This window comes from Gopherus flavomarginatus, chromosome 2, assembly GCF_025201925.1.
Source record: "Gopherus flavomarginatus isolate rGopFla2 chromosome 2, rGopFla2.mat.asm, whole genome shotgun sequence".
Lineage (NCBI taxonomy): Eukaryota > Metazoa > Chordata > Testudines > Testudinidae > Gopherus > Gopherus flavomarginatus.
In genome coordinates, this window is record NC_066618.1 from 277,489,581 (window position 1) to 277,777,938 (window position 288,358).

Consider the following 288,358-nt stretch of genomic DNA (forward strand, 5'->3'; position numbering starts at 1 on the left):
ATATACTTTTTATTCAGACTTGTAAAAAATTATTTAACATTGATGGAAAAGTTCAGAAGAACTAATAACTTTAAATCTTTAAGTTCAAGTTAAAATGCATGTGATTTCAAAATATTCTATATGAGATGCACAGCCCATCATTTTGATACCTTCATTGCCACATGGAGCAAAGAGAGTGCTTTATTGTACAACTCCAGTTAAAATGAATACTTAAATGAGACTTGCAAAATTGTCATGAAAATTGACCAGTCCAGTCCAGTCCAGTCCAAATTCTAGTTGCCTACCCTTGAGGTGGTGGTGGTTACAAAAAAAACACAACAAAAAAACCCAACAAAAGTAACTATTTCATTCACTTGTCCGAAAATTTTTTATTTTCCCTAGGCAAATAGACAAGTCCAATTTTGCAAGGCTGACTTAGATGACATTCAGATAGAAGTCTGTTCCCTTGTAATTGGAGGAAATAGAAGTGGAATAGAACTGCCTGCCTGATCATAATAGTTTATCCTAGTCAGATGAGAAAGGTGGTGGAGGGGAAAATCCTTAAGTCCTTCCCAACATGTTATAGAAATTGGGAACAATAGGTTATTTTCAAACATCAAATGCAGTAGTGTGTTTACCTCCTATGCTTGTTAATTATATTAACTACAATAACATATCAACATTAAAAGTCTGACTTTAATGCATAACAGCATGGAAATTCAAAGCTAAGGATTAGGTAGATGTTTCATCCAAATCATGCTTATTTATTACAGCATGTAATATAGAAAAAGATTGCCAGGCATGTGGAGACCTCCTTGATAGTTGTGCACAATAAAGTGACTTCTGGGTGGATTTTCAGCCTTTGATATTAATTTCCGTGCTTCAACAGGATTCAGACAAATACTAAATTCTAGCTGTGGCTTTCTTAATACGAAATGTGTAGTATTGCGTAAAGATAGCTCCTTTAAGAAATAAACATGAACTGGTGATTTCCTAAGTCATATGAGACATACCCGAGAATGACTTTCTCATAATCCATACAGGCTTTTGTACTGGTGACTTCATCAGTTCTCTTCCACATTTCTATGGAGAGCAGATTCTACAGAGAGAAAAGAAACTGGCTTATGTCCAAGCATTTGCCTTGAAAGAATGTCTCAGTAAGTAATGGAGAGAATATTGGATTAAATTGCCACTGGATCTCAATATCGATATTCAACAAATATATCTTCATTTTTAATTTGATGTGACAGTGTTTACTTTATAAAGTCCAGGGAAGATAGTGTATGAAGAAGGAATAGAAACATTTAATATTGTTAGGAAACAATTAGTAATATATCTGTGATGACTTGTTGCTATGTTTTTTTTTAAACCTTAGAGATGAAAGAGCTCTGGTTTTTATTTTGATGTTTTAGAGTAAATATGTTATGGAGAGCAACCAGGTTTTATTGTTGAAAAGATGATTTCATAAAGAAACTGTTGTGCTGATTCAGTACTCTGCTACTTTGCAGTTGTTTTTGTTAAACTCCAGCAGTGTATCTTTATCTCTTCCTCTCTCTCTTTTATTTTTTTAATGGGGGAGGCTGAATGTCTATTAGAGATTCATGTTTATTGTAAGTGGGTGTATCATTGTAAACAGGACTGAAAGGTTTTTCTCTTTAAGTGACTCAAATTTGGGTGGGTAAGGAACATTTTGTTTGTCCCTTGATATTTAATCTAGTTTCATTGATCGAGCAGATTTAATTAAATGAAAATGTACCTTGGAGAGACTGCAGTTTTAATAGCCTGATCATAATGTAAATGGTTTGCAGTTAACAGGAAGTCACTAGACTGAAAATAACTTTCGTCATAAAAAGCACTTGTGAAAATGGTCTCTGAACTTCAGCCTTCCCAATGTTCCACATGTGCTGATGGAATAAACTAGTAACATGTCCCTAAAGTATACAATATTGTATGCCTTGTCAACTAAATTCTCTCCCAACCAGGGTTCAATCTTTCCTAAATGTTTAGCAGCTTGAACAGTAATTTTTTTCCCTGTTTCTTACTGTTTTGCAGAGAGGCGGGAATCAGGCAAGCAACCTTCAACTGTTTCTGCTGAGGAGCTCAAAACCCTGTTAACACTTACTAGGGAACGTTTTTTAGAGTTGTATGACACTAGCCTTCCAAAAACTGTTCTGCACAAAGCAATCAACAAAACTAGCCCCTACACAATGACTCATGGTAGGTATCTGTATTAGAAAATTCAACACTGTTTTATTATTTTGTTTTCTGAAAAAGCATCTGCAAACAAGACTTTTTATTCACTTATTGCAATTACATTAAAATGAATGTTAAAGGAATTAATCCAGAGAGAGAGAGAAGTGGGAAATCCATAATATTTGCATTTGTACATTCATATAGCAATTGTTCTCACTTTAGGCTATTTACATCTTTTTGGGTATTGCTGACAATGATATTATGATTTCTGTATGATACTGAGAGCTCTTCATTGAATGAATGTACATCTTATCATGTTCTTAAGATTCTTGTCCAACTTCACTACAAAACCGTTCATATGTGAGAAGTAGTACATTTTTTTATATATCACCTTTTTTTTTTTTGTTTTTTTTCACACTTTCATTGAAGAACTAAGGTGGTATTCTGTCCAGTTTTGTGAATTTTACCCCATTAATTGATCTGTTTAATTCCCATGGAAGAATAAGTGCATACATCTGGGATTAATGGGCATAGTACTAGAATAGCAAGATTATTCTATGGAAGACCCAGCACCTACCATATCATATCAAGTTATAACAAAAAGCTTTCCCATGTTCACAGCTGCTATTTACCTGTGGCATACCTAACACATATCTCTTCAGTCAGAAAATTGTCTGTTAGCAGCAGTTATTTAGGCCCACAGCAGTATATGCTGAATACAGTACATTATCTTCTTGTGATGATTTTAACACATGCATATAGGGACTGTGAATTTTTTTGTATGTGTGGAGACTTCTCTAGAAGCAAACACTAAACACATCACACACAAATGTGCAGGATTCCCTAGTCAGTATAAAACTGAACAAGATGTTCCCTTTTTGAATTATTTATCAAGTAATGTTGCCAGCATCATATATTTAGGTAATACCTTCTTTGTAGACATTATAAAATTGTTCTGTCTTTGCTCCATATTAATTTTAATCTGATATAATTCAGTGGAGTCAGAGATCTCCAATATGATTGCCATGTGATATCCAAACACTATATTACCATGTCTGCACCATAACCTTTCCTCATTACAACTCAGTGTGTATTGCCGCAGCATGATGGAAATATCACAGTGTCAGGATGTTGCAGCAGGGTTATTTTGGGACTGAATTTACTACTGTGTGCTCTTTCTTGCTTGCTTGCTTTACCACTGGGAAGAATCTTCATGACTGGTTCATTTCCTCAGTACTTTTCCTGCTGCCCCAGATGTGCCTGGCAATGTGGAGTGTGCTACTGTGAATGGCTCTGTATTTCCCTCCAAAAAGCAGAGCACATGGATATATATTCAGTTAGAGCCATGTATTCCATGCAACCCTCTTTTGGTGCCTTAAAGACTTGCCAAGGGGCTCTAGAGCCACAGTTTGAGTATCCTCCTATTAGTACTAATAAACCTGGCTCTTAACAGTAATAGCTCTGTATTAATCTAACTCTGTTTTATTTTTTCCCCTCTTAGAACCTGAATTAATAGCACCCAATCCTTTGGAGTGGCCAGAAAGAAGTGTTCTTCAGAACTTGGAAAATTTTGAAAAAATTAAACAAAAAATGAGGTAATTATAAATACTGTGTATTTTCTAAACAGATGACATTAAAGATCGTTCTATAAGATCTGTGAATGCTGACAGAGGTTTTGTAAATCTCATAAAATATGTTTAAGGGTCCTGCAGAAATGAAGAGAGAAGGGAAATTTTATGTAAGGTTGAAACTGGGTCCCTGGTCCTCTGCCATTTTGAAAAGGTATTGCAGAGGTGTTTCAGTATTTGAGTGAGCATTGTTATGCAGCCTTTTGATAGAGCACAGTTCTAAATTTGTGAAGTTCCAGTAGGCACAATTGAGTGGGTAAAAGATAAAGGCCATAGCCACACTAAGAACTGGTGCATAAAGGGGTCAAATTTGCGCAACAAGTGGCACAAGCTGTAATATAAACACAGTGGAGCAGTTTTTGCCACTATGTCCCAATATAGACGCACCATTAATCTTTTCGTGTTGCATCATTTAAGGTCAGGGTCATAACATTTTAAAAGCATAAGAGAATTAAAGCATAAGAGAATTAAGAGAGGTTTGGAAAATGTTCATTATTTAGACTTGGGTTGAAATGCTGCTCCTTTGGGTCTTTTACAGCCACATGTGATTAGGTATTTAACTTATTCTTATAATTTGTTTCATTTCACCCTAACTCCCAATTGCTTTTTCTCGGTCTTTGTTCTATTGTGGATCTTTAACATTTTACTGAATAAGCTTACAGTCAGTTTTCCAAATTAATTATCATGGGTTGCTTTTTTCTTTAAATTTACAAAGTCCCAGCGTGGCATGGCCTACATCAGAGTGTTGGGAGGAATGTCTCACTTGCAACCTCAACTTAGAGCTATGCTTTCTTGTGCCTTTTCAAAATACTGTCCTTGCCTCTCAAAACAGATAAGATTATTTTTCTGCTAACCATAGCTTTTGACAGGAATCTCAAGGACCTTTCTATCTCTTAGATTCAGTGAATATCACACAAGTCCTAGGTGAAATAAATTTATTTTATCTTGTTCCCCATTGGTGAGTTTTACTCTTCCTAAAGCAGCATGGCAAAGGTTTTCAATATTAGAAGAGGAGACAGTTTGCTGTCCTTGAATTAGGAGCATTGAAAGAATTATGAGGGGAAGGTTGTACAATACTTTCCTTTTAGTTCTTACCTTTAACTATGCTATAAATCTCTCTTTCATGAGAATTAAATTAATCTTCAAATATATACAATTTGCCCACAGGCTTGAGAATCTGAATGTCTGCTTTCCATCCCAGTGTTAAATTTATCAGCTAAGCTGTAAAATCTTGATGATAATAATTTATATTGAGAAGACTGGTAGAGCCTTGACATTGAAACCATTTTATTATGAGCTTTTCAATAAATATTTTGAAATGCTAGTTCCAGTAGTATTACACTGGAGATAAACCATTTTTAATTGCTCCAAACTAACAATTACTCTTGGCAGGAGAGATTTACTTTATTGTTTGTTTGTTTGTTTTTCCCCCCAGAGTTTCAATGTTGGCGCATTCCTCTGAGCAATTACTGGGCCATAAAGATGATGAGAGGGAATCACTGACATTGCTGGATGCTAAAGAGCTACTGAAATATTTCACTCCAGAGGGGTTACCTATTGGGGATCTTCAGCCATTACAAATTCAAAAGAGGTAAGGCCTTAGAATGCACAAAACCTGAGGGCAAAATTCAGAACTGATATAAGCAGGCACAGCTAACGACTCCATTGCTGGGAATGAATTTGGCCCTCAGAATCTCGTGCTCGGTTTTGCTGCTCACAGTTGTGTAAATGATTATTTATATTGTTGGTGATGATGGAGAATAGGCTTTGAATATGTCAGAGTTGTCCCAAATAAGCACCAATGATTAACCTAAGTAGCTTTTCCATTGTAGTTGAAAATATGAGGGGTTTTAAATCTTATCCCCTGCGGATGGGTCAGAGCCATACGTTTTCTAGCATCTGACAGAGAGCACTTGGTGGATAGGAACAAGGAGATTGTACCATTTGTAGGGGACAGCATGATAGCATGGATGGAGGAGAGAAAGGGGGGAGCAAGGTGAAAAGCTTGTGGAGACGATAATGATGGGAACCATACAAGATAATACTTAGCTCTTATATAGCACTCATCTTACATAGACTCCAAAGCACTTTACGAAGGAAAAGGGGAAAAATCCTCTCAAGTTTACAGATGGGGAAGCAAAGGCACAGAGAAGTGAAGTGACCTGCCTACGGTCACACAGCAGGCCAGTGGCAAAGTCAGGATTAGAACCCAGTTCTCCTGAGTCCTAGGCAGCCCCTGATCGCTGGAGCTGGCTGCCTAATGGACCGTGATAGGGCAGGAGGCACATCAAGGGGGCACATGAGGGCAAAAATGTAAGTAAGGGCAAGATTATAAAGGATCTAGTATGAGTGGATCATCAGATTTGATGCAGAACAAATGACAAGACAAGAGTGGGAGGCAACTGGGTATTGGTGAAGAAGAGCCAAAGTAGTGATTGGAAACCAGTGTTTGATAAAAATCAAGTCCGGAGTGAGGGAGACAATGAGTGGAGAGGTCAGATCAAAATTGGAACTTGATAACTAAACCTATTTTCTCCATGGAACGTGGTGTTGTATATTAAATGGAGTTACTTTGTGTTCCCATCCCTCACTCTCTTTTAAACACAATTTTCAACACAATTCAGCTCACAAAAGGATACTGATGACTGCTTGCATCATTATCACTGCAGAATTGTCCTAAGAATGTACCAGCTCAAGTACAAAAATCGACGTGTCCTCTCTGTACCATAATGATTGATGGTAAAGAAAAAAATATTTACTCATGTCCAAAAAAATTACTTTCCCCAAAAGAATGAGCAAGTAGAATTTTGCAAGACTGATTTAAATGGCACTTCATGTATTTCAAGTGCATTTGTAAACATTAATTCTCTCTGTGAGAGTTCCACAGATCCTCAGTGTGAGTTGTCAGCTGTCTGTAGCTATAGGGGGTAGAATCAGATCTGACTAGAGGGCTGATGAGGGAGTAGTCCCCACCTTCCGAAGACCCCATTAGTTTTATTCTGCCTCCTGTAGCTACTGGCAGGGCTGCCGAGAGTGGGTTTGGGCCCTGGTGAAAAAAATTTCTGGGCCCCCCAGCAAGGGTGGACTGGCTAAACAGGGCCAACAAAGCTGGGCCCCGGGCCCCCTTCTGGACCGCCAAGCCCTGGTAATTTGCACCAGCTCCCCCCCATCTCATCAGCCCTGGCTACTGACAGAGCTGTAAAATCCAGCATCTAATATGTGAGAGAGAACTTCTGTTAATTAGTCATTTGGATAGCATTTGGTCTAATTTGGAGATATTGGATACCCTAAAAAAAGAGTGGAGGGCTTGAAGAGGCACTTTGTCTCCTCTCTGGAAGTTATGACAGCAACCCCTCCCCTGCCCAGTGTCAGATAATAGGCTAGGAGAATGGTGGAGAAGGGCCCAAAAAAGAGGGGACTAAGGCAGTGTTCCTTCTGCCCCATACCCATATCAGAGCGTGTAAAAGCACATGTTTGTGCTTTGTGCACTCCATCCTTCTCATCGACTGGGACCAGGAGGGGTTTGCTTTGACTCCTTTCTCTGACCTAAGTAAGCAATCATGGGACAAGAGGAAAGGTTCTCTCATAGATCAGTAACTGGTTAAAAGACAGGAAACAAAGAGTAGGAATAAATGGTCAATTTTCACAATGGATGGTCCCCCAAGGAGCTGTACTGGCACCTGTGTTATTCAGTGTATTCATAAATGAACTGTAAAAAGTGATGAATAGTAGGGTAGCAAAATGTACAGATGATATACAATGACTCAAGATAGCTAAGTCCACCGCTGACTGAAGAGTTACAAAGGGATCTCACTAAACTGGCCGGCTGGATGACAAGATTGCAGATGAAATTTGATGCTGACAAGTGCAAAGTAATGCACATTGGAAAAAAGAATCCCAACTATACATACAGAATGGTGGGGTCTAAATTAGCTGTTACCACTCAGAAAAGATCTTGGAGTCATCATGGATAGTTTTCTGAAAACTTCTGCTCAATGTGCAACAATAGTCAAAAAAGCTAACAGTATGTTAGGAATCATTAGGAAAGCGATACATAATAAGACAGAAAATATCATAATGCCACTATATAAATGCATGATGTGCCCACACCTTGAATACTGCATGCAGTTCTGCTCTCCCCATCACAAAAAAGATGTATTAGAATTGGAAAAGGTGCAAAGATGGCAGCGAAAATGATTAGGATGAGGAGAGATTAAAAAGACTGGGAGTGTTCAGTTTAGAAAAGGGATGACTAGGGTTGGGGGGATATGATGAAGGTCTATAAAATCATGAATGGTGTAGAGAAAGTGAATATGGAAGTGTCATTAGCCTTTCATGTAACACAAGAACTAGGGGGTCAATCAATGAAATAAATAGTCTTTTCCTTTATATAGCTTGGGTCTTTGATCTTGTCCTCATGTAACAGGTGACCAGCAGACAGTAGCTCACTCCTCAGGGCATAGCTTCCAAAGGCTGGTTTACATAATCAGAGGTAGGGAATTTGCATTTGCTTCTCACTAGATATTTCTCAGGAAAACCACCTAACACATTTTTGTTCCAGGAGTCCGTTCTTGTCTTGCATATTGTTCAGTATAGTCTTTTGAATCCCCATCTGTCACATCTCTCCCTCCTCCTCCCCCGCCGCCTCCCTTGAGAGAGGTTACATTCAATCCTGACCAATAACAATACATAACCCATTTATTTAACACAATGGACCCGAAATGGGGGGGTCAGTAAGGTCTCCCAAGGATATGGCAGGAAATTGTTTATGAAAGCAGTGTGTTTTGAAGCATTGGGGTAAACTGCTGGAAAAGCAGTTTTAGAACTGCTATATTCAGAAAACTAATTTAAAGATGTGCTGATTGCACACTAGTGGTAGACAATTTAAAATGAAGACTAGCCATAACAATGTGAGACTTTTACAAAGTTTTTAGTTAATCAATGCAGATGTCTCCAGGATCTTGGCTAAATTACAAATAAAACTGCGTCATTCCAATTAAGTGTGTGAGAGAGATGTGAATAATTTGTTCATTACAAGAGTTCTTTTAATTGCCAATTTTGAAAAACCTCCAGAGTTGCTTTATAGCCATGCAGTATTTTGATTCACTTGAATGGTTTGCTTTGAATCACAGTTTAATAAACCCTGAATTTGAAGAGATTTTGCTCTAACTCACTTGTAGTAATAAGTTGTAGAATCCAAAGGGTCGTGATGAAACTTTACATCTTGAAGTGCTTTTACTGTAACTAGAAAATCTTAGAGCATTACAAAATAATTTGGGTAACTGAGAAGTGCAAAACAAATGCAGGAGGTGTAAGATACTAGAGCAGGATTGGCTAAGCTTTTTGGCCAGAGGGATGAAAGATCTGATAATGGCATATACTGAATATCCCCATCCCATTCAGTCCCAGAGAGAGAGAGTGTGGAGGCACAGCAGTGGAGATTTTCCGAAGCACCCTCCTCCCTCACCCCCAATTTGTTTAAAATATGAAATATACAATATTGATTGAGAACCTCTGTCTGCACCAAGCTTTCTTGCATCACCATGCCAGCGTGCTTGAGTCTTGATCTGGTTGAGCAGCAGCATGTGCTTCTCTGCTAAGATGATCAACAAAGGTGGCAATTGTAAATGTTTAAAGTTTTGGACAGTGAGGGCTGAACTGATCCATTGAAGTGAGTAGAAGTCTGGTGACTCTGAGGAGTTGGATCAGGCTTTTGCCTGCTAAGAGCTGCACTGAATGGCTTTGTTTCTCATTCACTGATGACTAGCCATCTGATGGTAATGAGTTTTTGCCACCACCAATAAGGACTGAATTTGACTAGCTGACCAGGCAGTTCTGTGCTCTTGCTTTACCAAAACTATCAAGTCTCCACCATGCAGTACATTCTAGCTTTAAAAAAACCCCCTAATAGGTACATATTTAACGTGCAGGTATTTTTAGCTTAGATTTTTCTTCCTCTTTAGTTTTCTCATGTTTTTTTTTTGTTCCCCTCCTTGTTTTCCCCCCTTCTTTTCTTTCTCCTCTATTCTGTCATCAATACCTTATCTGTAAAATGGAGATAATGGAACAACAAACAAAACTTTTCATTTTGAAAATGGCAAAACCTTTTTGACTCGTGACAACTGACCCTTTCTGTAAACTGTTTTGGTTTTGACAAATTGGTATTTTTCCAACAAAAGAACAGTTAATTGGAAAATTACTGACCAGTTCTAGCTCTACTCACTAAACTTCTCTCTCTCTCATGGAGCACAGTGCTGCAAAACCTCATGCAGGAAATGCAAGTGGCAGAAATGGTTTGAAGTTTACCCAGTCCTCCTGTTATAGCTAGCACTTACAAAATGCTGCTCATCCATAGGTCTGAGTGCATGCAAAGTAGGTAAGTGTCATCTTAGATGATGAATTGATTTAGGGAGAGGTGGTGAGTTGCTCACGGTCAGAGAGCAAAGTTAATGAGTGAGCCAAGAATAGAACCCGTATTTCCTGTCCCCTTGTCCTGTGCCCTGTCCACAGGGACCCATTGCCTCCATGAACTTATCCAATATTTGCATTATTTCCTATATTAGGAAAAAATGAGACAGATGGGAGGGATGGAGTGGATCAGTGTGGGCAACCATAGGTATGCAAATAGTAGAACTCAAAATAACAAATGTAACTGGAATCTACATATTAATCCTTTATATATATATATATAATAAAAACAAGATCTTCTCCCATCAAGATTTAAATTAAAAAAATTTCTATGTTTCTTATTGAATGGCATTGCAATATACACAGCATCGATCATGAAAGGCTTTTTTCCACCTATATATATTTTTTGTGTGTATAGGGCTTGCTGACTTTCCAATTGAGGAAACCTTTTCCTCCTCAGATGCCCTCTGGCTTTGGGACTCTGTGCTAGGCAGATGAACTGGCTCAAAGGTGGATTTATAGTTGTGTGTGGTGCAGAAAATTGCAAAGTAATTCCTATCTTCTAAGGTTTGCTTCCTCTCAAGATTCCTGATTGATTATTGCAGCGGGATGTCCTTCAGGACATGAATATAGAATTCTGGTGCCAGTTTGCAGTGAAAACTTAATGCGTATACACAGGTTGTGTGTCCTTGTTGGATATTTTATTCCTGCTATGGGGCTAGATGATGAAATTCAGGGATAATTTAATATTGAAAGAATTTTTATTTACAGGCTTAAAAAAACCCCCAAACCTTGAAAGTTAAATATGAAGGAAAGTAATGATAAACAACATATGCTTCTGTACAAACATGCAGGAAAGACTGCAAGGGCCACTGAGAGACAAGACAATGAAACTCAATGACAAATGACGTTAGTATTACTGAATACTTAATGCTCTTCAGTAAAATGTGTCAGATTGGGGAGGAAGCAACTTCTTGCCTCTGGGATAAGTAACTTTTATGTAGTTCATTGTAAAGCCATCTATAAACTTAATAGTACTCTAAAGTTGAGAACATAAAAACATAAAGCTCAGGAAAATACTTAGGTGATACTGAATATAATCCATGGAGATAATCCAACTGCTGTGAAGTGTATAGGTTGAGATGAGAAGTAAAAATCGTCAGACATTTGGACATAAGTTAAAGATTTAAGACCCAATTTGAACTGTTTTATTCATCTCTAATCACCTAATTTCTGAAAGAACATTGCTCAGATTGAAAGTAACCATGAAGAAATAATAGTGAGTTCATAGAGGCATTAAAAGAAGAGAAACGTATAGGAGCGTTTGCACTGACAAAAGAGAATATAAGGAAAAATAATTTATGTATAATGGCTAATTACTGTTACCATTTAAAAAAAAAGTAAGTTCAGCATATGAAAGCAAGTGAAAGAACTACAGTATGGCCAGGGCAGCCTTTTATTTCCAGTACATAACTTCCTTTTCTTTTAAGATAATGTAGGGATGAATCTTTGTCATAGCTGTCTGTTTCTTATTACAGATAAACTATGATCATTCTGAAACATTATTGATTTCAGTTAAACATTTTACCTGTTTTATACTGTGACAACTACAGCAATTGTTTACACAGCAAAATAATATTAGGATAGTATGCAGGACCACATTTTCAAAAAAGAGCTCATTTAGGTACTTGACTGAAGTTGCTAAATTTTCAAAACTGGCTCGAAGACTTTCCATATTTGCTTTCCATGTAATCAATTGCTCTATTCTTTTCCAGTTTAAATTTGGATTAATCTTGCTGTATGTATTGAAGAAGAAGAATGCAAGAACAGGAATGATGCACGTATTTTACATTTTCGTTATGCAGTATATAACTCTGCCTTTTTATATGAATCATAATTGCCCTGAACAAGAGCACTCAAAACCTCCATTGAGTTCAGTGGGAGTCATGCCCCCATAAGGACAACAGGAGCATACTTTTTATTTACATTTGGCACTCTTCAGACTGTATATTTCCCCACTGCTATTAAAATACAATTTAATTTGTTTGCTTTTGTTAATTAAAAAAAAGGGGGAGGAGGGAGTAGCAGCTGTAACTGTGTTTGTGCATCACTAGTCATCGCTAAACATTATCATGGCACAGGAGCTCCAGCAATCCATGCGACTAGTAGGTAGAAAGAGTGCCCCATGGAGCTGTTGCTGATTAAACTCTTATCAAACACAAACACAAAGAAGCAGCAGAGGTCCTCTGTGGTAAACAGAGTATTTATTTATTTAAACCATATTAGCATAAAAGAGCACTTTGAAACTCCCTTTAAAAATAAATAGGATTCCTGTTCTTTTAGGTTTTGCTTGCTCTTTTACTGATAGGTTTCCAAAAAAGAAATAGCCTGTAAAAACCACAAACTACTTCATTAAAATTTAACAGCGATGTTTTCCTATAAACTTTAATAATTCCATCATACTTTTTTATTTTAAACTCCCTACTTTTGAATTTAAAGTGTAGCACTGTTTCGCTCTAGATGATATGGAGCAGCATGGAGATGAAAGATACATGCACAGAACAGCACCATACAAAAGTAATGCCATACAGATATGTTGCCTCTACATCTGCTCTTCACTGGTCCATGACTGCATCCTTCTCTCTTCCTGTTCATTAGCCTGCTGTATTTCTCCCAGTCACCTCTGCGGTATACCTCTTCCCCTTGTTCCCTGGTGGTCTTCCCCTCCTAATTCTCTTTGCTATCTTGGCACATACAGGAGATTACTGTGTATGCATAGAGTCAGCTCTGTGATACCAGGGCATTGTGATTCGAGTCACTTGCTGTTAGAATATACAAATAGTTTAGATCTAAATAAACATCTACCAAAACTCTCATATTAATGTAGATTTTTGTACCTCTCTTAGGAGGAATAAACATTTGTTCAGTCTGTTGAATTTAATAACTACATCCCTCTATATTGTGTGAATAAAACTATAAATAGCTATAGAAAATTGTGTTGCCCGTAAAGCAGCTCTTAAGATTAAAAGTAATTAATCTCACAAGGCGTGTGCAGGTTTCATGTCATCTAGAAAGCTCTCTCCACTGTGATGACTTGATGATCTGTATCCTGATTATATATACAGAATCAGGTGTAGGCTTACCAATATTTCTACAATGTTTAAAGACTTCACTGTTGTTTTTAGTGTTTATTTTACCATAGCACTCAAAGGATCCACTCAGGAATGGGATCATTGTGCTGAACAGTGTACAAATTCATAGGAACAAGTAGGTTGAGCCTTAAAGAGCTTACAGTCGAAAATTTTCATGCGGTTTTGTTATATTAAATTGTGAAACAGTTTATGTAGCGATTAACTATTGGTTAAAATATTCTCTGAACTATTTTTCTTTTAAAAAAAAAATACTAAGCTCTCTTGGATATAAACTTGGAATCTTAGCATTCATGTATATTCCTGTTTGTTTTATAATGACCTCTGTTATTATGGTAGCATGCTCTACTTGGAATACTAATTCACTGAAAAATATTACAAATGTTTGTCATGTAGCATTATAACTGACTGCATAGAAAATGATTTGTACTATAGTAAACATACACTAATTGGGTATCTAATTATGTTCTCGTGTACACAAGTATCAGATCCTAGAATGTTCATAGGTTTGATAGTTTGATGTACCATGAACTAAATTTTTCAGATCATGTAAATGTTTGACATTTCCACTTGTGTGTTCTGCTGTGCAAAACAGATACATAAAAGGCTAGACAGTGCTTCTTGGAAAGTGATTTAAAATTTCACATTGACTATGGGTATCAGGCTTTCTTCCAGGCTGCCTTAGCTTGCAAGGATTTAATTTTAATGTTTTGAGAGACAGGACATCCCACCATAGTTTTGCGTACTAGAGGAGAGGGATTTAAACACCCAGGACTAGAGTGGAGTAAATATTAGAGGGACCCATATTTTAAGTATCATATCCATTTCCTCCAGTATAGGCTCCCTTTCCCCTATTCATTATCCTGCCTGCCCTAGGTTTATGCTCTTTTACTGTCCTCACAACCCCATTTCCTCTCTGGTTTGGGGAAAATTCTGGAGTTTATTGGGAGTAAATGCCAAGTCTCACAGACAAAAGACTATCTCCTAACTGGGAGCCACTGGACAAACAACTCACTGTAACATGGTCACTTCTCCCAATGCTAACCATATTCAGCTGTGCTAGGGGGAGAGGGAACCATGGCTCATTCTTACCTGCTGCCTTCACTCACCAGGAGTCTGATCTCTTGATAAGGACTTCTAGCAGCTGTCTGTTCAGCTGCTCTCACTAGCTAGAAGGTTTTATATCTGGTCTCTCCAGAACAATCAGTAACTTCATGCTGCTTTCTGGAATGTTCCATGTATGTCAGCCGTGGCATCTCTGATGTAGACCGTGGTTTCTTTGTTGTGTGCTTTTAGCTCATGGATGCTTTCAGCTTCATCTGTTCTTCTCATTGTTCCTTTGGCAAGAAAGAGGGACTTAGGCACATATCCTATGGGAGTCTTAAGAGCAGTTGCCATTGAAACATCATCTCTGGATCTTGCTAAGGACAGGGCTCTGTGGAAAACAGCTTCTGGACTGATAGCTGTGATTGTCCCTCCCTTGCTAGATTTATATTTTTGGGCATGTCAGCAAATGTTTTGATTCCAATTTTCTTGACTGGGCTGAAGAAGTTATGTGTCCCATCAGTATCAATTGCACCACTCAGAAATCTCTCTGCTTGTTCTTCACCAACATCTACTGTTTTCAGTAGAGACTTTTGTACCTCTGATGTTACCTGCAGTCCAGTAGATACATTGATAAGCACCTCTGGGTATGATTCAGAGTCAAATGGGTTTGTCATATTATTGATGATATGACTGGTAAGAACTGTAACATTCATCCCTCTTCATTGCAGAGGCAAGGATTTGCTTGTGGATTTTGTCTTCAGTAGTTGTTAGTCCACTTCTTTCTTTCATAGCTTTGGATATTCACTCAGGAGATGATTTATGAGAGTCCTCTGAAAAAGGTAATCTGAAGAAGAACTTAAGTCATCCATATGATTTGTGGCTGTTGCTCTGGTGAGTGAGCCTGATGAACAGCTTTCGAATGAACAAGTGGTTCAGTCCTTCAGTCAGAAATAGCCACAATGAAAGCCTCAGAATATTATCCAAAGCCAAGTGATTGTAGTATACAGCGGTCAGCTACTTTTGTGCTTCAGTTGGTGCATGAGTTTGTCCTTTGGTTAACAAGTGAAGAGAAATATAATTCAGCCAGCAACCATGTCATCCTTCAGAAGACATTCAAAGAAGGTGCCTCTCAGTTGCAGACTGCGTAGTATTTAACATTACTAATTCACATTCCAAAAATTATCGCACCATTGCACATAAGCCTTGCTGCAGAGCTATACCATGAGTTCACAGGTTCACAGTTCAGATGGGGCTCACAGTTCAGCTGATAATAGTACACCGTCATGGATTCAGCATTGGGTATAAAGAGCTGAAACATGACTCTGACTAGTTTTTACCATTTACATTAATTTCAGCACAGTTAATATGGTGGTGATTGGTCAAAGCTACAAAATGGCAACATATTAAAAGATATTTTTATTGATTTTTGCGTGGTCAAACATTTTTTCAGAAATGTTTAAACTATTTAGTGTGAGGCAAAAATGGTGAATATCAATATAGTGCAATATACTAACGTGAAATGTTTTCACATTGCATATTCTTAATTGAAGTATCTCACAAGTTATTAATAGTTTTCTGTATTTTCAATTGAAATTTGCATACCAGCAGATCAGTTTCATACTTGAAGATTGTGCATTAGTAGCAGTAGATTGCCTGTCCATAGTACTGCATTAGAGGTTAGATATAAATGTACATGAATTCCTAATGTAATTCTTTTCCATTTGTAAGCTTTTGTACATACAATGTAGCATCTAGTCTTCTCGGAGGAAGGTTTTAATTTGTAGTTGCCTGTGCATGCAGTACTAACTTTTGAAATAGTTTTTTAATTTAGTGACTCTTATGCACAGGTCAATTACAGTGTTAGAGATTGCAATACACAGCTCCATATTGGGCTTCAAAGTGCTCACTAAACCAAATGGCAATTTTGATACTAACATAGAGATCTAATTTAAAATACATACTCTTTTTTTTCTTTTAGTGAAAATGCTTTTCTTCTGACGCCAGAGCTTACTCCACGAAAGCTGGGAGGTCTGTCTTTTGAAAAAGCGGCTGGGTGCCATTATCATGGGCTTGAGTAAGTTTTCTTGCACTGCTTGATGTGATTATTTTCTCAATACTGTCATCTAGCATAAAATCCAAGTTATAGGTGGGTCCCACCTATTTTATGCAACCTGGGAACTATTTAGATCTACAAATATGTTTGGGATGTTTATGAAATGGGTTTAGTCTTGAACATAACATGTTCTTGTTCCCTCCCGAGCCCACCCCAAAAAACCCAAAATCTCACATCCTCTCTGTTTTTTCTTTATCCTCACTTTCTGGACTGCTATCAACTGTTATACCCCTGTCTCCTTGATGGTAATGAAGAATGTGACTTTGGCCTTGTCTATATACACACAAGTTGTACTGCTTTAACTTTGCTGCATCTATATTCAGGCCTGTAGCGCCTGTGAGAGATGCTTCATTTGCATAATTAAATGTCTAAATTAAAATATGGTTTTACTTCAAATCAAATTATAAACATTTTCAGCTGAATAGTCATGATATGTTTATAACAGTATTTTTAATGTAAATGAAAATAGTGATGACGATTGCTGTACATATCTATATAATATTCCAGGAATGTTAGTGTGTGTGTGTCACTCTGAAGTCTAACATGTCTGTTGAATCAGTATGCAATGATAGAAACAGCTGCAAGCATGGTAGAAAGCTCTTCTTGTGCAAAACATCACCAAGTGTAAGTTCTAGCCATGTTGACTTTACAGATTACACCCATGTGGTGTACAGCTACAATAAGGATCTATGCCATGCCAAGCGTTCTAGGCAGTTTGGTTGAATTATCTATGATAACACATCACCCTTCCTCTATAGATTATTTGTATGCAAAAATTGCACACACAAGTCAACACAGCCACCCACACAACAAAACAAACCGCACGCACAATAACTCCAAATGCACACAGCCCTGCACCTCAGCACAAAACCCCATTTTTGGTTTTTTTTTTTACACGTGACTTTATATGTCTCTTAGGAGGAATAAACATCCTAAAATATAGGAAAGGACTGAACAATAAACCATCAGTTTTGCAACCTAATCTGATGACCAAATTTCAATGATTTAGCACTACAGATTTATATAGTCTAATTTTATCACTCCCGTTGGCGCTTTATGGATACCTTCAGGAAGAGTACTTGAGGTGTGGGTGAGGGGAGGAGAAGGAATAACATGGACCTAATTAATAGAGTGATGAGCTCCCTAGAAATACCTGACATAGAGTAAATAGAAATAGACTTTCATAAGGGTCAGAAAGCTCACTTAAAATACTGTGGTTTGGAGGAGGTGAGTAAAAAGGGTTGGAAGAAAGGGACTGAAGTATACTGCTCAGGTTGTGTTGCCAGTTTTGCTTGAATGTGATTTTTCTTGCCCCTAATCTTAATCTTTGCACTCTGAAAAAAAAGAGTGCCTGATGTGGGTGAACACCACTGGGTTTTGGGTTCTCAAAAAAGGTCTGAGGTCTTGGAGCTGTTGAAACCCTTGAGATGGTTTCTCTGTGAGATCTATACTATATAGATTGGTATACAATCCTTGTATCTGAAAGTCACATAGCTTAATGCATTGCTAGAATGCAAAAGTCTGTCACGTAGCAGGAAGCTTTCAATAAAATATAAATCAAAGGAATTGATAACTTGAAATATTTAACAAGAGCCTGATTATATTTATAAGAGAAACACAATCTATTGTCAACATCCCAGTACGTGCTAAAGGAAGAAACAAGACTTCCATAATGCCAAATCCTGCATTCAATAATTCAAGTAAACTTTCTGTTGCCTTCAATGGAAATTTTTAAATATGTAATCCAACTTCATCTTGTTGACGTGAATGTAGCAGAATCCACAAGAGAGTCTATCATGTAATCTAGTTTATTAGGTCATTCACCGCAGTTGTCAAGGGCAACCTAGCGATTCAAGTAAAGAGGCACTGCAGACATTTCCATAGTTGAAATTAAGTATAGTTATTCAGTTTTTTTAATGGGAAAAAATTCCCCAACTTTGTTACAGTAGTCACGGTTTTGTGGTTCTGTTTGTTTGTTTTTATTTCAATTTTAGATACTGTCTAGATAACAGAAAAGCTTTAGAGAGAGATGTGAAATTTGCTGAACTTCAGACTCGTCTTATTCGCTATGAAACGCAGACTACCTGTACTAAAGAGTGTTGTCCTTTACCATGTGTCTTGAGCCCTCTTCCGTCTCCTGCAGTTTTGTCAGAGCCTGGAAGTGTCCCCGATGGGGAGTCTTTACAAAGTGAACTCAGAACAGAATCATCAAGGCTAAAACGCAGATCAAAAGACTTGGATTCCTTTTATCCCAAGAAGAGGTAATGCACTAACTAAAATTAAAAAAATTAAGATTTTTTTTTAAAGGATCTGTCTATTTAAATGTTCAAATGTTTAATCCCTCGTCTATCAGTTTGATATTTCTCAAGTGTGATCTCCAATTGACTGCATTAGATGCATCAAAACCACAAACCTAAGGCATTTTAATTTAAGAAATTGAGAGCTGCATCATGCAAGGTGCTGAGTGTCTCTTGAGAGGTGCCAAAGTGCGTTTAGTAGCCACTGAAATTGTTATTTGTTTTGCAATAGCGCTGTGAGGCCTCAGTGCATTGTGCTGGGGATTGTACAAACCTAGAATAATAGAGTCCACAGCCCATAGAGCTCACAGACCCACTGATGTTTCAGTTCACTCAGCCCTGATCCTCTCATTCAAATCCTTTTAAAAACCCAGTTTTTCAGAATCCGCCGCAAGAAGCATTTTTATAACATTTGCATCGATGTAAAACCATCAGCGAATGCATATGCCACAGCTGAGCAGTTGTGATCTTATTACTGTAATACTTCCCATCCTGTCCCTCCAGTTGTTAGTTACACTCTTGTTGGTGCACACCTGCTCTTCAAGCAGGGATTGTGTCAAGTGGGGATTTTAATATACTTCCTCAGCAAAGACCCTGCTAGATTCTAGTGTTCTGTATAAATAGTAAGAAGTGGAATTGTGGTTGTTCTCCACTTCACTGGATTGAGCCCTTACTGTAGGAGTTCCAAGCATTCTCTTCTTGACCCTGTCTTGGTCTAGATTCATGAGGAGAATAAAGCACTGGAGTTGGTGACTTGGCAGGCCTATTCTTCATTTTTACTGGCTTAGCTGGGAGAGGATCCATATGGGAGAATATGTCAAACAAGGACGTTTTTTCAATTGAGATAGGGGCAGAGGGAAGAAATTCCTGCAGTTTTCATGTCCACCTTTAATTTGTATGTCTCCTCTGACCCTTCAGATAACCACTGTGATTTGTTCCAAACTCTGGTTCTTCTTCGAGTGCTTGCTCATATCCATTCCAGTTAGGTGTGCGCGCGCTGCATGCACGTTCGTCGGAGATTTTTACCCTAGCAACACTCGGTGGGCCGGCAGGGTGCCCCCTGGAGTGGCACCGCTGTGGTGCCAGATATATACCTCTGCCGGCTCCTCCGCTCCTCAGTTCCTTCTTACCGCCCGTGTTGGTCGTTGGAACAATGGAGCGCAGCTTAGCTGACCTCCACCTCCCTAGCGATTTGCTCGTTTCTATCGTATTGTGTATATAGTTCAATTTCCTATAAGTATAGTTAGTGTTTAGTTATTAGTTCTATATTAGTTATTGTATATAGTTAAGAGGGATCGGGGGTTAGCCCCTTCCCCTCACCCGGTACCGGGGCCCATGCCCGGTTCACCGGGCTTCAAACCGTGCTCGGCCTATCATAGGCCGATGCCCACAGGAGACCCTCACGACTCCTGTCTCAAGTGCTTGGGTGAATCCCATCTCACAGACAAGTGCCGCATCTGCAAGGCTTTCAAGCCCCGGACTAAAGAAGAGCGGGACATTCGCCTGAAGCAACTCTTGATGGAGGCAGCTCTGACTCCTCTGTCTTCAGCTCCGACTGCGGCACTGGGAACAAGTGTCTCTTCTGCACCGGAGCGCGCGCGTCGACAGTGAAGGCTCCTCGACATCAGCCATCACCGGCCCAAGCTCCTGCCCGGCACTGCGCTCTCTCACCAAGGAGCAAGAAGCACAAGGCTCCTGCGGCTACTTTATCTACGCCGCAGTCTGAGCGCTTAGCTAAGTCGGACCACCCAGCACTGACAACTGCAACGGCACCAACGTCCTCCGCACCGTTGATTCTGGCCTCGCAAGAGCCGTCGAGTCCGGTGCCTACCAGCTCCCTGGCACGCGTCGTGGTTGAGCTTATCGTGCCCTCCACTCCGGAGATGTTCTCCATGGCATGAGACTTGGTTGCCTCGAGGGAGCCTTAGCTGCCTCAACCCCCGGCACCGCCGGTGCGGGTTATTCAGTCAATAGGCAAGCCAGCCCTCATGAGACCATCTTTGCCCAACGTCGCTGGTTCCGATCCAGGTCCCACAGACACTCTCGGTCCCGTCATCGATCCCGGTCCTGGTGCCGCTCGCAGTCCTGGTACCACTCCCCATCGAGGTACCAGTCGTACTCGTGGAACCATTCGAGGTCCCGGTCGCTGACCAGATGCTCTCGGCACCGCTCTAGGTCCTGACACCACTCGCGGCACCGTACCTCTTGCAGCCGATCTTGGCACGGCGATTCAAGGCACCAGTCGACCTCCCCGCACCGTGCCGGTCGCAGGTCCTGGTTTCATTCCCGGCACCAGTATGACTCCTGGTACCATTCTCCGGCACCGCGTGGGGACAGATCGAGTGGACGCAGGGACCCTCATCAAACGGTCTCCACCCCTCCATGGCATTTCATCCTCCTCCTCCCCAGATGAAGCGGTGGAGGGGACGTCATCATCAGGGCCACCTCCAATCGACCTCAGGTCACACCAGGACCTTATGCAGCGTGTCGCCCTTAATATCAACTTACCCGTAGAGGAAGTTCCTGAGGTGGAGGACCCGGTAATCAGTATACTGTCGGCGGAGGCGCCAACTAGGGAGGCCCTTCCCTTCATTGGTTCGATCCAGGCTAGAGCGGATACCATCTGGCAATCCCCGGCATCCATACCGCCCACAGCCAGAGGGGTCAAACGGAAATACATGGTGCCCTCCAAAGGGTATGAGTACCTTTATGTGCACCCCCCTCCCTGTTCATTGGTTGTACAGTCCGTCAATGAACGGGAGCGCCATGGCCAGCAAGCCCCTGCACCTAAATCAAGGGAGGCCAGGCGAATGGATATGTTAGGAAGAAAAATCTATTCCGCGGAGGTCTCCAACTCAGGGTGGCGAACCAACAAGCCCTCCTGAGTAGGTACAGCAATAACACCTGGGAGGTGGTAGGGAAGTTTACAGAGCTAGTCCCGCAGGACTCCCACCAAGAATTCATAGCACTCCTGGAGGAAGAGAAGAAAGTTGCGCGGACCTCCCTCCAGGCCTCGCTGGACACCGCTGATTCGGCAGCTAGAACGGTCGTCTCTGGAATCGCCATGCGACGTATATCATGGCTGCAAGTGTCAGGCCTGCCACCTGAACTTCAGCAGACTATACAAGACTTACCTTTTGATGGCCAGGGTGTGTTCTCGCAGAAGACAGACCCTAGGCTACAGAGTCTAAAAGACAATCGCATAACTATGCATTCGCTGGGAATGCATACGCCACAGACTCAAAGACGGTCTTTCCGGCCCCAACCTCAGCGCTCCTACCCCCCGCCTCGGCCAAGGCAGACTTCACCAGAAGGCTAGGTGGCACCAATCGCAGATGTCAATCTGGGCCTCAAGGAGGTAACAGTTCCGGTCCCACCAAGCCACCAGCGGGACCCAAACCAAACTTTTGAGGGTGCGCTCGAGAGCAGTTTACCAGTGGCCTCCCAGGATCCTTTTCAGTTCTACAACCGTCTTGCCCCATTTCTCCCTGTGTGGTCCCAACTAACCTCGGACCGTTGGGTCCTACGCACGGTGGAGTTTGGATACCATCTTCAGTTTGTTTCAAACCCACCCCCCCACCCCCCTCCTTGTCCCTCTTCAGGGACCCCTCTCACAAGCAACTCCTTTTGCAGGAGGTTTGGAGGCTCCTTGCAATGGGAGCTATAGAGGAGGTACCGGAGGAGTTAAGAGGCAAGGTGTTCTATTCCAGATATTTCCTAATCCCCAAGGCAAAAGGGGGCCTCCAGCCTATCCTGGACCTGCGAGGACTGAAGAAATTCATGAAAAAGTTCAAGTTCCGCATGGTATCCCTGGGAACCATCATCCCTTCCCTGGATCGCGGAGATTGGTACGCCGCTCTCGACATGAAGAACGCATATTTCCACATTGCTATTTACTCCCCACACAGACGGTATCTACGCTTTGTGGTGAATCGTCAACATTACCAGTTTACGGTCCTTCCCTTTGGCCTCTCCTCGGCCCATTGGGTATTCACGAAGTATATGGCGGTAGTCGCCGCCTCCCTCCGCCGTCGTTGAATACATGTCTTTCCATACCTCGACGACTGGCTTGTTCGAGGGACCTCCGAGGCACAGGACACCGTTCATGTGAGCGTCATCAAGAACCTATTCACCCGTCTAGGCCTGATAATCAGTTTGGGAAAATCCACTTTAGTGCCTGTGCAGAGAATAGAATTCGTAGGGGCCACACTGGACTCCAGTCTTGGAACTGCCAGCTTGCCTCCCCCTCGGTTTCAGGCTATAGTCTCCCTTGTACAAAGACTACAAAGCTTCCCAATAACCTCTGCCCGCACTTGCCTTGGCCTCCTCGGTCACATGACTGCGTGCACTTTCGTCACAAAGCACGCCAGACTGCGCATGCGTCCTCTTCAAACTTGGCCCACCTCAGTCTATCGTCCGCGCAGAGATGCCATAGACATGATACTCACAGTTCCATCGAGCGTTCTGGGCTCCCTCGACTGGTGACTGACGCCATCCCTGATGTGTACGGGTCGACCGTTCCATCCACCACAGCCCTCCGCGTCCCTAACAACGGACGCCTCATCTCTCGGCTGGGGTGCTCACCTAGGGCACCTTCGCACTCAAGGCCTTTGGTCCTCTCGGGAATTGGCGCTTCACATCAATGTCCGTGAACCGAGAGCGGTCCAACTGGCTTGCCAAACCTTCCAGTGTCATCTACAGGGCCATTGTGTTGCAGTGTTCACAGACAACACGACAGCCATGTATTACATAAACAAGCAGGGAGGGACGCGATCCTTCCCCCTTTGTCAAGAGGCGATGCAACTGTGGGACTTCTGCATAGCCCATTCAATAGACCTGGTAGCCTCCTTTCTCCCAGGAGTCCGGAACTCTCTCGCGGATCACCTGAGCAGGTCCTTCCTGTATCACGAGTGGTCCAGCCGTCCGAACATTCTCCAGTCTGTGTTCCGGAAGTGGGGCTTTCCCCAGATAGACCTCTTTGCCTCCCGAGAGAACAGGAAATGCCAGGTGTTACGCTTCCTGCAGTGTCTCTCCCCAGGTTCCCTCTCGGACGCGTTCCTAATTCCCTGGAAAGGTCACCTATTTTATGCCTTCCCACCTTTTCCTCTCGTCAACAGAGTTCTACTCAAACTCTGCAGGGACAGAGCCCAACTAATACTGATCGCTCCGGCATGGCCGAGACAGCACTGGTACACCCTGCTGCTTGACCACTCTCTGGCATCCTCATAACGCAGGACTTGGGCAGGCTTCACCACCCGGACCTGCAATCCCTTCATCTGACAGCATGGTGGCTGTCTGGTTGAACCAATCTGAATTGCGTTGTTCCACCTCTGTGCAACAGGTGCTGCTGGGAAGCAGAAAGCATTCCACGCAGGCAACATATCTCGCCAAGTGGAAGTGCTTCTCCCACTGGTGTGCCCAGCATGACTTTATTCCCAAAGGTGTATTGGTCCCCATTATCTTGGACTATTTATGGTCCCTCAAGGAGCAGGGCCTGGCGATCTCTTCTGTAAGGGTGCATCTTGCAGCTATTTCCACCTTCCATCCTGGGGAAACTGGTAGTTCGATCTTCTCTCACCCCATAGTTTCCAGATTCCTCAAGGGCTTGGAGCGGCTCTACCCTCAGGTCAAGCGCCCATCCCCTACCTGGGATCTCAACCTCATATTAGCTAGGCTCGTGGGCCCCCCTTTGATCCTTTAGCCACATGCTCGCTGCTGTACCTGTCCTGGAAGACGGCCTTCCTTGTCGCTATCACCTCAGCTAGATGAGTATCGGAACTTCGCGCTTTGATTGTGGATCCTCCGTATACGGTATTCCACAAGGACAAGCTACAGCTGCGACCGCACCTGGCATTCCTCCCTAAGGTGGTCTCTGCCTTCCACGTTAATCAAGACATCTTTCTACCAGTCTTTTTCCCGAAGTCGCACTCATTGCGCCAGGAACAACAGCTGCATACCCTGGATGTCCACCGGGCTCTCGCCTTTTACATCCAGAGGACCAAACGTTCGCCTCCGCTATTTGTAGCGGTCGCAGAGCGCATGAAGGGCATGCCAATCTCCCCCCAACGGATCTCATCTTGGGTGACATCCTGTATCCGGACATGCTATGAGTTGGCCCACATTCCGACTGGCCATCTCACCGCCCACTCTACTCGGGCTCAAGCCTCATCTGCCGCTTTCCTAGCCCATGTTCCCATCCAGGAAATATGTCGCACAGCTACCTGGTCTTCCATCCACACCTTTGCATCACACTATGCATTGGTCCAGCAGTCCAGAGACGATGCCGTCTTTGGCTCAGCTGTCTTACATTCCGCAACATCTCGCTCCGACCCCACCGCCTAAGTAAGGCTTGGGAATCACCTAACTGGAATGGATATGAGCAAGCATTCAAAGAAGAAAAGACGGTTACTCACCTTTGTAACTTTTGTTCTTCGAGATGTGTTGCTCATATCCATTCCAAACCCGCCCTCCTTCCCCACTGTCCGAGTAGCCGGCAAGAAGGAACTGAGGAGCGGAGGGGCCGGCAGGGTTATATATCCAGCACCATAGCGGCGCCACTCCAGGGGGCGCCCTGCCGGCCCACTGAGTGTTGCCGGGATAAAAATCTCTGACGAACGTGCACGTGGCGCTCACACAACTAACTGGAATGGATATGAGCAACACATCTCAAAGAACAACAGTTACAAAGGTGAGTAACCATCTTTTTTTTTCTGTAGCATCTGCTATACAAAAGACCTCTTCACTCTGTTCTGATTTAACTGTCGGAGAACAAATCATTAGTAGGTAAGGGAAGAGAGTCTTCTTCACTTAATAGGAAGGAAATTCTATTAATAGTTTGTCACTGCTCACCATTTTCAGCCTCCGTTTGTCTGAGTATACTGTATGTCTTCAATATTTTAAATAGTTATAGTAGCGTTTTATAGTTGAGACAAAACCAGCAAGACCATAAACACTTACCTGATTTTTTTTCTTTTTTTTTTCTCCAGTCTAATAAAAACTGAAAGCACAGATTCTCTCATGTCTCAGGCAAGCGGAAGTAGTGTGGGTCACCATTCAGTCGGTGTCATAAGAAAACATCCAGGCAGATCATTGTCTCTAACATCTGCATCTGTTAAGCAGCCTAGTGGTCAGGCCAACAAAGTAACTGCAGAGGCTGGCCCAGCAAGTCAGAGATGGGTGCAAGAGTCAGAAACTTCAAAGCCAATTAAGGAATCAAGATCTCAGAAACATATACGGGTAAATATATGTTTGTCTCCCCGTCCAGATACCTCCTCTGTAAAAAATAAGATTCCCCATTTGTAGTCTCATTCAGCATTCTTTCAAAACGTGGAATCAATCCCAAAATCTTTTAATACTTAGTTCTGCTCAAGGGAAATTTGTAGAACTCAAGAGAAGTTTTGCATAAGTAAGGAGTACAGGATGTCAGAAAAGAACTTAGCGCACACAGTAGAGTGCCCAGGAAAACAAAGAAAGAGACAAACAGCAATAGATAACAGATGTGAAAAAGGGGAAATAGAAATGAATATAAATTAGAAGTTATGAAATATAGAAAATTAATAAGGGAAGCCAGATATCAGGGAAGGATCTGTGGTTGGCAGAGCTAAAAACAATAAGAAGATTTTTTGGGGGGAGAATATCAGGAACAAAAATCCTAGCAATGATATAGGCCAATTACTAGAAGGAGATGGTGTTATTGTTAAAGATGGAGAAAAGGAAGAAGTGTTCAGTAAATATTTCTCTTCTGTATTTGGAAAGAAGTAGGATGATGTGCTCGTATCTAGAGCTGTCTGTAAATGGAAATTCGTTCCTGTGAAAAAATTGGACTGTTTGGTGGAAATTTTTTTTTTCATTCCAAATGGCAATGAAAAGTTAAAAACATGGAATTTTTCATAGAAAGAGATTTCCAGGAAAATTTCATGTTAGACGAACCAAAATGTAGCCTTTTGGCTTTCTGCCTGCAGAAAATGAAATTGACGAGTCTTCCCAGCTGACTGCCGAAGGGTGAGCACCCCAGTTTTCCATCACTTCCCGTACCCTCTAGTTTCCAGAGAGATAACTAGGCTACCAAGGATGTGGGTCGCTCAGCCTCCCCCAAATCTGTTTGCTAGGAGGGCAGCTGGGCAGGCAAAATACTGAGGTGCTGAAAAAGTGCTAATGTATCAGTATTCAAAATCAGCAATGGATGACCTGGATAACTATAGGCTGGTTAGCCTGACATCAATCCAAGGCAAGTAAATGGAAAACCTGATATGGGATTTAGTACATAAAAAATAAAGGATGGGGTTATTATTAATGCCAGACAGCATGGTTTTATGGAAAATAGGTCTTGCTGGGCAAACCAGATTTCATTCTTTGATGAAATTACAAGGTTAGTTGATAAAGGTAAGAACAGTGTAGATGTAATATATTCGGATTTCTGTAAGGTGTTTGACTTACTACCGCTCAACATTCTAATTTAAAAATGAGCACTATGCAATATGAACAGAGCCCACATTAAATGCATTAAGAACAGGCTAACTGACAGAGCTCACAGTAGTCGTCAGTGGGGAATCCTCATCAAATGGGAGTGTCAGTCTCCAGTGAGTTTCACAGGGATTGGTCTAACTCACAACATTATTCAGCTTTTGCATTAATGACTTGAAACTATATATAAAATTAATGCTGTTAAAATTTGCTTAGTAAACTGGGCCCATTCAATCAAAATGTGTTTTAATGGGAGGAGGAATAGCTTAGTGGTTTGAGCATTGGCCTGCTAAACCCAACGTTGTGAGTTCAATCCTTGAGGGGGCCATTTAGGGATCTGGGGCAAAAGCCTGTCTGAGGATTGGTCCTGCTTTGAGTAAGAGGCTGGACTAGATGACCTCCTAAGGTCCCTTCCAACCCTGATATCTGTGATTCTATGAATACAACCAAGTTCTGCATCTACAAACAAGGAATGCAGGCCTATGGAGTGGGGGACCATATCCTATAACTCAATGACTCTGAAAAGGATCTAAGTGTCATAGTGGACAGGCAACTCATCATTGAACTTCTGGTGTGATGCGTGATGTTGTGGCAAATGAGCTAATGCTAATGTATGAACAGGGGAATAGTAAGTAGGAGCAGGAAGGTGATCTGATCTCAGCCATTGGTGAGATAGATACTACAATACTGTGTACAGGTCTGGTGTCCCCATTTTAAAAAGGGGGTTGAAAAATTGGAGAAGCAGCCAAAAAGAGCCAAGAAAATGATTTTGAGAGCTGGATAAAATGACTTACAATGAGAAACTTAGGTCAATCTGTTTAGCTTGTCAAAAAGAAGACTGAAAGGTGACCTGATGACAACATGTAAGTATTGTCATGGAGAGAAAATATTGGCTACGAAAGGGCTTTTTAATCTGGCAGAGAAAGGCAGAACCAGAACCTGTGGATGGATTCAGTGGAACCAGTCTGATTCAAATTAGAAATAAGGCACAAATGTTCAACAGTGAGGGTGATCAGTTATTGGAACAAACTAACAGAGGAAGTGGTGGATTCTCTGTACCTTGTTGTCAAGACTGGATGCCTTTCTCAAAGATATGCTTAGCCAAACACAAGTTGTTGAGCTCCATGCGGGGTAACTGTGTGAAATTTAATGGCCTGTGATGTACAGGAGGTGAGACTAGAAGATTTGATAGTGTCTTCGGGCCTTAAACCGTATGAATCTGTGAAAAATATGAAAATGAGGATTTCTCATTACCCTCATGGATATGTGAAACAGGAAAATACAATATATATCACTTTATTTTAAATAATGCCTAGCAGCTATACAGAGTGTTCCATCTTAAAGCACTCTGTAAATGTTAACTAATCCTCAGCACTCAGGTGAAGTAGGTATTCTGTTCATTTTCCAGATGAAGGAAGTGGAAACTCTGTTAAATAACTTGGCCCTAAACTGCAAAATGAACTAGTGCCAGAGTCAAGGCTAGAACTGAGGATTTCCTGTCTTCCAGTCCCATACTCGGTTCAAGTCACAAAGCTGCCTCCCTAAAATTAATCTTTGGGACAGAAGGGGAAGAAGTTATATATGGGTTTGTTCTTCAAAAGTGGGCTATTGAAAAGCTTGTCATGCTGATAACTGATCCTAATTCCTAAGTGTGCCTGTGTTGTCTCCAAGATGCTGACGGAAGTGGTTGCTAAAACACTTAAGAAACATGGCATTGCAGAGAACCACAAATGCTTTGCATCATGCAGCCAGCGTCTGTTTGAGATATCCAAGTTCTATTTAAAGGTACTTTTTTCCACTTCTTGCTCTCACAATTGTACGTAGTTACTCCACCCCAACTATATCCAGGATTAACACATTTAAAGAGATATGATGTTCGAGATTGACAGCGCCAAATATTATACCTTTTAAAAAATGTTTTTTTTAGCTCTATTTGCATCCTTTCTGCTGAGAACTTATAAAAGGGAAATCGCTCTGCACAACCGTGCGATGGAGGATCCAGAGCTAAGTTTGTCTGCTGTTGGACACATGAACCCATGTTTTGTGCTTCCAAGATGCAGGGCAAACGAAATTATAAAACTGAACAAGAATCCGATCACCCCGAACGTAACTGGTAAATCTGATTCTATGAGGTCCGGACTTGAGAGTGTCACTATCTCCTAGTGGCTGTGTTAAGAAAATAAAATGCTAGCAGTCAACAAGTGTAAATCAACAGAGCGTAGGGAAAAGCTTTGGACTCTTAGATCCGACCAAAGTTTCATTACTGATGGCGTCTGCTATTTTGCTATTAGATAAAATAGCAGAATTCAGAACTCAGGGGCCGTTTTTAAAGTTTTGTTTTCTTCACTAACCAAGCCTATATACCATATTTAGTTGGTGTATTCTTTTCAGGCATATGGTTTACTGGGAAGCTGTTGTGGAAGAAATTGTGAATTTCAGTAGCAAACTTAGAGCATAGGTTCACTTCACTGCAGGGATATTTTCAATGTCTGTTTTTCAAACACTTTTAATCTTTTAGTTTGATAAATTGAATTGCATGTGAGGTGCTTATTTAAATGTGTTACTTCACAACCACTGGAGCTACTGACCATCCATGGCCACCTGTTGTTTCTGTTCTACACAAGAAAGGTTAGCAAGGCTTGCTCTTCAAAATTCATCTTCCCTCTCCAACAAGACAAGTGTATTGGGCCAAATGATGACCTGTTCTAAGATAGAGAAATTGCAGTGATGTAAGTTAGGCCCATTTTCCCAGTGTGTAATTGGGCGCATGTGGTAAAGTAGAGTAACTTGCACTCAGTTTATGTTGTATAGGAGTAACATATCCTGAGGAGTCAGAACAATGCGATAGAGCAAGAAAGACAACCAAGATGATGATGTAGGAGAGATTGGGGGGCAGAAGAGCAGCTGTTTTATCTTACATTCTTCTGTTAGTTTTGTTGCTAAATGGCCCCTCAACCCTTTCTGTCACTTCTGTGTATACATTGCACATGCGTTGAATGCCTTTTTGGGCATTTAAGGGATGCAGATTACCCTACTTCACTATTTGTATCCACTTGCATCCATTTTTTGACCAACTTCCACCAATCTGATGTGTAAATGCACTGCTATTTATATCTGTTGAACATGCCCTTACCTTCAAAAGTAGTCTTATCAATGCCTTATATTGTACTGCAGTTATTTTGTACTTTATGTTTGGATTCCCTCAATGTGTAATAGAGCCGAACATCAGTCTGGAGACAAATAAAGATGCTGCTTTATCATCAAAGCCCTCTCCTGACTTGACTTGCAGTAATAATCAGTCTCTCTCTAACTCTTTATGTATTTTCTTTCCCTTTTTAGAATCTAATCTAATCTAAACACTGATTGCAGAGGTTTCAAAAACTTTCCCTCACTTATATAAAGCTTTAGGAGACCATTATGTTTCTCTTGTGACAATGAAGAGCACATTCATTGTTCTGGACAAAACCCATTGATTACAAGGTGAAGAGAGAGATGTCAATAAACTTCATGCTGAGTCTGTAATCTTCACTTCTTGCTGTAATGTCCTTCCTTTCTCAACTGTCCCAAAGCTATTGACTGAAAAGGAGGAGAATTTGTGCAAGTAGTTGGAACTGTAGACTCTTTGACAGTGCCTGTGAACTTTCTGTAGAACTCCACAGCAATCCAACATTTTTCACCAGGCAGTCTTGTGTTTCAGTTACCCTCAGTTTTCAGAAGTGATTGGGGTAAAATTTTTAAAAGTGCCTACGTGACTTTCAAAGTCAGTGGGGTTTAATCTCCTAGGTTACATAGGCATTTCTGATAATGGTACATTAGAGGTTTAGGGAACTAAGTAGTAAGAGGCAAATTCTCTCCTTAGCCAACAGCCTGGATGTGTGGGCTGTAGACGATGGATGAAGGGAGTATAGGGTGCTCTCCTTCCCACATAGGAACCTGAAGGGAGGAGTAGCTGCTGGACCTATGTAGTTGTAAATATGATGGCCTTACTCCTTAAAAAACCTATTTATTTGAATACAGAGAGCTCTGTGCATTCAAATAGGTTTTTTAAGGGGTAAGGAACTAAATGGTGCAGCCCCACACTAGTACTGTGGTATTATGTTTTCCACTGAGGGTGAGGCAGTATTTTCCCCTTAAAGGTTGCAGGAAATATACATACTTAGTTCTCTTTTCCCCTTCTAGTACATTCCTACCTGCTTTATCTACATGCCATTAGTAGTGGGAGGGGCCAGACTCCAAAATAGAAAATCTGTTATCCGATGTGGTGGTTTTCCTTTTTGGGACTGATCTCTCTCACAGTTTCATCTACCCTGGTCACATATATTTTGGAGCTCTGCCCTTTGTTACAAGAGCGCAGTATATGTGCATGGTTATAGTTAAATGTTCAGTCAGGGGCTATAAGAATTTTGAACAGCATCTCTGTAGCTTTGAAAGCATTCAGGGGGCAGGAAGGGCATGGCTAAACTCCAAAACTTGAGTGACAAGGGATGGCCCCTGGTAACTGCAGGGAGAGGCACAACCCATTCCTAATGGATTAGGAGAGAAGGTAGTCTCAGAAAAAAAAAATGTTTCCAATTAGGGAGCTCTAGGAGATCCTCAATCAGGGAAAGTCCCTACAGGTAACTTTAATATTAGCATCAGCTACAGAGGAGGTATATGTATGTTCAAGTCTGTCTGACAGCAATTCTATAAAATGATGTGTTCTCTGTTTAGGATCTGAAAACTTCCAGGGGGCTGTTTGATGAAATGAAGAAAACAGCAAACAACAATGCTAAACAGGTAACCCTATTCCTGGATGTTCTGGAAATGTGTTCCTCATACACTGCTGTGTGAAATCTACTACTGTTGCTTCTTGGAATGTGGGCTGGTACATGGCTTTAATGGGTGAACAGAGGAGACCATCTGTTGTGTTCTCTAGTTTGTATTGTGAGAGTTCTTTTGAGGTTAGTTTCCCTCAGTGCAAAATTCCAGTTACAGATGTTGACTTGCTATCGAAAATGTTCTAATAAGGGTGGCCACTGTCAGAGAAATTTGAAATAAGGAAAAAGACTCAAAACTTTTTCACATTAGTGAGAAAAATGTGTACGTGATCTTCTGTTTCTCAGAGGAGTCTCTGCACTAGTGGATCATTAGGGGGACCATTATGTTATAAAAGGAAATACAGTTGTTCTAAAGGAAGAGTTATAGAAATGGTAGATCCAAGCTCTGGGAATACCTATAAATAGAAACCTGAGGGAATGCTGACTGGGCTCATTTGGGTGTCAGGAAGATTCATGTGAATTTTACTATGGGGAAAATACTGGGAGAAAATACTCTTGTCCAGAAATTTATCAGTGAATTGAGTCTTATCCTCGATACCTCATTAGAGAAAATGTGTTATGATGACGAGCAGTGTGGAATTTACCATTTTTGTTCTCTATACTGTAAAATCAAATGTAAGGATTTGCTCTGTTCATTCCCATAGCAAAACCCTTGGTGGAGGAGAGGCTAACTGAAGGGAAAACTGCAAGAACTCACCATGGAGTTTCTCCATGTTTATTCTACAAGTGCAGTGTTTGCCCCGCCCTATCTTCCAGTAGAATAAACCCACCCCCAAGCACACAGATTGTAAAGGATAGGTGGTAAGCCAGGGATATTCATTCATAGTACCCCTGTACCTCCATACCACCTGTAACCTAGCAGTAGTCTACATGCTAATGCTCCCAGACTCATCTGTGAGGAAAGGAGGAGGTATTATCTCCATTTTCCCAGACTGGGAAACAGACCTCATCGTAAGTCAATGATGGAACCAGGCAATTAAGTTCAGTATTTTCTGTCTGCTAGACCATGCTGCCTCTCCTGCTCTGCAACAACAACTTATCGGGCCTTTTAGTGTGCCAGAATCTCTCTGATGGACCAGCATCGACTTATGCTTGGCCACACAGTTTGAGGAATAGCAGCCGCTACAGATGCAGGTCTAGCAATGAAACAAAACATTTGTTCTTCAGTTTATAAAGCAGGAAATTGTTCAAAAAGAAAACACTGGATATTTAGAATTGAGGGTGTACTTTATCAGTGCATGGAGAGATTGGACTACAGTATGTCAACTTTTGAGGCTAAAAAAGTGCTCTTTTTAAATGCAAGAAAATTATTTAGAAGTGAAAAATCCAAACAGTTGTATGTTAATGACTGTATCTCCTCATTCACTGAACACATTGACTTCTCCATGGTGAAAACATTGCCTATTAAAACTTCTGTCACCAGTAAACTTTTTGGTTATACTTGCTCCATCAATAATATTGCAGAAGTTTGGTTTTTGTTCTTGAAAGTAAACCAACTTTTAAAATCTGATTTCTCCTTTATTTGTATAGGTGATTGAATGGGTTTTGGAAAAGACTAACAAGTAGTGATGATGAATCGTTACATATGAATGGAGTTTACACCCTCTTCTCCAACTTAACAGAAAAAGCACAGTGCATTACAACAAAAGTATAAAGCCAGGTAACAGGAACAAAACAGACTTTAAAAAACTTGGTTCATAGACTTAATTCTCTAATCCAATACTGTGTTATGGCCTTTAGATATTTTATATTGAGTTTTTATTTAACAAAAATTTGTAATGAACATTTCATTTTATACTATATGCCTATTTATAGATTTAATTATCTAAAAGACTGTGACTTAGATTTTTCAGAAACATTTTTATGTGTTGTACAGATTTTATTTTAGATGTAATAAAAAAGTCCAAATTTGATTGTAGTAACAAGACTGTTTTATTTCTTCTCTTTTCACAGTCTTTTTAAAAAAAGACTTGTTCCATACACGACTACTTTTTTGTTCTTCAGATAAGTTAACTGGAAAGGTTTACATTGCAATAAAATGTGAGGAGTTTTATAACTTAACTAGCCATAATTCTTTCTTGTTCTGCAGATTAATGTAATTATGGTTAGGGTTGAAGGCACAGTAACCTCTCCAGTCTTAGCGTAAAACATAAAGGATGTTGGTTATGAATGAACCCAAAATCAAACATGCCATTCACAACAGTTTTTTATGGTTTTGATCTTTTTTTTTTTTTTTTTTTTTTTTTTTTTTGAAAGCTGAGACAGCTTTCCATAAAATTTACCCTGCAAAACCAGAAATAATAATAATTAAAAAAAAAGAACCTTCAGTAAAATGGCTTGTAAAAACTTAATCCAGAATAAGATCCTTATACTATGTCTTTTAATCTCACGGGTTTCCAATATCAATTCTCATTTCATGTTTCTCTTGTAACAATTTGATATTTTAAACATATTAGTAGAATCCCTTTGAGATGCATTTTCACGTTGTGAAAAAAACGAGTCCTACAGTACCATTGATCTAAAGAGAGCTGTGAAATTGAGAGCAGTGGCTTCCTAAACAGAACAAGAACCATTTTATCTGAAAATGAAGAAGACTGACCAGTGCTGCTTTAAAGGGGCACTGTCAGATTTACAAATAATTTAAAAGAAAATAAAATCTTTACCTATGCTACAAACACCTTTTAAATTAAAAGTGTCTTATACCAGTATAGTTATTCCTGTAGGGAAGGGGAATCAGTGATACCAGTCCTAGTATCTTTACACTGATGTAACTGCATCCACAGTAGGGGATGTGGCACTTTTAACTATTTAGGAATTCAAATCACTCCCCTAATGGAAATAGTTGTAATGGTACAAAACCTGTAGAGCAGGCTTTCCAACAAAAAGCTATACTGGTATAGGCACATCCAAACCGTATAGTATACCCACAGTAGGACAGTAGGGTGTTTGTACTGCCTTAACTATATTGGTATAAAAGCAGCACAATTTCTCTGTGTAGATAAGCTCTAAGGAGTTGATATCCAGCTGGCATTTAGATGTTTAATTTTCATAGGCTCCTTTTGAAACAAGCCTAAATCATTTAAAGTAGATGGCAGACTCTGAGCTTCGAGTGTGTGGGAAAGGGTCTTGTTTGTACAGGGCCTGCTAAATGGTCTTTAGGTGATACCATGATGTACACAGTAATAATGGTAACACTACTTTTCAGTACAGACAACAGAAATAAACTAGTCAATTTCACCTTTGTTATATCTTCAGTTGATTTCACTGTCAGGTTCTGATGTGTTAGCACAGTGCTACAACGTTGAGTTTCAAACACTTGTTTAAAAAAAATTCATTCTTTTTTTTTTAAAAAAAACAAACATTACATGGAAATATTTCTACCGTTTCCATTTCTATTCTGTTAGCTGAAACTAAATTGTAGGCCAGATTTAACCTGACATTCTCTCATCATATACCCATTAATTTTTTTAGCCAAGATTTTGGTGGAAACAGGATGTTAACCTACCATACAAAGGTAGGCCTTAACTTGTAGTGTTATAATGAAATAAAACTATAAAAATAACATTTGGGTTAGTGGCCTGAAAGGTTTTAGTGGTTCTTACTCTGAACTGGGAATGCTAAAGTCTTAAAATTTATCACTGTCTGTTCATTTAAATTAAAAAATGCAGGTACAAAACTGCTCAGTTATATTTGTTACCATATGGCTTATTTATTCTACAGCCCTATTCAGATTTGTTGTTTTTCTGTTTTTACTCTGTTATGATGTCAGTTATAAGACAGAAATTAAGTTTCTACATATAATTTAATGACTTGCTTAAATTAATAGTCCAATTTTGAGTATAAGTACTTTGTGCTACTGTGATCTATCAAGCTAGTTATTTCTTTCTATGTTAAAGAACCTTTGAATGCAGATATGCATGTTTTTTAATGTGTGATGAATGTCTAAAGATTTTGCATCTGCATGTTTCATTATGCTAAATTTAAATTAGTAACCTGAATCATAAAACTTAACACTGCACTTACTCTTGAACAAACCTTAATTTTATGATGTAGCTTTTGGAAGCTGCATTTCCTACTTACTACTGGTAGTCTTCTTGCCTGTGTTGTTTATGGATGAAAATGTGAACTCATTTTTGTCATAAACATAGCTAAGGGTTAATGTCTCTTTCACCTATAAAGGGTTAACAAACAGTGTCCTGCAAACACCTGACCAGAGAACCAATCAGGAGACAAGATACTTTCAAATCTCGTGGAGGGAAGCCTTTGTTTGTGGGTTTGGGGGTTGGCTTTGTTCTCTCTGGGTCCTGGACGGGACTAGAGGTTCAACCAGGTTTCTGCCAATCTCCCTGCTACAGTCTCTTATCTATTCAGAATTGTAAGTAAGAAAAGGCGGTCATAGTCATTTAATTTGTTTTTTGTTTCATTTGCATATGTGTACTTGCTGGAAGTAGCTTAAATTGTGTTTCTGCTGGAGAAAGTTTCTTTCTATTGTTTATAGTTGAAAGACCCTGTAACTTTTTACCATCTAAAGTGCAGAGATAAACCTTTTACTTTTTTCTTTCTTTTTATTAAAAGTTTTGCTTTTAAGACCTGTGTGATTTTTTTCTCCTAGTTTAGGTTCAAGGGAATTGGTGGGGAGAAGGGAAGGATAAATTTTCTCTGTGTTAGATTCACGCAGCTTGTATTGCCTCTGGGTAAGGGGGAAGGTAACACTCCTCTTGGTGTGGTGATTCAGAAAGTTGAATCAGGCGATCTCCTAGTGTTCCCAGGGCGGGAAGGAGCTGGGAGGAAGAAGGGAGGGGGAAGGGAATGGCTTATTTCTCCTTGTTTTAAGAACCCAAAGGATCTGGGTTCTTGGGGTCCCCAGGGAAGGTTTTGGGGGGACCAGAGGGTATCAGGCCCTGGAAAATTCCTGATTGGTGGCAGCATATCAGATCTAAGCTGGTAATTAAGCTTAAGGGAATTCATGCTAGTACCCATATTTTGGACGCTAAGGTCCAGAATTGGGAATTATACTACGACATGTTGGCAGCGGTTGGGATAGTAGAATCCAAAAGCCAGTAAAATTATTAATTTTCTTTTCTCTGTTAGCTGCTTGTAAGCAGAGAGAAGGGTTTGTTTTTTTTAAACCTACAGCCAGAGAATTTTTTTTTCCTTGCTCAGTCTGGCTGTGTATAGATATGGCCTCCTGCAAGGGCCATTAAGTTTAACAGGGGTCTTTTGTTAGACAATAGAACTCCAGCTGTGAGTCAACTACACCAGCAGAACACACATGCAAATGAAGGTTTTCCTTTTGTTCTAGTTTTATTCGGGAAGGCTTGTTAGAAACACTCTGTTGCTTAGCAACAGAGCAGGCAGCAGAGGAACCGTAATTCAGACAGTAAACCAGCAGAGGGCACCCCAACACAAGAAAACAGGAACCATGACTTCTAAGGCAAAAATGGAGGCAGAGGGACAAATCAAAGAAGCAGACCACAGGCGACAAATGGAAAAAAGAGAAAAAGAGGTGGAGCTGAAAGAAAGGGAAGAAAACATCAAACTGGCAGCCCATAAAAGAGAACAAGAAGCCAAAGAAGCAGCCCACCAACGAGAACTGGAAAAACAACAAAAACAGAGTGAAAAGAGGGAAAAAGAGAGAGAGCATGAAATGGACTTGGCGCAGGCCAGGCAGGATGCTCCAGCCAATCCAAACAACCCTGCGCCAATGATAGTTCCACATCACAAGAAATTTCCCACCTACAAGGCAGGTGATGACACTGAGGCCTCCTTAGAAAATTTTGAAAGGGACTGCCTTGGGTACAGCATCTCTGAAGACCAGTACATGGTAGAACTGAGGCCACTGCTCAGTGGACCCTTAGCAGAGGTGGCGGCTGAAATGCCTAAGGAGAAAATGAACGATTATAAACTTTTTCAAACCAAGGCCAGATACAGAATGGGGATAACACCTGAACATGCCCGTCGGCGGTTCAGAAACCAAAAATGGAAACCAGATATGTCATTCTCCTGACACGCCTACCACATTGCAAAGAATTATGAAGCCTGGATATCAGGAACAAAGGTTAACAATCTGGACGAGCTGCACCTCCTGATACAAATGGAGCAGTTCTTAGATGGTATTCCTGAGGAAATAGAGAGGTACATCCTAGATGGGAAACCCAAAACGGTAATCAAGGCGGGGGAGATTGGAGCCAAATGGATGGAAGTGGCAGAAAAGAAAAAAGCTATTGTCAAGGGGAGCGAATACCCCAGGGGGCACACCGGCAATAAACCCTACAACCGAGGGCAGCCAAAGACCCCACCTACAATCCAAGGAAAGCCCCAGAAGCCCTGTTCTTCCACCTCACCAGTCTCCAGTAACCCACCTCGACCCAGTGACCAGTCAGCTGGAAGATGCTTTAAGTGTAATGAACTGGGACATATAAAGGCCAACTGCCCAAAGAACCCCAACCGAGTGCAGTTCATTACACCACCATCACACCAAAGATCCCTAGGCCCAGATGCCTCTCAAATACCCTTTGAGCGAAAGGAAATTTTGAGAGTGGGCGGAAAGAAGGTTACTGCGTGGAGAAACACGGGGTCACAAGTGTCAGCTATCCACCAATCCTTCGTAGACCCCAAATTCATCAACCCAAAGGCCAAAGTGACAATTTACCCCTTCATGTCACAAGCTGTAGACTTGCCTACAGCTGAACTGCCTGTCTAGTACAAAGGCTGGTTAGGAATGTGGACTTTTGCAGTCTGACAATTATTCCATCCCCATGCTACTGGGGGAAGATTTGGCCAACCAGGTGAAGCGGGCCAAGAGAGTGGAAATGGGTACACGTAGCCAAACCAGGCAAGCTTCCAGACCCATTCGTGTTCCTGAGCCGTCCACAGAGGCCCCATCTGTGTTACCCGTCTGTGTGAGACCCAGACAGAGGTAGTGCACCCGGATCCCCTGCCAACAACTGGAACAGCCACAGTGCTTCCAGTCCCAGACCAGGAACTGGAAAAGCAACCAGCAATGACACCAGCGCTTGCAAATCCATCTTCAACCCCAACGCCAGAGGGCGCCAGCGAGCCTGAACTGGCAGAAGCAGCAGACAACCACACCCAAGAGGCTCAGCCAGAGCCTGAAATAACCCCTGGTGCACCAGCGGAAAGCGGCTCACCAGCAACGGAAACAACCCCATCACCTACATCGCTTCCAGAGGGACCAAGCCCAAGTCCCCAGTCTAAGGAAGAACTGGTGTCTCCAGCTTCAAGGGAACAGTTCCAGACTGAGCAGGAAGCAGATGACAGCCTTCAGAAAGCTTGGGTGGCAGCACGGAGCACCCCGCCGCCTCTCAGCTCTTCTATTTGATCCCGGTTTGTTGTAAAACAAGGACTTTCATACAAGGAGACTCTTTCTGGTGGACACCAGGAAGACTGGCATCCGCAAAAACAGTTGGTGGTTCCAGCTAAGTACCGGGAGAAGCTCTTAAGCTTAGCCCATGATCATCCTAGTGGCCATGCTGGGGTGAACAGAACCAAGGACTGGTTGGAGAAGTCCTTCCACTGGGAGGGGATGGGCAAGGATGTTGCCAAGTATGTCCGGTCTTTTGAGGTGTGCCAAAGAGTGGGAAAACCCCAAGACCAGGTCAAGCCCCTCTCCAGCCACTCCCCATAACTGAGGTCCCATTTCAGCGATTAGCTATGGATATTCTGGGTCCTTTCCCAAAAAAGACACCCAGAGGAAAGCAGTACGTACTGACTTTCGTGGACTTTGCTACCCGATGGCCGGAAGCAGTAGCTCTAGGCAACATCAGGGCTAAAGCTGTGTGCCTGGCCCTAACAGACATTTTTGCCATGGTAGGTTGGCCCTCCGACATCCTTACAGATTTAGGATCTAATTTCCTGGCAGGGACCATGAAAGAACTGTGGGAAACTCATGGGGTGAACCACTTGGTTGCCACCCCATACCACCATCAAACCAATGGCCTGGTGGAAAGGTTTAATAAAACTTTGGGGGCCATGATACGTAAATGCATCAATGAACACTCCAATGACTGGGACCTAAGGTTGCAGCAGTTACTTTTTGCCTGCAGGGCTGTACCACATCCCAGTTTAGGGTTTTCACCGTTTGAACTTGTGTATGGCCACAAGGTTAAGGGGCCATTACAGTTGGTAAAGCAGCAATGGGAGAGGTTTACACCTTTTCCAGGGACTAACATTCTGGACTTTGTAAGCAACCTACAAAACACCCTCCAACACTCTTTAGCCCTTGCTAAAGAAAACCTAAAGGATGCTCAAAAAGAGCAAAAAGCCTGGTATGACAGACGTACCAGAGAGCGTTCCTTCAAGGTAGGAGACCAGGTTATGGTCTTAAAGGCGCAACAGGCCCATAAGATGGAAGCATCATGGGAAGGGCCATTCACGGTCCAAGAACACCTGGGAGCTGTTAACTACCTCATAGCCTTTCCCAATTCCTCCCTAAAGCCCGGAGTGTACCATGTTAATTCTCTCAAGCCCTTTTATTCCAGAGACTTACAGGTTTGTCAGTTTACAGTCCAGGTAGGAGATGACGCTAAGTGGCCTGACGGTGTCTACTCCGAAGGGAAAAAAGATGGTGCCGTGGAAGAGGTGAACCTCTCCACAACCCTGGAACGTCTGCAGCGGCAACAAATCAAGGAGCTGTGCACTAGCTTCGCCCCATTGTTCTCAGCCACCCCGGGATGGACTGAACGGGCATACCACTCCATTGACACAGGTAATGCTCACCCAATTAGAACCCCACCTTACCGGGGGTCTCCTCATGCCCAAGCTGCTATAGAACAGGAGATCCAGAACATGCTACAGATGGGTATAATCCGCTCATCTGCCAGCACATGGGCATCTCCAGTGGTTCTGGTACCCAAACCAGATGGGGAAATACGCTTTTGTGTGGACTACCGTAAGCTAAATGCGGTAACTCGTCCAGACAACTATCCAATGCCACGCACCGATGAGCTATTGGAGAAGTTGGGACGTGCCCAGTTCATCTCTACAATAGACTTAACCAAGGGGTACTGGCAAGTACTGCTAGATAAACCTGCCAAAAAGAGGTCAGCATTCATCACCCATGCAGGAGTGTATGAATTTAATGTGCTTCCTTTCGGGCTGCGAAATGCACCCGCCACCTTCCAGAGGCTGGTAGATGGTCCACTAGCAGGACTGGGCGAATATGCAGTTGCCTACCTCGATGATATGGCCATTTTTTCTGACTCCTGGCCCGAACACTTAGAACACCTGGAAAAGGTCTTTGAGCGCATCAGGCAGGCTGGACTGTTAAGGCCAAAAAGTGTCAAATAGGCCAAAACAGAGTAACTTACCTGGGACACCAGGTGGGTCAAGGAACCATAAACCCCCTACAGGCCAAGGTGGATGCTATCCAAAAGTGGCCTGTCCCAAAGTCAAAGAAACAGGTCCAATCCTTCTTAGGCTTGGCCGGGTATTACAGGCGATTTGTACCACACTACAGCCAAATCGCTGCCCCACTGACCGACCTGACCAAAAAAACCCAGCCGAATGCAGTTAAGTGGACTGATGAGTGTCAAAAGGCCTTTATCCAACTTAAGGCGACGCTCATGTCTGACCCTGTGCTAAGGGCCCTGGACTTTGACAAGCCATTCCTAGTAACCACAGATGCATCTGAGCATGGTATAGGAGCAGTTCTCATGCAGGAAGGACCGGATCACAACTTCCATCTTGTCGTGTTTCTCAGCAAGAAACTGTCTGAGAGGGAAAGTCACTGGTCAGTCAGTGAAAAGGAATGATACGCCATTGTGTATACCCTGGAAAAGCTACGCCCATATGGTTGGGGATGGCGGTTCCAGCTACAAACTGACCATGCTGCGCTAAAGTGGCTTCATATTGCCGAGAGAAACAACAAAAAACTGCTTCGATGGGGTTTAGCTCTCCAAGATTTTGATTTTAAAATTCAACACATTTCAGGAGCTTCTAACAAAGTAGCTGATGCACTCTCTCATGAAAGTTTCCCAAAATCCACTGGTTAAAATTTGTCCTTAAAATGTAGAAAGTCTTGTAGTTTACATACTTAGTAGTATACGTAAAGGTACATGTGTTGTATTAACCTCTTTATTCTAAAATTATAGGAAGAAATCACCGCCAGTGAGGTTCCTCACTGTCTGCGATTTGGGGGGTGTCATAAACAGATAGCTAAGGGTTAATGTCTCTTTCACCTATAAAGGGTTAACAAACAGTGTCCTGCAAACACCTGACCAGAGAACCAATCAGGAGACAAGATACTTTCAAATCTCGTGGAGGGAAGCCTTTGTTTGTGGGTTTGGGGGTTGGCCTCGTTCTCTCTGGGTCCTGGATGGGACTAGAGGTTCAACCAGGTTTCTGCCAATCTCCCTGCTACAGTCTCTTATCTATTCAGAATTGTAAGTAAGAAAAGGTAGACACATTCTTTTAATTTGTTTTTTGTTTCATTTGCATATGTGTACTTGCTGGAAGTAGCTTAAATTGTGTTTCTGCTGGAGAAAGTTTCTTTCTATTGTTTATTGTTGAAAGACCCTGTAACTTTACCATCTAAAGTGCAGAGATAAACCTTTTACTTTTTTCTTTCTTTTTATTAAAAGTTTTTTGCTTTTAAGACCTGTGTGATTTTTTTTCTCCTAGTTTAGGTTCAAGGGAATTGGTGGGGAGAAGGGAAGGATAAATTTTCTCTTTGTGTTAGATTCACGCAGCTTGTATTGCCTCTGGGTGAAGGGGAAGGTAACACTCCTCTTGGTGTGGTGATTCAAAAAGTTGAATCAGGCGATCTCCTAGTGTTCCCAGGGCGGGAGGGAGCTGGGAGGAAGAAGGAAGGGGGAAGGGAATGGCTTATTTCTCCTTGTTTTAAGAACCCAAAGGATCTGGGTTCTTGGGGTCCCCAGGGTAGGTTTTGGGGGGACCAGAGGGTATCAGGCCCTGGAAAATTCCTGATTGGTGGCAGCATATCAGATCTAAGTTGGTAATTAAGCTTAGGGAAATTCATGCTAGTACCCATATTTTGGACGCTAAGGTCCAGAATTGGAAATATACTACGACAATTTTGTACACCGTAAATTAGAAAATTGGATTAATTATGCAGGAGCTAACCTGCAGGTAGTGGGGCCAGATTTCTATACTTTGTAAAATGGCTGAGGCTTGCTAACATGAGCAAGCAAAACCTTATTCATGAAACTGATTTCTAACCTTGTACTGAATGAAACGAAGGCAGTACTTAGGTGCAGAGGGCTTGTATAAATTAGGTGAAATAGTCACTCTTCTCTCTGCATGTGGTGTGCCTGCAGTCAGTACAGTACTGGAACTGACTATTCATTGATAACTCTCAGCAAGTGAAACTCATTGGTTAGAGACACACTGTGCTAACAACCAGCACGGTATCCAAGCAGTCTGAAATGAGGGGGTGGTGTGCCAGAGAGTATATTCGTCCCATTTAGCTGCACCATTCTCCAACATTAAACTATAACTCAGGCTGTAACAACATTATGCATTTATATACAGTAGTGCCTTCCATACTTTAAAAACTCACATTAATATTGGCTCAAAATGCATCTGTGGAACAAATTAGGATATTCTCAGTTTTTGAATTTGGAAACTAAGACTGCTAGATCATCCTTTTTCTAAACAGACCTGATCCTGTCCTATTTAAGCCAATGGGAGGAGTGGGTCATATTTAACTAGGGGTCTTATGCCTACCTTGGAGCAGTGTGTTTACAACTTTCATTGCTTGCTTCCCTATTTGTGCAAGTCAAGATGGGGTACATGTCTTACTCTACCGATGTGCAGTTACTTCCCATCCTCTCTCTCCATGCAGGCTATGAGGGGGGAGCAATGATGTGAGTGTGACTGCACAGAGTGAAGAGTTTACTTCCTACAGTGCTTGAGTACCTGGAACACAGTTTTCCCACTTAAATATGATTTAACCCCATGCAAAAAATTGCCTCAGAGGCAGGAACTATTCAATTCTGGCCTGGCAGTCATTTTTCACTTACCTTAATTTTTATATTTATTATACGTAAACAACGGATTTGTAACTGGACTAAAATAGTTATGGCTTTTCAGTTTTTGATGTGGAAAAACTGCTCCATTATGAGGAAATGGTGTAATCCTTGTTATTTTATAAGTCTCTAACATGCAGCACAGTTCAATTTTGTTATCTTAAGATTTTGCACTGGGTAATCACTTAGTGCACTTTAAAAAGTCAACCTTGCTGATATTTTTAGCAGTTAACTTAGACATTATGATGGATAATGCTGTTGATCATAAATTTCCCTCTGAATTCAAGAACTTTCATATTGAATACAATTTTCCAGTTACCTTTTCATGTGACTGTTTTTCCCCCTCCTGGCAAAATACTACCTCATGGCTATTTCATCCCTCTGACATTTATATGAAAGCACAGCTTATCTGTTCATTATTTTTCTGACTTGTAAGCAAAAAGACGGTAAATTTGTGGGGCATGTACATCTTTAGGGGCTGATTCTGCTTTCAGTGATGTCAGTGGCAAAGTTTCAATTGATTTTTTTGTTTTTAAAGGGAGCAATATTGAGCCATTGAAATGCCATCAGAATGGATATCATTTTAAAATAGAGTACAAGGGGTCTGATCCTTTAGTCCAAATCAGGCAAAACTTTATTTGAAGCCAACTGGGCCCAGAAAAATGACGAGTCATGCGAAAACAAACATAACTCCATGTCCTCCAAGAAATAGGAATACTTGCTTTCATATGGAGAGGCCGAGCAGTAATTTCATTATTTGGCAAAGATTTTGACTAATGTTGTGTGGCAGTGATTTACCTGGCAATGCATAAAAAGGCTTTTCATTATTTTACAGTGGACACTTAAGAGAAATACTAGTTACTTTTAAGTGCAAAGAATCCATCTACGTTCAAAAGGCCTTTTGAAGTGAGCAGCTCCTGCTGATTCATCCTATTACAGTGAAATTGACTTTCATTTCTTTCTCTGGGATTGCAGGGAGGGAACTATTAGATATTGGCATGATCTTCACATTCTTCCTTTATATACATACTGTATTTTCCAAGGATCAGAAGGTCTCATAAAAGAATGAGTATGTTTCCCTAACAGATCAGATCAGTTTTATTTTCTGTGATACACAATGTGGATGGTAGTACTTTTCTGATGTCTTTTGTATAGATGCTCTATTCTTGCTAATATTAGTGATATTTCTATACAGGGTTTACAATTACAAGAACGTTCTAGTTAAAGTTCATTATTCACAAATATTTTAATAAAAGTCCCCTCCATCTCCTTAAGTGTGTGCCTGGGAAGCCTGTTCTAAACTAGACTGAACATATTCTCTCTGAAACCACCATATAATTAGTTAAATGACCAGGGTACATAGACAAGATACATAGTTTATTTTTTCTATGTAAGGCATTATTTACGAATTTGAATGGTGAGAGGAAACCAAATCCTCTTTCCCCAGCTACTTGTTTTGATGAAGTGTTCAAATGCAGTGATTTGTCCACTCTCACTACACTACTGCTACCACCAGACAGACACACTTCGGAAACTGTGTTGGGAAAACTAAGTGAATTTAGTACTTAAGGAATGTGCTGGAAAGATACCTCATAGACACGGCAGGTTTCCCCACACAGTTGCATACCTGCTTTGATGACCCCCAGCTAGTAGAGCTGCCTTTCCCTTTTTGTCCTTGGTGATGAGAGAGACTGCCAACAAAGGTGCGTATTAGGATGTGGTTATTTGTCCATAGGAACTGGACTGAGATACTTCAGAGGCCACCAAACACACTGCTGACATCATTAATGGTGCATTTTCTTTCCAATTTAAAAATCATGCCTAAAGAACCTTGGCCTCACTTTTAAACCAGCTGAAGAAGTGTTTTTCCATATATTTATGTTTTAGTAATTATTTATGAATTAAGTGTAATGTTCCCTGAGACCAGAAATGGTGTAAATAGAGCATTCTCAAAAGTCTATTGTACAAATTAAGCTCGCCTCACAAAAATCGAATAAATGACTTTTATTAAATATATTCTTTTCCTCTAAAATATAAACTATACTCTTATAAATGTGGAGTAGGCCCATATTTTGTCAATCCCATCCAAATATGAATCACTCCAAAATCTGTAAATGATGAAGAAATAACATTTGTAATTACCATAATTTTTAATTTGTCTATAAATATATAATATGAACTTCCTTTGCAAACTATTTAGTTATTCACTTATACTTCATATAGAACTGAGCACCTTAGATTACATACTGTGTAATTTAATTATTGATACTAATATGAATTCTGATTATTTACATTAAACATACATGTTTATATAACATTCCAGTGACTTTAAGTGTTAAAAGAATAAGGACATAGTGCAGTATAAGTTACATATGTATTGTCCACAGTACACAAGCTGCAGCTTGAATCTCTGAACTTTCTATAGGAACAGGGGTCCAAATGCATAAACATTTTGTACTTGGACAAAAAACGCTTTGCATTGTGTGATCCAGAAGGTTTCAGGGGAGATGCCTCCTCCGTTAAATTCACAAACCTTGGCATTTACTTTTTGATACATTTTGCATAGGCTTTTACTGAAATAGATTCTATGATCAAAGGCCCAACCCTATACTTGCCTCCCTGAAAGAGGTAACCCTAAAATCATGCATACCTAAACCAGAAGAGATCAAAGATCTGCCACAGATAACTGCATGAATGGAAAATACTGGCAAATTATTTAACATTTATTTTTGGGGGGTATAAAATAAGTTTTAATTCCTTATTGTAAGTGCCATTAAGGTAGAAATGAAAGTTACTAGATAGGCAAATCACTTTCAGGATTTCTGTGAAGATAACTATATTTATGTACTGTTCGAAAATTACCCTCTTTCTTGGGTATAACGTTTTGCAAGTACAGTACAGTGTTTGTGAATTCAGACCAGCATCTCTTTAAAATTTTTACATTAGTATTTTTCTATTACTAATTAACATATGTATGAAAACCACCATAAATCAAAGCTTTATGTATGTGGAAACAGATTTGACTTATTTACTGTGCTCGAGACCTCAACTGAAAAACAATTACAATGGAATCACTGTTTTATTATTTAGTATGTGTGATTTTGTTTTCTTTGCCAGTTGAGTGACATCTAAATTAAAACTTACTTTACCTGTAAAGTTTAAAAAGGAATACAAATCATTGCAATGCTACAGCTGAACTTCTGCAAGCAATCACATTCATGACTTCTGCTTCTTTCTAAAAGTCTGGCTTTCAAAATGTGGCTTTAGTGTCAACACATTATGAATATCTATTTCAAAGAGTTAGTTCTGTTTGCAGCTTAAAGGTGGTATAAATTCTTCTTGATCAACAGTTTTTCAGTTCACTCCTCCTAAATTCTCAGGCCACTTTTTGAATCTCAAATGCATTTTTAAATGAATTATTACAGAGCTATACATGTTTCTTAATGAAATCTATTTCAATTTAACTGATTTAGCAGCAGGACATACTACTAGGTCACAATGTTAAGTGAGGCACTGTAACTTGTCTTGTGGGTAAAATTTGCAAAAGCAACTAAGTGCCCCTGACCTTCAGTGGCACTTAGGCTCTTAAAGTTAGGTTAATTCTTTTTAAAAGTCTACCCTGTGTGCTCATAAGTGAAGGACACTTGAACAGGCCCCTTTGTGCTCTCTTGTTAAATAGCCTGTTAACCACAAAAGTCCTATAATTACTGCTGCTTTGGTGCCCCCTACAGGAATGTGCACATATGCTCCTTACCTATGGACCATTTGAAAATGCCCCTCAATGCTCTGATTTGGGTGCTGGGCTGTTCACTAAGGACTTCCTTGCTGCTTTAGAGCAGAGGTTCTCAACTGGGGGTACACCAAAATAAACCAGAGAGCAGGGCTGGCATCAGAGTCATTGGAGCCCAGAGCAGAAAGCTGAAGCCTGAAGAACTTCGCTTCATGGGACCCCTTGTGGCATGGGGCGCCAGGCAGTTGCCCTGCTTGCTACCCCCTAATGCTGGCCCGGGCTTTTAATCTACTGGATATGAGAAAAACAGTTTTGGGGGCACGGGTGGGCTGGAGAGTTGTTATAGCATGTTGGGGGGACGTGTCAGACAGAAAAGGGTTGAGAACCCCTGCTTTTGAGCACCCTAGTGGAGTACATGCACACACAAAACGTACCCGCCGGGGTATTAAAGCAGCTGCCTCTCATGGCTCCTTCTTATGGAACAGCAAGTCATTTGAACAGCACATGAACTGGGAGGAAAGTAATATTTTACTGATTTTTTTTTTAAATCTTCATAAAGCCGCCACTTCATATAGTATTAAAAAAGAGAAAAAATCAAGCCTTATTCTGAATCACAACTGACAAGTGCCCAGTCTTGCATCCGCTTAGCCCTTACTTACTCTAGATAAACAAATACTTTGAAATAGGCACAATTTATGATTTCAAAATGTCTACACATACAGTACTATACTCATTTCCACTGTACAGTATGTGGTTTTAAATTACCATTGTAATATTCCATTTTTGCCATTATTTACAATGAGCTATGTTATTGTCTCCTGCAACTGACAGTGATTTAAAGGACTATTCTGAGTCTGAAATCTGTTGGTCTTTTTCTGTGTGTGCCTCCTTTGTAGCTGACAAAATGAAGGCTGGCCCTTGGAGAATCACCAGAGCTGAAGTCCCTGCATTGAACTCCAATCTTTTGTAGATTGCTAGCAGCTACAGGTTTCTTCTATTGATTGTACTTCAGATTAGCATGGCAGCTGCATTTTTCTTTTAGGAAACAGATGTAACTTACGCCACCAAACCAAGTCTTGTAATCTTAGCTGAAAGGAATGAATGAATGATGAACACAATTGGCTTTGGACAAGAATGAAGGTCCAGTTGCTGAAATTAGAAAAGATACGGAGTTAGTGGTTGTTCAGGTCACAAAGCACTGATAGAACTAGCAGTCATTTGCAGATTATTTACTTGATTGCTTTAAAAATATTAGCGGGTAATAAATCAGATAAAAGAAACAGCACTTTATCATATCCATCACACTGCATCTTATTTTTCTACAGCTTGTCTTGTTACAAGTACTTGGGTCATTAAAAGTAATCAGTGACCCTGGCACTGTGCAAAAAATCCTAGAGCTGCAGAGTTTGCTTTCTAATCGGTTTAGAAACTGAACACTATAGGTTCCTGGCTTAGCTGATGTGAGCATGCCCAACTTAAGATAAGACATGCCTGAACAGGTAATTGCTGAAACTACTCACTATTATGAATACATCTATAGTAAATAATGGAAGCAAAAAATAATTAAACTAACTATTGTGGATATGTTTAGAATAAATAAGGTATACAGAAAAATCCTGAACTGATAAGCTTGCTTTAGAGAGAACAGACGGGTGAGGTGGTATCTTTTACTGGACCAACTCCTGTTGGTGAGAGAGAGAAGTTTTCCAGCTTACACAGAGTTCTTCAGGTTCTGGGAAACACCCGAAGAAGAGATCTGTGTAAGTTTGAAATCTTTTCTCTCTCACCAACAGGAGTTGGTCCAATAAAAGGTATTACCTCCCCCACCTTGTCTCTCTAATATCCTGGGCCCAACACTGCATACGAGCTTGCCTTACACAATCTGCAAAGCAATTGGTCTTTACATGCAAGAAGTATAGATGTTAGGGGTTAGGAAAGATGTGCGATGTGGTTTGTGGTGTGCGACATGAATTGGAATTGTGGTTGCCACCAGTTGTTGGGCCAGGCCAGCACGGGCAAAGAGCTGTTACATGTCTAACACAATAATCTGAGTGACATGCTAGAGTCGAACTGCGTTTCTTGGATCCCAGAGAACTGGATGAAATGTCCTCCCAGAACTGGATGAGGGGTTCTGGATAAGCCGAGCAGAAAGCTCTCACAGAGAATCCCAATAGTTCTGCTTAAAGGATGGAAGTAGTTAACCCCTGAAGTTTTCCAACAGGTTCAAGTTCCAGCTGTTAAAGGGAGCCTCACCCAGGAATGGGGAAGGTTAGGGGGCATAGTTTGGATTGTGAAAGAGAGGCTGTATGCATGAGGTTTGCAGGCTGTAGCAATTCAAGCCGGCAGTCTGTGTTCACTGACTGAGAACAAGGAGAAGTTCTTGTGGCACCTTAGAGCCTAACCAATTTATTTGGGCGTAAGTTTTTGTGGGCTAAAACCCACTTCATCAGAACACTGTCTGAGACTGGTTAATGCATTGAACTGTGGCCTCCAGACTCAGTTTGAGGTAGCAGTTTGAAAGGACATACTTTAGCGAACTGAGTGAAATTGACTCCCCACGGCCCATCCAAAAATGCCTTTCAACGTTAAGAAGGCAAATAGCCTGAAATATTTTTTTTTGTCATTGCCTTAATTCTGCTTTCTTTTGTTCAATGTGTTCTGCTTTGCAAGTGCAAAAAATAAAACCTGTACACGTCTGAGTCTGACAGCAGAGTAACAGCAGAAACGGTGCAGTGTGTTTACAGGCTTTTCTGAGTGAAGTACCTGACTACATTTGCAGAACATTTCAACTGTCTCCCCCATGCTTCTGTCTGAACTTCTTGATGTAGGTCTGCACACAAAACCTATTCTGAGCAATAGAGCAATAAAAAATTCTGAACTGAGTTTAGAAGCCATAAGAATGGTGGGATCGAGTGAATAATTTAGCTCAGAGATTAGGATGTATCAGCATCTCAGTGACAATTAAACAAGAAGCTGCCTGTCGTAGACAAGCTGTCTTAAAAACGATTTCTAAATATTTAGTGTACAATTTGACTTCAGCTTTATACTAACATCACCATGCTCTAGGCAGCTGCCTTTTCAGGTCCACAAGTAGGTGGCTACAATGGATTTCACTATATATAGAATATAATTTCTAAATGTCACATGCATCTGTCACTTTCCATTAAGTGTCTGTTCTTACTTTTTTTGATGCTAATAGCAGAACTCTCAACTTCAATATGAGTAGGCTGGGTCTCTGAAATAGTTGTTCACTGTACATGTTGGCATTGTTATCCTAGCAGCTATAGATGGACCAGTCAGGATGCACCATCTTTTAACTAGCCAACGGGGTAAAGATGGCAACTGGCTGTTCTGGAGGGCCAGTGCCTCAACAACTGCTAGTCAAGCCAGTTTCTGGAAGGAAAATAGATTCTTCACTTCACCTCCTGCAACAGCAGATGGAATGTTTTGTATCCCATTGATCGTGCTATGGCAACTAGGGCTGTTCTATTTTTTATGTTACACCTCATTCTACATAGAATAAACGTGTAAACTCATGAACAGCACAGAACAAGGTGTCATCACTATGTAGTAGGCAATAGCAGGACAGTCAATTCATCTATTATAGAATCCTGCCATTAATATTGGCCTAGCTCCACACAAGGATTTAGGCACCTAACTGCCACTCTAGGTGCTGAAGTCCAAAATTTAGATCCTCAAAACCCCTCACTTAGCTGTTCCCTAACCCTGTAGGTGCCTAAACTCTCTAGGCACCTATATTTCCACCAATAAAGTGATTAATTCTAGAATATCAGGGTTGGAAGGGACCTCAGGAGGTCATCTAGTCCAATCCCCTGCTCAAAGCAGGACCAATCCCCAGACAGATTTTTACCCCAGTTCCCCAAATGGCCCCCTCAAGGATTGAATTCACAATCCTAGGTTTAACAGGCCAATGCTCAAACCACTGAGCTAACTCTCCCAAGCCCCTAAATATTTGCCGTTGGGCATGTAAACACTCACCTCAGTCCTGATGCCCAGGCACCTAGCGCATGCCTATGCCTCATCAGGAGCCTCAAATGAGGTCTTCCCCTAACTAACTCACTGTGGGATGTGCTCCGGTAGGCATGCTCAGAGGCTAACTAACTTATCAGCCCCCACACAAAGCAATGGTGGTGTGGATACTGCTGTCTATATGAAACCTTTAGCCCAGTGGTTAGGCTGCTCCCCCAGGAGTCCTGGGCTCATTTGTTCCCTCTATCTGATTTGGAGCAAGAATGTGAACTTGGCTCTCCCAGCTCTCAGCAGAGTGCCCTAACCACGGGGCTATGGGATATTTGGGGTAGGACTGTCTCAGTCTCTCCTGCTGAAACTGTCCCAATTTGTATATGGAACAGGGATTGGAACTTGGGTCTGCCGCATCCTGGGGATTGTTCTAACAACTGGGCTTCTGGCAGGGGTGGGGTCTCTTGTGAGAAAGAGATGACCTGGCTTAGGTTCCCAATGTCAGGAGAGCATTCATGGCTGTGAACCCTGAATGAAGAACCATGAACCCTGCCTAAGTCCCTTTAAGGGGTGCGGCTTAGGCCCCACCCCCTCTTCAGTATTTTCTGGTGGCTTGCTGAGGTGATTCCCTGCTCAGCCTGCTGGCTTTTGTGAATCCCATTCCTAGGCACCTAACTCTCCACATGCCTTACATACAGAGCCTGGGTACCTAATTCAGGGTTGTGGATTCCATAGGTGGAAGGGTATCTAAGGGTTAGGTGCCACAGCGCTGAGATGAAGTCCCTTTTGTGGATCTAGCCCACAGTCTCTATCGTTGAAATGAGCCTATGTTTGTTCTGCACTTGAAGCTGATATGGTTCTTTGCTTCTGATGTTAGGATTTCATAAAGCCAGGAATATGGCACTATATTTTAAATGGCCATTTATTTCCACTCTTTGTTCTACATTCAAGTACAGGGAACAGTGTGTTTCTACAGAAAATGACTTTCTAAGCCATTCTCTCCCACTGGTGCAGATTGATGGCATTAAAGTGCAACATTATGGCCTCATCCTGTTAGGTGCTGACCACCTTCAACTTACAGTAACTTAACTGGGAGTAGCAAGCACTTAGCATTTTGCAGGACTGGACACATAGGACAGAATTTTCAAAAGAACCTAGCACCCACAATTGTGGCAGATCTTCAGAAGTGCTTAAAGCCTATTTGTGTAACAAAATAAGTGGCCAGGTTTTCAAAAGTGCACAACAGATTAGTGGCTGAGTCCTTCTGAAAATCTGGCCCTAAGTGTCACTGTGGGTGCTGAGCATGTTTGAAAATCAGTCCCTTAGTTAACAAGTGTTTACAGGTTGATGCATACAAATGCAAAAACCCTGGAGTGTCTGACCACCAAGGAACTCAATTTGGCCCTAAATACAGGAAATCATTCTTCCCTCCTTGCATGGTTTTACCATTTTGTCCACATCCCTTTCTTATTTTATTGACTCTTTCTAAGGACAGATCATACTCGTGTAATCGTGATAAAAGGCCTTGCCAATTTCCTTATAAATTTTAATAGATATCAGTCATTATTATTTTAGGAGTTCAACAGTGCATGGAACAATTTACGTTTTGATTACCAGAAATCATGGCATCCAAGAATTGTTTCTATGTGTATATTTAACCTATGTTAGCTAGGTTTCTAAGTGCCTGCCCCAAACCATTAACTCAAGGACAGTCAGCTCCATTGAGCACACTGTCATGCTAATCATGCAAAGAATAATTGCTTGTAATAGTTGCATGCACAAATGGTAACCTGCATTCCCATAGCTAAATGCAGTACTTACAAATTCTCCATCTTTGCCTCCGAAGTCTAAATAAAGCATCCTAATGCCATCATCTGAAGACATTTTTAGCTTTTCATAGGGACACTGTGCAATTGTTTTGGACAAGGCACCATCTTGTGGTTCAACTGTGAGAGAGAATCCATGTTCATAATGGATGGTCAAACGGCACTCCTGGTTTTTGTAGGTGCAAGCTAAACACGAAAAACAAAATTTAGATTATGAGACCTCTGCCCTTAAAAAGCTTGTATTTGTAAAATACCATTCACCTCTATGGCGACTTATTATCCACTCTACTTACAACATTAACAAAGAAAATACCTTTTAAAGGAAACAGAGTCACCCTGTCTACTTCCACATTTTGACCTGCTTTAAACCTCTTCCAAATTCTATTTAAAATAAAAAGAAACCAGCATTCTTTTATAGACAGAAACTCAAGCCACTTTTCTGAAACAAACAGAGTTAAAGTAGTGTGGGTATGAGATTGGTGACTGGAGATGAGTAGCTAAAGAACTAGGCAGTGTGGATTTGAATGTCGGGTGAGAAAAGATTTCTTTATGTGGCTTTATTCTGTATTTCAGCGTCACTATTCCTTAGCCATATTCACTGGCTTTCACTGAGTTTCCTTGAACATATCTAGTGGGGTGTGTGTTATGCATAATAGACACACACAAATATTGTGTATCAGCTCCCATGGAAATTCTAGTAGGTTTCACTAGAGTCCTTTCACAGGATTCTCTTGGTTTCTGCTGGTCTGTGATTTCTACAAGAGGGTGAATTGCACTTGCTCTGTTCCAAATTTTGATTGAAAGTGAACTGGTTCCAGCTGGCAAACAGAATTTCCATCAGGCATATGTAAATCCCTTCCTCATCCTTTGCTCTTGCTCAGGGATAGAGAGCAGGTGAAACTAGTTGTTCCTTCTGTGCTGTTTACTGCTGTTCCTGTGCTCAGCAGGGCAAGTTACCTCCACAATGCAACTCATTGACTGCTTACAGGTATACTACTTACCTGAATGATTGATTCCTTGCTCAAGAGGAGTGGACATCTGCATAGTGCAGTCTGTATCTTCATATGCCTGAAGTTCTACTGGAAATAAGCCCCTCATGGACCTGAAGGATACTATGCCTTCCCCTGACCTCCAATGCGAGATCAGTTTCTCCATACTCTGTCCCTAACTATTCAATGATATCTACATGTTCTTGTTTGAAGCTTTCTCTGCAATCCTCTCTGTAAGTGCTTCAGATGTTTGTTTTATGTAGTGCAGACAGAACCCCAAATTGTGTCTGGGCTTGGTGGGAAGGGGTGGTGTGGACATGGTTTGGGTGCTGGTGGTCCCCCCACTTTTAGGCAGCTCTTGCTACTCCTGGTCTGAGTAACTAGTTTGGTTCATCCTCCTTTCTCCCAAGAGGCTCCCTCTCTGCACAAGGACACTTCCGAATGCATTGCCCCCTGAGCAGCTGATCTGGCTTTGTGGGCACCTCCTCAGGACACTACTTACAGAGTCACAGTGGATCAACTGACATGAATGTCCTTGTCAGGACAGAGCTAGGCAGATAAGTGTTGAGTGTGGATGGAAGAAAGCCAGCTGAGTGGATGATGTAAACTGAGCGGTGTTACTTGTAAGCAGTTAAGATAACTGCCTGTCATTGACCACAAAATCCGAGCTGGGTGGACATTCCCTAAAATTAGAACGGTTGTTTACACCACTTAGCATTAAAAAAGGGTTATTTTTAAAGGCTGGCCTGAAAAGCTGTGGAAAAGGACTATGAAAGGCAGCACTCTGAGAACGGACTGATACCTGTGAAACTTCACATTTGATATAGACCTACAGTAAAATAATCAAATCTTGTTCTACCCCTCCAGCCTGTGAAAGACTACTGAAATTCTTTCTGCTTTACAACACCCAAACAGGATTCAAATATATAGAGTTACATTAATTTGTTGGGTGTTGTAGGGAGTAAACAAAAAAAAGTAATTCCCCTGGACCTAATTCGTCTCACCCTTCATATTTGTGTGCATCTCTGAATGCCAAGATACAAAAGAAAATCTCATTAACCTTAAGATTCAGGTAGCACCCCTGCTACCAAAACAGACATTCAAAGAGCCACCCTCTCTTTTCAAGCACAAAATGAGCATCAAAAGTTAAAAGCTGCAAAGGGAATCACTGAAGAATTTCAACAAAGATGAAGACTCTCTCGAGTACTAATTAGTTTTCTGGTAATTGGAAAAAAAACCCTGATAATTGTAACCAGCATCTATTGCAGCAGGAATTCTGCAGCATGGCTGCCTTAACCTTTACGTTAGCTCGGGGACTGAGACTTAGACCTTCAAGTAGAATTGATGGAGTACCCAATTTTACCAGCATTGGTGAAAGGAAAGAGTAGGTGGCAAAGAGATCACAAAACAAGGATTTTACAGGTTTGGGGGATGGGTCTTGAACAGCGAGAACTGCACCCCTTTGAACAAGTAAGAAGGCAAACCAACAAATAGGAGCGGCAGGGTGAAGGGGGCTCTGCCAGGCATTTGAGATCAGAAGGCCAAAATATGGGCTTGTCCACATGGGGAAGTTAATCTGAAATAAGGTGAGGGGTGAATTTGAAGCCCTATTGCTATTCTGGAATAACTCCACTTGTGGACACACTTATTCCAGAATGAGAGCATCCAGACAGGGAGATAATCCAGAATAGCTATGCCATTTTCCCCATGTAGACAAGCCCTAAGAAGAGAGACTGTCATGCTCAGTCACTCAATCTTGACTGCATCTTAGAAGGAAGGTAGATTGTCTGAAAGGGGGAAGTGATTTGCACCTGTTGTTATTAGACTGGCCTCCATTTTTTATTTTAAAAGACGCAGGTCAAGGTGGATAAATGGCCTATACCTATTTGTGAATTTTGGACAGTTATGGTTCTGACCTTACCCACTCTTCTCTACAGACAGGTTCCCCAGCCAGATCACCAGTAACCTTTACTCCCTCCCCTCGATGTCTCCTCTTACTCCAGGAGGATGTTCTTTCCAGGGGTCACAGAGCTGAGGCCTTTGAAATAGACGCATAGCAGCAGCAGCAGGAGGCCCTTTCTCATCATGACAATCACTTCCCAAAGGCATGAGGTCCCCATCTTTGACTCTAGCACTTCAGGCATTATTGGCTGCTAGACTCGTATCAGAATGAGGATGAAAAGAGCAAAATGGAAGTCAGAATGACACGATAGGAGGCCTGAAAACACACAATTTGCCACAGTTCCTATAGAAGTTAAGAGCTGGCTGCGAAAGCAGCAATGAACTTTTCACAGAAACATTTTGTCTGCATTCTGAGTTTCAATCAGCTCCAGTGGAAATAACTTGGAGAGACCAATAAACTTCTCCAAGCATTGATCCTGGACTAATGATCACAGATCCAGCGTTTTGATTTTCGCACTGAGAAACACGCCTAAGGACAAATGCCAACGTGACTCAACATAAAGAAGAAGAACTTCCAAGTGTTACTCACAGGTTGTGATTTCCGTGATGAGCTCAGCTGAATTGTGACAGCCCTGCACTATGTTCCTTGTCCACAGCGAGAGGTCTCTGCTAGTCTCTGTCCTGAAGAGATGGGTTTCAATCCCTTGCCTTGTACCGGTGCGCGTTGCAAAAGATAAATCCACCCCAGATTGTGGGGATCCCTTACCTGGACCTGAATGGACCAACCTGAAATTGGATTTAAAAACAAAATAAAAGGTTTGCATTGCTCGATGCTGCTCAGACTGCTCGGAGTTTTACGTTTCACAGCTGTACGTAGTGGAGTGAATTTAGTGCTGCTGAAAGGTTCGAGAGTAACAGCCTTGCAGACTGAAGGCTTTTTCCATTTATCCACACAACAGCTACAGAATGGGCAGAAGTAGGGCAAGAGGCCTTAACACTGACCTGCATATGGGAGAGAGTGTGAGTCAGTTTCCAAGCCCACTCAGAGCTTGACGTCCCTGTTGAGGCTGAGAACAAGAGTGGCAAATAGTGCTAGTTGTGGGAGGTGGCTTTTGTGATGTGGACACGTCCTCCAGGAACTGGACACAATACAACCAAGCAGTCCCAAAATCTTGGTCTGGGGTTGTATATGACCCTAGTTCTCTCTCATTTGGGCTAGAAATGATACTTGCTGAACCTGATTTTCAAAACATTGAAAGCACCGGGCAGCGAGCACCAAATCTGCCTCACAATTAAAGCAACTGCACATACAAAGGAGCAACAGGATGTCTAAACGGGTGACAGGGTGTCTAAATATTCATCTGGGTGTACAAAACATTCAGTTTGCATCAGGGATTATGGCAATTGTGTGTAAAAATTAGCTACACAATTATGCACCTGACTCTGGCTTTAATGCTTAAGCCCTAAACTGTATGCTTTGCTTCAGAGATATGAGCACTAATTCAGATAACATTATATAGAGAGAAACCTCTTCCTTCCAGGGGCAAAATGTATCTCTGATAAAACCTAAATATCTGCAGCCTACCTTTACAATAAGATGTTAGATAACAAGGTAACAGGCTCCTATAAAATATCTAAGGGCAGACACCAACTACCATTTTGTATATATATTTTCCTTAAACAACTAAAGCGCAGATAATTTCCAATGCACCAGCTAACTGTAACCTTGAATTTTTCTCTTAAATTTTATGGAACATGAAGAAAAATTGAATCTACTTTTACTCCAGTACGACCAGCTGATTTTCAGAGTGGCAAAGAAAGGTTTGTTCACCTAGCCCGAAAGCTAAATTTCAGAAAGTCATTTTAAGAGAAAATTTACATCCCAATATCTCTTTTCTCCTTGAGATTATCCATATTTTAAGGGGAGTGCAGGAAGTTAGAGAAGTAATTCAAGGACATTGCAATAATTCAATTGTAATGATGAATGCAGAGAAACATTTCACCATTTAAAGGTTAAATGCTAAATCTCGGAGAGATTGAGAAAGTGAAACCACAAGAAAACAGGACTATAAATGTGCCTTTTTTAAAATCTCACCATATGTAAATGATCAATGCTATACACAGAGACAATATATAACAAAAGGCCACTGTTCCAATACTTGCAATGTAAGATAATCCCTAAATTTAAATATTAATTCCCAACAAACAATTTCTTCTGCACACCTTTAAAGAAAGATTCCTTGTGCCTGACATCACAGAACGATACTCTTTAATGAAGAAAGTGTACTATAAAATAAAAAGGAAGTAAAGCAACAGGAGTTTGGCATCAGATGCCTCCATTCTGAACCACTGCCCCTTGGAGAGTGCTGTACACAAAAGCTCATCTGAATAGATAAAATCACAAAGCAAAGACATTATGCCTAGAGCAGAGAGATTTTTGAAAGACATAATGGGCCAGATCCTCAGCTGGTATAAATAATGGAGATAGGCCAATTAATACTTTCTTTGCTGCTGGGATATAAAGTTTTCTAGGTTTGTCTATCTTTGACTTGACGGAAACTTTCCATGCATTCGTAGCTTCTGATCAATTTCCTTGATTTAAAAAAGACAAGACAAACCATGAGAAATTAAAACAGGGCCAGGTTACTGTGTGCAGATCTGCCTCTGACCATGTGGCTGGGAAAATGTGCCTCTTCCACAGAACTGTATGTCATCACAGTACCCCACTTTCATCCTGCAAGGCAGGCATGGCTTGACACATTAACTTCCACAGCCCCTTCTGAGCTCTGGCATCCTCCCATCTTTTGCGGGGGATCCTGAGGACAGCTGATAGCACACCTCCCTTGCAGCCATGCGACTTTATGGAGGAAGAGGCAGACTCAGAGCTTGAGTGGAGGCCTCCTGAGTCCCCTGTTTGTTCTGCAGGGCTCTCTTCCCCACTCCCAGTGGGACAATACGGTGAAAACTCTGCAAGGGCCATCTGGCCCTTGACTATCAGCGCGGAGGACTGGGAGTCAGTACTCCTGGGTATATTCCTGGCTCTGCTTCTAACTTCCTTGGGCAAATGACAGACAAGATGGGTGAGGTAATATCTTTTGTGGGATATTTTGTTGGTGACAGAGACAAGCTTACACAGAGCTCTTCACAACAACACTGGATACAGCATGCCTGGGCCTCAGTCCCCCAATCCACACAATGGGTATAATAATCACTTTCACACTGCCCCGATCACAAGCCATTTTTAGAAAGAGGGTTTGAGAGCCATAGATAAAGGGTGTTTTACAGTATCAAACTGTTGTTATAAAACAGTAAGTCACAGAGCACAGACTTAACATTATTTCCCAGGAGAAATTGTACACTAGGAAACTATTTCAAAGTTCTCTGTCACATCCTTTCTGCTGTGGACAGAGTTCCTTAACTGCTCTAATAAGTACTTCCCAGCACTTGTCACACACTGTGCCATTCAATTTGGAAACCACATACTCCGAGATAGTAAGTGCCTAAAACTAGTTCACTTCTACAGGAAAATGGCATCATATGTTACTGATAACATCAATAATACAACAGGACTAACATTACTGGTGCTACAGTATGTTGACGACACGAGCAGCATGTTGGTCCTATATAGTACCATAACACCACATCCAGTATTAACCATATTTATTCCCTACTTTCTCATCCACACCACTATCTTCTTACTTACTCTGAAACTAGAATTTCAGCATCAATTGTACATCCACTTAGAGATCAGAATTTGCAAAGTCCTGCAGTGAGACATGAACTAGAGAGGTATTCAGCAGGGAGTTAATATTATGGGATATCATTACTTAGGTCTTTAAGTCTGACACAAAGGACTCCCTAGTCTCATTTTGGCCAATACTATTGCTGTTTATATGAAATATTGGAAACATCAGGCTACTGAAAAACCTGACAGCCATTAAAGAAAGCCAACTAAGCCAGTTCTTTTTGCTAAACCAAAGAGCATGTTATTTAGCTGCTCAGACTGGCTGATTGACACAAAAATCAGTTCTTCGCTTGAGGAGATATGCAAAACCACTTCGAGAGCTTGCCAACAGGCCTAATCACATTACAGAACCTCAGAATATTTACTAGCATGCATCTTTCGCTATTCATATTAAAAAGAGGTCACCTGAAGGTTATTCAATGGCGGACTGTACAAAGAACTCCAGAGATAGACTGGTCATTAGTATAACCTTCAACTTTCAGCCAGTGCAGTCACCGGAAGGACAGACTTTCCAAGGTATGAGATCCACACAGTGGTTCTCAACCAAGGGTCCAAGGCCCCCCCTGGGGAGCCACAAGCTGGTTTCAAGGGGTCCGCCAAGCAGGGCAGCATTAGACTTGCTGGGGCCCAGGGCAGCCAAAGCCCCACTGCATGGGAGTCGAAGCCTAAGCAATATAGCTTTGAGGGGGGAGTCCTGTGGTGTGGGGCCTGGGCAACCGCCCTGCTTGCTACCCCTTAATGCCAGCCTTGGCTTTAATATTCAGAAAAACAGTTATTGTTGCTCAGGTGGGCTGTGGCGTTTTTATAGCAAGTGGGGGGGTGTCTCAGAAAGAAAAAGGTTGAGAACCCCTGAGCTACGGTATATGTCTAAGAAGCTCTGACAGCTTCTAGCAAAAATAACATGCATCTGATGAAGTGGATTTTAGCCCACGAAAGCTTATGCCCAAATAAATTTGTTAGTCTCTAAGGTGCCACAAGGACTCTTCCTTATTTTTGCTGATACGGACTAACACGGCTACCACTCTGAAACCTGAGAGCTTCTAGAGCTTTTTCACCAGAACTCAAAGCAGCCACTAGAGGACATAAGAATGTTGGTAATTGTAAACCAGTCTACTCAGGATTAAGTTGATATGGGGTGTATTAGGAATAGACAGATCTGTAAAATGCCCCTCCTTATATTTCGTAGAGAGCTGTAAACACGGATTAGTTTTTCAGTTTATCTGATTGCTCCCTCTTTTTATTCTGTCTACCGTCTCCATTTTTCAGTGCTTTACGTATACACAATATCATGAGATGAGGAGTACAAACCAAGGGGTTGGTGATACGTGGGACTCTGTGGTCTGCTTTTTACTTTAATGATCTGAAAAGAATTTCAGGCATTTGTTGCAGCACAGAAAAATCTTCACAAATGACAGTGAAATTCTCATTGACACCCTAGGGAGAATTTTCAAAGCAGGTATTCAACTGCTCAGGTTAGATTTATGTCAGTAGGCATTGATGTAAGTTCTTCATCCAGTGCAGTCATCAAGCAGCTCAGCTGAGCAGAAAGCTCTGAAAACATTACTCCTTTTCTACACAGGATACTCCCCAGTCTGAGTTCCCCCAATGAGACCTGCTCTTGGACAACTATGCCATTTGGAAATCTGTCCCTCTCGGCTCAGTTACTCATCCTAGCTTTGTCCCTCATCATCACTGGAAGACTCAAGATAAGACAGTACAAATTTTCAGACCCTCCTAAAGGGAGAAAGCAATACAAGTTTGAAAGTGGTCTCCACATTTTGGGTTGGCTGAATGTTTTTCTAGTCATGTTGCAGAAATAGTGTTTGTGGAACTGGGGAATACTTACAACAGGTTGGTGCTCAGATAACAGTGAGGGGACCGTTAGAAATGCCTAGATAAATTAAACATAACACACAGTAATTGTGATTATCAAATATCTAAGCTTTGCTTTGACATTAATTAACAACAAAAGCTATTTGTTGATTTGTGGTCCAAAGCATCAAGAATGATTCCAGACACAAAGGCATTAACTATTAACTGAGTTAACACTATTTAGGTCACAGGATGTAGCTTTGCATTAGCTTTTTGGCATCAAATGTGTAGATGGTCAATATTAAATCAGAATTAGGGACTTAGCTCTTTTTTCATGTCTACTGTGATATATGATGCAGTTTTATTGTAGGGTTGTTAGTTTTTTCTTGTTTTTTTTTTAACTTCTACAGCACTTTACACACATTTAACATTGATTTTTTTAAGCTGCACACACTCCTGTGATGTGAGTAAGTATTGTTATCCCTGTTGGACAAATGAGACACTGAAACACACACATTATGGCAAAAATGTCTCAGACTCAGCACCAAAATGCAAGAGCCCTAACTCCCAATCGCCTCTTGTAGTCCTAGAATACAGTGCCTCCCAGTGTATCGTTTAAACTTATCTCTATTATATATCAACCATATTCCACACAAAGCTGGAAGTACAGACTGATGTTGTTCTTTAGGTCTAATATGGATGCTAACATTTATATGTTGAAATATGGGAGGTGGGGAGGAATAAAAAAAAATCCACATAAACCTACTGGTGGCAAACTGACAAACAGGGACAGGTTGAAATTCTGCTACTACAGTGCAGTAGAAATACTGTACCTCTTACCCTACCTCCAACTTCCTCTGCTCATTGCCTAAGGTAGATTGACCAGGACTCTGTACAATAGTATCTGCTACTGAACTTTTTCAGTGCTCAGCAGCATTTCAAGTATGCTTTAGCTTAGCAAAAATGTTTTCCCAAGGACTCATAAAAAAGCTGAAAGATGGGAACAGCCAAGATGACAACATGCTGTCTGCAAACTTTCCAGGTGAAAAGTTATAACTTGCACCAGTCAATGCACAGAAGGATATTAGAGAATGTGCCAGTGGGCAAGTTAATCACTAACAAATGTCTGAAAGTAGCAGTCAACATCAATAGTAAACTGCATGCTTTAAAAAAAACAAACAAAAAAACCCCCTGCTCTGTATGGCAGATAATCAAATTAGGAGTCCCACTGGGCTTTGAACAAAATACAAAAATAACAGTATGTTTAAAAAAAGTCACCACAGCTAGCGGTAGACAGGATTAATTGGTTCAAACAGACATAGGGACGTCCAAACAGAACCCACTTACCCACAAACAGATCAGCAAAATGTGTGTTTCCAGGCATAATCTGCTCACATTCAGGGCTTCAGAAAGTGAAATCACATGGGCTCCGAAGGATTTTTTTTGCTCAGGTTCATTATGTGTCATTGCACAAGTGTCTAGGTGCATTGTGTCACTGATTTCCCCAGTCTTCATTTTCTTAAGCATCAGAAATAAAACACTACTGTAGGCAGGATACTGAAGATGAACTACTATGGTCTCATCAGGAATGTCAGGCCCTGCATTCCTCTTTAAATACCCATTTGCACCTCCTTACTACCAGTTTACATAGAGTTTATGTAGTAAAGGTTTCTCATAAGCCTAGAAGCTGCTGCTTCTGTACTGAGAATTCCCCATTATCCCTATGTCTACACCACCACGGTAAGTCGACCTAAGGGTATGGCTACACTTGAAATTTCAAAGCGCTGCCGCGGCAGTGCTTTGAAGTGTGAGTGTGGTCAGAGTGCCAGCGTTGGGAGAGAGCTCTCCCAGCGCTGCACGTAAACCACATCCCTTACGGGTGTAGCTTGCAGCACTGGGAGCCGCACTCCTAGCACTGTGGCACTGACTACACTGAGGCTTTACAGTGCTGTATCTTGCAGCACTCGGGGGTGTTTTTTCACACCCCTGAGCACGAAAGTTGCAGCGCTGTAAAGTGCCAGTGTAGCCAAGGCCTAAGTTACGCTACTCCAGCTACATGAATAATGTAGCTGGAATCAACAGAGCTTAGATCAACTTACTGTGGCGTCTACACCACACTGGGTTGACAGGAAATGCTCTCCGGTAGACTTACTTACTCCTCTCATTCCCGGTGGAGTACCAGAGTTGACCGAAGAGCACTCTGCCATCGATTCAGCAGGTCTTCACTAGACCCACTAATTTGAGCCCCGGTGCATCCATCGCAGCAGCGTGGATCCCACGGCAAGTGTGGACATAGCCTATGTCCCAGCATAGTCAGGAGTCACTTTCATTTGTCACTGGCAGACAGGCAATATTGTATCCATTGTAAACGAGGAGAGGGATAGAATTATAACACACACACACACACACACACACACACACACACACACACACACACACATTCTCTCTTTAAAAGACCTGAGCTAATGTTTTCCAAAGTGCCCAAGTGACTTAGGGCCCTAAATTCTATTTTCAACAGAGACTTAGTGCATGTCTACACATACAGCGGTGCAGCTGCAGTGCATCTGGTGAAGACGCTCTATGCCGACAGGACAGAGCTCTTCCATCAGCATAATGAAACCAGCACTGTGAGTGGTGGTAGCTATGTAGGCCGGAGAAGTTGTACACTCCAGCACTTACACTGGTGTAACTGATGTCGCTCAGGGGAGTGGTTTATCCACATCCTTGAGTGACATAAGTTATACCAACATGGGCTGTAGTGTAGATGTAGCCAGAGGCATCCAGGCTGCCTCTCCCATTAATATAAGTGGGATGTAGGTGCCTAAATACCTTGGAAGATCTGGGCCCTTAGAGTCTACGGGTTTGTCTACTTTGACAGCAGCAAGGTGGGGTGGGAATCTACCCCTCACTAGCCCTCTGTGGTCTCCATGCATCCTGCTAACATTCCTTAATGCAGTGGCTCTCAAACTTTTGTACTGGCAACCCCTTGGCTCCTTACAGTAGCCTGATCTAGTCCTCTTGGAAATGGCATTAGCTCAAAGTGTATTAATGAACTGCTAACATGTGTCAGTAGAGTGCACATAAACAGTGAACCACAGCAGACTAGGGCAGGATAGATTCACACCCCAACTTGCTGCAGTCTAAGGCCTGGTCTATACTGGGGGGGGAATCGATCTAAGATACCCAACTTCAGCTACGAGAATAGCGTAGCTGAAGTTGATGTATCTTAGATCGACTTACCTCCCGCCCTCATGGCGCAGGATCAACGGCCGCGGCTCCCCCATCGACTCCGTTTCTGCCTCTCACGCTGGTGGAGTTCCGGAGTCGACGGGGAGCACATTCAGGGATCGATTTATTGCGTCTAGATGAGATGCGATAAATCGATCTCCAATAGATCGATCGCTACCCGCCAATCCGGAGGGTAGTGTGGACGTACCCTAATAGTTCATGCTGACAAGCCCTAAGTCTCAGTGAAAATGTATGGAACCAAAGCTCCTATGGGCATACGTCAATATTAAAAATGGGACTTCGGTTCATTTGAAAATTTTACCCAGTCCAAGTTGTTTAAAAAAGGCTTAAAGCATTATTCCAAGTGCACTTACTGTCCAAGCATTTAGGGAAGGGGTTCTCAAACTGGGGGTTGGGACCCCTCAGAGGGTCACGATGTTATTACATGGAGGGGTCTTGAGATGCCAGCTTCCACCCCAAGTCCCGCTTTGCCTCCAGCATTTATAATGGTGTTAAATATATAAAAAAGCATTTTTAATTCATAAGGAGGGTCACACTCAGAGGCTTGCTGTGTGAAAGGGGTCACCAGTACAAAAGTTTGAGAACCACTGGTTTAGAGTCCAATCCAACTCCCCACTTAAATCAGTGGAAAGATTCCTGTCAACTTCACTAGGGGATGGATGTGGCCACTGAAGAACTTTCGTTAGTTTGTTTTGGGGCCAAAGAGGGTGCAAAAAAGGCCAACTTCTCCCTCAGAGCCTGAAGGTTAGAAGAAAAATAAGAGATGGGTGGGGAAGTACTAAAGACATATGGCAAATACTATCTTGGCATTTAATCTGTCTTTAGGGGTGAAATCAGTGTTGCGTGCGAGGTACTGATCTGAGAGTCCAATAACACGCTCCTTTTATTCCCTGAGCAGGCACGGCATGGGCAGCAGCAGCCAATGTGTCCCTTCGTTGTCCTGCCAACATGCCTCCACACGCCTGTGGTTAAGCTTACTCCCTAGCTAGGGGGACTGTTCTGGCTGCCTCTCTTGATTTAGCTGAACAATGTGGTCTGTGTAACTCAATGCACATAACGTCACAAAGCTGCAATACTTATACAACTGTGTCTCCAGTCTCTGCTCCTGGGGCAAGGATTTCTCATTCTGTATATCCTGCACAATGTGCTACAGTAATATCTACATGCTGGTACAATATGTATCCCCCTGACAAAGGAGAGAGACTCTCTATCCAGTACATGTCTTGTTTTTTAAAACCCACAAGTCATTATTAGTGTTATTTCACTTAATGCAAGCTCCATTATCCCCCATTGTTTATGTTTTCAGAAAGTTCTACCAAGGAACATGGGCACAGATTAATTTCCTCTCCCACCTGCATTTAAAGCTTCCTCAGGTTACCATTTGCCCCTTCCAGGGCTCATCACCCACTGGGTCACAACATTCTGCCATTTTCTCAGCACAGAAGGATGTTGCAGTGGGATGAGATAATCCATCATCCTGGCATTGGCCCAACTACCCCGATACAATGTTACTGTCTTGAGATACACTACCACCTGCTGTTGCAATGTCGGGGAGTATACACGGTGTCAGAGCTTGGTGACAGAATGTCAGCATGTCCTGCAGTTCTGGCACACCCTTCTGCTGCAACATCCTACCTAGCTTTAAATAGAGATTCTTGAATGTGAGTCGTTGTCCTCTTATTGGATTTGCTGGAGGGACACTGTAAGCTTGTCAGCGTGTTGTAAACCACAGTGTGATCACCTTACTTCATACCAACACTGCGTGAACAAGAATGAATAAGTTACTTCTCTTTGACTACGAAAGTTCCCAAGGGTCTAGATACTTTGGGGTGAAATAACTTCTAGTATCCTTGGCCTTTTGATAAAATTTTGACTTATTTTTCATTGAATTATTCAACAACAAAATCTTAGATCGTTAGGCAACAAAAAGCAGTTGAGTAAACCAAACGAGTGAGAACTAAAAGGAACTAGTGAGCTTGCCACGAGTGATACCACTTGTGGCTACTTGGCACCAGTCCCACTGAATGGAATGGCACTGAGAAATAATCTGACTTGGAGTCAGACCAGAGAAATGAGAGCAGCAACTCCTTCTCAAGCCCCGAGACTGTTCTAGCAGACAAATATGATTAGAATTAGTGTCAAAAGCCATAGATGACTCTCAGTGTAAGAAACATATTTGGGCAAATCTCTCCATAGTGCAGGATCCTGCACACATGCCAGTAAATAAAAATGAAGTCAGTGTATCTGACAGCTGTACGTCTGACGGTGTCAGCTCAGGATTTAACTGCACTATACTAACCCTAGCCAGTATTTCTCTCTGGGGTCTACTCGGAGTCAGATACATGAAAGAAGCAGGAAGTCCATCACACAGTTGGAAAATACTTTAACTGGACTCTGTAGGAAAAACATGATGGTATGATGCGTGCACTTCCTGTGCTTTGCACGCTTGCTTGGCAATGATTTCTCATATGATGCCCATGAGTGAAAATATTTTTGGGGTGGCACTGCACTTTAGTTTTGTCTAAAGTAAATATACTGTGGATCACTTGAAGGACACTAGTTTGGTTAAGAAATACGCTGTAGTCAGGGGTGAAAGTAAAATTGAGCTCTTACCGGTATGGGGCCAGCTCTGCCCCTTTCCCCCGAGAAGGGGCGGGCCTCAGGCGGAAGGGGCGGGGCATTGCCCACAGTTAGCCCATCTGCACTGCCTGGCCTGCACTGCGGTAGCAGCAGTGGCTGGAGCCCCAGGCCCTTTTAAATCGTGGCCCCAGGGCAGCTACTTCTTTTGCCAACCCCAGGGCTGCGCTTTAACGTCGCTGCCCCTTTTGCAACCCCCATCGGCGACCCTGCCGGGTCGTCGCTGCCCCTTTTGCGACCCCCATTGCCCGACATTAAAGTGCTGCCACAGCCAGGACCGGTGCAACCATTTAGGCGAACTAGGCGGTTGCCTAGGGCGCCAAGATTTGAGGGCGCCAAAAAGCGGCTCCCTCAAAAAAATTTTTAAATGGTTGCAGCCGCTGCTGCTGGAGAGGCAGTCTGAGCTGCCCGCGGCAGCAGCTGCCTGCAGCGGCCAGCCCAGGGCGCCCCCGGGGTCAGCGCGCAGCCGCTGCAGCCCGGCAGCCCAGGGCGCCCCCGTCAGGGAGCTGCCGCGGCAGCCCAGCAGCCCAAGGCGCCCCCGGGACCAGTGCGCCACTGCGGCAGCCTGGGGCGCCCCCGGGGTCAGGGTGGCAGCCTGGCAGCCCCGGGCGCCCCCGGGGTCAGGACGCAGCCGCGGCAGCCTGGCAGCCCAGGGCGCCCCCTGGATCAGTGCGCCGCCGTGCGGCATCCCAGCAGCCCGGGGCACCCCCGGGGTCAGGACGCAGCCGCGGCAGCCCAGGGCGCCCCCGGGGTCAGGGCGCTGGCGCGGCAGCCCGGCAGCCCAGGGCGCCCCCGGGATCAGCGCGCCGCCGTGCGGCATCCCAGCAGCCCGGGGCACCCCCGGGGTCAGGACGCAGCCGTGGCAGCCCAGGGCGCCCCCGGGATCAGGGCACCAGCGCGGCAGCCCGGCAGCCCAGGGCGCCCCCCGGGTCAGGGAGCCGCTGTGGCAGCTCGGCAGCCCAGGGCGCCCCCGGGGTCAGGACGCAGCCACGGCAGCCTGGGGCGCCCCCGGGGTCAGGACGCAGCCGCGGCAGCCCAGGGTGCCCCCGGGGTCAGGGAGCCACTGGCAGCCCAGCAGCCCAGGGCGCCCCCCGGGTCAGGGAGCCGCTGCGGCAGCCCGGCAGCCCAGGGCACCCCTGGGGTCAGCGCACTGCCGCGGCAGCACAGAGGTTTGAGCTGACGGTGGCTGCGCTGACCCAGGGGAATCCCTGAGCTGCAGGCAGAGGCTCAGAATCTCTCTCCCTCCCAGAGCAGGGGCTCCAGCCTATGCAATTTTTCTCGTTGCCCGGCGGGGGCGCCGGCGGCTGGGCAGAGCTGCGCAGCTCTGCTTAGGGCACGTGGCAGGGGCCCTGCGACAGGGGCGCAACACCAGGGCTTCGCTTCTGGAGGAAAGCCGCGGCTGCCCCCTGGCTCAGCCTCCAGTCAGCCCCAGCGAGGGGCACAGAGAAGAAAAAAGCCTCAGCAGTGGTCTGGTGGAGTGGAGGAAGAAAGAGGACCCTAGTGCTCATGCATTGGGCAAGGTAAGAAAGTGCCTCCCCACAGGTCGGCCTCAGGTGCCTGTGCTCCTGCCCCCTTGGTCCTTAGCTGGTCCCTGCTCCTGCTCCCCTTGTGCCTGGACAGCTGGAGAGAACAGCAGCCTGCAGAGCTGAGCTGCCCCAGTGCCCCCAGGCACCCCCCTGACCCCATCCCGCCCACAGCCCTGACCCCTAGCTCCGAGCCTAGTCCTTCTGAGCTGGAAACCCCCTCAACCTCATCCCCCCAGAGCCCTTACCCCTAGCTCCGAGCCCAGTCCCTCTGAGCTGGAAACCCCCTCGACCCCATCCCCCCCACAGCCCTGACCCCCAGGTCCGAGCCCAGTCCCTCTGAGCTGGAAACCCCCTCGACCCCATCCCCCCCACAGCCCTGACCCCCAGCTCCGAGCCCAGTCCCTCTGAGCTGGAAACCCCCTGACCCCATCCCCCCAACAGCCCTGACCCCCAGCTCTGAGCCCAGCTCCTCTGAGCTGGCATTTGGGGGGGGGGGGGGCGCAAGATGGAATTTTCTCCTAGGGCGCAAAATATCCGTGCACCGGCCCTGGCCACAGCAGCACTTTAAAGTCAGTGGTACAGGCCGGTACTGGCAGCTACTTTTTACTGGTAAACCGTACCAGCCCATACTGCTTTACTTTCACCTCTGGCTGTAGTCTTTGTTTTCCTGTTCACTTTCTTTCTCCACATTATGGACACAGACACACAGAGGATAGTGAGGAGACCACATGCTTCTCCAGGTCTAAACATCAGTTTCTCTCGGCAAAACATATGTGACTCACATTATTTTTGATCTATCAGGTGAGTTACTTGATTCATTATTAAAAAAGAATGGAAAATGGTACTATAGCATTATTTGCAAAGCATTTTCACTCAAACAGATGAGTCTGGAAACATTACAATACCTTCCAATGGATTATCTTGATGTACATAGTCATGGGACAAAAAATTAGTGATTTTGGTTGACTCAACTTGACACATATCAAAGGGGCTTGATTTTCAGAGGGCAGATGCTCAGCAGTTTCAGAAAATCAAGTCCTGTTAAATTGACTCACATTGGGCACCCAAAATCACTAGTCACCTTAGAAAAGTCTTTCCCAGTATGTCTATCTCAGTAATGGCCATATAAAAGCATTTTGTTAAATCAATATTTAAGCATGTCATCCAATCAGTGTTATTCATTTGGTTGACTTGATTAGCTATGGGGAGCATTTTGGCACTTCAACACACTCCACCAGTTAAAGAATTTCAGTATCTACCCATTTCTTTTGGATAGAGCTTGGGCATTACTAGAGATGGGCAGGTATGGTAACTGGTGTTGAAATACTATGGTGATAGGACCCCTAGACATACCTTAGATAGAAAGAAAGATAGATTAGATAATGAGAACAAAGAGTTCACTGAATTAGGAAAAGCTGTAAATAAGCCACTTAGAACAGGAACGCAAACAACACTGAAAGTAAAATATTCCAAAAATGTGCATGATTCCTGGTGATAGGTGAGCTTCCAAAAAACTCAGCTGTGGAAACATTACTGGGTGTCATAGTTCCAACCCTGAGTAGTAATGTACTATATTGACTTCTTGGTAGGTTTAGCACGGATAAGCATTCGGAAGTGCAGATACTTATTTCAAGCTCTTGGGTCTGCAAATTTGATTGGAAAATCTCATGGGAACAGGCTCTGTCATGAGATTTCCAGAATTTCTGTTTCAATTCTTGGCCCACAGCACTGTGGGAATAATCTGTGATATTTTGGCAATTCCGGTCTTGGACAGAATCTGGAAGTGGGGGAGAGGAGGACACATAAACTGAATATTTCAAGATCTCAACAAAAAGTTTGGTTCTAAAAACATGACATTTTCAAGTGTGATGTACGTGACAATCTCTTTTCTTACTTGGTACATCCACTCCTAATAACAACTGAAGTGCCTGCAATAAAATATAAAGCTACCTGGTGGCTAGCAGAGGGTAAGTATGGAGAGGGCTGAACCAAGCTTCTTTCATTCGTGGCATGCTGTCATATATTAAAAGGTCTTTCTCAGTCAGTACAACCAGTGCTGGCTTCCAGTGCTTCTCATTCTCTCCTGGCACCTGGAACAGAACACAGTTTCAATGAAACAATGAGTGAGGAAGAGAAGAGGGACAGGCCAGCAGCCTGCAACTACAGAGCCTGCCAATGGGAGCAAGTAGGATTCAGGCTAAAAAGATTAATGAAGAAACAAGTTTTACTACTACAGGTCTCTGGAATGATTCTGCCTCCTGAATAATATCCTAAATTTATGACGAGAAGCAGCAAAAATGGATTAAAGCATAAGGAGAACATCTGTCATTGTCATTAGTACTAAAACTTCCAAACCTGCTGTATCCTTTGCTCACTATCGGCTGTTACATACGTGAAATAAGCAGAGGAAAACGTAGACAGAGCTGGCTCTGTTATTTATATTTGATCTTTAAGAACCCATGAGGTCCATTGTCCTTGAATAGGGAACTAGAATCAATGCAAAGTATACTGTGAGAAACAACTCTAAAATAGTGACATGGGTGGGCGTGGGGGAGGGAAAACCTGATGATTTCTCTCTAATTTCTATGATTAATGATTGTTGGCATGATCCTGCACTCAACCTACCACAGGGCAGAAATCGTGGCTCTGTTGAAATCAATGCAAAAAATCCATTGACTTCGATGGAGCTAGAATTTCACCTCTGGTGTTTTACTTACTACCATGCACTCATTGTAGCAGTATGTTACTTCTCAGATGAGACTCCTGGGAGAATTCTGCGCCACTGGAATGGGTTACCTAAGGAGGCTGCAGAATCAGCCTCACTGGAGGTTTTTAAGAACAGGTTAGACAAACACCTGTCATGGGTGGTCTAGGTTTACTTCATCCTGCCTCAGTGCAGGGGTCAGGACTAGATGACTTCTTAAAGGTCCCTTCTAGCCTTACATATCTATCAGTCTTCATACAAAAACCTGTAGGAGAGCACTTCAGCCTCCCTGGCCACACTATAGCAGATCTTAAGGTGGCCATCCTGCAGCAAAAAAACTTCAGGACCAGACTTCAAAGAGAAACTGCTGAGCTTCAGTTCATCTGCAAATTTGACACCATCAGCTCAGGATTGAACAAAGACTGTGAATGGCTTGCCAACTACAGAACCAGTTTCTCTTCTCTTGGTTTTCACACCTCAACTGCTAGAACAGGGCCTCATCCTCCCTGATTGAACTGACCTCGTTATCTCTAGCTTGCTTGCATATATATATACCTGCCCCTGGATATTTCCACCACATGCATCTGAGGAAGTGGGTATTCACCCACGAAAGCTCATGCTCCAAAACGTCTGTTAGTCTATAAGGTGCCACAGGATTCTTTGCTGCTTTTACAGATCCAGACTAACACGGCTACCCCTCTGATACTTAGTACCTAGTTGTTCATCCCAAAGCCTCCTAGCCAAACTCACCACTTGCATAAGCAGCTATAATTCCATTGAAGTCAATGGAGTTGTACCTGTTTGTACCTGTAGTAAATATGGCCCCTGAAATTAGAAAGACACTGATGCGGTCTATCAAGGAAAAGGTCTTTGACCACTCTAGACAATCTGCATCATTTATAGGTTTAATCTACAAGCAAACTTGAAAAAGAAGAGAATACTCTAACAAGAAGAAATGCCCAGAACAAGTATTCTTTGTGCTGTTAGCAGCCCAGCTTATTGACCTACCTCATCCAGCAGTGCAGTTAAAATCCTGGTTTTACAGAGACTGCCTGTAAACATTTTTCAGTTTTGTCTTTACAAAACTAGGTAACAATTCTGTGGTACATGGAGCACTTTCTAATTTTCCTGTGTCTAGTACAGGGAATTTCTCGGCCCAGGACTGGAACACAGGAAATCGGTGTTCAAGTCTCACTCTGCCACAAACTTCCTGGGTAAATTCGCAAATCGCTTTGTGCCTCATTTCTCCATCCGTGAAACAGGGATAACAAGATTTCTTTCCCCCGCCACCTTTTCTTTGGCCTGTCAATTTAGACTGTAAATTTTCAGGGCAGGGGCTGTCACTTACTCTGTGTGTGTACAGTCCTTAGTATAATGGCTCCCTGATCTCACTTGGGGCCCCTAGGTGCTGCTGTTTTACAAATAATGCTGCATTTAGTGACAGCAGCTGAAATACCTGTATGGGTGACCACTGCATTGTCAACAATCTACAGCAATCCACGATTACAGTGTCATAGAGTTAGCATTCTGACTTCACCAGGGCAGGCACTTGGAGAGAAAATGTGAGGTGGACATGGGAGAAAACCTTGTTTAAACTTAGAGAGCATCCTATCAATTTATCATTGAGAATAGCACATGAAAATAAAATAGATTTAGGATACAGCGCCTCCCCTCTGTACACCCAGCATAGCTCAGCTGATAAGCACAAGTTGGAGCATTTCCTGCAGCCTGATGCAGCCCTGGTGGTGACTGTTTATGCTCCCATCACTTGCCCCAGCCCCTCCCAGGCTCGGTGCTACTGTTTAAACAAAGGAGTAATGGAATGCACGACCTCATCACCACAGGCTTTCTGCTCTCAGTGGATCCAGACAGAATCATCATCAAGCGGCTGGTGCTCAGTGGTCACCCTTTCAAGATCTTCAGCAAGATGGCTGTAGTGCAGTACATGTTCTTTAACAGAGAGGATGTGCTGTGGTTTAAGCCGGTGGAGCTGAGGACCAAGTGGGGCCACAGAGGACACATCACAGAGCCGCTAGGGACTCATGGTCACATGAACTGTCATTTTGATGGGCAGCTGAAATCCCAGGACACGGTGCTGCTGAATCTGTACAAGCGCGTCTCCCCTAAATGGACTTATGACCCGCATGTGCCGGAGCCGGTACCGTGGGTGAGGAACGAACAGCAGCTTCCCGTGCAGGAGGTGGAGATGGAATAACCCTCCAGGCCTAGCGTGTCTGCTGTGGTTCGCACCTCCTGCATCCCACATGGGTGCTTGGCTGTTCCAAGCCTCATGAGAAGTAGGGAGAACAGCCCTGGACTTGTTAGTGCGGTGCCTTTCCTGGGGTTTGTGTCCAGCATTCATGCTGGCTGCAGCAGCATTAGATCTGGCTCACAACTGCCTATGCCCTGGCCTCCAATGTCAGTTTATTTCAATGGTAAATATATCTTCACCTCAAAAACAAAAACAAAAACAAAACAAGAAGTTTGAGCCTTCCATACCCTTGGATGCATTTGCAATGGCTGGCCACAATGTCAGTTCTTCTACCACCTTGAGCATCAGGACATCGCCCGGCCAGCACCATTGCCGGTGCTAGTCTCCTCAGAGAGGTGCACAGGCAGGGGCCACCTGTCACCAACTCTCAACATCGGCTCCATGCAGCAAGAAGAGCAAGTGTCTGCTGTGGTGATGCCTCCACACCATCCCTCCCCTATTTGAGGGCTGCGGCTTAATGCCATGACTTAGCCTTAAGGACCTGGCCCTGCAAACACTTAAGCACATGTGCAATTTTATTGACATTAATAATCCAATTGTCCTCCCAAAGGCCACTCACATGCATAGGCACCATTCTTTGCAAGATCCAGGCCTAAAAATGCAATCCTTCTGACACACAACAAACATAAACCAATATATATTTCAAAGGAAAGCAGGGTCTTTCTCCCCACTCCTTGGGGAAAAAAATCTCCCTTGAAAGACATCCTAGTTTTATGACACCTTTTATATTTTTACTTATATACTTTGAGCCATAGAGTCAGCTGGTATAAATGGGCATAGCTCCACTGAATTCAACAGACCCATTTATTCCAGCTGAGGATCTGGCCCCTGATTCTTTCATCTCCCTTAGGTTTCTCTTTCATAAGTTTTTATTTTAAACTTCAGTTATTTGTCCATTTCAGACTTTCAGGCATGGATAAAAGAGTACTTTCAATTTGTGAGTCCCATGGATAATTAAATTAGAGGCCTTGGTCTATTTTGGAGAGCTAGTTTATATTTTCATTAACTCAAAAGAGCCATTTCAATTACATTCCCTGTTTAGTAAACAAATTATCTATTACTAGCAGGCTTCATTTCAGGAAGCATCCAAATATGGCCTTTAAGAGAACTGTTCTGTAATGGTGGTTTATGCTTTGCAAAAAGTGGTTAAAAAAACTCAGATATTGTGGTGTTGCATTACTGGGAACCCAAAGTACAACAACAACAAAAGAACTTTTGAAAACTAGATCCTTACTATGTTTCCCCTCCCCCTTTAAATGGTCTTTTGTGTTAAAGAAAAAATAAATAGCTTTGACACATGCTGGGGTATGTTTGTCTGTGTATTTTCCCCCCTTTTCTTTGTCTTTGATGAATTGGTTATGTCCATATTTGTAATAAATTTGATTCATTTACAGAAAGCTGCTTGTTAATTACTGAAAACAATGAGTGTGACTGAACAGTATTTCACTGGCTGAAGCAAAACAGTCTCAACACATATCTATCAAGCAAAGTTTATGATGCCCAGTGATCTTCATATTCATCGGAGCTCATTTGATTCAAGATAATTTTCAGTGCAAGGGTGGGTGGAACAGACAGCCACAGGCAAGGGATGTTAACACCTCCCACGCAACATGAAGATGCAATGTGTTTTACTTCTGAACTTTGTAGTTTTAAACAGGAAATAATATGAAGATTGTTTAAAGAGAAAAACGTGTCTGTTTTCATTCCTCTCTCTCTGATCCAATGAACAACATAATAAAGGCTTGCACCTTTATCAGATTTGGATTTTAGTCAATGTATACAAAATTCCAAAAAGGACACAATATTTCATCCTGCGACTATCTAACAATAACAAGTAGGACTGTCAATTAATCACAGTTAACTCACGTGATTAACTCAAAAATTAATCACTATTATTCGCACTGTTAAACAACACAATAGCAATCGAAATTTATTAAATATTTTGGATGCTTTTCTACCTTTTCATATATATTGTATTCTGTGTTGTAATTGAAATAAAATGCATATTATTTTTATTACAAATATTTGCACTGCTAAAATGATGAACAAAAGAAATAGTATTTTTCAATTCACCTCATACAAGTACTGTAGTGCAATCTCTTTGTCATGAAAGTGCAATTTACAAATGTAGATTTTTTTGTTACATAACTGCACTCAAAACCAAAACAATGTAGAACTTCAGACCTACAAATCCACTCAGCCTTATTTCTCATTCAGCCAATTGCTAAGACAAACAAGTTTGTTTACATTTACAGGAGATAATGCTGCCTGCTTCTTATTTACAATGTCCAAGAAAACATCCAAAAATTTTTAAATAAATGGTATTCTATTATTGTTTAACAGTGCAATTAATTGCACTATTAATCACGATTAATTTTTTAAAATTGATTGACAGCCCTAGATCAAATATGTTGAAATGAAATGTTTTGACCTTTCTGAATCATCATTTTTTGAACTTTCCATCTCACAAAAAATATTGACATTAACAAATTGGGTTTATTGTGATTTTCCATGGGGCAGAAATTTTAATATTTGAACAGCTCTAGGAATTTAACATAAAACAGGAACTGATGATGGATTATCACACATATGCCCTCCTTCTCTTTAAGCAATCTTTCCTCTGTTCCGGTGAGTCACGCAATAAATATTGCACTCTGGATTTTATAGTTAAAAAGTGATGCAAAGAAAAGATGATTACATACGCTCAGCTGTGGTTCTGAGAGTGTGAACTGTGAGACGAAGACAGCAGGGATGGGAGCCTATGCAAATGTTCCAAGTGTCACATATATCAGCAGAGTTTGCATCCTGGCAGATACCTCAGATTCAGTTCCTTATAAGTGGGCCTGGAGTACGTGCAGGACTGGAGCACAGGAAAAGTGGTATGAAGCAACTGTCATTGCCACAGGTGACTATAGATGGGACTCGATATCACAGGCAGCGAGTTATATGGGCCCAGGGTGCCCATGCTCCACCAGTATTTAGGAACGTGGGCCTGGCTCCACCAATGTTTGGACTTAGGAGGACATGGGGTCCAGGGCAGCCTGGGGGGTTAGCAGGGGGCCTGGTGCCAGCAGCAGCAGCGAGCAACCCAGCCCCAGCCCGCCCTGCTCTGCCTGGCAGGCTCCCGGCGTCACTCGGGGAAGAGGGCGGAAGCCAGAAAGAGGCAGGAATGGGGTTTAGGGGAAGGGATGGAATGGGGTCGAGGAGTGGGTAGAGGAGGGATGGGAAGACGCAGAGCAGGGGCAGGACATCTGCCATCCACAAGAGCTATTACCTCTATTGCTGCTGTTCCTCAAACCTGGGGCTGGCTGTGGATTAGTTCAAACTCCCAGTTCAATTTACAGCAGCCTCAAGGATGCTTAAATCAGTGGTGTGCAAACTTTTCCAGTCACACCCCTCCTTACCATTCACAGGATTTGTCGCTCCCCTCCCCGTCATTACTTGTAATTTGAAACTGGGTTTTTTTGGCATTACTTGTAATCTGAAACTGTTTTTTATGCCGGAAGGTGGAGGGGAAACACAAAGATGAGACTGTTCATTCGGTTTAGCGTTAGTGTGTCTGACTCACTCAAGAGGTCCTGACTGCTCAACTATTATTATATATATTGTTTATGTCTTTTAATATAAATTATTAATCATTAAATGAGTTTTAAAATTCATGAGAATCAAAATTAATTTTAAAGGGATAGTAGGTGTACTATGGTTATGAAACTTACTAAATTGTTGAAAATAAGGTAGGCTGTGCTTTTACTTGTATGTTTGTTTTCAAAACAGGTTAAAAATTGAAGTTTCTTCACACCTGCCCAGAGAACTCTTGAAACCTTCTCCCCCGCACAGGGGGAGTGTACCCCCCGTTTGCACACCACTGCTCTAAATTGCCCCTGGCTGCCCATGCCACCTCAGGGGACCATTCCAGCAGCTGGAGATGTGTTCCAGCCACAACCCTTATCCCAGTGGTCAGGAAAGAGGTAGTGTAGAGCTGCTATGTGGCTGGCCCTAAGCAACTCAGGGATTCCTCCTATGCTAAGGAAATCATCAGGAGCACCAATAACCTGGCTTTATAGTCCCTTTGTGCTGGCCAGAGCAGCATAAAGAGGCTGTAGTTCGGCTAAGGCTCTTTAATGTACAATGATTTGTTCCTGATAGCAATTGTTTCTTCATATTAGAGCAATTAAAAGGACATCTACTGTGCTTTAAAAAAATAAGGAAGTCTCTGATGCTTTCTAGTTAACAAGATCTCTTTCTTTAACGCAGCTTTTCCAAACCACAAGACTAATGTCTGAAGTTTAAAAGTGGTAAGATTACAAGGTGCTGTAAATAGCTATTGCCCTATCTCAAACAAATGCCCCGCAGTGCTGGATATCTTCTGCAGGGCATGCTGTAGTGCTTCTGCTTTTCATTTTCTCTCTTCCTTAGAAATTGGGGGGGAAAGAAAACCCTAACCATCAACAGCAGTGGCAGAGAGGAGTGGCCTGACTATTAAAGTACAAAAGAAGAGACAAAGGGTGAGAAAGGGGCTCACTCACAAAGGCCCGAAGCAGACCAGCCAACTCTGGAAACAGAAGGCTGATCCAGGGACAGTGAAAAGGCCAGTTGTATTTCAACTCTGACCTTCAAGGCCAGTGTGTCTGTGAACAATTTTGTGCTGGCAGAGGGCACAAACTACAGTAATGTTTACATTTCTAATATAATATATTTATTCATTAACCTCAGGCTTGCTTAGGCTAGCAAAATCTGCACTCAATCTGTTACACTGGCGCAACCTTGTAAGGAATATTCAGTGCTCTGGTGCAAGACCAGGGTATATCCAGAGGTGAAAGTAAGCCGGTACGGGCCGGTACGGAGGACCGGTAAGAAAAGGAGCAGTAGCATACCGGCAAGAAAATGGAGCATTCTCTCCCTCTCTGACTCCTCCTCCTGGCTCCAGCAATATTGAGGGTCCGGGGGCCCAGCTCCACAAATGTTTGGGGCCGGGTCTCCCCCCTGACCCCACCCGCTGCCTTCCCTGAGTGTGCCCCGGCCCTCCTTTGCTGCCCCCATGCACCTCCCTGAGTCCCGGACCGTATCTCTCCCATGAAACTCCATGCTGCCTGCATGCATTAAGTGCTGCCGCAGGGTCCTAGTGCCCCCCCTCCACTACTGCTAGGGCAGGCTGCCCTTCCCCCTCAGACCCTTTCATTTTCTGGAGGGACCCTCCACCAGTACAGCCGCCCCCCCCCACTCGCAGTCACTGCTTTTGTCCCATGCTGGGCAAGGGGCAGCCCCATCCCCCACCCCCAGTGAGGCTACAGTGAGGGGCAGCAGCAGGGGAGGAGGCGCACATGTGATGGCAGCCTCCCCCCAGCATGGCACCCACTATAGGAGAGGTGAGGGGGATTCCTGGACCTGAGAGGGGCCCCGGGGGGGGTGAGTGTTCTGCTGGGGGGGAGAAGAGGGTCCTTACCCCAGAGCTCGCTGCTGCGGCAGGGAGAGGGCTGAGGAGAGTCCTCCTCTCTGGCTCCAGTCCCAGGGCAGCCTGCCTGCACCCCAAACTCATCCCCATGTCTGCCCCACCCCAAAGCCCACACCCCCAGCCAGATCCCTCATCCTCCCACACTCCAACCCTCTGTCCTAGCTCTGAGCCTCTCCAACACCCCAAACCCCTCATCTCCAGCCCCAGCCAGAGCCCTCATCCCCATGCACTCTAATCCTCTGCCTCAACCCTGAGTCCCCTCCCACACCCCAAACCCCTCATCCTCAGCCACACCCCAAATCCACCCACAGCCCTCACCCCTGCACCCTCTCCCTCCGCACCCCTTCCCAACCCCAAACTCCCTCCCAGAGCCTGCACCCTGCACCCCTCCTGCACCCCAGTCCCCTGCCCCAGCCCAGAGCCTGCACCCCAGACCTCCTCCTCCATCCAAACTCCCTCTCAGAACCCTGAGCAGGTGGGGGGTGGAGTTTGGGGGGGCAGAGTTTGGGTAGGGGCAGGTTCTGGGCACCACCAAAATTTCTACAAACCTTCCACTCCTGCCGGCAAGAGCTGGTGCACCATACCGGGTAGACCAGCTTCCTGAGGCAGCAATTTAAAGGGCTGGAGACCAGGGTCCTTTAAATTGAGGCCATAGCGCTGCTGCCAGAGCCCTGGGGTAGCGGCAGTGGGGCTCGGGTGGCAATTTAAAGGGTCTAGGGCTTCTGCCGCCGCTACCGCCCCAGGCCCTTTAAATCGCTGCTGGAGCCCCATTGCCGCTACCCCAGGGCTCCAGGGACAATTTAAAGGGCCTGGGATGGTAGAGGCAGTGGGAGCCCCGGGCTTTAAATAGCCCCCGGAGCCTGCCAGAGCCCTCAGGTCGCTCCCTCTACCACCTCGGGTCCTTTAAACAGCCACTGGAGCCCTACCACCGCTACCCCAGGGCTCCAGCAGCAGGGCTCCGGAGATGATTTAAAGGGCCTTGGAGGGTAGCGGCAGCCGGAGCCCCGGGGCTCCACTGGCAATTTAAAGGGCCCAGGGCTCCACTGCAGTACAGCTGCTAGAGCCCCGGGCCCTTTAAATCGTCCCCGAACCCCAGGGCTCACAGCCACCGCTGCAGCTGGGAGCTCAGGGGGTGATTTAAAGGACTTGGGGCTCCCACCTGCTGCTACCACAGCCCTAGCTCCGGGCCCTTTAAATCCTGATATAAAGGGCCTGGAGATTTAAAGGCCCCACCTCTTCCAGTGGCGGCCACACCCCTCCTCAGGACTCTGGAGTACCGGCAAGTCCTTTAAGTTACTTTCACCCCGGGGTATATCACACCAGTATAAGCCCTTTCTCACAGTAGTGCAATACATCACCACTGGGGTTTGTACCAGTGTAGCTACATCGATGAAAAATAATCCCAATATAAACAGGGCCTTACAGTATGTCTATACTGCAGCTGCAGCTGTGATTTCAGCTCACAGATGCTGCTGCATCATCACTGCTATTTTTAACCAGACTGGCTAGATTAAAGCTAGCGTTAAGTGTGCCCAGCCAAGCTGCAATCACACAGGGCCGCCAGAGGATTCAGGGGGCCTGGGGCAAAGCAATTTCAAGGGCCCCTTCCACACACAAAAAAGTTGCAATACTATAGAATACTATATTCTTGTGGGGGCCCCTGCAGGGCCCCAGGCCTGGGGCAAATTACCCCACTTGCCTCCCCCCCTCTGGGCAGCCCTGCAATCACATCTCCGATTGTGATATAGACCTACCCTCAGCCCACGTCCAGACTAACCCGCGGCATCGGCGGGTTAAAATCGATTGCTCGGGGATCGATATATCGCGTCTAGTCTGGACGCGGTGTATCGATCCCCGAGCGCGCTTACATCGATTCCGGAACTCCATCAATCCGAACGGAGTTCCGGAATCGACACGGAGAGCCGCGGACATCGATGCCGCGCCGTCCAGACTGGTGAGTACCTCGATTTTAGAAATTCGACTTCAGCTACGTTATTCCCGTAGCTGAAGTTGCGTATCTAAAATCGATTTTAATACCTAGTCTGGACGTGGCCTCAGAGCTGCTTAGCTGCATAGTCCATTATCATCTACATTCCACTCTGCCAGCTCCCCTCCTCAACTATCTCTTCTCAAAAATTCCAACACACACAGAGCTGGGGCATCTCCACTCTCATCTTGCACATTGTGGCCCCTGACCCATTACCATGTTTATCCATTGCATGTTCATGGCTTTTGATGATTACTACAGGGTTCGGGATAGGTTTTGTAAATGACGTCGTATAGAGTTCTGTATGGACGTTTTATCTGTGTAAGTGAGCAAGTTATGGTATCAGATTGCACGTGATGCCTGCAAGATACCGTTTTCTGCAATGTTTAGGAAAACTCGTATGAAAATGTGGCATATTGTCAGGAATTGTTGTAAGTTTGCTATTCATTTTTATGTCGCTGTTAGAGAATTAAAATCTGCAATGGTATATTTCTTTTAGGGCAAATGTAAGGCTGAATGTTGGTTACTCAGCAGAAAGCAAGATCCATTAAGGCTCCATCTCTCTCCCCCAATCCCACCACCAAACCCTGCACTATCTAGATTATCTCCTGGGATCACCAGGTGTATGTGCAGAGTAAAAAAAAAAATTCGAAATAAAACCTATCCCAGCTAGAGCTCCGATCACTAGGGAATGAAAAGACACAGGAGTCTCTGTGACGTCCTCTAGGGACTTAGCTTTGTCAGTTTAATTATGTGGAGAAGAGCTCATTAACTGCAATGATGCATGCAGAACAAAAAGTGGGAGCTGGGTGGAGAATGATAGTTCTAGTTTCCATTCAAAATTTCAAAATCGAGTTTCATTCTAATTCAGGATGTAAACCAAAAGTTGTGAAATTCTCTACCAAAGGGCATTCCTGTACTCTGCCTGTCTGTCCTGGGAGTAGAGATTGTGGAAGTCTGGGCTGTGAAAGAGGCAAGAGCTTGGGAGCTGGGACTCCCAGGCTCACTGTTCCACATCAGCCCTCTCAGGCAGGCTGCTGAGAAACTAGGCTCGTGAGCTGGCAGGAAAGCAGGTAGGTTTGCGATAGAAACCTCTGCTGTTCCATTTGATGAGAAAGAAGGAAACATCCTTGTAGCAAGATTATTTTTTAAAGATGCAGCTGTTATAAGCAGCTCAGAGGTTTGGAATGTTAGAAGAACTATGTCCCACAGGGAAATGGGTTAGGGGCTAGAGTGCAGAAGGTGCACGATAAATGCCTGTTATCACTGAGTTCTGTAATTTATTATGTGGATATCATCACCATACATATGGTATATCCACACACAACCATCCTCTTGTAAAAAATGCTAGGGGATCTTTAATGCCAACCTTAAGCAGTCAAAAATCACAAGCCAGTCCCCAAAACCCATGACACTGGCTATGAACATATGATTTTTTTGAAAAAAAAACAAAACAACCAAATAATATTAGAGTTCTTTTTTGTTACTCTTCTGAACCTTTAGGCTGCATTTGCTTTACATTTTCAACCTTTTTTCTGCAACCACAAAAGCAAGAATCTAATCTTATTTTTCCCTTTCACTTTTTTTTTTTTAATGCAAGCAGAGATTTTCACGCACTCTTGATTTCCAGAACAGTGGCAATTAGAAGTACACCACAAATCACAAGACTTGTGATAAACTCATGAAAGTTAGCAAAACTGGACTATAAATTAGGGTTTCCATTTTTACACCTCATTCAAATGAGATAATATACCTAACATCATTGCCGGGCACCTGTTGAGTATGCATTCAGTTAGAAGTATACCATCTACTGAATTAACATTGCTCCTTTCTGGAGAACCTTGGCTCTTTGTGGTACATCACTGATCAGGCCTGATGCTGCTTAGCTTATGAGATATGACAGGATCACAGCCCAAAGTGCTATGGCACCAACCTTTTAACTAATCAATTATCTGTGATAAAACATCCACCCTCAAGAGCTTGCTACATTTAACAGGAACTATGAATATTCAACATAGGTGAATTAGCAGTATGATTATAATGAATCTTCTACTTGGTAGTTATCTATGCTGAGTTTTAAATTAGCCACACATGGTACTAATGGATTTAGTGCAATGCTATGTTATTTCATAAACATTATTAAACTAAAGACCATTAGCGCTGTCAATCTTCAGATTAAGTTCTATGAATATCAACAAATTACATGGTATGAGCAATACAATTTTGAAAGTTGATGCTTTTAAGCTATATTTTTAACACTTTCACTATGTGACCATAGCATTTAATTTCCAGAAAGAACATTCCTACTGAGCACCGATCTTCTCTCTCTGGTAGAAATGTTTTAGAGGAATAAAGTAAAGAACTTGTCTAAGCAGATGACATGGGGCGAAGGTTTCACACATACTTTTAAGAGTCACCACTGATGTATATAATTTAGGAACCTTAAGAGTTTCCTGGTAATGATATCATCTCTTCTGTTTCTCTTTGCAAATTCACCAGATCTCTAAACAAAAATGTGTGAGATGCATATCTTTTAATCAAGTTGGTTTCATCAATAGAGGAAACTTTTCTATTGTGAGTTAATAAATCATAGTACATAGCAAATGCCAGGTACATTCAGAAAGAATCAGCTTCAGTATTCACAGGATTCCCTAACAGTTAAAACAAACGTAGATCAAAGGTCACCATTCAAGCCACATAAAAGTGAAAGACAACGTAGAGCTATGTGTAGAAAATCATCATAAATTCAGCATTCTTTATTCAGATAAAGCTCCTATTGAAGTAAAAGGAAACTCTGAGTAAAGACTGCAGGATTTGGTCTGGAGATAATAAAACCATAAAAAGCCATTTGTGCTATCCACTGTGATCATCCCCATCTAATACAGTGCATGGTCCCGGAAAATGCAGTTCCAGTGTCGTCTTATTTAGCCTGTTCTTGGCTATTTGTTGTGATGGTGCCACAACTACCTCTTCTTGATTAGTTTGTGTCATTGTTTTCAATTGCTCAGATCTTTCTCCTAATACATAACAAACTTTCTTTCCTTCACATAGGACCATTGCTCTATATCTTCCGAGACTAAGAATTATTCCTTTCCTCCAATTATACTCTTACTATGAAGGTAAATATGAGTTCCCTCTTTTATAGACTTTATGGGCCTGAGTCTCTTCTCAATAAAATGGTGTAAAGCAAGAATAACTCCACGGAATTACACCAGTGTAAAACTATGTGAAAGGTATCAGAAACTACACATACCACTTCCTCATATATCTTGTTCTCCAATTATGTGTTAGTTTGTTGCCCTCTGTGTAGTCTCCAGTTTTTTTATATAGTCCTTTTTAAACTACTAGGGAACCAACTGCATGCCACATTCCCAGTGTAGTTACAAAGCAGTTTTTTAAATGTGATTTCTCCTATTGGCTTTTAGTTTCCCTAACCATATGGAAAGTATTAAGTATTTGACAAAAAAAGAAGCTATCAGTGTTCTTTTTGCAATTAATTAATACAATTCTATTACTAATTGTGTGAATGAGCTGAAAATCAGGTTCCCAGTCTGGCATGCCTGTATTCAAAACTAAACATAACTACAGATAAGTTGCCTGAGACAAGTGACCAAGGAAAAGAGAACAGCTGTGTAGAGACTTTATAAATATAGTACAACCTCAGAGTTACAGACACCTCAGATAGGGTGACCAGATGTCCTGATTTTATAGGGACGGTCCTGATTTTGGGGGTCTTTTTCTTATATAGGCTCCTATTACCCCTCACCCTCATCCCGATTTTTCACATTTGCTGTCTGGTCACCCTAACCTCAGAAATGGTGGTTGTTTGTAACTCTGAACAAAATGTCTTAGTTACTCTTTCAAATGGTTCCAAATGAGGAGTGTGGTTGACTGATCAGTTCGTAACTCTGGTATTCATAACGTAGTAGCAGCCAATGGAAAGATGGATGGTCCATAGGACCAGAGGGGCCTCACGGTCTCATCTTACAAGCAGACCTTATCAATTGATCTTTGATTGAACTTAGGTGGAAGTGGATTTAACCCTAACTCAAAAGTCTGTATCAAGGGGAGTCAGAAATGGGAGTGAGTGGAAGAATCAAAGTGTATAGCATTTTACGCTGGCTTAATTCCATTGACTTCAAAGGAGTTAGTCCTGAATGAAGTTAAAATCAAGTCAGACATCCCTAGTTATCTGCTACACCAGTTTAGGATAGAACACCAGCCTAACTGTCACCTCTGAGACAGGTAGGCACCTTCTTGCCTTTACTTTTTTGTAACTGTCTGTACAATAACTGGAGCTAAAATCAATCCATCAGCCCACTTTTCAGATCCACCTTGCGTGTCCAAGTTATTCAGGTTTACAGATGCATAACAATTATCAGATAGTGCTTGCTTCCTTGTGAATATTTTTCAGAATTGTTCATTCTTTTGGATATTATCCTAAAGCCACATCCTATTTCTGCTGCCTATTCTGGTACATGATCAGACAGATGTCAAAAGCCGTTTGAATAGAATAAGGAATAATTTTATTCAATGCTTTTCTTGACTAATGGAACGAGATGTACATGATCTCCGAGAGTGCAAACAGCCCTTGTTTCCTATCCTAAGTCAAAAAAAAAAATACAGAAAAACTAAGACTCCTTTCTTGGAGAGCTCCTTGTAAAGCGAAAAATTAATCTCAAAGTTATAGCAGGTTCATCCGGGGCTGGTTTGGGTCTTTCAGACGAGGAACTTTATAAGAACTATCTATGCACCTCTTTTGACTCAACGTTCTCATCTCTGTGCTGATTGAGGAACCAGGTTGGAGCAAACAGCCTCTTCACTTCAGCTTCACTTCACACATGACCACCATAATCTCCTTCCTCTACTGCCCTCTCCTCCACCCTCCTCCCTTCGATGCTCCCTCTTCTTTCCCTTTGCATTCCATTTAGCTTATCTCCTCCTGAGTCCAATCTAAACCCCGCTCCTCAAAAAAATCCCCACAGAACTAACATGACAATTGCCACCATCACATTAATCTCTCTGCTTGTGTGTTATACTCCTTTCCCCTTCCTCTTGTCTATGTAGATTGTAAGCTCTTTGGAGCAAACATTGTCTACTACTCTGTATTTGTACAGCACCTAGCACAATGGGGCCCCGTTCTCGGTTGGTTCCTAGGCACTGCCATAATAAGCATGATTATTAAATAATCATGGTTTAGTTGGGTTTTTATACCCACCCCAGACCCTACCCCACGTAGTAAAACACCAGAGAAGAAAACAAACTCTTACTCAAGCTTCTCTTGCCCCGACCCCATCTAACCAGAAGAGAAGCAGTCTTTCTCAAGAGAAGCAGTCCTCTGAGAAGATTCCCCACATCATCCCTCCAGCTGCATATGTCCCATCCCTCTCAAAGCTGATCTTCCTTTGTGACATTTCTGCCGCCTAGGTACTAACTGCTCCAGTCTTCTCCTGTTGCCTGTGCCTTGAGCTCCTGCCCTACACCCCCACACAGAGGATGAATCACTTGATGATTGCCTGTTCTGTTCATTCTCTCTGAAGCACCTGGCATTGCCCACTGTTGGAAGACAGGATACTGGGCTCAATGGACCTTTGGTCTGACCCAGTGTGGCCATTTTTATGTTCTAAAAATGCTTCCCTTACTGAAAGCACTCCATAATGCCTTTTACATGTTGTGGGGGAAAGAAGCACAAAAGAGTGGGTGAAGTGAAGTGAGATCACAGAGCAGGATATATATTTATTTACATAAATAAGTGCACAAGCTTTTCCTTCCATAAGCTTTCTTCTCAACATTCCTTTTTTTAATTAGATTTTTCCCCCCACAAATGTCATTGATGTTGCTAATATAAACCAAACAAGAAGGTATATCAAAAATGTACATCAGCATTCTAAAATGTACAATTATTTTTAGTAAGAGATCAGTAAACAGACACTTGCATGGTACAACTTGTTCAGAACTATCTTTAAATAAGGGAAAAAACCCACAATACGCAATATGTTCACACAGCTTCAGGAATGTTCAAGTGTGGCCAAAGTGCATAGCTGTTGGAGCCTGGTGATTAAAAAAACAGGTGTTTCCTGCCAGTAGCCTAGGTTACCATATGAGAACCCAAGATATACAGTCGTCTAAATAGCATCTGAGAAGAGATTTGGAAATGTCTGTTTGTTTTCAGAGGTAATGCCATAGACACTGGGAGCAGCAGGCCCCAGCACTTAATGGAAGAAACATTTTTAAAAGTGTATGCACACATATGAATATTTATTCATCCTCCTATTAAAAACTTCTTGTTCTCTGGCTCTACATACTTAATTGTGAGGTCAATGTATATACAATGCTTTCCTGACCAAATTCTCAAAAAGCAAAATGTAAATTTGTGTTGCATGCAAACCCATTTTTTTCAATCTTCTCTCAGAGGTCATGTTTTCTAGACCTTTAATTATTTTTGTTGCTCTTCTCTGGACTTTTTCCCAATTCGTCCACATCTTTCCAGAAATGTGGTGCCCAGAACTGGACACAATACTCCAGTTGAGGCCTAATCAGCACTGAGTAGAGCGGAAGAATTACTTCTTGTGTCTTGCTTACAACACTCCTGCTAAAACATCCCAGAATAATGTTTGCTTTTTTTGCAATAGTGTTACACTGTTGACTCATATTTAGCTTGTGATCCACTATGACCCCCAGATCCGTTTCCGCAGTACTCCTTCCTAGGCAGTCATTTCCCATTTTGTATATGTGCAACTGATTGTTCCTTCCTAAGTGGAGTACTTTGCATTTGTCCTTATTGAATTTCATCCTATTTACTTCAGACCATTTCTCCAGTTTGTCCAGATCATTTTGAATTTTAATTCTATCCTTCAAAGCACTTGCAATCCCTCCCAGCTTGGTATTTTCCGCAAACTTTATAAGTGTACTCTCTATGCCATTATCTAAATCATTGATGAAGATATTGAACAGAACTGGACCCAGAACTGATCCCTGCAGGACCCCACTCGATATGCCTTTCCAGACTATGAAGCACTGATAACTACTTCCTGGGAACGGTTTTCCAACTAGTTATGCACCCACCTTATAGTAGCTCAATATAAGTTGTATTTCCCTAGTTTGTTTATGAGACAGTCATGCGAGACATTGTCAAAAGCCTTATTAAAGTAAAGATATACCACATCTACCACTCCCCCCCTATCCAGAAGGCTTGTTACACCTATCAATTTATCATGTTGGTTTGACAAATCCATGCTGACTATTACTTATCACTTTATTATCTTCTAGGTGTCTGCCAATTAATTGTTTAATTATTTGCTCCATTATCTTTCCGGGTACACTGTACATTACAAGAAGGTACATGATACACTTATTTTCTTCCTGCAAAACTGAGCATATTCATAAGAGCAGGTACTTAACTTAGAGTTCCACTGAGCAGCTTTATCTCTAGAGTTCATATGCAGCAAGCCACAGAAAACTACTAACCCTAGCAGTGACCAAACCCATCTTGTCCTGTGAACATTACAGAATATAAAGGCTGCTTGCTTTTTTTGGCTGATCCTTTTCTGTGGTAATGGGACCATACATTAGTATAAATGGTTTCCTATATAATGCACTGCCAAAAACCACTCAATCAGCACTTCAGGGATGTGATATTCAACAACAATGCTCATACTCTTCTTTTTGGCACTATCCAGTGTATGTATTATTACAGAGCCCAAGTAGATCTTCTATAATTAAGGTTGGATTCAGTTTTTCACTTAAATCAAGTATTCAGCCTCTGTTTTGCATGAATAATACCATATATCGTCCTCAAATTTATGCACATAATCTGTGAGTAGAGTGTGAATTTACAGGATTTTTAACCACCTTTATTTGGTTTGAGTTAGAACAAATTAAAAATGGAACCTTTATGAAAAAACCTCCTGCCATGTCTTATCTGTTTTTGGACTCTTTTCACTAACCAATTCATAGATTTTTAAGACTACAAGGGACTATTATGATCATCTAGTCTGACCTCACATATAACACAAGGCATAGAATTTCACCCCGTAATTCCTGCATCAAACCCTAACTTCTGGTTGAGCTAGGGTAAATATTTCAGAAAAATATCTAATCTTGATTTAAAGACTTCAAGTGGCTGAGAATCCACTGTCCATATTGGTAAGTTGTTCACCTTTTTCCAGTGCAAAGTCTGAGTAGGGCTGAGGGTTAGGAGCATATTTCATCCACATCTATTTTGAGCTGTCATTTGAGCTATTTGGTATAAGGTGTTTTAATATTTAATTGCCCTCACTGTTTACAATTTAAACCTTCTGCCTCGTCTGACACCAGATCTCATTATGCCTTCATCAGATTAAAAAGGCCTCTATTCTATCAGAAATCTTCTCTTCAAGAAGGTGTTCACAGGCTGTAATCAAATCACCTTTGAATCTTATCTTGGATAAGCAGAGTACTTAGTTTTCGGAGAAATTATGTTGTGATTAAGCAAAGGTATTAATTAATGTAGTGAATCTTTACAGTTACATTCACAATTTGCCTTTGCACAAAATGTCTGTCATTTCATAAAAATCGAGGCTGCCCCTAAAAAGGATGGCCAACATCCCCTATGGTGTTCAATGAGACTGAAGCCAGAAGATGCCCTCAGGGAGGATGGCCACAATTTTACTAAAGGCTTGGTATGTCAAAGTGAGGTTTCCCCTAATAAAGATGGAAAGCCATCTCCCATTATTTTCAATGGGGATGAAGTCATGGTGAGCTCAAGGAAAAAGCATTCTTATGCTGTATGTTTAGAAAACTAGACAGGAAACTGTAAGGAGAGTCTATGCAAAAACCTGGCTGAGCCAGGGGGAACAGCAGCTGGGGCTCCTGGAAGAGGGAGAGCTCTGTGTCAAGGACAAGAAGAAATTGTGATCCAGTAAGGCTGTTTGCCTCGAGTCTTATCGTTGGAATCTAAGATTTAAGTAGTACCGTCTAAAACTTGCCCATTGTATGGTTTATGCTGGGCAGCATTGATAACTATGCTATGTTTCTCACATTCCCTCTGGGCAGGACTGTATGACAGCTTGTGACTTTGTAAGGTACTTTGCTATATCTGGTTAGGAAGAGAAATGCTGGAGAGCAGCAGTTCCCAAACTGTGGTCCAGGGTCCACAGACAGCGGACTGGTCATAGGGTGCCGGTTCCTCCTCCTTCCCAATGGCTAATCTGCTCATCAAAGATGTCACTAATACTAATTCTCCAGGTAAGCAGTTGCTGTAGTTGCCACATGTAACCCTGATTTATGTGTTCCCAATAGTTTAAAAATAAGGAACAGAACCAAACTGAGCTCCTCAAGGGTCAAGCTTCTGGGGCAGTTACAAATATTTTAACTTAGTGGAGGACTATGAATGACATAATGAGTGATAGAATTAAGACTTATTAAATAAAATTAGTTAAAGCAAACAGGCTTTCCAATATAACCATATACTGCATTGATATTCACATTCTAGGATGAAATGGTGATTAAACTCTGTATGAGTAGAATGAGTATGTAACCCTCTCTAATGGTACCTTGATGGTGGATGAGCATGCTAATCTAAAATTAGCATACTGCCCTTGGTATAATCATAATACCCCTTAGTTAATTAGCATTAAGCCTACCTTTTACCATATCTGTATTTTCACTACCACCGTTAAATATTTTCTACCTTCTCACTGGCTATTTCACATTAAACGTCTTAATTAACATCTGCATAAATATCATTCTAATAACTACGATACAGATCCCATTCTTCCAAAATATTCACATTCTGTCTAAAACACTGTGAAAACCAAAACACGTTTATAACATGATCTGGGGTTATATCCTAACTTTTCTCTCACTTGCTTCTGAATTGTCTCACTTCACTTCACTCATGTTTTACTAGGCCTTGTTATCAAACCCAGATTTGGGCCCCAAAACCTACTCTTTACTTACATTTCAACACATTTCTACTGAACATAAGCAAGCATCACCTCTACAGGCTACACTCAGGGTATGTCTACACTACGGGATTATTCCGATTTTACATAAACCAGTTTTGTAATACAGATTGTATACAGTTGAGTGCATGCGGCCACACTAAGCACATTAATTTGGCGGTGTGCGTCCATGGTCCCAGGCTAGCGTCGATTTCTGGAGCGTTGCACTGTGGATAGCTATTCTGTAGCTATCCCATAGCTCCCGCAGTCTCCCCCGCCCCTTGGAATTCTGGGTTGAGATCCCAGAGCCTGATGGGGCAAAAATCATTGTCGCGGGTGGTTCTGGGTAAATGTCGTCACTCATTCCTTCCTCTGGGAAAACAATGGCAGACAATCATTTCATACCCTTTTTCCCTGGATTGCCCTGGCAGACGCCATAGCACGGCAACCATGGAGCCCGTTCAGCGTTTTTTTTTCTGTCACCGTATGTGTACTGGATGCCGCTAACAGAGGTGTTACTGCAGCGCTACACAGCAGCATTTGTTTGCTTTTGCATGATAGCAGAGATGGTTATCAGTTGTTCTGTACCGTCTGCTGCCATTGTAAATTGGCAGTAAGATGACGGTTATCTGTCGTTCTGTACTGTCTGCTGCTATCATGGGTGCCCCTGGCTGAGGTCGGCCAGGGACGCAAAGGCAAAACTGGGAATGACTCCCCGAGTCAGTCCCTCCTTTATGGTTTCTAAAAATAGAGTCAGTTCTGCCTAGAATATGGGGCGAGTGTACTAGAGAACCAGTGTATCACAGCACAGCTGCTCCATGTCAGATCCCGCAAAAATGATGAGCTGCATGCCATTCAAGGGGAGCCCCTGCAACAACCCCACCTGTTGCTTCCCTCCTCCCCCAACCTTCCTGGACTACCGTGGCAGTGTCCCCCCCGTTTGTGTCATGAAGTTATAAAGAATGCAGGAATAAGAAACAGTGACTTGTTAGTGAGATAGCAGCGGGAGGCTGCCTCCCCCTCATTTTATGACAGCCCAGACAGGACATTAAGCAGTGTGGGGGAGAGGAGCCCAGCATCCCGCTGCTATCTCACTAACAAGTCACTGTTTCTTTACACAGGAAAGGGAGGGGGCTGATGGAGCTCTGCCCCCAGTTGCTATGATGAGGATGGTTACCAGCCGTTCTGTACATCTACTGGGAATGACCGGGAGTCATTCCTATTTTTACCCAGGCGCCCCCGGCCAGCCTCACCTGAGGCCAGCCAGGAGCACTCACGGGCTGATGGTGACGATGGATAGCAGTCATATTGTACCGTCTGCCACCGGGACGGGGAGAGGAGCGGATACTGCTCTTCACTGCTGCAGCATCGAGTCTACCACCAGCATTCAGCAGACATTGAAAAAAGTCAAGAAACGATTTCTTTCCCTTTTCTTTCATGTGGTGGGGGGAGGGAGTAAATTGACGAGCTATACCCGGAACCACGCCAGACAATGTGTTTGAACCTACAGGCACTGGGAGCTCAGCCAAGAATACAAATAGTTTTCGGAGACTGCTGTGGACTGTGGGATAGCTGGAGTCCTCAGTACCCCCTCCATCCCTCCATGAGCATCCATTTGATTCTTTGGCTTTCCGTTACGCTTGTCACGCAGCACTGTGTAGCCTGAAGATTTTTTAAAACGCTTTGGCATTTCATCTTCTGTAACAGAGCTCTGATAGAACAGATTTGTTTCCCCATACAGCGATCAGATCCAGTATCTCCCGTACGGTCCATGCTGGAGCTCTTTTTGGATTTGGGACTGCATAGCCACCCGTGCTGATCAGAGCTCCACGCTGGGCAAACAGAAAATGTAATTCAAAAGTTCGCGGGGCTTTTCCTGTTTACCTGGCCACTGCATCTGAGTTTAGATTGCTGTCCAGAGCGGTCACAATGGTGCACTGTGGGATACCGCCCGGAGGCCAATACCTTTGATTTGCGGCCACACTAACCCTAATCCGATATGGTAATACCGATTTTAGCGCTATTCCTCTCGTTGGGGAGGAGTACAGAAATCGATTTAAAGAGCCCTTTATATCAATATAAAGGGCCTCGTAGTGTGGACAAGTGCACCGTTAAATCGGTTTAAAGCTGCTAAAATCGGTTTAAACGCGTAGTGTAGACCAGGCCACAGTGATGCTATCCAATCATCGAAGGGAGGGAGAGAGCCCACAAGACATTCTCTTTAATAAGACGTGGGTAAACACTGCTCTCAAAATAGTTTCGGGAGCCCTACTAGAGAGCTATTTGTTGTTCAATGCTTCATGATTTTCTGTCTGACTTCCTATTTCAAGCAATAACATTCTTTCAGCCTTATTCAGTTTTTGTTGTATTAAAGTGATGGCTTGGAACTATCTGGGAATCTGTGGTCGTATTTATGCCACCTTTGCAAGTCTAATGTCCTTCTGCAGCTGGATGTTTAAGGCTTATACTCATCCCAGCATTCTTTGCTTCATATTCATGTGGTTAACATGCAATGTTTGTTTTTTACCTAATCCTTAAACTGGGGTAAATGGCCGGGAGTAACAGATTGTGCATGTTGGGATTTTTGCCCATGGCTCTATGTGGATGGTTAACCAGCTGCCTGCTTACAAGGCCATGTGGGTAACAATCTGTTACTAACTTGGGGCCAAATCCTGGCGCCCTTACCCAAGTGAAATTCCTGTGGACTCAGAGACTGAATATGGAGTGCAGGATTCGGCCCTGTGTTTCTTAGTGAACTAGTGTCTTCAAAATTAGTTGCTAACAGTTTGAACACAATGGGTCAGATATGAGATAACTCCATTGACTTCCATGGAAATACTTTGGATTTACACTATGTAAAATGAGATCATAATCTGGCCTGTTCAATCCAGCACCATTTCTCACAATTGAGCAAAAGCACTTGCATATAAACTAGCTGTTGTGACAATGTTCTAGTACCTCAAACCCTAATCAAAGCGGCCTTTTCCTATGAAGATGTAAGGCCCCTCCTTGGGTAATATATTCATACATGCGTGATCACGTTTGTCAAATGGAAATCATAGCCCTGCTCTAAAATGCCTTCAAATCCAAGGAGAATCATTGTGCGGTAATCAGACAGCCTTAAATGTATTATTCAATCGCTGTTCCCCAAAGCAGCTTCCCCTTTGGTAGTAAAATCATTACCGTACTGTTTAAATGTTCAGGCTTTAATCTCTATTCCACAGTTCATAAAGCACCTTTATGATGCAGATATTTTTTTTAAACAGACAGAATACGGCTTGATTTTTCCTCCCTTGATTACATTCTACTCCCACAAGCAGTGAACCACTGACATGTACTACTGTTTTTAATTGCACGCTTCTATTAAGATGCCGGCATAGCGCGTCTCTTTGAAGCCCCAGTGTGATTTTGCTACGTGCTTGGCATCCGCACAGTCAGGTCGGAGGTTAATGTGTACACTATACAACTCATTAGCTGCACGTAACTATCAGAGCCAAAAATCAACATGATTGATCCAACAATATGTTTGGTCTTGGGACTGAGCCTCAAATGAGGTCTTATCAAAAGCAAAGGTCAGCAGCTTGGCACAAATTATGCTGCACATATTAAAAGCTTTTCTTTCAAACTATTCATTAGGGAAGGTAAGAATGACAACTAATATGGACCTCATTAAAAACTGAGAAGGGGAAACCCCCTGGAGAAGGCAACGAGGCTCCATCACTATCAATTTGTTTTTCAGTCTTTTGCTAAAGCTTTTACTTATGTTACAGTAAAGACAGTGGAATGCTTAAGCAGGAGGGAAGAAAAAAATAACAACACTTTAGGGGAATTAATATAACTCATTACCGCTCCAAATGAGCAGACAGGATAACTTTGCAGCAAGAAATCAGCCTATAGGGTTGAAGAGTTTAGGGGGAGAAGGGGGAATTGAGTTAAAGCACTTCTGTCCATCTTTCCTATCATAAAACAAATATCTAAAATAAGCACACACTAGTTTTGGCTGTGGGGAGTGGAGGATATAAGTGAACTTTTTAACTAATGACAGGATTCAGAGTAGCAGCTCTGTTCTTTTTTCAAGTAATGGATTCCTTTCAACTGCAGTCCTTTATGAGAATTTCACATAGAACTAAACTGCTCTTGCTGCAGAAGGTCCCTGTGACCAGTATCCCACAATATACTATTTTGCATATGGCACTGCCATGTTCTCACCTTCCGTTGTGACCAGGAGCATTGAAAATGCTGGCAGTGGAACAATTAGGTTAAGAAAGAAATACTGCCACACTGTCTCCAAAGTTTTATTGCCGTATAATTGTCTAATGGCACATTTTTATTAGGGCTGTCATGGTATTAGGGTATTTTTTTTATAGGATGCAATAACGGGGTAAAAGCCTGGAGTTAATAGCTTTAGGGGAATATTATATAAGCAGAGGTTCATGGCTAAAATTAGACTGATTTTGTAGAGTCTGCATTGAATTAATGTCTTGCCATGTTGTAAATTATAGTGCGTGTAACTTTTCCCTCACCATTATGTTTTTTATTCTCATATTTTCCTAAAGGTCAATCTAATCACTCCAGCAAGCAAACTTTGAGTCAGAATTTAGTTTCTTTTCAGGATATTTTTAGAAAAATTTGTGTTATTTTCCATCTCAACTCTTGTTTGACGAAACAGACACTTTGGATTGAACGGTCTGTCCGAGAGCCAATGCAGTGCTGGGAGATGGGCTCCAGCAACTGCAACCCCCAAGCCGAGGAGAGGTGGAGGGAGGCACTACGCATGTGAAGGACAAAGCATGCATAGTGCTTCTGGGAACATGCTTGGCACACCCACCTGTTTACACCTACGTGACAGGTGCTGTCAGCCAGAGACGGCGTCTGAGCAATATAACTGGTGTGTGCACTGGCAGGGATGGCCAGGGCCATAATCCAATGCCCACTGAAGCTGAATGGTCAGAGTCCCATTTACATCAATAGAAGCTGGATCAGGCCCATACCCCCAACAGGTCCAGGCGCACCACTTCTAGTGTTAAGGGCACAGTTTTTAAAAGCAACCTCTAATATTGCATCAATTTTTAGGTGCCTACAGAAACATAACTGCCAAGCAGGATCAGAACTGTGGTCTTTCTAGTCTGGTTGGTATGGAGGGAACTTGCTTTCCCCCAAGATTACAGTGAAACTTCGCTGCTTGCTCTGCAAGTGGTTGCAGTAGGGGTTCCATGCCTGGGGGAGGCTTTGAAGAAATTACTGCTGGCTCTATGCCACTGATTCTGTCCTGGTCTCAGTGAAGGGAGCTTCCATGCAGATTCCTTAACCATCTTGGCATGGCCCTCACTAACACACAAGTTGGCAGCCTGGTTTCTCTGCAACCTGCTCAATTATCTCAGTATGGACACGGTCCGCATGCAAACTGGGCACCTGGTTTCTCTGTCTTGGCGTGTGCTTCACCCTGACACCAGTTGGGAGCTTTGCCTTTGGTGCAAGAACTGCCCTGGTGACTGTGTGTGTGTGGTGGGGGGAGGGGACTACTCTTTTTCCAACATTTCCAAAGTTGGGAGATTGGGACGGGGATGCTTCTCCTCAGAAAGCCAAAGGGATTTTTTTTTTTTGAAGTTTAGCAGTTTGGCTTTAAGACTTTTCTCCCTCAAATCAAGAAATGGAGAGACGTTTAGCTAAAAATGTCTTTACAACCCAGTGAAAACTCTGCTCCAAAGGGAGCCATCGTGTGTGCCATCTGGAGGCAGAGAATTACGGAGAGTTCTCTGTGAGGTGGTCCTAAACCCGGGTTGAGTAAAGATCTGCTCTGCCCCTCGCTGCCACTGAGAAGACTGTCTGACACGGAGCGAACTAAGAATAGCATAAGCAAGTACACTCAGGAAAAAACAGCTGAGCCAAGCAGCAGTTGAGGGTCTTTGCTACATAAGGCAGGAGAGTTAAGTAAGCTATATAAGGCAGCAAACAGAGAGCCGTGCTTTGATCTAGACGTGTGTTCATCAGTCAACAAGCAGGCCCCATCTCTAACACACTTTAAAATGTTTTAGGAAAGCAACACAGGCAGTGTGGTTAACAGTGTACATCACACTTTTTAAAACATGAGTCTGCATTATGTGACTGTACATTTGGTAACACTTACTGATAGGAACTCAGCAAAAGGACAGCTCTGCTGAAAACAGCTTAGTTAAAGGGGCTCTCTTTCAGCAAGGACAGGGTTTAAGCCATTTCGGAAAACTATTCGGATCTGCGCTTCATGTGGGTGGGGTACATGAGATTGGGCACCACAGAGCTATCTGTGGGATGAAGCACACACCTTGCTTCAGCCAAGTGATATTATTGAACCTTTACATTTCAGTAATACTTAGAAGCATCAGTCAGGTTGTACTAGGCCAGCGTTTCTCAAATGCGGCCATGCTGGCCACATGCAGGCACCAGGGACTTTGCTCATGGCCGGCCACAGGCTCCTCGGTGGTGATTAGGGAAGAGGTGCGGGGAGGGGAGGGGAAGAGAGGGCAGCAGCGGCCCTTCCCCCAGAGCCACCAGCAGGGGTTGGGCCCTGCCCCCCTCTGCAGCAGAAACACTGGAGGAGCAGGCAGCTGGTATGAGTTCCCCACCTTCCTGGGACCAGTGGAGCTCGGGCTTCTGGCTTCAGCCCTGGGATGGCAAGCTCCCATGGGGCGGCGGGGCCTGGTCCCTGGCCACAGGACTTCAGCCCAGACCCACTGGCCCCCACTGCCTCCCCTAGCCCATTGCCCCTGGCCACACTGTTTCCTCCAGCCCCCCAGCCATTGTCCTGGCCCCCACTGCCTCACTACCCACCTCCCCATTCAGAGCTTAATTTGTCCCCCAGCTTGTCAGGGCTTTGTAAATTTTCTGTGAAAAGTGATATTTATATGTTTTGTTAATATCACTTTTCATTGTCTCCCAGCTAGCTGGCAAGTCTGCTGCTGTGAAAAATGATATTAACAAACATACAAATCTCACTTTTCATAGCAGCAGACTTACTAGCAAGTCTTTAAAAAAGCAACCAAAAAAGCAAAGGAAACAACAACAAAAGCCAAGAATATGTGAAGCACCTTACTTTGGTTTCTATTCTGTTTACGTTCAGTATAGAATAGAGACAACTGTACATTACTTTTATTATTGAGTTTTCAAAAAAAACAAAAACCAAACCCTTACATAAATAAATTACAATGATTTGGAGATGTATACATGCATATTTATTTGTTTTTTCCAAAAGTTAATGAAGTATTTTAGGAAAAACTGTCAGAGAGGCCACCAGCAAGAGTTGGTGGCCACACTCTGAGGCCACCAAAAGAATTGTTGTGAGAACTCCTGCACTAGCCACTGTGATATGCACAGAAGCTGTTAGCAGTAGTTTAATAAATGGAGTTATACGCTACAGCTCCAGAGGATGAGACTGAAGGTGGAATTAGAAGGAAACTTCTCCTAAGACCCCTGAAAAGGCAGAGAGATATGCAGTTTCCTTCTGGCAGTTCTCTGCACACATTTCCACTGCAGTGCTCTCTCCAAGCAATGGATCACAATTTCCTCTTTCAACATAAATACTTGGTTTGTTCACAACTTTAAGTATATCTTCAGAAGGTCAGACTGGCTTTTAATTTTTACTACATGTTCCTGCAAATTCTGTGGTCACCCACGGGAGTTCTTACAAGACATGTGTCTCCTGGTCCAGAAATTGTAGAAGCAAGCAAAATATATCACAAACAACATAACCTCACCAATGAAATGCAGCTTCCTCTGGGTCTGAAACTACAGTAGCACCAGTATGCAATATTTTAGGACAGGAATGAAGACTATTGTCGTAAATTAAACCATAGGGAGAACTCAGAGCATACATAATGTAATTACCTCTACTGGAATTTCGTTAGGGCACTGGGGCTAATTATGCAACCCTTGTGAAAAGTGCTGTGAGGGATATGTAGGGTCTGATTTTTAAACTCAGCCTGCAGTTTTGCACTTGCAAGGCACTGTAGGCACAAAAACTAGCATTTAACTACTCAACTGTGCTCAAAACATCTGTTGTAAGCCTAGATGTGCCCAGAATTAACTGCAGGAACAAATCTGTCGGTGTAATTAACTGTAAGAACAAAACTCTACTTGCAAAAATGGAGGCCAACTGTAAAAATCAGGGCTATGAATTTCTATTCCTTTTTTCTCCCCTCCTCAATTCTGATCACTCACCTTCCTGTCCATTTAAAAAAAATATTAATCATGCCATTCATATCCATCTTCCCCATTATCCTTCTATTCATGTCCTGCCACTCATCACTTCACTATTTGGTTTAGCTTTTATCATTTAGCTAAATAAATGATGGCCACAAGCATGGTAAGGCTAACATATGTGTTGCCCAAATGAAGGAGAGAGAGCAAGTCCTTATAGTGTGGTTAACGGCTGCTCATTCCGGAGTCAGTTTCTCTAAATATATCCATCGATCAGGTGCACCAAAAACTACCAAAGTCTGATCTTCTCAACATTGCTTCATCAGTGTGGATAAATCTGACCTAGGAAGGAACGCCGTTAAACCTAGGAGAGGAAATTACTCTTCATGTTACGTCAGGTTTACGTCTTTCCTAAGCAGAGGCTGGTCATTCTCCCAGATAGTGCAGTCTATTATGTAATTGAGCACTATGCTGTGCTGTTTTACGAAGCAAACAACCAAGTTCTGGAGTTAATAAGCTACAAAGTCAAGCAAAATGGGGCAACAGGAGAGATCTCCCTGTTCTTATACAAGCGTTCAAAAATAAGTGAGCTAGCCAGGATTTAAAAATCAGTTTCTTGTTGGGGAAATATATAGGATTTTTCCATTTTTGTGAGATAAGTAGCAGGATTTTATCATTGAGGTGAATGGGAGTGTGTATAATGCTGCAATGAGGTAATTATAGATGGAGTTTATCCACTGAACATCTTCAAGGGAATATGACACAATCTTTCTCATTGATAACATTTTCACCAGATGTGTGAAAGAGAATGAATGAAAATTATGATTAAAACAAATTCAACAATATACCCAAGTCTCCTATGACAGTGAAGGGAGAAAAGCAGATATGATAAAGTGCACTGTGCATGTTCTGCAAACTTTTTTGGGAAGCACTTAGATGTTACAGTGATGGGATCTATAGAAAACCCTAAAACAGACAGCATTTTATTCATCCAGGCAGAAAACATGTTGATTGGTTAGAGGAATTATGGCATATTAGAAGTCAAAGGGTCATTTTGGCTTAAATGAAAAACACCACAGCGCTTTCTAATGACTTTCTAGCAATGAGTTGGGCATCAGGAGCCTGGATTTTATTCCCGAATGTATCACTGGTTCCTAGTGTGACTTTGCTTAAGTCCCTTCACCTCTGTGTACCATCTATAAAACGGGGCTGCTTAAAGAACTGATTAGTCAAAATTTGTGGGGGTACAACCGCAATACCATATTTTAACTTTCTATTCTAATGGTTGCTTAGCTTATACCCTCTGGCATTAAATGACTGAATACATGAAGGTGGTTAAACCAAAGTACCTAAATAGATTATTTTAGGTTAGATAAAAAGGTAACTACATTAAAGGGGTTTTTTTTCCAAACACATTTTATCACGGTTATTCTAAGATCCCCCAAATGGTATCAAATTTTCACTGAGGTTCCCCTTTAGTTCTTTAAAATGTACCAAGTCATTACTGAAAATCCATGACCATAATCCATGAGTAGAGTAACAATAAGCCTCTGCTGCTGCCTGCTTGTTTCACTAACCAGAGTGTAAATGAATGCAAAGCAAATGGGAACATGGACATGTTTTCCTTTGAAGCCCATAAATGGGCTAAAAGGAACTTTTGTGCCATTTGACTAAATCTTGTTTGGACAGCTTGCACGTTTCACAACCAGAGCGTTATGCTTCATTCCAAAGGATAAGGGAAAACAGGAAAACAGATAATACAGCACTATCGAGTCCAATACTGAAGGAGACAGCTGTGATAAAGGACATCCCACATATCTTAATTCCAGTACAATGATATGGTTATCTGACCACCAAGGAGTCTGAACATTCTAGAACATGTTAGCACACTTTTCATTTTAGAGATATCATACACTGAAAAATAATTCCAATTTACGTTGCCAGTTGGCGATTTCTTCTCCTTTTCCTCATTTGGGTATGTTCTCCTCTCACATCCAGCCACTGGATTTTGACAACAATAATCTGCCTGCCTGCTAGGCAGAGTTCTGTTAACATGTGCCAAATACTGCAGTTAAGATCCAGTGGGCAAACCTGAAAGAAGAATCTTCTTTTTTTACTTTCAAATATTATTAATATTACCAGGGACCTTAGAGCAACTCTTACATTTAAGATGCCTAATACATGCTATGATAAAGGATTCTTCAGACCACTTCTTTGAGAAGCATTAAACACTTCTATAGTTTGCAAGAGGCTTTTGAAGTTCGCTGCCTCCAGGCTACAGAAACGCATTTTCTAGGTCTGCATTTGTAAGTTTTGCCAGCATAGCTATGTCAATTAGAGGTGTGATTTTTTGAAGATATTGCTGGGCCAGCAAAAGCCCTGGCATAGATGCATTTACACCATGGGAAAAAAGTGTGACTGCAAAAAGTTATTTTGCTTGCCAAACCAGAATAAGCTATACTGCCAAAAGCAATGTTTTCCGGGATCATTGTATAGATACACCAGCTAAACCTTTAAGCATAGACAAGGCTTTTCCCCCAGGAAATTCTGTTCAGCTTTTGCTGAGATACAAACTGTTAAGTCACCATTTCCCACGCAGTACAGCTCTCTAGTGCAAGAGACGGATTTTGCCCCATACCCCACTGTTCTGTTCTTCCCATACTGAATCAAACTACCATAAGCATTCCTTTGCTTGCATGATTGATAGGAGAATACCACTCAGGTACCCAGGTAAGAGACGGTGGTCACTGTGAAACAGATGGGACCAATGTACACATACACACACAACCCAGGCCTCTCCAATCTCCTTATCTCGTCCCCTAGGATCTGATATTACTGTCATTTAATTCAGGGGCAAAACTCCCATTTACTTTAATGGAGCAGGACTGAGCTTCCAGTTCCCCTCATGTTGATGGAGCTCACTCCAGATCTTCTGAGTGAAACTGCTTAATCTGATAGCTAAAACAATGAATTTTCTCTTGCCAGAGCTCATATCCTTCTTTCACCAGTAGTATCTTCAGGTTTTTTGTAATTATCCACATTTCTTTGCAGACTAAGCCCTTCCATATCGAACCATTTTTCCCTTCAATTCTTGCTTTATCTAGGGGTGGAACTACAGACAAACATAGAAAACATCTTAGACCAGAAGACTGTGAATAGCAGCTGCATACAATAAATAATACCCAATCTCTTCATGCACTGAGAGACTTGTGCTAACTGCTAGCAGAAAGAAAATCACTGGCCATCTCCATCCAGTGCAAACCTAGCAACAGGGACACCTGCAAGACTGGATTATTGCAACTAGGGCAATTGTTCCACCAGGGCTGAACCAAGAGGTCTTCCAAAAGCTGCAATTATTGGCTGTATGCAAAGACCACTACTCTAAGCAGACTTGGCTGGCATGAGTACATCACACCAGGGTCTTATCCAGTCAAATTCTGGGACTTCAACAAGTTCTTCATCTTCCTTAAACTCTAAATAGGCAAGAACTCCTTTACCCTAGGAACCATCTCTCTCTAAGGTTACAGCATGCTTCCTATGCCCTGCTGAAAGAGTCTATGTTTTACCTTAAAAAAAAACAATGAGGAGTCCTTGTGGCACTTTAGAGAGACTAACAAATTTATTTGGGCATAAGCTTTCATGGGCTAGAACCCACTTCATCAGATGCATGGAGTGGAAAATACAGGAGCAGGTATAAATACATGAAAAGATGTGAGCTGCCTTACCAAGTGTGAGGTCAGTCTAACGAGACAATTCAATTGACAGCAGGATACCAAGGGAGGAAAAATAACTTTTGAAGTAGTAATGAGAGTGGCCCATTTCAGACAGTTGACAAGGTAGTGTGGGTAATCGTTGGGGGAAATCAGTATTGGGGAAATTAGGTTTAGGTTTTGTAATGATCCAACCACTCCCAGTCTTTATTCAGACCTAATCTGATGGCGTCCAGTTTGCAAATTAATTCCGGTTCTGCAGTTTCACATTGGAGTCTGTTTCTGAAATTTTTTTGTTGAAGAATTGCCACTTTTAGGTCTGTTATTGAGGGACCAGGGAGAATGAAGTGTTCTCTTACTGGTTTTTGAATGTTATGATTCCTGATGTCAGATTTGTGTCCATTTATTCTTTTGCGTAGAGACTGTCCGGTTTGACCAGTGTACATGGGAGAGGGGCATTGCTGGCACATGATGGCATATATCACATTGGTAGATGTGCAGCTGAATGAGTCCCTGATAGTGTGGCTGATGTGGTTAGGTCTTATGATGGTGTTTCTTGAATAGATATGTGGACAGAGTTGGCACCAGGGTTTGTTGCAGGGTTTGGTTCCTGGATTGGGGTTTTTGTTGCGTGGTGTGTAGTTGCTGGTGAGTATTTGCTTCAGGTTAAGGGGCTGTCTGTAAGTGAGAACTGTTCCCCAAGGTCTGTGAGAGTGAGGGATTGTCCCTCAGGATAGGTTGTAGATCCCTGATGATGCGCTGGAGAGGTTTTAGTCAAAGGCTGTAGGTGACGGCTAGTGGCGTTCTGTTACTTTCTTTGTGGGGCCTGTCTAATAGGTGACTTCTGGGTACCTTTCTGGCTCTGTCAATCTGTTTTTTTTCACTTCATCAGGTAGGTATTGTAGTTTTAAGAACGCTTGAGAGATCCTGTAGGTGTTTGTCTCTGTCTGAGGGATCAGAGCAAATGCGGCTGTATTTTAGAGCTTGTCTGTAGACAATGGATCATGTGATGTGGTCTGGATGAAAGTTGGAGGCATGTAGGTAAATATAGCGGTCAGTAGGTTTCCAGTATAGGGTGGTGTTTATGTGACCATCGCTAATTATCAGTGCAGTGTCTAGGAAGTTGACCTCTTGTGTGGACTGGTCCAAGCTGAGGTTGATAGTGGAGTGGAAATTGTTGAAACCTTGGTGGAATTGGTTACCTTGTGGTGGTAGGGGAAACAGCATTCTGAGTGGAGGAATCACAATTATGGATGTGTCAGATATCACAATATCCTGTATAAACCTTATGGAATTAAGTTTTAGTGGGGGAAACCATTATAATAAAAATGCAAAAGGCTGTGTACTACTGTGGGATTGTACAGAATTTCTTTAAGAGGAAGGCAGGATTAACGCAATCTCTGGAGCATATTAGGAACGTCAAAGACTTTTGGGCGACACTACATGTTAAGTGGATTTCCTAGGACATACTTGGGGATGACAGGAATACAAATGATGCACCTCAAATCCATCCTTTTGAAGCTACACTTTGAGCAGAGACCCACTGTCTGACTGATTACCTATTCCGTTTCTTTAAGGAGCCAAACTGCATAAATTTGTGACTGACAGAGTCATGGATTGTTCTTCTTCGGAGCACAGGGTTTGATGAACTTGAAACTGCAGGAAAACTCCTGGGTGGGAGTTGAAGGACTGCTGGGAACTGTTCAGCCTCGAAATACCCCACTTAGAAGGGAGAGAAACACGGGTCTCCACACAAAAGACAACTAGGGAGCCAAAAACTTAGAGTGGGTGCCCTTGCTGGACAACAGAGAGAGGAAAGAGGTGCAATTGCCCTGAAATATAACAATGGCACAGGCTTCTGCATAACAAACTGAGCTCAAATCTCACCAGCCTCTGAACACCTTGTAAGACACACCTGTCTAAACAATCACTTCCCCAAATACCCATCAGGTAATGACACCTGATGCAGAAAGAATCAAAGACAGCTCCTTTCACAGTGGTATTGAGCCCTATTAAAATACCTGAAAATAAATAACTAATTTCAGTTCTGAACATGAGCTTAAAAGCACAGCTATCAAGACAGGCAAAGTCAGAAGTATGGACACCTGGGGGAAAAAATAGGGGTGCATATTTTAATGCCATTGAAATACACTGGACACAGAGCTCTAGCAGAGGAACAACATGGAAATATGGCAATGACATTACTAAAAGTGTCTCTCTAATATAAACACATTCAGTACGTGTGTAAAAGTCCCCTCCCACCCCTCAAGGTAGGAATTTCTTTTATGTATCATTCTGCCACTAAAAGGCTCTCAAAAAGGGGCATGAAAAAGGAGAAGAACTGTAAGGGAGAGGGACATCACAATACCCTCCTGCCCACTAGCCTTGCTAATCTCATGGGTCTGATTGATTAAAGATATAAATGAGAGGGTAGAAACTTACATACTGGGTAATGTATACACTTCCTTACAAGCTGATACTTGATATTGGAATTAATACCAGAAAAGCATTAAGAATGTCTGACTAATAAATCCTTAAGTCAATGTAGTATGTTTCAGAAACCATTCTCCCAATATGGTCAAGTTCAGAAAAAATTGGGATGGGAACCTCTGTAACCATTGTGTCTGGCAGCTTTTCTCCCAACAGCTTGGTTTCTGCAGTGAGTGACTTTAGTTCCTAAATGTGTCCCATAATCCTTTGCAGCAGTGTCTCAAAAGATCAGCTATATCTGTTAAAGTGCACCTAAGACCCCTACCACACAGCACTGAGCAGAGACATGCCTTTGGAGTAGAAAATTCATGCCAGAGATGAAAGATTCAGGGTTTGCTTTCTGATAAGTGGCCACAGAATTCTGGCAGTGTGCAATTAGATGTAGCATCCTAGATGTCCATCCACTTGTTTTAACATTGCCCCACCTAAGCCAGGATTTCTAATGCCTCTATTATTTACAGTAAAAGAAAGGTTGAAGTTGAAAGCTAAATTCCATGCACAGACATGAAACACTCTAGTGCAAGTGGACAACAACCCCAGCAATTGCACTGGAATTTCAATGGGATTATATCTTACATCCCTACAGGAAAAATCATCATTATTAATGTCATAGGGAATGCTAACCACAACATGAGGATTTCTTACAAATTATAAAGTGGTGTAATAAATGCTCTCAATGGTTATAGACTAAGATTCTTTCCTAAAGAGAGCTCAGATTTCTTCCCACAATGGTCCACAGAAAAGTTACAGACTCTGTCACAGAAGTATGGAAAGCAGAAAAAACCCCACGGAGATGAGTCAAGTACACACAATGTAACTAATGGGATTGTGATAAATAAAGTGGGGGGATAGCTCCCTTTGATGGACATCCAGCCAGCCAGTTAGCTGTAAAATCCCTCTTGGTGGCTGTTCTTTACTTGCTTTACCTGCAAAGGGTTAAACAGTCCCCTAGGTAAAGAAAAAAAGTGAGCCCCTGACCAAAAGAACCAATGGGAAGGTAGAACTTCTTTAAATTGGGAAAGAAACTTTGCCTTTGTCTGTTGTTCTCTGGGCCGGAGGGACAGAGCAGCAATGCTGTAAGCAGCTTTAAGCCAGGTATGATCATAAATCATCAGTTCACACCTAGAACTACTTATCTGAACTCCAAATGTGTAAGTAAATCAGAATGTTTAGCTAGACGGGATTAAGGTTATTTCGTTTATTTCTTATTGGCTTGTGAACTCCTCTGTGCTAACCCCAGATGCTTTTGTTTGCTTGTAACCTTTAAGCTGAACCCCCAAGAAGGCTAGTTTGGGTGCTTGATTTTTGAAATTGCTCTTTTAAAATCTAGCAAAAGCTTAAGTTCCAAATGTATTTTCTTTCTTTTTGTTTTTAATAAAATGTACCTTTTTTTAAGAATAGGATTAGATTTTTGGTGTCCTAAGAGGTTTGTGCATGTTGTTTAATTAGCAGGCAGCCACAGCTAATTTCCTTTGTTTTCTTTCTCAGCTATTCCCCAGGAGAAAGGGGGGGGGGGTGAAAGGGCATGAGGGTACTCCACAGGGAGGAATTCCCAAGTACGCCTTCCTGGGTTCAAAGCATTTTTGGGGTTTTTTTTGCATTTGGGTGGTGGCAGCATTTACCAAGCCAAGGTCAGAGAAAAGCTGTAACCTTGGGAGTTTAATATAAACCTGGAGTGGCAAGTATTAATTTTTAAAGTCCTTGTGGGCCCCACTTGTGCAAGTGAGAGAGTGGGGATTCAGCCTTGACGGGGCTTCATTCGACCATGTGGGAACACCATGTTGTGCTCTCCCCCCCTTCCCCACCTATGGACTAGTAGCAATTTAAACAGAGAGGGGATTCCCTTTCATGGGAGGGCAGACAGTACTGCTGCTGGCCTCTGCAAGGCACTTTAACCAGCTGGAGAAAGTTTTTAAGTTCTGACTAGGCTCCACAGGTGTAATTCTGCCAAAGAGGGCACCCAGGGAATGTGCTGAATTCAGCACCCTGTTCAAGTAGGGGGAGGGATAGCTCAGTGGTTTGAGCATTGACCTGCTGAACCCAGGGTTGTGAGTTCAGTCTTTGAGAAAGGCACTTAGGGATCTGGGGCAAAACCAGTACTTGGTCCTGCTAGTGAAGGCAGAGGGCTGGACTCAATGACCTTTCAAGGTCCCTTCCACCTCTATAAGATAGGTATATCTCAATTATAAGGTACTATGAGTGCTCCCATTTTCTGGGTTGCACCAACCAACTCCTGCCTGGGACTGTAGGAAGCCTACACCATGGTGCCTCACCTTACAAGTCAGATTTCTACAACCGGGGACCTGCAGCTTGCATCCCGGTGACAAAATAAAACCAAACTGAATTACTTTATATTACACATACCCTTTATTTCCCCTTCGAAATGTGCTCCCACAATAAAGCAGTTAGGAGATTTTTGACTTCTCACCATTACTACTGTACACAGCTGAGTGGATAGGTTGGTGTGAAAACACGTTTACTTTCTAAAGACAACACCTCTTAATATCTTTCAATGCTAATTCTTCACCGTAGCTATTCTAACGGTACAGAAATTAGAACACACAGCCAAATCCTGGCTCTGTTAAAGTCAATGCACATTTTGCCATTTTGGTGCTAGTGCACAATGAATACTAAAATTTGTTGCAAGATTTTGAGCCACGTGAAGGGGTTCCGCTCACTGCAGGCGCGCCTCCTTGTGGTTAGAGCTTTGAAATAGTTCTTGCCCCATCTGGCACCCACTTCCATCTACTACTCATGCTGACCTCTCTCTGTGACTCAGGGTGCTCTCTCTTCATGACTTGGCCAGCTGGCCAAGGTCACTAGATAGACCCCTCCCATCCAGGGCAAGAAAGGTTCCACCAGGCAAGCTGTCCATCTGCTGTCTCAGGCAGTCTTCTGTTCCAACTCCAGGCCCTGTGCCATTTTGCCAGTGGCTGGTAAGAGAAAAAACGGTACCCACCTTTTAGTAACTGTTGTTCTTCGAGATGTGTTGTTCATGTCCATTCAAAGTAAGTGTGCGTGCGCCGCCTGCACGCCAGCCGGAAGATTTTCCCCTAGCAGTGTCCGTAGGGTTGGCCCTGGCGCCTCCTGGAGTGGCGCCACTATGGCGCCCTATAACGGGGCCCGCCAACCCTCCACCCCATCAGTTCCTTCTTGCTGGCACTCCGACAGAGGGGCAGGAGGGTGGGTATTGGAATGGACATGAACAACACATCTCGAAGAACAACAGTTACTAAAAGGTGGGTAACCATTTTTTCTTCTTCGAGTGGTTGTTCATGTCCATTCAAAGTAGGTGACTCACAAGCCTAACCTTAGGTGGCGGGGTCGGAGATCACTGCTGACTGAAGTACTGCATGACCGAAGGCTGCATCATCCCTAGCCTGGTGCGTGATAGCACAGTGTGATGAGAACGTGTGGATGGAGGACCACGTGGCCGCTTTACAAATCTCCTGAGTCGGGATCTGAGCCAGGAATGTCACAGAGGAGGCCTGCGCCCTAGTAGAGTGGGCCATGACCGGAGGGGCAGGGGTCTTAGCTATGCGGTAGCATTCCCGGTTGCAGGTTGCAATCCAAGAAGAGATTCGCTGAGAGGAGACTGGGAGCCCCTTCATCCTATCCGCCACTGCGACGAAGAGCTGAGTTGAGCGTCTGAACAGCTTGGTACACTCGATGTAAAAAGCCAAGGCCCTGCGGACATCCAGGGAATGTAACCTCTGCTCCTCATTGGAAGAGTGTGGTTTCAGATAAAACACTGGGAGAAAAATATCTTGATCCATGTGGAACTGTGAGACGATCTTGGGTAGGAAAGCCGGGTGAGGTCTAAGTTGGACCTTGTCCTTATAGAAGAGAGTGTAGGGGGGCTCGGATGTTAACGCTCTGAGCTCCGATACTCTCCTGGCCGAGGTGATTGCCACCAGGAAGGCGGTCTTATACGACAAGTACAACAGGGAGCACGAAGCCAGAGGCTCAAAGGGAGGTCCCGAGAGGGCGGAGAGGATCAGATTCAGGTCCCAGGCAGGAGCCGGCTGACGAACATGCGGAAATAGCCTGTCCATACCTTTGAGGAAACGCCCAACTAGCGGGTTCGCAAACACCGAGGTACCCACCTCTCCCGGATGGAAAGCCGAGATGGCCGCCAAGTGAACATGAATCGAAGAGAGGGAGAGGCCCAGTTGTCTGAGGTGGAGCAAATAGTCTAGGACAATGGGGATTGGGACCTCCAGCGGACTGTGACCTTGATGACCCGACCATATGGAGAAGTGCTTCCATTTGGCCAGGTAGGTGGCCCTAGTTGATGGTTTCTTACTACTGAGCAACACTTGTCTGACCTGCTGGGAGCACTGCATCTCCACCGGCTTCAGCCATGGAGCATCCATGCTGTGAGGTGAGGGAACTCCAGGTACAGGTGGCGGAGGGAGCCCCGGTCCTGCGTGATCAGGTCCAAGAGCAGGAGTAGTGTCAAGGGCGCCTGAACGGACATGTGCAGCAGTGACGTGTACCGATGTTGGCGTGGCCACGCCGGAGCTATCAGAATTACCCTTGCTTGGTCCCTGCGAATCTTCAAAATCGCCCCGTGTATCAGGGGGATCGGAGGAAAGGCGTAGAGCAGACCGACCCCCCAAGACTGTAGGAAGGCGTCCGATAGAGACCCCTGGCTGTGGTCCAGGAGGGTGCAGAACCGTCAGCACTTTCTGTTTTCCCTTGAGGCGAACAGATCTAACCGGGGAAATCCCCAGACCTGGAAAATTGAGCGTACCACATCCCATCGGAGGGACCACTTGTGACCCCGGAACGAGTGGCTGAAGGTGTCCGCCAAACAGTTTTGCTCCCCTGGAAGGTAGAACGCCGTCAGGTGGGTAGCATTGTGGACGCAGAAATGTCACAGCGCAAGGGCTTCCCTGCAGAGGGAAGAGGAGCGTGCACCCCCGTTTGTTGATATAAAAGACTGCCGACGTATTGTCCGAGAAGACTGAAACACATTTGCTGGCCAGGTGGGACCGGAAGGTCAAACACACCAGCTGAACCGCTCTCAGCTCCCTGACATTGATATGCAACTCGAGGTCCTCCGGCGACCACAAGCCCTGCGTCCTGAGGTGTCCCAGGCGCACTCCCTAATCCCGATCCGAGGCATCCGTTACCAGGGAGAGGGAGGGTTCAGGGGCAGCAAAGGGGACACCCATGCACACTTTCTGCAGGTCGAGCCACCAGCTCAGCGAGCTTAGCACCAAGTGAGGAATGGGCACCACTGAGTCCAAGGGGTCCCTGGCCGGGTGATATACTGTCGCTAACCAGGACTGCAGCGGGCGAAGCCGGAGTCTGGCATGGTTTACCACATAGGTGCACGCCGCCATGTGACCCAGCAGCCGGAGGCAAACTCGCGCCATGGTAATTGGGGCGCGGTGCAGCCCGAGGATGAGCTCGGAAATCACAAGGAACCTGGATTCCGGCAGGTACGCTCTGGCGTGGGAGGAGTCCAGAACTACTCCTATGAACTCCATTCGTTGCGTTGGAGACAGGGTGGACTTGGCTTCATTCAGGAGAAGGCCAAGATTGAGAAAGGTCCGCCTGATGAATGACACCTGGGTCTCCACCTGCTCCTTGGAGTGGCCCTTTATGAGCCAGTCGTCCAAGTAGGGGAATACCTGGATGCCCCGCCTGCGCAGGAAGCCGCCACAACTGCCATGAACTTCGTGAAGACCCTTGGGGCAGTAGACAGGCCGAACAGGAGCACCGTGAACTGCAGATGGGCGTCGGCCACGACAAACCTGAGGTACCGACGGTGTCGGGGAATTATGGCAATGTGGAAATAAGCGTCCTTTAAGTCGAGGGCTGCATACCAATCTCCTGGATCCAGGGAGGGAATAATCGAGGACAGGGAGACCATGCGGAACTTGAGCTTTCGAACAAACTTGTTCAGCCGCCGCAAGTCTAGGATGGGTCTCAGGCCCCCTTTCACCTTCAGTATTAGGAAATACCGGGAGTAGAAGCTTTTGCCTCTGATCTTCCGAGGGACTTCCTCCACTGCCCCTGCCTCCATGAGGGGCTTCACTTCTTGAATTAGACATTGCTCGTGAGATGGGTCCCTGAAGAGGGACGGGGAGGGGGGCTGGTGGGGTTGGAGGGAGGAGAACTGGATAGAATATCCTCTCTCTACCATGTGGATCACCCAGCTGTCCGACGTGATTCGGGACCAGACACGGTAGAAGGGGGACAGACGTGACTCAAAGGTAGGAGTAGAAGGATCCAGAGTCTCGATAGGTAGGTCGCCCTCGACCATACCATCAAATAGGGGGTCTAGGCCCCGATGGTGGTCTCGATTGACCGAACACCTGGCCGGAGGGGTCGCTTTGGTGATGCCTCCTGCCATTTCTGTCCCGCCTGTGCCCCAGCTCCTGGCGAGTCTGAGACTGGTAGGGGCGTGGGGCCGTCTGAGGCCTAAACTGTCTGCGCTGGGTCGCAGGGGTATGCAAGCCCAGTGAGCAAAGCATGGCCCGTGAGTCCTTTAGGTTATGCATACGCTTGTCCGTCTTTCCTGAAAACAACATCTGCCCCTCGAAGGGGAGGTCTTGAATGGTCTGCTGGACCTCATAGGACAGGCCCGAGACCTGGAGCCAGGCTCCCCACCGCATGACCAGGCCTGTGGCCAGGGTGTGCGAGGCTGAGTCCGCCACATCTAGGGCAGCCTGGAGAGAGGCTCGGGAGATCAGCTTCCCCTCCTCCACCAGGGCCGAAAACTCTGACCTCGAGTCCTGGGAAAGGAGCTCCGTAAACTTTGACATGGCTGAACACGTGTTATGACCATATCAGTTTACAATTGCCTGTGGGTTGGCAATGCAGAGTTGTAGGCCTGCCGTGGAGTACGCTTTTCTGCCAAAGAGGTCGAATCTTTTAGCGTCCTTGCTCTTTGGTGTTGACCCCTGAAACCCTTGACGCTCCCGTTGGTTGGCCACATCCACCACCAGGGAGTCCGGAGGGGGGGTGGGTGTACAAGTGTTCGTGCCCTTTAGAGGGGACAAAATAGCACCGCTCCGTTCTCTTGGTAGTAGGGGCCAGTGAGGCTGGTGTTTGCCATAAGGTGCAGGATGTATCTGCTATTGTCTTTATCAGTGAGAGGGCCACCCTGGATGGCCCTGAGGGAGCCAGGATGTCTACTACAGGGTCCGCGTCCACCGCGATTTCCTCAGCTTGGATTGCGAGGCTCTGAGCTGCTCGCCGGAGCAGTTGTTGGAGGATTTGAGTGTCCTCCAGGGCCGGTGCCACAGCCGTGCCCGAGACCCCTTCGTCCGGGGAGGAAGATGAGGAAATTACATGGATCGGCCCTTCCTCTGGTGCATGCAGTCCTCCGGGGTCCTGCGGCACATAGTACTGTGGTTGCGGGGCCGATTCCGATTCTAAATGCAGCACCGCAACCGGTATCGGGGTCGCCAGTGAGCGGTTTGGCGTATCGGGCGGTGCCTGCTGAGCCCGAACTGTAGCCGCTGCCGGTGCCGCTGCCCGGCTAGGGGGTGCTGAACTTGGATATGGCACACCCCTGCCAAGCGACGGTGCCGGTGGAGGTGGCAGCTGCGCCAGGGCCACCGACGCTGAGGAGACCGAGGCCGACCTTGATTGAGGACCGAACGCCTGGCTTACCGACTGGTGGTAGGCCCAAGGGGTCCAAAACGGCCACTGCAAGGGCGGATGCCATTGTTACTGCCACTGTGGGTAACGCTGGTGGCTCACCCCCGAAACCGATCTCCTGCTCCACGACCGACTAGAGCAGTAGGAATCTGAATCTGAGTCTGAAGTCTCTGAGTACGAGGACCTGAGGGGAGCAGCACCCGGTGCCGTTGGAGAGCGGTGCTGAGGCAGCGGAGAGCCTCTTATCTGGTCCAGTGCCACCTTAGCGGCGCGGTGCGGGGAGGGAGGCGACAGCATGGCCGGCTTGCCCCTCGATTGTACTGGGGGACGGGCTGTGGTAGGCAACTCCCTACAGTGCAGGGAGGCTGGTGCCGGGAGTCTCATCAAGTCTGAGGCCGCCTCGAATGCCTCCGGTGTCGAAGGGAGGCTCAAGTCTCCGCTGAGGTCCAGGGATCTAGGCCGGTCCGGACTCGACTGCCCTCTCTGTGGTGCGGGAGTCGACGGAGCAGCCGAGGGCTGTAGCCCAGCCTGTCCGCTTGCACCCACGGACGGCGTCGGCCTCGGGTCCTGGTGGGGTGACCGTTCCCTCACTGGCTCTCTCTTCTTAGCGGGCACCGGTGACAGTGAGTGGTGCCGCACTGAGGCCGACTTTCGGTGACCCGACTCTGTCTGGTGCTGGGTTTTAGACAACTTGGGCTGGGCCCTAAGTCCTGATGCTGGTGCCGGGGCGCTCCACACTGAGGAAGATGTGCTGGGCACCGCCTCGGCTGGTTCCAGGTCCGAGGGTGGCTGCAGGGCAGCCTCCATCAGGAGGACTCTAAGTCTTTGAGTTCTGTCTTTGAGAGTTCTCGGGCGGAAGCCTCTGCAGATAGAGCACCGGTCCTTCTGGTGGCTCTCTCCGAGGCACCTCAAACAAGCAAAGTGCGGGTCACTCTTGGGCAGGAATTTCCCACAGTCCTTGCAGAGTTTAAACCCAGGGGACCTGGGCATGTCCCAGCGAGTGACGAAAACTTGGGGGGGACCCCCCAACTACCAAGAACTATATACAATGACTTAAGTAAACTAACTATAACGTAACTATATACACAGACTATACACAAAGATAGGACACTGCTAAGTTGCTATGCGCAAGAGATGTTCCAGCTAGCCGTCACCGGCGGTAGAAGGAACTGAGGGGGTGGACGGTCGGCGGGCCCCTTTATAGGGCGCCGTAGTGGTGCCACTCCAGGGGGCGCCAGGGCCGACCCTACGGACACTGCTAGGGGAAAATCTTCTGGCTGGCGTGCATGCGGCGCATGCACACCTACTTTGAATGGACATGAACAACCACTCGAAGAAGAACCTGGGCTCATCTGCTACTCTGGGTTCCAACCCAGGGACCTGACTAGCAACCTCTGTCTGCTCAATCTCAGACCCTGTTGCTGTTTCCACTCAGGCTCCTTCATTCCCCACCTCTCCATCTCCTTGCCTATCTCTGGGTATACCCCTGGAGCTTCTTCTGCTCTCTGTGGCTACTTCACTCCTCTAGGTCTCTTGTAAATTTCCCGAATCCAGGGCAGGACCCCACAGCTTACTCTCCTCCTTGTCCCTGGTCAAGTCCCTTTACCTTTGGTAAGTGACTGCAGACTTCCTCACGGTAACATCTTCCTGCTCTCATCTCCTGGCTCTCCCAGCTCCTCCCCCAGCTGGATTCCATCTACCGTTAGGCCCTATCAGTACCTGGTTCCCCTCAAGGTGCAGCATCTAAAGAATTTGCTGCTCCTTGCCCACATTAACCTGCCCAGAGCTTGTGGGGGGCGAACACCCCATCACAAGACATGAAGAAAGCGAAGGGACCACATGTAATGCAGATTATACGGTGATTGTGAGGAAGAGGGCAGACGGCAGATGCTTATCCTTCTGAATGAGGAAACACTGGGTTCAGTTTATAAATATATACACTCAGTAATAATTTTAATGAGATTAAGAACAAGCTGCATTTACACGGCACCTTTGATCCTGAAGGATTCACAAAAGGATTCAATGACAAGATAAATCAATTGCCCACCAGTGGAAATGCAGCCCCCACTTTAGGGTGGAATATGGAAGCTATTTTGTGCCAGTATCACTGCATAAAATGTCAGTGTATTTTCAGAATGGATGCTCATCTCTTCTTTATTTAAATGCTAGCACGTCCACAGTGTGCTGTACTGCAAACCTGCTGCGCTGCTAAGGAACTGTTTGCAGTTTCACAACTCTCCTTTATTTTAATCCTGCTATGTGATGATGCTGATCACAAACGCTTGAATAAGGAAAGGCAATCTGCAATGTATTCTGAGAACATGCAAAATATGATGCTTTAAAGTGACCTTTTAACCTGCTCATCTTTAACATGGATATTTACTTTAAGCCTATCGATATACCATTGCAAGGTGTGTAAACATTCTAATGCAGAACAGCTACATTCACCTAGGACTGGGAGACAGTCTCCTGTTCTGAAGAATACAGGCTGAGTATACAGAGGTGTATGCCTTCAGAATGGGGCTACATACTCACAGATGATAATAAAACTTTTCATGCCCAATAACTATTGGGGTTTTGCCTCTTCTTTGATGAGATGATTTGGAAACAATGAGAAGCCAAACATATTCTGTCTTCAAAGAGCTTATAAAAATGAGTGGGGAAAAGGGAGGCTACCCTGATGACCCCAAAGCTGCCAACTGTAAATTTCAAAGTTAAAATTCATTAATGAGGTTCAGCAGTTCTAACAAAGGGCCCTATTCTATTATGGTGAAATTCAACCCAGAATTTTATGTGGTATATAGGCCTCAGGTTGGCTCTCTACAGGGTGAGCTTCACCTTAACATAAACAGCAGGGTTAACGATCACGGACTTTTAGTGGCTTTTCTAAGCTTGGATGGAGCTGGGAAAGGTATCTGAAAATTTTTGCATCCTTTGCCTCATTATGAAGCACTAATACACCACATGTGCTGCTGATGAAATCGTGTGTCTTTTTAAGGACACTGTAAAAATCTACAGCCCAGCACTGCTAGTGGAACCATCAGAGAACACAAACTATTAGAGTGTAAAGTAGATTTCTGGAGCTCTGGTACTGAAATAATGTTGGACCTGTTCCTGTGCATGCCTGGATTGTTTTCTCATTACACCAATGGTTCTCAAACTGCGGCCCATGAACCACCACAGGTCTTCCTAATGTATGCAGATTTTAACTTTTGAGAGCCAAGCAGATGGGAGGCAGGCCCCTCAGAGGATCTGGTTACTAAATGGTCTGCAGAAGCAGAGTGTCTGGGAACCACTGAGTTAGATAAGATACAACAGGTCACAGCAGGCACAATCAGAGGCCTTCGTAAAAGCTAAATAAAAACAAATATTTGATTCAGCCTCTACTTCCAGACACACACACGGCTTTGAAATGAAAAAGGAAATATGTCCATTACCTTTTCTGCAAGCCAGCCTAGATGCCTAATCTCTCGACTTCCAGCGATCCCACTTTTACCCAGCTGGTCTTTCACCTCTGAAATCACCCTGGGAATAAGATCACTCACACTGGAGTGGATAGCATTGAACCAGGCCTGGGCTGTAGCTGAATCCTTACTCCTTAGAACCACAGTGTGCTTGGCATCGGGTGAATGGACTTCAAGAAGCCTAGAAAAACAGGAGGAAAAATATTACTTTTGCTCCCAAAAACTTGGGGTAATTAATTGACTAAATATACTACGCTGTTTTACAATAAAGCAACTGAGCTAAGAGGACATCGGCAAGGTCTTAAACTAAACTTACCTTTAATGTTGTTGAATTTAATAGCATTCACCTTAAGGATTTCAGCTCTGGTGAGGTTAGTAGTTGTTGCTCCTTTGAATTACTGATCCTTAAAGGTGACTTGCAGGGCAAGACCCTGTCCCATACTTGGAACTTCAGTGGGAGTTCCAAGGGCGGAGTGGCTAGGTTAGAAGGGACATCATTTGTTACTTAAAACATATGTTGTTGTTTTTCAGGTCCCATGAATTTCCAGCCTGCTGTGCCCCAGCAAGCATTATGCTGGTGACATGACACCCTCCATGAAACCCTGATGGAGACTAGAGTGTATCGATAAGGGTTAGGCAACTCCCTTCTTTTTCCAGTATTACAGATTTTCCTGCAATGATTAATACACCTGTTATAAACCCTACAGAATAGTGCAACTAAGAAATAAAAATCCCACTACCTGATCCTATATAAGGTGACTTAAACAGAGTTCCACTGTGAGCTTGATGTCACCACCAAGCAGGAGCCAGCAGGCCACACTGATTCAGATTTCGTGGGATGTAAAGTACCAAATGTTCCCAATGCTCCCTTTAGACCCTGTTCACACAGAATGGCAATGTGTTAGCTATAACCATATCAAACAATGGTTCTTGCTAGCAGAGTCCTGTTACGGTTTCCCTGACTAGCATGGAGATGGGTACTTTTTCCCGAGAACCATGCCCCACAAACCATAATGTGGGTTGCCACCTGTAGTTTCAAAGTACAGTTTAAAACAGTTTTTGGCAAACGAGAAATTTCCTCTCCATGCTGTCATGGGAACTGTGCCAAAAACATTACTAGCAACAACTGCTTTTAATGTGGGCTGTCTCTCATACAGCTCTGCTCTCAGGGTGGACTGGGCCTTAGATATGGATTGGTGGGGTACTGTGTGCGTGCACACGCATTTTTCAGTTAACTTTGTGGGCCACTTTTATGCCTCCCATCAGAACCTGAATAAGTTAAAGTGTGGCCCAGCTATGAGTATTCTTAGTTTTACTATAAACCATCTCAGTGCTGTTTTATACTGAAGTAAGTGTGAGTCTTCAGCTAACCTAATCAGCTGGAGCATACACTATCTTTGGAGGCAATTAACTTAATTTCTGTGAGTGCCACAGTGAGAAGGAATGGACACAGCAGAGAGACATCTCTGGGGAACTCAGTTTCACAGATTCTTACCTGCAAGGCAAAGTTTAAACTGGTCGAGTCTCGAGGACTTTGCCGGCAAGGAAAACAGACCCAGTGCTCTCACCACTAGGCCACACTGTCCTCTATTTTAATAATTCTTCTAAGGAAAAGTATTATGTGGGGGAAAGACTTGTATTGCGCTACTTGTAACAAAAGTTAATGTACAGCTTGATTTTGTGAAACAATGCTCTTTGCAAAAGTATTATGTAAGCAGAGTCAGGATAAGCTCTACCCTGACATCTGGTGGAAAGAATGTCAGAGAGTTTATTTGCATAGACACGCCTACCCTATCCCAGATTGCTGAGCGGTGGGACTGCTTGGTGACAAATGACTCACCCTCAGTTGGGTGGTACTTGCTAGACAAGGGTCATGGGTTCCAAAACCCAGTGAAGTAGAGAGGCTGGGGACAGGTATCTGTGCCTGGTGGTGCAGGCTCCTTGTGGAGCCAGAAGCACCAGTTGCACCCCCTCCTCTCTCCACTGTGGAATGTCAGAGTTGATTTTTTTATTCCCTCAAGAATCTAAACAGGTTGCTGAGCTGAACTCACTTTGGGCTAATGGTGCACTCGCACTGGGGCTTCCCCACTAAGAGCTGAGATCACTAAGAGTTGAAATCACAAAAAAGCTGAAATGACTGAGCTGAGAGCACTGAGCATTGTGCTAGCTAGTGGGGGAGCCCGAAGATATACTGTGGAACAGAGCAGCTGGCGGAGTGGAGCAGTTGCGGGGACGGCTGGAGCGGATCACAGGACAGCTGGTGGCAGCAGAGCGGCTGGCAGAACGGAGTAGCTGCGGGACGGGTGGAGCGGCCCACAGAGTGAGCGGAGCCGAGCAGTTTTGCAGAGCAGCTCATGGAGCAGAGCAGCTGGTGGAGCGGAGCAGTTCCTGAGGATGGCTGGAGGAGCAGAGTGGAGCGGCTGGTGAAGCGGAGCAGTTCGTGGAGAAGGCGGAAGCAGAACCCACGGAGAGGCAGGGCAGTTGGCCCTGGACCACGTAAGGTGCCCCTTTCTACCCAGGCTGGGGGGAGGGACCTCTACAGATAGACTCTCGAACTCTGGGGTGGCATTGACCAGAGACTTTTGGGTTGTTGGACTTTGGGGTGATTGGACTTAAAACCCTAAGCGGAAAAAGGACAGTGCCAAACGTACTTGGAGGTGGGTTTTTGTTTATGGTTTGTGTTATGACCCTGTTTGTGGTGTTTCTCCAATGGGATGCCGCATTGATTCCTTCCTTTATTAAAAAAGATTTTGCTACACTCAGACTCCGTGCTTGCGAGAGGGGAAGTATTGCCTCCTAGAGGCGCCCAGGGGGGTGTGGTATGTGAGTGTCCCAGGTCACTGGGTGGGGGCTCGAGCCGGTTATGCATTGTGTTACTGAAACGGAACCCCTGGATACTGAACCCGGCCCTTGTTGCTGCCAACTAGAGGGGCAGAAGGGTTACATTTTTGGGGGCTCGTCCGGGATCCCTGGGTCAGTACCCCTCGCAAGCACTTGTTGAGTGTTCCACTGTATTGGGAAATAATTATGTTTATATTTTGAGGAAACTACTGTTTGTATAATGGCTAATATGTCGGGTTTGTTGGGCCCCAGTCCTGCAGCCTCTAGCTCAGGGGCGGCAGACTCAGCCTATGATTGGGCAAAAGCACTGGGGCATATATTGGAAAAGATTGTGTTGGCCTATGCTACGTCAAACTCTTGTCGTAAGTTAAGGTTATTTGATGGGGAAGAGGAGTTTGAACTTTGGTCGGAGCATACTACTGAAATGCTGCGGGAGTGGGCCGTACCCGATGTAGAAAAGCGACGATGTCTAATAGAGAGCCTTAGTGGCCCAGCATTAGATGTAATTCGCACCCTGAAGCTCACTGACCCTGAGGTCAGTGTGAAGGACTGCCTAGAGGCCCTTGATAATACCTTTGGGAGCGTAGAGGGCCCTGAGGACAGTTACTGTAAATTCATTAATTCCCGACAGCAAAGGGGTGAGAAAATTTCAGCCTACATACAGAGGCTGGAGAGACTACTTCAGAGAGCTGTTATGAGGGGAGCAGTGACTGCTGAGCAGATGGATCAGACCAGACTGGCTCAAGTTGTAAGAGGGACTCAGTATCGGAACCCAATCCTACTTCATCTCCGACTAAGAGAACGGCAGGAACATCCCCCAAGTTACTCCCAGCTGATAAAGGAGGTCAGGGAAGAAGAAGAAAGGCAGGCAGCCAGCGAGTGTTGGGAAGCCCAAACATTGGAACGAGCCAGTACGACACCACCGCCAATGGCCAGTGTACTGATGGTGAGCACCACAGAGGAACTTGCCCAACAAATGCAGGTCCTGACAGAACGGATAGCTGAGCTGCAAAGCATCATTGACCAAGCTAAGACTTCCCGGAATAAGGAGCCTCAGACTGTGATGATAGAGAAGTCAGTATCTAGAGTCACCGTCCCACCTCGCCGAATGGGGAAAGGACACTTCTTTTGCTACCGGTGTGGTCAGGATGGGCACAGTGCTGCTAACTGCCATAAGGAAGAGAACCCCTCCTTAGTGTATGAAAAGCTGAGGATCAGTTGGGAGAGATCCAGTAGCTGCCAGAAGGTCCGGGGACAGAGACCATCTAGGCCTAGAGGATTTGAAGATTCCCCCAGAAGAGACCAACCAGCTGGGATCCCTGCAGGACTGATAGGGCCTCGAGCAGAGGTCATGGTGAGGATTGAAGGGGAGGAGTGTAAAGCTGTGCTTGACACTGGATCTCAAGTGACTATTATATTTCAGTCATTCTACCAACAGATGCTTAGGCACCTGCCCATACAGCCACTGACTGGCATTGGTCTGTGTGGCCTCAGCATGGATGAATACCCTTATCAGGGCTATGTCATAGTACACCTGGAATTCCCAGAAGAGATTGCTGGGGTAAGACAGGAGGTGGACACTGCTGCTTTAATATGCCCTGACCCCAAAGGAGCCTCTGATGTGTCTGTGCTAATAGGGACCAACTCCAGCCTCTTTAGGATACTGGCCGATTACTGCAGACAGCAAGCAGGAGACCAATATCTGAATACCTTGGTGATACACACACACTGTGCCGAGGCTTACAGAAAAATTGAGGACACGAGAAAAGTGATGCCTGATTTGCCAGTCGGAGCACTGAGGTATGCGGGCCCGGTCCCTTTAGTGGTGCCTGCCATGTCAGAAAAGGAGGTGATTGTCAGGAGTACCTGCCTAAAAGGCAGTAAGGAAACATTAGCTGTGGTAGAGCAGCCAACCAAGGGAGGGCTCCCAGAAGGAGTGCTGGTTCTCAGCGGAGTCATAACCCTACCTGCTGAAGCCCAGGAGGAGGTGACGATACTGGTTGCTAATGAAACACGCCGTGATGTGTTTGTAAAACCAGGGCAGAAGATTGCAGACATCTTTGAGCCTGAAAGCGTTGTGAGACCCCAGTGTGAAGCTGAAGTTCCAATGATAGATCCTGCGAAGTTTGACTTCGGGGACTCACCGCTGTCTGAGGAGTGGAAGGATCGCCTGAGGAAGAAGCTTTGCGAGAGATCCAAGGTGTTCTCACTACATGAGTGGGACGTGGGATGTGCAAAGGGAGTGGAACACCATATCAGGCTACAAGATCCCCGACCCTTCAGGGAGAGGTCTAGGAGGATTGCCCTCTCTGAGATGGAAGACGTGCGCCATCATCTTCAAGAGCTGATCGCAAATGGTATCATCACAGAGTCACGAAGCCCCTATGCCTCACCCATTGTGGTCGTTCGTAAGAAGAGTGGAAAAATCCGGATGTGTATTGACTACCGCACCCTAAACAGGCGCACTACGGTTGATCAGTACACCATGCCTCGAGTACAAGATGCCTTGGACTGTTTGCTGGGTAGTCAGTGGTTCTCTGTGTTGGATCTTCGGAGTGGATACTACCAGATCCCTCTGGGTGAAGAAGATAAGGAGAAGACAGCCTTCATCTGCCCATTAGGGTTTTATCAGTTCGAACGCATGCCCCAAGGGATTTCTGGAGCACCTGCCACATTTCAACGTCTTATGGAAAAAGTCGTGGGAGACATGAATTTACTGCAGGTGTTAGTTTACTTGGATGACCTGATTGTGTTTGGAAGAACCCTGGAGGAACATGAAGAAAGACTTCTTAAAGTGCTCGACAGGTTGGAGGCATACGGTTTGAAGCTTTCAATTGATAAATGCCAGTTCTGCCAAACCTCAGTGAAGTATGTAGGTCACATCGTGTCCCAAGAGGGTGTGAGTACTGACCCCGATAAAATAGAAGCACTCACTACCTGGCCACGTCCCATTAACTACAGAGAACTCAAGACGTTTCTTGGATTTAGTGGTTACTACCGCAGATTTGTGAAGAACTATGCTACGATTGTAAAACCTCTGAATGATCTTACCAGGGGATACCAGTCCAACAAGAACAAATCTAAGACCCAGAATAAGCGGAGGCCTCCAAAGCCGCCTTTGCAGAGACACTATGGCCCCTTCGAACCATTTGGGCCGCGGTGGGATGAAAGATGTGAGAGAGCTTTTCGGGAAATCATTACTCGCTTAACTCATGCTCCCGTCCTAGTCTTTGCTGACCCAAGCAAACCGTTTATCCTGCATACTGATGCCAGTTTGGAGGGTCTGGGAGCAGTACTGTATCAGGAAGTGGAAGGCAAACGCAAACCGGTAGCCTTTGCCAGCCGAGGACTGTCTGACAGTGAAACTCGCTACCCCATCCACAAGCTGGAGTTCTTGGCCTTGAAATGGGCCATCACTGAGAAATTCCGAGACTACTTGTACGGTGCTCAGTTCCAGGTGTGGACAGACAACAACCCACTGACCTATGTGTTAACAAGTGCTAAATTGGATGCTACAGGCCAGAGATGGGTGGCCGCCTTGGCTAGCTATGAGTTCAGCATTCAATACCGATCAGGGAGGAGCAATGTAGATGCAGATGCCTTGTCCAGACGTCCGCAGGCACCTGATGTTGCTGTGATACCCACGGATGGCGTGAGAGCTATTTGCAGTGTGAGTCGCCGAGAGCCGGAGGCCCATGAGAGCCTTCATGGATGTGTTGCTGAAGCTTTGGGCCTACCCCCTGAAGGCGTGCCTTCTGCTTCAGTGAACTACATTGCTTTGGACCAATCTCCCTTGCCCATGCTCAATACGGCTGACTGGCAAGAGGCCCAACTACAAGATGCTGACATTCGTGATACACTACTTGCCAAAAGAGGGGGGCGAGGCCCAGCTGAGGTTGTCCCACCTACCCCAGAGGGCAAACTACTATTGAGAGAATGGACCAAACTAAAACTGATTCAGGGAGTGCTACACCGCACGACCACAGACCCTCTACAAAAGCAACGGAATCAACTAGTGCTGCCAAAAGATTACAGAGCCCTGGCCATGAGGGCCCTGCATGATGACTTTGGACATTTAGGGATGGAGAGGACCCTGGAACTTATCCGCAGTAGATTCTATTGGCCACGGATGGCTGAAGATGTTCGCCGGAAATGTGAGACCTGCGCGCGATGTGTGCAAAGGAAAACTCTGCCCACGAGGGCTGCATATCTGAAGAACATCACCAGCAACAAACCTCTGGAGCTGGTTTGCATTGATTTCTTGTCTTTAGAAGTGGACAAGAGGAATATTGGGAACATCCTAGTAGTGACCGACCATTACACGCGATATGTGCAGGCATATCCCACACGTGATCAGAAGGCCACTACCGTCGCTCGAGTACTGTGGGAAAAATATTTCTCAGTTTATGGATTCCCAGCCCGGATACACTCGGATCAGGGACGAGACTTTGAGAGTCACCTTCTGAAGGAGGTGCTGAGGATAGCAGGAATTAAAAAGTCAAGGACAACGCCTTATCACCCACAGGGTGACCCTCAGCCAGAGAGGTTCAACCGAACCCTGTTAGATATGTTAGGGACTTTGCGGCCAGAGCAGAAGGCAACCTGGAGCCAACATGTCGCATTTCTAGTGCACGCCTACAACGCCACAAAGAACGACGCTACGGGAGTCACCCCATATCTCTTAATGTTTGGGCGAGAACCAAGATTACCCATAGACCTGTGCTTTGGTGTATCCGAGGATGGAGATAGCTATGAAACTCACCAGCAATATCTATCCCGTCTACGAGAAAAGCTGCGGGATGCTTATCACTTAGCTACATCTGCAGCTCAGAAGAATGCAGGCCGCAACAAACATCGATATGATGCTAGGGTACGTCTGCAAGAGCTCCAGCCAGGGGACAGAGTCCTGCTGAGAAATTTGGGTATTGCTGGCAAACACAAGATAGCTGACAGATGGAAGGCAATACCTTACTTAGTGATGGAAAAGCTAGGAGACCTGCCGGTCTACAAGATAAAACCTGAAGAGGGTCCAGGGCAGACCAAAACCGTGCATAGAAACCTTTTGCTCCCTGTGGGAGAATTGGTAAGCAGCCCTTATGAGGTGGGCCACAACAGGGCAACTGGGCAGAACAAAGGTGCTGTACCAAAGCCACCTTCCAATGTGGACAGCCGGCCTCCTGCAGCTAACCTACCCCTACTCGGCACATCTGACAGTGAGTCTGAGGAGGAAGACACAACCATGGTGTATCCTGGGATGAAGACAAGATTTCAGTCTCGATCCGCTGAATCAGAAGAGAGCACATCCTCTTCTACCCTAAACCCTATGGCAGAAGTATTTAGGCCCATTCCTGACATCCCTGAGCCACTGGTGGGACCCCCGTGTAATGACTTACACAGGCTATTGGACAATGGTGACATACAGATGGAGGATGTCCAGAGCACCTGCGACCCTCCACTGTTAGAACTAGAAATGCAGGAGCCTATGCCAGTATCTGAGGGGAACTCACAGGAAACCTCCCCATCCGGCATTCAAGAGGATGTCCCCCCTACCATAGCAACAGAGATTCTTAATAGGCGAGACAGGGTAATAAGACCAGTGAAACGGTTAACTTACGATGCACCTGGGGTGATTAGTGAGGAGCCTATACATTTAGCACACAGGTTTGTGAAAGCTAAAGTGGGCTATCTAATGCCTTTTGGAGGGGACCAATAAGTTGGTATAGTAGGGAATGTGATTTGTCGGGACGACAAATTCTTGGCTGGGGGAAGGATGTAAGCAGAGTCAGGATAAGCTCTACCCTGACATCTGGTGGAAAGAATGTCAGAGAGTTTATTTGCATAGACACGCCTACCCTATCCCAGATTGCTGAGCGGTGGGACTGCTTGGTGACAAATGACTCACCCTCAGTTGGGTGGTACTTGCTAGACAAGGGTCATGGGTTCCAAAACCCAGTGAAGTAGAGAGGCTGGGGACAGGTATCTGTGCCTGGTGGTGCAGGCTCCTTGTGGAGCCAGAAGCACCAGTTGCACCCCCTCCTCTCTCCACTGTGGAATGTCAGAGTTGATTTTTTTATTCCCTCAAGAATCTAAACAGGTTGCTGAGCTGAACTCACTTTGGGCTAATGGTGCACTCGCACTGGGGCTTCCCCACTAAGAGCTGAGATCACTAAGAGTTGAAATCACAAAAAAGCTGAAATGACTGAGCTGAGAGCACTGAGCATTGTGCTAGCTAGTGGGGGAGCCCGAAGATATACTGTGGAACAGAGCAGCTGGCGGAGTGGAGCAGTTGCGGGGACGGCTGGAGCGGATCACAGGACAGCTGGTGGCAGCAGAGCGGCTGGCAGAACGGAGTAGCTGCGGGACGGGTGGAGCGGCCCACAGAGTGAGCGGAGCCGAGCAGTTTTGCAGAGCAGCTCATGGAGCAGAGCAGCTGGTGGAGCGGAGCAGTTCCTGAGGATGGCTGGAGGAGCAGAGTGGAGCGGCTGGTGAAGCGGAGCAGTTCGTGGAGAAGGCGGAAGCAGAACCCACGGAGAGGCAGGGCAGTTGGCCCTGGACCACGTAAGGTGCCCCTTTCTACCCAGGCTGGGGGGAGGGACCTCTACAGATAGACTCTCGAACTCTGGGGTGGCATTGACCAGAGACTTTTGGGTTGTTGGACTTTGGGGTGATTGGACTTAAAACCCTAAGCGGAAAAAGGACAGTGCCAAACGTACTTGGAGGTGGGTTTTTGTTTATGGTTTGTGTTATGACCCTGTTTGTGGTGTTTCTCCAATGGGATGCCGCATTGATTCCTTCCTTTATTAAAAAAGATTTTGCTACACTCAGACTCCGTGCTTGCGAGAGGGGAAGTATTGCCTCCTAGAGGCGCCCAGGGGGGTGTGGTATGTGAGTGTCCCAGGTCACTGGGTGGGGGCTCGAGCCGGTTATGCATTGTGTTACTGAAACGGAACCCCTGGATACTGAACCCGGCCCTTGTTGCTGCCAACTAGAGGGGCAGAAGGGTTACAATTATATGACAATATCTTTAAAAGAACCCCCAAATGTACTGTGTTACAAACAAAACATTGTACAAGCACTGTAATGAGAGACTGTTTTCAGTTACAATGAAATTGACGGCAAGTTTGGTGTTTGGTTCTTTTTAAATTAATTTGCAGCAATGTTTGGTTTAAAAATAAATTCTTCATGGCTAAATAACTTACAAATGATAACATGAATCCTTGCCATTTTGAATTAGCAGCCTGAATGATGTGTGTCACTTTAATAAATAGCTATTTTAAACACACAAACATATAACTTGCTACGTTTGCCCCCCAGAGTGTATTTTCCTTGGCTGCATCTATTTAAAGTGTATGTCTAAAATAGCTATATTCCTTTTCCCTCCCATCAGCTGTGTCAAGATACAAATACAACAATATATAAATAGAGTCCTTCAGTTTCTTGGCAACATACATCAATTTAGTTCTTCTTATCCTAACCATCATGAGCATTTAGAGGGTTTATCCCCAATAAATTCCTTTAACTGAATCAAAATAATCAAATCCTGTTACAATTTGGAATTATGCAATACATTTAACAGAAAAATTTGCAAAGTATCATCTGTATATGATTTTTTGATACGGATTATTTTTAGGAAAGATGATTACACCCGGTTTCTTGTAAATTGCCTGTTAGACACCAAAGCTTGATAGTGATGTACTAACAACTGCAAATGGCTACATTACTCTTCACCACATGACAGGAAGATGGAACAATATATACTGTATTTTAAAGTGATTTTAGAACTGAGGAAAGATGATGTGTTGACAGTAATAACAACTGAGCCCTTCTAGCCATAGAAAAGATTCAGCATGGAAAATAACAATGCAAGTGTAGCGCCCCTCCCTTCCCCCTCATGGCCAGTCCACATAAGATGAGAGTCTACTACAGCTACCAACTATTTAATCGTTTTGCTCAGTCAGCAGGGAAAGTCCAGAGATGAGAGTCTACTATAGCTACCAACTATTTAATCCTTTTGCTCAGTCAGCAGGGAAAGTCCATTTTATGCGGAAAGTCCAGAGATCAAATCTTGCAGCTAGCCTGAATGAGGGTCATTATAAGAGTTGTGTAAATAACTGATTTTTTTTGGAGGGTAGCCGTGTTAGTCTGGATCTGTAAAAGCAGCAAAGAATCCTGTGGCACCTTATAGACTAACAGAGGTTTTGGAGCATGAGCTTTCGTGGGTGAATACCCACTTCCTCAGATGCATGTAACGGAAATATCCAGGGGCAGGTATATATATGTGTGCTAGCAAGCAAGCTAGAGATAACGAGGTCAGTTCAATCAGGGAGGATGAGGCCCTGTTCTAGCAGTTGAGGTGTGAAAACCAAGAGAGGAGAAACTGGTTCTGTAATTGGCAAGCCATTCACAGTCTTTGTTCAATCCTGAGCTGATGGTGTCAAATTTGCAGATGAACTGAAGCTCAGCAGTTTCTCTTTGAAGTCTGGTCCTGAAGTTTTTTTGCTGCAGGATGGCCACCTTAAGGTCTGCTATAGTGTGGCCAGGGAGGTTGAAGTGCTCTCCTACAGGTTTTTGTATATTGCCATTCCTAATGTCTGATTTGTGTCCATTTATCCTTTTCCGTAGAGACTGTCCAGTTTGGCCGATGTACATAGCAGAGGGGCATTGCTGGCATATGATGGCGTATATTACATTGGTGGATGTGCAGGTGAATGAACCAGTGATGGTGTGGCTGATCTGGTTAGGTCCTGTGATGGTGTCGCTGGTGTAGATATGTGGGCAGAGTTGGCATCGAGGTTTGTTGCATGGATTGGTTCCTGAGCAAGAGTTATTATGGTGTGGTGTGCAGTTGCTGGTGAGAATATGTTTCAGGTTGGCAGGTTGTCTGTGGGCAAGGATTGGCCTGCCACCCAAGGCCTGTGAAAGTGTGGGATCATTGTCCAGGATGGGTTGTAGATCCTTGATGATGCGTTGGAGGGGTTTTAGCTGGGGGCTGTATGTGATGGCCAGTGGAGTCCTGTTGGTTTCTCTCTTGGGTTTGTCTTGCAGTAGGAGGCTTCTGGGTACACGTCTGGCTCTGTTGATCTGTTTCCTTATTTCCTCGTGCGGGTATTGTAGTTTTGAGAATGCTTGGTGGAGCTTTTGTAGGTGTTGGTCTCTGTCTGAGGGGTTAGAGCAGATGCGGTTGTACCTCAGTGCTTGGCTGTAGACAATGGATCGTGTGATGTGCCCGGGATGGAAGCTGGAGGCATGAAGGTAGGCATAGCGGTCGGTGGGTTTTCGATATAGGGTGGTGGTAATGTGACCATCACTTATTTGCACCGTGGTGTCAAGAAAGTGGACCTCCCGTGTAGATTGGTCCAGGCTGAGGTTGATGGTGGGGTGGAAGCTGTTGAAATCATGGTGGAATTTTTCCAGAGTCTCTTTCCCATGGGTCCAGATGACGAAGATGTCATCAATGTAGCGTAGATAGAGAAGGGGTGTGAGTGGACGAGAGCTGAGGAAGCGTTGTTCCAGGTCGGCCATGAAGATATTGGCATATTGTGGGGCCATGCGGGTGCCCATAGCAGTGCCACTGATCTGGAGATATATATTGTCATCAAATTTGAAATAGTTGTGTGTAAGTATAAAGGCACAGAGCTCAGCAGCCAGTTGTGCTGTGGCATCATCAGGGATAGTGTTCCTGACAGCTTGTATTCCATCTGTGTGTGGGATGTTTGTGTAGAGAGCCTCTACATCCATGGTGGCTAGGATGGTGTTTTCTGGGAGGTCACCAATACATTGTAGTTTCCTCAGGAAATCAGTGGTGTCGCGGAGATAGCTGGGAGTGCTGGTGGCATAGGGTCTGAGTAGAGAGTCCATATATCCAGATAGTCCTTCAGTGAGAGTGCCAATGCCCGAGATGATGGGGCGTCCAGGATTTCCGGGTTTGTGGATCTTGGGTAGTAGATAGAATAACCCTGGTCGGGGCTCTAGGGGTATGTTGATTTCTTCTGGTGTTAGTGTAGGGAGTGTCCTGAGTAGATGCTGTAGTTTCTTAGTGTATTCCTCAGTGGGATCTGAGGGAAGTGGCCTGTAGAATTTGGTATTGGAGAGTTGTCTGGCTGCCTCCTTTTGATAGTCAGACCTGTTCATGATGACAACGGCACCTCCTTTATCAGCCTCTTTGATGATAATGTCAGGGTGGTTTCTGAGGCTGTGGATGGCATTGCGTTCTGCACGACTTAGGTTGTGAGGCAAGCGATGTTGTTGTTCCACGATTTCTGCCTGTGCACGCCGGCGGAAGCATTCAATGTATAGGTCCAGGCTGTCATTTCGACCCTCAGGAGGAGTCCATATGGAGTTCTTTTTCTTGTGCTGTTGGTGGGAGGGCACCCGTGTATCAGTGCACTGTTCAGTGTTGTCCTGGAAGTATTCTTTGAGTCGGAGACGGCGAAAGTAGGCTTCCAGATCGCCACAGAACTGTATCATGTTGGTGGGGGTGGCAGGGCAGAAAGAGAGTCCCCGAGATAGGACAGACTTTTCTTCTGGGCTGAGTGTGTAGTTGGATAGATTGACGATATTGCTGGGTGGGTTAGGGGTACCACTGTTGTGGCCCCATGTGGCAGGTAGGAGTTTAGACAGCTTACAGTCCTTTTTTCTTTGAAGAGAGGTGAAGTGAGTAATGTAGATCTCCTGTCTTATTCTAGTGAAGTCACACCTCAACTGCTAGAACAGGGCCTCATCCTCCCTGATTGAACTGACCTCGTTATCTCTAGCTTGCTTGCTAGCACACATATATATACCTGCCCCTGGATATTTCCATTACATGCATCTGAGGAAGTGGGTATTCACCCACGAAAGCTCATGCTCCAAAACCTCTGTTAGTCTATAAGGTGCCACAGGATTCTTTGCTGATTTTTTTTGGTTTGCTGGCAGTACCAAAATAAAAAAATAATAAATAATAATAATAATAATAAAATAAACTGGCTAGGTTGAACCAAAACTGATATTTTTTCTGAATTTTCAGCAAATGAGAAAAATTTCATTTAGTTTCTGTGCATTTTTAACTCTTTCTTTTTTAAAGCAAAGAAAATGAGGGGTTACATTCATAGAGGAGGGGAAGGTTTACAACCCTACCCCTTCTCCTGCTGCTAGGCACCTAAGCCCTTTCTCACAAAAAAAACTCACCGAGAAGGAGGTGCCCCTCTCCTCCCAGTAACTTTTAGCCCAGTGGTTAGAGCACTCCCTTGGGATGTGAAAGATCTAGGTTTCAAACACTACTCTGGAGCAGTGACTGGAACCCAGGTGTTCTTTCCACGTGGATGCCCTACTCACCAGACTAGTGTCGTTCTCACTCTGACCCCATGACTGTTCAAGTATTATCCAATCTATTAAAAGGGAAATAAGGACAACTGGGGAATTACAGACCGGTCAGCTTAACTTCTGTACTCAGAAAGATAATGGAGTAAATAATTAACGAATCAATTTGCAAACATGCAGAAGATAATAAGGTGATAAGTAACAGTCAGCATGGATTTGTCAAGAACAAATCATGTCAAACCAACCTGATAGCTTTCTTTGATAGGGTAACAAGCCTTGTGGATAGCAGGTGAGTGGTACATGTGGTATATCTTGACATTAATAAAGCTTTTGATACAGTCTTGCATGACCTGCTCATAAACAAACTAGGAAAATGCAACCTAGCTGAAGCTACTATAAGGTGGATGGAAAACTGGTTGGAAAACCATTCCAAGAGAGTAGTCTCAGTGGTTCACAGTCATGCTGCAAAAGCATAACAAGTGGGGTCCCACAGGGATCAGTTCTGGATACGGTTTTGTGCAATATCTTCATCAATGATAGAGAGTACACTTATAAAGTTTGTGGACAATACCAAGCTGGGAGGCATTGCAAGTGCTTTGGAGGATAGAATTATAATTCAAAATGATCTGGACAAAGTGGGGAAATGGTCTGAAGTAAACAGAATGAAATTCAATAAGGACAAATGCAAAGTACTCCACTTAGGAAGGAACAATCAGTTGCACACATACAGAATGGGAAATGACTGCCTAGGAAAGAGTACTGTGGAAAGGGATCTGGGAGTCAATAGTGTATCACAAGCTAAATATGAGTCAGTGTAACACTATTGCAAAAAAAGCAAACGCATTCTGGGATGTATTAGCAGGAGTGTTGTAAGCAAGACACAAGAAGTAATTCTTCCGCTCTACTCAGTGCTGATTAGGCCTCAACTGGAGAATTGTGTCCAATTCTGGACACCACATTTCTGGAAAGATGTGGAAAAATTGGGAAAAAGTCCAGAGAAGAGCAAGAAAAATGATTAAAGGTCTAGAAAACATGATCTATGAGGGAAGACTGAAAAATATTGGGTTTGTTTAGTCTGGAAAGACAAGACGGAGGGGACATGATAACAGTTGTCAAGTACATGAAAGGTTGTTACAAGGAGGAGGGAGAAAAATCCCTCCTCTTAACCTCTGAGGATTGGACAAGAAGCAATGGGCTTAAATTGCAGCAAGGGAGGTTTAGGTTTGAACATTAGGAAAAACTTCCTGTCAGGGTGGTTAAGCACTGGAATAAACTACTTAGGGAGGTTGCGGAATCTCCATCATTGGAGACTGTTAAGAGCAGGTTACACAAACACCTCTCAGGAATGATCTAGATAATACTTAGTCCTGCCATGAGTGAAGGGGACTGGACAACCTCTTAAGGTCCCTTCCAGTCTTTTGATTGATAGGAGGGTTACCTAGGGAGGTGGTGGAATCTCCTTCCTTAGAGATTTTTAAGGACAGGCTTGACAAAGCCCTTGCTGGATGATTTAGTTGGGAATTGGTCCTGCTTTGAGCAGGGGGTTGGACTAGATGACCTCTTGAGATCCCTTCCAACCTGATATTCTGTGATTCTATGATTCTGCAAAATGGAAACACTTCAGCAGGAGACCCATCCCAGAGTAGCCAATGGCACTGGGATTAAGGCACTCACCTGGGTTCAAGTTCTTGTTCCAGAATAGGAATTCAAGCCTGGGTCTCCCACATCCCAGGTGAGTGCTTTAACCACTAGGTTAGATTTTATAACGTCACCCCCCCGACCTCCTTCTCCTCTTTTCTGAACGGTGCCTAAATCCTCTTGTGAACCTAGCATGAAAAAAATCATAACAATTCATTTAGATATTTCTGAAGTCATTTTTTCATTTTGACCAAAAACAAGGAGCCAAAACAGACCTGAATTTGCAAAATGTTTCAGTCAACTCAGATGTGCTTTTTTCAGTGAAAAAAAAAATGTTGAACTGGGTGGAATTTTCAGACTCGTCATTGTGCAAGTTTCCCTCATAGAGTGTTACCAAGTCACTTCTCCTGTGCTCAGAGGTCAAAAGCATTATAACTTCACTGCCTATCCCTCCTTGTCTCTTACAGAGTGTACTGGATACATTCACAAATCCTATTGGGAAATGCTCTGTGTTAACAGCTATTTGCTGACTCATGGTATTTCCATATTTTCTGAAAAGAAATTCTGATGATCTTAGTAAACTCAAACTCTAAAGTGCTTAAATGTTTCCAGCAGTCCAGTCTTTGTAGCTTTAATTGGCTCCCTGGCTGAACTGACCAACTCCTGCTGAATTATGTTTATCTGCAGTTTGGTGATAAAGTTCTCTTTTAATTCCCCATTGAACAGTAATATTTAGGGCAATGCCACAGCTGTGTTTACTCACACTCCACCACAGTTATGTAAATACTGCATATGGAACTATTTCTGATAAAGCCCATACCAACCCAAAGGAATTATATGTTAGCTCTAGATGGCTGCCAAGATGTGTGGTCTCTCTCCAGATTGGCAATGCATATGAATGATATCACATTTTCTCAGAGATCATTTGGCAAACCTTATAATAAAAGGGTAATTTTCTCTCTCTTGCAGAGTTCCAGTGAGCCAAGGAATATCTCCCAGTGTGTCTTTTCCTACTTACAAAAACATGGTTTCAACATAAAACTCGAAACCTCTAAATGCTGCAACCTTGCAATAAAAAGGACATTCACTCCCCCCCCCCACCGAATTCCAGAGCTTTTATTTTATAGAGGGGCAGATATCTAAGACAAATACCCAGTATACTATATTAATCACGTATTTGATAAGATCTCACTGGAAAGGAGTGTTTGTTTTCTAAGAACCACCTTATGTCAAATCACTTGAGGATTTTCCCCTCCTACATCATCTTAGGGCCAAATTTTGCACAGATTTACACTCTGTACACTCGCTTATGGATCAGATTCAGGAGTCTGTTACTCAAATTAAAGGGAAAGATAACTTCATTGCAATTAACAATGAGTGGAATCAACAGAGTTCCTGAAGTCAGCAGAACTACTCTGAATTTACACCACTGCACTGAGAACAGAATTACTCTCACTGAAACCAGATTTCCACGGTGTATACAGTCAGCAAAGCATTTGATCATTAGGGCCAATTTCTTTTCTCAGTTACCCTTGTGCAGCCTGCTTGGATCAGTGGAATATTTTGGTGCATTTCTCCAGTGTAAAGAAGGCCATAGTGTCCCAAGATCTCAGTCCCCATCCTACTGCAACATATAATGTTTTCCTCTGACTTCCCAGGTGGCTCCATTGGCAACAAGTGCTGTTAGGATTGTGCCAGTTCAATTCCAGCTCTGGTACCAGGGGACTTAATTAGGAATAAATTGTTGAAATTAAGAAATGGAAAATTTAGGTTTCATTTCCAGGGAAAAGTCCCCAGAGTCCAACCTATTAGACAGAGGAATAATTTCTTAGGGAAAGTCATGGAAGCCTCATTACCTGACACAATTAAATCTGGACCAGAACAATGTTATAGGGTGAGATAATCTAGGCCTTTTCCATCTGAACACTCTGTGGTTCCATGATTGTCAAAAGAATGCTAATTGTGCTCAATATTTAACAGTTTCTTGCTGACTTGCAACTAATGCCAGCTGAGTTGAGGATTTGTATGATGTAAGATACCTGTTAATTGGGAACTGGACTGAAATCCCCAGCTAGGGTAGAATTTTGCCCTGCAATAAAAACGTGTACTGACACTGACTGATCTACAAGTCCAAACTAACCATTTACTTTATCTAGAGCGGGTAATGAAAGACATCAATTTTAAATAAAAAAAAATCTACAGACATTAAGCAATTTTTTTTCCCCTTTGCACAAAACTCTTTTCTTCCCTTCTCATGCTCTAGTCATAGTAGTGCTGAATGCTGAGACAGTGATATCCAGTCCAACCCTCATTACTATGGGTAACTGGCTAACGTACTGAACCAATGAACCAAACTGTTTCAACTACTGGTGAGGTAGGTTATTTGAAAAACCAAGGAACAGTGGAGTGAATTTGTCACAGTGAGGTTAGTGTCACGTAACAGAACAACATCAGACACTGCAGGATCTTGCCTGTACTCTGGACTGAAGCACCTTTAAAGCTTCCTGATATACAAAGCCTGTTCACGTTGCCTCCCATATGTGTTTGGAGTGAGAACGTAAAGCACAGCTTCTTGAAGCAACTAGCTGTCAATGGAGAGGGGAAATATATGTGTTTTGATGAAAAAAATACTTTAAAAATCTCCCACAGAAATTACAGCTATCCTAAAACCATTGCCAAGTTCACAGAACATAGTGTGTGCAGTTTGTGGTGAATCTCCACTAAGTGTGACTATACTACTGTACAGTGCATAGTACCATCACTTTACTCAAGGAAAATCTTAGAGAATAGATGACAGAATCTCATGCCAAAGCACGCATAAAACTTCCACTGGCTTCAGTGGGAGTTATATGAATTCTGTGGTGGGAAAATAGGGCCTCAATTAAGATAAATCAGGCAACAATGTCACAAGACACTGAGGTGAAGAATGGGTCTCCAGAAGCATCCATAAAACAGCTGAGGAAAGCAGAAGAATGAGGATACAGTCTCCAAGAAGACTGTCTTATTAGTCGACTACCTGCCGTAAAGAGATTACTACAAGACCACACTCCAGTTCTTTTAATTTTACACTCTTTTTGTGGAGGCACTTGTCCTTTTATCTTAAGAGATCACTAATGGGCTGTGCAAAATAGGTTAAATAAAAGCAGCAAGAAGAAGAAAGGAACATCTGAAAGAAAAAAAATCACAAAATTCCCTAGGGTTAAATTCCTGGCAGCACAGTCCAGTGGAAAGAGCAGTAGCCTGGGAGTCAGCTCTGCCACTGACATGCTGTGACTTGGGACAAGTAATTTCACTTTTCTGTGCCTCAGTCCCAACATCTATAAAATGGGGCTAATGATACTGTCACATCACACCCATATTCTTCATAGAAATATGCTTATGATATGAATATGGCATAACTAAGATCTGTTTTACGTAAGATGAGTCATGTGAAGTATCATTGAAAAGTTTATGATTTACTGAATATGATTATCCTATTTGTAGGCATGTATCATTTCTGTATCTAAAGTTAGAAATATTGATTATGTAACAATTACAACTGTGTGTGTACTTGGGGGAACACCAGCCAGACATTAGGCAATCAGCCTCAATGGGCCATTTAAGGAAGACAATAGAACCTTGAAGATACTAATTTCCCCACCTTCCTGAGCAGCTGCTTTGACACTGCAAGGTCATGTCTTGATGCCACCTGGTACACAGTACCACCTTGGACACTGCTGGTATTTTTCCACTGGAAACAAAGCATTCCCACCTTATGTAAATCTTATTTAAGGCTGAGAAGGGAGTCAATCAAAGCTCTTCTCCACTGCCTCCCCGCCCAAGAAGGAAGACTGCTAAAAGCACCCAAAGAGACAAAGGAACTAAGCTAGGGAAAAGCAAGGGCTGAGTCCAGGCTGAGGCAGAGGTCTAGCCTGTGAAGAGAAATAACTAGAACTCTAAGGCCATGGCTACACTAGAGAGTTGCAGCACTGGTGAGGGGGTTACAGCGCTGCAACTTAGGATGTGGCCACACTTGCAAAGCACGGCCAGCGCTGCAACTCCCTGGTTGCAGCGCTGTCTGTACACCCGGTCGTGCCACGGGTGTAGCGATTCCAGCGCTGGTGATCCAGCGCTGGTCAGCAAGTGTGGACCCCACCAGCGCTTTTATTGACCTCCGGGGTATAAGGAGGTATCCCAGAATTCCTGTCCACAACAAACCGGAAGAAAGGGGGAGCTCGGAGTTCAGCCAAACTGCTTATTTAAAAAACAAACACAGCTCCTGTTTGCTGAGCGAGCGGAGACACGGGAATTACTTTGGAATGTTCACAGCTGTTTGCTTGAAGAGAGAAACAGCACGCTCACACGGCAGAGGGGGAAGGGGAAGTCCATGTTGAGCAGATGCTTATCTGGTCTGACGGCTATTTAGGAGTGCATAATTTGCATTTAGTGAATGAGAGAGGGGTGGGGGAAGGGGTCAGAACTTTTAAAATGATTGAAGGTAGGCACTGTGTGTCTTCCAGCCCTTAGAACTTGCAAGGCAGGGAGCTGAGAACAGTGTCAGCTCCAAAAATCCACTCTCTCTCTCTCCCCCACGCTCCCTGTCACATTCCACCCCACCCCCCTCTTTTGAAAAGCACGTTGCAGCCACTTGAATGCTGGGATAGCTGCCCACAATGCACCACTCCTAACAGTGCTGCAGATGCTGCAAATGTGGCCACACTGCAGCGCTGGTAGCTGTCAGTGTGGCCACACTGCAGCGCTGGCCCTACACAGCTGTACGAACACAGCTGTAACTACCAGGGCTGCAGAACTGTAAGTGTAGCCATGGCCTAAGCTGCGGAAACTCTGTAAACCACCTAAAACAATATTTAGGGTGAGAAATTATCATTTGTAAATTGTTTCTTTACTGAATCAAGCTAGGGTTGGGTGTTTTGTTTTATTTTCTCAGTAATCTGCTTAATTCTGTTTGCTATCACTTATAATCATTTAAAATTTACCTTTTGTAGTTAAACTTATTTCTTCTTTATTCCAAAATCCATCTTGTGCAATTCATACCGGGGGAGGGCGGATTTTTATGAGCTTGCGTTGTACAGATCTCTCTATACAGCGCAAGACAATATTGTTTTGGGGTTTATACCCCAAAGGAGGTATGCACATGAGTGGTGGGTAAATCCCCTAGCTGAGTCCTCCCACAAAGCGTTAATCACAGACTCTGTGATTCTGCAGCTGCGTGTCCCTACCTGCGTGTATGCTGGAAAAGGGCTTAAGAGCCTATCACAGCAGCATCAGTATAAGGGCAACCCGGGTTGGTGGGACAGGTAGGCTCAGTGGGACCCCAGCATATCTGGTGGCTTCCCAAAGGGGGGTCCAACCCATCACAGATACTTATCCTCCTTTGTAAATACACTACAAAACAGCCCTAGGTAAGTGCTAAGTATTTCTATCCTCTTGTGAACAGATATAACGATGTCAGTCTAACTCCCTCATATTGTGATCGCAATCAATGAAAATGGCACTTAGTATGAGAACTGTGTATATGTGTGTGAAAACATGAGCGCAGTTAAGTGGCCATAAGGAGTTAAGAATAGCTGGGGTTGTATGTGTAGATTCCAGTAGAACAATTCCAGCAATAACAGCCCCCACCATTATCTGTAACTGAGTCTGTAATTTACACACGCTTTCCTTTTATGGACACAGCGGGTCATTTATTCTGATGTAACATTTATCTAGTGCAACGCTTTACAGAGACTTGGAGGGCCAGTTCATTGCCCTGCACCTGTAGTTATTTACACTAAATACAATATGAGTGTAAAGTGGATGCAAAAATGCTACAAAATCAGAATATTAGCATTCTGCATTGGTGCAAATCAGCAGTTCTCAAGCAGGGGTCCGGGGCCCTTTGGGGGACCCACGAGCAGGTTTCAGGGGGTCTGCCAAAATAAAACAGAGAACAGGGCCAGTGTTAGACTCTCTGGGGCCCAGGGCAGAAAGCTGAAGCCCGAGCCTTCCTCCTAGGGTGACTAGATGTCCCAATTTTATAGGGACAGTCCCAATTTTGGGGGGCTGTGTCTTATATAGGTGCCTATTACCCCGCGCCTCTTGTCCCGATTTTTCACACTTGCTATCTGGTCACCCTACATGTCTGGCAAAACATGTCTGTGCCAATAATCTTACTTACACAATGAAAACCCGCTATAACACGATGATTGGGGTCCAAAAAATTTGATCATGATAAATGCGGGGTATAGTGACGTTTACTATTTCAAGCCAGTCAGTTTCAAGCCAGTCAATTTCTCTTGGGCAGAAAATGACTTGCATTTGTGAACTGCCCATAATAGTAACTGAAAAGGGTGCAGCTCCAGCAGCGGGGGCTTTCAGCCATGCAGCAGGAGAGGGAAACACTTGGGGAGACCAGGGGAGACGTGCAAGGGGCAGAGGAAAAGCAAGGAGCCACTGGGGAGGAGAATGGCTCTTCTAGCCAAAAGAAGAAGCGGGGATAGGAAGGGAAGAGGCAGTGGGGGAAGGCACATTCCATTTTTTGATTTTTTTTTCCTTCAGCGGCGCTCCAGCCTCTTTTTTTCATTTTATTTTCTTTTTTCTTTTTTGCGCTTCAGTGGCGCTCTGGCTGGTTTTTTTTTCTTTTCTTTTTTGCATGTCCGTGGTGCTCCAGCCGCTTTTTTTTGCTTGGGGTGGCCAGAGCCACCTTATGATCGCGTTATATCCGAATTCGCGTTATTGCAGTGCGCGTTGTAGCGGTGTTTCCCTGTATTATAATTAAGTTCTTGAGGCCTTTCATTCCAGGATATCCAAGTGTTTTAACAACCATTAGTTAAGGCTCACAACAGCCCTTTAAGGTAGGTAAGGCATCCCCATTTCAGAGACGACTTGGCCAAGGTCAGATAGCAGCTTTGTGACAGAACCAGGAACAAGACCCAAGTGTCCTGATTTCCAGGCTTCTACATTCATTCTTAGACCATACTAACATAAAAACACTATCTCACATACACAAGTCACAAGCTAACAGCAACAGAAGTATGAAGAAAGATGAATAAAGCAGACTGTTAATATTTATTTGTTGTATTACCACAGCACCAAGGAGCCCTGGGAATGGACCAAGACACCTTTGTGCTAGGAGTTGTACAAACAGAACAAAAAGACGGTCCCTGCCCTAAAGAGCTTACAATCTAAGTATAAGCCAAGAGACCACAGATGGGGGAGTACAAGGAAACAATGAGGCCTGGTCTACTCTTAATAATTAGATCAACCTAGCTACGTTGTTCAGGGCTGTGAAGTTTTGTGCCCTGAGCTCTGTAATCAAGTTGATCAAATTCCTGGTGTAGACGGGACGAGGTCTATGGAAGAATACTTCAAAATGAATTTATCCATTGACCTACCTATTGCCCCTTAGAGAGATGGATTGACAACACAGCTGGAAAAAACCCTTCTACACTGTAGTGCCGTAGCTGTAGAGGCTGTAGTGTTGACATGCTCTGAGACAATATTAGTCCACATGATAGGCAGTGGTCTCAAGTTGTTTGTGTGCATCATGGAAAAGAAGATATTTAGGGAGGGCTTTGAAAGAGGATAATGAAGTTTCATGGGAAACTCCTTGTAAGCGTGATGGGAGTAAGAAAGAAGAGGCTTGTTTGAAAATTTTACAAGTGGACAATGGAAGCCAGCATTGGAGGTGGGAGTCAACAGCTTGATAGCAACTGAAAGGTGACAGGTAGAGCGGGGATAGGCTATGAAAAACCTTGACAGAAAAAACAACTAGCTTATGTTTCTGTTAGTAACCAGCAAACTGCGTACCACTGGCTGCTGTGGAGATTACACCCATGCAAAGTAAAATTGTTTCTCTCTCAATTAAATGATGATCCACAGAGAGACAAAGCAAAGTAAGACTGATTAAAGTGCTTCTTCACGATAAAAAACATTACTCACTTGCTGCAACTTGGTCATTCTTAACTTGCACAGTATGCAGAATACACTGCCACAGCGGGCCGGATTCCCTTCCCACTTACACTAGAGCAAATCTATTAGCTGTAATGGAGTTACACTGATATAAATCAGGAGTACAAGGAGAATCCAGCTTCTGTTTTGTAACATCAACTATGCACTTTTTTGGATACACGGAAAATAGGGCTGTGGGCATGTTTCATAATAGTGAGGTTTTCAAATCTTGATGAGTGTCCTGGCCAACTTCCCATTCAGGTAATCACATCTGTGTGCTTTGGCTTCCTAAATCTGCTCTAACCCTCAAAGTTACAGAGACAGACACATTCCACCTCCCCGCCAAAGCAGGGAGGATGGGACACTCACCTAGGTCACCTCTGCCCCCCAAATTTGAAAGAACAAGACATCCACCCACCTTCACACCAACACAAGAAGCAGGAATGAAACATGAACCAGCCTTTCCCCTGTTCTAATGATCAGTTGCATGGATATGGCCCTGCAAAGTTTCAGGGATCAAGAAAGCCACATCTGAATCCCCACACCAAAAATCTTAAATTCTCATGAGCTAGTGCAACTAGTGAAACTGAGAATCCAGGACCGATGTTAGGTGCCAAGCTACATGCTCTCCTCTCTTGTGGGTTTTATTAAAACTACGGAACTCCCACTGTGAAAACACATATTTATAAAATGACTAGACAACATTTACAATGAAAGCTGACCTAATAAAACAGTTCATTGTTTTCTAACACAGCTTTATTCTATATCATGTTACTGTGCCCTGCCCTCTGCTAAAACATAATCATATTTTTATTCTGTCCTCCTCCCTTCACTGCTTGTTTATTTCACTCACCCATTCTGCCTTGTCATTAAGACTGTGAGCTCTCTCAGGCATGGGCTGTATTTTACTATCATAGAATCACAGAAGATTACAGTTGGAAGAGACATCAGGAAGTCATCTAGTCCAACCCCCTGCTCAAAGCAGGACCAACACCAAATAAATTATCCCAGCTAAGACTCTGTCAAGCCAGGCTTTAAAAACGTCTATGGATCGAGATTCCACCACCTCCCTAAGTAACCCATTCCAGTGCTTCACCACCCTCAGTGAAATAGTGTTTCCTAATATCCAACCTAGACCTCCCCCACTGCAACTTGTTCTATCATCTGTCACCACTGAGAACAGCTGAGCTCCATCCTCTTTGGAACTCCTCTTCAGGTAGTTGAAGGCTGCTACCAAATCCCCCCTCACTCTTCTCTTCTGCAGACTAAATAAGCCCAGTTCCCTCAGCCTCTCCTCATAAGTCACGTGCCCCAGCCACCTAATCATTTTCGTTGCCCTCCGCTGGATTCTCTCCAATTTGTCCATGTATTTTCTGTAGTGGGGGGCCCAAAACTGGGCACAATACTGCAGATGTGGTCTCACCAGTGCCAAATAGAGGGGAATAATCACTTCCCTTGATCTGCTGGCAACGCTCCTACTAATGAAGCCCAATAAGCCGTTAGCCTTTTTGGCAACAAGGGCACACTATTGACTCATATCCAGCCACATCCTCTGTCACTAGGTTGCCTCCACCATTCAGTAAGGGTCCCACACTTTCCGTGACCTTGTTGCTAACGTATTTGTAGAAACCCTTCTTGTTGCCCTTCACATCCCTTGCTATATGTCTGTACAGTTGTCTATGTCATATGTCTTGAATATATGTCTGTACAGTTTCTAACACAACTGAGACTCAACCTGGTTCACACTTATAAAAATAATTAAATAGCAGCAGCATGACTGGATATTTCCTCTTATAGAAATGTCCCATGGAATTTACCAGAGAATAAACTTTCTAAAGCAATTTTTAAATTTACTGACAGAATTCTACATTAGGGTTCTAATTCTCTATTCAATCACTAAGATGGTTTAAAAATTCTATAATAAAAAAATTATTCTATATTATATTCAAAGAGTATTTTCAGTAATTTCTGTAGGACCCTACTGGCTTTACTATTATATGCCTAAATACTATCACTCTGTGCAGGATGCCTAGCTAGCTATGTGTCACTCAGCTGCTTGGCTGGATGGTTTTTGCTCACATGCGCAGGGTCTTAACTGATTGCCATATGTGGGGTTGGAAAGAACTTTTGCCCAAGATCAGATTGCTGTGACCATGGGGGTTTTCCACCTTCCTCTGCAGCCTATGGTATGGGTCACATGTCAGGATCACCTGGGTATATCTCACTTAATTCCCTGCCATTGTAGGTGCGCCTCAGTCCCTGTTATTCTCTACCGTGTGACATAACAGTAATACTTTGGTCTAATTTTGGTTGTGCGGGGGTGCGAGCGTGTCCTGGAAGATGACACTGGCCTGTGATATAAAGGAGATGCTCTGGTAGCCCAATCTAGGCTTAAACTCTATGACACTATGTCCTTAACTCCCCTTTCCCATCAAAGGGCCCAGTGTTACAAACACTATGCTCATAAGTAACTTTATCCTTGAGAGCTGAGCCACTGAATTTACTCTTTAGAATCGCACTGCTTAGTCCAGCTGAACTACTGCCAATGGGCAAAGTTACTCATGTGAACCAGTGTTTGAAGGATTAGGTTGAACACATTTTGTTTAGTTGGATAAATGGCAGGCGGGGGTTTGAGACAATGCAGAACAGTAGAAACCTGAATTGATTCAGCCTGGCCTCATCAGTCATTTTATCCGGCATGTGTCATATCTTTTGCATACTGAGCCCGTAAGTCTTTTTGCAACAGGTGCAAAAGAGGCTTTAAAAGCAGAAGAAAACAAATCTCACCTAAGGGAACTCATCAGAAATTGATGAGAAGATTTGTTGTGCTGCGGAAACATTTACTGCCTAGCAATATTAATAACTTTTCCCAGTCTTGAGTTACTGGGTTGAGAGGGGGAACTTTTCCCTTTGAGGCCTGACAATCTCTAGTACTGCTATTGTATATGACACTTGTCAATAAAAGTGAAGGCAAACAGGCTGCAGTGGTAATTACCTCAACCTAGCTTATTCCACCCAAAAATATAACAACATAGGCTCCTGTGTCTGGACCAGCATGAGTTAGATAAATAGTGCTAAAATGCTCCTCATGTCTTCTCCTTTCACCATGTTTGTGTTTATTAGAAATACTGTCCTAAAGTCCTCAGACCTTGGATTGATTTGTATTGCATGGGACATATTTTTTCTTGTGCTGATGTCTTCAACTAGCAATGAAAATCATACACCATCCTGCCAAAACTAAACTAATGCACAGAAACATTAGAAGAGAGAGAGAGAAGGATGGGCCTGCAACAATGCTCTGGGTCTGTTTTTTTGCAGGGCCTGCACCCAAGACCTGTGGATCTAAAAGCATGCAGCTTTACTGCTGAGCTAACAGGAACAGGTACATTAGACTGTTTAAAGGCAGTTACAGACTCATGAATGTCTTTACATAGTCCACTCTCTAGAAGGAGAGAAAGACCCTATACAGGCCTAAACTGGAAAACCAGACCTCGTATCTCCTCCGTGTCTGGGGAAAACTTCAATTTTTTTAAAAAAGAGGTATTTCCTTCTCAGTCTCTTTCAACTGTGCTAAGTAAAACCAGTTCAGCAGAAATCATTCTATAATCTAGCCCCTCTAGCTGATCTACAAAATGGTTCTACCGCACAGCTGTGACCATGTTGTATGCAGACCTCTTCACAACCATGTTTGGGCTTAGCCACATTTGAAAGTGATTTCAAATACAGTTTCAAGTCCTAGTATGGAGAGCGCCTTAGTGGAGGCTTTGGCAGCCAGCTGATTCTGCTATTATAAACACTACAGTAAAGTTACATCATCAGTTATAGGATCCATTTGTGTTAGAGAACTGTGTTATAAAACAGTAGTGCTGTAACATAGTGTGGTCTTGCCTGTGCTTTAAGAATGTTTTGGAATCCAGTTACTGTCCTGATCTAAGTTATACAGGGTACATCTTCTAACCTGCATTATGATGTCATTCCACTACGGAAAACTTCAGTTCTGATATTCAGATATCTAAAAAAAGAAATTATGCTCATGTGACCCACAATAGTCTGCGATTTCACTGCTCTTGTCGAGTGACAGAGAGACAGTTTGCTTGGTATGGAAAAATCCAGCATAAGGTAGTGTGAAATTTTGCATGCTGGACTACAGTAAAAATCAGAAGTCACTCTTTCCACAGGAAACAAAAGCAACCAGAACAGAAAACCATTCTAATGAGTGACATGGCTCTCCCACGCATTATTTCTTAGTCACATCAAAAACTGCACACGTCACTACCATATTTTGTCATGGATAAAACTTGTATACTATTTACTAAGTATTGTGTACAATGTGATGTTGGTTCCACAATATGGTTTTTAAGCAAATTTTAGGGTCAGGGTTGTGGTAGAGGCCCAGAATTACAACATAGCGAAAGACGATTAGGCCTCATCTGGAGTACTGTCAGGGTGGTTAAGCACTGGAATAAATTGCCTAGGGAGTCTGTGGAATCTCCATCATGTCTAATCTGCTCTTAAAAATCTCCAAACACCTGTCAAGAATGGTCTAGATAATACTTAGTCCTGCCTTGAGTGCAGGGGACTGGACTAGATGACCTCGAGGTCCCTTCCAGTCCTATTATTCTAAGAAGGAGAAAACTCAAAGAATCTAAAACTCACATGCGAGGAATATTGTTATTCTCATAGCGATCCATACAATGGGAATGGAGAGGGTTTTTTTCCCACTATCAGACAGCCTGTGACTGGGAGCACTGCAGGCTGGAAGGCTAGTGATGCAGCTGCCAATCTCCATTTAAAAAAACAAAAAACCCCAGTATTCTAGAGTGATGGTCCAAACCACTGCACTCTGTAGCAATGACAGCTTGCAATAGTGCTTTAGGTTGTTACTGCAGAAAACTGGACTACTCTTTTATAAGAGTTGACTACCACTAACCCTGCCAACAGCCCTCTGATGAGTTGGGGATCACGAAAGGGAAAATGAAAATAGAATATCAGGGTTGAAAGAGATCTCAGGAGGTCATCTAGTCCAACCCACTGCTCAAAGCAGGACCAATCCCCAGACACATTTTTGACCCAGATCCCTAAATGGCCCCTTCAAGGTTTGAACTCAAAACCCTGGGTTAGCAGGCCAATCTCAAACCACTGAGCTATCCCTCCCCCCATAAGTGCAGTTTGTACAAAAAAGGGAGAAAAAAGTGAAAGAAAAAAAACCTAAATGAACAATAGATCTAGAAGTGGATAGGAGAGATGGAGAAAATTAAAAGAAAACAGTCAAAATATTGGAACCCTTCCAAGATGCAATACAAGGGAGCTAGGAGCATGTATCCTTCAAACCATCATGGGGGATGGGAGTGTCTCCAGCAAAAACCAAAAGCATGGGGAATCATTGCCTTACACAAACCCCACCTCTTCATTCCACATGAAACGCTAACTCTGAAAATGTAAATTTTCAGTCCCTCCAATATGTAAGTGCTGAGAATCAAAAAAGCTCCAAGCTGCTTCTTTAAAAACTTGTGTGCTAGAGAAGAACAAAAAGCCCATTGTTTGAATGGAAGAATGGGTCTCTATTTCCACCCCCTCACTGACTCTATTGGTTCTCTTTGTTAGCAGCTGTTAAAATAGACGATCATTGAGCGTGCTGGTGTGATGCAGCTGTTCCACACATGTTATAAATAAGGGCCAGAAAGCTCATCTTATTTTTAGCATTGTGAAAAAAAATTAAAAAGCCACAGAAAATCACCATTTATTTTCTCAAATGTAACCTCTCTCTCATTCTCCCCGTCAATAGTCAGAGTTGCATTTAACTGACAAGACAATTAGGCCACCCTTAAAAAAAAAAAGCAACTTTTTTCCTTCTTGTCTGATCTTATTTTTCTGATGCTGCTATTAGTGAGTGGGAGATTATTCTTCTTGAAGAAAATCATACAACTGTGCTAACAGCAAAATGTTAATTTGTGTATTTCTTATGAAAAATATTTGATTGTGCCACCAGAGCTTTTTTCCAGTACACACCCCAAAGCTGACAAATGTGTATTTACCACAGCAATCTCATCGATGTTATGAAATGCTTTGTTGTGAAGTGTTTGCAAAAATACTTTGAGTTCCTCACATGGAATGAGCTTTCTGAAAGCCAAGGGCCAGATTATTATCTCAGTTCAAGGGAGTTAGACGTAACAAAGAATCTGATCCTCAGTGTTATCGTTCACAGTATTCAAGCTTTATAGTCAACAGCTCTAAGATGAATAATAGAATAGCATGTTCTAATGCAAAAAATTAGGCCAAGACAAAGCGATAGCTTACCTGTTTTCAGGATCCGACACAGCCATGTTGCGCGTCACGTAGCACATTTTGAGTGGAATCGTTTTTTTGTCTCTCTGGATGGCGAGAGAAAGCTGCGACAGTGGGTCGGAGGATATACCTCCCAACCGTGGAGATTCAGGTGGAGGCGTTTCCCACCCAATTTCTGAAACTGGAGAACCTTTCTTCACATATGGGGTTGCCTCTCGCATGTATTTCACTATTTAAAAAAAGGAAATAAAACAGATGCTCAATAGATGCTTAGGTCCAATGTGAATTCTAACAATTATTACTATTTATTATTGCTGTTGGGCTAGCATCATTGTGCTAGATGTTGTACAACCCCATAGGAAGATATGGACCCCACCCTGAAGAATTTACAATCTTCTTCAAAATGACACAATAAATTGGTGTAACAAACAAAAGAGGGGATGGGAGAAGGAGAACAGAGGTAACAGCAAGACGACTAGGTGGATTCACAGAAGGGACCATTATGATCATATAGTCAGATCTGCATAACACCAGTCATAGAACCTCAGCCCATATTTCCATATCAAGCCCATAACTTTTTTGCACTATATCATATCTTTTAAAAATATAATCCAGCCTTGATTTAAAGGCATTCAGTCTGTCTTCATTTAATGACTTCAATCCTCCACACCCCTAGGTAAATTGCTGCAATGGTTAACTACCCTCATTATTGAAAATTTGCACCTTATTTCTGGTTTGAATGTGCAGTGTGGTTGTAGCCATGTCAGTCCCAGGATATTGGAGAGACAAGGTGGGTGAAATAGACCTGAAGAAGAGCTCTATATAAGCTCAAAAGCTTGTCTCTCTCACCAACAGCAGTAGGTTCAATAAAAGACACTACCTCACCCACCGAGTCTGAATTTGTCTAGTTTCAGTTTCCAACCACTAGATCTCGTCACACCTTTTTCACACTAGATAAAAGAGCTGCCTATCAGCCCTCTCTCCCCAGCGTACGTGCTTGTAGATCACGATCAAGTCCACTCTTTCACCTTTGTGATGATCTAGAGATATGTCTGTATAACCTATGAATTCTGGGTGATACTATGAAGTAGCATCATGAAATTCCTGTCTTTCTGAATGTGACATTCCACCCTGGTTGGCATAGGCTGTATCACGTCCTCCTAGAACACATACAGTGGGTTGGCACTCAGAACTCAATTATCCTATTCAGTTGCAAACACCTTGGAACAATGGGTAAGCTCGAGCCCAGGAAAAACAAACCCCTGGCTTTGTCTATACTATCACTTATGTTAATATAACTTAGGTCATTGAGGGATGCGAATAAGCCACCCCCCGAGCGACATAAGTTATCGGGACCTAAGCACCGGTGTGGACAGCGTTACGTCGGCGGGAGAACAATGCAGCTGTGCCACTGTAAGCTCTCTAGTGTAGCCATAGCCATAGTTTACATTACAAATTATTTTGTGGATAATCCACACCCCAGAATGATGTAAGTTATACCAACCTAAGTGCCAGTGCAGAAGCAGGCGTTATTAAGCCAACAGGAGAACTCTCTCTCATCGTCTTTGAGTGTCTTCACCAGAAGCACTCCAGCAGCGCAGCTGCATTGGTGCAACTGAGTCGCTGTAGCGTAGACATAAGGTGTGTCTATACTGCCACTTTTGTCAGTATAACTTTGGTCATTCAGGGGTGTGAAAAAAACAATTTTTCAACTGTAGATGTGGCCTAAATATTTTTTTAATGGATTATTTTCAAACTAGAGTTTTTCAAACTACCTATTGAAAATAAGTTCCAATAGGTTGCTAAACTGTGTACTAGTGATGTACCAGCACTCATCAGCCAAAAGAAACTTTGGGTCCCAATACTGTAGCTACTGCATGCATGCTATTCCCACGCTCTTCAACAGGAGCTATGTGCATAGGGAAGTAATAGGACTGGGCCCTCTAAAATTAAGAAAAGAGAGAAGGGGAAAAAACTGAAGTTGGAGTCAAACCTTTGGATCGAAATCTAAACATTAAACAGGAACATTGAAATGTGAATATAATTCCCAAGATACTGGGAACTGAAGCAAAGACTGTTCCCTTCCCCATGCCAAGTGAGTTTCCATGCAATGTAATGGTGACATCATGACAAGCTGCTGCACTATTTCAGAAGCCTCTGTGAAAAGACTGAGTGGAAATATATTACCAGGAGAAGGGGATAGAAAAACAACATGCTTTCCAGGGATCCAAGTACCAAGCACAGTGCAACCTAAGAAAATTCCCAGAAGGGAAAAATCCTGTAGAATCTGGTTGGGATTTTCAGCTCCCTTGAATTTTTGAGAGAATATCATCTAACTTCCATAGGAAGTTTTGAAAATCCCCGACTTTAATACAAAAAGAAAAAAAAAACCACTGACGGAATTTGATAGAGAATTACTTCCCTGCTGTAGAATTCTATAGGATGGTTTAAAAGTAAGAAAAAAGAAAAAAAAACTGTAGACGGAACAGTGAGGAACTGAAGTTTACTGATTTTTAGAGTAATTTCTACTGAACCCTATTTCTACAGAACTCTTTTGGTTTTGTCCCTATTCAGTTCCACAGAGTTTTTTCCAGAAGAGCTTTAATGCGCTTGTGTGTTCAAATATTTTTTTAAAAAAAGAAATATAGAGAGAGCGAGCCTATAAAAATGATGTATTGTTGTAGCCATGATGGTCCCAGGATATTAGAAAGACAATGGGAGTGAGGCAATATTTATTGGACCAACTTCTGTTGGTGAGACAAGCTTCCAAGCTTCAGAGACCTGAGGACGAGTTCTGTGTAGCTCAAAGGCTTGGCTCTGTCACTATCAGAAGTTGGTCCAATGAAAGATATTACCTCACGCATCCTATCTCTCTCTAACAATGATGGCATATAAACATAGCAGGGTTCATGGTTGTATTGGGTGGCAGAATTTGACCCTATGTATATTACATAAATATTTTTGTATTGTGTATATTTCCAATGCATATGCCATCACTGAGTCAATGGGGTTACATGGGCAAAACTAAAAGCAGGATTATGGTAATAGACGTTATAGGCCCAACCATTTCTATTCCATACTCTGGTATCAAAAGGGCCTTCAACCCACTGACTTCAATGGGAGTTTTACCATTCACTTCAACAGGTTAGGCCCTAACACTGAAAAACTGCAATACAGAATCAAAATATAAATGGGAAAAGAGAAGGTAATGAGTTTTATGTTAGGATCAGAAAATTCCAGAGCTGGTGTTCCCTCTCAGATACAGTGACACACAAGTCCTAACAGTGATTGAAAGTAAGGTTGCCAACTTTCTGCTTGCAGAAAATCGAACACTCTTACCCTGCCCCCAGCCCCACCCCTTCTCCGAGGCCCTGCCCCCGCTCACTCCATCCCTCCTCTCTCTCCTCCACCCTTGCTCATTTTCACCAGGCTGGGGCAGAGAGTTGGGGTGCGGGAGGGGATGAGGGCTCTGGGCTAGGGGGAACAGGCTCCAGGGTGGGGCCAGAAATGAGGAATTCAGGGTGCGGGAGGGGGATCTGGGTTGGGGCACTGGGAGTTGGAGGGTGAAGATTCTGGCTGGGGGTGCAGGCTATGAGGTGGGTCCAGGGTGTGGGGTGCAGAAGAGGGCTCAGGACTGGGGCACAGAAGACGGTTTGGGGTGCAGGCTCCGGGTGGGGCTTTCCTCAGGCAGCTCCCAAGAAGCAGCAACATCTCCCTGCGGCTCCTAGGCAGAGACGTGACCACATGGCTCTTTGCACTGCCCGCGCCTGCAGGAACTGCTCCCTCAGCTCCCATTGGCCAAGGGTCCTGGCCAATGAGAGCTGCTGAGTTGGCGCTGGGGGCAGGGACAGCACGCAGAGCCCCAGTGGCTGTCCCTTCATCTAGGAACCAGAGGAAGATGAAGGCAGCTTCCCGGGAGCCGTGCGGAGCCAGATAGGGAGCCTGCCTATGCTGCCAACCAGACTTAACAGCCCAGTCAGCGGTGCTGACCAGAGCCATCAGGGTCCCCTTTTAACCCGGAGTTCTGGTAAAAAACCCGAGGGGTAGCCTTGTTTGTTGCTTTTTACAGATCCAGACTAAGAGTCCTGTGGCACCTTAAAGACTAACAGATGTATTGGAGCATGCGTCTGACGAAGTGGGTATTCACTCACGAAAGTTTATGCTCCAATACATCTGTTAGTCTTTAAGGGGCCACAGGACTCATCGTTGGTAAAAAAAAACAGACGCTTGGCAACCCTAATTGAAAGAGAAGCAGCTCCAGAAAGTACTAAGCTTTGGTCTGTTTTTTTAAAAATCTAAGGTCTATAATGAACCAAAACCAAAAGCATGTGATAAAAAGGAATAGGAAAAACCACTGAACAGTACACAAGATCAGCAGTTATCCTGAAGTATTAAAATCTCATTCATTTTATATTTTTTCTTTAAAACACCAGAGTGTGTATTCATAATACAAGGTTTAATCTGCAGGGACTGAAAATCTAGTGATTACATAATTGTAGCTTGGTGTATTGGTAGACAATAATTTCAGTCTAAAACTGTCTAAACTCATCCACTTGATGCTACAACCCAACTCCAGAGAGCCTTTTAGTCTACACTAATTAATAATCATGCCCTTTGCTGCACTGCAAATTAATAACTGTGGTCAAGCAATTAAAATTCCAAACTGCAGAACCAACCCCCCACCATTCCTTCTGTGCATTCCCTCCCCCCTCCACCTCCCACCCAAAAAAGAAAGGTGGAAATGACAGTCAAATGAATTAATCCACTGATATACGTTCAGATTCCCTCCTCTCCCCCCCCCCCCCCAATTTGGAAGGCAGGCAATGAAGCTTCCAAAAATAAAAACCACACTTCATTAATGCACAGTTCTGCCAAGTCCCAGGTCCCCACAATTAAGTCTTTGTAGCTTTCCATAGATGACAAAAGAAAGCATGCCTCTTATATCTTATGAGGGAAATACTACAGGCAAATCTTGTCAAGTCTTCTACCAGACACAATACTGAAGAATCCGGAATTTCCATGGACACATTCAAATTGTTTTGCTTAAAAAACAGAAGAAAAAAGTCTTTAGTAAATCTCCTTCATTACTAGGGAGGCATGGTCAGGAAGTGGAGGTTGACAATATGAAACTGAAAGGAACAGCGTGTCCTTGTCAGCTCAAAGACAGAGGATCAAGACTTTTACCTCGCAGGGAAAGACAGCGGGCATGCAATCTGTGTACATTCTCTTAAAGAAGTGATTGTTGATTGCTACTGCACTGACTGCTTGGTAAAGAAAAAATAAAACTTAAAAGACTATTTTCAAAGTTGTGCAAATGCTAATGGAAAAATTCAGCCAAACAAGAAACTTCATTGAAAACAGTCATTCAAATTCCCCTACACCCTGTTTCCAGATGGAAACGTTTTTCTTATTTTATCCTCTCCCAGGATGAAAGTTAGCCCTGTACAGAAGCCCTATGCAAGCCCCTCATACCAATTAAGACCCATATCAGCCTTGCATTCAGGGCCAAACCTTGATACAATGGAAGCCCATGAGGGCTGATTCCAATGAGACCAGTCTTTGGCCTTCTGGGGTTAAGTGGTGTGAATGGCATTATCTGAGCTCTCTGCACTGGACTGACTTTCCCCCTTTCTGACACAGATCTGACAACAGGCGATATAACACACAAAGAAGGAGGGGGGGATATATCACACAATCCTGACAAAGCAGCTATGCTGGATGCTCCTGATAACCATGGAAAAGAGCTAGTACAAGAGAACCATATGAATGGTCTTCACAGAGCTTGTCAGTAGGAAAGGAGAGAGGAGAATGCAAACTCACACCACCGAAGTAGCAGAATGGAGAAGAGACAAGGGCCATCTAATCTAATGCTACTACAGGCAGTGCTAACCATCCACAGCGACACAAACATTGGCAAAGAGACATTGTAGAAACACTTGGGAAGAAGCAGAACAGCTGAGCAATTTGATTACTCAACAGGGACGTGGCCTTTGCTTTACAGAAATGTCATATACTAGGATTTCAAATGCAGCAGGTACAGTATGTTACCAAGACAGTTTCAGAGCAATTCATAATTAAATATCTTAAGTTATTTTCGGTGACACTTTTCCCTATAACACACACAGGACCAAATTCAGTACATAGCTACCACAGCATAACTCCAGCATTAGCTAAGGTTGCAGTCAATGGAGTTACTCCGGAATGACACTGGTGTAACTGTGAGAAGGATCAGGACCATAGGGTCAATTTCTGCTCTCATTTGCATCAGGACAGCATAAATATCAATGACTGCAGAATTTGTCTCTGATTTCAAAGCTCAGATCAAAGGCCAAATACTCAGTTAAATCCAAGCCACTGCACAGATGTAAAATGAGGAGAGAACTTGGTCCTAAACAGCTATAGGTGCTGTTATCATAACTAATAGTGAGGAAAATGCATGTTCATCATTTACTCTAGGGAAAAAAAGTAAAATTATAGTTTCTATGATAGGGCCACAGGAAATAGTTTTAATCACTTCTATACTGAAATGGAGAAATCAGAGCAAGTATTACTGTACATTTGTGGGTGTTAAGTTTCTATCCACTTTCCTACAGACACAACCTGTTCTCATGATCAAAGAAAGCCACCTTAAGTATTTATTATGGTTGCTGAATGCCAAAAGGTTCTGAAATATACTAAGCCTCTTGATCTGTCAACAGCCTTAGGTCTCTGTTAACAGACATTTTACAAATTAGAAAAGTTTAACATGTTGAAAGAATACAAATGCCCTTTTCACTCTCTTGCACACAAAAAAGTTAGAGAACTTGGCAAAGAGTTCAGTTTACTGTTTTCTGTCTTTCTTAAATGAATTCTGCTGAACTCTGCATACCCTGCTTCAGCTATTAAAGAGGAGGATTTGTGGGCCCAAATTGTGACCAACCATTTTTTAAAATCTGTGTAATTCCTTCTATGTATGCTTGTATTCTATTTTGTTTGAAACAGAGGAGTCACAGTGCTCTTTAAGGAAAAAATAATCAGTGTCTTCAACTAAGCACTCATGACCCACCATACAGTACACCTGAGCTATGATACATAGGTGATTGGGCAAACAGTTCAGATAGATTCTGGAAACAGACAGCTAGATATAATTTTATTTACATAGGGGGAGGAAACTGAGGCTAGAAACTTCTTGGTAAGGAACCAGATTTCAACTTCAAACTTCCAATGTTCTATTATAAATGGAGAGGGTGAACAATTTTTTAAAAGTAAGGGTATGTCTATAGTACGAAATTAAATCAACATTATTCTATTCGAATTTTCAGAAGCGATTTTATACATTCAGTGTTGTGTGTCCCCACTAAAGCGCATGAATTCGGCGGAATGCGTCCACAATACCGAGGTTAGCATCAGATTTTGGAGTGGTGCACTGTGAGTAGCTATCCCACCGTTCCCACCGCCCATTGGAATTCTGGGTTAAGCTCCCAGTGCATGATGGGGCAAAACATTCTCGCGGGTGTTACTGGGTGTGTGTCGTCACTCACTCCTCCGTTCGTGAAAGCTATGGCAGACGCCATACTGCCAGCAGGCGGTGCAGTACGGTGCACCACCTGTCTCATGGTACTATGTATTATGAATCCACCTCACATGTCCTCTCGTCTTTCTATCTACTCTTTTATCTAACCATTTCCCGCCTTTTTTCAGCCACTGTGAGCTGAGCAGCACGCTTTCTGCCGCAAACTCTGCTCTCCCGCTCTTGCAGCGCTAGCAAATTTCTCCATGTTGTTGGTCCTGGGCTCACGTGGAAGGCAACCATTTCCCGCTATTTTTCGGCCATCATAAACTGAGCCGCACAGCTTCTGCCACAAACTCTGCTCTCCCACTCTTGCGGCTCTAGCAAGCCTCCCTCCTCCATGAACGCTACAGAAGACAACTATTTCCCACCTTTTATCGGCCATCTTGAATCAAACAACTCTCCTACGTTTTGCACCTTTTTTTCCAGGACTACCTGCGTAGGTGCCATAGCGCAGCAAGCATGGAGCCTGCTCAGATCTCTGCTGCAGTTTTTACCATTGTAAATAACTCTGGCATTATCCAGTAGTATGTGCAGTACCTGCAAAACCGGGCGAGGAAGCGGAGACAGCATGATTACTATACTGATGAGGACATGGACATAGACGTTCCTAGAAGCACAGCATGTGGCGATTGGGAGATCATGGTGGTGTTGTATCTTGTTTTGACTGTATCCTTTTAAATAAACCTTTATAACAAACTCTGGTGGTGGCAGCAGGCTGTGGTGCTTCATAACATAGTCACATCCAGAGCTGAACACTGGTCTATTCACATCCTGGATGCAATCAGTGATTTTTCAATGGCTCAGAGAACCTCCTTGAAAATTTCATATCTTCTTACAGGTAGCTACCTACCTATTAAAAACGTTAACACATCCAAAGGAACTTTCCCTCCTGATCCTTCAATTTACTGTATTTATTTTCAGCCTCAAAGTTTCTTCTTCAAACAACCACTGCTGCCCAGTTCAGTTTTACATTCTATCATGAGCTGTAAATTCTAGTTTCAAGTTTCCATATGTAGTTGATTCATATCTCTTTTTAGTAGGGTTGTGCTTTCCCTAAATAAAGTAACAAAACAATAAATCTCCATATATGTTTCATTAAAAAAATGTAAGTGTTTTTGGTAAATATTCCACAAAACCTAAAAGTATAATTCTAAGTTTAAAAAGTGAACACTCATTGTCACTTAGCGCCTGATATAAAAGACAACATGGGCTCTGCCCTGAAGAGCTTACAGTCTAATACACAGCAAATCAACAGTGAGCAGTGGACAGGTACAACATACAAGCTAAGTAAACAGGTGGTCATTGGCCACATCCTGACAATTTAAAAATAAAAATATATTGACTATAGCCAAAGTACTGCAGAGCTCCTGGTCATGAATCAGCCAGTTAATTCCTGTTAAGCGTCCATTCTAAGAATGTTTGCATACACAGAGCACATTTCTTGCTACAGGTGTATATGACAGTGTAAGCTTTGTAACTAGAACTGTGTGAATCTTTAATACTGAAAGATCGTTATCATCGATAGTACATGGCTGCACTTTGATTTCCTCCAAAGAGACCTACATTTTTTTAAGGTGGATTTTCATGGTCACACGGTAAGCCATCTATGACAAACCCTTGCAAATCCACAAACAATATAACAGGAGACACTATCATGGCACATTCAACAAACTACAAATTTTCTTCAGTAGCCTACTACAGTACTTACATTTGCCTGGGCTTTCTCCCCTTCACAAAGTGAAGCATTGTTCACCAATACTCTTAAAAGTAAGGTTGGTATTTAAAATAGTTTATCTAAACTTCAGAAATGAAGTCAAAGCTTCTTATGTGCCTTACAAGTGCGTTGATTTTTCTTCTGTTAGTTTGCAAAACTCCCTCTCTAATTATCCATATTCTCAGATGAAATTTAAGGTGTCTGGTGTTGCCTGTACACTATAATTTTTCTATTTACCTGACTAAGCTCAAGTGTCAGAACAAGATACATAAGGGCATTATGTTTTTGGAACATGCCATTATTTCAGCAGTCACACAAATCACAGAATAATGCAGGATAGACCGGAATTGGCACACATCAAGGGAAGTTATTACACTGGGTATTATTATACCTGTTTGACAGCTGGGCTAAACTGACACAGACAAATTACATGACTTCCTCAAAGTCACACAGTAAGTCAATGGCCAAGTTTGGAACAAAACACATATCAGTGCCAATTCTCAGTCCCCTGTTCCACCCTGGATTCCATTTTCAGTCAGTCTGTCCCTCTGCTCCCTATATTCTGGGGCAACTGCGGCTTGCCCAGCCCTTGGTGCGAGTTAGAGCAGCCTTGCGACTCTTCTAACTTATGCTCCGCCTCTAAAGGCTCCCCCTCCCCCAATGGATGCTGGGAAGTAGAGAATAAAAGTAGGATAATGTCCTCTCAACTCACTTCCTCCCTTCCCTCGCCTTCCCCTCCTATCATCATACATTCCATATGGTTGGCAAAACGGCTTCTAAAAGCTCCTAGATCAGCTGGGAAGGCCCTACGTAGGAGTTCTTCTCAGGAGGCAGTTTCTTCCCCCTTTACAGATTTTTGCTGCCCGAACAGCATCAAGGGACCACAAGGAAGTGAGAACTGGACCCACAATATATAATGACTTTTATCTAAAAAGATCCAGATGTATTTTAAGGACACTCTATCTACTTGCTGGTAGCGACATATAGGAATCACTTCTCCCATCAGTGAGTTGCAATGATCTCAGAGTTGTCATGCTGCAGCTGTTTAACAGAGCACTCACAATAACAGGATAATGGTTAGGGCAGGAAGAGCATAATGCTTTATTCAAATGAAAGTATGAGGAAATTTGCACAGAAACATTGGGATTTTTGATACAGATAGAATAGGAAATACCAAAAACTGTGAGGAACTACACCTGCTATCTAGGCCCACTGTCCCGCGGCTACACTCATTGTGTAATTATGGGATAGCATGGCACCCACAATTTGACTTATCTTGGCTTGCGATGAATGGGCATGCAGTCCTTTGCTGTGGAAGAGGACAAATCTATGTGCACATTAAGAACCCTCTGCTTGATATTACAGATCCTGCTCAAAGTGGCTGCATGCCAAGAGGACTGGGAAGGAAGAAGCTGAACCCAGTTCTAACCTTGCTTAGCTCAACCACTGAAGCTCAAGGCTTAGCATGGGGAGACCTACAACAAAGCATGGGAGGAGGAGACAGCGCCTGAAAACAGACCTCAGTTCAGTCCTTTCCCCCCCTACCGCTTCTGACAGTGAGGCCACTTGCTGAGCCTCTGGAAGGAGGGATGTGCCTTATTCCACATAATCACTTAATGGCAAGAAGGAATCACAGACCCGCAAGATGGAGAGAGGAAGAGAAGAAGCGACAACACAAGGAGGAGATGGAGACCTCAAGACAACCCTAGGACTGGAAAAGAAGAAGCAAGGGAAGAAACAGAAAAAAATGGCTTTTGTGTTTAAGGCTGGGATTTGAATGACTTTCCTTCCTCCCTGGGATTACTGTTTCCAATAGACACAAACAGCAAAGCTCCAATAACAAACTAGAAAAATTAACTTAAAACATCAACCAGAGAGTTACAATAAGCACAGGACTTTTTTGAACAGGGGAATTTCTCAGAAATGCAGCGGCTGAACAAACTGCTACTGAAACCCAACTCTGCATTCACAGAACAATGACATCGCCCATTTGTCACTGCAAACCACATCAAGCAGCTGAAAAATCTCTTTTTAACAGCAATATAACTTTCCCATCCATATCCCTGACGAATCACAAGCTCTAGGACCTTAAACTTGTCACTGATCCAGGACTGAAAATTGCCCTCCTGGTACACCAGGCACCATAACTTTAAGGAAAAATCATTACAGCTGAGGGAAAAAAGGAACTATTTTTATAGCAGGTTTATCTCTTTTAAATAGTATTGGGAAGTTTCTCTGAGGTATGGGATGCTACAATAGGCCTGATCCTGTTAGATACGGAGTATTTCCTACAATGGACTAAGCCCTTTAGTCAATAGGATATGGCCTTAAATCCTATTCAGGAAGAAGGCAAATCTACCCTTTTCGGTTTAACATGCAGCTTTAAAGATAACTTTGGGAGGGGGTCAAGCCCTTTAGCATAGTAGACAACACTTATTTCACAGATGGCCCTGCAGTTATCCTGTAAATATAATAGTGTTTCAGTGGACACTTAATCCTCCCAGAAAATGGACAATGGTTTCCTGTCCTTACACAATCTCATTAATCCTCAATTTACTGACAAGAAAAGTCTTCCATCCACCCAGGCTTTTACTCAGAATTGTCTGGCGCTGTTCAGTTGTTAATGCCAGCATGTTCACCCAGCTTCTCCATAGGACAAGGCAGATATAGGTTGCCCATAGCAGCTGCTGAGCAGTGAGTGCAGTTGACCTGGCACATCAAGACAGATTTTTTCCACTGACCACAAATGCCAATTCAGAGTGTCCCAGGTCAGGTCAGAATCAGGTTAAAACAGTAAAACATATCGTTTTTCATAGGCAGCTAAATGCTTGTCAAACATGTTTTTGGTCAGCTTCATCCCAGGAGGTTGATAATAGCAGGGATTCTCAAACTGGGGATCATGATCCCTCAGGGGGTCACAAGGTTATTACGTGGGGGCTGTGAGCTCTCAGCTTCCACCTCCAAACCCCTGCTTTGCTTCCAACATTTATAATAGTGTAAAATATAAAAAATATGTTTTTAACTTATAAGGGGGGGTCACACTGCGTGGCTTGTTATGTGAAAGGGGTCACCAATACAAAAGTTTGAGAACCACTGAGTTAGAGGCTGCAAGTGATACAAGAAAAAAGACCACATTTTCTTGGCTGAGTCACTAAGGCCTGGTCTACGCCTAAAAATTAGATCATTCTAGTTACATTGCTCAGGGTGCATGCCAAATTTTTCACAGTGCTGTGCAATGTAGTTAGGTCAACCTAATCCTGAAAACATTTTGGAATGGAATTCTTCCATCCATTTAGCTACACCTCTTGGAGCGGTGGATTAACTACATCAACAGAAAACCCCTTCCATCAATGTAGAGAACATCTTCCTCTACAGTAGAGCTCCAGGGTTGCAGCTGTGCTGTTGTAGTGCAGACATATCCTGAGTGTTATAAGAATAAGCAGCCTTATCTATTTCAACCCCTCACCAGCATATAGCAGAGAAAAAAGAATGAATATTTTTAACCAGAAGCAGCTTCACAGTAGAAGGACATTAAACTCATTTGTACATCTGTTTACTTCTTGATTTAGTAATTGTAATATACACTATACTGGAGATGTGGCATTACAGACCTGGAGAAACACTCATGGTACTTAACACAGTCTAATGGACCAAAATAAATATCTCCTTAAGTGAATCTTTTTTCATCTTTAAAGCAAACCATTTCCCAAGCTCCATAGCAAGAATCAGACTCAGTTTGTTACATCCAAACAATATCACTACCTCGAATTCATGTTGAGGGCTAGACTCTGATTTTAAAGATGCAGCCCTATGATAGTAGGGGATGCATCATGGAGTGCTTGCATTCCACACCCATTTTATAGCTGGATCCTGCAGGAGTGAAAGTGAGTTGGAGAAAGAAGCTCATGGCATCTCCCTATTGTTTATCTGCATAGGGCTAGCCACAGTCTGACCATAGACATCTAAAGGACAATATAAGAGCCTCTTTGTAGGACTTCACTTTTTTTCTCTTAAGGAATGAAAGGGGTTAAGGTCATGCTCAAGTATTGCACAAACGCTGGCCAGAGTAACCCCCTCCAAGAGCAGCACTGCTCTGAAAATCATATGTTTGCTGGCTGATCAAGATTAACAGCCTGCACGAGTCAAACTATTCACCATCATCACAAAATTCCTTTATTAAGTGTATAGCTGCAGAGCATCTTCCAGATAAGCTTCCTTTACAGTTCTGTGTCCAGTTGCATTATCTTTACTAACCTCCTGAAATTTTAACAGCTATGAAGCAAAGGTTGTTAACGGGACATTGTATTACTTACCTGTAAACCTAAAGAAAAGGACAATGATCCAGTTCAGAACACATGGAGATAGTACAGGGATTACCCTGAACCATGATACTCTACTAGATCTCTGTATTCTGGATGGAACCCAGACATAAACCCAGCCTCGACTCCAAACAATAACAAACTGCTATGGGAAACAGTGGCTACTGGTGAAAAAAAAAAACAAAAACAAAAACACACAGTTGGATAATACAATGGGAAAATGTGTGTTGCAAGGGGGGAAATTTGCCCCATGCCCCGCAGGGGCCCCACAAGCCCTGGCCAGGCAGTGGTCTGGGTCTTCTGCAACAGGGGACGGAGCGACTGAAGGGCCCTCCCACATTTTGGTGGCGAGGGGCCCTTCAGTCACTCCAAGTCTTTGGCGGCATTTTGGCGGCGGGGGGCCCTTCAGTGCTGCCGAAGATGCAGAGAGACTGAAGGGCCCCCCCACCGTCGAAATGCCACCAAAGACCCGGACTGCTGCCGGGTGAGTACAATCACCACCACTCCCCCGCTTTGCCCCAGGCCCCCTGAATCCTCTGGGCGGCCCTGATGTCACTATCTAATGGAGGTACTCTTTAGTTCAAATGATTGAGGTCTATGCTGCAGCCCTAAAGGTCTTAGATTCAAAACTCTATTGACCACCCATGTGGACAATTGTTGCAGTTGCAATGTATTTTCTTGTAACAAAGACAGATGTAGTAGGTGGCTTTTCTAAAAACATAAGGAAGTAAAGGAAATCAGAGAAGAGTTATGTAATTGCTAGGATGCATTTGTATGTAACTTGTATGAGCGATTTTTACTGTTTGCACTTTCACACTCTATTCAGGGACCAATCAAGTTCTAAAGCATTTCGGTGCCACTGCAGGGTTGGGAGATTTTAGCACTGGGGACCCTGTATCAATACTATTTAAGCCTACTTGTCCCAAGCTTTGTTTTTCAGTTTATTAATCTTCATGTAGTTGCCATTCAGTATAAATAGCTCTAACAAAAAAGGAAAAGAGCTTCAAAGAAAGGCCTGCATATATTTGTGTCTCACAAGTCTTGGAGATAAACTTGCTAAGAAAGAAAACAAAACTTGCAACACAAAAGAAGAGTGAAAAAAATACCCTATTTGTGCTTGTTTGTTGTTATACTAATTGATCTTCTCTGTGTCCAGTTCAGGAGGGGGCTTTCACAAAGGGGGCTGAAAGCACATCTTTACCAGCCATATACAGACTCTGTGACAGAGAACAGTGACAGCTATGGGCTTGAGGCTTATCTGCTTTATTTAGTTCAAGAACAAATCTGTTGCCACATTGCACAGAGTACAATCAGGTGATATCACTTGTTATTAATTTCTTATAGAAGACAATAGATTCATAAATTACAAAGCCAAAGGAAACCACTGTGACCACCTAATCTAATTTTTTTTGTCAGGGTCCAAATTTCTTGGACAAGGTATAGTCAAGGTCCAGACGCTACAGAAAATACAAAAAACACAACAATAATGATAAGTAAATAAAAAAGATTTTGCGGTCTGTTCAAAATCATCTGGTGGTCCATATTTGGCCTGCAGTCCACCTACCCCTGATCTAGTCCAACCTCTTGTTTAACACAGGCATTAGGACTTCCTTGAATTAATTCCTGTTTGAAGTAGAACATATCTTTTAGAAAGACACTCATTCTTGATTTAAAAATTTCAGTGATGAAGAATCTACTGCAATCCTTGGTAAATTGTTCCAATGGTTAATTACCCTCATGGTATTGTATAATTCTAATTTATTAATCAAGATGTCATTAGGTACCAAGTCAAATGCCTTACAAAAGCCTAAATATATTACATCAACAGTATTACCTTCATCAACCAAGCTTGTGATCTCATTTACACATACACACACACCCACACACATTAAATTATATTGTATCATATTAAATATATAAAGTTAGTTTGACAAAATCTGTTATCCATAAACCCATGTGCTTGGCATTAATTCTTTATGGATCAAGTCCCATATCAGCCATCACACTATTTTGCCTGAGATCAATGTCTAGGACTATAATTACCTATGTCATCCCATTAACCCTCTTAAAATACTGGCACATCATTAACTTTCTTCCATTTCATGGAACCTCCCCAGTGTTCCAAGACTTATAGAAAATCAAGATTAAGGGTCCACAGCTTCTCAGTCAACTCTTTTAAAACTCTTGAATGTAAGAAATCCAGACCTGCTGATTTAAAAATGTCTGAGTTAGTGTTCGAATGGAAAGTATTTCATCATCATATAATATGTCACCATACACTTTTTCCTTAAATAAAGAACATTTATTGAACACTTCTGCCTTTTTTGCATCGTTATTGATAATTCTACCAGTTCCATCTGGTAATGGAACAATACCATTGCTAGGATGCTCTTTGTTCCTGCTGGACATAGATTTAATCTTGTATCCTTTCACTTTCCTTATCAATTTTCTACAATTCCTAGCTTTTAATTTATAGTCATAACGATCAACTTCCCCTTACTTTCATTTGTTACATACATGGTTGTGACACTTCCCAAGGGAACCCAGAGCTGTGAGGCACCTCACCACCACCTGCCCTTAGCATGAAGAAGTCTTTTCTGTGCTTGCTGTGAATTAGCTCCCTGAAACCACCAGCCTCTGGCAACACAAGCACTGCCTTCCAGGCCTCACTCTCTCTGTGTGCAGGGTAGCAGTAGGCACACATCATCCCCCCAAGTGTCTTTCTGGAGTGCTCAGTCCCTGCACCAATGAACACTCAAAGAACTCTCTGATTTGCTATTCCCAGAGGAAGAGCAGACTTGAGTGAGTCTCAGGATCACCACTTTACTTACCACACAGCGTGTGTGAGACAGCAAACAAGAACCAGTTTATCATCTAAGAACAGAGACTCAAGTGACAGACAGTGAAAATATTGGAAACAAATGGTTACATATGTAACAAAATCATAACATGCTTTCTAGAGCCTAAACTTAACTAAAAAGGCATTTCCCTTTCTCCTTCAAGATAGCTTTCCCCAAATCCTTTCCCCAGCATTTTCAATCAGTTTGGCCAAGGTCCCTTCTCACAAGCAAGCCCGCTGGCAAACTGTCCTCACAGACTGAAGGAGCACCACTGAGTGGCATAGTTATGACGACCTTAACCCCACATGAAAATTGCACTATATCGGTGATGGAACACAGCTACCGCCTCTTGCTGAGGTGGAGTTATGAAGCTCTCTCCCATTGACTTAGAGCAGTGCTTTTCAAACTCTTTCTGGCGACACAGTTGAAGAAAATTGTTGATGCCCACGACCCAAAGAACCTGGGGATGAGAGGTTTGGGGGGCTCTAGATTTGGGGGGGGGGGCTCAGGGCTGGGGCAGAGGATTGGAGCCCGGGCTTACCTTGGGTGGCTCCCGGTCAGTGGTGCAGCAGGGGTGCTAAGGCAGGCTTTCTGCCTGACCTGTCACCATGGTCTGTACTGCGACCCAGAAATGGCCAGCACCAGGGCCGGCTCGTATGCGGGGGCGCGCAAGCAGCTACACGCAGCACTTGCCCATAGGCAACACCCATCTCCAGATTCCATTGGCCAGTTCCTGGCCAATGGGAGTGTGGAGCCGGTGCTTGGGGTGGGGACAGTGTACGGAGCCCCATGGCCCCATCCCACCTAGGAGGTAAACCTGCTGCTGGCCACTTCCGAGGCACAGCGCGGTGTCAGAACAGGTAGGGACTAGCCTGCCGTAGCCAGGCAGCACCGCCGATGAGACTTCTAATAGTCCGGTTGGTGGTGCTGACCAGAGCCACTGCGACCCAGTGCCTTACATTCTGCGACCCAGTACCAGATTGTGACCCACAGTTTGAACACCACTGATTTAGAGAATCTTCACCAGAAGCTGCTACAGAGGCGCAGCTGCACTGATTCAAGTCTGTAATGTAGACCTGCCCATAATTTCAAAAGTTCATTGTCTTGCTCCTAAACGGGATAAATCCTGCTGTTTTTTCCCCTCCAACCCCCACAATCTATTGATTAGTATTTTGATGAGACTGTAATTGGGTGTCCACTGTGAACCATACAATACTTCATTTGCATGTGATCCGTCAGAGTGAGATAAGTATCTCTTCCCCCTGTCTGACAGGGCCACATGTATCACCTTTCAGAGACTTCATAGCTCAGAGGCACAGAGGACATAATTGTAGTATATATACAGAGCTCTTCACATATTTTCTAAAGATACGTCTCACAATGATTATGATGACAAGTGTGACACAGGCTTTTATTAGAGACCTTACATGACATTTCTGAAGGACTAGTAGATAGATACCTGATGCAGGGGCAGGAGCAGTGGAAGCTCCCTAAAAATGGGGAGCCACGGGCACCCAAACTGTAGCCTCATCCCCCCATGCCACCCCTTCCCTGAGGAATCGCCCCCCTGTGCTGCCCCTTCTCCCCAAACCCCCACCCTTACACCATCCCTTCCCATAAGGCCCTGTCTCCATTCGCTCCTTTCCATTCCCCTCCCCCTATCACTCGCCCTTATGGCCGGTAAAAAGTGGAGGGCATAGTCCTCCCACTTTTAAAGGTAACGGGGTTATGCCCGCCCTGTTCCAGATCCCTGAGCAGGGGATCTCTAACCCCTGTGTACACCTGTGCCCTCTGCCAGCTGGCATCAAGATGTCCTTGGGTCACAGGGTTTTAGTACTATTATTTATAGCTGCACGGCATTAAGTAAATCAAAGCAGGATTTCTGCCCAAAATCTTAAAGACCAGCTCCAATTCCTATAAAGTCAGTTGAAAGATTTAACTTCAGTAGGAGCTGGCTCAGCTCCAATATTCAGATAAGAATAACAGCCAACAATAACCTGAAGCACTGGGATGGAATTGGGAAAAAATATTAAGGTCAAGCAATCACTTGGGTGACTAGCTGACGAACCCAAGCTCAAATGACTATTATTATTTGTGTTACCATAGCACTGGGGAGGGCGCTAATCAAAAACCAGGACCCCACGGCGCTTGATGCTGTGCAAACACAGTGGCTATGCCCAGGGGCTTACAATCTATGCACTTACTATGGCTTTGAAGCCAATGGCAGAGCTCCCATAGACTTGCATGGCATAGAGTCAGGGCCCGGTGGAGAACATCAAGAGCAATAATGTTAGTTAAATGTTTGCCTGGGTTCACAAGCTCAGAATGCTGTTCCTATGACTTTCCTCTCTACTCCCCACACCAGAAAGGCCATCAGAGTGAAGTAAACACTGCTCCAAAGAAATCAGTCACATGAAGCAAGTTGACCTTTGGGCTCCTTGCCAAAGCAAGTGTGCACTCCAATTTTTAAAGGACAACTTTGAAACCCTAGATTTCAGCAAATGTCACAAACCAACAAACAATTTAACCTTTATAATATGTTCTGGATGCCCTCATTGCCTACCTTTCAAAACTCACCTCCCTGATTCCTCCCTCTCCCAGAGGCAACAAAAGGCTGCAACAGAGAACTAGTGGCAGACAGATGGGCTTGCATTCTTCAGAAATGTTATTCTGTAACACCAGTCTGCTTGGTTTGTGCTCATGTTTAAAAAGAAAATGTCATGAGCTAAGCTAAATGATGAACTCAGCTATCTTATTCCTATTTATGATAGATATAGTATCACAGGTAAATTAGTGCATCACCGACAAAAACAAAAACCAAAAACAAAGACAGGCCTCTGTCCTGAGGAGCTTATAGTCAAAGAGCTAAAATAATCTCTAGTGTAACCCCACAGAATTCAAGTGTCCAGTCCTGCTGCCTTAGAGATCAAAATCAAAACCTCTATTGACTTAAATGGGAACAGGATCAGAGTCTAACCAATCTATTCTCTTCACTGTACTCTGTACAGACCCCATATACTGCACCGTCTGTATTAATCTATCAGTATCAGTGCTGTCAGGGGATTACTGAGTTGCTAAATTACCCAGGTAGGATTCTGATTTGCTCAGTCAACAAGACAATGTTGGGGGAAGAAGGTCGGGTTCAGTTGTTTGTATGTTTTGTTTTGTTTTTTTAAAGAGTTATTTTCACTCTGCTTATGTGAATGGTCAAAGGCACAACAGAGCATCTAGTTACTTAAAATTAGGTACTGAGAGGACTGAACAGTTGTATATACTCTCTGTTACACTAAGGACTAGATTACACCAATGCAGGTCAGGGAGAGCACACAACACCTTTCACAGCTCATATAACTGGAATGAGTGCAGATCACACAGTGCAACTCTGTGGGACTTGGTCAGTGCAAAGGTGGCCTAAAACTACTTTTGATTTTCACCAGACTAATTCCTTTGTACAATTTACTGTGGCCCGGTCTACACTAAGCGTTTAAACTGATTTTAACAGCGTTAAACCGATTTAACGCTGTACCCGTGCACACGAGGCCCTTTATATCGAAATAAAGGGCTCTTTAAATCGGTTTCTGTACTCCTCCCCAACAAGAGGAGTAGCGCTAAAATCAGTATTACTATATCGGATTAGGGTTAGTGTGGCCGCAAATCGACCTCCAGGCGGTATCCTGCAGTGCTCCACTGTGACCGCTCTGGACAGCAATCTGAACTCGGATGCACTGGCCAGGTAGACAGGAAAAGCCCCGCGAACTTTTGAATTTCATTTCCTGTTTGCCCAGCGTGGAGCTCTGATCAGCACGGGTGGTGATGCAGTCCCAAATCCAAAAAGAGCTCCAGCATGGACCGTACGGGAGATATTGGATCTGATCGCTGTATGGGGAGACAAATCTGTTCTATCAGAGCTCTGTTACAGAAGACGAAATGCCAAAGCATTTGAAAAAAATCTCCAGGCTATGATACAGAGTCCACAGCACAGTGCTGCGTGACATGCGTAACGGAAAGCCAAAGAATCAAATGGATGCTCATGGAGGGAGGGAGGGGGTACCGTGGACTCCAGTTATCCCACAGTCCCCGCATCTCCGAAAATCATTTGCATTCTTGGCTGAGCTCCCAATGCCTGTAGGGTCAAACACATTGTCCGGAGTGGTTCAGGGTCTATCTCGTCAATTTACCCCCCCTCCCCCTCCGTGATAGAAAAGGGGAAAAAATCGTTTCTTGACTTTTTTATATGTCACCCTATGTATACTGCATGCTGCTGGTAGACACGGTGCTGCAGCAGTAAACAGTAGCATCCTCTCTCCAACCCTCCCCGGTGGCAGACGATGCAGTGCAGAAGGATTGATAGCCGTCCTCGTCATGAGTCCGTGAGTGCTCCTGGCTGGCCTCAGGTGAGGCCGGCCGGGGGCGCCTGGGTAAAAATAGGAATGATTCCCGGTCATTCCCAGTAGATGGTACAGAACGGCTGGTAACCGTCCTCATCATAGCAACAGGGGGCTGAGCTCCATCAGCCCCCGCCCTTTCATGTGTAAAGAAAAGATTCTGTAATGCCTGGACTATCATAGCAGCGGGATGCTGGGCTCCTCTCCCCCACACCGCTTAATGTCCTGCCTGGACTATCACAGCAGCTGGAGGCTACCTCCCCCTCATTTTATCTCAGTAACAAGTCAGCGTTTCTTATTCCTGCATTCTTTTTTACTTCATCACACAAATGGGGGGGACACTGCCATGGTAGCCCAGAAAAGTTGGGGAGGAGGGAAGCAATGGGTGGGGTTGTTGCAGGGGCACCCCCTAGAATGGCATGCAGTTCATCATTTCTGCAGGATCTGACACGGAGCGGCTGTGCTCGACTTTTGTTATCATCTACAGGACACAGAGTTATTCGTAATGGTAAATCTTGGCTGTATTTAATACAGGCAGTAATTAAATGGTTATAAAACGTGACACTGGAACGCTGACAAGGTCCCCGAGTAGCATTATCAGCACTAATGGTCTGATAGTCAATCTGCTGCACTCTTACAGTTTAAATAACATTTGCCAGAATCCTCCAATCAACACTCCCTGCCCCCTCACCGCCCCCTTCCCCCCACCTTTTCCTTTTTGCATCAGGCTGCAGTAATCTTACAGGATCCCACTGTGTTCAAATGATGAAAAGCTCAAGAGGTTCTTCAGTGAAAAACCACATAATTAAGCACTGTTTCAGCATCCAGAGACACTGGCCAAAGGGATTACAAATGCCTCCTCAGGTACCCCACAGAAACACTGGTGATCCTATTATTCCCCTCTCATTGTAAAGCCTATATAACAATTTGTGTTAAAAAAAATCCAAACCATAATTATGTGACTGACAGACATCCATTAAACTGAGCCGAAGCACAACTGAGTCCATTTAAAGAAACGTGGAGCTAAGGTCTCAGCTATGGATGAGAGACACTAGCACAGCTGAGGGGTAGGGGATACACAGTGGGGCCTGCTTTGAGATTCCATTGATCCTGGGGCTGGATAAGAGACAGTCCAGTCTCCAGCATTACTAACAACCACCTCAGCAGTTGCAGGCTGCTGCAATAGCAAGAAATTCACGGGCACGGCGATTTCCAAGGCACTTTTTTTGGCTGGAAGTACCTCCAAGGTTGGGGGCTAGGAGGGGGGTTTGCATAGAGCTGCCAGGCTGGATTGATGCCCCTTTCATATGGGGGATTCTCAAGCAGCCAGTGAAGCCAGACTAGGAAATGTGCACATAACGGTCGTCACTTTCCCTTATCACTCCTTCTTTTGTTTATCATCATCATCACGGGCTATATCTATGTCCAAACCTGATGGCCCATCCTGCCTACATTTCCAATATCAGTGGGACTACTCAGGGTAACAAACACTTCATCTAGTCGTAAATATTTGTAGGATCAGGTCCTTCCATTATAAGTTTTTCAGGGCATGGACCATATATTTTATTGCTCTGTAAAACATCATGTGCTTTAAGGTACTGTCAAAATAATAACCACTTTTCTGCTTTTTTTTCTTTCTACTTCCCCCTTTCCCCTCCCCCCTCCAGGCCAGATTCATCATTTTACTGATTATATCCCATTGTACCAAGCAATAAAATGCACAGCACAGACAAAATCCATTTTGCTGTTTCTCTCACAAAGCAAATCTTGTACAGACTTTGTCTGTTACAGTTCATTTATAGCAAGACACGTAGAAAGCTCAATCTGTGGGAGTGTGACTTCTGTGTTCTACAGAATAAAGGATGTGGGTTTTCTTTTTTTTCTTTTTAAAATAAACTACAGCTGTAATCCCAACTATTTGAGTTAAAACTTGTGCATTTTTAGTCTGAGTAGAAGCACGTTCCAGTGACAGAGATTATGTAGAGCTTCATTGTTTTCCTTTAAGCTTTTAATATTTATCATTTATAGAAAAGGAAACAGTGGGATATACATACACACACACACTTTACTGGTTCCATGTTATGGGTAAAACCAGTTCTTGGTATGTACCAGTTTGCTCTGTTGTTAGAAAAACAAATCAGTCACCAGAAAAATAATGTGGTCATAGCTACTGTACACTGAAGCTATTTAACCACATCACAGATAATGAAAGAAACTCAAGAATACTCAAATTTACCCTTCCCTGTTTATCCCTCTATCTTATTTGGGTTGTTCCTCCATACTTTCTACTTCCAGAACAAGGAATAATGGTCTCAAGTTGCAGTAGGGGAGGTTTAGTTTGGATATTAGGAAAAAATTTTTCACTAGGAGAGTGGTGAAGCACTGGAATGGGTTACCTAGGAAGGTGGTGGAATCTCCTTCCTTAGAGGTTTTTAAGGTCAAGCTTGACAAAGCCCTGGCTGGGATGATTTAGTTGGGAATTGGTCCTGCTTTGAGCAGGGGGTTGGACTAGAGGTCCCTTCCAACCCTGATATTCTATGATTCTACTCCGCCAGTGATGCCAACCTCAATTAACCATGTGTCCACCTCTCCCACAGCATTTCTTCCCAAGTGCCCCTTGCGCATAGGACACTCTGACCATATTAATGCATAAAGCTACTCCTGTGACCATCCTCAAGGTCCACTTTCTACCATGAAGCCTGTGGGAGGTTTCCAACGAACAATGTCTAGGCAGGTGGACAACAGGGACTACCACTACCTGTTTTATTGTTGGTTTACTTGCTCCTTATAATTAACAAATCACTTTAAATGTGTCAAGAGCATGTTATAAACTTAGGTGCACTATGTAACTACACTTTCCTTTCACTGTTACCCTCATCCTCCCTCTCACTTGACACATTGTGTCTTTAGATCCTAATCTCTTTGAGGAAGAGCCTATCTCCTGTTAAGTGTTGTACAATGGAGTTCTAATCCTTATGTTTGCTGGACTGGAGAACGAGATGCTTATTTTGGTATTATGTTCACTGGGGGCCAAATCATGGAATCAGCACCAAGCCCAACAGTCAGGCTGCCTGCAGGGGACCTCTTTAGAGTGTTGGAGAGGCAGTGAGAATGACTGAGCCCACCTCACGAACAGTAGCATAGTCCCATGGCCAGTACATTCCTCCTCCATTTGAGAGGATGGCTGGTGGAGCTTGGCTTAACTCAAATCCCTTTATATGTAGGTGCACAGGGAACACCAATAGAGAAGAACTTGATACGGCACAGGCTTTTCAAATCCTCCTCCCTTTTCCTCAGCAAAACCTCTGTAAAATCAGCCCCTCCATACCCCTGGAGAATGGGGAAGTATTTGGCCTCCAGATCAAGACAGATTAAGACCAGCACTGTTATTCCTGTCTGGTTTTCTTCAGTTCCCTTCTTGACTGTAATTCCATGTGTACCCAGTATAGCATGAATAGTAAAAATAACGTGAAGAGTAGAAGCACGAAGAGGAAGATATTAAAATTCAAAGGTCTACACCACAAACTAACTGGTGTTACAAAATTACATTACAAAATTCAGTTTATAAAATTTAAGCAGCTTATCCTATCTTCCAGTAATATATATTACAGGCCAAATTCTGCTTTTAGTCATATGAGTCCAATGCCCACTGCAGTCAATAAAAGCTGCACACGTGTAACAGAGCAGAATTTGGCTCTACATCTTATGAAACAAAATTCAGATTTTGTTTCCAGTTATAAGCTTAGCAATGAAGCACATACTAGTATACGTAACCCTTTATTGGCCTGGAAAGTTAAGGGTCTTTGCAGGACTAGGAAATCCTTACTGTATTTTTCATTGTAGATCACTTGTCAAACACAATTCAGTGTTTTATACACTTTGTTACACCCAGACGCTTGACCTGGTTCTCTGATTCCTTGAACCTTATGTAGTCATCTATATCTATTCAAAGTGAATGTAAAAAGCAACCACCTGATACACAAGTGAGAGTTTTGAATTTCTGGATAGGTGTTATGAAATGATCTTTTGGTAATCTTTCTGGAGCTTCCTAGCAGAAATGGTCACACAACAGAAAATGAAGAATTAATCTCTCACCTGCTAGTAGCCAATCAGCTATTTATAGCCTATCATTGCAAAAAGAAAAAAATAGTCCAACTGTAGAGGAATAGTTCAAAAAATAAGGGAGGTTGTGGTTATGGAAATGTAACACACCAACTACATACACAGCAAAACAGATAGAGCACAAGTAGATACTTAGGTATCACTGCTCTACAGCCAAAATGCTTCTGAAATAAATGTAGTCCAACTTTACTAATTCCGGGTCACTGAGAATGAAAATGATGCTTAAATTTGTTGATTGGCTCTAGTTTTCAAGATATGCTATTGGGTCAGTATATATGACCCTTGACTTGGGAATGGCGGAGAAATGACTAAAATACATCTTTGACTGGATCTATGAATAAATCTATGACTGGGTTTGGACAGTACTTGTTTTTTAGGCAAAACAATGAATGATGCAATCTGAAGCTGGTATTGCATCATACATGATATGAATTGCATCATGTTATTCCTACAAGTCATGGATGATGCAATCATAACGAAGCTTATATCACTCTGCTGAACAAATTGCCCTATATCAGCTCTAGAAATCATACAGTGTCGTGCTCTCTTCTTTGTCAGTGTTTGATTTTGCAAAGGGACACATTTCTGTTTAGCCAAAGTGAGCAGAGATGCCTCGTACTTGTGTGAACAGTGAAGATAACTTCTGCTATGTTTGTGGTGAAGTGACTTTTGCATCACAAAAGCGCAGTATAACCACTATGGTTAAGAAAGCCCATCACCTTTCTTTTGGCTGCAAAATTGGAGATCAGGACAAGAGGTGGGCCACACACATCTACTGCAACACTTGTACAACAAATCTTCGCCAGTGGTTGAACAGGAAAAGGAAATCTATGCCTTTTGCAGTGCCAATGATTTGGAGAGAGCCAACAGTATGATCTGTTACTTCTGCATGGTGCCTCCAGTTGGGAAAGGTGTGTCAAAAAAGAAAAAAAGTGGACTGTGCATTATTCAAACATTCCATCAGCTATACGCCCAGTACCCCACGGAGAAGGACTGCCGGTTCCTGATGCACCAGAATCATTCTCACTTGAGTCAGACGAGGAAGAGGAAGAGGATGAAACTTCTGGTCCTGAACCATCAATGACACAGGACCCACATTTTCTCCCATCTTCCTTCTCTGAACCACACCTCATAACACAAGGTGAACTGAATGACCTTGTCAGGGATTTGGAACTACCCAAGAGTAAGGCAGAGCTGTTGGGCTCCAGACTACAGCAGTGGAATCTCCTGGCCGGCTATCAGGGCAAATGAAGCCCATCAATGCTTGCAGACTATTGCTGGACAGTGACAAGAGATGCTCCATTTAATGAATACAAGAGACAAGACAAGAAGCGCCGAGTAGACACTGAATAGGACTAAACTATGTACATAATAGTTTTTTGCCTTTTGTTTCATAATAAATTTTATTTATATAACCCTTTTGCTGATTTTTAAAGTGTTACATAAACAGGACAGGTGAAATATTATCATGTAAAGCAACCATAAACACATGAAAAGACCTAGATTTACAATTTATGATTAAAACTCTACTATCTACAGAATATACATAGACATAAAATGTAAAAACTTAAAATATCTTAGAAACAGTAGCCAATCAGTTGTTTTAATTGTCATATTTGAATTCAGCACATCAAAATACATAATAAATATCACATTTTATCTCTGAAGCAGACGACTTCTCAAAAATTGTAGACCAGTGTATTTAATAACCTCTTATTCAATACTCAAAGTAAATTCACCAGCAAAAAAATCCAGAACTCCATCCATTTTAATATAACCACTTGATAGACATGCCTCATCCATTAAATATGTATAATCAGAGATTCCAATCAATTGAATAAAATCACTAGAAATGACATGCGTTACATATATAATGATACTCATACTATAATGAGTTCTGATGACTATATTCCCATTTAATGGCTCTATAAACAAATGTTCACTGTTACCAAATCAATATTAGAACAAAACAGTAATCGTTACAAGGATGTTTGTAAACCTAATACTTCCCAAATAAATAAATAAATAAATAGTGAATTCTGATTCAGAGGGCACTCACTCTGCACAGGTATAAATGACTACCCTAGGGTCAAGGCAACGTATATCTTATTCAGGATACTTGGTTGAGGAACACACATGTAGCTAACGTGGATTGTTCTGCCATATTACAGGGCTTTGGATTTCTCAAGACTCATTCAGGATTTGCTCTTAAATTGCACTTGCATTTCTCCTACGTACATGAACGCAAAGCAAAATTGTGTTATGTTTAAAACAAGTAGTTATGAGATTAAAATAAAATGTTACTGGGCCTGTGGTTTTGTATATAAAATACTTCAGTTACCCAAAGTTTGATTTGTCGTAGAGAACAAGGGAGTTGTGGGACAAAATGTTAAATCAAGTCAGAAAACTGAGCAAAGGCTAATGTTTAAGTCAAGTCTGGAAAGAAGTAGTAAGAAACAAGTATTTGCTTCTGCTCCCAGCTACATCCATGCCATCCGATTGACTTTAATAACCAAAGGCAGAATTTGGTCCTATATTTCACTAGCCCTTTGATTTAAGAACTGGAGACATACTTTTCCAAACGTTGCTACTCATCCAGCACGCAAAACCTGAGTCTATTCAGTCTTGGATTCAGAGATACAATGCATCCTCAGCTCCCACTGAGTCAAATTGAGTTTTAGGGGCTCAGCACCTCTGAAAAATCAGACCCAAAGTGTCGCAAATTATGCGACCAAAACTTGAAGCACTTAAAATCAGAGGCTGCTTTTTAAAAATTCTGGGCTTAGGCCTTCAGACTGAAAAATCCTGAGAGAAAATCAGAAAAATGAAAACAGAGTAAAAGTGCTATTGAGAAAAAATTCTGGGGGGAACGGCTATGGAACAACCAAGACACATTTCTTGGACTGGAGAGTGTACCCACCACCAGGAAGAGCCATGAAGTCCCCTATAGTCATCCATGCTCACAGAGAACACTGACCTTGTCGAGAGATAGCATGAATAGAGATGCGCATCACACTCTAAAAAATGATGAAAAAGAGAAATTCATTGAGATGTGACAGTTTGTTTGCAAGAGAGAGAATCCTGTTAGCCCCAGCAGACTAAATTATGTAAACCACCACCACACTAAGCAGCTCTACAAGTGGATAAATCAACTGACATTAATTGATGTGTCATTTTCTTTGCCCTTTAGCTTCTTTTTTTCCCTGCAGACACGTGGAATTTCCTGTCTAAATAACATTTTAGAAAGCTGTATAATCTAGGGTTTTAGATTTTATAAAGAGACTAGGAGATGTGCTGTAGGCTTCCCTTTTTTGGGAGGGTGAGGAGGGGGAGATGAGATTCTGGCTCAGTGTCCTCAAGCAAACCACTAGAAAGTATCTTGAGGGGAATCATTTGGGGAATCATGGTTACAATGTACAGCAAACGAAGGGGGAAACAAAGAAAGCCCGAGGAAGAGTAAGCTGCAGATTTACTTTAAATCAGGGAGAAGCAAACCTAAAACACTCAACCAGATCACAGAGCTGAGCCTGACCATTCTCATTCACCCATAGACTCAGGAAGTCTAGTTCAGTGGTTTTCAACCTGTGGTCCACGGACACCTGGGGGATCCACAGACTACGGCTAAGATTTCCGAAGAGGTCTGTGCCTCCATTTGAAATTCCTTCTGGGTCCGCAAATGAAAAAAGATTGAAAACCACTCGTCCAGGTTGACCACAGCATAAAAGAACATACTGCAGCTTGAGTAAGGAATTCATAAGGCAATTTTTTTTTAAACTTTCCTGGTAATAAAAGAACAGGAGGCCCTGACATTTCTGCCATAATTATAGCCTAGTATCAGCAGTAAGAGTCAAGCTGAAATTTAAATCTCTCAGGAATTTGTCATTTTGTTTAGTTGCTGCAGGGGACTGATACAAAGGCCAAAAGTTATCCTAACAATATAGCAAATCCATTCTGTGTCCAGAAAACCTTTCTATTGAGACGGTCTCCTGGTTACAACAGAAACAAGATCAGAGTTAATCTCCAATAGAGAGCTATGTGCCCTGGCTAAACAAAATGTATACCCCTTCATATTCTGCATCAAAAAGCCCTGCTGACAACAGCAGAACCTATGAACTGTTAGTTATGAGGACACAGTAGGACTGCTGAGGTTGAACTGAAATTTACTTCATCATCTCCGTTTTGGTTAGCTTTTTTTCCCCTCACTGAAACTCTTGATGTTTTCATACCGTGCTGTTTATTTTAGCAAGGAGCATTAGGTGTTGGAATACTAAAGAACCATGTTTGCTACTGGACTTCTGAGCTATAATCCACTCTAACCAATGTAATTACACCACAGATTAATCTGGCCTTTACTGAATTTTCCAGTTTCTTCAGTTAACCCACCTCCTGTCCTTCCCCCTCCCCGCAAGACATACACATATATACCCCTAAAGGATTCAAGGCAAGATTACACAAATTCAGCCCTGGGGCAAACAGATGCAACTCCATTTGCTTCAACTGAGTCACACCTGCTTATGACAGGGCTATTTTGGCTCAAAATATTGGTAACTACAAAACTTGTAAGAAATAAATGTTATCTCCTTTTGGGTGGTGAGCTGCAATTTTGGTTAGCACCGTGATTAGCAGAGGTCCAATAAGCCTGAATCCATACAAGCCAGACACTAGGAAAAGAAGCTTGGAGATGCTGTTAACTGAGGTGAAAGAATTATTCCCAGAGAATACCAAATATCTATGTACATCCGTAACATGGGGGTCTAGTACAGTACTTAGAATTAAGTTATGTTTTTTGCATAGAGATTAGTTCCTGATGAACTTTTGCCATTCTACCCAGCAAGTTTTGCGTATACATCCATTAATTGCTTCTTTATATTGTTAATGTCTAATTATCATCTTGACCCAGGCGATAATTAGCACAGTAACTGACAGGTTTCTGTGAGGTATAGGTTTATTCCCAAGTATTACAATAAAGACTTATTCAGATAACTGAATCCTGGACAAGTTGGACATAATTGCACCCTTCTTTTTCACTACTGAGGAAGAAATTGAGAAATCGTGCTAACGCAGAAGCGTTCTGGAAGACTGATTAATGCTGGTTTAACAGAGTTCGTCCTATTCGCTTCCCTTTGTTGATCTGGTTTTCATCAGCTGTAACATTCGGTGTTTGTATGAGTTACTAGAAAAAGGGTTGTCCTCGGTCAGGCACAGACTTTTCTTTCAAGCTATTTTCTCTGCTTGTGTATGGAAGTTAAAAATGTGAATGAATATTTGTGGAAGTGGTTGGGTTTTTTGTTTGCTTTTTTTTTTATTTATTTTGCATTACCTGTCCAACTGTATGAGTTTTTCACTGATGTTTCCCTTTTAATTTATGGAATTATTTTATTAAAGGAAATGCCACATTTACAACACAGAGCTAATAAGTGTCTGGCCAACAGCCAGGGCCAGATTATGACATTCTGAGGCTCTAAACCAGTGGTGGGCAACTTGCAGCCCGCACTCAGCCCATCAGGGTAAGCTGCTGGTGGGCTGCAAGACAGTTTGTTTACATTGACCATCCACAGGCCCGGCCACCTGCAGCTCCGTAGCCATGTTTCGCCGTTCCTGGCCAATGGGAGTTGCAGGAAATGGCCAGCACGTCCCTGCAGCCTGTGGCTTCCCGCAGCTCCCTTTGTCCAGGAACAGTGACCGCGGCCACTGGGAGCTGCGAGCCGCCATGCCTGTGGATGGTCAATGTTAACAAAAGCAGCAAAGAATCCTGTGGCACCTTATAGACTAACAGACGTTTTGGAGCATGAGCTTTCGTGGGTGAATACCCACTTCGTCAGATGCACGACATGCATCTGACGAAGTGGATATTCACCCACGAAAGCTCATGCTCCAAAACGTCGGTTAGTCTATAAGGTGCCACAGGATTCTTTGCTGCTTTTACAGATCCAGACTAACATGGCTACCCCTCTGAATTTTAACAAACTGTCTTCCGGCCTGCCAGTGGATTACCGTGACAGGCCGGGTGCGGGTAGCAGGTTACCCACCTCTGCCCTAAGTTACGTCAAGTGTAAAAGGCCCCATACCACAAAAAAAATGAATTTATTATTTTCACAGAAAGGATAGTGAATATATAATCACAAAAGCTTTATATTTGCATATATACAAAGGTGAACAATCTTCATTTTCAGCAGCCCTCTCTGTTATGATGACATCAGGACAGAAACAAATTTTAGACAAATTCTTTGAACTAACTGCGTATGTAAGTAAAGTAAAAGTAAACAATACAATATAAAAAATCCATAATAAAAAAATACAGTAAATAATACAATTTACTAGAAGATTCCTCAGGAATATTTTCTTCTCCGTTGGTGCATCTAGATTGTGGAATTCCTTGTCTGAATACACAATGAGACTCAGAGGATGGCAATAGAGGATACAAGAGGCAATAAAGGACATAAAATGCAGATAACCCACAAGCTTAAAGCTCAACTATTAGTTATATTGATCTGAATTACACCCAGGTAATAAGCAAACAATCAGAACATTGTATGTGGGCTGTATTTTTCCAATAAATTGATTTGTTTTTATTCTGAATTTCCCAATATTGGTACTAAAATTAGTAGCAGAAAGCTTTTATTGAAACCAGTAAAAAATTATTTCTGTTATAAATATTGAGATTTATATATCCATACAACAAATAATATTTTTATTAATATATATATGCCAAAAACCTGTGTTATCTTATGAGGATATTTCTGTGAAAGTTAGTGCTATTTTGTCTAAGTTCTCACAGGAAAACCAGAGGATATATAATTTGTTTTACACCATGACTATGGAAAATTATCCTTTTCTTCATACGAATAAATGAAAAAATGTTTGATTAATTTTGTTAGAGAAACACAATGTTTATTCAGACTATATATAAAATATATTTATAAATGTTTATTATGATTTAATTTTTGCTACGAAACAATGTATTGTTGCTATTTTTCTTTTGCCATATATAAAAATACAAGGTATTATGTATATGATGTGATTTATTAGTCTATATAAGAATTTTTACATAGCATACTACCTATAATTGGAGGGAGGGATAGCTCAGTGGTTTGAGCATTAGTCTACTAAACCCAGTGTTGTGAGTTCAATCCTTGAGAGGGCCACTTAAGGATTTGGGGCAAAAATCAGTACTTCGTTCTGACAGTGAAGGCAGGGGACTGGACTTGATGACCTTTCAAGGTCCCTTCCCGTTCTAGGAGATGGGTATATCTCCTATTATTATATTATATAACCTTGTGCATTCCAAACCCATAGAGCAGAAAATCCCAGTCTTTTTCCTAGGCAGATATCTCTCTTCATGTTCGCTTCTCTATCCTCTGCTCCCCCCAGGACCACTAATTAATCTCGAGTAAACACCTCGGACCCATACAGTGACAACAAGCTATATGTGCAAAAGAGAAAGGATGAATTTACCAGAAAAAGACTTGCAATCTCTAGATAACATTGAGAAAAACTAGCCTACATTTAAGCAAATACAGTGAATATTATAGGCTTTAATAGCCTATAAATCATATATACACATAGTTTGAAATAACTTGTTCACCAAGTACTCAAAATAGTTTGATATATATGTATATCTTCCTTAACTTCTCTCAAAACCCTCTATTTATCCTTTCATCAGCACTCTCTGATATTTACTGTGAAGATTCCTGAAACTGACAGAGGGAAGCCAACACAAATTTTGCTCCTCGAGATCCACTCGACCAAAGTCCATAAGACGACCACCTGCAAATCCAATCACGTGAAGCATGGATAGCGCATGAAGCAGAAAGCGATGTGTGCATTAAAATACACAAGTGTGTATGTACAGATCAAAAGAAGAACACACTAACATATGAGTTTGGCAGGACTGCTTCACGACACTGCCGTCTCCAACCTCACGTTTTTCCCATTTTTATCAGCAGTGAGATTTATTTATGTCATAACTATAAAGGGAAGGGTAACAGCCCTCCTGTGCACAATACTATAAAATCCCTCCTGGCCAGAGACACCAAAATCCTTTTACCTGCAAAGAGTTAAGAAGCTCAGGTAACCTGGCTGACACCTGACCCAAAGGACCAATAAAGGGACAAGATACTTTCAAATCTTGGTGGGGGGGAAGCTTTTGTTTGTGCGCTCTTTGTTTTGGGGGTTGTTCGCTCTTGGGACTAAGAGGGACTGGATATCAATCCATGCTCTCCAAATCTTTCTGAACCAGTCTCTCATATTTCAAACTTGTAAGTAACACCCAGGCTAGATGTATTAGGTACATCATTAGGGTTTACCTCTGTTTGCTGTAACTTTGAACCTAAGGCTAGAAGGGGTTCCTCTGGCTCTTTAAATCTGATTACCCTGTAAAGTTATTTTCCGTCCTGATTTTACAGAAATGATTTTTACCTTTTTTCCTTTAATTAAAAGCCTTCTTTTTAAGAACTTGATTGATTTCTCTTTGTTTTAAGATCCAAGGGGGGTTGGATCTGGACTCACCAGGAACTGATGGGGGGAAAGGAGGGGGAATGGTTAATTTCTCCTTGTTTTAAGATCCAAGGGTCTGGATTGGTGTTCACCAGGAACTTGGTGGAGAAGTCTCTCAAGGCTACCCAGGGAAGGGTTATAGTACTTGGGAGGGAAATATTTGGGGGGGAGAGGGAGGTAGACAGAATTTCCCAAATGACTCATAAATAATTTAGGTGTTGGCCGCAAAACCAGATCCAAGCTGGTAGTTATGCTTAGAGGTTCTCATGCAGGTCCCCACATCTGTATCCTAGAGTTCAGAGTGGGGAAGGAACCTTAACAATTTAAATAAGTTATGAAGACCCGGTCAGAATTTTACCAGTAGCATCTGGCCAACAAAATGCTGCCTTAGGAGACTGACAGCAGACTTACTCATAGAAATACTAATTTTACAAGTGCAATTATCATTTCTTCCCTCAGCCCTGGCCTCCCGCCTGTCAATAATGAACAATTAGTGAAGGATAAGAATATTTGTATAGCCAGATGTGTATATTTTTGTCATGTTTGAATGAAAATGTCTATATTTAAGAGAGAATCTTCTTTTTCGCATATCTCCTTTATCAACCAATTTTGATAAAATTTTAAATACGTTAGCTTTTTCTTTTTTTAGAGGCCCCTCATATTGTGAGGCCCCAAACTGTAGCTTAGTTATCTTATATCTTAATCTGGCACTGCCAACAGCAGTGGCAAAAATGTTAGAAATGGTCAGAACATTTTCAACTAAATGAAATTTCATTAACATGGGCTGTTTTGTCAAAGCTGATGGTTTCAATGATGTTTTCAGTGGGAAGGTTTTAGAGGTCCAGGGCTTTCTCGTCACCCCTGATGAGAGCGCGGCAAAATTGAAAACTTGAGCTGTTCAATCTGAAAACAGCTGTTTTGACACAATTCTATTTTGTGAAAATGTTTAGAACAGGACCAAGAATGTTCAACACAGGACAAAAAAAACAGCTTTGAAACTTTGAAAGTTGTCACAAAATGGAATTGTCTTCCAGATAGCTCTAAAATAAGAGTGATACTTCCTCATTCTCAGTGCATGGTTTAATGCAAGGCTTGTGCATAGCATTCACAAGCCGAGGAGTCTCAAAAACACCCAAAGGTTGTCTCTTTATTAGTTTATGGCCAGACAACAGAATCATTTTAAGAACTAGCTTAAAGAGATCAACAAGCTCTGTTACTCAAATTGTTTACTAAATTGAAAATTACAAGTTAGCTTGCCTGAAGAGAAAAAACAGGTTTGCTACACTAATTTCTTCTGAATCAGATGCACTTTCTCTGAATCTTCTCTAGCAGCCACAATATCCTTTTTCATAAGGATGTTTTCTTTTCCCAGGTAAAGTCACATGTTTATCTGCACAAGTCCTGCCATTGGTTTTGTCGTGGAACCATGAATACTGACAATGTATCAACAATGCTATCAAGTTGAGTCTGGCCTACTAAAGTAATATTGCCTAAAATGTATATTTCTTATCCTGCTGAAGGGAGGCTTGTAATTGTAAACAAGATGAAGGTATAATTAGTGACAAACATAGGTCATACTTAAGATGGAGAGAAAGAAGAACATGTTTATGAAAAGGTTGAAACGGTGTAACAAACAGGCACTTTGCTCCTTTTAAAGATCTTTTAAACTCTTGCTTCCAAGACCAAATACCTGAAAGATCTTCACTTCATTATTGTGGCATGCTGCCAGATCATAATGCAAAGAGGGTGGGGTGGATGACCCATAAGATGGGTTTCTGGTGTATTAATTCCCTAACTCTCTTAGATCTTGCTTCCTGACGTCAAACTTTGTTTACAGATCAACTCTCACTCTTTGCTCAATTCAGATGGTGGTACAGAGAGGTTAAATGAGTCACCCAGTGTCCCATGGTAGGGCAATGATAGAGCCTTACCAGGTGTTCTGACTCCCAGCCTTATCCCGTATCCACACTCCCTTCAGGTTATCAGGTAACTGACTTCACCACCAATAAATTGGAATCAATAGAGTACTCAGGACTATCGGCAGATCAGAATTAAGCAGAAGACTCCACAGACTTTAGAGAACAGAGTTTCTGCTGTATAATAGTTTCCATGTGTACAGAGGATGCTTAGTCCCCAAGCCTCACAGATATCCTGAAATCAGTGGGGATATATTGTGGCATGTTAGTCAGGATCATCTTTGTTTTTTTCTGACAGCAGAACTCTCACAAGGGCTCTTGCATACCAGGACATTTGAAAGCAAGGCACAGGAGAGCATAGGTAATAATGAGATATGTTAGCATACTATGGAAAGCATCTCTCCCTTGGCTATGTCCCCAGTTAGTCACCCCAAAGCTAGCAGGGCCCTGATCCTCTGACATTCACACACAATTTCTTCCACTGATTAAAAGAGGGTGTGAGGGAAACGATGCTGCTTAGGCACAATGTCCCACCTGCAGACAGAGTTTTGGCCATGTAAGAGAGTCATCCACTCTTCCTTTCTCACCTCTGGAGCTAAAATCAGAGGCAATAACCTGACCCCAAATTCAGATCTACTTCCAGGAAAAGCAACCCTAGCAAGAAAACAGCTTGTTTAGAAAAGAGTTTAAGAATACTGTAAAGTCATTTGATTCCTCTTATTTCCTACTTAGCTCAAGCAGTTGTAAAAACCAGTGCCACAGAAATTTACTACACATTGTGGTTTAGAGACATACTTTTGCCTTGGTCTAGCTAGTTTCCATCCCCCTACTTTAGAACGCTGAACACAAAAATTCAACCCTTCCTTCTAGTGAAAATGGGCTGTGATGTAGCCTAACAAACAATTTTGGATGGCAATATGTGCAAGACTAACACAAATGAAACCTGACCTCCATATGAGACAGGAGTCTTTAATCATTTGTCCTTAAATCATATTAAAGTTTCATTTTATAATCAAGTGAAGTCTAAAAATTCTGCATGACACAGCTGTAATTATAGAAATCTGTGGCCAACACAGACTCCTTGGCTTCCTAATCAATGTTCATCAGGCCCATCCAGCCTCATCTGGCTGACAAATTGATGCTTGCAATGTAGAGGGTTGTACTCAGACCACTTTGACAAACAGCCTGCTGTTCTACTGCTAGCCCATACAAAAACTCTGAAGTGCATATACTACAGCAACAGAAGTCCCAAAATCCAATGCAGTTTAATTTGCAGCAAAGGCGTGAGCAGAATTCCCTACTACTCGAAGAAGGAAGGCCATACGTGAGCTATGAATAAAACATTAAATGCACAGCAGGTAATCAAACGACTGAAGATGTTTTGAAGGGCTTTTCTTTTTTTTATTATTATTTTTGGCAGGGGGTACTGAAGTCGTCTGTCTGTTCCTAAACTTACGTCTCTCAGCTGGAAGCACAACATGCCGCTGTTGTGCTGCAAGGCTGAATTAAACTACTTTTTATATTTTACACCAGATAACTCCTACTAAATTTAATGGGCTAAAGAAAAGTATCTTATTAATTTTCATATTTCGAGCTCTCTTCGACTGAAGGAAGGCTAACAGGCTGCATTCTGCCAATCCAAGTTCAGTTCTATGTTTGACTGGCTATTAGTATCAATAGCCAAGTCCTCAGTGTGCTACTGCTCTCAGTTACACTCGTGTAAATCCAGAGTAACCCCGCTGACCTCTGCAACTACACCAGAGTAACTGAAAGAAGAATTTGGCCCATCTTTCAGAAGATGAGAGTGTAATGTTACCACTGATTTCACTGCAGAGTAAACCCACCCGATTTGCTAGTCATTCCTAACAATACGGGTTTCTTGTAAACACACAGCAGACTTCAAATGCTAGAGGGTGTATGTCTCACAACAGGGAGCAGAATGCAATGGACAAACAGGCAGAAGTTCTGGGTTTACACATATTCATAAAATCATGGATAAAAGCTAGGAACTGGGCTGGGAATCTGAAATGGAGAGGCAAAGGGCAACAGAAGAACTCTCTTCTTCTCATCCTGTCATTTTAAAAAATGCCCTTCCCCCTTCCCTACTGCTCTCTTTTCAGGATATCTTCCTGAGCTGCCTTTAAGCCAGAGTGGCATATTTGAGTAACTTTAATTAAACTCTCCTTATGCTCATGAACTTCCTCAGGCATCTTTTGGTTTTGGTGTTTTGTTCCCTCCAGGGCTCACCAGGAGGTTCCCCCCCACAAAGCTGTCACAGCTTTAATAAACACCAGCTCCTCACTTCAAATTTACCAGAGCCCAAGCCAAGCTCTCCCACTACTTCACCGTGGACAAGGAGGCTGTTCCTGAACACGGATCAAATGCTTGTCTCTCTGTACGCACAATGGGGTGCGGTGGAGGGGAATCCTTGAAACAGACCAGGAAAAGAAAAATGTCACAAGCCAGCCACTCCTAGGATGGAGCCATGTGTCCACTGGCCACTAGTTTGAACATCAGAATGGCCATACTGGTCAGACCCATGGTCCATCTAGCCCTGTGTTTTGTCTTCCAACTGTGTCTGGTGCCACGTGCTTCAGAGGCGACGAGCACAACAGGCAGTCATTGAGTGATCCACCCTGTCGTCTAGTCTCCACTTCTGGCAGTTGGAAGCTTAGGGACACCAAGAGCATGGGGTTGCGTCCCTGCCCATCTTGGCTAATAGCAACTCATGGACCTATCCACCATGCACTTATCTAATTCTTTTTTGAATCCTATTATAGTTTTGGCCCTGGCAACGAGGTTGACTCTGCCTTGCATGAAGAAGCATTTCCTTTCAATAGCCTCTTCCTTTCCTGAAGGTCACTGAACAGTTACCAGATAACCATAACATCCAGTCACTACTGACATGGACTGAATTGGAGTGGTTTGTGGAGATGTAAAGGCTCTGTATCAAAATCCTAATACTCGTGGCTAGGTATCCCCCACTCAAACCACTGCTACAAACGGTACCTTTGCTGGTCAGTCAAGGACTGAATGGAAACTGAGCTTCCTGTTACTGGATGGAGTCCCAGATTAGAGAGGGTTGAGGCACACCAATGGGGCATGTGAAGGCTTGTGCTGTCACTGGCCATGCTGTACCTGTTCTATGGATAAGTATGGCTTTGTATTCCAAGACTATTAACCTAGCACTGTTGCATACCTTCCAGCTGCCTGCACCCACATCCCAGCCAGATTTCATCCTCTCCTCCACACTCCACTCCCCTGAACCTCGGCAATTTTATTTTCAGTACGTTTAATATTTTCTCTCAGAGGACAGACATTTAGCATTTTCCATGTACTAGCACAAGCCACATTCGTGGGATTCAAGTGGGGGGAAATGGATAATTACAATTATAAGTGAGGTTAGATGTTTAACTGTGGTGAGTCTTACTCACATGCACAGTGTTGAACAGTTTGCTAAATGTGGAGACAGCAGGGAATTTCCCTTTTCCCTCCCAGATACACAGATGTGGAATGTGGAGTTTTCACCTTACTCTACTCTGAGCAAATATCACCCATTAGGGTTTGGAAAGTGTATCCCATATGCTCAATTTGCTGCAATTCCAGGAGGACCTGGGAATTGCTGGAGTAAACATCTACATTTACTGTTGCTATTAACATTGTCAGAAGAAAAGGCTATTTTTAATCAGGTACGATGTTCAAACATTTTTAAAATGTGCTAAAAACGAGGGGGAAGAAAACAAAGGTAGAATGCTACCTCCTTCCCTCCTCCCACCCTCACCCCCCACCTAAAATCACCAATTAACCCAGGCGCCTAGAACAGAAAAATAAGATATTTAACCCCCACAGCAGCAGCTGCTTCTCTGGCAAACTCCCAGGTACTCTAAAAGCAGAGATGTGCTGAATGGATCAGCCAAAAGATAAGCAGGAGGAAGATCAGAGGGAGTGATTCTTTCTGCTGGTTTGCAGGCATCACACCACCTGTGGCCCTTCCTTTCTCTATAGAAACTGCAGCTGAAGTACTGGCTGCCATGAGGATTCCTGTAGTCTTGTTACTAAGAATACAATAATAGGGGCAATAGGCGAGAGAACATAAAATAAGACCTTAAAAAAACCACACAAAAACACAAAAAAAAACCCAGAACTAACATGTCTGCAGAGCATCACATCGTTCACTCTATTCATATGATGTATTTCTTTTTTGCCGTATCTGTCTTGTTGATTTAACAGCAGAGACTGCCTCTCCCTCTCTGTTTGTACATTGGGACTCCACTCTTGGTTTGTCTCTGGTGCTACTGTAGCACAAAATAATACAAGACTTTGTGCATAACCGTGCCAGAATTTAGGCAACAGATACGTATGTTAGCCAACCTGTGCTCCCTTCACTCCTCTACTGAGCTACAAACTCACGATAATCAAGGAGAGGGAAATTAAGGCTTCTCTAAACCTTGAGAGCTTTACAAAAATGTATAATTCAAAAATGTATCAAGGTGGTTGCTTCTGGGTGGCTCAGAAGAACGGTAACAAGCCCTTCCCTTATTTGCATCCATCCCAAAATGGAAGTGACCCACAATCTTCACCATTATATGATTAGCAACGACAAGAGCATATGAAATGCATTGCAAGTCTGCATCTAGATTTTAACAGACAAGTGTGCCCATTTCCAAAAGACACCAATGCATATCATATAGTTTTGCACCCTTCTTGGCAGTATTATGAGAGACAGAAGACCAGCATCCAAAAAGTGAGCTATCTTTTCATTCCTATAGAAGGCCCCTTCATATGTTTGAGTGGAGGTACTAGCGAGGCAGCACAGAGGAAGCTTTCACTGCTCCTGCTTGCAACATCAAGTATTTCAGGCTCAAATACTGCTGAATTCACTTTTTAAAGCAGTTTTGGACCTTTGGATTGGGTTGCTTTGTCTCTGCTTTTAACTTGGTTCACCAATTCCTACTACTACTAAATACGGTTAAACGTACTGTCCTAGAGATGCAAAGCATCTCATTAGGAATGTCCTCTCAAACATTACCATCTCAGATGCAAGAGGTGTATATTCAGAGTAGCTCCCATAACTTTATTCCAAGTTTATCTTCTCCAAATAGGTATTTACACCCTGCTTATCACCACCGTATCAAGGTACCTTACTAAATCTGGAGTTCCTAAGCTTTTTCCATAGTCTGGACCACAATGTAGTAGAGAAATTGTTTTTCAGACACCTCTTGCTCTATTCATGCATACACTATCTCCTGTGACAACTACAGCTAATGCTTGCATGGAAGACTAATACTCAAAAAATATTTAATGTGTTCTTAGCTGCTTTCTAATGAGATTAAGCAGCTGGAAACAAGAACCAGCAGCATGGGACCAGCCAGCTCTCCACAGACCACCACTCACCACAGTTTGGAAACAACTGACATATCATACAGGCCCTGAAGCAAAACCCATTGAACTTAATCAAAAAAACGTCATCCGACTCCAGTGGTCTTTGGATTGTGCCCATGGTCAGATAGTTTGAATACAGACTCTGAAATTCTCTCCCCCTTTTCCCTGCAACTTAAATTACTCCATGTGGGTGGACTCTGCATTTGAAGTTAAAAATGAGTTACTTTGTAGGGGTCCATCCATGTGATAACTCATACGATACCATGGTTCTTTGGAGAATTGTTAAGCTCCCTCAGGTGCCAGTCTTGTCTAATTCCCCCCAGCTGTTTTTGTCCTCCACTCTAGCATTTTAGCTCTTCCTAAGGTCAGCATCTGCCTCCCAGGTCTATGACTTGCAGAGCAAGCAGGACAGAAAGTCTACCCAGTTTATTATAATGTGGATGGCAAGGAACATGTTCCAATGAAGTATTACTGGTGATATTACCATGTGCGGATTCACAGTAGCTCATAGAGCTATACATGTGCCAGTATTTGAGTTTATTTCCCACCTGACGGAAGTGGTATGGTTATCAATCCTTTGGGTGCTAAGCCTACCTAGAGGCAGCTTTAGGTCAAAGTGTATTTCATGGGATCATTATGACTGGGAGGAATAGTCAAGTGCAGGAAGAGGCTATCTAGTCAGAAGACCCCTACTTACCACCCCCCACTTCCAGAGCAGAGCTTGCAGGAAAACAGCATCAGGCTGAATGACTCTGTGCCCAAGACCCCATCACTGTTTCATTAACCAGGCCAGGTGCCACAGTTCACACCGCTAGTTGCTGTTCTCCAGAAATGCTTACAGACAAATTGCTGCCGCTGCGTTTCATAAGCAATAAGTGATGCAATGAAAAAAGTGGGCAGAGTTGCATGCATATGGACCACTGTTGTATGCCAAGAGACCTGCGTTTTCTGGGGCCAGCTGATGTTCTCCAAGCCCTTGGTGTCACATCAAACCAGGTCCCTCCTGAAACCTGACCTCCTTTCTCCAATTCCACTCATCATACTACAAAGACGACCTGGCAAAAGTCCCCACCGTTGTGAAGAAGATGGGAAGAAAAGAGTTAAAGGGGAGGGGAATAAGGGAGTGGAACAACTCAGGAAATGAAGACTGGAAAGAGATAGACTCACTTTGAGGACTTGGAGAAACATGTTTTTGTAAACAGGCAGAATGCCCACGCCATTCCCACACTCAATACGATATTGTCGAGACTCCTATTCCCTCTTGGGGTTTGCCTTTATTTTTAAAGGAAATAACAAATCCAAGGCTGCACTGCACTTACAAACATAAAAGCCTCAGCCTCAGATAACTAGTCTCAGAGTTTTACTTGGCCAAACTTTCAGTCCTCCCTCTAGCTCTCCCCTTCCTCAGAAGGACGCTCAGTCTTTTATAATGATAAGATGGAGCCAAGACACACACCTGGTCTGGATGTTAGGGTGAGTTAAGACAATAGCTCTGTATCTCTCAACTGTGTCTTAAAATCTGAAACGGTTCACAGAGGCAAAACAAACATTTTTGACTAGGGCCCCAACACAGCCAGGGTCATTTGTGACTGTACTAAGCTTTTGTTACTTCCTAAGCCCATGGTGAGATCACTTCCCTTTCAACTGAAAATAAATTTAGTCTACACATAATTAGTATTTATGAAATGTAATAAAGAAGATGACCAGGACCATCATTTGATTACATTAAAATGGATTAGATTCCAAACAGAGCTTTTCCTGGCTACCTACAGGAAGTTTATAAAAACAGGGTCATTCAAAAATGCATCTGCTTTTAATTTAACTGTTGCACAAATCAAAGTAAAAGGATAATGCAGAATATCACACTTTAATATTTTGTGTTACAAGTTTGCAAAATTTATAGGCAATAGATTGTTTCATTGGTTTCTCCACCCAAGAGTGCATTTCGGAAGCCCCTCAAAGGAACATTCTGACCAGTTTCGGCATAATTGTCTTCACCACTGAAGGTCTTCAGTGACTGAAGCAAGCTCAAGGTGGTTTTTGTTTATTGAATTAAGCATATTGTATATTTCAATTAAACAAACTATTTACCAGGGGGTTCAGTTGAGGTGGATACCTTTTAGGACAATTTAAACACAGACATCCAAATTCAGAGGGGTGCATGCAAATTTCAATGTCTGCATGGATTTAACTGAGAATTTAGCCCAATTATTTGCTGTCTGTGGCCCTGCTCCAAAGATCATTGAAGTCAACAGAAATACTCCCTTTGACTTCTATGGGCTTTGGATCAGGTACTGGATGTCAGATCATTAAGATCTACATCAGTCATTGAAACTTCTAAAATACTTTCTTGTTACACTGAGAAGGAATCTTCGGATTTGATTAGCTACTAAAGATATTCTAGAAATTAGACTTTCTTCAAATGATGTATTTTTAGTTCTTTTAATAAACATGCTGTTTGGAAAGTGCATTCAATTATAACTATCCTTTCCCTTAAAATTAAACTTTATATTTATAAATGAAATGTTCTGTCATTACTATTTTTAAATGGACGGATCCATGGCTTGGCCAGAGTACAGTGGCCCTGATTTTCATAAGTGCTGAACACAAAATACCTACTGGGAGCTGCAGCTGCTTGGCACATCTGAAAATCAAGCCCGATAGGTTAAATATCAGACACTAGCACTCAGCTAGAACGATGGAAAACTTTCATCATCGTAATACTACTATTCATTTCAACAGCATTTTCCATTGGAGGATCTTAATGTGCTTTACAAACATTAAGTCCAACATTTTCAAAAGAATCACTGATTTGGGGTGCCTCAATTTTCTCTTGCCCATTGTCAGAGACCATAAGTGTTCTGCTGATAACCCTGTGGTCACTCATGTTGAACAACCAAAAACTGATGTAATGGACATGTTGACAGACGTTGGGCCTCAACTACTTTCACCCTCACACTGTTCTGCTGTGAGGTAGGTATTATCATTATCCCCATTTCATAAATGAAACAACTGAGGTACTGAAACATTTCATTCCCCTCTCCCTCCGCCCCCACTTATGCTGGCAGAGCTCTCACTGAATTGACCCTATGGGTATGTCTGCACAGCCCATGGATGACAGGCAGCAAGCCTCCAGCTCCAGGTCGGCTCACAGGGCTTGCATTAAAAATAGCTGTGTAGGCATACTCCAAATAACCTGTTCTAGATCACACAATAGAGGGCCTGATTTTCCCTTGCCTTGCACATTGTCATTTTTACCTGTACAAACTGAGTGTGTACTGTGTGCAAAAGAGAAGAGATATGAATTCTCACAAACTGAAATTACGGAGAAAAAATATTTGCATAAGTTCTGAGCAGTTCTACTTGCAAGGGAGCCTAAAGGTCTCATTCCATTGATAAGAAAATCTCCAATGCACCTTGCAAATGACATGTCAAAGTTCACCTCACTCACTAATCATTCCTATGTCTGACTGTTCACGAAGTGGCACAGACAGTTGTCAAAAGGATACTACATGAGCAATCATGTAAGAGGGAACATGAGAAAAACAGGGATCAAAGAGCTACATAGAATGAAAGTGGGGGGGAGGAGGGGAAATCAATGGACTCCTTCTGCATTTGGATGAAGGTTAGACAGACTATGAAGAAGCCTCACTTCCCAGAATATTTGACAGACCCAGGTAGAGCAAATGAATGAAATACATATTATTCTGATTGCATGCCCTTTCTACCAAATTCTCCAGACATTAAACTCATGCATTGTGCAAAGAACATACCCTACTGATTCTTTCTGTATAGTGTTTCCTGTTCAGTCTCACTTGCTGCTTCATCTTGTGAAGCCAAACCTCTGATCAACTACTAGAGATTAACAAAACACACTGAAAAGTATGGTTTATTCTTACACTTGAACAATGGTGACATTTCACATGTGTTTGTAATTCTGATCAGCTCAAAAGGTTAACAAAGCAGATATATTCCCGCAGGCTATTCATATCCTTAATGAATTCTTTACTAAATCTATAAGCCAATGCAGGATGGGTTGCACATATTTAAAAGTAAAAACTAATTAAACTAACTGCAACTACTGCCTTTGAAGTTTTAGTAGTTGGTAACAATTTCCATTCATCTATTTTTATGTGCAAATTGGAAACATTTGTGAAACTCAGTGTTCTGTCATGGAAATTCAGGACAGTATTTTCAAATACAGAATCATCAGAAACCCTACAACAAGTAAATGCCACTAGTTTAATCACTGTGCTTTGATAATTCCGCCCTGGCAGGGCAAAAATGAGATGACAGCTTTTTCCCCCCATTTCTAAATATGACTGCTTGTTGAAAGAATTCTTTCTCTGAGAAGTTTCTCTGTAAAAAGAGGTATGTTTCTTGTCTCTCTGCCTGCTGTTACACTCAGGGCTTGGGGCAAAAGTTTGCTAACACCAATGCAGCTCTACCTGCAGTAGCAGCTGTGGAAGCTCTAGTGTTAACATAGTTCCTACCAAGGCCTGCTGACATTGTGTCCTCTAGCCTTGATCACAACAGGTCTATGACTAGGGGGTTAAAAGTGCTAGTGGGTTTAAATCCTTATTTATATTAGCCTTGTTAGCCTTGTTACCACTGGCAGAATAGCATTGGTGTTGAAGACAGTCTAAATTTTTTTGCCAAAATAACCTAGTAGAAGAAGGTCTCATTGGATTTCCAGACCCAGTTTGCCGAGTCTCCAAGTGAAAGAATGTCACAATCTGGAAGTCATGCTGTACTACCACCTTCCTTATCACAAGCAATTAAGATTCTGCAGCCAAATTCTCCCCTCTTCCCTCCTTCCCCTTATACTTCCCCTACTCATTTTAGTGCAGACATTTACAGTTAGGTTGATGTAAGCTGTCTTGTGTCAACCTAACTCTGTATTGTAGACCAGGCCACAGTAACTTGGGTAGAACATTCCAGTGCGGCTGTTCACACCTGGGCAAGGCTAACCTGGGTGCACAGACATAGATACTGATCACCAGGGCTAACTCTATGGTGAAGACATACCCTAAAATACGAATTCAAAGAGCATAAGGGCAGTGTTTTACACCAAACTTCAGGTGCTTTAAATGTAAGGTGATCAAAGGAAGGTACAAAACTGGCAAAAGAGATGTCTAAATTTATAACATTACAGTATTATTGCCCTATGAACTCTGGTGAAAGGTCAACAATGGGAACAAACGCTTTGCTACTGAAATTTTTGCTACCCATCTTTCCCCATGGTAAATGAGCACTCCTTCCTGACATAAATATGGGCCTTCCTCTGCCATCTGAGCATCTTGAGCATAAAACTCAGGGAGATTCTCTTTTCCAGCTCTTGACGGGTAATCCAAGAGACGGAACTCAATAGCATAGCTGGAGGAGAGTGAAGCAAAACCTCAGCTCCTGCTTTCAAACACCGAGTAGAATTCTCCACATGGCGACAATAAAATAATGCTCCCAGATCCTAAGGTAGATAAAAAGTTTCCCCTTTAATTAAAAATAAAGGAATCTATTTCTTTATTCAGCAAGAAGCAGAGAGATTTGGCATCCTGAAGTGAATTGTAAGAGAAAAAAGGCAGGGTAACCCCATCACCCACCCCCTAAAACATCTTACCCAAAAGGAATCAGTTTTGTAACAAAGAAGTCTTGCTATCACAGCTCTTCCGATGTGAAGGGCTTTTTTTTTTTTAATTGTTATTTGTTAGATCCAGAGGCACTAGATCAGGGATCTGCAACCTTTGGGACACAGCTCCCCAGGGTAAGCACCCTGGTGGGCCAGGCCAGTTTGTTTACCTGTTGCGTCTGCATGTTCGGCCAATGGCGGCTCCCACTGGCCGCGGTTCGCCATCCCAGGCCAATGGGGGCTGCGGGAAGCAGCAGCCAGTGCATCCCTCGGCCACGCTGCTTCCCACAGCCCCCATTGGCCTACTGCAGCAAACCGTGGCCAGTGGGAGCTGCGATCAGCCGAACCTGCGGACGCAGCAGAGAAATAAACAGACCTGGCCCGCCAGGGCGCTTACCCTGGCGGGCAGCATGCCAAAGGTTGCCGATCCCTGCACTAGAGTCTGGAAATCAGACAAGAGAGCTGTAGAAAAGGAAGAAGAATAGATACAGAAGCATGAAAGAGATTTGCTGGCTAGATCTGAAAGGGAAAGAAACAAACACACACTCTTCCAGGTACAGCAAGTACAATTTCCCATTTACATTTACTTCTCTTCATTTTCTCTCCCCCCTCTACCCGACTTTGTGGCATCCATCCCACAACAGAGCCGTCTAATTAGAAAGGGGATACTTCACCCTTTCTGTAACCTCACCAAACAAAAGCCCTAGAAAAATATGGGGATTTGACTACAAGAAGAGTTAAGATAAACTTAAGTAGAGTGCATAAATGCTGGCACTGTGCCCAATGCTCTTGAAGGGTTTTCAGAATGCCAGCACAATGTACTTTCCAGCTGGCACTAGGCCTAACACTCTTCAGGGACATTTAGAAGGTAGCCTGCAGCCCAGGACCTGATGGATTTGTAGCTTTCTATAGACTCGTCTGCTTATTGGACGGTTTGTATTTGTCTGACGTGTCTAAACTAAAGACCGTGAAGAAAACAAATTCCATTCTAACATGCCAACCCTGAAAAGGGGCTTATGCAAGACAACCCTTATGCCCAAGAGTCTTCTGTAGGATCAGAGCCCAAGATGCATTCTGGAAAATTCTACGAAGGATTCACAAGGGTTCTTCAACTGTTTCCTGACAATGTCACAACAATAAAACACCGCTAAATAAAGGAGCATTTGCACTACTTTTTATTATATTCTAATAGTTTGTATAGTCATAACAAGCATTATCTAGCCATTTGCTAATACCAGATATCAAGATTCTGGGTATGGCATCATGCTTATACTTGACTGAGACTTAAAATTTCAAATATCTTAATAGCATGCAAAAGCAACAGAGGGGGGAAAAATCAACTGCTGGAATAAAATAAAACTAAGTACAGCATCCTGTTGCCCCATTGAAAACAATGGGAGTTTGGGGTCTTTACTAGAACACTCTTATAAACGGAAGGGAGAAGCTCTGATGAGAACTTGTTAGTCAGATAACGTACTCTATGCTTACACAGCATCTGCTTTCTGATGATCTCTAAGTGCTTAGAAAACATTAAGGACCCAATCATGAACCACATATCATGCTCGCACAGGAAAGTAATGGGGTATTAGGCACCTCCTTGCTCCCCTGCACTAGCTAAGAGAGAGACTGTGTGTGTATAAAGCCTACTCACCCTCATGTGCAGGTGGGCACAACAACCCTCCCTTGTCCTCCCCCAATATGAAACCAAGGTGCAGAGGGGGAAGTGAGGTGTGCCAGAAAAAGAACTGGCTTTGGAGCAGTGACCAAACTGTAATTGGGGTTATACATGCCTATACATGGGGTTATTCCTGATTATCTCCACAAGTGAACATACTCAATCCAGAATAAAAGAGTGTCCATACATGCGGTTATTCTGGAAAACCTAGTGTGCTTTAAATTCACACCTTATCTCAAACTATATTAACTTCCAAGTGTAGACAAGCCTTAGATCTCAAGCCAGTCTCTGCAGGGCTCCCAGAGCAGCACAACTATGGGCCTATGTCACATGGCCAGGTGACAATCCAGCCCTAGTAAATCAAGCCTCAACACCCCAAAGAGATAGGTGCTACATCCTCACTTTACTTATGGGGAAACTGAGGCATAGCAGGATGTCTATAGTGACCAAATTGGGAATAGACCCTCTGATTTCCTGACTCCCAGTCATGCACGTCAACCACAAGACCCATCTTTCCTGTTATCACAATAAACCTATGTTATGTCCAGGCCGGGCACTTTCTGAAGAATTCTATGAAAGATTTACGTTTCGGTTTTATGCAGTAACACATGGTTATAGGAAAGCTGGGTTACATACGCACTGAATCAGATTACAGGTAAGGAGCATCCTTAACTGGCAGCTGACAATGCACAGTAGAAATTCAGGTTTCTCACCATGGCATGGGCTTTAAATAGGACCTTTCAAACTCTTAAAGACCTAAGGGGGATATGGATAGAAAGGAAGTGGCCCCAGGAATGAGTGGTGTGTGAGAGAAAGTTCTGCTACTGTTTTTTAAAGGCCCAGGGGCCGGCTTGCTGAGGGGGTGGGGTCAGGCTCTCCTCTCCCCCAACCAATCAGGAATGAGCTGAGAAGGGGAACAAGCATAAATTCTGGCTCTTCCCTCCTAGGAGAGTAGACAGGAGCAGAAGCAGGCTGCCAAACCCTCTGAGCCTGAGGATTAAGTGGGCCCAACTGAGGTAGTAGCTTGCTAAGGCCGTACAGCAAGATAAATTACAACCCTGCTCCCGGAGGAAGCTGGGGCTCCTGCTGATTTAAAGAGAAGGATAATAATTACCTGAATTACCCAGCTCCAGGAGGAGGTTTGGGCTCCTGTTGTAAGCAGAGACAGAGTGACATAGAGGACACCCTGAGGGGACTGGAAACAAGGCCTAGAGGGCAGGCCTAAAGAGGAACCCAGAAAACCAGAAGAATCTTTTGTTTATCTGAGATTTTTGTTATGGACTATTTTGGACAAGATTTTATAATAAACCAGCCCTAAGGAGGATACTGTTGAATCAGGACCTGAAATGGAGTTATTGGGTTCCTGAGAGGGGAAAATGAGGCAGAGTGTGCCTGGAATGCCACACTTAGCCAGTAGAGGACACTCCAGGGCAGTCTCATCCTGTGACACTTAGCATAAATAGTTATTTTAATATTCCTTTACAAGCTAAGCATTGCCATCGCTCATAATTTTATCATGATCCTTGCAATATTTGGTGTTTTTCTTTAAACCCCAGGTCCTGAGGTCATATGATTATGTAAGAATTTCAGTTTTCATTTTTTTAAAAATTTCTAGCCTTCGCGGTTGCAGAAAACAGCTTGAAAGCATGAACCTTCAAGGCTCAAAAACCAGAAGGCAATAAAAAGAACTCACAATTTTTGTTTTTAAAAAATGTTTTTTTTTGGGGGGGAGAGGAAAATCTAATGATGTTTGAACACTTGAGATTGGAAATACTGTAAAAGTGAGAGGAAACTTTCAAAGAAATTAACATCTAAATGTATAAAACAAAAGGGAGGGAGTTAGCCTCTCTTTCAATAAAAAGACTGTTTTTGTCATTGTCCTTTTAAGAACATGCCCTACATCTCAAACTCCCCGAAGAAAGAGGTCTAAATGCTTTTTTTAATGAATGGGGCCCAAAACCTAGATTACTGTTTAATTTCACGTGGAATCCAGTTCACACCTATGTTAAACATTGTGCCTATATGCATGTGTCACAGTTACTCAAGAGGTCAGAAAAGTCAGAATATGAATAGATCTCTCTTGCTGCATGTTCTTCTGGGCATTAAAGTACAGATATCCTAGTAATGGTTCTGTTAAAAAAGCTGTATGCCTGTTCTTATTAGATCAGATTTTATACTTTCTTTGGTTGGATTTTTGGTGTCTCTGTCAAATAGGTCCATGCTAGTGGATCTTGTAGCCGGATTGTCCACACTCTCTTTTAGTGGACAATCCGGCTACAAGATCCACTAGCATGGACCTATGAGGAGTCCCATTGACTGACTTCAACCCATTAACTCTGAACAGTGGAAACTCCTCAAGCTAAAAAAGCTGGCGCTTCCTTGCAATCTTTGGTGTGAGGAAATTATTTGCTGGCCATTTTTCCCTCCTCCTAAGACTCCATCACTGAACAAACTATCAGAAAACCAAATAAGGTGCTATACATGAAAACAGCTATAAAATTCTTACAGCACATGGGATATATGCTGGAGACCCAGTAACAGGACACAGCCATGCCACACTGTGAATGTGCAGAATGTCATCCACACACTGGATACCAAAAGATCCTGAGTGCTTTCTTCCACCACTTCTCCCTCAAAAGCACGAATATCAAAAATATCATAATTGGGATTTGTTGCAAAGCTAACAAAATGTAAAGGCTATGAATCACGTAACTTCACTTAACTTGGTTTACTGGAGTCTAGCTCAATCTACAATGACAGACAAGTGGAAATAATGTGCTTTGGTTCCAGCACAAAGCCTCTTAAGAATTAGCTTTCTAATTAGTGTCAGTAGACACTTGATAATGCTCTCTATTTTACTGGGCAACAATTGTTAGGTTCTCCTCACATCTGACTACTTCTACAGTTGACTGATGCAATTTAAAGGGGAAAAAAAAAGCCCTTGAGGCTAGATCCTGCTCTAAGTGTGCACGTGTGCACGAACTCTGATTACTCTATCGGCCATGTGCTGTTTTCTTAGGATGGAAGATCCATGCAACAATCAGGAAACATTTAGTCAGACAGTGATACCCCCTTTGTACACAGAGCAATAAAAGAATTGTCCCCAGTGCAAACATTCCACACTTTATTACAGGCTGCTTAAACTTGCTTACTGTTCCCAATTTGCTACATGCCAACTAAAATTCTAAAGATATAAAGTGCTAGGGGAGGATTCCAGGAATTCCACCTGATGCACAGGCACTGAAGAATGTTTCACTATCAACGAGTTGTAGGCGGTTTCCTCCTGCTTCTCCCAAGTGCAGCTGAGATATGCTGTAATTCAGAGGTGGCCAGAGTACGATGCACAGATGAAATGTTGCCAGAGAACCTGGCAACTCCCTATCATTAAAGGCCTCAACTCCCTATCGTTAAAGATATGAGTGGCTGCAATCTGTGTCATTTTATTCAAATTATGTGCCGCTCTTGGGTTCCTGACAAGTGGTCTATATGGTTCTTAATGGTGCCAAATCTGGGCACCCCTGAATAATCTGAATAAAAATACTGAGCACTTCACATTTTCAAAGCACTGTAAAAAAAATAGGTCCAATCTTGCTCCTATCGATATTAACAGCGGATTTGACATTGAATTCAATGGGAGGATGACTGGGCTTTCTACTTCTGAGCCACATTTTCTGCTCCATAGTCTTCTCTTGCGTTGCCTCTAAATTTATTTCTCTTTCAGAACATCCAACAATGAACACAATCTGCCTGATTCTCTTCTCTTACATTGGCATAACTCAATAGTATCTTCGGTGGAACAAGAATCAGGCCAGAGTTCAAAGTCCAGCTAGTCATTTTCAGAATTAGATGAAAAACAGGGACCAAACCACTCAGATTTGTTTGATTACTTTCAGTGTATGAGGGAGGTTGAATTACCCCATTGCCTGTCATATGGAAGCACTGGTGTGTACCTTCCTGCATCCCTTCCCCAATAGCTGGGATTCATTAAGGAGGTATTTCTATCAAATCATTGCAAAAGAGCAAAACTGTCCAAGGAAAAAGATTGGAACAAACAAAACATAAGAACATAAGAACGGCCATACTGGGTCAGACCAAAGGTCCATCCAGCCCTGTATCCTGTCTACCGACAGTGGCCAATGCCTGGTGCTCCAGAGGGAGTGAACCTAACAGGTAATGATCAAGTGATCTCTCTCCTGCCACCCATCTCCAGCCTCTGAGAAACAGAGGCTAGGGACACTATTCCTTACCCATCCTGGCTAATAGCCATTAATGGACTTAACTAGATAAATTCATGGAGGTTCTCTTTTAAACCCTGTTATAGTCCTAGCCTTTTCAACCTCCTCAGGCAAGGAGTTCCACAGGTTGACTGTGCGCTGTGTGAAGAACTTCCTTTTATTTGTTTTAAACCTGCTGCCCATTAATTTCATTTGGTGGTCCCTAGTTCTTACATTATGGGAACAAGTAAATAACTTTTCTTTATTCACTTTCTTTATACCACTCATGATTTTATATACCTCTATCATACCCCTCCTTAGTCTCTGCTTTTCTAAGCTGAAAAGTCCTAGCCTCTTTAACCTCTCCTCACATGGGACTCGTTCCAAACAGGGCCGGCTCTACCATTTTTGCCGCCCCAAGCAAAAAAAAAAAAAAAAGCCACTTGGACTGCCCCAAGAATGGACAGAATGCTGCCCCTTAACATGTGCCATCCCAGGCACATGCTTCCTCCGCTGATGCCTGGAGCCGGCCCTGGTTCCAAACCCCTAATCATTTTAGTTGCCCTTCTCTGAACCTTTTCTAATTTTGCTTTTTCAAAAGCAGCTTTGCAAGGCAACACAGTGCTGCTCTATAACCCAGTCTTCCATAAAACAGCAACCAAATTCAGGGAACCAATTCTGGGTCTCTAATCAGAGAACAAAATCTTAGTAATTAAAGTGCCCTGTACAGTCTTGTGACACAGTTGAGGTATTTTATGGCTTATGTTAAACTTTGGCTAATATACATTTACTCAGCTTAATTACTTGGTGGATAGTCTACTCAGGAGCATTTTTAAGCTGACTGAGGGAAAAGACACATGTATCCCATTTCATGATGGGCAAACCACAAACATGTTACTGCTTTGGTTTAGAATCCATTTTCCCCCATTTCCCATGAAAGAAGGCCAATGGCATAATTCTGTTTGTGTGATGTACAAACAAAGCCATTTTGTTTCAGACTTGGGCATTGTTCTTCTGGGCAGCTCTGGATCTTAAATTTTATACTGACCTCACATTTTGCTAAATAATTGTAACGATGTAACAGATTTTTAACCATTAGACCCCCTTCATCAAACATACGTAACCAAATTGGATACTGTGGGGGAACTCGTATGCATAAATTTGTAGGATCTGAGTTTAAATTCATACATTCTGCAATACTGTTCTTGTTTTGAAACCATTTTGAAGTTACTACATTTTTTTTTCTGATGTTACTTTTCCACTGGCACATATTACCTTTTATTAGCTTGTTTGGTTTTGGTATGTTTGGATGGGAAGGGGAAGAAGGGAGCAGGAATGTTAATTAAAAAGCTTAATACTTTTTGTTCTCACCTTCGGCTTGTGACAGTATTATTCACTATCAGTTTCTTCAAAAGTGAGACATTTTAGACAGTTGCGTGAACTCATGTGGACACAACAGAGGAAAAACAAAATCTGGGCCTGCTCCCGCAGACGCTTCCCCATATGACTAACTCTACACACTTAATAAATTCCACTGAAATATGAGAGTCTACTCAGGGTGCATAAAGTTACTCAAGTGTGTAAATGTTTTGCAAGACCAGGGCCTAGGCAAAGGAACAGCCTTCAGCTGTACTAGCAGTATAGTACAGCTGAAGGCTGTTCCTTTGCCTAGGCCCTGGAACAGGTTTATGATAAACAGTGATTCTATGTATGTTTAACATATCTTGATTCTCTACTTTATGGTTAAATCCCTTTTTTAATTGTAGGTGGCAGCATTGCAACTCTAAAAGAAACAAGATAAAGAAGCATGCCAACTCTGGCATTTAACCAAAAGGACATCACCAACCAACGAGAGCTCTCCCTGTCTTAGGATACCACTCAACTCCAGTGAATGTCTGTGCAGTTCCAGGAAGGTGTAGAAAACATTTAACAGCAGGAAATCAAGTTTAACACTTCACTCATGAAAACTGTTTATTTAGCTGTAAAAGCAGTTTCCTGTATAAGACTATTTTGATAATCAGCCTAAGCGGCATCTGGCTGTTTTTAACATTACCTAATATTATAATCAATGCACAGAAAGGCAGACTGACTTATGTTTGTGACACTCATGTAGCAGCAAGTTTGCACTTCACTGGAAACCAGAGAGGAGTCAAATGCAATCTCCACAGTGATGGGGCTTTTAGAATGGTGTGTATTCTTTCTGCCCAGTAATCACAGAACTACATCTTGAACTACAACCCTCCAGAAGACACTACAGTTGGGCTGATCGGAAAACCAGAATTTTTCTTGCAGAACTGTCCACAATTTTTCCTAATTGTATCCCAGGGAGAGTTCATGGGTATCTAGTGTATCTACTGCTATATAGGGAACACGAATGTCTGCTAGCCATGACTATGCCCACACACAGCCTCTAGCTACTCCTCTCTCTGCACCCTGAGCTACCCCTCAGCCTGCACACAGCCCCTAGCTACCACCCTCCCTGCACTGAGCTACCCCCCACCTGCACACAGCCCCTAGCTACCCTTCTCCCTGCTCCCTGAGCTGTTTTCAAAGTTTTTGAGCTGAGCCCCCCAACTGAGTTATAACATTTGGTTGCCACGCCCCGCCCCCCCACACACACACCCCAGACAGGCAGGTGGCCTGTTGAGGTGAGTCAGAGGGTGGAGGTGGTGCTCCCTCCCCAGACCCCACCGAGCGGAGCTGGCTTGAGCCCCGATGGCCCCTGTCCACCCACAACAGAAGTCAAACTACACATATGCCTGAATTCCCACCCCCCGGCCCAGAGCGCCACACCGCCCCTTCCCCTGCTGGGTCTTGGAATTTTTATAGCATGCTGTGGGGAGCCTCAGAAGGAAAAAGGTTGAGAACCTCTGATCTAGCGGATGGAAAAGGACCATTGGGGCAAGCTAAGAGAGAGGTATGGATGGTGCCTCGCCTCCTTGTCCCATATCAAGAGAATATAATGACAGATCCAAATGCCTGGTCATTGACACCCAGCAAACTATGACCATATATTGCCCCACTCCACCCGTCTCAGGAACAAAGAACTGGAGAGATGGGAGTTGAGTGTGGGCTGCAGGAAGCACGCGGACACACACCTGGGAGTCTGACAAAAAAGGTGAGATGGAGCTTCAACTGTGGGGTTCACTACAGCTTGGCTGGGGTCCAAGCAAAGCAGAGGGGACTACGCTTTAAGCTTCATTCCTCTGTGCTAACCTAAAGACTTCCAGTGCTGTGTTCCAGATGACTAATAAACCCTACTGTTTTGACAACACAGTGAGAGTGTCACTGCAAATGCTTGGAGAAGTGCATTGATCCTTAAAAGGATACAAATCTCCATCAGGGGTCTGTCTCAGCTGGACTTGCTGAATGGACCTTCACAGTTTGAAGCAGCAGCGCTGCAGGCCCAGAAGTCCAGTCTAAGGAGGCGGGGAAGCTGTGTGGATGAGCCTGGAGGAACAGTGAAACCCCTAAGGGGTCTCGTACACTGTAAGAGTCCCTCTTAGAGACCGTTCCAAAGTTGGGGCCATAGCCCTGACTCTGTGGTGCCTGTCACAGATCCAACATCCAACCCATAACTGACTGTATGAATAATTCACTCTTTTTGGTTAACACCAAACATTAGGTTAAAAAATAATTGGTGTTTAAAGTAACCAGCACAGAAATGAACTCAGAGGCTGAACTGGTATCATATCTATTCTATTATCTATTTTCTTGTTAAAAAAAAATTCTGGAATGCAGAAACTCTCTCTTCATTAGGAGACAGAATAGCTTTACTACCAGAGGATACAGAAACTGGAAGGCAGCTTGCTCCCACAGGACACAATCCTGCAATAAGCTTTGCGCAAATAGATCCCTGTACTCAAGCAGAGCTCCGAGGAAGTCAGTCAGACTCCATCAGTGAGCAGGGCTTACCCACATAGAGTTCATCACAGACTCAGGGCCACTTGACCAACAGACTAACACAGTCAGGATATAAGCACATCAAATCTTCTTTCACCTCCGTAAACTCCATTTAACACACACACATGTAATATAAACACAAACACACACACACACCCTTATCTATATCTATATAGACAGACAGATATAGATATAGATAGATAGATATAGATATAAAGGTGTTTTTCACCCTACTAAATCTGTGCATTGATTAACAGGCAAAGAGGGAAAAAAATTGTGTACGCCCTGGAAAAGCTACGCCCATATGTTTGGGGATGGCGGTTCCAGCTACAAACTGACCATGCTGCGCTAAAGTGGCTTCATACTGCCAAGGGGAACAACAAGAAACTTCTTTGTTGGAGTTTAGCTCTCCAAGATTTTGATATTGAAATTCAGCACATCTCAGGAGCTTCTAACAAAGTAGCTGATGCTCTCTCCCATGAGAGTTTCCCAGAATCCAGTAGTTAAAAAGTGTTCTTAAAATGTAGAAGTCTGTTAGTTATATACTTAGTGGTATATGTAAAGGTGCATGTGTTGTATTAATCTGTTTATTTTAAAGTTCTAGGAGGAAATCGCCGCCAGTGAGCTTCCCCACTGTCTGCAATTTAGGGGGCGTGTCATAAACAGATAGCTAAGGGTTAATGTCTCTTACACCTGGAAAGAAGTAACCTGAAACACCTGACCAGAGGACCAATCAGGAAACAAGACTTTTTCAAATCGGGGTGGAGGGAAGTTTGTGTCTGAGTCCTTTGTTCTTGGTCTTCTGCCTGTACTATTACCTCAAGTCCCTCCACAAGAAGCTCACCTTCTATGACTGAGTGAACCCTTCTCCCTAATTAGCTCAAATAGATACCTCTACATGTAAGTCTTTAATAAAGCAAAAGTTAAAGGTGTTATGACTCCAGATGAAGCAGAACTGAAGTTGTAGCTGTAACAAGGAGTAGTTAAAAAGTTGTGCATGGAAAAGGTACTTGGCAATTTTTAGAGGCTTCAGAAATTTATTTAAAATTTCTCTTTTTCTTTGGGTTTTTACTGTGAATATCCTGGTACTAAGGAAACTTACCAACTTACAGGTAGGAGTATCTGAAAAATACCAATTTAAAAATTAAAATTTTATCATAGATTGATAAAACAGTTTCCTGTAAGACAGGCAACACATGAGGGATACACTGTGGTATAGTATAAAGATTTTATGAGTATTCACATTTCATAGTATGTCACTCACAGCTTCACTGCTCATTAGTAATGCAGCCATCTCAGCTCATGACAATACAACCCCAATACCACACCACAGCACCATGAAATGCATGAAGTATATGTAATAGGAAACAGAATAGAACCCAGTTAAGAGGGATAACAAGCTCAGTGGTTTGAGCATTGGCCTGTTAAACCCAGGGTTGTGAGTTCAACTTTGAGAAGGCCATTTAGGGAACTGGGGTAAAATTCTGTCTGGGGATTGGTCCTGCTTTGAGCAGGGGGGTGGACTAGATGAGGTCCCTTCCAACCCTAATATTCTATGTCCAAAAGCTTTGTTGGAAAGATATAAAAATACAGATGCTTGGGTATATAATGAACTACCTAATTATGATACTTGATATACCTCTATCTCGATATAACGCGACCCGATATAACATGAATTTGGATATAATGCAGTAAAGCAATGCTCTGGGCGGGCGGAGCTGCGCATTCCGATGGATCAAAGCAAGTTTGATATAATGCGGTTTCACCTATAATGCGGTAAGATTTTTTGGTTCCCGAAGACAGCATTATACCAGGTAGAGGTGTATTTCAGAACTACTGTGTAGAGCTGTCAAGGTTTTCTGGCCAAATAGTTTTCCCATTTGAAAATATCACTTTATCAACATTTCTACAGGGAAAATGTCAATTAAGAATTTGTTTTGATTTTCTGATCAGAAAATTCAAATTAAAAATTTTCATTTTGAAACTAATCCACTTTAAAAAAAAATAGAAATGTCATTTCAAATCAAAATGAAATAAAAAAAATCTCATGGAAAACCTGGAACTTTTCCCGGCCAAAAAATTGCAAAGTAGTATTTTTTTTTTCCAAGAAACATTTTAACTAGAAAAATATGTGTTTTCTGACAAGTCCCATTAGTATCTAAAACTATATTCTCATGAAAATATGATGCTCTTGTAGGTTTTAAATAGCAAAACCAGACATTTCAATTAACCTACAACGGCCTTGATCCAGTGTTCCTCACACAAGCAAATCTCAGTAGGAGTTTGCTCTGTTTTGGTGGGATGAGAATTACCATATGGGTTCAGGCCCCATATTTATTTTATCTAGGCTTTATGGATTAATTCTGTGATTTTGACAGTCTATTCTACACCTTTTTTAAAAACAAGTATAACAGGTGGTGAAAGGGAAATGTAACAGACTTAGGACCATTTTTGAGTTTTAGGAATATTTTGTAAATCATCTTTTTAGGATCTGTATTTATAGCCTTTCCTTAATGGGGTCTTTGAAGGTTGATTTTGTTGTAGGTGAAGTGGAAACACCAATAATTTGTTTCCTTTATGATCTGCCCCCATGGGGGGAGGGATAGCTCAGTGGTTTGAGCATTGGCCTGCTAAACCCAGGGTTGTGAGTTCAATCCTTGAGAGGGCCATTTAGGGAAGTGGGAATTGGTCCTGCTTTGAGTAGGGTGTTGGACTAGATGATCTCCTGAGGTCCCTTCCAACCCTAGTAATCTATGATTCTATGAAACATAAGGGCACAATTTATTTACCCAAGCAGCTATTTGTGAATGGATTGTGAACAGATTTTAATATAAAGAACAGGAGTACTTGTGGCATCTTAGAGACTAACAAATTTATTTCAGCATAAGCTTTTGTGGGCTACAGCTCACTTCTTCGGATGCATAGAATGGAACACACAGACAGAAGATATTTATACATACAGAGAACATGAAAAGGTGGAAGTAGCCATACCAACTGGAAGAGTCCAATCAGCTGAGATGAGCTATCATCAACAGGAGAAAAAAAACCTTTGAAGTGATAATCGAGATGACCCATAGAAGGTGTGAGAAGAACTTAACATAGGGAAATAGATTCAATTAGTGTAACGATCCAACCATTCCCAGTCTCTGTTTAAACCTGAGGCCATGGCTACACTTACAGTTTTGCAGCGCTGGTAGTTACAACTGTGTTCGTACAGCTGTGTAGGGCCAGCGCTGCAGTGTGGCCACACTGACAGCTACCAGCGCTGCAGTGTGGCCACATCTGCAGCACATGCAGCGCTGTTGGGAGTGGTGCATTGTGGGCAGCTATCCCACAGAGCACCTCGTCCCATTTTGGCGCTGTGGCTTGTGGGAAGGGGAAGGAAGTGTGCGGGTCTTTCTGCTTCCTGTTCCAATGCCCCGTGGTGCTTTGCTACACATTCCGAGCAGTGTGGCGGCATTGTGAGTCTGCAGCGCGATTTCTGAGATTTCTGTTACAAATGGAGCCTGTGCTGCTGAGGACCTTGCTGATTAATGTTGCCAGCACATCACGCATGGCAGTGAGCTATTCCTTCAGCTGCAAAGTGACAGTGAGGAGTCAGACGATGATATTGAAACGCCTGACGCTCAAGACACTCAATTGCTTGTGACAGTAACAGACATGCTCAGCACCGTGGAACGGCGCCTTTGGGCTCGGGAAACCAGCACTGAGTGTTGGGATCACATCGTCCTGCAAGCCTGGGATGACGAGCAGTGGCTGCAGAACTTTCGGATGAGAAAAGCCACTTTCATGGGACTGTGTGCTGAGCTCGCCCCTACCCTGCGGCGCAGGGACACGAGATTGAGAGCTGCCCTGCCAGTGAAGAAGCGGGTGGCTATTGCAATCTGGAAGCTGGCAACTCCAGACAGCTACCGATCAGTGGCAAACCAGTTTGGAGTGGGAAAGTCCACCATTGGAATGGTGCTGATGCAAGTTTGCACAGCCATTAATCGCACCCTGCTAAGAAGAACTGTGACTCTGGGGAACGTGCAGGACATTGTGGATGGCTTTGCACAAATGGGTTTCCCTAACTGTGGAGGGGCAATAGATGGGACGCATATTCCTATTCTGTCCCCACCCCACCTGGCATCAGAGTACGTTAATCGCAAGGGGTATTTCTCCGTGGTTCTGCAAGCGCTTGTGGATCACCGTGGGCATTTCACTGACATTTACTCAGGATGGCCTGGAAAGGTGCACGATGCACGCATATTTCGGAACAGTGCCCTGTTCAGGAAGCTGAGGGCCGGGACTTTTTTCCCAGACCGCAAGATCACAGTAGGGGACGTCGAAATGCCCACTGTGATCCTTGGAGACCCCGCTTACCCCTTAATGCCTTGGCTCATGAAACCGTATACAGGGAAGCTTGACAGGAGCAAGGAACGGTTCAACTACAGGCTGAGCCGGTGCAGAATGACTGTGGAGTGTGCTTTTGGCCGTTTGAAAGCCCGCTGGAGGTGTCTTTATGGGAAGCTAGATTTGGGGGAAAGCAGCATCTCCGCTGTTATATCCGCATGCTGTACCTTCCATAATATTTGTGAAGGGAAGGGTGAAAGATTCAGTGAGGAATGGACCTCCGAGGTTCGACGCCTAGAGGATGAATTTGCACAGCCAGAGAGCAGGGCTACTAGAGAGGCCCAGGAAAGGGCTTCAAGGATTAGGGATGCCTTAAGGGAGCAATTTGATGCTGAGAGCCAACAGTAATGTTTGGTGCCTTTGCTGTGCTCCTTTCTACCTTGGGGTACAGTATTTACCACTTCCTGCAATAATAAAAAGTATTGTAAAAGCCATAAAATCCTTTATTCAAAGTACAGTACATAAAAGGCCAGGGGGGTTAGGGTGGTGGACTGTACATTCAGAGGTTTGAATATGTTCTGTTTGGATTACTGTTCAATGTCTGCTGCACTTCAGGATTACTATGCTGCAGAGTAATGGGGGTGGAGTGCACAGGGTAAGGATTGTAGTTATCAGGGCTGGTAGGTGATCCTACAGGTGTTAGGGGCAGCTGGGGGTAATAAGAAACTGGCTGCTGGAGAAAGGTGTTTTGTGCAAATACTGGGGAACAAGAAAGAGAGCTTTGGGAGGGGTGTGGGTTACCACGGTACAGATCTGCCTGCATGGCTACGAGAGACTCGAAAGAGTCAGTTTGGCAAACCAGGAGGTTTATCATGTGCTTTGAGGTTTTTTTGGTAGCCAATTCCTTTCTCCTGCTTTGTGTTTGCCTCCACTCATACATTTTCTCTCTCCATTCCTGCGTCTTCCTACTTTCTCTGTTGTAGTGATTCATAACTGCTTTGATCAACTCCTCTTTTGATTTTCGTGGATTTTTTCTCAAGTTCTGCAACCGACGTGAGGCCGGTGATCCGGCTGCATTAGTCAAGGTCGCTAAAAAAAACATAGATAGAAACATGTAATACACAGAGGCTACATTGTTTATTATCACACAGTGAAGGAGTTTGTAGACTTTTTGTAGCATCATTCCCACATACCTAACATAACACAGAGAGGCCAGGGAAGCGAAGGCATGGCGAGCAATGGGGTGAATGTTTCTGCCCCGACTTCACCTGGGAGGGGGAACTGACTGATGGCTCACTGGGGTTTATCTGCACTGGGTACAGGAGGTAGCTGGTGGCCTGCACAGGGGACAGTAGAGAACATGAAGCTGGCGAGCTGCTGGCGGGGGGGGGGCGGTCCGCGGAACTGCCGGCCTGCTGGTGAGGTGGGGGGGAACGCACCGCGGTGCTGGCTGCCTGCTGGTGGGGGGGGAACGCATCGCGGTGCTGGCTGCCTGCTGGAAGGGGGGGGGGGGGCGAGACCGGAACGCACCGCGGGGCTGGCTACCTGCTGGAAGGGGGAGGGGGGGCGAGACCGGAACGCACCGCGGGCCTGGCTGCCTGCTGGAAGGCTGGGGGGGGCAGACCGGAATGCACTGCGGTGCTGGCTGCCTGCTGGTGGGGGGGGGAACGCACCGCGGTGCTGGCTGCCTGCTGGTGGGGGGGGGGGAAACGCACCGCGGTGCTGGCTGCCTGCTGGAAGGGGGGGGGGGGGCGAGACCGGAACGTACCGCGGGGCTGGCTACCTGCTGGAAAGGGGGGGGGGGCGAGACCGGAACGCACCGCGGGGCTGGCTGCCTGCTGGAAGGGGGGGGGGGGGCGAGACCGGAACGTACCGCGGGGCTGGCTACCTGCTGGAAAGGGGGGGGGGGGGCGAGACCGGAACGCACCGCGGGGCTGGCTGCCTGCTGGAAGGGGGTGGGGAGACTGGAACGCACCGCAGGGCTGGCTGCCTGCTGGAAGGGGTGGGGGCAGACCGGAACACACCGCGGGGCTGGCTGCCTGCTGGAAGGGGGGGTGGGCGAGACCGGAACGCACCGCAGGGCTGGCTGGCTGCTGGAAGGGGGTGGGGAGACCGGAACGCACCGCGGGGCTGGCTGGCTGCTGGAAGGGGGTGGGGAGACCGGAACGCACCGCGGGGCTGGCTGGCTGCTGGAAGGGGGTGGGGAGACCGGAACGCACCGCGGGGCTGGCTGGCTGCTGGAAGGGGGTGGGGAGACAGGAACGCACCGCGAGGCTGGCTATCTGCTGGAAGGGGGTGGGGAGACCGGAACGCACCGCGGGGCTGGCTACCTGCTGGAAGGGGGTGGGGAGACCGGAATGCACCGCGGGGCTGGCTGCCTGCTGGAAGGGGGTGGGGAGACCGGAATGCACCGCGGGGCTGGCTGCCTGCTGGAAGGGGGTGGGGAGACCGGAATGCACCGCGGGGCTGGCTACCTGTTGGAAGGGGGGGGGAGCCTTGAGCGCACCGCGGGGCTGGCTACCTGCTGGAAGGGGGGGGGAGCCTTGAGCGCACCGCGGGGCTGGCTACCTGCTGGAAGGGGGTGGGGAGACCGGAACGCACCGCGGGGCTGGCTACCTGCTGGAAGGGGGTGGGGAGACCGGAATGCACCGCGGGGCTGGCTGCCTGCTGGAAGGGGGTGGGGAGACCGGAGCGCACCGCGGGGCTGGCTACCTGCTGGAAGGGGGTGGGGAGACCGGAACGCAATGCGGGGCTGGCTGCCTGCTGGAAGGGGGTGGGGAGACCGGAACGCACCGCGGGGCTGGCTGCATGCTGGAAGGGTGTGGGGAGACCGGAGCGCACCGCGGGGCTGGCTACCTGTTGGAAGGGGGGGGGGAGCCTTGAGCGCACCGCGGGGCTGGCTACCTGCTGGCAGGGGGGGGACCTGGCGCCCTGCACTCAAGTATCCCTAAATTCTCAACAGGGTTTCCTACTGCCAGATATATCACTGCTGCGTGTTACCTGGGAAGAGAGGGAGGGTCTTCTACAGCAATGTGGATTCCGCCCTGGCCGCTATGCAGCTTGCCTGTGTGCAGCCATGGTCCCCCCACCCCTCGCTGCACAGTGGATCGGACGGGTTAGCCTGACCGGGACAAGGACCACGGTGGCTCTCCCTATAAACTTGCGAAAGCACATTGCCCACGCTCTGGCTGCAACTTTTCAAGAGATTACCGAGGCAGATTACAGAGACGTGATAGAGCAAATCAATGGGCTATTCGACGTTTAGGCATGCAGGCAGACAGCCATAAACCAAACCGTCCTCTCCCAAAACATAAAAATCTGCTTACCCCGAGCACAATCCTCTGCTTCTTCCTCACCAGTAACTTCCAGCTGCTGCAACTGGCTAGCCTCCTCCTGGCTTGAGAAGAGCTCCTGGCTGCATGCCTCCTGGGACTCTGGGGTGTCTCCCTCCACCACAGTAGCCTGACTCTCAGCTTCCTCTACACCCTCCCCCACTTCTCCCTGCTCTGAACTCTCCATCGTGCTCCTAGGATTGGCAGTGGGGTCACACCCAAGTATGGCATCCAGCTCCTTGTAAAAACAGCAGGTCATGGGGGCAGCTCCTGAGCGGCGATTTCCCCCACGGGCTTTGCAGTAAGCACTGCGCAGCTCCTTAATTTTACCCTGCACTGCAACGCGTCCCGTTCATGGCCCCTTCTCAGCAAGGACTGAGATATCTGCCCATAGATATCATAATTTCTCCAGCTGGAGCGCAGCTGTGCTTGCACAGCTTCCTCACCCCAAACACTGATGAGGTCCTGCAGCTCGGAACTGTTCCATGCTGGGGCTCGTCTGGGGCGTGGAGGCATGGTCGCTGATTGATTGATTGATTGATTGTACTCCACACCTGGCTGAGCAAACAGGAAGGGGATTTTTAAAATTCCCGGGGCATTTAAAGGTGGGGTCAGAGGAGCCCAGGGCAGTGGAGTGTGCAGGATTACCAGAGAGGCTTAAAAGGTATGCTGGGATACCTTCTTATACCCCGGAGGTCAATAAAAGCGCTGGTGGGCGTCCACACTTGCTGACCAGCACTGGATCACCAGCGCTGGAATCGCTACACCCGAGGCTAGACCGGGTGTACAGCCAGCGCTGCAATCAGGGAGTTGCAGCGCTGGCCGTGCTTTGCAAGTGTGGCCACATCCTAAGTTGCAGTGCTGTAACCCCCTCACCAGCGCTGCAACTCCCTAGTGTAGCCATGGCCTAAGTTAATTGTATCTAATTTGCATATTAATTCAAGTTCAGCCGTCTCTCTTTGGACTCTGTTTCTGAAGTTTTTTTGTTGCAAAATTGCCACCTTGAAGTCTGTCACTAAGTGGTTAAAGAGGTTGAAGTGTTCTCCCACTGGTTTTTGAATGTTATGATTCCTGATGTCAGATTTGTGTCCTTTTTTTTTTTTTTTTTGCGTAGAGACTGTCCGGTTTGGCCAATGTACATGGGAGAGGGGCATTGCTGGCACATGATGGCCTATATCACGTTGGTAGATTTGCTTTCACTAGCACTTTTATCGAATGAGGATCCTGTATTTTTCCAAAGCTTTTTCGACTGGACACCTCTTTCCTGAGAAGACTGACGTTCTTGCCGACCTTCAGTACTTGCCATTCAGTTTCTAACACAGGAAACTGGACTTACAATGTAGGCTCTTCTCTAGCCAAGACGAGGAAGCATCCCTGCAGTGGCTAGGGACTCCATGGCAGAAACAATGGATTAGCAGCAGCCTCTGCAATACCAGCAGAAGTTTTGTAGACAGGCTTTATGTTGTTTTGCTCTCTCTCCTGACAGCATGCTCCAGACTACTTCAGTTGCTTAAAGAACTGGAGTTGTGTTAACATTTTGTCAGGCCATTTACTTGGGCAATATCCAGACTCTACTGTTTGGAAATGTGCTACATGAACTTCACTTTCGCAAACTGCAGTAATCACATCTGGATGCTTCATGAGGAATATAAAATTAAGCAGTTCATTCTGGTTTTCAGTCCATACCCTTTCGAGTTCAACTTCGGAAGACGTGTTTGTTTTCAGAGAGTTAAAGTCAGCTGAATTCTGCTGCTGTAGATCCTGGACGAGGTCTCTAGTGGCAGAATGCACAGAAATCACTACTCTGCTTGGCAGGGAGGGAAAAATGGGCCAGCACTGCCCACAACACTGAAATAAGGTTCACCACATTCACCACAGAAATAAGTTTTAAGTTGCCTATTATATATATTCTCCAGGAATGTACTCTTCTGATACTGGTTCTCAGGAGGACCCCACCATCACCACTATGCATCATGGACAGATGTCACATATATCAGGCAAATCAGTAATTGTGTAAGATTAGCTGGTATGAATGAGGTAAGAGAGTGGACATTTAGAGAGGATTAAATGTTCTTTGGAAAGATAAAACTTAAAGGTAGAAGTTAAAACTTTTGTATACACAACCCCCCTCAAATTAGGGGTGGACTGAGGGAATAATACTCAGTTAGCTCAAGCAGCAGCAGTGTTGAAGACAAAGCTTGCTTATCTTATTCATGCAAAATATTCATTAAGACCACGTGTTAAATTCCCCCCCTGGAACTTCAAGCCAATGGGGTCTTGAATGAATAAAGCAAACAGGATGTAGCCCACTGTGAGGAATTAGGTCTGCAACAGCATTTTCCATTACCTACTTGTTATTCCCTTTAAGGCCTCAATCGTGCTCCCACTGAAGTCAATGAGACTTTTGCTATTGACTCCAGTGGAAGAAGACAGTCACTATCCCCAGACTGGGTGGTGTCTATTTGCAGTGAATAAAGCTGGAAACTCTCTCTGGATGTAAAACGTGAACCCCTATTACTCACGCTAAAACACCAGGACCATCCACTGAGAGGCAGTAGCAGACTTAAACTTCTCTATGTGGCCTAGCCACTAGAGGAAGGCAAAGTACCACATGGTCAGGGTGGGTTTGCGAAATCCCTCCTGAACACCTTGAATACCAAATTCACTTTACTGTTACTCCAATGAAAAGAAGAAACAATTGCACCAGCAATGAATTTGACCCCTCAACTTCAGAACCTTGCACAATCAAACCCAATGTCAGTTCACAGATACAATAATTTTGGTTATCTTAATTAACCAAACCTCATCAAATATCTCTCTCACCTACTGATCAATATTCACAAGTATTCCTTACATTAATGGTATAAAGTGAAAATTGCTTTTGTACCACTGACCACACTAAAAACAATAGAGCAATAAACTTAATTAAATGACCACGTTACCCTTAAAAGAGACATAGGTCTGACTGAAATATCTGTCTCATGAGTCGTGAGTAGGACCCACAAACTGTAGGGTCAATTTTTTTGCTGGTGTAAACAATCAAATCTCCATTGAAGTCAACAGAACCCTTTTACACCATTAGAAAATTGGACACTTCCCTTTTTTTCCTGAAAATTTTATATTCTGATGTTCAAACACTGAATATGCTTTAAAATGGAAAGTTAAAACAACAAGTGGCAGGTGGAAGGGAAGAAATTGGGGTTCTACTAGGACCCAATCCTACAGATATTTATTCAATAAGCAACCTTACATACACTAGTTGGGGCCTTTGATGTGAACAAAACCTACTAACAAGAACAAAAGTTACTCATGTGTATTAGTGTTTCCAGGAGTAGGCTTTGACTTTAGCTGAAATTATTATTAGTGTGCTTAACTTTAATAAAAACAACACATAAAAAGTCCCTAAACCTTGAGGAAATAAAAAATGTATTCAAAGCCCTATTTTGGATCTGGCTTTATTAGTTCTGCCAATACGGTTACCTCCAGTAGCTCAGCAAAAGGCTACATAACATTTTAATCAGGAGTGCACTGTATGTTAATCATTTCAAATCAGAGACAGTCTCTCCCGTCTACTGTTCTGGCTCATTTTCTTACAATTAAGAACTACATCTTAACTCAAGTGCTACAATACAGATATATTACTTCAGATGACACACTGTGCAGTGCCCTAAGTACAGATTTAGAGAGTGCTTAACCCTTTCAGTACTTGGAATTGTAGACAGAATAATTAAACAGACCAAATGAAAATGTACAGCAGCAGCTAGTAAATCTAGCTTCCCAGACAGTTAGCCCAAAATTATGCTTCTTGGTTTCATTAACATTAAAAAGAATACAGCAATGTAGCAAACAGTACATCAATCTGAACTCTGTGTGTAAAGCAAACCTGAGAGATCTGTTCACAAAGTATATGCTTAATTGCATTCTATGAAACAAGAGAGAATAGACTTCACAGCTAAAACTCCATAGCAAAACACACCTCATAAAATACATATAGTCATTCAAGTGGACAATCCCAGATGACTGATGAGCTGATGCCATACTTCGTATTCTTATGCCGATATTTCTGGTAGTTTAGTTGTTCCATTTGATGCACTGCATTATAGGTAAGGTGACCAGACGTCCTGATAAAATCAGGACTGTCCTGATTTTGAGGAGTTTGTCCCGCATCCTGATCAGAGTATGGTTGGGACGCCATTTGTCCCGATATTTTGTTTCCTGGTCTTCGGTGGCAGTTCGGTGGAGAGTCCTTAAGTCGCGGACGGTCTTCGGCGGTATTTCAGCGACGGGTGCTTCTGTCTTTGGCTGCAAGGTTTATTATCCACCACTGAAATACTGCCGAAGACCGTCCATGACTGAAGGACTCTCTGCCGAATTGCCGCCGAACTCCCGGACGGGTGAGTGTAAAAAAAACGCACCCTCCCCCACCACACTGCGGCAGTCCCAATATTTTCCCGTTAACATAGGTCACCCTAAGTATAGGTGATATGCATTAATGTTTAAATGAAAAAAGTTATACCTCTTTGTAGGCAAGCTTGCTAACACTGCTGTTTTGGACAGATTTAAACCTGAGTAATTACTGAGTTGAAGCTGGTCAACTTTATTCTGATTACTTCAATTCCCCCTGCAGGTGCTGTTGGAACAGTTACTTTGTGTCACAATGTATTATATTATATTGTGTTGCTATGCTCCGTGAGCCTCCAAGATTCTGGACACCCTCATTGCAATAAACTCCCCCTCTTCACAGGCACACAAGGCACAAAATATCTCCTTTCTGCTAGGCACAGAGGCCAAGCCACAGAGACCCATGCAGAGGCACTCTACGTTGCCAACAAACGGTGCTCTGCAGAGGGCATCTACACAAGACTGTGAAGTGGATGGAGAGCAGTAGGTGTATGACTCAGGGCCCAACACACAGTGTGATCCAGAGCCCCAGCTGCTGGGTGAGGGGCAGCGAGGAGCTATGCAAAGGGAAGCAGCCATTAATCCGACCAACAGGTTCTCACAGCTGACATGACCAGTCTGCGTGTTCCTTCTGAGTTACTTGCAAGCCTCTCTAGCCTTGAATAATTGTGTCTCTGGAATTTTTTCATATTCACTGTTCACCCCATTTCCTGCTCTCTGGTAAATAGATTAAATACTGGCCCTAGGACAGAACTGTACACCACTTCCCCAATCAGTACAGTACTTTCGGGTACTGCTGAGAACTGACTATTGATCCTCAACTCTTTGTTGTGTCTCTCTTAGCTAGTTTCCAATCCATGACAACACCTTCTCTCTCCTTCCATGACTACAGAGTTTCCTTAATACCCTCTGGTGAAAAGATTTTTAAATGTCCAAATAAATTATATCTACTAAATCTTCTTTTCTACTTGTGACACTTTCTCAGGGCATCCAGAACCACAGGACACCATGTTACCTCCCAGCTCAGCACGAGAGACATGTTGGTGCTAAACTGAGTATCAATTTCCTGCCCCTACAGCAAACTCCTCAAGATCCTTTATTTTGCCTTGCAAGTTAATACTTTGTGTACCCCAGTCTCCAAACTCCCTGGAAGCATTTCCCTGTAGTGTCCAGCCTGTCACTCAACATTCACACAAATTAGCAGGTAAGCTGTCCCCAAAGAGACAGCGTACACACAGCTGGAAGGTTACTCCACAGGCTCAGGTCCTTTATAACATAAGAATGGCCACACTGGGCCAGACCAAAGGTCCATCCAACCCAGCATCCTGTCCTCCGATAGCGGCCAGAGCCAGGTGCCCCAGAGGGAATGAATAGAACAGGTAATCATCACGTGATCCATCCCCTGTCACACAGCACTGTAACCTATGGTGAAAACAAATATAAGTCCATTAACAAAGAGCAAAGATTCACAGATTCTAGTGAGGGTTGAGTAAGAATAATGAAAACAGAAACAGTTATAAATAAACCAAAAATACATCACGCTTTCCAGAGACTAAAGCTTAACAGGTTACAGCCCTAGTTTCTCACCCTCAATATCTTTCTGCTTGCCAGTGTTTAGTCTATCCAGGACCCATTTCTTCGGAATGAACCCCCTTTGCCAATGGTGTTCCTCAGCAAAATGGATAACAAAGGGGTTCTTTTTCCTCCCTCTGACAGTGCTGTAAATCTTTGAAATGTAACCTTTCAAAGTGCACCCCAAGATAAGACTTTTCTCCTCTGCTGCTTGTTTTCCAGTGTGTTGGCGCCATGCTGAGTTCTCATCTCCCCCATCAACCAGTTTTTCTTATTGACAATATGCAAACAGGGCTTCCTTTCTGCTGATTCCACAATGCTTAATTTACAGTAGAGACAGGAAGATAACTACCTTTCCTCCTGTCTGGAAGAAACCAGTTTCCCCTTCTGTTTGGTTACAGACTCTAAGGGCTGGTCTACACTGGGGGGCGCGGGGGGGAATCAATCTAAGATACTCAACTTCAGCTATGTGAATAGCGTAGCTGAAGTCGAAGTATCTTAGATCGATTTACCTCTCGTCCTCAAGGCGCGGGATCGAAGTCCACGGCTCCCCCTGTCAGCTCCGCTACCGCCATTCGCACTGGTGGAGTTCCGGAGTCGACAGGGGCGCGTTCGGGAATCGATATATCGCGTCTAGATGAGACGCGATATATCGATCCCCGAGAAATCGATCACTACCCGCCGATACGGCAGGTAGTCTAGACGTACCCTAAAGCATCATACTAGTATCTAAAATGCCTCATATAGTGTTAATACATACATTTCACAATACTAATGCCCATTGTGTCACTAGCTTTCACTGATACCTCACACAACATTCTTTATAGATAAATACTATGACAGCAATGTGTTAGGTGTAGTGAGTTTGTCAGGCCTGACAGGAGCTGCTGCACAGAGTCGTGAGCCATCAACGGGCCTCTGTGTCACACTACAGACATGCTCAAAGAATTCTTTCAGATTAGAAAGGCACAGGTTTCCTTTGAAACAGCCAGGCAGGCTTGTCCCTAGCATATTTTGTTCATGATGGTATTTTACGACTCTTTATTTACCATTTCAACCAATTTCCCTTTGTACTGACATAGTTGTAATACTTATAACAAATCCATGGCTACATAATCAAACAGATAAAGGCATAAAAAGATCCAGTGGCTAGAAGTTGAAAGCAGAAAAAATTCAAACTGGAAATTTTTCACGGTGAGGTTAACTGACCACTGGAATAGATTACCAATGGACATGGTGAGTTCTCCACCACACAGGAGCTGAAATGAAGACCAAATGCCTTTCTAAAAGATATGTTCTAGTTCAGCCACAGGCTATTGAGCTAAAGAGAGAAATCTATGCCTTGTGTTATGAAAGAGGTCAGCCTAGGTGATCATAATGGCCATTTTGGCCTTAAATCGCTATGAACAGCAAATCTACTTGGGAATCATCACTGTTATTACTGTGCTGAAAAACACGGCCACTAAGAACTTTATGGCAACAAAACTTAGATTCTTTTGTTCCAAATTCAGTCCCCAGGAATATCCATTACCTGTTATAGGACCAATGACATATAGCTGAGCAGTTCTGATTCAATCCAGGAGAGGGCAGTGGTCTATATTAGCCAGTTTATTACATAATTAACGGTATTAAAACCATATTCCTATATATTTAGAATAGTTATTGAAAAAATGGCAAAATTAAGATACAGTTCTATTTCAATAACTGCAGCAAATCCTTAGACTTTTAATTTGACATTATTTATCTTAGAGGAATTATCTAATTTTTTTAAAATGTACATCAAACGAAGTAACTAAGAATTCATTTTTACAGTTCAGTCTTTCATTATGGAACTACTGCCAAGAGTTCTGGTTTCCTTTCCAGGTATTCTTTAATTTGAATGCAAGACTAAATTCATTTAAGGAAGTTTAAGTGACAAAGTGTGTTACTGGGCCAAATCATGTTCCACTTCCATGAGCTGGTCCTAGTAAACACATAACATTTAGCCCATGGTATCTTTGTTTTCTTTAAAGCAATTGAAAAGGAGATTTACTGGGAGGAGGTACTGATTCCTATTTGTGCAAGGTAATACAGACAGCCTACAGTCTATATCAGCCTTTGTAGATCATCCGTTGATTAGATTAAAGAGTTCCCTCTCAATTCAAAACTAAGCTTCAAAACCTTTACCATAATTTTCAGTCAAACATATTATCAAGACTCAGATTATCACACAGTTCTTGGAACCAGTGTAACTGAGACTAAGATTATGTAACTTTCTTCTTTACCTTGTGATTTGATATTCAAATAAAGGTGCTTAAAAGATATCTAGGAAACCCATTAAGCACTATCCAGCTTCTAGATGATAACAGAAGCATTTGTTCAATTAGATATTTGCTGGCATAAAGGAAGCGATTAGCCTATTTTATATATTTGCTGTAGGTATAAGGAGTAACTTTATAAGTAACTTTATAAGTGACTGGCAATCTCAATTTTAGCTCTACATTCCCAGAGCCAAAGCATACATAGATTTTGTTAGTGGCTACAATGTAATATATAGGTCAGCAGGGACATATTTTATGCCCTATATCTCTCTTACTATTTTCACATTCTTGTAGGAGATGAGCATTGTTTGACAAAAATTGTCTTTTGCAATCCCCTAAAAGTAACTTGTTGCCAGATCACTGCTGTAGGAAACATATGACAACACAGGTAAGTGAGAGCAGTTTTTCAGTAGTCAACAAGCAGTCTTTGGCCATTTTGCTTTATGTGAAGCAGACTTCTGTTTTATAAGGGTGAATTATTTTGTTTTTTTTTCAAGAGAAGATTAAGAAAAGGGAAATTTATTATCGTAGTTGTTTTTCACATGCTGCTTTAGTTCACACTTTAAATGTACATGATGCTAGTATTTTCAGCTCCTAGAAATACTGTATATAAATTCCACTGGGGAAATATTACACCATATAATAGTACAGAGCAATAATATGCTTCCATTTACTCTAATGAGCAGAAAATTGCTCCTATATGACTATTATTCTAATCTAAATGAGAATCACAAAAAATGCTGAGTGAAATACATACAAACATAAAGAACCCCTGTGAAGATCCATTCTGTGTTTAATGCTTTGTCACTTGCCCACCTCCATCATATCCACCTTCATATTAGCACGTTAGAAAGTGATATGGTTCAGAGGTGTATCCGAATCCCTCTGAGGTAAACACATACATTGGTTAGGTTATTTTCCTCTACCCCAGTCCAATGAATTAGCAAGCACAGGCAATCCTGCCTGAAACTAGCACAGATTATGTATAGTTTTTTAACTTTATTACAGGAACATAAAAAGGGAATCTGTACAATACAATCTGTTTGGCCCACTAGTACTTACAGAAAATGCCGTGATGTAGCGATCATTCTTAGACACTTTTTAATACTCCTGTGATTCAAAACACAAGGTATCTATCTACTTGAATGTAAGTACCTCGTATTGCGCAATCTCAAAGATCACTAGGTTTTCTGTGGTGTCTACTGTACGGGGACTAAATTTAACAAAACTGGAGGGAAAATATAAATTACACACACACACTTTTTAAGCAGTAGCTATTACTGCAATTTGGGCAGCATTCCAAGCCCATAGGTGAACAGTTCACATTTTATAGAGAGATATTCTAGTTTCCCAAACAGCATCTAAGTGCATATATGGTTAAACACGAATTTGAGGATGACAATCCAACCTCAGCTCCAGCACTATCCCCACTCCCTCTGCTCACCAGCCTGTCCCCTTCCCCCATCACATGATTGTCCTGTTGTAGGTCTAAGCAGTGACTAAAGTAAGGGGGCTCAGAAAGAAACATCTCCCCCTCCTCAGGAAAGATCACAGTGGAGCTTTACCTCTTCGCCCTGGCAGCATTCCTACAGTTCTCCCCCTTCCTTGGCTAGTCAGGGACAGCTCCCCAGCCTTTTCCCAAGCTTCTTCAAAAACCACTGGGTGTGAGCACCTTACACCTAAAGCTCCCGAAACAGCATCCTCTCTGCCTCAATTACTTTCTATTTTCAAATTTCTGTAACAGACTCCTCCTCTGGGGAACGGGCACCGAGGAGGACACAGCGCACACTGACCAGGAGGTTACACAAACATCTTTCTCTAAACATACACTCTAAATTGGTGTTGCCTTGCTTTCATGTTAGATGGGTTAGAGATTGAGGGTGTGCCACAAGCCCTGAGCAAGGCACAGCACATCGTTCTGCTGCCCTAAGAGCAGAAAGAAACTGAGACATCCCTACACTGGTACAGATTACGTCCCCTTGCACCAGCTCCAATACGTTGGCTGATGCAGTTGGGGAGAAGGAGTTAGACCTAAGGTTCATTCCTATTGCAAGCACTCCCATTCCCCATGCCCACCCATGCAGGAGGGGAAGTAGCCAGGCGCCCCATATACACATCGCTCTCTTTCACGTTAGTACCCGCAATGCCGGTGGCAAGCACAGCACCTTAATCTTCTGTGCTGGCATGCGGAATGCCCCACAGTTTGACTCTCACTTTGTAAATACATCATTTTGCTGGTCAAGCATTTCTGCATAGTGTTTCTATAGAGGACACCATACAAAATGAGGGCCTCACTGCTGTGAGATGCTGGGTGCCTTCAAGCCTCACCCACTTCAAACTGGGAACAGAAAGAGTCAGCATCTTTCAGGATTAGGCCCTTAGAACTCCACTGCACTCAACTCACCCCTTCAGATTTTGTTACCCAGCAAGCATGAGTAAATTCCATTATTTCCCCAACAATATAAGCATAACGTATCATGACACAAGAACTAACGTGTTAGCACAGCAGCTGGCAATGTTCCTCTGCCCTGCTAATTTTTTTTAATGGGGGAGAATTCCTGGAGGTTTGTTTCTTGCACATCTGTGTGTTTTTCCTGCAAAGCCCACTGTTTTTAATACAGAGCTCTCTAGGAGGCTAGGGTTAGGGAACGCAAGTAAATAATATAGGGCATAATCCTGTCCCCACTGCAGGCAACAGCAAAACCCCCATCAACTGCAGTAGGCAAGCAGGATCAGTCGAGCTGTGTCAGCTTCTTTAAAAAACAAAGTAAAGAACCTTTGATTTTCCTTTCTTTTGTTGTAAAAGGACTGTTTTAAATGGCATCACTGAAGAATGATCTGCAAAGTGGGAAACTGACTCTCAAACTGGCTCTCTTGTTTTAAGCTGCCTGTCCTTCCTAGATTCCCTGTCAACTGAATAGCAGGATCTGGGAGACACTATGGCAGATTCTGATTTCTCCAGCGGACGTGGCCCAATGCAAATATTTCAGCACCAGTCATCCATTGGGGTGACTATGAAAACACACCATTGAATGATGAGCACTGCTACTCTGTTGCAGAAATAAGGCATCAGCATTAATTTCAATGGAAGAAGGAGCTGAAGGCAGCAGCTGCAATAGGGTTTAAAAAGGGGGATGGAGGAGGCAGGAGTAAACTGAATCCCTGGTCAAACTGCCTGGTCTTTGCCCCTATAGGGAACAACACTGACTCTTTTATAAGTGTCACATAGCTTCTGCATGTCCAGTTTTATGTATTATGCATAGGGGAAAAGAGTTAAGAAAATTATACAGTATTTGCTATGTTAATCATTAGACAACACCAAAGGTCAAATTCTGTCCATACGTAGGTAACCTTTTACCAAAGACGGAATTTGGCCACAGGAGCCTCTCCCTTTCTGCTCTCTGACCTAGTAGACCTTCATGAACTATTTCACTGCTGGGTGAAGAAAAGGGGCAATTAGATAAGAAAACCCTGACGAACAACTACCCAATTTCTTCTGGGTGCTGAGGTCCTGTTGTTATAAGATGCAAAGTTGATCAGTTGCTCACTTTCACAGCCACAGAGTCAGCTGAAATGTTCTGCCTTGTCTTTTATCCCACAGACTCTATAAGCTTTTAAACCAAGGATTCTCATCACCTTTCCATACCATAAACTTATAGTCCGCTATTTACAACTGATCCTCAAATGCACCCCATTCCAACAGGTATAACGATTCTTCAGTGACTCGAGAGAGCCACATCAGAAATTGTATTGTTGTTTAGTAGAACCACAGGGAAGACACGTTGCAAATGACTGAGCAAATCCATTTCAAACTAAGATAGGAGGTATGGAATGGCAGCAGGTTCACCACCTCACTCCACAGATGTTAATAACTCTAAGGTCAAGAACCGCTGGTTAAATGAACTTATGTAAAACAAACAAGCACTTTATCAAAACACACACACACACACCAAGGGCATTTTCTTTTTAACACGCACCAGGTGTGTTTCTTTCTGCTGAACCTTTTCTCAGGTCTAGCATCTAAATTAACCCTCAAAGAAGACACTTATAAAAAAATTTTTTTTAAAATAGCTTTCAACTCCCCTCTCACAAGTCTTGAGAGCTGTGGAACTTTTTATCTAGTCTCTCACTTATTCTCTCTCTTGTTTTTGTCTCTCCTCCCCAAACACTTCGCCTTCTTTTTTGATCTTTAATACAGTCTGTGCCAAAACTAACTCATTTACAGTGAGACTCGCTTCTTTTGCATTCAGTCTTTAAGGTGGCTTCTAAAAGATCATCTCACTGCTGCTTGGGAATCAATGTCTGTTTTTTTTCCCCCCCCTGCAAATGTTTCAATGAGATATTTGCCAATTTCTATCAGATTTGTTCCCTTTTCCCCCTGCTATGAACTAGGAAGGGGAGGGTAAATTTCACTCATTTCAAGTCACACAGGTTGGCCATAGCCCTGTGTTCTGATCTGCTTGTTTTCCCCCTCTTTTGCAGAGCAAAAGTAGTAGTCAAACTCTCCTCCTTGTGGATCTTTTATTTTTTTTTCCCTCACCCTGTCATGTGTTATCTCAGCTGTTTAGGAAGGCTTTCCTAACCACTTCTCCTTGCAGAAAGAAGGTCTGCAAAGCTGCAGGCTGGGGATCCTGGAGATAATTTTCACTTAACCCATGTCAATGTGTGTGATCTCTGTAGTTCCTGGAGTTCTTTCACACTTGTTTCCTCCCAGTGACAGAGAGTTTCAAATCCCTCAACTGTATGGCCAGAGACATGCAGTGGCTTTATATCCTGCTCTGGTTTGCACTGTACTATAGTTTGTGTTCTGATCTGGCCGGCAAGGCTTTCCTCCTCCTCCTCTTTTTTTTTTTTTTTTTTAACATACACCCAGAGAAACTTGCAAAGCCCGCAGCTTTGCAGCTGGGGTTCCTGGAGTTTCTTTAGTCACCTTAACTCCTAACGTTCCCTAGCCATAGGCTGGAACCTCTCTGCTAACGTACGATCCGATCTGCTTTCCTTACAGAGTTGCAAAGTCCTCAGTGAGCTGTGCGCCTGGGGATCTTAGCGCTGCTTTTAAAAAAAATTAACTCTTTACTTTCCAGTCACACAGACTAGCACAGCCCTGTGGAGTTTGTGATCTGAGCGCTCCGGTAAGGATATGTCCCTCCGCCGCGCCATAAACACGCCAGAGAACAGGTAGCAAGAGTGGCCCGCTGTGCGGTGTCTGTCACCTCTTACCTACCGCTGCCCCATAGGCACCAGCAAAGCCCTGATCCGCGGGTCTCTCACGGGAGCAGGGAAAGTGGCTGGGGCACAGCTGGAGTCACGGTGTCTTTCCCCTCTGCTCACCCCCCACCTGCCCCGCTGGCCGACCCTGGCCTCCCCGTGCGCGGACGGGGAAGGGGGAGCTGCCGGGCCCATTTTAACCCCTTACCTTCCAGCAGCACCTCCTTGCCCGCCCGCTTGAGCGCCTGCACCGCCTCGTCGTGGGTGGCGTCCCGCAGGTCCGTCCCGTTCACGGCCAGGATGGCATCGCCCACGTAAAGGGCCTGGGTCTGGTCGGCCGCCAGCCCCTTGAAGATCTTGCTGATGAGGATGGGCATCTTGTTCTCCTTGCCGCCCTTGATGCTGATGCCCAGCCCGCCCAGCTCCTGCTTCTGCACCTTCACGCACCGCTTCTTGTTGGAGATGGCGTCGGGCACTTGCTCGGGGAGCTCGGTGAAGGCGGTGCGCACCCCGGGGCCACCCCCCGCCTTGGGGCTGCTGCCGCCGCCGCCGCCCGGGGGCTCGGCCGCCCCGCTGGGGTTGCCCGCGGCGCCCGGCTGGCTCCCGCGGCCAGCGGCAGCCCCTCGGCAGGGCGCCCCGTTGCCGCTGGACCCGACGCCGTTGTGGGCTGCGCCGTCGGCGCGCTCCTCGCAGCTCAGCACCAGGGCATCCTCGCCCAAGTTGGCCAGGACTTTGTGCCAGCGGTCCCGCACCAGGACTTCCAGCCAGCCGCTCCGCTGCTGCGCCCGGCCGCCGCCGCCGCCGGCCGCTGCCGCTACCGCCATCTTTGGAGCATTCTTAGCGCACCATGTGATTGCACAGCCCGACCTACAGCCCCGCACAGGACAGGGCTGCGCCCCGGGAGCGCCCCGAGCTCCGCCAGCTGCGCCGGGGGGCGGAGCAAAGCCCGCGTTTAGCCTAGCGGCGCGGCCGGGGGCAGCCTGTCAGCCGCTCACCTGATCCCAGGCGCCACCTCCGCCCGCCGCCGCTCACCTGCTGCGGGCGGCACGTGGAGGGGAGGCAGGGGCAGCCCCTGTGCTGCAGGCACCCGTCAGCTCCTGCGGCTCCCTGGCCACCTCCAGCCCACAGGAGGGTCCGTAGCAGGAGGCACCTGGAGGGAGGCTCACCTGCTCTGCGCGCCACTTAATCCCTCTCCACCTCCTGGCATGTACAGATGCGTCAGTAGACAGGCCCTCCCCAGACCAGCGCTAGCTGAAATCTACCCAAATCCGCTTTCAACTCCATTCCTCCCAGCCCTTTACCTCCCATTTCTTCCGGGGGGCAGTCTCGTCTCTCCACTCTCCTCCTCTGGTTTTGGAAGACAGCGGGCTAGTTCCCTTCCCCTACCTGATCTCTCCACTTTGCCTATCTTTCTCTTTACAGTCTGGATAAGGAGGGACTGCCACTCCAACTGAGCCACTGTCACTAACCACAAAGCCCCTACAATAGTACAGACTCAGAAGGGTGGTTCTGGTGCTGGGACAGAACATGAACATAAGAACGGCCCAGTTGCCTGTCTGCTGCCAGATGCGTCAGAGGAAATGAGCAGACCAGGGCAATTATTGAGTGATCCATCCCCTGTTATCCAGTCCCAGCTTCTAGCAGTGAAGGTTTAGGGATACACAGAGCATGGGGTTGTATCCCAGACATGGGCGGTGCATATCATAGGCTGCGGGAGGCTGTGCCTCCCCAAACAGCCCAGTGTGGCTCTCCCCTAAAGGCCCCCTCCTGCTTTCCTTTCCCTCTTGGCCCCAGCCCAGACAGGCTAGCTGCTCCTCTTCAGGGAAGTGGGTTGGGCCTGGGGCTGGAGCTGGGGCTAGGGCTAGGGGGCTGTGGCTGGCCTGCAGCTGGGACTTGGGGTGGCTGGGGTCACTGGGGCTGCCCAGTGCTGGAGGGCCCCTGGGAACTGGGGTCGCACCACACAGTGCTCGGAAGGTGGGCTGCCAGCACTGGGGCTGCCTGCCCTGTGCTCGGGGGAGCCTGAGGGCACTGGGGCTGGGAACCACGTGCTGCCCAGCACTTGGGGGCTGGGAGGCTGCCTGTACCCCCAAGGCTCAGGGGTCCATGGCCCACCTGGCACTTGGAGGGTCGCCTGCCTGCTCAGTGCTCAGGGGCTGGTGGCCACGGGGGAGGGGGCTCTGGGCTCTGGTGAGAGAAGGGGGATGGGAGGAGTGGGCCGACGGGTGGGAGGCAGGGGCAGGGGTAGTCTCCCCGAGCCAGCAGGTCACCTGCTGCCCACGATCCCTGACCATCGATGAACCTATGCTTCATGAACTTCTCTAATTCTTTTCTGAGATGGCCTTTTTGGCAACAAATCCCCCAGGTTGACTGTGCATTGTGTGAAGAAATACTTCCTTTTGTCTATTTGTCTATTTCTATTTGACTCTTATGAGAAGGAGTAAATAACACTTCCTTATTCACTTTCTCCACACCATTCTTGATTTTATAGTCCTCTATCATATCTCCCTTTAGTTGTCTCTTTTATAAGCTGAACAGACCGAGTCTTTTTAATCTCTCGTCATATGGAAGCTGTTCCATCCCCCTAATCATTTTTGTTGCCCTCCTCTGTACTTTTTCCAGTTCTAATATATCTTTTTTGAAATGGGGCAACCAGAGCTGCACTCAGTATTCAAGGTGTGGGCATACCCTGGATTTATATAGTGGCAAGTGAACCAAGTGCTGACTCAGGCTTTCATACATAGCGCTCTGTCACACAAGTGTCTCTGAGTAGCCTGTCGACTGAGACAGAAGAAGGACCAAGGATGCCCTGTTACACAGCATTATGTCATTTCTGTCTTATTATCTATCCCTTTCCTCATGATTCCTAACATTCTGTTAGCTTTTTTAAACTGCTGCTGCACATTGAGCAGATGTTTTCAGAGAACTATCCACAATGACTCCAACATCTCTTTCTTGAGTGGTAACAATCAGAGATGACTCGTGCCTTCAGAGATGACTCGTGCCTCCTGATACTGGGGAACGGGGGGTCACAATGTAAAGAGGGGCACACGTGACCACCCCACATGTTGCCAGCCAATCCCACCGGCTCCTGGGGGGCTGGGGCCACAGGAGTGGGGAGCACACCCCTTTAGGCCTGGCTGGGGCGAGCCCTGGCTCAGGGAGACTGACAGCACCAGGGTCTCCCCGAAGCTCTTGGACACCTCAGCAGGGGAGGGCGGGGCATGGACAGCACCCCTACCTCTGGCTGAGTCGAGGCCAGGGAACCTGTTCCTAGTGACGACCCTGTGCCCAGTCCGAGGCTGCCACGCTCTCCTGGCCCCATCTGCCAGGGAGTGGGGGGCTCTGTCCTTCTCTTGCTGCACCCTCGTCTCGGTACGTTCGGCCCCTCTCTCTGGCATCGGGCCTGGGTGGGAAGCAGGATGGAGCCACTTCTCATGGCCGCTGAAGGTTGCTGCTCCTGGTTGCTGCCTCTGTGCAGCATGGCAGTTGCCTGAGAGAAAGCCTAGCTGGGAGGGATTAGCAGCTGGCCACCTCCGTTCCCCAACCTGTCCCGACTGCCAGGGACAGGGGCTGAGCAAGCCAGAAACATGCTCCATGGGAGGCACTAGGGCTCAGGGCTTCAGCTCCATGGGACACGCCAGGGCTAGGGGCTTCATCCCCAGGAAGTGCTGGGCCTCAGGGCTTCTTCCCTGCAGGGCATGCCAGAGCTCAGGGCTTTAGCCCCACAGGGTGCTCCAGGGTTTGGGGCTTCATCCCTTTGGGGTGCGCCGGGATTCAAGGCTTCAGACTTGCAGGAGGTGCCAGGGCTAAGGGCTTCAACCCTGTGGGTTTGTCCACTCTGGACAGCTCCAGCTGAATTTAAGTCCAGGCTTTAGGACCCTTTGGAGTGGGAGCTCCAGCCTGAGCTCAGAAGTCTACACAGCAGTGAAACAGCCCCACAGCCCAAGCCCCACAAGTCCAAGTTGGCTAGTCCAGGACAGCTGCAGGTTTTCCTTTGCTGTGTGTACATACTTGTAAGCAGGGTCTGAATGAATGCTTCCCTGACAGCTAGCTGGGAGGGGGAGAGACTTTGGGTCTGTTTATGTGAATACAATTTGCTCCTGCTCTGTTAACATATTCAACAGACTTGGCTGGTGGTGGGTTACAAATCACCTTAGTACTGTATGCAGGGGTAGTGAAATACAGTTACCAATGTTGTAATTATTGTAGGAAAACAGGAAAGCAGGACTCTATGTAACCTAGCCCAAATGGGGGGGGGGTCACCGTCGGTTGAAAGAACCTTGTTAAGCCAGGGGCTTGAATGCCAGCTCTCTATAAGAGTAAACGGTGGGAGCTATTCTAGTCAGGAGGTAGCATAGCCTCACTAAGGGTTTTTTTGCTACTGTTCAAAGAATAGCACTAAATAGGATTTATTATGAGTTTTATTAAAATGTTTCTTTTCTACACTCAGACTCTGTGCTTGCGAGTGGGTAAGTATTGCCTCTACAGGTGCAAAGGGTGGTGTGTAATTTTCCCAGGTTATTGGGTAGGGACTCAAGCTGGTTCTGTGGCGTATCAATGGAAAGGAAGCCCTAGAGATAGAACCCAACCCTGGTTGCTGCTGGCTCTACCTGGCAGAAGAATTACATACTCACAGTGAGACACAGCTCCTGCCCCAAAGAGCTTTCAGTCTAGTTTTACAAGGTGTAATAAGGTACTGAAACAAATAACTGGTAGGGAAGTAGGTTGGGCAATGTTGGTGACAGCTGAAATACAAGCTTATTTTTTCATAGACTAAGCCATATAGACACAATTAAACAACACAATGGAAATGATTCTTTTTAAGGGATGAGTGAATTTAAATAAATACAGTAGCACTAATGTATAGTGAATACAGTGAAACTTCACTTATCACAAAGTAGAAGGAATGTTCCAGGTTGTTTCCATGCAGTCCAAGGTGCACATGGAAAGTGGTTCCTGTTAGGGAATCTTTGCTCTAAGCCCCGTACCTGGGGAAGAAGCACAGTAGTGTCCTAGGCCAGTGGCTTTCAACTGCGCTTGGCCTAGAGTGCACAGCACCTTGTGGGACAGAACCAGTTATGCCTCTCTGCCTCTTACTACATGAGCCTATTACCCCGGAATCCAATAGGTACATGAGCCTATTACTTCATGTTTGCCTTCCAGTTCAAATACTGCTAGGTCAGTGGCTCTCAGCCTCTCTAGACTACTGTATCCTTCTTAGGAGTCTGATTTGTCTTGCCTACTCCAGGTTTCACCTCACTTAAAAACTACCTGCTTACTAAATCAGACATAAAAATACAAAAGTGTCACAACACACTATTACTGGAAAATTGCTTACTTTCTCATTTTTACCATATAATTATAAAATAAATCAATTGGAATATAAATATTGTACTTGCATTTCAGTCTATAGAATATAGAGCAGTACAAACAAGTCATTGACTGTATGAAATTTTAGTTTGTAATGACTTCGCTGATGCTTTTTATGTAGCCTGTTGTAAAACTAGGCAAATATCTAGATGAGTTGATGTACCCCCTGGAAGATGTCTGCATACCCCTTGGGGTACGAGTACCCCGGGTTGAGAACCACTGTCCTAGGCTGTGCAAGCTTCTCCTCTGGGCCCTGCCAGTATGTCCCAGTGCTGTGTTAACAGGGACACTTCCCTCTGTGCTTATTCTGTTTTTGAAATATCTGCTGAGATTGCCAGCTGATGGCAGTTGTGCCATGTGGCTAAACAACAGGCAGTCTTGCCATACCCAGTGCTCAAAAGTCATGAGGCTGTCTTAAAAATCATGACATGCAAAAACAATACATTTTCATGTTCGTTTATTTGCCCTGAGGCTTTTGAGCCTTTAGGGAGCACTCATGTGACATTTACAAGCTTTCTTTGCAGCTATGAGAGCTAGAAACTTACCTTGTTAGTGAAAGCTGAAATTCTCCTGCAATCACCTAACTGTAGGAGCTGAGGCTTTAAGAAAAATATCAAAAATTGCAAAAGTTGGCAACACTGACAATGGACTGAGGCTGTTTGGGCATTTCACAGAGGCCTCTGCACAGCCATTACCCAATCTATATTCAAGAGGTAGAAAGGACCATTATCTTAGTAACAAGCCCACAAACCGTCACTCCTTTCTACTATTTGTCTTCCAAGTTATGTGGTGATTCAGGATCTTTCACTTACGACTGAGCAAGCATTGTATGGCAGGGACTGTAACATTAACAAGGAGTTTGAAAACTCTAAATTTCTATGATTAGGAAAGATGAATAATACTTTTCTCTTTTCTAGCTTCCTCTTCCCAAGGATCTCAAAGTGCTGTACAAACATTAATTAATTAAGCCTCACAAGGAGGCAAGTATTGTTATAGCCATTTTATAGATGGGGAAGAAGAAGCATGGAATGATAAAGGCCTGGATCCACAGAAAGGACTCAGGTATTGTGATGCTGAGTGTCACAACACCTAACTTTTAGGTGCCTATAAAATTATTGGTGAACAACAGTGCAATGTACAAAGTCTGAGTTAGGTGCCTAGGCTCCTATACGATGAATGGGGAGAGATACCTGCCTTAGAATGCAATCCACAAAACCAGCATGTTGGGGAGCCACCCAGGGTAGCCAATGGGAGATGCTGAGGAGAGGGGTGTATGCTAAGCCCCTCCCCTCTTTTATAATTCAATGTCAAAATCTGGGTTCAGGAAGGCACCTATTTCTGCTTGTGATTCACAAATGGGGGGAAGACGGTCATTTAGCTGCCCAAGTTGTGTGTGGGGCTTGATCATAAGTCACCTAATTCCACAGGAAGCAGCCAGGATTAAGGGCAGCAGATAGGGGTGCTGTCCTAGAACCTAATGGTTGGGCAAGGGTACCAATCCAGGTGGGGAGCAGGGAGCCCTAGTTCAAGTGCCCCTTCTGCCTCTGAGAGGGTCTTTGAACAGGCATCTGCCACCTCTCAGGTGAATGGCCCAGCCATTAGGCTACAGAATAGTCTGATGTGGGGCTTCTTCAATCTCTCCTATGAAACTTGTTCCATTTTTAGTAGTAATTAAACATTATCTGGGATAGAGAAAGCATTATAGACTAGTTGTTAGGACACTCATCTGAGAGATGGCAGATTCCTATCCAAAACTCTTCTGTTCAGACAGCAGGGAGACTTGACCCAGAAGTCTCTCACATCCCAGTGGAGTACCCTAACCATTGGGCTAAACATTATAAGGGTGGCGGTTGTTCTCCGGCATCTGCTCCTCCTCTCCCTACTGCCCCTCCCCTACTCCCCCCCCAGCTCTTTTGCATGGAGTTAGGCTGTCTCTGAGCACACTAATTGGACCAGCCCAGCATGCGTCTTAGATAGCTGAATACCTATCTTTCCCCTGGTTCATGAATCACTGAGGGCTTAGGTGGGAGATAGGCACCTAAAGTGATTCAGCAGTGCACTTGCCCAGGGGCAGAACTATAGGCACCTGGGGATCTGTTACTGCAAAAACTTAAGCAATAAATGACAGAAATTTGACGCTAAGTATTTTTCAAACTTTAGAAACTTTATAAGCAAACAAACAAATAAACCTCCACCACCAATAGCTTAATGATTTTTGCCCTGTTTATAGAAAAGCCAAGGTTTAAATTTTACAAAAAATAAAATGAATGTTATTTAATTAATCCGGGGTTACTATATGCATGGCATATGTCTGTGCCATTTCAGAACTCCTGCGTGGTTCCCACTGAAATACCTATAGTATATTGGCAACTGCACTGTACGTAATTGAGACTTGTCCTTGTTCCCAACTTATTTAAAATCTCCTCCCTTTCCCTTCCCCATTCCAGCAGAGGTAAATAATAAGGGTGTTGCAGGGCCAGCATCACAGGTACTGGTGCCCTAAGCGAGAGTCTCATGACAGCCATCACCCCCCTCTTGTCCCAGAGTTGGGAGAAACCAGGATGACATTTTTCTCATTAAAAAAGTAAAAAGAAGGAGATGTAAGGACTAGAGTGGAGCTTTAGGGGCCAATCCAATGGCAATTAGCTGGACGTGCAGAGGCACATCACCCCAGCAGAAGCACCCCAAGGAATCGTACCTGAAGCAGGCACAGTGCAGCATGCCTTCCATCCTGTGAGGGGCCAGTCCTGGTACCTGCTGTGGAGCGGGGGAGGTGCTCTTGTTCTGCTGTATTTGTGCCCTCTCATTCTATTTTGGGAAGCTGAGATCATAGTTGAAGTTAGTTTCTAACTCTCCTCATGTTCTCTGAGAACAAAGGCTGGGATGGTATCTGGCCTCCAAGCCAAGGGGCAGGAGCAGACGGTTCCTTGTGTCTTCTCTCCTCCTTGTGTGCTCCATAGAGCCAGACACAGTCTAGTCTTTAAATCAATAAATCACACTCTTGAGAATGGTCCCTGAAATGCCAGTGAGAGTGTACAGTAGGAACAAGAATAGATTAAAGGGTATTTAAGGCAATATTGTGGGGCTTTTCTGGATATTTTTTCTTTCCATTTCCTTTCTCTCCTTCAGGCTCTCAGTTCTTTTCTTTATAAAAAGCAAATGATAAACACCGGTTGCAATATAGAGGACCCTGTTTCTTGTGCATTAGAATGAAGGCCGTCAGTTGTTACCAGAACATTGCAGTATGCAAATTCTCATCCCAGTGAAGCTGTTCTGTGAAATAATATAATCGTCATACTATACTGGTAGGGTTCAATGCTCCCTTGAGGGCTTCAGTGGATGTCCAAGGTGCTCAGTGCCTCACTGGAGTGCTCAGCACCATGTAAGGCCAAGTCCATGGTCACTAAAAAGGGATCCACTGTAGACATAGTTCATAAATAGCTGCACCAGATGATTGGCCTGTTTGGCTTCAAGCAATAGGGTTCTATTGCAATTTAACATTTCTATTGTAGTAGTGCTGAGGTCCTCAACCTGCTCAGAGCCACGTTGTGCTAGGCATTGTATAAATATATGATTATGCTGGAAAGGTTAATGACTGCCATCAAGTGGATGTTTGCTCTGTAGATAATCATCAGGCTGGTGAACACTGATGAATGTGCCAAGCAGGACTGGCCCCTCACACTCTGTGGAAGGAACAACTAATTCCGTTTATGCAGTGAGATAGCTGGAAACTATAGAAGGCACCGCCCAAGGTAGTGTGCCACATGGCAAGCCCTGAGCAGAAGTGAGGCTAAGGTCTGGTCTACACTATAGAGTGAGGTAGACACAAAGCAGCGTACATCGACCTAACTATGCAAGTGTCTACACTTAAATTTTGCTCCCACCGATCTAACTGCCCTGCTATGCTGACTTAATAACTCCACCTCCACGAGCAGTGTAGAATCAAGACTGATGTAATTAGAGTGACACAGAGTCAGTGTAGATTCTACGTTGCTTATGGCAACCGTTACTGGCTTTCAGGAGCCGTTCCACGGTGCCCTACACTGACAATCAATATAAGCCTTCCTGGTGAGGACGTTCATTGCTGACACAAGATGCAAAGTGCAGACACTCACAACTGATGTAATTACTGTGGTGGCTGTATGCTGACATAAGTAAGATTGACTTAATTTTGTAGTATAGACGTGGCCTAAGGGATCATTTGGCAAAATGTGTGTGTGCAAAAAGGAGAAAGCCAGGAAAAAGCAAGCAGAGAGGGAGCGCAGCATTCATGAATGTGGCCCTGAGAGGTAGCAGGGAGAGTTTGTTGGGTGCAGAACTGACTTGGGGGGCCTACTTGGAATAGTGAATCAGGAAACTTCCAGCTGCTATTTGTTCCTACCATATGCAGGGAACTAGGACCTACTGTACATAATTGTAAATCAACAGGATTGCACCAAGGAATATATTTGAGTCCACCATCAATCTCTCCTCCTAACAGAAACAAGGGGCCGAATATTGTCTAACCATTGGAGCCACATTGGCAATAATATAGTGAATGACACTCCCTGTCTGAAAGAGATTTCTATCTAAAATATAAATGGCACTAAAAAGCCATAGAATATAGTGGTGAATGATGTCCTATTTATAGGTTTTGCTTTTCTATTAACATCTATGGGATATCTCAAAGCTATTAGAATATCCTAATTTCCTATTCAGTGTGGTAGGGGGCTTTTTAATCAGAAACAGGGTTATGATCCTTGAGCATGTTTCAGACAATGGAGATTAGAAAAAATTCAGTGTGCATAATAAAGTTGTCACTTTGTTACCCTGAGCCAGACCAGCTCAACAGGGGGAAACCAGGTAGGATGAGAGCCTAGAGATGGAAGCTCGAGAACAGAGGCTACGTCTAGACTACCCGCCGTATCGGCGGGTTAAAATCGATTGCTTGGTGATCGATATATCGCGTCTCATCTAGACGCGATATATCGATCCCCGAGCGCACTTATATCGATTCCAGAACTCCACCAACCCCAACGGAGTTGCGGAATCGACGGGGGGAGCCGCGGACATTGATCCCGCGCGGTGAGGATGGGTGAGTAATCCGATCTTAGATATTCGACTTCAGCTACGTTATTCACCTAGCTGAAGTTGCGTATCTAAGATCAATTTCCCCCCATAGTGTAGACCAGCCCAGAGAGGAATAGAGTCTGACTCCTGCAGTCCTAGTTAACACTGCAGGAGCCAAACTTAAATGAATCCTGCTTAGGGGCAGTGTCAGGAACCAGATCTATTTTCCCCTTGCCCCTCCCACTGGTAGCCCATTGTGCTACAGCATTAGGGGAGACAGTCTGCTTTGAAATCTCCATGCAAGTGCTCCCTTAGCTCTTCTGGTTAGCTGAGGGCTACAGATGCTGCGTGAGGCCTTTGTATACTTGAGGTTGCATTGTGATTTTCCTCCAACAGTAGTAGAGCATTCTGATTTTTGTTTCTCTCTATCTTCAAGATGGCCAGAAGTTTCCACATTAAATCATTGTAATTAAAAAATTAATAAAAATGTGCTCATTAGCTAGCACGTTAGGGACTAAACTTTTTAAAGTCAACGCCCACTTGCATGTGCAAGAAGTTCCCATACATGCACTCATGTGTGTCACAAATGGGTGTGCAATTGGGAAAGTGATCCCACCATGGGCCGCTTTGGAGCCAAGAAGCCCTCAATACATTTGAAAGCATTTCTACTCTGCATGCACAATGCTGGGGGCAGGTGGGCATGCACATGACTTATGCACAAAGAGGAGGGGGGCACATCCATTTAAAAACATGAGCTGGATCCTGCTCCCATTGAAGTGAATGACAAAATTCCCATTGTTACCTTGTCAGGATCAGGCCCATAGTTCTGCAATCTAAGCCTCAGCCTCAGTCAGTTTTATGGTAGAGGTAAAAACAACAAACCCTAAAAATAAAGGCTCATGACTAAAGTGTTGGCACATCCTTAACTACAATAATGAGGTTTTTTCCCCCTCTCTTGGCATCCTGTACTTCTTCTGCTGGTGTGTTTAGTGCAGTTAGTTTTCCCAGACACGAAACCTCATAATGTTTTCTTTCCAAATGGCTCTGATTTTGTCACATTACTGTTTCTGGAACCAGTTTTATCTGTTGCATAAAAAGGCAGGTTGTTTCAAATGCCTGGATCAAAGATTTAAGCTGCAATCAGTTACTGAACAAATAGAAATATGAATGAGAAGAAGATCAAAGAGAAACAGATTAATCTGGTTAGGTGTCACAGATACCCAACTGCTTTTTATTTCCTGTGTTCCAGTCTCATTCTTTCAATGTTACAGCGGCAGAGCAACAGCCACCCACACGTTCCAATCACGAAATTGAAAGGTCTGGTCCTGCAATTCTGATGTAGACGAGGTTCCCGTCGAAGCTAATGGAATAGCCAGGATGCTGCGGAATATGACTTCGTTGACCTGACTACAAGTTTTGCCCCCATAAGGACTGAAGGATTTGGGTCCAAGATACAGAAACTGCATCACTGAGGAGTGAGACCCAATCTGATGACTCAATCTGCATGCTTGGAAAGTTCTCCAGGGCTGGGGAAAGGAATTCTCACCAACCAATCCACAGAAATCGCTGAGCCTCTCAGCAGCTGCTATTTCCCAGTTCAGGGTTGAAGAAACGTCCCAGTCCCAATTCTCCACTGCACGCTGATGCATGCAGAACCCCACTGGGCTCTTCAGCATACTAGTGTGTGCACTTTCTGAACGAGCAGTTGGAATCCTGTTCCCACCCTCTGCACAGCAGAACCACACTGGTTCCCACTGCAAGATGGAGGAGAGGGATGGGATTTCCCCCATATAACACAAACACATGTTTTTTGTCATATGTATAGTGCATAGACTACACCAGGAAGGCCTGCTTCTCTGAGGGATGGGAGAATATAATGTTAACAATGTAGGAACATTTGGCATAACGCTATTTACTCTCAGTGCTCCCATATACATAGCACTGCCAACTTCTTTCAGTTTTTACTTCCATACTCTATGAATGTTCACTCCAAGACTCCATTCATCCCCATTGTTAACAGTAAATGAAGGGCCTGGTTGCCCTCTCACTTCCATTGCTGTAAAATCGCAAGTGACTCCATTTAAGTTAATGTAAAACTGCGTAAGAGAAAAGAGAATCAGCCCCTGTGTATTTTTGCTGACTGACTCCTGTCTGTATATTCCAGAAATCAGAAACCAAGCTACAGGATCTATAGTTAATTCACTGGGGAAATTACTCTTTTGTGTCATGTTGGCAGTCATGGGAATCTCAACCAGCCAGTAGGCCTTACTAGGCCAAAGAGAAAACCACTGAAAATGTATCTGTGTGTGAGTGCTATTATTCCGAGAACAGCACTTTCAAGTGTCAAGAGTAACTTGAAGGAAAGCCTCAGAGGGGTAGCCGTGTTAGTCTGGATCTGTAAAAAGCAACAGAGAGTCCTGTGGCACCTTATAAACTAACAGACGTTTTGGAGCATGAGCTTTCGTGGGTGAATACCCACTTCATCAGATGCATGTGGGTATTCACGCACGAAAGCTTATGCTCCAATACATCTGTTAGTCTTAAAAGTGTCACAGGACTCTCTGTTGCTTTTTGAAGGAAAGTGAGAGTCAGCTCCAAGCCAGCCATGGAAGCTGGGAGAGTCAGTGGAAGAACAGACCCCCTACACAAAGCAAACCCAGGGATTACTAATATTTTAAAAAAAGAACAAGAGTACTTGTGGCACCTTAGAGACTAACAAATTTATTTCAGCATGAGCTTTCGGGAGCTACAGCTCACTTCTTCAGATGCACAGAATGGAACACACAGACAGGAGATATTTATACATACAGAGAACATGAAAAGGTGGACGTACGCATACCAACAGGAAGAGTCTAATCAATTGAGATGAGCTATCGTCAGCAGAGGAAAAAAAAACTTTTGAAGTAATAATTAAGATGACCCATAGAAGGTGTGAGGAGAACATAACATAGGGAAATAGATTCAATTAGTGTAATGACCCAGCCATTCCCAGTATCTGTTAAGGCCTGAGTTAATTGTGTCTAATTTGCATATTAATTCGAGTTCAGCAGTATTTCTTTGCTAAATCAGGGACTTTTATTAGAAATAATAAAGGCACAGCCTAGAGAGTGCTGGGAGAGGTACCATGCAGCTCCAACATCTGGGCTGCAGCTTCCCTCCCTGCAATTTCCCTGCCCTCAGCCCCTTTTCTCCTGTGTGTCCTTGGAGAGGCTAACAGAGAATAGCTGACCATGAAGGGCGAAGATGTGTGGGGAGCGAGGGAGCAAGATTTCCTTTGCGTTAACCTCTAATATCATTTTCAACACTTTGCAACACACACACCCTCCACACACACACACACACACCCTGAAGGCCTTTCATGACCCTCCTGGGGATTGCAACCCACTGGTGGACAGACGCTGGCCTACAGGATTCCTACTACAAGGGAATCGCCACCACTTGCTGCCCTTGGTATCTTTCCTAGATGATTTCACAGTGCAGAAAGAGATGGGGCACAGTCGGCATTAATGTGCAAACATGCTGCAGCTAGAACTGGTGCTAGGCATAAGCAGACTAAACAATTCCTTAGGGCTCTGAGCAGCTCAAGGGAGCAACCTGTTCCAGGGCTGGCAGAGCCTTCCCAAAAATGAGGGGGTCAGGTGTCCCCCCTGCCCCTGAGGCTCCACCTCTCCTCTCCCCCCCCAATGCCCTTCCCCTTCCCTACCTCTTCCCTAGAGGCACCTTCTCTTCCCCCAAGGCCCCTCCTCTTCTGCTGAGGCCATGCCCCTCCTCCTCCCCCAGAGGCTCCGCCCAGTGTGGGTTGGGGCAGAAGCAGCCCCCTGCCCTACCAGTGTCCTCACCTGCTGGGCCCCCTACCCAGGGAGGGACTCATGCTCCCCCACAGCTGCCCATGCAGCTCTTACTCCAACCAAGCTCTGGCTGAGGGACAAGGTTGGGCCTTGGAATCACAGCCTGGTCATGGTAAGAGCCATGCAGGCAGCTGTGGGGAGCAAGCATGGACCCTCCACTTGCCCTTGGTCGGGTGGGGAGTGCGGGGAGTGGAGACATAGACTGGAGGCTGTTCTTGAGGCCTCCCGCACTGTGGGTAGGTGCAGGGTCCATGCGGGAAGCCTCCCATGACTGCCCAGGCTCCCCTGCTGGGCTCCACTGGCTGCTGGCCTGGCCCGGAGGATGGGGCCTCAGGGGGAAGAGGAGGAGAAGGGGGCTGGGTCCACTGTGGTGAAAAGTGGACAGGCCAGTGTGGGTCTAATCCAATTCCCTTGGAAGGCCCTAGTAAGACTTCTGTCCACTTCAACAACAGTTGGATCAGGTCCCATATAAATCAGAAGATTTATAAATGCTGTTTTATTAGAAGTGGGAATCATGTTAGCATGATAGAGAGAGTAAAAACACCACCACACCCTTTATGATGTTTCCTAGGCAGTGGCATCACCTACAAAACCTGAAGCACTAAAATTAATTAAGAGGAAGATGCAAGTTTATTCTCAACAAGAGAATGAAACCCTGTTCATTATGAATAAAAGTGCTTTAAGCCTTTAAAGATGCCCTGGGAAAGCAGAGCAGGTTTTGGGTATAAAAGAAATGAAGTGATCAAAGAATTCTGGTTTCAGCAAATCATGTTAGTGCATGATACTTGTAATTCAGGGTGCTGGGTAGCTAGTCAAGTATAATTAACTTCTTCTGGGATCTGACATCTTATTTCTTTTTTGGTAGCAAGAACTTCAGTACATAATGTTTGTGGGGGAAAGCTGATCAGTGGAAACGTGCCATTACCTGGAATACTATGTTCTTTTGATTCTCTTTCAGGATTCTGTAACAGGGAAAGCTCCTTTTGTTCCCTGAGCAGAACTATAAAAGGACTCGGCACAGAATAAAGTAGAGAAGAAATGTGCTTGCCATCACATCCACACCAAGAATATTATAATGTGAGTATGGGATGTGATTTATCCAGAAAACTTTTAGTACCTTATTGGGGAGGAGTGGAGAGACTGGTCTATAGAAACAATTTTGCATTTGTTAGGTGACCATATTTGGTTTACAAGTACATAAGACACTCCACTTCAGTTCAAACAACCCAGCAAAATAAACAGAGTGTAACAGTGAAAGATCAATGAGAAATTAGTCCCATTAGCATTTAATTTTTTTCAGTGGCAATATTTTCTGAACAATGGCCCCTATTGATGCTGTGAGTGCCTGCATTGTGCCTTCTACTCATCGAACAGACATCACTTTATTCTTAGCAGCTGTGTTCTCTAATTGGGAAAGGGAATGTTCCAAAAATGATAAAAAGGGATCTCATCACAGTGTTGAAAATCAGTTTGGAGCATAACTGATTCTGTTGCTCTGGTCTTTTCTTTCTTTCTTTTTCTTTGTTTGCATCTCTGTGAAGAATTTGTTCTCAGAAGTGGCAAGGTAACTAGAGGCCAAAGCTAAATACAGTAGGTTCATTTTTTTAACTTCTGGAGTCATTTGTATTTTATTAGTGCTTATCAGCCTAAAAAGATAAACAGAGGCTTTGTCTACACTAGAAAACATTTGTTGCTGTAGCTAGATGGCAAACTTTCCTAATGGAGATGTAGCTTATACCGGCAAAAGAGTGTTTCAAGACCTTCCAAGCCCACCAATTGTTTACAAGTGTTCCCCCAGAGCTCTGCTGAGATTGTGGGTGCTTCTGTTTAACCCCTTCAAGGACAATGTGGCAGGAAAGCAAGGAACCAGGGCTTAGCAAAGGAATTTCTTAACCACAGAAACTTCACTCTTGAAAGCATTTGTGAGTTATGGATCTTTGAAAAGAACCAAAGGTCCTGAGATGCACCCACCCCATGTTTGATCTTGATTCTTCTGTGAGTCCAGGGTTTGTCAGCATTTCAGCCTGGGCAGATTTCCTTCTGCCCTCTTCTCTTCAGAAAGTCTTTTGTACATGTGGTGATGGTTGGACCCCTTGCTCAGAGCAGTATCCAGCTCTTAAATAGGGTCTGCCTCTTTCCTTGCTATCAGGGCTGGATTTAGGGGCAGGTGACCCAGATGACTGCCTGGGGTGCTGGGCTTGGGGGGCGTGCTGGAATCAGGATGCTGTTTTTGTTCTTATCAACAGAAGGGAAAATAGAATGTGTGAAGTAAAATGTTTCAGGTATTCCATATGTGGATTCATTTTTCACTAACCTCCTACAATGTTACAATGCTGATTTTTGTAGAATCTCATGGAACCTTCTAGACTTTCTGAGAACTACATTTTCCTTGAGCCTGCTAGAATGCTGTCACCCATGCCCTTACGGGTATATGAGGGGCATAGCATCACCAGTCAGTCAGTGAGATATAAGAATAAAGTGAAGTGAGGGCCCAGTTGCAATATTGTGAACCTTGTTTTATTGTGTAATTTTGAAAGTGTCCTTGTGTTTTAAGACTTGAAGAGTGTAAGTAGCACTAATAAAGGACATACTTAATGAAATGCCAGAGATAGCTATCAAACCGCTGTCTACGCAACAATGTAAAAGGAATACTGTTACTTCTTTTGCAATGCTTAACATGTAATGTGATGACTTTCTAAGACTGCACAACATAGACTTTTGTTCTCCCTAATACCGTCTGTTTTCCCTATAGAAAATAAAAGATGCCCCCAAAGAAGCCTTCATGAGCTCAGTATAGGAAGCAAAAAGCTCAGTTGCAATCTAGTTTGCAGAAAAGGCAAATTTGATGGGAAAATATCTGAAACAGGACAACATAGACCAGGCTTTAGGCAGTAGTGATTGTCCCAGTGAAGAAGAAATTGAGGCACAAAGCATAAATGATGGAAGTCCTATTACTAAGGAATTAGCAGATTTACCTGAAGATAAGGAATGGAGATGTGAGGAAAGTGGTGGAGAATCATCCAGTTTTCCTGGCAGCATAAAGGAGAGTGATGATAAAGAAGAATGTGGCTCAGATGAAAAGAAGAGTAATGACAAAGAAAAATCTGATTTACATGAAAAAGAGAGAAATGATGAAGAAGAATCAGCCTCGCATGATGACAAAAACAGCAGTGAGAAAAATTGTACACCACAAATGGATACACTAGATCCTGCTTTATGGCTGGTGATCCTAAACTCTGCTGATATTGATTATACAATTTTGAACAGGCTGGGCAAAATCAAGGATATGATGTTTTCAGTAAATGATCAGAAGAGACACTTCTCAAAGTCACACTGCGAAAGAGTGCTCAAGACTAGTGAGAAACTGAATTGGCATTAGTTAATTTACTCAAAATCAACTGATGAAGTTTTCTGTTTTTGTTGCAAAATATTTGATAAGAATGCCAGATCATTGCTTGCGCTTTCTGGATACAATTACTGGCATAACTTAGCTGATGCTCTGAAGCAACTTGAAAAGTCACCAGACCATTTTATGGCCTACTCCAAATGGATGGCGTTCGAGGCCAGGCTCAAGCTGAATAACTGCACAGATGCAGAAAACCAGCTCATTATTAATGTAGAAACCCAGCACTGGAGGACCCTGCTCAAACGTGTGATCTCAATTAGCATCCTCCTTGAGTCAGATGCAGTGTCATCTTCTTTAGATTCAGTATCTCTCTTTGGAGTACTATAAAGTATATATGCCCTATTTAAAGCATCAAATATCAGGTGGAAGATCCTCACAGACAATGTTACAAATATGACCATGAAGCTGCTAAGTAACACTTACTGTGAGAGTGAGGTACCAATGAGGTAACAAGTGACTGAGACTTATGATGCCCTGATGGAACTGGTGAAGTCAAGTAAAGCCAAGGCTGGAACCCAATATGAGGCAAAAACCTGGCAAACTAGATCACTGACTTTAAATTTCTGGTCTCAGTTATAGTTTGGCACCATATCCACAACCACCAAGTAAATGTTGTAAGCAAGGCATTACAAACCCAGTCAGTGGACATTGCGACTGCTACTACTTTGATGAAAAGCTGCTTTGATTTAATTGTGGCCTACGGAGACAACAGATTTGAAAAATGCCACTAGTGCTGTCAAAGAAATGGTGGAAAACTTAGGTGTTGAACCTGTTTTCAAGGAAACTTGTATTCATCAGAAGAAGAGATAGTTTGGTTACAATGGCAGAGATGAGGTGCTGGGAAGCTCGAAAGAAAAATTCAAGAGGAAGTTTTTTTGCTCGCTCATTGACACTGCTTCAATGTCCATTGAAGAAAGGTTTGGATAAATAAAGCACCATGGGTTTTTTGGTATGATCTTAGTAAGCTGTTGACAGACAGGAAAACACTCTTGAACAATTGTGCGGACCTTCATCAGATGCTGACACATGGGGAATGTTTGGATGTCAATGATAAAGACTTCTATGTCAAATTGGATAACTTCTGTCACCTTTTGCAGAGCTGAAGAACACTTTTCCTAATATGTGGATAGTGTTGAGGATTCTGCTCAAGTTGGTGGTCAGAGTTGCAAGTGGTGAGTGCAGTTTTTTGAAGCTCAGGCTCATGAAAACATATATTCAATTAATGATGGCCAACAAGAGACTGACATTGCATGCTATTTTGTCACTTGAAAATGCCATTGGCTATGCTTTGGATCTCGCTTATGCTGTCAGGTTTCAGAGTGGTAGCCATGTTAGTCTGTATCAGCAAAAAGAATGAGGAGTACTTTTGGCACCTTAGAGACTAACAAATTTATTTGGGCATAAGCTTTGTTAGTCTCTAAAGTGCCACAAGTACTCCTTGTTCTTTTTTCTTATGCTGTGCTTCAGTTCGAGAGGGCAGAAGTGTGAAAAGCGAAGTTTTGAACTAAAGGAGGAGGGTTAACATTCCAAGGCTGTCTCTACTGTAATACTATTTAATGCTGATCCACCCAATCTTGGATCACAGTTCCATTTCTTGATGTTAGGACATTTCAGTTATTCTTAAAATTAATAAGTTTCTATCAGCTTAGAGGAAACAAATTAATTTTTATTTGCTTATATATGGCATGAAACTATACAGATTTACAGGTCCTAGTGTGCAAATTTATCATCTTATATGACAGGGAAAAATCATGCATGCAAATCATGAAAGTCATGAAATGGTCTACAAATGCAATAAAAATAAAGCATTCAAAAGTTTAACAAAAGGAGTGGCACTGAAGACACTTCTTACCTGGGGCACCATTTGGTCTAGGGCTGGCCCTGCTTGCCATGTCTCCACTGAAAAATGCCAGATCCCTTCCCTAGTCATGCTTGCCTCCCACCTATCCTCCCTCATGGCCCCATGTGTAGGAAAAAATCATTGTCTCTCAACTGTTAGCCAAATCCCAATCAAACCCAATGGCTCCAGATTTCTGTCTGGATGACTTCTTAGTGATAGTCCTTCAGTGAGGTGTCAAGTAACTTTTCTGGCCTGGGCCACTGTCTGGACTGCAACCTATAGGCTTGCCTGGGGCAAATGTAAACATATATTCAACACAGAATACAAAATAGAGTTAATAATTTGATACAAACATCGCCCATTCTGTCACATACATATATATACTAGCCTATGTGTGCATTCTAATAGATCTGTGATGGGGTATGTACCTCACAGGTAATGAAAAAATTAACTGGAGACAGAGACCCATTAGTGCACTCGGTCGCAGCTGGAAGGTGGACCAGGCCCAGCTGAAGATGAAGCCCAGCTTGGGGGGTAGTGGGGTGGTTAGCATAAAGCCCACATAAAAAAGGGGCTGCAGGGAGAATGGAGAAGAACTCTGCAGTCCCTCTCTGCTTGCTAGAGAGTAGGGGAAAGACTTGGAGATGTACAGTAAGTCCAACAAAGGGTATGGGAAAGGGCCTGAAGGAAGGCCAAGGTAGGAAGAAGTCCAGGAAGGCAGTGAGGAGTCTGAGGGAGCAGGTACAAGGTCTGTGTAATGAAGCCCAACAGAGAGGGAGGGTCTGGATTCCTCTGCTGACCACCAGGAAAGATAGTATAGAAACACCCTGGTCCCTGACCCAACAGGGAGAAGGACTATTGAGTCTGGAGCCAGGCCTCCAGGGAGGTAGCCCTGGGAGGTGTTGCTCTGCACAAGAGTGGGAGGATGACCCTGCAGAGCCTGGGAAGAGGTGAAGAGTCTGTAGAGAAGTGAGCCTGGGTAGGGTGAAGAGTTATGTTTATTTGAGTTTAGTATTGGACTCTTTATTTATCCCAAATGAGATGAGCCTAAATGTGACCTGGCTGGATGACTGACTCATGAGAAGAGGCACCCCCTTGCAGGGCTGGAGAGACTGCAAGCAAGGGTCCCTAGAGGGGGACAGTCTGCTACACCTAACTAGCAATGAGGGCATATGTGCTAGAACTAGGGGTTCTGGGGGTGCTGCTGCATGCCCTGGCTTGAAGTGGATTCCATTATGTAGAGGGTTTACAGTTTGGTTCAATGGCTCTCAGCACCCCCACTATACAAATTGTTCCAGCACCCCTGCATGAGGGAGAATGTGAGCAGTGAATCCATTCCTCTACAACAGGTTTTCAACCTTTTTTCATTTGCGAACCCCTAAAAAATTTTGAATGGTGGTGCTTAGAAATCTTAGACATAGTTTGCGGATGCCCTGGGTCTGCAAACCACAGACTGAAAACCGCTGCTCTACTACATTATTTATAATAGCACCCAACACATGCTCAGCACTGGACCAACATATGGCAGACACAGTCCCTGCTCTGAATGGGTTTACAATCAAAAGAGATCCTCCTTCCCCACCCAAGAAGAGACACACAAGAGTCCTGCTCCTGCAAATACTAATGCCTGTGTTTAACTTTATGCACCTGAATAATCCCGTTGAAGTTAATGAGATTATCATATGAGAAATTGTCAAAAGTCATTTTTCAGAGTAGCAGCCGTGTTAGTCTGTATCCGCAAAAAGAACAGGAGAACTTGTGGCACCTTAGAGACTAACAACTTTATTTCAGCATAAGCTTTCGTGGGCTACAGCTCACTTTTTTGGATACATAGAATTGGAACACACAGACAGGAGATATTTATATATACAGAGAACATGAAAAGGTAGAAGTACGCATACCAACTGGAAGAGGCCAATCAAGGTTTTTTTTCTCCTGCTCAGTTGATTGGCCAGTTGGTATGGGTACTTCCACCTTTTCATGTTCTCTGTATGTATAAATATCTTCTGTCTGTGTGTTCCATTCTATGCATCCGAAGAAGTGAGCTGTAGCCCACGAGAGCTTATGCTGAAATAAAATTGTTAGTCTCTAAGGTGCCACAAGTACTCCTGTTCTTTTTTCAAAAGTCATTGTGGCTCTTGGTGGTAACAGTGGGATGGAACCAGAAAGGGTCTGGGGATGGGGCTCATGGCAAGAAGCCATAGAAATGTTGTCCAGGGTGAAAACCTTAAGGACTAATAATTCTCTTCTTTGACTTGCCCTGGGGATTGTTAATTATTGTTAATAATGAGGAAACATATTTGATAATAATAAATGAAATTTACGTGTATATCACTTTAGACTTTTTAAACAATGAGCACGCCTGTATTAAAAATTTATTCTCACAACAACTCTCATAGTTAGGTAAGAAAAAACTGTTTTCCCTAGGCTGCATAGAGGGAAATGATCTTGTGCTGAAAGTACTGGTTTAGAAGCCAAAGGATATTACTTGTATTCCCAGCTTTGCCACAAACTTCCTTTGTGACCTTGGGCAAGTAATTTAACTGCTCCGTGCCTCAGTTTCCTCATCTTTTTAAAATGGGGATGATCATACTTAGCTTTCTTACAGGAGCATTGTGAGGAGGGCTAGTAAGGCAATGGTTGTGAAGTATTTTGAGACTGTAAGACTGGAAGCGTTACGAAACTGCACAGTAAAATAAAAAGATGAAGACACATACCCGAGAAAGAGAGGTTAAGTAACTTGCCAAAGACTGGGCACTCAATCACGACAAGATCAGAACTCAAGAGCTTCTAGCTCTCAACCATATAAACAGACAATCAACAATCTCTGGCTGAAGCTGTTGGGTCCAAATAGCCAATTTATGTACAAACAGGATGTAAGATAATATATTTGCCACAGTTCCCCATCTCCACTGCATAGTTACTAATACAGATTCCATGCTACCCAGCAGTCCAACATACCCAGCCAGATGTACTGTGGCATTCGGCAGCAATGAATGCCACGGTTTGTGAAATGCCTGTCAGTGAAATTAAAAGCATATCAAATAGGTTGACCTTTTGAGTGTTGCTAGGCGCCTAGACTGCAAGTGACTGTCTCGACTGAGACATGCAGCTTTTCCCTTCTCCGAGGGTCTATATGTCAAAAAATGCTACAGCCCCCTTTTTTAATTTTCCAGCAGTTTCCATCCTGCTGTTTCTCTGGCATTCATGGGGTTCTCAAAGAGTTAATTCAAATGAAGACTAGTGTTCCATGTACTTGCCTTTTGCTGTTTATTCATCCAGTGTGGCAGATTTGTGATTACCCAGAGGTCTCTGGGGATACTTAATTGGAAGTCTGGTAGAGAGGGGAGCTATTTCTGTGCCTTGAAGTTGCATTCAATAAGGCCCCAATTCAGCAAAGCACTTAAGTACGTGATTGAATTTAAACCTGCTGAATGCCCATACAGTGGGATTTAAACACGAGCTGAAGTCCTCTGGTGAACAGGGACAAACTTAAGCACTTAAATTTAATGATGGACTAAAATACCAAAGCCTGGTCCCAGTGAAGCCAGTGGGAAAACTTTTGACTTCAATGCACTCACAATTAGATTAATAAAATGTATAAAGTTTAAGGCCAGAAGGGGCTATTTGATCATCTAGTCTGACCTCCTACATATCATTACATTTCACCCAAATACTTCTACACTGTGCCCAATGACTTCAGTTAAACTACAGCATTTTAGTCCTCGGGAGACAAAACTGTGGTGTGCCACAGGAGAAAGCAAGGTGATACCAATGCCTGAAGCCCCTGTGATGGCAGGGAATTGAGTAGGGGAAACATGATGGGATGATCATAGCAGCCAATCCATGCCCCATGTTGTAGAGAATGGTGAGAAACTCCTGAGGTGCCTCTGATATCCCAGGACTCAAACCCGGGCCTGGGAGTTCCCAGATAGCCATTGCATCCTGGTCCCCATCCAGTGTCTACTGAAACCTAGTGGTAGGAAGAGCCAACAAAACTATAGTCCCATCCAAGGCACCACCCCTGGGATCCCTGATTAGAGATTACCCAGCTCTACCGATTGGTCCAGCCATGCTATTTAAGCCAGATGGAGGCATAGGCAGTTGTCTGAACGTAGGCTGTGCATAACTCTTTCATTTGGGGAGGCTTATGCAAGTGCCAGAAGCTCTCTAGCAATGGGGCGGCCACCATAACCTAGACTGTGACCCCACTCCCTGTTCTGCCCTGAGACCCCACCCCTGGTTGGCCACTTCCCTGCCCGCACACCACCTCTTCCCCCAAGGCTCTGTCCTACCCACCACTTGCTCCTCTCTGCCCCCTTCCCCGAACCCCCCTTCCTCATCATTGTTCACCATTAAGGCAGGAAAAAAGTGATGGATCCATGAACCCATCACTTTGAAAAGTGGGGGCTGTGCCCTCCCACTGTTTTCCTGCCTTAAGGGTGAGTGATGGTAGAGTGGAGCGAGTGGTGGGAAGAGGCAGAGTGGGGGTGGGGCCTTGGGAAAAGAGGCTGAGTGGGGCGGAGCATGGGTGAGGTCACGGTCCAGGCCCACTTCTAGGCAGTTTCTGGTGACAACGCTCGAAAGGCAGCAGGCCACTGTGCCTCCAAACGGTAGAGACCTGCTCTGCATCCGGCATTTCTTGTCCCCTGCATGGCCAGCCTTTTCTGGGGAGGACCTCCCCAGGCCTTTTATATGTGCTGCCCATGTATTTGAGGAACTAGGTGTTTCTCTGTTGCATTGGACACTGCTTGTGACTGCTTCCTGCATTCCGCATGCAACTCCACTCTTGATTCCTGCTCCACTCCTGCCTCGCCCCTGCCTTCAGTCCTAGTTCCCACCGTGCTCCTGCTCCATGCCTGATCCTTGCTTCTCTTCTGGTTCCTACCCTTATGGCTTACTTCTGACTATCTGTTACCAGTCCTGGCTCTGACCTCCAGCTCTGGCTTCTGACTCTAACTTGACCCTTGGCTCTGGCATTTTGTATTTGATGCTGGCTCTGACCCCCAGCTTCGATTCCTGGCTCTGATGGTGGCTTGACCCTTGGCTCTGGTAATCAGCAGTTGACTCTGGTTCTGACTCTGAACTCTGTTCCCTGACCTGGGTGCTTGCTCTGTCCACTAGACCAGACTGCCCACATCCTTGTCCCTAACATCCCCAACCAGTCTGAACTGGTGGAAAAGTCTTTCCTGGTCCCCAACATGGGGATCAGGTAGGCCCTGAGCAAGCCCTACCATCCAGACATCTAAGACAGAGGATTTTTATGTAGCACTTATGAGCACCTGTCCACCCCAAATTGTATCCTGTCTCTAGCTGAGGCTATTCTCCGGTAATTAGGAGGAAGGTGAAAAAACAGAACAAACTCTAGATTACAAATATGCATTGGAAGAAAAAATTCCTTCCTAACCACTGCAGTGATTGACTGAAGCCCTGAAGCATCGGATTAGACTATAGTCATCATAATACAGAACTACAAGTGAGGGCATGTAGGCAATCCCATGTTCCCTGTTGAGGCCAATGGCAAGGGATCTCACTCTTCCCAAGGCCCAGGAAGGAAGGCGACCCACAGCTTCCAAGACCAAATGGGACCATCACAACCATCCAGCCCAATTCTCTGCACACACAGATCACAAAACCTCTCCTAGAAACAGTATTAAAGCCTTGCAGAAATCTATCTACTCTTGTGAAAGACTTCAAGTGATGGAGAGTCCACCCTCTCCCCAGGGAAACTGTTCCCCCAATATTTAATTTGGCCCATAAAGACTTCAGTTCATCTGGGGCACAATTCTTATATAGGCACTGAAGTCAATGGAAGCAGAGGATACCCAGCACCTTGTAGGATCAAGTTCCCAGCCGTTATAAACTGAAGTCAGAGCTTGGTGAGAAGGGATATACTCAACCTCTGGATAATCAAAAGCTTTGGGTGAACTGAGGGTTGAGTCTATGTGTGTGTTGTTTTTTTATGTGATAAAACAGGGAAACAATTTGTAGGTCACTGTATCTAAAGTGATGTGAATGCAATTGTACCTGGGTTATTCATTAAATGGCAACAGTAACTGAGTTACTTATGAGAAAATACTAACTGAACCCTACTTCACTGTAGACCAGGGGTTGGCAACCTTTCAGAAGCGGTGTGCCGACTCTTCGTTTATTCACTCTAATTTAAGGTTTCATGTGCCAGTAATACATTTTAATGTTTTTAGAGGTTCTCTTTCTACACTTCTATAATATATAACTAAACTATTGTTATATGTAAAGTAAATAAGTTTTTTAAAATGTTTAAGAATCTTCATTTAAAATTAAATTAAAATGCAGAGCCCCTCAGACTGGTGGCCAGGGCCCAGACAGTGTGAGTGCCACTGAAAATCAGCTTGTGTGCCGCCTTCGGCATGAATGCCATAGGTTGCCTACCCCTGCTGTAGACAATAGGATCTTTGCTGCAAAGAAATCAGGAACGGGACTAGGTGGTCAGGGTGCTGTGAAGATTAGGGGCTGATGCTGCAGTTCTTACACCTTGTCTTCCTCAGGAGTTTTTTTTCCTCAAGGCTGGGCCCTTAATAGATTAATGCTTGTAAAACATTCTGAGAATGAAAGGCTAAATTCTGCCTTTGTTTACACAACTCTCTCCATTGAAATCAATGGGGCTGCATAATGCAAATAAGGACAGAAAGACCAGTGTATGCTAAGGGACATATTTACAGAAGTGTCTAAGCACCATTAAAATCAGTGGGAGTTTGGCACCTAACCTGCTTAGGTGCTTTTGAAAATCCCATTGAACACCCATCTGCATCTTTAGGCACTTAAATACCTTTGAAAGTCTGTTCTGATGAACCAGAAGGGACCCAGCCACAACCCCTGTGTGGAGCAGAAGGACTGAGTGAGCCCAGCAATGGTACTAAATTCCCTGAAGGAGGCAGAATGGAGCTGAACGGATGTGAGAGGATTTGTATACAAGCACTTACTAAATCTGTTATTTTTTAGTTTTCTGCCTTCATGTGGTATAACTGAATGGGACTCTTTTTCGTGTGCCTGTTTCCCTTCAGTTCCCACCTGTACTTCTGTGGACAGGGAACATGACTAAATTCACCTGTTAAAATGTTTACAGCAAATTGGTCACCCAAAGATAAGGAATGTACTCCTCGCTCCACTCTGTGTATATCCTTTGGCCAAAGTCACTTTCTAGGTGGACACTACAAAGGTAACCAGCTATCAGCATTTTAAAATCACATTCATTATAAAGATATAATAATGCCGTTAAGAAAGATCAGATTATTGTGAAGCCTGGACAAAAAAATTGAATAATTTTTTAAAAAGGCCTATAGCCAGGTGACACAGACTTTTCCAAGCTTTGCTTTGGACTTGTCTAAACACTTTTCTGCGATTGATAGGAAGAGATTGAATCTCTTCTTATCAATCTCAGAAAAGTGCCTTCAGCATTGGCATAGGTGCTGGAACTAGGGGATCTGGGGGTGCTGCCCTGGCTTGAAGTGGTTACCATTATATACACGGTTTACAATTTGGTTTCTCAGCACCCCCGCTATACAAGCTGTTTCAGCAGCGCCTCTAGGAATTGATGGCACCTTGGTTGCTCCTGTTTTCTGCCTGTGGTATACAAGGGTCTGGCTTCCTGAGGACTCAAATGCTTTAGTGTAATACAAGTTACTGGGCTCAACACAGGGGTAATCTGGGTGGAATTTAATGGACTGTGTTATACAGGAGATCAGACTAGATGACCTCATGATCCCTTCTGGCCTTAAATGCTATGAAACTGTGAAAAATAGATTAGTAGAAATGGAGCAACTTGAAAATAATAATAATGACCATACTTTGCCTGGAACATTGTCTCACCCAAATCAAGTATTCTGACTTATAGAGTATGTTCCACCTTGGAGGAAGAATGTGGCACTGGGGGATGGAAAGTGATGATGGCCAGGGGACATGCTGGAATATTGAGAATGGGACATGCACGTGCTGAATTGTTTCATGCTACATAGTTTTCGTTTTCAAAGCACAGAAAAATGGATTCACTGCAACTCTTTGGGGTGGCCTGTAGAGTACTAAATGCCCCTAGCACAGGGGTAAATAGCAGTGAAGATTGTGAGGCACTGCTTTGGCAAGTAGAGTAAAAACACACCTGAACCCTATATGTACCCATTCACCCAATCAGTGCTTCCCCTGTCTACACTGTTATTTTTAGCTGTGTAGTGTCCTGCTGCTGGAGCCTTTCCCTGCTGCAGAGAAAGACTCTGACAGCAGGGAAAGGCTCTGGCAGGGGAGGCAGGACAGAAAGGCCCCAGCAGCTGTCCACTGCTGAGCCTATTCCCACTGCCATCCCCCCGGAAGAGCCTTTCCGTGACACGAGCAGCTACGCCCTGAAGTTTGGACACAGCCTGCTTTTCACTGTGGCTTTGGCTACACATATCGCACATGCCACTGCAAGTTTTAGATAGTTCAACTGATCCTATTGATGAAAGGCTCTGCAATTAAACTCGCACTAAAGCAGTGATTAGCCATACCACGTAGAACTCCTTAATTATGGGGATTGAGCACAGCAATCAACAATAGAGTTTAATCATTTAAAATGGCTTGTGATTTATTTTTCAGTGTTTGGGAACTAAAATTCATCGTGTGAAAACCTGCCTTCTTTATTCGGGCAAAACTCTGACTGATGACAATGGGGTTTTTGCCTCAGTAAGGAATAAAGGCAGTTTGATTTGGCTCAAATCCTCCACCCCTTGTAACCGCTGCACAACATCCAAATAGTCAGACTTGGTGCAAAGAGTTTGCTGTGAGGAAAGGAGATGCCTACCCCTTTAGGTTGCGGAGTGGCAGTGAGCCTAGTTTGTGGTCACTACTAAAGCCTGGGGCTACAGCAAAGTTCACCATTCCATGATGGGGGATATGCTGAGGGACAGATCGACCAGTTCTGCCATCACTGGTCTGCCTCTACTCATGGCCCATAGTGTGGGGACCAATATGGGTCCCCCATAGGGCTCAGCTCCTGTAGATGCTCCATAAACCTTGTCTCCTTTGCAAAGTGGAACCTTTAGCATTCACTGTGCCTGAAGCCACCACAGCTGTGGAGGAGAATTGGACCTTCACAGAATAAAATCCTCTGTACAAACTATAGAAGTCATCTACCATACCGAAAAAAGATGTTCATGATATTTGACTGCACCTAGTTCTTTTGAATGAAATCAGCATTTGCTGCATCACTGCTTTGTTATTAAATGTATGATAATCTAGTATAAGTGAATGTTAAGAACTAGTTATTTGCTTATGATACAATTAGTCAGGGTTCAAGCCAATGCCACGCAAGCTTCCCCACACAGTCCTGGCTGTACATCTAATTCCTGACCTGTGACACCTCTATTATTGCAGTCCTGCTAACCTTGTCAGATTGTGTGAGATCTTTGTGTATGGCCAAAGAATGACTAAAAACAGGGTTGACACAACTGAAAACATTGGTACCTACCTAAACTCATATTTGAATCCATATTTACAGGGAGTAAAAAGGCTAATGCAATCAAAGGAAAAAAGAATATATAATCTGAAAGTGGGATGAAACTAGAGGATTAAAAAAATTATTTATAAACCTACAAAAATCCTTTTATGCTTGGAGAGCTTCATTAACTTTACGCATTGGTGCTTTATTCATTGCTGGCATTGCTTTTGTTTTTATTCTTTACTGAGAGCAGAGTAAACTTCTTTTGCAAGAAACAGTTTGGTGCCTTTCTTTTCATCTCTCATATTGTGAAATGAAGGAAACTTGAAAAGAGGTAAGTAGGGAGCTGAAATTAAAAACAAAATGGTGCATTTAGAATCAGTTAATTTTAAAGCTCCTGCAAGGTGCTGAGAGCTCTGGCCCTGAGCCAGGAAAACAATTAAGCATGTGCTTATCTATAAGCACCTGAGTAATCCCACTGAAATCAATAGGACTACTCCTGTCCTTAAGGTTACGCATACGTTTAAGTGCTTTGCTGGGCTGGGCCAAAAGTGGACAGCACCTTGTGGGACAGAACGAGTTATGCCTCTCTGCACCTTATTACACGGGCTTGTTACTTCACGTTCAGGGCCGGCTCCAGGTACCAGCCCAGCAAGCAGCTGCTCGGGGCGGCCAACAGTAAGGGGCGGCACGTCTGGGTCTTCAGCGGCAATTTGGTGGCGGGTCTCTCATTCCCTCTTGGAGCGAAGGACCATCCGCCAAATTGCCGCTGAAGACTGAAATGGCGACGGTAGAGCTGCAGATCACAATCACAGTTTGTTTGAGTTTTTTTGCTGCTTGGGGCAGCAAAAACCCTGGAGCCGGCCCTGTTCACATTAGACTTCCAGTTCAAATACTGCTAGATGATACAGGATATTGAAACTAATGGGAGTGTTTCCATTGACTCAAAGGCCTTGGCTACACTTACAAGTTACAGTGCATTAAAGGAGCCCCAGGTGCCCTAGCTCAGTACCCGTCCACACTGGCAAGGCACGTAGAGTTCTCTGACTCCGTGGCTAGAGCACTCCTGGTACTCCACCTCAGCAAGTAGAATCACGTTTGAGGTGTTGCATTACTGCACTCTGATTAGCCTCTGGAAACGTCCCTTAATCCCCTTAAGTCAAGTGACCACTCTTGTCATTGTTTTGGATAGGCTGTCTGAAAGCTCCGTTTGACAGCCGGCATGCTTATCTGCTCCGAGACATAGCAACCATTACTGTGGAATGCTGTGTGTGTGAGAGAGAGAGAGGCGGGGGGTGGGGGAGGTCTGCTGCTGTCTGAACTTACAAGACAACATGCTGACATGCTCTCAGCCCCCCAAAACCCACTCTCTCTCCTCTCACATACACACAACACACTCCCTGTCACACTCCACACCCTCTATTTGAAAAGCACATTGCAGCTACTTGCATGCTGGGATAGCTACCCCAATGCACTGCTCTCTGTGGCTGTTGCAAGAGCTGCTAATGTGGCCACACCAGTGCGCTGGCAGCTGTCAATGTGGACAGACTACAGCACTTTCCCTACTGCGCTCTACGAAGGCTGGTTTAACTCAAAGTGCTCTACATCTGCAAGTGTAGCCATGCCCTAACAGAGCTTGGCTCAGGCCCATAATTTTTATTTTCTGAGACCCTCAGAATATGGGAATGCTGCTGAAAATTAAGATCCTATGTAAAGACATTCAATAGCATCACTAATAAATAAGCATTGTGGGGTTACTTGTTCCAGGAGTCAGGATTTTGACATAACTCTCTAGTTTAACACAAACACAGTAGCCACCATGCTCATCACTGCAATAGCTTGTTTGGTTGTTTAGTGCAGTAATGCCTGTAAGCAGGGCCGGAGCTTCCATTGAGGCGAACTAGGCAATCACCTAGGGCACCAAGATTTTCAGGGGGCAGCATTTTGCCGGCGGGGGTGGGGGGGGGCGACAGGCAGCTTCGGTGGACCTGCCGCAGTCGTGCCTGCGGAGAGTCCGTTGGTCTGCAGCTCTGGTGGAGTTGCCGCAGGCATGCCTGCGGACGGTCCGCTGGTCCCGCTTGGCTTCGGTGGACCTCCCGCAGGCACGGCTGCAGCAGCTCCACCTGAGCCGCGGACCAACGGACCCTCTGCAGAAATGGCTGTAGCAGCTCCACCGGAGCCGCGGGAGTGGTGCGTGAGGCGGCGAAATGGCCGTGTGCCTAGGGTGCAAAAAACTCTAGCTCCGGTCCTGCCTGTAAGATCAGACAACCAATTGCTAGATGCAATACTCACACATAGTGAGAGACAGTCCCTGCACTGAGGAGCAGGGACTCCTAACTCTAATAAGTTTCAGTGGGAGTTAGGTGCTGAAATACCTTTGAGGATCTGTTCTTTACAATCTGCATAGCCAAAACAGACAAAGGAAGTATTATTTTACCATATCAAGGCACAGAGAAATTGAGTGACGTGCCCAAGGTCACATAGGAAGTCTGTGGCACAACTAGGAATTAAACCCACATTTCCTGAGTCCCAGTCCAGTGCTTTAATCAGGAGACCATCCTTCCTCTCTGGTTAGAGGGAGTATTGGAGAAAATGCAACTCTTCAGATTGCAAAGGAGATACACCAGGGATGAATTTACCCCAGTAGATTTTGAGTTTAAAAACAGGGTTTTAAAGGAGGCTAATCAATGGGACAGTCAAGGCAGCATCGCTAGCGATTTAGCAAACAAAATTGGCAGGTTGCTTTCCTGTGTATGAGTCTTCATACATAAATAGACTTTAAAGGCCATTGTACCACATGAATCCAGCTGGGACAGTGTATAGTATATTTGGTGATGAAAAAGTTAAGAAACCATTCTGATCAGGAAGCCATAGGCATTTCTGTACATTTCTCTCATAATGATCCCTTTAATTATTTACTGTAAATCCTCTGGAATGAAAACATCACCTGATTCATTTGAGGAAGGAAAAGGTTTGTCATTTTTTTCTGTATGTCATATATATATACATGTTTAGGGCTATACGGATTAAAATCCACAATTTCAGGCTTGCAACTTTAGTAATCCTCACTTGCCTTCAAGAAAAAAAGAAATCCCAAAGAATCAAGGAAACTAAAGTCCTGGGGACTGCAGGGGAATTCCACACATGCCTGTCTTTTGCAATTCCCGTGTTGTGAAAAAAATGTTATCATAGGTTTTGAATAGTTACAATCAGGCCAAAGGAACTCTGAGACAGGAAAACTAATGTTATTTTTTTTCTAGTTTTTACATATAACTTTTCTTTCTGAGATTATTTTGTTTACATTTCTTTTGTTCAAGTTTCCTGTCTGATTTAAAGTGTATATTCTTTACACTAAATCCTATTCTCCTGTTATATCTTCATTCAGCCTGTTTTGTACTGTTTCATGGCATACACACAGAGAAGTTAGATAAAAACATAAATTACTCGAGCTGTAAGGTTGCAACATAACACTACTTTATTTTTTAGAATTCAGAACAATAATACACATGAATTCAAAAACAGAGAGAGATGAAGCAGGCTGCTCCCTAAAACAGAGATGCTCAACACACCCGGCCTTTCTTTAGGCTGTGAGACTCAGATCCCATGCTTCTCTACACAGCCCCCAAGCCTGAAAGCAAGACTCGGAAAACATCCTGAAATTTAAAGTGAAAGTCTACAATTTTAACAGAGTTTTAAATGTACCACATTTTGAAGAACAGTCCAGAAAATATTCTTCTATGCCCTTTTAATTTTTCTTCCCTGATATTACCTGTAGGCTTTTTCAGACTTTATATCAGTATTATTATGCAGTGCTCATGTAGCCAAACACCTAATAAAAATCTATGGGCTAAATCAGGGGTCGGCAACCTTTCAGAAGTGGTGTGCCGAGTCTTCATTTATTTACTCTAATTTATGTTTTCGCATGCCAGTAATACATTTTAATGTTTTTAGATGGTCCCTTTCTATAAGTCTACAATATATAACTAAACTATTGTTGTATGTAAAGTAAATAAGGTTTTAAAAATGTTTAAGAAGCTTCATTTAAAATTAAATTAAAATGCTGAGCCCCTGGACCGGTGGCAGGACCCAGGCAGGGTGAGTGCCACTGAAAATCAGCTCGTGTGCTACCTTTGGCATGCATGCCATAGATTGACTACTCCTGGGCTAAATCCTGAAGACCGGATTCAGGCAAAACTCCTGTTGAAGCTTATTATTTTTGTTGTGATGGTAGTCTTTTTAATTGGAGTGAATAGGTTATGATAAGTGTGATAAGTAAACATTATTATAATCTGTGAGTAGGTATGTAAGAACCCATTTTACTGGTTATGAAATGAGTCACATTTTGTGACTTTCACAAGGTCAGTGCAGAGCCAGGAAGAGAAGAACCCCAGGTGTCCTGACTGCCAGTCTCCTACTCCAAACCTTAGGCCACACTCTTAGTTTTGTAACTAGTCTACATAATTTGTTATTAGATATTATTTAATATTTCCTTATGAAGCTCTAATAGCAAATCTCTCTGATATTTTGTGAGTCAGTTGTATCGAAACGGCTCTGTTAAATGATGTTAGGTTTGTTAGGTTTTGTGTTCCCCTTTCTCAGACAGGGACACCAAAATCAGAGTTGTATTAGTCTTCCATTTTTTTCACCCCTTTCCCATTTCCTTCTCCCACATTCTACTTGGGATTCCACAGTAGGGGATTTGATGTCGCCGTGTGGCAAAACACTGACAAGCGAGGCCAAGAAGACTATTCTAGATTTATGGAAGACTAACTGTAACTGATGCTGCACATAGGCGCCAACTTTCCCCAGCGCCAGTGGGTGCTCGCTCCCTCCTACCCCTGGCCCAGTCCTGACTCCATCCTTTCCCCTCCCCCATTCCAACTCCCTCCTCAAAGTCCCTGCCCCAACCCTGCCCCCTCCCTGCCCGTATTGGACCCCTTCCCTAAATCCTCGCCCTGGCCCTGCCTCTTCCCCAAGTGCACTGCACTCTCCCCTGCCCCCCCAGCACTTGCCATGTGAAACAGCTGTTTCGCGGTGCAAGTGCTGGGAGCTAGGGGGAAAAAGCGGGCACGCAGCATGCTCAGGGGAGGAGATGGAGGTGAGCTGGGGTGAGGAGCTGCCTGTGGGTGCAGAGCCCCTACCAATTTTTCCCCGTAGGTGCTCCAGCCCCGGAGCACCCACACAGTCAGCGCCTATGATGTTGCATATTTGCAGCCAAGATCCAGCTACTGAGCAAATGTTGTTTAGGGGAGCTAGATATGGAATGTGCAAAGGTAACAACTCACTAACCTGTCGTGTGACGCCTTTGCTTTAATTGCAGATTATTTAAAAAAAAATATCTCCCAGTGAGAGTTATTTGCAAAACATTATTCAGCAAGTTGAGACCTTGTTACGCTACTCATGCTTCCAGAAAAACAGCAGGCAGAACATGCAACGCAAGAACAGCAAACAGGATTTTAATCTTGCTAAGCCTGTGCCTCTCGCCCTGTTCCTTTTTGTGGAACTTTTACATGAAACATTTCAACTTCCTTTGAAAACAAACCAACTTTAGTTGGGATCATTAGGCATAAGGAGTCATATTTGTCAATGGAGGAATCACCCTAAGCCTGGGGTTGGGCCATCAAGATTAACTTGTTTGAAAATCACAGTTAACTAGTAAAATAAATAAAGCTAGACTGTTGTGTTGTGAGTGTTATTTGAAAAACAAGCCAAATGGAGAGTTTTTTGGTGACAGGGCTATTAGGTAGTATAACAGGAAGAGGGGTTATATTGTGATATCTTCACTTATGGTGAGTAATACTTTACTCCACTAACAGTTCAATTAAAATCAATGTGATTTATTCAAGCAGCAGAGCCAGGGCTGGATGTAGGGGCAGGGGATCCAGGCGAATGCCTGGGGTGCCGGGCCTGGGGAGTGCTGGGCTTGAGGAGCTGTTTTTGTTGTTAGTGACAAAAGTTTAACAAATGGAGTGGGGTGAGGGGCATGACACTGAAGAAGCCCCTGGTCTGGGGTGCCATTTGGTCTTGGGCCAGCTCCGAGCAGGGCCTTGTCTCTATGAAGGAAATTTACCAGCATTGCTATTCTGAAATAACTCCCCAACATGGACTCTCTGTTCCAGAATAAGAGGGATTTTATTCCAGAATAAATTCCCATTTATTGCAGAATAAAGTATCCACCTTGGGGAATTATTCCTGTTAAACTATAGCAGAGTACTTATAATAGAATAGCTATGCTGGTCAATTTCCCCATGTAGACAATCCCTAAGGTACTATTCAACTTGAGTAAGGGTTTCAGAATTTGGCTCTAAATGATTTATTGAGTATTATTAATTATTTTTGCCATAAACTAATTATGCATGTGTGTGTTAAAATTGTTTTACATTTATGATGAAAAAAATCAAGCTTTTCATATGTAACAATGTTTTGAAAAGAAATGTCACGATCATGGTATGTGACAATCATCACTCAGACCACATCATTGTACATCATACCCCCTTCTTCTGCTTTTCATCTGTCTGATTGTAGTTATAGACTAATCTCTTCAGCACAAGGACTATGCCTTCTAATGGACTTGTACCTTATCACTTAGCACATTTTGAGTGCTGCTGTGCTATAAATAAACATATCATAGCATAAGAGTCCAGCATTGTATACAAAGTCAGATTGGAACTTGTACTAAAATTCTTCTATTTATGACTTCATGGAGTATATTTGTATTCACAGATATGTAGGGCCCAGTCCTGCTAGCTGATGAACTCCTCCTGCATTGTTTTAAGTGCTCTCAACTTCTTTTAAAGTAAGTAAAATTGAGGGGGGTGATATTTGTAGGATTGGGACCTTACAGCCTGAGCCAATGCCCATGGACCTCAGCAAGAATTTTTCCATTGAGTCAAATGGTCATTGGATAACACTGCAGGGGAAGAGGGAAACCACTTGGTACAGTAAAGTGCCATTTGCAGAAAAGTGGTTCTGCAAAAATGACATTGTGGGGTCCCATATTTAGGCTCCCTCTATGACTCCACAGCTTCTGTTTACAAGTCAAAAGATAATTTTCTAATTGAATACTACATCTGGGATATGAAAGTCAAGCTGAGTGCACTCTCTTAGATTACTACAGTTAGAAAGATTCTGAAATTGGAATTTTAAGGCGATACAAGGAAATGAATCTTCACAGTAACATAATTAAGCCGTGGTGCTCTCTGCCACAAGGTATCATTGAGTCCAAGAGCGTGGCAGGATTCACTAGAAGATTGGATGCTGTTGTGGGCAGTGAGAATGGTCACCATAAGGCCAAAAACGTATAAAAGAGAGACGCTATCATGCATAAGGACATAAACCAAACCCTAATTGCCTGGGTTTAAGAAGAAACTTTACATTATCAGGTTTTTGGTGTATTTTTTATAATTTCCTTCTGAAGCAGCTAGTACTAGCCACAGTTGGAGACAGGATACTAGACTAGATGGGGACTGGTCTGATCTGTTAGAGCTCTTCCTATATTCCCGTAACTCCTGAGTTCAAATCCTGCCTTGATTTACAGCCTGGACAATCCCACTGAAACCAGTGAAAGGCCATGGGAAAATCAGTGCAGGATTTGACCCCTAGTGTGCAATGGTGTTGTACATACCACAGGGCTAACTGACCCTCTGAGATTGTCTGGGAAGGACTTACCACCTCACAGGATTAAGCAACAGCCCCAAATTATGAGTCCCCAGTTGCTTCTTAAGTCCATGTTCCAGTGTGCCCAAATCTCTCAAATATGCTGTGACACAGCTATAATAACCCCCTGACTTGGAGCAAAAATGTCCATTTCCCAGGCAAAACCCCTGTAAGAGGAAAAGATTAAAAACAAATGCACAGGGACAGCAGTGTAGAAAGTGCATTGCAGTTTGTTCTCGGATAGAGTACTGAGTGAAGGGGCAGAACCATGGATATTCTTGGCTCCAGCCTTGCAGATCTTTTGGGTATTTTCAGGGGATTTCTTGCATTCCCCTTTGGTAGTTATATGGTACTTTTCCCTCCAGAGCTGGAGGTGGGAGACAGCAGAAGTTGCAGAACGGAATTAATGCTGCATTAAGTAACACATGGTAATTTGTTGTGTAATCAGCAGCTGCTTGCTGAGAGACCTGGCCATGCACTGGCCCACCCTCTCCATGCCCATTCTTTAATGGTGATCACCATATATGGAAACCTCTCAGTAAATGTCATTGGCAGCTCTTCCTTGGCCTCTTCTTTCCCCTCCAAACACATAAACAACATACACTGTACCACAACCCAGCAGTGACTACAATTTCCTTTTTTTATGAGGAACAGGAACCAGCTGACAGGCTGAAATTTCACTCCACAGAGCTGAAAGGCTGTGCAGAGGCTGCTGTTTAAAAACGGAGTCAATCAACTTCAAAATCCAAGTGCCTGATTGTTCTCTCGCTGTGTTTCTTCTACACGGGTGTCATTCCAGTGACATCAGGGAAGTTACTCCCACTTTACCTCAGACATAAAAGCCTGAGTCTGCAAAGCACTTATACAGGCGTTTAAGCATGTGGTTAAGTCCATCCTTATTCAGCATGTGATTCAATCAGACTTAAGAAAGGTGCTTAAAGATAAGCTTTGCTGAATCGGGGCCCAAGTGAGTTCAGAATTAGGACTTGACAGAAATAAGGGGTCAGATAGATCTCTCAGGCTCATATTAGCACATTTGAGGTTTACAGACAAAAGGTGGTACAGTTTGCTGTGCCTAGTCCCAGAGGTGCAGCCCAGAACTTGCAGCCCAGGAAAATGGCTTTAAGACACATTTGTCCCCTCCTGATTGTGGAGTGCCACCTGGCCATAATTTAGACAACTGGAGGTCTGTCTAAGTGACCAGAATAGCCTGTCCTTGGCTGCCTAAGGGCAGTTGGACTGCCTGGAATCTCTACAACAAGGCCTGCCATGCCCTTACACTAGGGCTTGCAAGAAGGTATTTGGAGGACATCTTGTGGAGGTCTTCCTTGGTGCCTGTGGTAGGGAAATTCTCCTTTGGCCAGAACCGGGACTTTTAGGGCCCTGTTACTTAACATAAAGAGGTTGGAGGGGGTGAAAATCTCATTCAAAGGGTCACCTTCAGCTTTCTAGTTGCAAGCATAGTCAACCCCACTGAATTTCCTGGAGCTGCAGCTTATTTCAGAACTAAATATATGAATTTGTCCTGATTTCGAGAACTCTTTCGAAGGGCTTTTATTTCAGTCAAAATTCACATGAAAGAAAAGCATCTGAAAGATATTCTGATTGCACATGATTTTGATTCAAAGCTGCCAAGTTATCACAGAGACCAAATGTGGCAATAAATAAATTACATGGGAGACCATAACCACAGGCTCAACCCAGCCTCGCCTATGAAAAGAACTTCCTAACAATAAAAGCTGGAAGCCTGTTGATTCTTGAACACCTACAGCTTTAAAACATAGGCCAATTGTGAGTTCTTAATGGGATTATAAACTGGACCATCTTTTTGTTCTGGCACCTAGCACAATTGGGGTCCTGGTCCATGACCACTACAAATTATTAATAATAATGATAGGCCAAAACTTTGAAACTTCTGTGTCTAAAATTAGGCTTCTACATCCATATTTAGACACCTAAAGAAAAGTTTATATTTTGATGCCTAATTATGGATTTAGTAGGTTAATGTTAGGCTCCAAGGTTTAGAAATTTACATAGATTAGATTTAGACAAGGGATGCATATTAAGGAGGTATGCATCATTCTATCTCATCAGATGGAATCAGAAAACTGAGCCCATGTTAAATGCCTTTGCTGCAAATTAATCTGTTTAGCAATAGCAGCATATAAGAGACATTTCACTCATATTTCTCAGGCCATTTTTTATTCCAGTTTCTTACGGGAAAGGAAACAGTTAATATCTTATTTGCATAAAGCATAAAACATAAGGAGAAATCATTGTGAAATGTATCTGCAGTGTCAGTTTTCCTGGATGATTACAGGAAATGGTAATATTCGTTGTTAAACTCTAAATAATACTTTGCCCTTTCTAATACTTTTCCTCTGGGATTCTCAAAGTACTTTATAACCATGAATTAATCAACATATCACTCGTGTCAGGAATAGAATTGTTATACCCAATTTACAGATAGATAAACTGAGTTGGAGAACATTTAATTGACTTACCAGAAGTCACAAATCAAATTGGTGGCAAAAATGGGACTAGAACCCAGGTGTCCTGACAGCCAGCCTTGTGAGCTAACCATTAGATCAGACACCTTATTTCTAAAAATGAAATTCTTGATACTGAAGTGTGAATGTGGTTTCTATTTATAACAGTGCATGAAATACAATATAAATGACCATTAAAATACATTTGGTGAAAGAACCAGAATATAGTATTTGAAACTATAGGACAAATATTCAGATTTATGTTAAGTGAGATTTTAAAAAATTGCTAACGCTGATTCTTTCTCAATTTAATTGGCAAATCCTTCCTTTTCATATCTTCAACTTTTCAAAGACAGATAGAGTTGATGAGAATGTGTCTCATCAACACATAAGGTTCATTAATCAGCATGCACGAACACATAGGCTTTAGGGAAAAGTCTTCAACTCCTCCAGCTTAGAGGGAAACATTGCTCGCAAATGTCACTGCTGGGTGTAATTGACGCCAGCTACAGAGTTGCTGAGAGATCCATGCTCACAGCATGTAAGGAATAGTGCATGTGTAGTTTATCTGTCTCCTGTTCTCTAGTCATTTAAACTGTGAAAGTTGCATATACGGTGTCATTTTGGATGGACCTGAAGCACATAGAGAACAAATGGCATTGCTGGCTGTGCCAGATGAGTGATAAGGCCAGAAGCTGACTAATATAGACATTCTGAGTTAGGCTTTTTATGGCCAAAGTGAACCATAGGAATCTCTTACCTCAGTATTTATCAAACTGGTTGAGTCAACGGGAACAGTCAAAGGGTCAGGCTTGTTGAATTTACAGTTAAGAGCCTCATCAATGCAGCATAGGAAGGCCAACCTTATTAGGTTTTGATTATGTTGGGGAAGTGTCTGCTCATGATCACACTGTGTAACTCAGGAGTAAATCCACTGGCTGGAGTTACTGTGGATTTACACCAGTGTTAATGAAAGCAAAATTTGGACACTGTTGCCTTTCCTTTGGTCTGATGTATAATACCATCCACACCCTTACCCCTTACTGATTGCATCAACAAATTCCTGTGATCTAATTTAGTTGTTGAACCTTCTGTGGAACAGTGCTGCCTTTTTGTGTTTGAGATCATTGAGTTTCAAATGATTGAGTGCTTCTAGCACTATAGTTTTCATCCAGATCGTCTGTCCTTGCAAGAGATTTCATTTACCAGACTTAATTTCATACAGCTGCTAGAATATATCAAAGTGCTCAGCAAACTCAGCCCTCACACAGTCTCTCAGTAGTGGAAGCTGCCATCTGTCTTTGACAATCTTTATGAGGTCCCTTCTTCCAAGAATCTTGAGTATTTTGTTTTAGTCTCACATGCTGCTCTTTAAAGGTACGCTCTTACATCAGCTGATGTCCAAGTGACAATGGCCCTAGTGTAATCAACACTGGTAAAGACAGAGCTAGGGCAGGAATGATTTAAAGCATAAATCTACTGTTATGCATACAGAAACCTTCCATCTGATAGTGGCTGACAGGTGTCTAAGGCCTGCGGACACAACTAGTCTGGGTTAATGGATCCTAAGCTCAGTTTTCCACTGCACCTTGCGTAGTCATTTACCCCTGTGCAAACTGGGTGTAAAACACTACCAGAATGGAGTGATGCCATTTCCTGCCCACTTTGCATCAGTGACAACAGCTACTGAGGGTGCAAGGCAGTGGATAATTACACGCCCTGTTCTTTTGGTTACCCCTTTCCCATTTGTGCCTATGTGTTTGTTGATTGCTGGTTTGTCTACACACAGACATTGCACTGGTTTAGCTTAAAACAGTTTTCAAACCAATTTAAATTGGTGAACAACCCTAAGTAGATACTCTTAGGGTATGTCTACACTACCCACCAAATCAGCGGGCAGCGATCGATCCAGTGGGGGTCCATTTATTGCATCTAGTCTAGATGTCATAAATCGACCCCCAACCGTTCTCCTGTCAACCCCTGTACTCCACTGCCGTGAAAGGCGCAGGCAGAATAATGGGGGAGGGCAGCAGTTGACTCACACAGTGAAGACACCTTGGTGAGTAGGTCTAAGTACGTCGACTTCAGCTACGTTATTCATGTAGCTGAAGTTGCGTAACTTAGATTGATCCCCGCCCCCGGTGTAGACCAGGCCTTAGTTCAGTTAAAGAGTGGCTTTGTTCAGTTTCACTGAAACCTGTTACGAATTGACTCAAACTTCATTGACCACTATCAGGCACTGGCACTAGAACCAGGGAGGCCAGGGGGGTCATAACCCTCCCACTTTTTGAAAGTGAACTCTGTCCCCTTCCCCTCCTCTTTCCACCTAACCTCCCCGAGGCTCCACCCCCTGGCCAGGCCAGTGTGGAGCCCAGCCAGGAAGTTGTGGGAGCCACGAGGACCCTCTACCTGCCTGTGGAGCAGAGGGGCTGAGAACAGCCCCTGGCCCGTGTCCCTGCCCCTTGGGCTCTCTACATGGCCCAGGGCCAGGGCAGGTGGAGGTGAAGGGTCTGTGACTCTGTGCTGGCTCACCACAGCTGCCCGTGCTGCTCTCCCTGGCCTGGGGGGAGTTGCTTCAGCTAGGGAGGGTTGGGAGTAGCCTGCTAAGGCTGGAAAGGTCCTGAGACACCTGGGGAGTTTGGGGCTGGGCCCAGCTTAAGGGCAAAGGATTTTATGTTTAGTTTTTGAGCTTTAAGTTACTAAACCAGTCCCTAAGGAGGGCTGTTGTCACTGGACACATGAAAACCTTTGTAAAGTCTATTTAAGAAGCCCCTTGAAGGGGGGAGGGGATCTGAGGCAAGCCACCTGCCGAATAACCTTTGGCCACAAGGGGGCACTTAGGAGGCAGCTGGTCAGGTGACAGCCTTTAGCAATGGCTTCCCTAAACCGATTCCAAATCACACCTTTAGGGTATGGCTACACTTGAAACTTCAAAGCGCTGCTGCGGGAGCACTGCCGCGGCAGCGCTTTGAAGTGTGAGTGTGGCTCTCTCCCAGCACTGCACGTACTCCACCTCCTCATAGGGATTAGCTTGCAGCGCTGGGAGCCATGCTCCCAGTGCTGGGGCACTGTTTACACTGACGCTTTATAGCGCTGTATCTTGCAGCGCTCAGGGCTGTGTTTTTTTCGCACCCCTGAGCGAGAAAGTTGCAGCGCTGTAAAGCGCCAGTGTAGCCATGGCCTTAGTGACCTGGTGCAAGGTGCAGGTAGACAAGAGTTTTAGAGTATATACGTCTTGGGGCAGGAACTGTCTTTTACTACACATTTGCACAGCACATAGCATAGTAGAGCCCTGATCTGGTGGAGCCTTTAGGAACTACCACGATATAAATGTTTCATTATAATAACAAAATGTCCCACTGACATTAATACTAACGGGGCAGAAAGAAAACCCTTTTAATATAATAGTATGATAATAACACTTAAGACCCTTAGAGCTTTTACTCTTCACAGTAGCTAATTAACTAATATGCAGCCAGTCACACCATAGAAGCAACAGGGAGCAAAAATGCAATCCTGCTAAGGTCGGGTTTTCAGTCTGAGCTTCAAAGCTATTGATTCTGGCTTATATCTGTCTGTGTATCCCCCATCATGGCACAGTCCAAATGCCAGACTGTACCCTATGCTTCAGCCAGCAGAGGATAGAGTCTAGTACATCCTTGCTTAGGGGTTGCACTCCTCTGTGGCAGCATTCCTCTGCTTTCCTCTCCATGATGGAGGCCCATCTGTGGGTGCTCTCTGAGGTATGGACCAGCACATGAGGAGGGATCAGGAATGAGGAAGTGGGTGCATACCAACATCACTTCCTCACCAACCCAATATCGAATGTGTCAGTAAAAATGTACCCACCTCTACCTCTCATTACAGTGGAATTTCCCTTTAGGGTTTTTTTAGGTCCAGTGGGAGAGCACCTTCCAGCACAATTCCTTTGGCAGCCATTTTGATAGGGAGCTAGAGTAGCTGGGAGCTAACGGGGTTCAGAGCACAAAGCGTGCATGCATATGGACTGTTGCTGGATATCCTAAAATGTGTACAGATCTCAGGGACTTACTAGTTTCGGGGGGCTGAATCCCTTGCTGCTTGTGTAGTGGTGGTTGTGGGGAAAAATCTCCCCCTCCATGGGAAGAACTCTGTGGAGGTCCCCCCACTGGGAGCACCTTACATAGCATACGAAGCAGTCTTTCTCTCATATACAATACTTTCTAACTGAAGTTTGGGAGCTGCCTGAAGGAAGCCATTCTTTTGAAGAGTTCTGCCTGCCTGCCTGAGTCTGCATTCAATATGCAGACTTACTAAATGGTTATTTTTTGGGTGATGGGTTATTCCGGGATTCTGTGGTTTTCTGGTGTGCATAGATAAGGTAACCACCAATGCCCTTGCAAGAGGAAAAAAAACTGCTGTAAACCAGGGAGACTGGAACTACATTGTCTATTCTTGGTCAGTTTTATTAGCACAGCTGAGCCACTTTCTCCAGGCTTCCTTACAGAGGTGGCTCAAAACTGAAACCATTTTCCCAAATCTGGGAGAGTTCTGGTAGAATTGGTCCAAGTTTGGAGAAAGACTTGATTTTGGGCTTTACGAAAACCGAAGCTCAGCTGAGCAGGTTTCGGATAAGTTAAGCTATCCTTCTTTATGACCTTTTGGGTTCTGTAGCCTTATTATTCCTCAGCAAGAAAATTGGTGGGTGTCATAAACAGATAGCTAAGGGTTAATGTCTCTTTCACCTATAAAGGGTTAACAAACAGTGTCCTGCAAACGCCTGACCAGAGGACCAATCAGGAGACAAGATACTTTCAAATCTCGTGGAAGGAAGCCTTTGTTTGTGGGTTTTGGGTTTGGCTTTGTTCTCTCTGGGCCCTGGACGGGACTAGAGGTGCAACCAGGTTTCTGCCAATCTCCCTGCTACAGTCTCTTATCTATTCAGAATTGTGAGTAAGAAAAGGCGGTCATAGTCTTTTAATTTGTTTTTTTTTTTCATTTACATATGTGTACTTGCTGGAAGTAGCTTAAATTGTGTTTCTGCTGGAGAAAGTTTCTTTCTATTGGTTATAAGTTGAAAGACTCTGTAACTTTTTACCATCTAAATTGCAGAAATAAACCTTTTACTTTTTTCTTTCTTTTTTTATTAAAGGTTTTGCTTTTAAGACCTGTTTAATTTTTTTTCTCCTAGTTAAGGTTCAAGGGAATTGGTGGGGAGAAGGGAAGGATAAATTTTCTCTTTGTGTTAGATTCACGTAGCTTGAATCTGTAGTGCCTCTGGGTGAGGGGGAAGGTAACACTCCTCTTGGTGTGGTGATTCAAGAAGTTGAATCAGGCTATCTCCTAGTGTTCCCAGGGCGGGAAGGAGCTGGGAGGAAGAAGGGAGGGGGAAGGGAATAGTTTATTTCCCTTTGTTGTGAGACTCAAGGAATTTGGGTCTTGGGACCCACAGGGAAGGTTTTGGGGGAGACCAGAGTCTATCAGGCGCTCTACTCTAAGTCCTGATTGGTGGCAGCCTATCAGATCTAAGCTGGTAATTAAGCTTAGGGGAATTCATGCTAGTACCCATATTTTGGACGCTAAGGTCCAGAATTGGGAATTATCTTACTTCAGTGGGGAACTACTTATTTGGCTTGCTGAAGACAGTGTTTCTTTGTAGAACATAAGTAAAATGAATCAGAACAGATAGGGTGCTCACTGAATTCTGCATTACAAAATGTAATCACTGTTTTCCCATCACCACTGCTGGAATTTAGGCAACCACATTTTCTAGTGTAGCAGTGTCCCTGAGTGCTCTACTGCAAATGCTGAAAATGCAGTTGGCATTCCACAACACTGAAGACAGCAGATTGGTCCCTCTGTTCTTGAGATTCGTCTGTCTTGAACGAGTCAGCTTCAAAAAATCTCATATTTTGCTCTTGTCTTTTGTTGCTGTTATTGTGTTCATGTCTGCAATGAGTCAGGCTGACCGGTCAGTTGCCATACTGCACGACTCCCATGTACAAAGTCCTTTTGTTCTTCACGCAGAGGAAAAATGATTTGCTCAGTCTAGGATTAGTGACTGCCTTCCTACATCATATGCTTTACACAGAGAGACAACTGCAGAAAGAAAGTAATGAAGACTCTGTGTGATCCTCAAGAGTTTCTCTCTGTAGCTGACTCCATCTGTACATAGCTTCTGTGCTACTCATCCACTGCACAAGAAGCATCTGGGCAAACTGCAGAAAATTGATCGGGGGGAAAAAAGGCAGAAGCACCTGCTACTTATGACTTAACAGGGGACCTGGTGCACACAAGCTTTGTTGGCAAAATACAGGTCAAGTATCTTCGTACAAATCAGAAGACTCAACATCAAGTCAAATTTTGCTTTTAATTCCACTCATATAACCTCATTGACTTCAATGGGATTGCATCAGTGAAACTGTGAGCAAAATTCACCCCAGAGGAGAAGGAAATGGGGTTAATGAGAAGGAGAGATTAAGGACCACATTTAAAAGAGGCCTCTAACTAGTCTTCTTTGCTCCCACTTCTTTTGTTGTCTGAATTCCTGGTGGGTTCAAATGCCACCACTTACGCAAATAAGCCCCTGATGCAGCTAAGTAGAATACATGGATGCAATCAGTAATTTAGCCATTGGAGTAGTATGATTTGTGGCCACGATTAATTTCAAGTGCAAAATATATGGCTGCACCTTTGGCAGGTGTGCACAACCCTCACGATAAGGGAGAGGGCCTTTGGAAATCTGGGCCTAACAGTGAATCAAAATGCTAGTTTAAATAAAATTGAATAGCCTAAGTCACTGACTAGATTGGGACTCAGGGACTAGGGTTATGTTCCAGGCTTTGCCACTGACTTTGGGCAAATTATCTCTGTTCTCTCTGCCCCTTTTTCCTCTCTGTCTTGTCTCTTTAGCTTGTAAGCTCTTCAAAGTAGGAACTGTTTATCATGATGTGTTTGCATAGCACCTAGCACAATGAGAACTCAGTCTCAGCTGAAGTCACTGTGCTCTACTGTAATGTAAATAAGACACAATAAATCAGACTCAGAAGTTTACAAACTATCACAAGAGCTGACTTTCAGGCCTCCCTCTTATTTGGATAAATGGGGTTGGACTGTACTTCTGAACACTTTTTCAAGGTGAACCAAAATACACATTACCTGCCAAGACCTAAGTCAGGCCCACCACTAATACTTCGGCAGTGTAGGAGCAGAGCTGTGTTTCTAAGCCTGCTTCAGGCGTTAGTTACATCAGTTATTGAAACCAGGCCTGAGCCTGGGTCCTGCCAGGTAATGGAAGGAAGAACTGATCTGAAACAAGTTTCTTTTCTCCATGCCGGTGATTGCTGGAGGTGACACTTTCCTGAGAAGCCCAGGATTGAGAGTCACCTTGTTACCCACCTGCCTCCAGGAAGAGGGAAACTTGCTTGTGCTTACCTGGGTGTCAGCTCTCTGATACCACCAGTCTGTTAGCCACCTAAACAACATCCTTAGGGCTCAGGGCTCTGCCAACCCTTCCTTTGCCTTGCAGGTTAACAATAGGTGCATCCCACTCCCTGAGCCCCCTCAAAGTGTTCCCCTGTGATATCCGGCCCTTAACCACTGGATGCTCACAGAAACTATCAGTAACAGGGAATGAACCAGCTTGTTGGAGTCAGCTGAGGATCAACTCTTATATAACATCATAGCACTGAGCTACATTATAGTGAAAACAATCACACATTCATATAAAAGAGGAAGGTGTCAGAGACAGTGAGTAAGGATAATGGAAACAGAAATGATTACATGTAAAATGAAAAGTGGGAACTGGAGAACAGGAGTGACTAACAGGGGAGTTTTGAGAGGGAGTTGTCCAGATGAAGGAGGAGTGATTACATGACCCTTGGGGTAAGTTTGTTGTCTGTAGTGTGTGTGTTTGTGTTTGCGGTGTGCTTGCTACTTGACTGAAATATACCTTGTAGTCTGTTTGTTTGGGGGACTGTTTGCTAAGCCTAGTGGCCTGCTAGGCAAGGCTGAGAGCATCTCAGTGAGGCTTTGATCCCTAAGCCCATCAACCCTTAACCAGGGGGCAGGGCTACTCAGGAAGACCGGGGCTTTAAAGCAACCTAAGTGACCATGAGCATCTAACAGCAGAGTTTTGAGAGGGAGTGTGAGGGGGGCTAGATATATTTAACATTCTTTAAACTTAAAGCCCAAAACACCCCCTGAAAAATACAAAACAACAGAGGAACAAGTTTCAGGAGTAAAAAGATAATGCAGGCAGAAGTCCAACAACAGAGTGGGGGCTATGCAGTTTATTGCCCCCAATGCAGCACGTATTATTACCTGCCATATGGGTAGGTGGCGTATGTGTGCATTCAGTGCAAGGAGCTCCTGGCCCTCATAGACCGTGTATGGGCTTTGCAGGCCAGAGTGGCTGAACGATAGGAGCTAAGGGAGACAGAGAGGTACAGATTAGACTTTCCGAGACACAGTAGAATGATCCCACCCACGGTCTGATAGCCTCTGTGCTATTGAGGAGGATGAAAGTCTCAGTGACGGAGAGCATCTAACTGGAGCAGAGGGAAACAATCCCATAGTTGGGACCCTCTAGATGATATGGTATCCTCTCGCACAGAGGATACCTCTCCGGGAGAGGGAACTCCAGCTATTAGGAAGAGACAGGTATTAGTTATGTGGGATTTGATCATTAGAAACATGGATAGCTGGGTTTGCGGTGACCAGGAGAACTGCATGGTGACTTGCCTGCCTGGTGCGAAAGTTGCGGATCTCTCGAGACATCTAGATAGACTTATGTGTAGTGCTAGGGAGGAGCCGGTGGTTGTGGTACATATAGGTACCAATGACATAGAGAAGAATAGGAGAGAGGTTCTGAAGGCCAAATTTAGGCTGCTAGGTGAGAGATTGAAATCTAGGACCTCCATGGTAGCATTTTCTGAAATGCTTCCAGTTCCACACACAGGGCCAGTTAGACACGCAGAATTGCAGGGTCTCAATGCGTGGATGAGACAATGGTGTAGGGAGGAAGGGGTTAGATTTATTAGGAACTGGGGAAACTTTTGGGAAAGGGGGACCCTATACAGGAAGGATGGGCTCCACCTAAACCAAAATGGAACCAGATTGCTGGCACTTAAAATTAAAAAGACAGTAGAACAGTTTTTAAACTAAGGGCTAGAGGAAAGCCAACAGGTGTGGAGGAGCACGTGGTTCGGACAGAGACATCCCTTAGGGGAGGATCTATGAATGGAGATTATCTATATCGTTAGGAGGAGAGGATGGAAGATGATAAAATACAGGTAGTATCTGATAAGAAACAGTCAAATGAAAAAAAGTCTCATTCAATTACATCATGTAATGGGAGACAGCTCAAAAGTTTTTTCAAGTGCTTATAAACCAATGCTAGAAGTCTAAATAATAAGATGGGCGAACTAGAGTGCCTCATATTAAATGAGGATATTGATATAATAGGCATTACAGAAACTTGGTGGAATGAGGATAATCAGTGGGACACAGTAATATCAGGGTACAAAATATATTGGAGGAACAGAACAGGTTGTGTTGGTGGGGGAGTGACACTATATGTGAAAGAAAGCGTGGAATCAAATGATTAAAAAATCTTACATGAACCAAACTATGCCATAGAATCTCTATGGATAGTAATTCCAATAATTATAAGAAGAAGAAGAATATAGCAGTAGGGAGATATTACCGACCACCTTACCAGAATAGTGATAGTGACTCTGAAATGCTCAGGGAGATTAGAGAGGATATTAAAATAAAAAACTCAGTAATAATGAGAGATTTCAACTATCCCCATATTGACTAGGTACATATCACCTCAGGATGGGATGCAGAGATAAAGTTTCTTGACATCTTAAATGACTGCTTCTTGAAGCAGCTAGTCCTGCTCCACAAGAGGAGAGGCAATTGTTGATTTAGTCCTAAGTGGAGCACAGGATCAGGTACAAGAGGTGAATATAGCTGGATTGCTTGGTAATAATGACCATAATATAATTAAATTTAACATCCCTGTGGTGGGGAAGACACCACAATGGCCCAACACCGTAGTATTTAATTTCAGGAAGGAGGACTACACAAAAATGAGGAAGTTAGTTAAACAGAAATGAAAAGGTACAGCACCAAAAGTAAAATCGCTGCAAGCTGCATGGAAACTTTTTAAAGACACCACAATAGAGGCTCAACTTAAATATATACTCCAAATTAAAAAACATAGTAAGAGAACCAAAAAAGTGTCACTGTGGCTAAACAACAAAGTAAAAGAAGCAGTGAGAGGCAAAAAAGCATCCTTTAAACAGTGGAAGTTAAATCCTAGTGAGGAAAATAGAAAGAAGCATAAACTCTGGCAAATGAAGTGTAAAAATATAATTAGGAAGGCCAAAAAAGAATTTGAAGAACAGCTAATCAAAGACTCAAACAGTAATAGCAATTTTTTTAAAATACATCTGAAGCAGGAAGCCTGCTAAACAACCAATGGGCCCACTGGACGATTGTTGCTAAAGGAGCACTCAAGGACGATAAGGTCATTGTGGAGAAACTAAATGAATTCTTTGTATTGGTCTTCATGGCTGAGGATGTGAGGGAGATTCCCAAACATGAGCCATTCTTTTTAGGTGACAAATCTGAGGAACTGTCCCAGATTGAGGTGTCAGTACAGGAGGTTTTAGAAAACATAATCCCAACTATACATATAAAATGATGGGGTCTAAATGTTAAAGTTAAGTTTAGACTCTAGGAAGTGTGTTACATAAGGGCATAAGAAAGGCCATACTGGGTCAGATCAAAAGTCTATCTAGACCAGTATCCAGTCTTCCGACAGTTGCCAATGCCAGGTGCACAGAGAGAATGAACAGAACACGTAATCATCATGTGATCCATCCCCTGTCATTCATTCCCAGCTTCTGGCAAACAGAAGTTAGGGACACCATCCCTGCCCATCCTGGCTAATAGCCATTGATGGACCTATCCTCCATGAACTTATCGAGTTCTTTTTTGAACCCGGTTATAGTCTTGGTCTTCACAACATCCTCTGGCCAGGAGTTCCATGGGTTGAATGTATGTTGTGTGAAAAAATACTTCCTTTTGTTTGTTTTAAACCTGCTGCCTATTAATTCATTTGGTGACCCCTAGTTCTTGTATTATGAGAAGGAGTAAATAACACTTCCTTATTTACTTTCTCCACATCAGTCATGATTTTATAGACCTCAGTCACATCCTCCCTTTGTCATCTCTCTTCCAAGCTGAAAAGTCCCAGTCTTATTAATTGCTCCTCTGAGGGAAGCCGTTCCATGCCCTTAATCATTTTTGTTGCCCTTTTCTGAACCTTTTCCAAATCCAATCTATCTTTTTTTTGAGGTCGGGTGACCACATCTGCATGCAGTATTCAAGATGTGGGGGTACCATGGATTTATATAGAGGCAATATGATATTTTCTGTCTTATTACCTATCCCTTTCTTAATGATTCCCAACATTCTGTTCACGTTTTTGACTCCTGCTGCACATTGAGTGGATATTTTCAGAGAACTATCCACAATGACTCCAAGGACTCTTTCTTGAGTGGTAAAAGGTAATTTAGACCCTCTCATTTTATGTGTATAGTTGGGATTATGTTTTCCAATGTGCATTACTTTGCATTTATCAACATCGAATTTCATCTGCCATTTTGTTGCCCAGTCACCCAGTTTTGAGAGATCTTTTCGTAGCTCTTCACAGTCTGCTTGGGACTTAACTATCTTGAGTAGTTTTGTATCATCTGCAATTTTTGCCACCTCACTGTTTACCCCTTTTTCCAGATTGTTTATTAATATGTTGAATAGGACTGGTCCCAGTACAGACCCTTGAAGTACACCACTATTTACCTCTCTCCATTCTGAAAACTGACCATTTATTCCTACCCTTTGTTTCCTATCTTTTAACCAGTTACCGATCCATGAAAGGAACTTCCCTCTAATCCCCCCAAAATAACAGTTAAGATTAAAATATTGGGAAATCAAAAGTAAATGAATATTCATTTTGGAGAAAATCATGTGCTGTTGTGTTTGTTTACTCATGGTTACTCAACATGAGTCCATATGAACCTCATCAGGAACGAATTATCTTAATGTAGCTAATAACCCTGTGTAGACATAAAATAACTTTATTGATATTTTCCACCACTCTTAGTCACTTTAAATATTGTCAAGGCAGTTATAGGGAAAAAAAACTTCATCTTAACACAGAGACATGGCTTCCAGAAATGCTGTTCAGATATACATGTCTAATTTTATCTCTTACATGTTCTTGTTTTTTCCTTTCACTTAATATCATTCAGGGATTTAAAAAAAAACATTTGCTAATGTCAAACAAGAATGACAGTGCTTTAATATGAACATACGGACAGTACTGCATATATGCAACTGACCCTCTCTGTAGTTTATTTTATCGGTACAATCATCGTATCTAATATTTAGTAAACTTTTTTTATATTTGTCAGTTAGACAACAGAACTCCCTCAGTCAGCACCCAGACAACAATATGAGTGCTTATTCAGGACAATGAGCAAGGAACAAACTGAGTGTAATGCATAGATCAGTGACACTAAACAATGGACACATCTAGTCCATTTAAATGGCACACCTACTGCTGTCTGCAAAATTATACATGGTAATTTCAAACCTGAGTCTGGGATTTGGTAGCATAAACTCTCCACTCACTGCTGTAGCCTTTGCAGTCGTGTCTTTGCCACTGATTTGTTGTGTGACCTTGTGCAAGTCACTTACCTTCCCAGCGCCTCAACTTGCCCATCTGTAAAATGGGTCACACAGTACTCACTTATAGTTCACAGTGGTGTGGAAGCCTGAATAAATGTTTTCAAAATACTTTTGAGATTTGTGGTTTAAGGATCCTCCCTAGGGTCTTGATCCTGCAATGAAATCCATGTGGCAGACCCCTATGCAGGCATGAAGGGCTGTTTTTGGGCATGGAGGAACGTCTGCCTCTGCAGAGCTTATTGCAGAATTGGGGCCCATTTAAGAGCAAAATTCATCACCTGCTTCTCTGCTGTTATTGTCGCTGCTGAATACATTGATTTCACCTTTCCATGTAGCTTTAAAATGATCTCCACAAAGGCTTGTTTTCAAAAGAGAATTTCTCTCAGCATAATGTATTCCAGTGAGGCTTCTGATAATCAGAACAAGAACTTAATAGGCACATTTCTGCTTCTACCCGGTGTTCCAATTAAGAGGATTCTGCACTCAGAGCAGACACTGTTTTGATAGAGAAGAGTGACTGCAGCTAACTCTACAATTTGAAGAAGAATTATCGTATTGCAACGTTACATAACGTTTAGGGGGTGGAGGTGATGTTCCTCGTGTAGTAGTTTGCTCAGTTAGTAGATCTAGGCTTAAAGTCAATACAGCTGACGTGCAGTAGAATTCATTTTACGAACACTCCTCTGACAAACGACCAGTTATATAAACCACTTTTCCTGTGGAGGGTGGGGAGAGAGAAACACATAACAAAAGTGATGTTGGTCCCTTCACATGCCGATGCCTTCAGTGCACTGGAAATCACTTTGCAGTGGTTTGAAGGACAAAGAGAGAGCCATGCAGTGCCTCGTAGTATAGATTATGCACCAGATGTACTGTCATTCTGAGATGTTCCAGTTAATGAACATTTCCATTTTATGAATTCTTTAATCCCTGGTGAGTTCATAAAATAGGGGTTCTGCTGGCTAGTAATGAAAAAAGATCATGTCGCAAATATCTGGTCTTGTCTTTCTGATTAACACTGACTAGAAATGTTCTGCACTTTGAGATGGATTATCACGTTTAAAGTGTATTAGTGGATACCAAGTGTGTGCTGTAATTACTTGGCTAAATATTCCTACGTTAGAGGAACAAATCTGGGCTGCCGGTAGAGATAGTGGACCTGATCTCCCACCATTTATACCTGTGCAAAGTGGGGGGTAAAATGCTGGTAGACCAGAATGGTAGCATTTGGCACTCATTGTGCCAGGGGAGATGACTAACTGTGCTGCAAGGCAGCAGATAAAGCGAGGGCCATACTGTGATCGGAATACTAAATAATCTGTAATAATAGCCCCGGATATGGAGGGGAGAGGATTTTAAGTTGCAGAGTTTTCTTTCTAGGTAATTGTAACTCCTGGCTGCAATAGTCGAGCACTGTAATTGCTTTGGATCCTCTAGAACCCTGAAGTATGTGGTTGGTGTGTGTGTGTGTGTTGGGGGGGGGGGTATTTGTATTCATAGTTTCCCTTCCAGGTGCCTGATCTGTCACCTCTGATGTGTGTGTGCACAACTCCCCACTGACTCCATTGGGGAGGAAGGCACTCAGCACCTCCCAGGTTCATAGCCAAAATCCTCTGAGGTGTTACTGCTTGTGAAGTGCCAGTGTAACTGCAAAGTCATCAGGTGACTGACTATGTCAAGGGGGGAAAGGAGAGAAATATTGCTGATTTCAGTACAGCTTTGTAGAGTTGTTAGCTAACTTTTGCAGCATCTACTGGTCAAATGTGGAATGACAAAATATTGAGGCTTTTATAATAATTTCTCAGTGACAGGGTGGTAGATCAGTGCGGAGTGAAAGAGATATTTGGAATCTGGAGGATATTCCTGTGACACTCTGTACCTCAGAGGAACACCCTGCACCCCCATGTTCATCCTTATAATATGATTATGTGGTATCCAATGCAAAGTTTGTTATGTCAGGTGTCTTCGGAAAGCTCATGATGCACTGAGCATTGTTGTTATAGTAATGTTATAGGTTGTAATTTCATGTATATAGTTATGAGGCTGAAAATGTGTCCTCATGGCTTAAAACAAGCCCAGGCAAAAACTCTCCAGGAGCAGAGGCCCAGGCAAAACTCTCCAAGAGCAGAGGGGCAGTTCACACCTCATCAGGGCTTGTATGGGACAAACTCAGCCCCGACTTACAGGAACAAAGGACACTGGCCTAGGCAGCAACAAAGGATCTGTTGGACTTCCGAGTGAGTCACCCCCTTCCCTTGGTCAGTTTGGGACTATGATGAGGTAATGCTCACCCGACCCTGAAGGGGGGAGGGGCAAAGCCAAGAGGGAAGAAAGGACATGACAAAAGGGAGAGATGTTTGCCATGCTTTTCTTCTCTCTTCCACCTACACCTACAGACAGGGCCGGCTTTAGGAAGTGCGGTGCCCAATTCGAACATTTTCGGCTGGGCCCCGGCAGGGATGACTTAAAAAAAAAAACATGTAAAAATAAGCCTTTCATTTCTTAGCAACTAGTTCTCTATAAAAAGTTCTGATTTAAGGGATGTGCCACAGTATGTATTTTTTGTACCAGTAGGGTTACCAAACGTCCGTATTTTCCTGGATGGCGATTTAAGAACCAGAAAGCCTGACATGTCCGGGAAAATACAGATATATGATAACCCTACCTAAAGTTCTTTTTAAAAAAGATGGGCCTGAACTAGAAATGAGCTCTGTTTCACATGTGTGGGTCCCCGCCACTCCTTAGGGGTGTGCTAGGGTGACCAAATGTCCTGATTTAATAGGGACAGTCCCGATTTTTGGGTCTTTTTCTTATATAGGATCCTATTACTCCCCATCCCCTGTCCCGATTTTTCACAGTTGCTGTCTGGTCACCCTAGGGTGTGCACATGTGTGGGTCCCAGCTGCTCCCTGCCCGCCTCATTGAAGCAGGTGTGCAGAGTTACTGCCCTGGGAACTGCAGGGCACCAGTGGACATGGAGCTGGATGGAGGCAGGGCAAGGGGTTCGGGGCTGGTGGGAGAGAGGGAGGTGTGGGGTGGGCTGGCTGGCTTCAGGCACGGGGGTGCGGTAGGGGTTGGCTGGAGACAGGGCAGGAAGTGTGGCAGGGTATGGCTGCGGGCAGGGCAGGGCAGGGGGTGTGGGGTTGGCTGCAAGCAGGGGCTGGTGCAGGCAGGGCAGGGCAGGGGAATGCAGCAGGGGCTGGCTGCGGGCAGGGGGTGCGGGTACAGAAGGTGCAGTCCACCCTGTATGGTGATGCCCCCTCTTTCATCCTCCCCCACCAGGGGCTATTTAAAGGGCTCAGGACTCCCCTGCTTCCACCACTCCAGCCCTGTAAATAACCAGAGTCCTGGGGAAGCAGTGGGGCTCTGACGGCTATTTAAAGGACTGGGGTGGCAGAGACAGATGAAGCCCCGGCCCTTTAAATAGCTCCCAGAGCCCCCTGCTACTCCAGGGCTCTGGGGGCTATTTAAAGGGCCTGGGGCTCCGCTGCTTCTACTGTCTCAGCTCTTTAAATAGCTGCGGGAGCCCTGAGGAAGCAGCAGGGCTCCAGCGGCTATTTAAAGGACCAGGGAGGCAGAGGCAGCTGGATCCCCAGCCCTTTAAATAGCCACAGGAGCCCTGGGGAAGCGGTGGGGCTCCAGCAGCTATTTAAAGGGCCGGGGCGGTAGAAGCAACGGGAGCCCTGGACTTTTTAAATAGCCCCCATAGCCCCACAGCCCTACCCCAGGGCTCCAGCAGTGGGGATCTAGTGACAATTTAAAGAGCCTGGAGCTCCAGCCCCTGCTGGGAGCCCCAGGCCCTTTAAATTGCCCCCTGGGGAAGCTGGACCACCCCAGTACGGCACACCAACTCTTGCCGGTATGCCGTACCAGGGCTTGGGCTAAGGGCCCTCTTGGGGGGGGGGCCCGATTCAGGGGAATCAGTTGAATCGGCCTAAAGCCGGCCCTGCCTACAGACACCACCACCAAGCGACTGAAGGGCTGATCAAAGGGGAGAGCCTGGCTGAAGTGCAACCAGCCAGCCTATTAAAGTTTGCAAGGGCATTGAAAGTGTTAAGAAATTTGTTTTGCTTTTATTTCATTTGACCAAATCTGACTTGTTGTGGTGACTTATAATCACTTAAAATCTATCTTTGTGGTTAATAAATTTGTTTGTTTATTCTACCTGAAGCAATGCATTTGGTTTGAAACATGTCAAAGACTCCCCTTGGGATAACAAGCCTGGTACATATCAATTTGTTAAATTGTTAAATTGACGAACTCATATAAGCTTGCAGCTTCCAGTGGACATAACTGGACACTGCAAGATGGAAGTTCCTAGGGTTGTGTCTGGGACCAGAGATATTGGCTAGTGTCATTCGGTTGCACAATCCAAGCAGCGGCTGGCCAAAAGTGCTCACTCACGTGCTGACAGCAGCTTACATGCAGGGCTGGTGCAACCATTTAGGCGACCTAGGAGGTCGCCTAGGGTGCTGGGATTTGGGGGGGGGCACCATTTTCTTCGGCAGCGATCGGATCTTTGGCCGCCCCGCTCGCCACCGGCATTTAGGCAGAGGGAGCTGAGGCAGGGGAGCGCAGGGAGGGCCGCATGCAGCAAGTAAGGCAGGGGGAGGCATGCAGAGGAGCTCCCTGCCGCAGCTCACCCCTGCCCCTTCTCCTCCCTGAGCACACCATGGCTGCTTCACTTCTCCCACCCCCAAGGCTTGTGGTGCCAATCACCTAAGGCACCGCAAGCCTGGGAGAGGTGAAGCAGTGACGGCGTGCTTGGGATGCTCGTGCTCAGAGCAGGGGTGAGCTGGGGCGGAGGGGTGCATCAGGGCGGAGGATGGGGGGTGAGGAGCTGCCGCAAGGGGGGTGCCTCAGGGTGGAGGGGGGGACCTGCCACGGGGGGAGGAGGGGCGCCTCAGGGCGGGGTTGCAGGGGGGGGTGCAAGGTGGAAGTTTCACCTAGGGCGCGAAACATCCTTGCACCAACCCTGCTTACATGCTAGAGGCTGTGCGTGAATAGCCTGGGAGTGGGGGTTCTCACAGCAGAGCAGGGTAAGGCTGGCTCCAGAATCAAGGATTGGAGTGACCTAGCAGATCACCTGTCCAGATAACACCAGGGAAACGTCACATTCCCCACAAGTTTAAAGGAATTTAATGCAGTTCAAACCTGAACATAAGTTGTGATATACTGTCCCTGTAAAATATAAAAAATAATGTGAAGATTTTTCAGTCTTCTCATTGTTTGAAGAGTGCTGGAAGGAGACCACTGAAATGCACATTTGAGGAACACTTTCCCATTTGACTGCACAGTGCAGAGCCTTGCTCAGAACAAATGTGGTCCCAATAGTGGTACGAAGTTCTGGGCACCTTGTGTCGCAATACGTATTGCCAATCTCAAGGATCTAAAAATAATGAGATTAAACCTCTCCCCCCCTTTTTTTTTTAAATTTACTTTCTGGTTTCTGAGTATCTATGGTTTACCCACTTCATGTTTTCAAACTTTTCTCCACAACCCTCAGGGCTAGAGACTTGCTTTTTTTAAAAATGAAAGCTGAGATTCTCATACAATCTCTTGGTTTTAGAAGCTGGGGCTTTAATGAAAACACAGAATATTGTGAGACTTGTGATAACATCACAAAAGTTGACAACCCATCAACCATGTGTGGGCGTGTGAAGGAACTGCAGGGCACCAGTGGACATGGGGCTGGCTGTTGATTAAGGTACAACATCACATATACATGCAGTGCCATGTAAAACAGAATTCCCTTTTGGGGCTGGTCTGTCTGCTCCTCCGTCATATTGGTGAATGAGACTTTCAGTTGTAAAGATCAGATCAGCAATGGTTTCTCTGATGTTCTCAAAAGTAAGGAAATATTTAGGAGTAATACTCAAGTCATGGATGGCATGTGAAAGCTTGTGGGGGTGTTAATTGGAGCCAGTTATTCCCAGGCAAAAATATTTCTATGCTTAATGTTGTAAATATCCACTGATTATATTAGGAGGGGAAAAATCCTTAGCAGATTGCTGTAGCTGTCTAGCACAAATCATGAGAGAGCCTGGAAATTCCATATTAAGGTTACATATTAAGAAAACAAAATGAGACTTCATAAGTGTCCCATAGACTTTAGCATGAGTGGGATCAGATTGACAGTGCACATCTAGGCTTTTCAGAACCCAATTCTCCATTTCATTGTGGCCTTTGTAGTCATTGATGCTTGTGCAAAGTGAGTATAAACTGCTACCATCATTGTTAGCAAAAGGAGAATTCCTGTTAGTAGCACTTTACACCCATGTTGTGCAGGTGTAAGTGACTAGACAGGCTACAAGACAGTAGCGAGTTAGTCCTTCCAAGTTACAAGACCAAATTATGGTTTCATTTATACCAGTATAATTTTACAGTAATACCACTGAAGTCAGTAAAATTAGTCTGAGTTTACACTACTTTAAATACAATCAGATGCCGACCCTTTGATCCATATTCATACGCGTTAACTCATGGATGAGTTTGGACCTTTGTGTCTAAAACCTTCCTTAGTTATGTGTATCTACACTCTCATTTAGACTCTAAGTACCTTAGCTGGCAACGTTAACTGTATTCGAAATAATACGATACATCTGCAAGTGAATACTGCCAACTTAATTTTAAAATGCCCATTAGTTATTAAAAAAGAAAGTGATCTCAAGATGGAGGGCTTCTTGTTCCATTAAGACTATCTCATGCCCATGGAATTAAAAAACATGTTTTTTACCCAGTCATTGCCTATCGTACTTATCATGAAAAAGTCTGGAAAAATTCATGACAAAATATCCTGCAAACCGGAGTCACAAAATTAAAGACTTTCCAATATTCTTCAGTCTAGCTAGCCTATGAATTGGGAGAGAGACTATTGTTTAATGTTTGGCAATAGCACTGAATGTTCAGACTCTTGAGTTCTATTCCAGACTCTTTCACTGATTTGTCTTGTTACCCTGGGGACATCAGTGCTTCGGGTTAGCTGTATGTAAAATTATGATGATAAAATGCTTTTTATGATGCTTTTTATAATGATAAAAAAAACTTTTGATATGGTCTCCCACAGTATTCTTGCCAGCAAGTTAAAGAAGTATGGGCTGTATGAATGGACTATAAGGTGGAGAGAAAACTGGCTAGATTGTTGGGCTCAACAGGTAGTGATCAATGGCTCCATGTCTAGTTCGCAGCCAGTATCAAGCAGAGTGCCCCAAGGGTAGGTCCTGGGCCAGTTTTGTTCAATATCTTTAGTCATGATCTGGAGGATGGCGTGGATTGCACCCTCAGCAAGTTTTCAGATGACACTGAACTGGCAGGAGTGATAGATATGCTGGAGGGTAGGGATAGGATAGAGAGGGACCTAGACAAATTAGAGGATTGGGCCAAAAGAATCTGATGAGGTTCAACAAGGACAAGTGCAGAGTCCTGCACTTAGGATGGAAGAATCCCATTCACTGCTATAGACTAGAGGCCAAGTGGCTAGGCAGTAGTTCTGCAGAAAAGGACTTAGAGGTTACAGTGGATGAGAAGCTAGATATGAGTCAACAGTGTGCCCTTGTTGCCAAGAAGGCTAACAGCATTTTGAGCTGTATAAGTAGGAACATTGACAGCAGATTGAGGGACATGATCTTTCCCCTCTAGTCAGCACTGGTGAGGTTTCATCTGGAGTACTGTGTCCAGTTTTGGGTCCCACACTGCAAGAAGGACATGGAAAAATTGTAAAGAGTCCAGTGGAGGGTAACACAAATGATGAGGGGGCTGGAGCATATGATTTATGAAGAGAGGCTAAGGGAACTGGGCTTATTTAGTCTGCAGAAGAGAAGAATGAGGGGGGATTGATAGCTGCTATCAACTACCTGAAAGGGAGTTACAAGAGGATGGATATAGACTGTTCTCAGTGGTACCAGATGACAGAGCAAGGAGTAATGGTCTCAAGTTGCGGTGGGGGAGGTTTAGGTTGGATATTAGGAAAATCTTTTTCACTAGGAGGATAGTGATGCACTGGAATGGGTTACCTAGGGAGGTGTTGGAATCTCCTTCCTTAGAGGTTTTTAAGGTCAGGCTTGACAAAGCCCTGGCTGGGATGATTTAGTTGGGGATTGGTCCTGCTTTGAGCAGGGGGTTGGACTAGATGACCTCCTGAGGTCCCTTCTAATCCTGATATTCGATGATTATATGATTCTGTGATTAATGCATTATATCTCCCTCAAAGGTATGTAGTGATTTTGCAAGGCTTAATTAATTGTTTATAAAGTGCTTTGATGAAAATCAGTGCAAGGCAGTAGGGTTTCCAGAAAAGAAATACATAATTGTAGTTTAAAAATAAACCCATATGCATTTCATTCCAGGAGAACAATCTTAATGAAAGGTCAACATCACAGCCATAAATCATAGATCTTTTTCTATATGATGTTTTTTTACAACCAATTCTGGACTATAACATAAATATTACCATATCCTTGAAGTTGTTTTGGACAATGATTTATTTTTTTTAAATGTGGTGTAAAAGTGCTTTCTTTACATCTTCTTTCCAGCATTGATTGGCCAATAATGCCATTACAGTAGATAGGATAATTTATGCAGTATGCAGTAATATTTAGATTCTTACTGTTAAGGAAAGGGGGAATTAACATATTTCTAAAAATGTCTGTAAAATATCAAATTTTATCCTTTCAAAAAACTACTACTGAAATATAGTGAAATATTTTCAACATCATTAGAATCCAGCCTTGAGACCTTCCATGTGGTGTGGCTTTCCTCATGCCCACAATGACTCTTGCCAGCCCTTTGGTGGCACTGTCTGGAGAGGGAGATTGTAGTCTCCTTAGTGCCTCCTAGAGAATCCATTGTCTGCTTCTGGTGCAGCTTCTCCAAGATTCAACTTTAATTTCTCTCTCTGGCAACAATTAGTAATGGCCACAGCTAACAGTTCAGGCAGGAATTATATTTTTTTTATTAGTGTAATGCTGTAATACATAGTCGTCCAAGTGCTTTTTCTTAGCAATCAAGCAAATGTTCGGTCTTTGAAAGACATGATGTGTGTGATTGTTAGTTATGCAAAGTTCTGTGTAATGGCAGCTGTGTGAGCACAAAGACAGTTTACTCTTTGCTTTGTTCTCTGTTTGGAGTCCATTCTGAGATGAAGTTGCTCTCTGGGAGCCAGGCATTAGTGTTCTGCTGAGATTCCTGAAAAAGGGATTGCCTGTGTGGTGTCTGTGACCACCTCTGTTCCACAACTGTAACTAAAAAAAAGTTACACTTAGGCCTGGTCTACACTACGACTTTAGGTCAAATTTAGCAGCGTTACCTTGATTTAAACCTGGACCCGTCTGCACGGTGAAGCTCTTTTTTTTGACTTAAAGAGCTCTCTAAATCAATTTCTTTACTCCACCTCCTACAAGGGGATTAGCACTGAAATCGGCTTTGCCAGGTCGAATTTGGGATAGTGTGGACGCAATTTGACGGTATTGGCCTCCGGGAGCTATCCTAGAGCACTCCATTTTGACCGCTCTGGACAGCTCTCCCAGCTCAGTTGCACTGGCCAAGTAGACAGGAAAAGGCTCGCAAACTTTTGAATATCATTTCCTGTTTGGCCAGCGTGTTTGCAGAGCTCATCAGCATGATGTGCACATTGCCAGGGCACATTGCCCGGCTCGTACTTTGTGAGAAGTCTCTGACCATGTCCCTCTCGTCACCGCGCTGCCATCGCCTCCTCGCCTGGTTTTGTGTGAAACAATTGTCTGCCATTGCTCTGACGGACGGAGGGGCGACTGATGACATAGCTTATAGAGAATTAAAATCAACAAAAGGGGTGGCTTTGCATCAAGGAGAAACACAAACAACTGTCACACAGAATGGCCTCCTCAAGGATTGAACTCAAAACCCTAGGTTTAGCAGGCTGCTGATTTCACAAAACAAAATTGGGTCAATTTCTTGTTTTGATCCATCGACCTTTTACATCTTAGGCTGGTAGCAGACAGTGCAGGATGACTGCAAACCATTGTCATCTGCTGGGTGCTCAGAAGAAGATATTGCATTACGATTGCTAGCCATCATCATCTCCTGGCTGCTCGCTAGAAGACGGTGCAATATGACTGCTAGCCATTGTCATCTCCTGGGTGCTAGGCAGAAGATGGGAATGACCTGGCTGAGTCACTCTCATATCTACTCAGGCACCCCTGACGGACCTCATGGAGGTCAGCTAAAAGAGCACCCAGGAATATGATGACAATGGCTACCAATTGTAATGCATCGTCCGCTGCCAAAAGGCAATGAGCTGCTGCTGTGTAGCAATGCAGTCCCATGTCTGCCAGCACCCATGAGACATACGGTGACAGTGAGCTGAGTGGGCTCTATGCCTGCCGTGGTATGGCATCTGCTCAGATAATCCAGGAAAAAAGGTGCAAAACGATTGTCTGCCGTTGCTTTCATGGGGGGAGGGAGGGAGAAGGGGGCCTGACAACATGTACCCAGAACCACCCGCGACACTGTTTTTGCCCTATCAGGCATTGGGATCTCAACCCAGAATCCCAATGGGTGATGGAGACTGCGGGAACTGTGGGATAGCTACAGACAGCTACCCGTAGTGCAATGCTCTGAAAGTCAATGCTAGCCTTGTTACTGTGGACGCTTTTTAAATTTCCTTCTTCTGTTGCCTTTTATAAAGCATTTATGAAGAAGCTATGCAGAAATAAGAGTCTGATCCTGAGGAGTATGGAGAGTTAAAATTCCTATTCAAGTCAACCAGAGCTGTAGGTTACCTACTTTTCTCAGGATTGGGCTCGAAAGCCATTCTGTAATTATGTATCTAAAGCAAAAATCCATATTCTAGAATTAAAATGAATACTGGACACACATTTGAAGTGTTTTCATGACTGCAGAAAAGGCTCGACAATGGAGCTGCACAGTGCTGTTAGTTTGGGAGCAGCACCACTTCTACATGATGGGGACAACATGCTAATTGGGAGCCATTTTCAATTAGGCCTAAATGAGCCCCCTATTGTTTTGAGCAAACTAGAGGTTTGTTATCAGCAACTACAAGAAAACCCAAGTTTAAAATCTGTGGTATTAATTGGTATATGAAACAAGTGCTTAAAAGACTCCCTATGTGACCAAAGTGAGAATGACATTTCTCTATAAACATTTATTTTCTCCAGATATACAGTGTATCTGTTTTGCCTGGTTGATTGTCTTGGGCTTTTTAAACAAGCTGTGCCTCCTTTTCACTGCTTAGGCCACACCCGGGACTGACTTGTGGGGGAACCCAAGCCATGTTTCAGCCCAGGGAACTTATACACAGCAGCCATGTATCGCTGCATCCCATTTGCTTCTGCTATTTCCTGGGCCTTTTCCCATATAGCCCCTTTATTTTCACCCTTACCTCAGTTCTGTTCTTTGATCTTCTTCCTCCTTCTCACTGAATGCCAGTGCCACCAGAACCCTTTTACTGTTTCTCCCTCTAGCTACTGAAACCAGCAAGGAACACCCTTCCTTGTTCTTGTGGACTCAGCCAGGAACTGACCTGCTCAGGCCCTTCAGCTCCTTTTATCTGAGCCTGCTGGGCTCTGACTGGCTATTCTGCACAGCCTTTCAATGCAGGACCCACCTTCACTGCTCCTTTCCTAGAGCAGGATGTGGTAGGACCCCAGGACCTCTAGCAGGGGGTCTCAACAATTGAGATCTGACACCAGGTCACAGGCAGTCAGGTCTAGTTCTTGGAGTAGGAATGCCAGAGGTCAAGGTCAAAGCAGAGCCAAGTATCAAAGTTGAAGGTCAGAATGGAAGTCAATGTCTGAATGCCAGAGCCAAGGGTTGAGACTGAGTCAGAGCAAGGAATCGGAGCTGAGGTTCAGAACCGGATTACCTGGAGCCAGGGAATGCAGGAACAGGAATGGTTCTAAAGTAGGAGCAGGGCTGGGACAGGACTGGAACAAGGCTGGGT

The 288,358-nt window shown here is 43.8% G+C and overlaps 2 protein-coding genes across 6 annotated transcripts in view; one reads left to right on the forward strand and one right to left on the reverse strand.

The window, feature by feature from the left end:
• Nucleotides 1-34,007, forward strand: part of MTBP (MDM2 binding protein) — a 67,238-nt gene extending 33,231 nt beyond the window's left edge. For 3 of the 5 annotated variants that reach the window (XM_050940735.1, XM_050940732.1, XM_050940733.1), the window contains exons 13-22: nucleotides 1,023-1,136; nucleotides 2,032-2,196; nucleotides 3,674-3,767; nucleotides 5,236-5,391; nucleotides 16,383-16,478; nucleotides 18,512-18,778; nucleotides 25,801-26,050; nucleotides 28,949-29,062; nucleotides 31,988-32,053; nucleotides 33,625-34,007. In XM_050940735.1, coding sequence (XP_050796692.1) covers nucleotides 1,023-1,136; nucleotides 2,032-2,196; nucleotides 3,674-3,767; nucleotides 5,236-5,391; nucleotides 16,383-16,478; nucleotides 18,512-18,778; nucleotides 25,801-26,050; nucleotides 28,949-29,062; nucleotides 31,988-32,053; nucleotides 33,625-33,660 — 1,358 coding nt within the window. In that variant the 3' untranslated portion in view covers nucleotides 33,661-34,007. The other 2 variants (XM_050940734.1, XM_050940736.1) reach the window with 2 other exon arrangements.
• A 12,084-nt stretch (nucleotides 34,008-46,091) lies between these two features.
• On the reverse strand, nucleotides 46,092-225,486 carry SNTB1 (syntrophin beta 1). Its single transcript, XM_050940966.1, has 7 exons — nucleotides 224,782-225,486; nucleotides 147,297-147,513; nucleotides 117,267-117,474; nucleotides 71,450-71,589; nucleotides 57,120-57,316; nucleotides 53,635-53,825; nucleotides 46,092-48,981 (listed from the first exon to the last, which is right to left on the reverse strand). Exons 1-7 carry the CDS (start codon nucleotides 225,395-225,397, stop codon nucleotides 48,889-48,891), a joined length of 1,662 nt encoding a protein of 553 aa, XP_050796923.1. The 5' UTR covers nucleotides 225,398-225,486; the 3' UTR covers nucleotides 46,092-48,888.
• Between the last annotated feature and the right edge of the window lie 62,872 nt (nucleotides 225,487-288,358).

Coding starts and splice junctions, on each gene's coding strand:
- SNTB1 (XM_050940966.1), bottom strand. CDS start 225,397: ATGGCGGTAGCGGCAGCGGCCGGCGGCGGCGGCGGCCGGGCGCAGCAG. Junction 147,514..224,781: donor CAAGGAGGTGCTGCTGGAAG/GTAAGGGGTTAA, acceptor TTTTTTAAATAG/TGAAATACATGCGAGAGGCA. Junction 71,590..117,266: donor TAGGCTGGCTTGCAGAAAAG/GTAATGGACATA, acceptor GTTCTGTTCCAG/GTGCCAGGAGAGAATGAGAA.